Here is a 288358-nt window from a genome sequence, read left to right as displayed (position 1 = left end):
AATGTATTAAATTTCATTATATAACTTATTAACTTTAGACCTCTAAACAAGATGGCCTTTTTATTGGGCTTGGAAGCAAAATAAGAATATAAAGGTTGTATAGGAAGCCCTGGTAGTATAGTGGTTAAGTGCTACAGCTTCTAACCAAGAGGTCAGCAGTTCAAATCCGCCAGGTGCTCCTTGGAAACTCCATGGGGCAGTTCTACTCTGTCCTATAGGGTCGCTATCAGTTGGAATCAACTTGACAGCGGTGGGTTTGGTTTTTTGGTTCATTTTGCTGAAAATAAAGAGGACTTGAAGCACTTACTGATGACTATCAGACTACAGCCTTCAGTAGGGATTATACCTTAGCATAAAGAAAACAAAAATCCTCTCAACTGGACCAATAAGCAACATCATGATAAATGGAGAAAAGATTGAAGTTGTCAAGAATTTCATTTTACTTGGATTCACAATCAACACCCATGGAATCAGCAGTCAAGAAATCAAACAACACACTGCATTGGGCAAATCGGCTGCAAAAGATCTCTTTCAAGTGTTAAAAAGCAAAGACGTCACTTTGAAGACTAAGGTGTGCCTGACCCAAGCCATGGTATTTTCAACTGCCTCATATGCATGTGAAAGCTGGACAATGAATAAGGAAGACTGAAGAAGAATTGGTGCCTTTGAATTATGGAGCTGGCAAAGAATATTGAATATACCATGGACTGCCAGAAGAATGAACAAATTTGTCTTGGAAGAAGTACAGCCAGAGTGTTCCTCGGAAGTGAGGATGGTGAGACTTTGTCTCATGTACTTTGGACATGTTATCAGGAGGAACCAGTCCCTGGGGAAGGACATCATGCTTGGTAAGGTAGAGGGTCAGCAAAAAAGAGGAAGACAAACTGGGATGAACTGACACAGTGGCTACAACAATGGGCTCCAACATAGCAATGATTTTGTGGATGTTGCAGGACCAAGCAGTGTATTGTTCTGTTGTACATGGGGTCACTATGATTTGGAACTGACTCAATGGCATATAACAACAACAACAATAGGAAGCAAACTTAAAAATATTCTCTTAGCATAAGATTTTCAGATCCAATAGCGATGACCAATGAGAGACATTTCTTTGAACCATATACAGAAGACTTATCAAACAAATACTTGAAATTGGTTGGAGGCAGTAAGAATGGATGAAGAATAATGTTGGCAATGCTGTGTTCCAGAGAATGCTGAAGAAAGGTTGAAACCTTTTGCTAGTCCTTCATAAATGAAATAGCTGGTGTGTCTTTCCTTCCCTGTCGGACTTGGCATCAGCAATGTGTTTCAAGTACTTTATTATTAAGCATTAAGCAGAGCAGTGATAGCGATATCATTCTGAAAATAAAAATTCTAATTTTTTATCTCTTTGGTAATTATTTAGCAACAATAACTGTATGCTTTTTTAAAATGTTATTTGTGAAAGAAAATGTGTCCATAATAAAGGGATTTAAAGGAACTAAAAAAATTATATCATTTGCCTATGAAGTGAGCTGGACTAAATAACTTGATGAAATTGAAATTTCACTAAATTTTGAAATTAATGTTTTCCCTTCCCAAAGGATAAAATTGTACTTTATGTAAGGTTCCCTCTGTTCCAAAAATACAAATGATGTTTTTTTCTTTTATTGGATTTTGGGAAAGAGTATAAGTGATATTCTAAAATCTGAGAAAAAACAAAATAACTCAAAGAGTAGCCAGAATAGGCACACAATTTAAGGTTGCTAAACAGTATTGCATGTGTTAAGAATCTAAACATCATTGGATATATCTTTTGAAACTCTGTGGTTGTTTTGAATTCAATATTTAATTTTACACCTGAATTCCAGAACAATAATACACCAAACAGAAGTTCTGAATTTTAAATAAACCATGATCCAAATATCCAGTTGCCCTGAAGTCCTGAGGCCTTTTGGGGTCACTCTGTGCCATGATTCATTTAAAAAAAAAAAAAAAAAAAAGGCTCAAATTCTCATTTGGCCTAATTAAAAAAAAAAAAATGGAATATCTCCACCTAAATCCAATCAAATGGTTCTTAAATTTTTTCTGTTATGGTGTACATTCCGATCAATTCTGACTCATAGCAACAAAGTAGAGCTTCCCTCACAGGGTTTCCTAGGCCGTAAATCTTTATGTGAGCAGATTGCCAGGTGTTTTCTCCCATGAGTGAATGACTTCCCGACCTTTTGGTTAGTAGCTGAGCTCTTAACCATTTTGCCACCAACCAAAAAAAAAAAAAAAACCAAACCTGTTGCTGTTGAGTCGATTCCAACTCATAGCAACCCTATAGGACAGAGTAGAACTGCCCCATAGAGTTTCCAAGGAGATCCTGGTGGATTTGAACTGCTGACCTTTTATTTAGCAACCGTAGCACTTAACCACTACGGCACCAGGGTTTCCATTTTGCCACCAGGGCTTTTTAAATTTCTTCTAGTCATTTCTTATTCTAGTCATCTCTTATGCTAGTCATCTCTTATTCTCATTCCTTGCTTTGCCTAGTCATCTCTTATTCTCATTCCTTGTTTTTCCTGAAACAGTTTTAGCAGACCTTTCTTTTCTCCAGGCTATGTAGATAAATCATAAAATATTCTCTTTCTTATTTTTTCCAAATTGCCATTCACACCAGGACATTTTGTGTAGAATTTTACTAAACAATCAGTAGAGGCTGAGGCCAATAGTGAAGCGGAAGAGTTATTTGGCCTACACAGGTCACAGCACAGCACAAATGTCTGTCGTACTTACATTAAAAAGTGAACATTTCTGTTCAAAATGTTTGAGGCATGACCACAGCTGAGAACATCTGACAGCTGACTCTATCTTGGATTCCATATCCCTGCCATCTTGCTGAACATTTTTCCTTACCACTACTCTTCATGTCTTCTACCCTTTCCTCTTCAGGTCTCCTGGCAATATCATGTACCTCTTTATGAGCAGCCTTAGGAAACTACCCAAATTATTCTAAGTTTATTCTTCAGAGAAATTTCATTTTCTTTTATCAGTCATACTACACCTCAGCCTGCCAGATGTGTGAAGTCTCTCTTTGCCTAGCTAAATATGGATCATCAAGAAGTTATGCTCAGGAAAAGACTGTTGTGTTCCTTCTCTGAAGAATTCTGCCACCAGTCCTTAAACTAACAATTTATGTCTCACTGCTACACTTGACAAACACCGTTCAGATGGTTTTTATGAGATAAAATTTGGTTCAGATAAAAGATGAACCAAGAATGCCCCTGTAAAATAAGCACTATGTTCTAAAAGTAAACTATTTGTTTACAGAATGTAGAGTCAATCTGTTTTTCTCAGGTCACATCACCACCAAGGCATACGCCACCCAAAAAAAGCTTATATTTGTAAATGACCCAAAGATCCATTTATGCCATCCTCTAGCTCTGCTTCTCTTCCCCTAAATAGTGGTTAGACATAGAAGAGCCATTCAGTGCTTTTTGGTTTGAAATTTCATTGGCAATTTTTGTTCCTTGCCTTGGCTAAAAATTTAGCTCTTGTTTATTTTGTCCTATTTATCACGCCTGTATTTATAACAAGTTCCAGACCTTGGATCTGGCAGGAGTTTCTAAAGCAACATTCAGGAGTGATATTACTATGAGGCACTCTTAGATTTACTGTCTATGGAGTGTGTGGTTTGTCTTTTAATCTAGGTGTGTACTCTGAGTAATTCTGTGCCACTGTAAACCCCTTAGCAGGAGCAATTATAGAATTTAAAGTTGGAAAAATGTATGTGTAGGTATGTATTTCTATACATATAAATGGGTGTATATTCATTAGTCTTAGTGATATATCACTAAGAAAAAAAAATCACTAAACAAGTATAATTCTTGTTTTAGTGCTGAATAAGCACAGAACTAACTGAAGGAAGAAAAAAAGGTACAGCTTTTTTCAGTACAAGATAGCCCCAAAGGAAATTGCAAAGTTTTCATAAAAATGTTGATTTTTCTCTACTTATTTTGTTATTTTCTATTGGTGTGTTAAGCAATTTAGTATTCCTCATAATTAAATTTACCACCAGCTAATTATACTAAAAATTTTGGTGTAGCTCCATTTGAACAATTACAATGTGTTTTCCAGAATAACAACTTCGCAGTCACTATTTGTATAAACTAAATTTTTTTAATAAAATGTTGCTTTTAAACCAAATCAAGTTGACTTATATACTTTGCAATACACTGAGGAGAACTAACTGATCACAGGTAGAGTCTGGCCACCCAGTTCAGGTTCTCGCTAGACCTGGCTGTTACAACACAGGCAAATTCATTTCATCTGTCTGACCTCAAACTAAATCATCTATAAATTGAAGAAGTTGGATTAAATAATCACTCCATATTCTCATTTAGTTTATCAAAGGATTATGTTTAAAGTGAGTTAGGCTATTTTTCTACTTTCTAACACAACCACCATTTTTTTCATTTTGCCTTTTCTTCTGCCTCTTCTACTTGTTTGCCTTTTACTCGTCTGCCAGTATAGGCATACAGTACCTTCTTTCAATGATATAGCTACCTAAAGCCACTACGTTACAAGAGCCCTTTCTGAGATCTTGTCTCTATTTCTCCAATTCATCTTTTATTCACATTAGCTAAATGAAATGATGAACTAATTCACAAAGGTATAGATGTTTACATAGTACTCTGCCTAGGCTGTTTGCAATTTAAAACCAATCTAAAAAATCTTTATAATCTTCTAAGATCAGACACATTTTGTCAAATGATGGCAAAGTCCCACGTCCTCTTCAGATTTTTTTTTTTTTCCTCTGATGATGGAATTTTAATCTCACTCAATAAGGAAACACAATTCCTTCCATTCAAACAAGTGATATAAAACTATCATTCAGATTTAAAATGTAGCTGATTATTTTTATACTAATTGAATAATCAAAACTCCATTTATTTGTAAATAAACATTTTTCATAGAAACTCTGTCCTAATAAAATATTAGAAAATTTAGTTTCAAAAGCAAATAACATTATGCAGCATGTTCAAATATTTGGCAAGAAGTATAGTTAAGTAATTAGTTGTAATTATATGTGTCACTCCTTAAATTTAAATGATAGCAATTCTTTTTTATGTTGTATTTGCAGCTATCTTACGTACCTATGCTTAAGGTGATTATACAATAAAATATTTATTGCCCTTGTTCCCTTTTGCTTTATTCTCAATTTCAAGAGTTTCAAAATACTTCCAAGTATTGCTATTACTAGAAACCTTGGTTGAGGGGGCCCGATTTGACAAGCCCATTCAAAAATTTTGTTCTTATAGTGCCCAAAAGCCTACACATAAATGACATGCCTTAGCAAAATGTTGACATAAAAAGATTTTTGTGTATCTTGGGGTGCTGCTCATTACAGTATCATGTAAGTATGAATAAAGAAGCTTGGGCACATAAAAACATACAGTAGATTCAATTATTAACTTTTTGCCATAATACCTATCGTTAGTCATTGACTGAAATTAAAATCCAAAGTCTGGTACAGCACATGTTGGGGTATTACTCATAATCTGTTGAGTAACTGTCTGATGCACTGATTTTACAAATTGCTTTTAGCAGATTTTATTTTCTAAATAAAACCCTACAAAGAACAACAAGGATGAATAAAATAAAACAGAAAAAAGAGAGCAGCTCTTTCTGAAGAATAGAATCCCCACTGATCTAGCTTCCCCATCATCCTTTGCAGTTGTCTCTGAAGTATATTCAGGGCCAACTACATCTCCAAGGAATAATAAAAAAAAAAAAAACAGTTCCCAAAATCACTTATCAGTTCAAGTAATGTCAGAGTGGTCTGTATCTAACTAACCCTTCTGCAAATAACAATTAGGTATTCTGGAGAAGATATATTACAAAAAAAAGAAGAGGAAACAAAAAAAAAAGCTATTGAAAGCACTGGGGACTAACTCCAATCAGGCAGAAACTGGAGGGGAATTGACTCTTGAGACAGGAAGCTGTACTAGGTGAGTTCTATTTTCATATGGCTTTTCCTCTGAGTACTCCCTAGTTCACACAGTGCAAGGCAATATTTAGAATTCACACAGAGCTGCAGTGTTATTAGATTGAGATGACAGAGGAGTGTTTGTGGTTGCCAGAACGGCTAGGAACTGAGGAAATAAATTCAGGAAAGGAGGAGATCAAAAAGAAGCCTGTAAATTTTCATATAAGGTGCCCTCAAATCTTTTGCTGACCCTTTAACTGTGCATAAGCATAAAATACTACAAGTATCTCAGTAGAAAGCAATAATTGGAAGGCAGAAAAAGTTGAGTGGAACTTTAATTGCTCATCACCACAGGGGAGTCAGGATTTGGAATTTTAATCTTACTAAGTTAGACGGGATTTCACTGAAATGAAAAAGAGCCCAGAGCTAAGAATTATCCTTTAGACTAAGGATAAAACCGTAACAGATTTTCTGTAACAAAGTATAAAACCAAGCCTCCACATATTTAACTGCCTACCAAAAATAAATGATTACTTTTTGGAGAAATAAAACAGAATACAATGCCTGTGCAATGTATTATTCATAGTTTCCATTACAGTAAAAAATTTATTAGCTGTACCATGAAACAGGAAAATGTGACCCATAATTAAGAAAAAAGACCTTCACTAGAACCACATCATGAGATCACTCAGATGTTTAGGAGACTTGGATTTTTTTTTATGATAATTACGGTCAGTGAGTGACTTAAAGGAAAAGACTATTATAATAAGTGAACCAAAGAGGAATCTTGGTAAAGAGAAATTATTGAAAAAGAATAAATATGGATATTCTAGAACCAAAAGTTATAATACCTAAAATAAACAATGCAAAACAAAATGAGACCAAAAGGGCACACCAGCCCAGAGGCAAGGATGAGAAGGCAGGATGGGACAAGAAAGCTGGTAATGGGGGATCCACGATTGAGAAGGGGGAGTGTTGACATGTCGTGAGGCTGGCAACAAAATGTCACAAAGCAATATATGTATCGTTTAATGAGAAACTAGTTTGCTCTGTAAACTTTCATCTAAAGTATAATAAAATTGAATTAAATTAAAAACGTACTCCATGATCTTAATATTAAATTGGAGATAGGAGAAGAAAGACTAGTAAACAGGGGAAAAATCAATAGCAATTATCCAGTAGGAAGAATAGAGTGGAGGAAAAAAAAAAAAAAACACATTTGAAAAATAAATAGAGTAACAGTGATCTGTGGGACAATATCAATTTGCCTAATGTATGTGTACTTGAAGTCCCAAAGAAGAAAAGACAGAAAATGAGGAAGAAAAATACTTCAAAATATAATGGTTGGAACTTTTCCAAAGTTAACGAAAAACACTAATTTAAAGATCCAAGAAGCTAAGCAAAACCCAACCCAGATAAATATAAAGAAAAGCAACATAGGCCCATCACAGCTAAACTTCTGAAAACCAAAATAAAGAGAAAATGTTGCAAGCTGCAGAAGTGGGGAGGGTGCAAGGGAAAGTCACATAATATAGGGGAAAAACAATAAGAATTATGGTTCATTTCTCATCAGAAGACAATGGAAGCACATTGTTAAAATACTGAGTGAAAAATAAATAAATAACGCTAACTCAGTTCTATATCCATTGAAAATATCCTTCAAAAATAAAGGAAAAATAAATATATCTTTAAATAAACAGAGGCTGAGACAACTTGTTGCCTGCAGACCTGAAATACAAGACATGCTAAAAGTTCTTTAGCCTGAAAAAAACAGAAACTACAAGAAGGCATGAAGAGCCCCAAAAATAAATTTCTGTGAGTAAATATCAAAGACTATGTTTTCTTTTCTTAAATCCTTTAAAAGACAACTAACTGTGTAATGCAAAAATGCTTTACATTGTGTTGTGGGTTTTATAACATGTATAGAAGTAATATGGATGTTAACAATAACACAAAATACACAAACAGACTGGTAAGTCGATTTATATTGCTGCAGATTTCTTAAATTTTACATGAAGTGGTATAATATTAACTCTAAGTAGACTGTGATAAGGATGTGTATCGTATTTTCTGGAAAGGTTGGCAGTTCAAATCTACCAGCTGCTCCTTGGAAACCCTGTGGGGCAGTTCTACTCTGTCCTGTAGGGTCCCTATGAGCCAGAATGGACTCAATGGCATCGGGTTTGGGTTTTTTTTGTGTTTGTTTGTTTAGAGTAACCACTTAAAATATAAAACTAAATGTTATAGCTAAAAAGCCATTTGAGTAGTTGGTTAATGTGAAAAAAAGAAACAAAAACAGATAGGTCAAGTAGAAAACAAATAGTAATAGCAACAGTATTCATCATAGCAAAAAGGAGGAAACAACTTAAGTGCCCATCAACAGATGTGTGGATGAACAAATTGTGGTACATAAACACAATGTAATACTAGGCAAGGACACAATATAGGGGAAGTCAGTACAACTTGCCTATGGCAAAGTTATAAAAGCTTCATAGAGACATCCAAACACCCTGAGAGACTGAGTCACTGGTGCTGAGGGCTGGGGTTCCGTGGTCATGGGAGTCATCTAGGTCAATTGGCATAACAAATTTCATAAATAAAATGTTCTACATCCAGCTTTTGTGAGTAGTGTCTAGGGTCTTAAAAGCTTGCAAGTGGCCATCTAAAATACATCTACTGGCCCCATCCTGTCCACAGCAAAGGAAAACAAAGACAACCAAAGATACAAGGGAAATATTAGTCCAAAGGTCTAATGGACCACAAGTATCACAGCCTCTACCAGCCTAACCCCAGAAGAACTAGATGGTATCTGGCTACCACCACCAATCACTCTGACAGGGATCACAATAAAGAGTACTGGACAGAGTGTAAGAAAAATGTAGAAGAAAATTCAAATTCACACACACACAAAAAGGACCAGGCTTACTGTTCTGACAGAGACTGGAAGAACCCCTGAGACTATGGTGCCCAGACACTCTTTAAATCAGAAATGAAGCCACTCCCAAAGTTCACCCTTGAGCCAAAGATTAGACAGGTCTATAAAACAAACAGTAACACATGTGAGGAAAAACCTTCTTAGTTTAACCATGTATATGAGGCCAAAAGGGAAACACCTGCCCAAAAATAATGGACAGGAAAAGTGGACAGATGGAGACGAGGTATTGAGGTGTGGAAGGGGAGAGTGTTGACACATTGCAAAGATTGAAACCAATGCCACAACACAATTTGTGTATAAATTCTTGAATGAGAAACTAATTCGCTCTGTAAAGTTTCACCTAAAGCACAACTAAAAAAAAAATTTTTTAAAGAAAATAAACAGTAAAATAAGGTAGGTCTAAACTCAAATATATCAACAGTAAATAAGTACGCTAAATAAAAATGGACTAATCATCCCGATTAATTGGTAGAGATTTATTTTTGAGCGGATAAAAAAGTAAGACACGAGATAAAAAAGGAAGATTCAAATACATGCTGTCCACAAAACAGGCACATTAAAGACACTGAGAGATTGTAACTGAAATGATAGAAAAAGACGGTACCATACAAATTCTAAATACAAGAATTCTAGTTTGGTTACACTAATATTAGACAAATTAGACTTCAAAACAAAATATTTGTGTAAAACCAAGATAAGAAGTGTCACTTCACAATAATTAAAAATGGTACATTCTTTACAAGGCGGATTCTTTACAAAGATAAAGTAAAATTTGACAAAGTTAAAGACAGAAATTGACAAATCCAAAACCATATTTGGAAATTTTAACACCCCCTCTCAGAGTAAACGATCGATCAACTAGACCAAAAAAAAAAAATCATAAAGATATAAACCAGTAGCCATCGAGTCAATTCCGACTCATAGCAGCACTCTAGGTCTGAGTGGAACTGCCCCATAAGATTTCCAAGGAGCAGCTGATGGATTCAAACTGCCAGTCTTTTCATTAGCAGCTGAGCTCTTTAATACTACCAATCACTTTGATATAATTGACATTTATAAAACATTATACACTGTCAGTGATAAGATAATATCCATATGCCTAAAAGGAAGACCAATTAATATGACTATTATTCAAATTTACACACCAATCACTAAGGCCAAAGATGAGGAAATTGAAGATTTTTATCAACTTCTGCAGTCTGAAATCGATCAAACATGCCATCAGGATGCATCGATAAATACAGGTGATTGATTGCAATTTGAAAGATGGAAACAAAGAAAAGGGATCAGTAGTTCGAAAAAATGGCCCTGGTATTAGAAAGTATGCAGGAGATTGCATGATAAAATTTTGCAAGACCAACAACTTAGTCACTGCAAATAACTTCTGTCAACAACATAAATGGCATCTATACATGTGGACCTCGCTGGATGGGATACACAGGAATCAAATCAACTATGTCTGTGGGAAAAAGTTCAGTATCGTCAGTCAGAAAAGGCCAGGAGCCAACCATGAAACAGAGCATCAGTTGCTCGTGTGCATATTCAAGTTGAAGCTGAAGAGAATTAGAACAGGTCCACAAAAGTATGACTTTGAGTAAGTAACACCTGAATTTAGAGACCACTTCAGGAACAGATTTGACACATTGAACACTAATGACCTAAGATCAGACAAGTTGTGGAATGACATCAAGGACGGCAAACATGAAGAAATCAAGAGGTCATTAAAAAGAGAGAAAAGGAATAAAAGAACAAAATGGATGCCAGAAGAGACTTTGACTTGCTCTTGAATGTTGAGTAGCTAAAACAAACGGATGAATTGACGAAGTGAAAGAGCTGAACAGAAGATTCCAAAGTGCTGCTTGAGAAGACAAAGTATTATAATGACATGTACAAAAAACTTGGAGTTAGAAAACCAAGAGGGAAGAACATGCTAGGCATTTCTTAAGCAGAAAGAACTGAAGAAAAAATTCAAGCTTAGAGTTGAAATAGTGAAGGATTCTATGGGCAAAATACTGAATAACGCAGGAAGCATCAAAAGAAGATGGAAGCAATATAGACAGTCACTATACCAAAAAGAATTGGTCGACGTTCAGCCATTTCAGGAGGTAGCATATGATCAAGAACCAATGGTACTGAAGGAAGAAGTCCAAGGTGCACTGAGGACATTGGTGAAAAACAAGGCTCCAGGAATTAACGAAATATCAATTCAGATGTTTCAACAAACAGATGCGGTGCTGAAGTACCCACTTGTCTATGCCAAGAAACTGGAAAGATAGCTACGTGGCCAACAGACTGGAAGAAATCCATATTTGTGCCTATTCCAAAAAAAAGTGATTCAATAAAATGCTGAGATTATTGAACAGTACCATTAATATCACATGAAAGTAAAATTTTGCTGACGATCATTCAAAAGTGGTTGCAGCAGTACATCAACAGGAAACTCAAAAATTCAAACCGGATTAAGAAGAAGTCGTGGAGCAAAGAATATCATTGCTGATGTCAGACTATATGCTCAGCCTTAAAATAAATCTCGGTAATTTCGAAGATTTAAATCTCAAAAAATTTGTTCTCTGTTCATAAAAAAACTAAATTAGAAATCAGTCATAATAGTATAAATACTAAATTATTTCTCAACTGATTTCTAAACTAATATATCTTCCACTATAAACATGAAAGACAACTTTTTTAATTTAATTCATTTAATTCCACTTTTAAAAACTGGATAAATATTGATTATTTGTATTATATCAGGAAATTCAAATGGTGGATTTTTTTCACTGATAATTTTTAATAATTTGAGTAAAATGTTTTCTTTAGATGAAGTAACAGATATTTGATATTCTAAAATATAGTTCCTATTCAGCCACAGGAGCCCTGGTGGTGCAGTGGGTAAGAGCTACAGCTGCTAACTAAAAAGATTGGCAATTTGAATCCACCAGCCACTCTTTGGAAACCTTATGGGGCAGCTCTACTCTGTCCTAGAGAGTCACTATAAGTCAAAATCGACTTGATGGCATCTGGTATTCAGCCACACAATTACACAGGTTGGGTTACCGAACAAAGTTATACATTTAGTTTAATTTTACTACTTACTATTGTAAGATCCTCAAAAACAAGGACCATTCCCCTCTGGATTCTTAGTACTTAGTACTGTGCCTTGAAGGTGTTCAATAAACCTTTTTCAGTGAACGCCTCTATTTCTAGTTGAGAAAATTATAAACATTTATCAAAAGGAAATGAAACAAAAAACACAGGAAGAAATCTAGAACTTACATAGCATAACGTGTAAAGTATAAAGAAGAATTATATTAGTCAGATAGAGATAGCCTTGAGTATATAATCTCTCACTAAGTGGAATGCGCTTTGGCCAGATTTTGCGGTCCATTTGAAGATACAGACCCTTATATTTTAGATGGTTTTGGGGAATGGTTTCTGATGAAAATGAGGCCATCTGCTTGATTTATCCTTATTTTAGGATTTGAATTTATACTACTAAGTTCGTTTTTCTTTCATTTTTTTTTTTAACAGTATCTGTGGGATTATATTTTCAGCGTTCACATTTTGTTTTTCTTTGTTATCTTAAGACTCGAAAACAATTTCTGTGTCCTGAATTATATGAGGACCAAAGATCTTAGAACAAATGTTTTGACAAAAATTATTTCTCTTTAATTTATAAACGGGGGAAAAAAATACCGTAAGCTCTTAGGAAAAACTTTAGGAGAGAGAATCTTTCTTTTATTCCGTATTCTTCCTTTGCCTTCTGTCCTCCACCAAAAATCTGCTTCAATCATCATTAGTCACTATTTAGCCCCAAACTGTTACTCTTAAATTATACAGCAGGAAAATTCTATTTAAAACCTTCATCTCTTACCACTTTGTCTTACCAACAGCAACTCTCTGTGCTTTTATCTATCCGCACCGCACTGTGATGCATGGAGAACAAAGAAAGAGTTATTACAGTGGAAACAGAAGCACAAAGAATAAAGTGATTTATCAAGAGGCAGGTATGTTATCAGCACCAATGTGAATACCGCCTAGATATGCTCTTTCTCACTCCCTGTATTCTCATGGTCTTCTGTGGAGAGTTTGAAAATTATATTAGAAATAAAAAAGTCTTTTAAAAGTGATAAATAAATTAATCTAATACAGACTACAGTATATATTTAATATGGTTTTATACTTTTGCCTAGCATAAAATGACTCTAACTGTCCAAACGAGTAAATACATTTAAGTTCAAGAAAATAAAGTTCACTGAAAATAAAAATAGATAGCATGATTTTAAATTAACTCAGATTTTTCTGACAACACCTGGTATCAATTTATTATTTAGTGAGAATAGCATTAAATGCAGTACAGAAATCTGGGTTGTGGGCCACTAAAATACTGTATGGCCTTACGGAATTAGTTTGAATACCCTGCACCCCAATTTCTTTATCTGTAAAATAAAATTTCAACATCACTTTTAAGCATAAAATTTTGAAACTTCAGCTGTAGGTGACAGCTAAATCTTTGGGATTGGGAATATGTGCTTTATTCTCAGTCTTGGTCTAGAGAGAGAAAACAGAATGATATTGTGTATTTCATATAAAAATAAATAAGCAGAACCCAACTGTATTTTTGTTGTTGTTTCTGTTGTTTTGTTTGGACATACTTGCCCCAAAAGCAAAATAAACTTTTACTTTTCTGGACCCATCTAAATAGAAACTTCAAATTATTATGAATAAGGTGAAATTGTGTAACTGCTGATAATTTCTGTTAATTACAGAGAATCTTTAAAAAAATTTAAGTGGGGTGTCTTAGCTATCTAGTGCTGCTATAATAGAAATAGCACAAGTAGATGGCTTCAACGAACAGAGGTGTATTCTCTCACAGTCTAGTAGGCTGGAAGTCCAAATCCAGGGCCTCAGTTTCAGAGGAAGGCTTTCTGTCTATGCTGGCTGTGGAAGGAGGTCCTTGTCATCAATCTTCCCCTGGTATAGAAGCGTCTCAGCACAGGGACCCAGAGTCCAAAGGACATGCTCTTCTCCTGGTTCTCATTTCTTGGTGGTATGAGGTTCCCCTGTCTGTTTGCTTCTCTCTTTTATATTTCAAAAGAGATTAGCTTAAATTGTAGATTAATCTGGTAGATTGAGTCTACATAACTGTCACTAATCCCATCTCATTAACATCATAGACTTAGGATTTACAACACATAGGATCACATCAGATGACAAAATGGTGGACAATCACACAATACTGGAAATCATGACTTAGCCAAATTGACAGGTATTTTGGGGGGACACAATTCAATCCATGACATTGGGAATTTCAGTTAGGGATCTTTCTATAATATTTGCTGAATATTTGTCCTTCTCTAGCTAGGAAGATGTACATCCTCTATCAAGTATCTATGTTTTGGAGGAGAACAAAATGATTTGCAAAGGTTAATATATGGCTATGGCAATACAGAACTATGACAGATCTTACTGCACAGACCAAGGACTCAATGTGGGAGTTGTGCCAACTATCAATTATGCCTATGCCAATTATATATTCAGGAACTGGGGATAGGACTGTCAGGTAAGCCCTATCATCCCCATTGTCATCATTGAAACTGGTTCTGTAATATCTTCTTTTATTGGTAACCCTGGGTTACAGAGCCACCACTGAATTCATTCTTCTGGTGCATAGTGCATTCTATCGTCTTTCCCATGGTGAGTTTTCTCTATTCCAACATGACTGCTTCTCTGAGCCTCACAGGGTTTGTCAACCTCAGCATAGCTGACATTTGCGAACAGGTAATACTTTTTTGTGAGGAGGTGAGCTGTGCATTTTGGGATATTTAGCAGCATCCCTGGCCTCTACTCAGGAAATAACACTAGCTATGACAACCAAAAAAATGTTTCCAACCATTACCAATGTCTCAGGAGTGATAGGTGCACAAAACCATCCCCAGTTAAGAATTACTGTGCTATGGCAATTCTGGGATTGCAACCTGTCTTAGTGTAGGTCGTGGTTTTATTCATAATTCTACAGACTTCTAGTAGCAAGTTGCACTAGACCAACAAATGCTTGATGTCTTAAGCTGAGTTCTCTAGAGAAGCAAAACCAGTGCAACATGTAAATATATAGAGAGAAAGATTTATATAAAGGAAATGGCTCATGCAGTTGTAGAGGCTGGAAAGTCCCAAGTTCATGGGTCAGGCTGGAGGTTTCTCCTGGTTCACATAGCCACAGGTGCTAGTGAATTCAAGATCAGGAGGTCAGATAAGAGGCCTCTGGCTTACAGGCTGTGGAAGCCAATGAATACCAAGATCGACAGGTAAGACGGCAGGTAATCTGCAAGCTCAAATCTCAAGAACCCGAGGTCAGATGAAGAGGAACCAGCTGCAGGATCCAGAACAAGCAAAAGCCAGTGATCCTTGCCAAAACCCTGCCTATATTGGATGCAAGCCACATCCGTAAGGAAACTCCCTTTCATTTGATTGGCTGCTCACAACAGATCTTATCATGGAGGTGATCACATTATAGAAGTGATTACACCATTAGAAACCTGCCAAACTACATCATAATTGCCCAACCACTAAGGATCACAGCCCAGGCAAATTGACAAACTTTAACCATCACACTTGTGGAATGTGTGTGGAAACGAATCCTGAAGGAGGTAGAATGAGTACAGAAGATCCAAATTTTAGATGGGACTAGGTTTATAGAAGATCCCTGGTGGTGTAGTGGTTAAGAGCTCAGCTGCTATTCAAAAGGTCAGCAGTTCAAATCCACCAGCCACTCCTTGGAAATCCTATGGGACAGTTCTGCTCTGTCCTATAAGTTGCTATGAGTTGGGATCAGCTCGATGGCACCTAACAACAAATTTATCTATATGTGTGCCCTTAACAGAGATATGAATTCAGTGTGCTAGAAAATGGGATTAGAAGTGATTTAAATTGCTTGCTTATTATATTGATGAAAACAGAACCCCAGAAGCCCACTCCAATTGAAATAAATGCACAAACACTACAGAGGCTTACAGCAAGAGAAGGCTCTCCAGGTAATCCAGTCTGAGACAGGTAGCTTTGTTCCTGAATGCTTAAAAAAAAAAAAAAAAGAACCAGTATATCCAAATGAGTTTATTGTATTCATGACAATTTGGGATCATCCTAATGGACAAAGCTTTGGGCAGTGCACTTGATCATCCATTTGTGTGAGAAGATAAGTGGTTTGAGATTAGAATGTAGATGAAATCATGGGCTGGGACAAATGGCTTGCCTGGCTGACCAGGGATGTAGAGAGAGAAAGATTTGTAATATCAAATACAAGGATTCTTGGGGTAGAAGCATGTGAAAGGACATGTAGAAGTGTCATGAAGTATGCAGAGACCAACAGTGAGTCCCTGATATAGCACCATCTCTTAAAGTTTCCAACCAGCTAGTGAGTGGCAGGCTGACTACACTGGACCTCTTCTACGCTGAAAGGGTCATCTGACAACTCATTCTGACAAGAGTAGAAACATACTCTGAGTATGTTTTTGTCTTTCCTACAAGGCCTCAGCAAGTACCACTACTATGCTTACAGACTTAGGAGTGTATTATTCACTTGGATGAGACTTCACATGAATATCACATCAGAGTAGGAGACATATTTTAGAGTGAAGAAGATGCCAGAGTGGGCCCTTGAGTAAGGACCATAAAACATACCATACCACCTAGAAGCTGCTAGCCTGACAGAACTATGCAACACCCCGTTAAAAGCATAGCTGAAGTGATGAATTGAAAATGAGACATTATGAGGAGAGGGCACTACTCTTTAGAATTCAATAAAGAAATATATACTTTAAGTTTACAGATCTTATGTGGCACTCTATCCCTAGTATAAAAAATAGATAGGTTTGGGACTTAAACAATGGAAGCAGGAGTAGCCCCACTTGACAGCACTCCCAGTGACTCACTTGGGAATTTGTGCTACTTGTTCTTGCAATTCTTGTTTCTGCAGGTTTAGTGTTCTTTGTTCCCAAGTGGAAGACACTTCCACCCAAGGATACAGCAAAAATTCCATTGAATTAAAACCTAAGACTGTTACCTGGGAAGTTTGGGATCATTGTGCCCCAGAAGCAGGGTTAATTAACCCCAATCATCAGGAAGAGATAGGCCTGCTTCTTCACAATGGAGCAGAAAATATGTTTGTCACACAGGTGATCCACATGGGTGCTTTTGGCACTCCCTGGCCCAATTTTAATGGTAAATAGAAAAGTGCAGCAGCCATAGACTGGCAGAGGCATGGTGGCCAGGACATAAGAAGCCTGGTGATGAGTAACTTGATCATGCTACCAGGTGAGCTGTTGAAGACAAGAAAGTTACTAATTGATGACGAGTTTAATCTAGAAGAATTAACAGGGGAAAGATATGATGATTATCAGCTGCGGCCCCATGAATTGCACTGATAGACATGGTAGTTGTTCCCAGTAATCACCCTCTTCTAAATTTCTCTCAGGAAGAGAGGTCCACTGGATCCAAGCTGCGCAAGAGTGGACAAAGATGGGCTTATTTCCACCATCTACTTAGTGTTCTGTTGGCACCCCCTTTAAGGATTGCTTCAGTTCACCCCCACCCAAGCTCATGCCCCTTCCTGGGGCAACCATATCCAAAGACAGATCAATGAGGGGTACAAAGGACCAACCATCCCAGCTCTACTTGGCTCAAATCCAAAGGACCACTGTAGCTCCATATTTATTCACTGAATAAAGTTCCAAAAAAAAAAAAAGCTTGAATTAACTTGAATCCAACCCAAACCCATTGTCACTGAGTCAATTCCAACTCATAGTGACCCTATAAGACTGATTAGAACTGCCTGATATGGTTTCCAAGGAGCAGCTGATGGATTTGAATAGAGACATGCAAATATCAAAATTAATGATGGAACACAAACATATGTTGCCTTTCAACTCCAAATCCACTTCTCATTACCTACACTCCAAAAATGAAACTGAGTTCTTTAAATATATGTACACCCACTCCTCAATTAACGACATGCTTTGTTCCAAGGACCAGGTCATTATGCACAAATTGGCATTATGTGAAAATGGAGGATGACCACATCAAATCACAGAATGGAAAGTGACTACATCATTACATAACTGCCAAATTACAGTTGTCTCTCGGTATCCATGGGGGATTGGTTCAAGGACTCCCACAGATATCAAAATCCACAGATGCTCAAGTCCCTTATATAAAATGGCATAGTATTTGCATATAACCTACACACATCCTCCTGTATACTTTAAATCATCTCTAAAAGAAAAAAATAATAATTACTTATATTACCTAATGCTATGTAAATAGTTGTTATACTGTATTGTTTTGGGAATAATGACAGGGCATGAGGTAAAAAATGCTTAAACAAGTGCTGGAAAGAGACTGAGGATCTGGAGAATGATGGGGGGCTACAGCAGGGTATGCCCACACATCATTTCATTCACGTGGATTCAGTATAGTACTCAGCATGTGGCAAATTCAAGTTCTGCTTTTTTGAAACTTTCCTTTTTTTTAATATTTCCAGTCCACAGTTGGGTTAACCCAGGGATGTGGAATCTGCAAATATGATGGGCTGACTGTATATCATTACATAACTGCCAAATTACATCATTACATAACTGCCAAAATGAGAATCATGGCCCAGCCAAGTTGACACATAACCTTAACTGTCACAGCCAGAGTTACTCTGGCCTTGCACCTTAGCAGTCTTTAACTGCCAGATGTACATACATTGTTAATGTGCAAAATAGTCAGATAGTAGATTTTTTACTATTGTCGTAAATGTGAAATGTCAGATGAGATAGTAAGTGAGGAGTTCCAAAAAACCAAACCCCTTGCCATTGAGTCAATTCTGACCCATAATGACCCTATAGGATAGAGTAGAACTGCCCCATAGAATTTGAACTGGTAGATATGAACTGCCAACCTTGTGATTAGCAACCAAGCTTATAATCACTGTGCCACATGAGCTCCAAGTAAGGAGTAGTTGTGTATATATACATGTATACATATATTTTTTCTTGCCAGCTGGCATAATGTTAGGCTTTATCAGTAGGGGGATCTGGAGAGACAGTTCAGACAAAAGATGTGCTGTCTTGGTAGGCTCCTACAGTGTGCAGCTTCCCTGGTGCCTGGTTATTCCAGACCAAGCAGCTTCCAGTGTCTGATCCATGCAGTGTGTGCAGCTTCCTTAGTGACCTGCTCCTGCAGTGTGCACGGCTTCATAAGCACCAGGCTTCTAGAGCACAGACAGCTTCTCCATCTACAAACTCCGCCAGTGTACTGTAGTCAACAGCATTCAGGGGCTGGCAGCTTCCCCAGAACACTTCCGTTTCATAGTCGACTACCTCTGTTGAGATATCTCCCCATGACCAGCTTTCCCAAGCAATTGAGAGGGTGATTTTCTGGTAAGATCTGAAGGGCAGATTTCCCACAGTTCCACTGGTAGGGCACCACAGCAAATCCTCTCTCAGTGAGTCAAGCCTATTTTCTCTACAATAAGGCCTGGGGAAAAGGGCAGTCTTCGGTGAGTACTTTAGCTCAGCCCTAGAGGTACTGACTGTTCCTTCTATGTTCCACTGCTGTATTCGAGTTCTTTTTGCTTCATAAAGGCAATCCCTTGTTACTCCAATTCCCTGCTACAGTGACAGTTTTTTATATTAAAATTTTACCATTCAGATTACTGTGTAGTTTTATCTTCTGACTGGACTCAGATGGATTCAGTGTAAAAAGATGTGTGATTATGAAGAAATGGACGAGTTCAGCCTGCTGGCACATCCAGGAGGAATTAGACTTTCATGAGCCTCAACACTGGTATTACTTGTTCAGTCAATAGTTGGGAACCACAGCCCTTCCTGTAAAACTCAGCATACTAATTTGCCTTGTAGTAGTGATTTAACTAATTTCCACAAGAGTAATAGTAATACTGTCTGTGAATAAAGAATCAAATTATCATTCCATCTTTATCTATATAACTATTACTAAAAAAAAAAATAACTATTACTACATAACTTCATTAAAAATTATTCTGGACCAAGAAAAATTTCAAAATCTATGTGTACTTAGAGAAAATCAAACTTCAAAAAATAAGAGTTGATAGGGTCCTCGTGAGCTGCATGAGGCTGTTAGATACTTGAATGACTGTCAGAATGCTCCCAGTGGTACATCACTGGGTCGTAGATACATGATAGATAACTAGTACATTTTACTACAGATTCTCACCACAGAAAAGATCTAACGCTTCGCATCACCTGTATACATGTTTTAGTTACCCTTAGACTTTGATGATCTTCTATTTCACGGTGTAACAGAAAATTTGACCTCCAAACCATTCAACCTATTAGATCGTGTTGTATTCCAGGTACCCCAGGGGATAATCTTTGCTCAAGTTACGCCAATAAAGCCTAAATTAAAATAGGAATATAGGCTTTCTATATTATACTGTAGTTATGAAGTCATGTCTGATTTCCTTCTATTAATGTTCTTCCGCCAGGTGAACACTGGGGAAACCCAGGGTCTGTAAGCAATTTCTGGAGGAAAAGTAATCAGTTCTTAAATTTCTTCTATCTCCTTTTTCTGAGAGATTCACTATTAATATCTGTTTAAAATTATGGTAACATTTTATAAAAAAAGTTAGAAGATAAAGATAAGTAATCAAATTCCATGAGTTTCATAAATTTTCTACATTATTTCTATTGACACTGTTTCCCCATAGCTAAAAGCAATAAAGCCCCTTACATAAAAAAGGAAAATAAAGGAATTTATGTAAGTCAGCTAAGTTAGAATCTGGAAAAACAGGTGCCAGATGACCTCAAGATTGTTTCACCATGTGTGAAACGCTAAACTGTTAAAATACTTTGTTCATCAACACAAGGTTTTTCCCCTCTGTCACTACCCCCATAAGCGTAAGATTTCTTTGTCATAAACTCAGAAGCATTCCATGTTGGCCCTTATGAGTGATAAAAACCTACTATAAACGGAAAATCTAACAGATGCCTATGGGGAAATCAGTAGGCTTTGAAAAGTAAGATCTCTAAATCTCATTCTAAATTTGCTTCTCACTTACTACATTACTGAATTTCAATTTCCTATGTTGTAAAACAAGAAATCCTACAAGGTCTATTATAAGAACATGAAAAGAACACCTTTAAATTATTTTTTTCATGATGTAGAAAGAATCCATACTTACTATTGTAAATGTTTTTTTCTGATCATTCCAAACATGTGTGATAACCCTTTCAACATTACCTATAGTACTATAATATTTTAAAGTGTTTGTTACAGTCATATACATTCAACTAAGCCCTAAACATAAAACAAATGAAATATTCCAGATCATAGTTTCTCATTGTCTTTGTCCAACCTTTAATTCATCTTATTTGTTGAGCATTTATAGCAACTTCATTTCTCGGTATATATTAAATCACAACATCAAGTAAGCATTAGGTCTATGCTATCGTGTTATGGATAGTTCATAGTTATTACAATCTGATCCTTATCATGAACTTTATCCTCATCTACAAGGACCACCCACTGAGCTAATTAAGTAATTCAATTTTCCAGCTCATTCCTTTTTCATGACTTAACGTCTTAGTTTACTATCTGAACCCTGGGAATACAGAGCAAGGGCAGAAATCCCTTAAGGTGTTTATAAAGAAGAAAAGATAATAACAGAAAAAACAAAAAAGCAAAGTGTTCAGAGGTTTTATGAGGGGAGCAGTGAATTCCTATCACTTGATTCATTTTGAGTTGGACTGGGAAAAACACTTGAGGAGGAGGATAGGAAGCACCTTTGGCATGGTCTCAAGGGAAGAGAAAAAATGTCCTAAGTAGTCTTTTCCATTTCTTATTGATGTGATTAAACAATTTGATCTTTGGCCTTTTCACTGACTTTGCTGAAGAAGCAACCAATTGGTAGTAATTAGGACATTGGCTTTACCACGTGGACACCTGCCCTAGGAGCTAAGCTGAGAACTGATTAATTTCAAAGCTGTCAACAGCTGTCAGGTGGAAACAATTTCAAATGATTTCTAACCTAAACTGGAAGCAAACCAGTAGCATAGGGATAAAACCAAACCCATTGATATAGAGTTGATTCTAACTCATAGCGACCCTATAGCATAGGGATAAGATTGCTTAATAAACCATGGAGACACCAAATTCTTATTATGTAAACATTTTGGAAACGTTTTCTTCAATTTCAGTGTTTTATTTAAAAACAGTTGGTCATCCTTAGACATTAATTTATGGGTTATTTATAAAAGGACTTTGGTTTGCCATTTTACCAAGCGTATTATACAGTCTCCAAATGTCAGCACAAACAATATGCCTTTTAAATAAAATTTAAGTGCTTTATATAAACAGAATTAAAAAACCAAAACACCAAACCCATTGCTGTCAAGCCTATTAATTACATAGCATTTAGTGCATATCTTTAAGAATTCCCAAATGTTTACTTTTGTGGTGAATTCTTAGAACTTACCAATCCTGTATTCATCTGTTGCCAAGTTCCACTGTCTTTATCCGCATGTATAAATCCACCAGTTTAAAGCCCTTCTTTGGCTTTTCTGTGCTCTTAGAGTAAAATGAGGTGTCATTACAGGGATCAGCAGTAGGCTTGCTCCAGCCTCCATTTCTTTCCAGCACATTCCCCTTCACTTTCTCCTCTTCAACCACTGGGTTCTTTCAGGGCCAACCATGTTCCCTTCTATTGCAAGGTCATTACTCATGCAGTTTCCTCTGCTAGAACACTTCTCCCTCCCTTCTTTAACTAGTTAACATTTGCTCATTCTTCAGAGCTCAGTGCTAGCTTACTCTTCAGGGAAACTTACTGAGATGAGATCCCTTACTAGGTCAATGCTCTATTGTAAGCTGTTACAGTATTTTTTTTTTTTTAATCCCATCATACTCATTTGACTGATTACAAATTATTGTCTTTCCTCCTTATTAGAATCTAAGCTCTGGGTGAGCAGGGAACTGTATCTTTTTTATTCACTCTTACATCCTTAGCACCCAGATCATTGCGCAACACGTTTATTGAAAAAAATGAACAAATTAATTACTAACAGGAGTCATATAACACTGTTATAGAAATCATACAAGATGTGTGAGTCTATTGCATTTGTATCTGGCATATGCAAGGTCAGCATTTTAGAGAAATTTAACCCAATCTGAACAACTTCAATTGCTCTCATATCATTTGGCTAATTTCCTGTCACTTTTTTATTGTATACTGTCAGCTGCCTTTCCTACATAGTGAAATAAAAACCCAGTGCTGTCAAGTGAGGTGCCAAAAGTTTGCAAAAAAACTCACAGGAAAGCAAAATCAACAAAACAAAAAATTACTTCTCAGGTGAAATTTTTTTTTCAGAGCAGTAACTTCACAAATGCTCCAGTAGTTTCACCCACGATTCAACGCTTCGTGTGCATTTCTGAAGCTCTTGTCTAACTTCTATTATTTGAAAAGTCAACAACCATTTCCACCAAGATACCAGTATGAAATGGTTGATTAATATTCTAATCTATCAATTCCATTTACTTATTATGGGGTCCTCAACAAGGACCGTTAATACTCCAGGATTGTGTTAAACAGTTTAGATGCATGTTGGCTTATTACATTTTAAAGACAGTATGATATTTACTCTTCAGTTTCATGTTGGAAACTCCTGAGAACTGTCAGCAATGTGATTTCAAGCCATATGTTGCATTTTGTTACCATTTCCCACTGAAAAAGAAAATTTTAATTCTTTATACTTACATTTTATGCTTTGGATTTGTAGTAAACAACTTTTATTTCCCTTAGACTTACACAGCATCTTGTGTCTATTATTGTCTTCTCTGGAATTTTAACTTATAATTCAAATCACATTCTTACCAATTATTTCCTTGAAGTCATTTACATATGGTTGGAGGCAAAATAATAGGTTTTACAAAAATACTGTTATACCCAATGCGTCATTCCATCTGTAACCATTAAAAAAAAGTCCTTGATTTTTATAAGGCAGTTTGAGGTACATAGAGGAATTATTTAGACAGAAGTTCTTCTTTTCACATAGTTAAACTTTAATGTATTTTCAAAGTGCCATTTATTTTTCAACTTGATACTTTATGTATGTATGCATGTATATATTACATAACGTACACCTTATATAATATGTACATGCACATACATATATAATTTTACTCACATAAATATATAATTTTAAGGCATTAAAATTTCTGTTGTACTTTCTGATAAAACACTACTTGTTATTACTTATAGAAATATGATTATATAGGTAATAATAATTAAATTCTTCAGATGTAGAAACTTAGGCTATTTTCCATGAATTACACAATAGAAAAACAGTATTTTGATAACCAGTTTCCTAAAAAGTATTTATTGTACATATAGTACATCTAAAAAAAAAGGACTATAATAAATACTACCAATAAAATAAATAAATGGCTCTACCTTTGAGAATTATACAATCTAACAGAAGAGATGTCAGCCAATATTTGAAGTAAGGAGACTATAAATATTGAATATGTTATAAATATTTTAATTAAAATAAGGTTGAATCTAATGATAAGCAGAAAGTAAGATAAGTGGTCAGAATGGGATTGGTTTGAGTAGTTAAGGGGAATATGACGTGGATGGTTTGTCAGAGATCAGGCGAGAAGGAAGGAAGAGAGAAAGCTATGTTTTAGAGTAAAAGGTGAAGGTGATGGATGAAGAACTGCAAGCATGATTATACAAACAAGATCATTCAGTGTGTGGTGCAAGATGGCTAGAGTGCAGGCAGAATTCTGGCAATTGACTCAGAGGACCACTGGCTAGTTCACCTGTGCTGTGTCTGTGCGTATCCTATTCATTCTTATTGCATCCTCCTTCCCTATTCTCTTCCCCGTAATTCCTTGGCAAACTTTTTCTCCTTCAAATATCAAGGCAAGAATTAGCTCTTCTGTGAAACCCTCCCTGGCCATCTAGAAAACTCATTTTTTTTTCTGTATATTCAAATTACACGTTCTTCTCCCATTCTAGCAATTAATATATTATTCTCTATTTCTCAGCCCACCCTTAACTTGATATCTTCCCATTTCTATATGTTACTTCTCAGTAGTACCGATAACTATAAACCCTTAAATATTTGTCAAATAAATGAAATATTTATCAATTAAATGAATACTGCAAAAAGTATTAAAAGGAAACTCTGTATTTACTGAAATAAAACTATGTAACTAGTTCTCACTTTTCGCCATGTCTGGATTTCCTTACCCCCAAATCTGTCTGTCAACATAATATACATCTTTCAATGATAAAGTCAAATATCAATTTCTTCCTTAAAACTTCTGATTTCCTTATCTCAATGTGATATAAACCCAAACAAAACCCACCACCATCAAGTCAATTCCGACTCATAGCAACCCCATAGGACAGAGTAAAACTGCCCCATAGGATTTCCAAGGAGCAGCTGGTGGATTCAAACTATTGTACTTTTTGTTTCATTTTTCATCTCCAATTAAAATTTTAACTGTTAAATCACAGGAAGTATTCTTATACTCCTTTGTATTCCTTATAAGAGTTTAGTTTAAGAAGGGCATGCTATCAAAAAAAAAAAAAAAGAAATGCACTCAATAAGATTTGTTAGAATAAATTGTTTATTACAGTATTCTTAGAAAAGACAAATTTAAGAAGCATACTGATCCACAATGAATTTTTTTTAATTAACTTTTATTAAGCTTCAAGTGAACATTACAATTCCAATCAGTCTGTCACATGTAAGTTTACATGTATCTTACTCCCTTCCCCACTTGCTCTCCCCCTATTGAGTCAGCCCTTTCAGTCTCTCGTTTCGTGCCAATTTTGCCGTCTTCCCTCTCTCTCTATCTTCCCATCCCCCATCCAGTCAAGAGTTGCCAACACACTCTCCAGTGTCCACCTGATTTAATTAGCTCTCTCTTCATCAGCATCTCCCCCCCCCCCCCCCGTGACCAGTCTCTTTCATGTCTGATGAGTTGTCTTCGGGGATGGTTCCTGTCCTCTGCCAACAGAAGGTCAGGGGAGCATTGCCACCGGTATTCCTCTAGTTGCAGTCAGACCATTAGGTATGGTCTTTTTATGAGAATTTGGGGTCTGTATCCCACTGATCTCCTGCTCCCTCAGGAGTTCTCTGTTGTGCTCCCTGTCAGGGCAGTCATCGATTGTGACCGGGCACCAACTAGTTCTTCTGGTCTCAGGATGATGTAGGTCTCTGGTTCATGTGGCCCTTTCTGTCTCTTGGGTTCTTAGTTGTTGTGTGACCTTGGTGTTCTTCATTTTCCTTTGCTCCAGGTGGGTTGAGACCAATTGATGTATCTTAGATGGCCGCTTGTTAGCATTTAGGACCCCAGACGCCACATTTCAAAGTGGGATGCAGAATGTTTTCATAATAGAATTATTTTGCCAACTGACTTAGAAGTCCCCTCAAACCATGTTCCCCAGACCCCAGCCCCTGGTCCGCTGACCTTTGAAGCATTCATTTTATCCCAGAAACCTCTTTGCTTTTAGTCCAGTCCAATTGGGCTGACCTTCCTTGTATTGAGTGTTGTCTTTCCCCTCACCCAAAGCAGTTCTTATCTACTGATTGATCAATAAAAAACCCTCTCCCTCCCTCCCTTCCTCCCCCCCTCGTAACCACAAAAGTATTTGTTCGTCTCAGTTTTTTCTATTTCTCAAGATCTTATAATAGTGGTCTTATACAATATTTGTCCTTTTGCCTCTGACTCATTTCGCTCAGCATAATGCCTTCCAGATTCCTCCATGTTATGAAATGTTTCAGAGATTCGTCACTGTTCTTTACCGATGAATAGTATTCCATTGTGTGAATATACCACAATTTATTTACCCATTCATCCGTTGACAGACACCTTGGTTGCTTCCAACTTTTTGCTATTGTCAACAGAGCGGCAATAAACATGGGTGTGCATATATCTGTTTGTGTGAAGGCTCTTGTATCTCTAGGGTATATTCCGAGGAGTGGGATTTCTGGGTTGTATGGTAGTTCTATTTCTAACTGTTTAAGATAACGCCAGATGGATTTCCAAAGTGGTTGTACCATTTTACAATCCCACCAGCAGTGTATGAGAGTTCCAATCTCTCCGCAGCCTCTCCAACATTAATTATTTTGTGTTTTTTGGATTAATGCCAGTCTAGTTGGTGTGAGATGGAATCTCATCGTAGTTTTAATTTGCATTTCTCTAATGGCTAATGATCGGGAGCATTTTCTCATGTATCTGTTGGCTGCCTGAATATCTTCTTTAGTGAAATGTGTGTTCATATCCTTTGCCCACTTCTTGATTGGGTTGTTTGTCTTTTTATGGTTGAGCTTTGACAGAATCATGTAGATTTTAGAGATCAGGCGCTGGTCTGAGATGTCATAGCTGAAAATTCTTTCCCAATCTGTAGGTGGTCTTTTTACTCTTTTGGTGAAGTCTTTAGATGAGCATAGGTGTTTGATTTTTAGGAGCTCCCAGTTATCGGGTTTCTCTTCATCATTTTTGGTAATGTTTTGTATTCTGTTTATGCCCTGTATTAGGGCTCCTAGGTTGTCCCTATTTTTTCTTCCATGATCTTTATCGTTTTAGTCTTTATGTTTAGGTCTTTGATCCACTTGGAGTTAGTTTTTGTGCATGGTGTGAGGTATGGGTCCTGTTTCATTCTTTTGCAAATGGATATCCAGTTATGCCAGCACCATTTGTTAAAAAGGCTATCTTTTCCCCAATTAACTGACACTGGTCCTTTGTCAAATATCAGCTGCTCATATGTGGATGGATTTATATCTGGGTTCTCAATTCTGTTCCATCGGTCTATGTGCCTGTTGTTGTACCAGTACCAGGCTGTTTTGACTACTGTAGCTGTATAATAGATTCTGAAATCAGGTAGAGTGAGGCCTCCCACTTTCTTCTTCTTTTTCAGTAATGCTTTGCTTATCCGGGGGTTCTTTCCCTTCCATATGAAATTAGTGATTTGTTTCTCTATCCCCTTAAAATATGACATTGGAATTTGGATCAGAAGTGTGTTATATGTATAGATGGCTTTTGGTAGAACAGACATTTTTACTATGTTAAGTCTTCCTATCCATGAGCAGGGTATGTTTTTCCACTTAAGTATGTCCTTTTGAATTTCTTGTAGTAGAGCTTTGTAGTTTTCTTTGTATAGGTCTTTTACATCCTTGGTAAGATTTATTCCTAAGTATTTTATCTTCTTGGGGGCTACTGTGAATGGTATTGATTTGGTTATTTCCTCTTCGGTGTTCTTTTTGTTGATGTAGAGGAATCCAAGTGATTTTTGTATGTTTATTTTATAACCTGAGACTCTGCCAAACTCTTCTATTAGTTTCAGTAGTTTTCTGGAGGATTTCTTAGGGTTTTCTGTGTATAAGATCATGTCATCTTTAAATAGTGATAGCTTTACTTCCTCCTTGCCAATCCGGATACGCTTTATTTCTTTGTCTAGCCTAATTGCCCTGGCTAGGACTTCAAGTACGATGTTGAATAAGAGTGGTGATAAAGGGCATCCTTGTCTAGTTTACATTCTCAAGGGAAATGCTTTCAGGTTCTCTCCATTTAGAGTGATATTGGCTGTTGGCTTTGCATAGATGCCCTTTATTATGTTGAGGAATTTTCCTTCAATTCCTATTTTGATAAGAGTTTTTATCATAAATGGGTGTTGAACTTTGTCAAATGCCTTTTCTGCATCTATTGATAAGATCATGTGGTTTTTATCTTTTGTTTTATTTATGTGATGGATTACATTAATAGTTTTTCTGATATTAAACCAGCCTTGCATACCTGGTATAAATCCCACTTGATCAGGGTGAATTATTTTTTTGATGTGTTGTTGGATTGTATTGGCTAGAATTTTGTTGAGGATTTTTGCATCTATGTTCATGAGGGATACAGGTCTATAATTTTCTTTTTTTGTAATGTCTTTACCTGGTTTTGGTATCAGGGAAATAGTAGCTTCATAGAATGAGCTGGGTAGTATTCTGTCTTGTTCTATGCTTTGAAATACCTTCAGTAGTACTGGTGTTAATTCTTCTCTGAAGGTTTGGTAGAACTCTGCAGTGAAGCCGTCCGGGCCAGGGCTTTTTTTTGTTGGAAGTTTTTTGATTACCGTTTCAATCTCTTTTTTTGTTATGGGTATATTTAGTTGTTCTAATTCTGATTGTGTTAGTTTAGGTAGGCAGTGTTTTTCCAAGAATTTATCCATTTTTTCTAGGTTTTCAAATTCGTTAGAGTACAATTTTTCGTAGTAACCTGAAATGATTCTTTTAATTTCATTTGGCTCTGTTGTGATGTGGTCCTTCTCGTTTCTTATTCGGGTTATTTGTTTCCTTTCCTGTTTTTCTTTAGTCAGTCTAGCTAATGGTTTATCAATTTTGTTAATTTTTTCAAAGAACCAGCTTTTGGCTTTGTTAATTCTTTCAATTGTTTTTCTGTTTTCTTTTTTTTTTTTTAATTCATTTAGTTCAGCTCTAATTTTTATTATTTGTTTTCTTCTGGTGCCTGATGGGTTCTTTTGTTGCTCACTTTCTATTTGTTCAAGTTGTCGGGACAGTTCTCTGATTTTGGCTCTTTCTTCTTTTTGTATGTGTGCATGTATCGATATAAATTGGCTGGCCTCTGAGCACTGCTTTTGCTGTGTCCCAGAGGTTTTGATAGGAAGTATTTTCATTCTCGTTGCTTTCTAAGAATTTCCTTATTCCCTCCTTGATGTCTTCTATAACCCAGTCTTTTTTCAGGAGGGTATTGTTCATTTTCCAAGTGTTTGATTTCTTTCCCCTAGTTTTTCTGTTATTGATTTCTAGTTTCATTGCCTTGTGGTCTGAGAAGATGCTTTGTAATATTTCGATGTTTTGGACTCTGTAAAGATTTGTTTCATGACCTAATACGTGGTCTATTCTAGAGAACGTTGCATGTGCACTAGAAAAAAAAGTATATTTCGCAGCAGTTGGGTGGAGAGTTCTGTATAAGTCAATGAGGTCAAGTTGGTTGATTGTTTTAAGTAGGTCTTCCGTGTCTCTATCGAGCTTCTTACTGGATGTCCTGTCCTTCTCCGAAAGTGGTGTGTTGAAGTCTCCTACTATAATTGTGGAGGTGTCTATCTCACTTTTCAATTCTGTTAAAATTTGATTTATGTATCTTGCAGCCCTGTCATTGGGTGCATAAATATTTAATATGGTTATGTCTTCCTGATCAATTGTCCCTTTTATCATTATATAGTGTCCTTCTTTATCCTTTGTGGTGGATTTAAGTCTAAAGTCTATTTTGTCAGAAATTAATATTGCTACTCCTCTTCTTTTTTGCTTATTGTTTGCTTGATATATTTTTTTCCATCCTTTGAGTTTTAGTTTGTTTGTGTCTCTAAGTCTAAGGTGTGTCTCTTGTAGGCAGCATATAGATGGATCGTGTTTCTTTATCCAGTCTGTGACTCTCTGTCTCTTTATTGGTGCATTTAGTCCATTTACATTCAGCGTAATTATACATAAATAAGTTTTTAGTGCTGTCATTTTGATGCCTTTTCATGTGTGTTGTTGGCCATTTCATTTTTCCACATAGTTTTTTGTGCTTAGACGTTTTTCTTAGTAGATTGTGAGATCTTCATTTTCATAATGTTTAACTTTATGTTAGTTGAGTCGTTACGTTTTTCTTGAGTTATGGAGTTGATATTCCTTTTTGTGGTTACCTTATTATTTACCCTTATTTTTCTAAGTAAAAACCTAACTTGTATCATTCTATATCGCCTTGTATCACTCTCCATCTGGCAGTTCAATGCCTCCTATATTTATTCCCTCTTTTTGATTATTGTGATCTTTTATCAATTGATTTCTATGATTCCCTGTTATGTATATTATTTTGTTTATTTATTTATTTTTTAGAATTAATCTTAGTTTGTTTGTTTTTGTGCTTTCCCTATTTGAGTTGATATCAGGACATTCTGTTTTGTGACCTTGTATTGTGCTGGTACCTGATATTATTGGTCATCTGACCAAACAATATCCTTTAGCATTTCTTGTAGCCTTGGTTTGGTTTTTGCAAATTCTCTAAACTTGTGTTTATCTGTAAATATCTTAATTTCTCCTTCATATTTCAGAGAGAGTTTTGCTGGATATATGATCCTTGGTTGGCAGTTTTTCTCCTTCAGTGCTCTGTATATGTCGTCCCATTCCCTTCTTGCCTGCATGGTTTCTGCTGAGTAGTCTGAACTTATTCTTATTGATTCTCCCTTGAAGGAAACCTTTCTTTTCTCCCTGGCTGCTTTTAATATTTTCTGTTTATCTTTGGCTTTGGCAAGTTTGATGATAATATGTCTTGGTGTTTTTCTTTTTGGACCAATCTTAAATGGGGTTTGATGAGCATCTTGGATAGATATCCTTTCGTCTTCCATGATGTCAGGGAAGTTTTGTGTCAGGAGTTCTTCAACTATTTTCTCTGTGTTTTCTGTCCCCCCTCCCTGTTCTGGAACTCCAATCACCTGCAAGTTATCCTTCTTGATAGAGTCCCACATGATTCTTAGGGTTTCTTCACTTTTTTTAATTCTTTTATCTGATTTTTTTTCAGCTATGTTGGTGTTGATTCCCTGGTCCTCCAGATGTCCCAGTCTACATTCTAATTGCTTGAGTCTGCTCCTCTGACTTCCTATTGCGTTGTCTAAATCTGTAATTTTATTGTTAATCTTTGGATTTCTACATGCTGTCTCTCTATGGATTCTTGCAACTTATTAATTTTTCCACTATGTTCTTGAATAATCTTTTTGAATTCTTCAACTGTTTTATCACTGTGTTCCTTGGCTTTTTCTGCAGTTAGCCTAATTTCATTTGTGATGTCTTTAAGCATTCTGTAAATTAGTTTTTTATATTCTGTATCTGATAATTCCAGGATTGTATCTTCATTTGGGAAAGATTTTGATTCTTTTGTTTGGGGGGTTGGAGAAGCTGTCATGGTCTGCTTCTTTATGTGGTTTGATATGGACTGCTGTCTCTGAGCCATCACTGGGAAACCAGTTTTTCCAGAAAATCTGCTAAAAAAAAATGTAGTCAGATCCCTATCAGAGTTCTCCCTCTGGCTCAGGCTTTTCGGATGTTAATGGTGCCACCTGGGGAGGGTGGGGGAGGGATCAGAGAGCTAGGAGTGTAGCACCTCAGAATATAGCCAGAATTGTTTGTCTTACTTGGAATGACTCTTATATCTGAGATTTCCGCAGGGCGCATCACCTATATGTACTGGGTGTGTGGAGATTGCCCCCCGGGGGGTCTGGCCCGCTGGCATCATGGCCAGATCCTCTGCTGTCAGCCCCACCCCCAAGCTTAAGGCTCCCCTACTGGGACAGTGCACTCCCGTCTCCAAAATCCGTCGCTGCCTCCCAGGGCTCCCCGTCCCTCCAGCCGCGTCGCGCGCCGCTCCCGCGAACCGGGTGCGACTGCGCGTCCCAGCTGGGACGCCGCTCTCCCCGCTCCAAGACCAGCCACTGCCTCCCGAGGACTTCTCCCTCCGGCGCGCCACGCCGCTCACGTGAACTGGGTGGGCGCCTCCCGCACAAACGACTGGACCCCCCCCCGGGGTCAATTCAGGGAAATGTAGGTGGTCCCCACGCTCGCGCCCTGCCCGCTTCCCGCCAAATCCCAGCGGGACGGCTCCCTGGCTGGGACTCTGCTCTCCCCGCACCAAGACCAGTCACTGCCTCCTGGGGACTTCTCCCACCAGCTGCGCCGCCACGCTGCCCGCGACAACCGGCTGGGCTCGCTCCCGGGATGAGTTCGGGGGCTAGGGCTGGGCCCCTTGTCTGTGCCGTCTGCCCCCCTGGGCTCTGCCCCAACTTGGCCTCCGAAGGTCACCTGCCTGGTGCGCTGGCTCCTGGCTCTGAAAACAATTGCTGTCTCCCATATTTGTTCGTTCTCTCTCTAAATCCGTGTTTGTTGTTCAGAGTTCGTAGATGGTCATGTATGTGATCGATTCACTTGTTTTTCGGAGTCTTTGTTGCAAGAGGGATCCGCGGTAGCGTCCACCTAGTCCGCCATCTTGGCCCCGCCTCTGATCCACAATGAATTCTTGTTGGACATTTTCGTATTTAGATAATGGCCATAAATTTATGATGTCATCAAATTAGAATTTGAAAATTTGAAGGTACCCTACAGATAAGCTAGTGTGATTCATTCATTTAAATTTATAACTATAATATTGTTATTGTTGTCATTAGGTGCAGTTGAGTTGGTTGACTCATAGCGACCCTATGTACAACAGAACAAAATGTTGCCCTATCCTGCACCATCCTCACAATCATTGCTATGTTTGAGCCCATTGTTGCAGCCACTGTGTCAATACATCTTTTTTGTTGACCCTCTACCTTACCATGCATGATGTCCATCTCCACAGACTGGCCCTTTCTGATAACATGTCCAAAATATGTGAGACAAAGTCTCACCATCCTCACTTCCAAGGAACACTCTGGCTGTACTTCTTTTAAGACAGATTTGTTTGTTTTTCTGAAAGTCCATGGTATATTCAATATTCCTCACCAATGCCATAATTCAAAGACATCAATTCTTCTTCATTTTTCCTTATTCATTGTCCAGCTTTCCCACGCATACGAAGTGACTGAAAATATCATGGCTTGGGTCAGGGGCACATTTGTCCTCAAAGTGACATCTTCACTTTTTAACTTTAAAAAGGTCCTTTGCAGCAGATTAGTCCAATGCAATGCGTTGTTTGATTTCTCGACTGCTGCTTCCATGGGTTTTAATTGTGAACTCGAGTACAATGAAATCCTTGACAATTTCAATATTTTCTCTGTTTATCATTATGCTGTTTATCCATTAAGTTGTGAATATTTTCCTTTCCTTTATGTTAACGTATAATCCATACTGAAAGCTATAGACTATGATCTTCATTAGTAAGTGCTTCAAGTCCTCTTCACTTTCAGCAAGCAAGGTTGTGTCATCTGTATATGGCAGGTTGTTAAATCTTCCTCCAATCCTGATGCTGCATTCTTCTTCATAATCCTGCTTCTCTGATTATTTGCTCAGCATACAGACTGAATAAATATTGTAAAATGATTCAACCCTGATGCACACTTTTCCTGATTTTAAACCACATAGCATCCCCTTGTTCTGTTTGAATGACTGCCTCTTGGTCTATGTACAGGTTCTGCCTGAGCACAATTAAGTGTTCTGGGACTCCCATTCTTTGCATAGATACAACTCAGTATTTCTTATCTGTCAGACACCTGTGAGGTGGTTCTTATTCTCCCCAAGGAGGTTAAGCCATGTTTCCAGTATCAGACAGGAAATACATAACAAAGTTAGCATTTAAGCTGAGTTTTACTCAACAGCCTATCCTGTAAATGAGCAGTTCTCAGTGCAGTCCCCAGAACAGAAACATCAGCATCATCCAGGAGCTTGTTCGAAAAGCACATTCTCAGGCCCCAACCCAGACCCACTGAATTAGGAACTGAGGGAAGGGGGTTATAATGTATATTTTAACAAGCCCTCTAGGAGATTCTGATTCATGCCAAAGTTAAGAACCACTGGTTCTCAATCTTAGATACCCACTGGAATCACCTATGCTGTTGTTGTTTGCCTTCTAGTCGATTCCAACCCATAGCGACCCTATGGGGGTTTTAAAAACTACTGAGATCTGGACACTACTTCCAGAGACTCTGCTATTTAAAATATTTAAGTGTTATGGATATACCCTGCACATCAGGATCTAAACAAACAAACAAAAACTACCAAAGCAGTTTTAAAGTGCAGCAAAGTTTGAGCACCACTAGAATATGTTTTAGAAAATGTCACTTTTGAGATGCTGTCCATATAGAGCCTTCCTGATACTCTATGTGAATTTAATCATTTATACAAAAGAGGATCTCTGTCCTCATGGCACTGGCCAGAAACCTGAAAAGTGTACTTGCTCAAGGGTAGAGTCGGAATTCCAACTCTCTGTGCAAGTAATTTAAATTCCACAAACTTCAACTTCTCATAAATTTATTAGGATAGTTAAGTGAGATGCAATTAACATAAACACCACTAAGGGGGTCTAGCACAAAGGTGATCTTAAATTGTTACTCTTCTTATTATCTTCTCATTGTAACTAATTGAGCAAGTTTTATGTCCCAAGAATCATTCTAAGGTAGAGCCAAAATGGCACTATAGACAGAAACACCACACCTTTTCTCTACAACAAAGACCCTAAAAACTAAGTAGAACAGAGGCAAACATCAATCCTGGAACCCTAAGTGTCAAATGAAGAGAAAAAGAACTCAACCAAGCACTGAATGGAATAAGAAACTGACAGAAAACAGAGAGCAATGAGAGATATGAACAGAGGTCCCCTATCAGCTTGCACAGCATGGATTCACCATCTTGGACTCATATCAGAGATTAGTGGACAGGGAATATGGGAAAGAAGCTTCATGGAGCTCCCAGCAGGAAGCAGAGCACCTGGTAACCAGTTATATATGCTTTCCCACCCCCCATCTTTATTCCCCCTGCTCAGCCTCTGCAACTTCCCAATGGGCCAAGTGACTGCAGCCCAGGAGACGCTACCGTGGTGCCACTGGGATTCATCCATCCCACACTGGCCAGCTCCTTCAGTGCCATTTCTTGTTGCTGGTGTTGCTTTTTTCAGCTTCTTTTGGTTTCTTCCCTGTTTCTCACCTCCTTCCCCTTCTTTCTCTGGAATACCTGGCTTCGTGTGCCATCTTTGCTTCTTTTTGACAGGATGTCAAGTGCTGCTCGGCTGAGGAACTGCTTCTCTGGTCCGCACCGCCACACTGGTGGGATTCCCAAGGCCTTTGTTTTGGTTCATTTTGTTCTGTCTGTTTGTTTTCTTTTTCTTTTCTCTGCTTGGAAGCCCCTTCTAGCCGGGCTGTACTGCGTGACTTGGGAGCCCCTTTCCCAGTCTGCGCAGCTGCACCAGTGGGATCCCTGGGGGCTTTTCTTTCCTTCTTTTAATATATTATTTGTTTATTTTCTTTTTATTTTGTCCCTTTTATCTTTCTTTATTTCTCAGTTTCTCATCTCTCTCTACTTACCTTCCTTTCCTATCTCCTGAATACCGGGTGCTATGTGCAGTCTCTGCCCCTTCTAGCCAGGCTATACTGTGCGGTTGGAGATCCACTTCCCCAGTTAGTTTAGGCACACCAGTGGGACCCCTGGGGGGTTTTCTTTCTTCCTTTTTATTTTTTATTATTATTTTTCATTTTATTTTTTCCTTTTGATCTTTTTCATTTCTCAGTTTCTCAGCTCTCTCTACTTTACCTTCTTATCCTGTCTCCTGAATATCTGCCCCTTCTAGCCAGGCTGTACTTCACAGCTTGGGAGCCACTTCCCCAGTCTGCAAAGCCATGCTGGTGGATCCGTTGGGGCCTTTCTTTTCTTTTTTCTTTTCCTTTTTTTTTTTTCTTCATTTCTTTCTCACCTCTCTCTGCTTTCCTTCTTTTCCTGTCTCCCAAATATCTGGTGCTGTGTGCCTTCTCTGCCTCTTCAAGCTGGGCTGTGCCCTGAGGCCTGGGAGCCACTTCCTCTGTCACAGGTGGGATCTCTGGAGGCTTTTTTTTCTTTTTTTAATTTTTATTTATTTTTTCTCTTTTTGCTTTTCTTTATTTCTCAATTTCTTGTCTCTCCACTCCAAGGGCAAGGCCCTCAGCACTTTTTTTGCTCTTTTGTTTGTTTTAGCTCCTGTTTCTCTCTCCTAACTCTCTTCTTTCCCATATCCATCTTAACTCCACACATCACAACCTTCCTACTCCCTCCTGCCTGCATGTACCACGTGCTGAACATCACACCCTCAAGCAGCCCTGGCACAGTCTACAAAACCTCCCCTGCGCTGACCCTTGTCCCACCCTGTCAGCCCCAGTGCATGCCAAAAACAACCCATCCCAACCCTTCCCCTTCAGCTGGACCTATCTGCTGCACCACAGCTGAGCTACTGACCCTGCCCATTGGACGAGGAGGTAAAAAGTATCGTGACCACAAAGAAGCAAATAACAAAGAATGCATAGCCAGCTTGCTCAGAAATAACCAAATAAACATAAAAGCAAGACAAAACAAATCTACAATCAATAAATGAAGAAAATAATTACGGAATGTCCCTAAGACAGCAGACAATATCAAAACGACATATAAAAAAAACAGGACAAGATGCTTCCAGTAAGTATCCAAAATAAAACACCACAAGACTTTCAAATAAAAGAAAAGGCACTAGAACTACCTGACAGGGAATTCGAATCTCTAATATTTAGAGCTATTCAAGAGTTGAAGCAAAAAGCAGACAAAAATGAGGAAAAATGAGAAAAATTCATGGAAAAGACAGATACAATCATGAAAAATACAGACCAAAAAAAAAAAAAAAAAAACAACGATTCAGAAAAATAATTTGGGAACAAAATGTTGAAATAAATTCACAACTAGAAATCATACAAAAACAACAATTAGAAATCAAAGAGATGAACAACAAGATTTCAGAAATGGAAATTGTCATAGGTCTGAGGAGCAGGTTTGACACAATGGAAGACAGGATCAGTGAAATTGAAGACAACACTTGAATACAAATTTGGGGAAAAATCAGGAAAAAAAAAAGAGAAGAAAGAAAAGTGAATAAGCCCTGAGAATTATGTGGGATACAATCAAAAGCAAAAATCTGAAAGTGATCAGAGTTCCAGAACAGGGGGAGAAAATAGAAAACACAGAGAGAATCATTGAAGAATTGCTGACAGAAAACTTCCTTAATATCATGAAAGATGAAAAGATGAAGTTCAACGAACCCCATACAGGATAGACCCAAAAAGAAAATCACCAAGGCATATTGTTACCACACTCATAAAAACCAAAGACAAACAAAGAATCCTGAGAGCAGTTAAAAAAAAAAATGCAGTCAAATACAGAGGGGAAACATTAAGACTAAGCTCTGGTTACTCAGCAGAAACCAAGCAGGCAAGAAGGCAATGGGATGACATTTGCTAAACTTGAAAGAAAAAAATTGCCAATCAAGAATAATGTATCTTGCAAAACTCTCATTCAAATATGATGGTGACATTAGGACATTTTCAGATAAACAGAAATTAAGCGAATATGTCAAAACCCAACAAAGGAAGCAGAGCCAAGATGGCAGAATAGACAGACACTTCCAGCGAGACCTCTTTACAACAGAGACCCCCCAAAAAAGAGTGAAACAAGTGTATTAATGACAAACTAGGAGCCCGGAGCATCAACGGTGAGCTTAGAAAATGAACTGAGGGGCAGGGGGAGGAAGAGACGGTTCAGAAGGGAAGAGAGAGAGTTACTGGACCTGAATCTCTGGGGGCCCTGAGGCACCATTACCAGAGCGGTGGCTGTGGGCTGATACTAGCGTTCAGCCACAGTTTCCTCAGGGAGAAGCAGCTAGCCATACAGCCGACTCACACCTCCGGAACCAGAGAAGAACAGTGCTCTCAGTGAAAGCTAAGTATTTGCACACACTTCACCACGCCCCCTACCCCCAGGCCGACTTCAGCAGCTGAATTCCCTGAGAATGAGATAGGCACTGTTGAGTGCCTAGAACCATCCTCCCAGCCTTGGAGAAGGAAAAAATTTGCAACTGGGGGAAAAGATAATTTGCTACCTCCACTAACCAGGGGAGCTCACGACAGAAGCGGCTCCTGTCCAGGCATAAACGGTCCATGGACTTTGACCACGTTTCCCCTCCATATGGACTTCTGTGGGCCCATTTCAGGAGAATAGACCCTTGTTGGCAGAATCTAACCGTTTCAGCTGTGCGGTGGAGAGGTGAGTGTTTGATGTTTGACATTGCTTTGCCTATTAAACAGGATCCTCACCTACCCATATCAGGGGCTTAAGGACTGGTAGCTACACTCAGGTCACATGGCAACCCACAACAGGGGCCCAAGGATAACGGGTACCTCCTGGCCCTTACAACCAAAAACACTGGGTGCCCATGGTCTGCCTGCAGAACCCACCCACCTGCACACTCTAGGAAACAGGGATGTGCTTTCAACAGAGACATCCGGGGGTCGGTTCTCAGCTCCCTGCCTTGTTCGGAGCATGACCACCTGCTGCAATTAGATACTGGTACATACACCAATCACCTCTGCACCTCTAAGACTATAGGACAGAGCCTATACCACACACTTGATGATCAGCTACCTGGAAACCTGAGCTGAATTCAAACAAGAAAACTGAATGGACTCCTAGACTGATATACCTGATAACAGCTCTAGTCATCTGGGGACAGGACATCAGGGCTCCAAGAGCAAAAATAATCAAGCTAGCTCACTCAAGCAACCCATTTGAGCATATCAAAACAAAACAAAGCAAGAAGCTATGACACAGTAAGCAAGAATAAACGAATACAAAAACTTATGGATGGTGCGGAGACAACAGTCAATATTGATTCACATAAAGAAACAGAAAATGATCACCACAACAAGCCCTCAAAACAAAGAATCCAGGGATCTTCTAGATGAAAGTGCATTCTTGGAATTACCAGAGGCAGAATACAAAAGATTAATATACAGGACCCTTCAAGACATCAGGAAGGAAATGAGGCAATATGCAGAACAAGCCAAGGAACACACAGATAAAGCAACTGAACAAATTAGAAAGATTATTCAGGAATATGATGAAAAATTTAATAAGCTGGAAAAATCCATAGACAGCAATCAGAAATTCAGAAAATTAACATTAAAATTACAGGATTAGACAACTCAGTAGAAAGTCAGAGGAGCAGAATTGAGCAAGTAGAAGCCAGAATTTCTGAACTTGAAGATAAACCACTTGGCACTAATATATTTGAAGAAAAATCAGATAAAAGAATTTAAGAAAAGAAGAAACCTTAAGAATCATGTGGGGCTCTATCAAGAGAAATAACCTACAAGTGATTGGAGTGCCAGAACTGGGAGGGATAACAGAAAATACAGAGAGAATTGTTGAAGATTTGTTGGCAGAAAACTTCCCTGATATTGTGAAAGACGAGACGATATCTATCCAAGATACTCATTGAGCTCCACGTAAGGCAGATCTTAAAAGAACGTCAACAAGACATATTATAATCAAACTGCCAAAACGAAAGACAAAGAGAGAATTTTAAGAGCAGCTCGGGATAAACAAAAAGTCACCTACAAAGGACAGACAATAAGAATAAGCTTGGACTATTCAGCAGAAGCCATGCAGGCAAGAAGGCAATGGGATGACTTATAGGAAAAAATTGCCTGCCAAGAATCATATATCCAGCAAAACTGTCTCTTAAATATGAAGGTGAAATTAGGACATTTCCAGATAAACAGAAGTTTAGGGAATTGGTAAAAACCAAACCAAAACTACAAGACATACTAAAGGGAGTTCTTTGGTTAGAAAATCAGGTATCCACTCAAGACTAGAACGCTGGCCAGAGCAATCAGAAGTCAACCCAGAAAGGGAAAACAAAAAAAACAAAGCAAGATTAAAAAAAAAAAAAAAGCTCAAACAGGGTCACAGCGATGTTATTATATAAAAGAAGACAACATTAAAACAATAAAGAGGGACTAAGAAATGCAATCACAGATCTTCCATACAGAGAGGAAGATACAGTGATACAAAGAAATAAAAATTAGGTTTAAATTTAGAAAAAAGGGGAAAATAATAAGGTAACCACAAGGTAGACAAGCTATCCTACACATCAAAATAAAATACAAGAAAAAAATAGAGACTCAGCAGAAACAAAATCAACATCTACGAATATGAGGAAAGGACAATATATAAAGATAATTTTACTTAGCACATAAAATTAAGTGGGAAAGAGAAACTGTCAACAACCCACAAAAAAAAGACATCAAAATGACAGCACTAAATTTATGCCTATCCATAATTACGCTGAATGTAAATGGTATAACTGCACCAATAAAGAGACAGGAAATGGCAGAATGGATTTAAAAACACAACCTGTCTATATGCTGCCTACAAGAGACACACCTTAGAAACACAAAGTAAAACACGAAGGATGGAAAAAAATACATCAAGCAAACAACAATCAAAAAAGAGCAGAGCATCAATATTAATTTCTGACAAAATAGACTTTAAAGTTAAAACCATCATAAAGGATAAGGAAAGACACTATATAATGATTAAAGGGACAATATACCAAGAAGATATCCCCATATAAAATATTTATGCACCTAATGACAGGGCTGCAAGATACATGAAACAAACTCTATCAGCATTGAAAGTGAGAGAGACAGCTCCACAATAATAGTAGGAGACTTCAACACACCATTTTTGGTGAAGGACAGGATATCCAGAAAGGAACTCAATAAAGACATGGAAGATCTAAATGCCACAATCAACCAAACTGACCTCTAGGCATATACAGAACACTCCACCCAACAGCAACTACTGCACATGGAATATTCTCTAAAATAGACCACGTATTATGTCATACAGCAAGCCTTAGCAGAATACAAAACATTGAAATATTACAAAGCATCTTCTCTGACCATAAGGCCATAAAAGTAGAAATCAATAACAGAAAAAGCAGGGAAAAGAAATTAAACACTTGGAAACTGAATGATATCCTGCTCAGAAAAGACTGGATTATAGAAGACGTTAAGGATGGAATAAAGAAATTCATAGAATCCAATAAGAATGAAAACACTTCCTGTCAGAACCTTTGGGACACAGCGAAAGCAGTGCTCAGAGGCCAATTTATATCAATAAATGCATACATACAAAAAGAACAGGCCGTAATCAAAAAATTATTCCTACAACTTGAACAAATAGAAAGAGAGCAACAAAAGAAACCCACAGACACCAGAAGAAAACAAATAATAAAAATTTGAGCAGAACTAAATGAAATAGAAAACAGAAAAACAATTTAAAAATTAACAAGACAAAAAGCTGCTGCTTTGAATAAATCAACAAAATTGATAAACCATTAGCCAAACTGAAAAAAGAAAAACAGGAAAGGAAGCAAATAACCCAAATAAGAAATGAGAAGGGCGTTACACAACAGACCAAACTGAAATTAAAAGAATCACATCAGATTACTATGAAAAATCGTACTCTAACAAATTTGAAAACCTAGAAGAAATGGATGAATTCCTAGAAACACGCTCCCTACATAAACTAACACAAACAGAGGTAGAACAACTAAATAGACCCATAACAAAAGAAGAGATTGAAAAGGTAATCAAAAAACTCCCAACAAATAAAAGCCCTGGCCCGGATGCCTTCACTGCAGAGTTCTACCTAACTTTCAGAGAAGAGCTAACACCACTACTACTAAAGGTATTTCAGAGCATAGAAAAGGATGGAATGCTACCAAACTCATTCTATGAAGCCACCATATTCCTGATACCAAAACCAGGTAAAGACACCACAAAAAAAGAAAATTACAGACCTGTATCCCTCATGAACTGAGATGCAAATATCCTCAACAAAATTCTAGCCGATGGAATTCAACCACATATCAAAAAAATAATCCACCATGACCAAGTGGGATTCATACCGGCTATGCAGAGATAGTTCAACATTAAAAAAACAGTTAATGTAATCCATCACATAAATAAAACAAAAGACAAGAATCACATGATTTTATCAATTGATGCAGAAAAGGCATTTGACAAAGTTCAACACTCATTCATGATAAAAACTCTCAGCAAAATAGGAATAGAAGGAAAATGTCTTATACAAAGCCAATAACCAACATCATCCTAAATGGAAAGAGCCTGAAAGCATTTCCCTTGAGATCGGGAATCAGACAAAAAAAAAAAAAAATGCCCTTTATCACCACTCTTATTTAACATTGTGCTGGAGGTCCTAACCAGAGCAATTAGGCTAGATAAAGAAATAAAGAGCTTCCGGATTGGCTAGGAAGAAATAAAATTGTCTCTATTTGCAGACGACATGATCCTATACACAGAAAACCCTAAGGAATCCTCAAGAAAACTACTGAAACTAATAGAATTCAGCAGAGTGTCAGGATACAAGATAAACATACAAAAATCAATTGGATTCCTCTACACTAACAAAAAGAACATCGAAAAGGAAATCATCAAATCAATACCATTTACAGTACCCCCCAAGAAGATAAAATACTTAGGAATAAATCTTACCAGAGATGTAAGACTTATACAAAGAAAACTACAAATATGCTTCTGCAAGAAACCAAAACAGAGCTACATACGTGGAAAACCATACCTTACTCATGGATAAGAAGACTTAACATTATAAAAATATCTATTCTACCAAAAACAATCTGTACATTTCATGCAATTCTGATCCAAATTGCAACAATATTCTTTAATGAGATGGAGAAACAAATCACCAACTTCATATGGAAGGAAAAGAGGCCCCGGATAAATAAGGCATTACTGAAAAGAAGAACAAAGTGGGAGGCCTTACTCTTCCTGATTTTAGAACCTATTGTATAGCCACAGTAGTCAAAACAGCCTGGTACTTGTACAACAACAGATACATAGACCAATGGAACAGAATTGAGAATCCAGACATAAACCATCCACATATGAGCAGCTGATATTTGACAAAGCCCCCAAAGCAGTTAAGTGGAGAAAAGACAGTCTTTTTAACAAACAGTCCTGGCATAACTGGATATCCATCTGTAAAGAAATGAAACAAGACCCATACCTCACTCCATGCACAAAAACGAGCTCAAAATGGATCAAAGACCTAAATATAAAATCTAAAACAATAAAGATTATGGAAGAAAAAATAGGGATAATGTTAGGAGTCCTAATACATGGCATAAAGAGTATATAAAACATTACTAACAATGCGGAAGAAAAACTAGATAGCTGGGAGCTCCTAAAAATCAAACCCCTATGCTCATCCAAAGACTTCACCAAAAGAGTAAAAAGATTACCTAGAGACTGGGAAAAAGTTTTTAGCTATGACATTTCTGATCAGCACATGATCTCTAAAATCTACATGATACTGCCAAAACTCAACTGCAAAAAGACAAATAACCCAATTAAAAAATGGGCAAAAGATATGAACAGACACGTCACTAAAGAAGACACTCAGGTAGCTAACAGACACATGAGGCAATGCTCAGGATTATTAGCCATTAGAGAAATGCAAATCGAAACTACAATGAGATTCCATCTCACTCCAACAAGGCTGGTATTATTCCAAAAAACACAAAACAATAAATTTTGGAGAGGCTGTGGAGAGATTGGAACACTTCTACACTGCTGGTGGGAATGTCAAATGTACAACCACTTTGGAAATAGATCTGGCTCTTCCTTAAGAAGCTAGAAATAGAACTACCATATGATCCAGCAATCCCAATCCTTGGAATATATCCTAGAGAAATAAGAGCCTTTACACGAATGGATATATGCACTCCCATGTTCATTGCAGCACTGTTTACAATAACAAAAAGATGGAAGCAACCAAGGTGCCCATCAACAGATGAATGGATAAATAAATTATGGTATATTCACACAACGGAATACTAGGCATTGATAAAGAAGAGTGATGAATCTGTGAAACATTTCATAACATGGAGGGATATGGAAGGCACTATGCTGAGTGAAATTAGTCAGTTGTACAAAGAAAAATATTGTATAAGAACCACTATTATAAGAACTCAAGAAATAGTTTAAACAGAGAAGAAAATATTCTTTGATGGTTACAAGAGGAGGGAGGGAGGGAGGGTGGAGGAGGGGTATTCACTAATTAGATTTTAGATAAGAACTACTTTAGATGACGGGAAACATAACACACAATACAGGCAAGGTCAGCACAACTGGACTAAACCAAAAGCAAAGAAGTTTCCAGAGTAAACTAAATGCTTTGAAGGCCAGTGTAATGGTGGGAGTGGGTGGACGTTTGGGGACTATGGTTTCAGGGGCATCTAAGTCAATTGGCATAATAAAAGTTATTAAGAAATCATTCTGCATCCCACCTTGGAGAGAGGCGTATGGGGTCTTAAACGCTAGTAAGCAGCCATCTAAGATGCATCAATTGGTCTCAACCTACTGGATCAAAGGAGAATGAAGAACACCAAGGACACAAGGTAATTACGAGCTCAAGAGACAGAAAGGGCCACATAAACCAGAGACTACATCAGCCTGAGACCAGAAGAACTAGATGGTGCCCTGCCATAACCGATGACTGCCCTGACAGTGTACACGACACAGAACCCCTGTGGGAGCAGGAGAACAGTGGGATGCAGACCCCGAATTCTAGTAAAAAGACCAGATTTAATGGTCTGACTGAGACTAGAAGGACCCCGGTGGTCATGGCCCCCTGACCTTCTGTTTGCCCAGAACAGGAACCATTCCCAAAGCCAACCTTTCAGACAGGGATTGGACTGGACAATGGGTTGGAGAGGGATGCTGGTGAGGAGTGAGCTTCTTGGATCAGGTGGACACTTGAGACTATGTTGGCATCTCCTCCCTGGAGTGGAAATAAGAGGGTAGAGGAGGTTAGAATCTGGCTAAATGGACACGAAAAGAGAGAGCAGAGGGAGGAAGTGGGCTCTCTCATTAGGGGGAGAGCAATTGGGAGTATGTAGAAAGGTATACATAAGTTTTTGTGTAAGAGACTAATTTGTTTTGTAAATTTTCACTTAGAGGACAATAAAAATTAAAAAAGAAAAAAATATCTTATTGTTGCAAAATACATAGAAAACAATAAACTGTGTTACCAAAAAAAAAAAAAAAAACCCAACCAAACTTACAAAAATTATTAAAGGGAACACTTTGGTTTGAGAGCAAACATCAGACCATAGCCTGAATCTAGGATGAAAGATTACACCAGCCAGATACCAACCTAGGAAATGAACGCTCAAGATCTATTCAAAACAAAAAGATTTACAGCAGGGAATCAGAGAGGTTAATCTGCAAGTGACAACAACATCCAAACAATAGAAGAGGGAACAAATAGTGTAGTTATAGAACTATCTAATGGAGAGGAAGGCAAAGCAATACCAAGTAATAACAGACTGGTTCAAACCTAGGAAGATAAGGTAAATTCAAGGTAACCACAAAGAAAATTAACAAACCTACTCATCAAAATAAAGTATAAAAACATAAAGTGTCAGTAAAAACACAATTTACAAAAACCAAGGGAAAAAAATCCACAAACAAGGAATTCAGCACAGGAAAGTAAGAGGAACAAAGAAAATGGCAGCACCACAAAAAAAAAAAAAAAAAAACTACAAAATGACAGCAATAAACTCACACCTATCCATAATTACACTGAATATAAATGGCCTAAATGCACCCATAAAGAGACAGAGTGACAGAATGGATTAAAAAAAAAAAGGAGAATCCATCAATATGCTGTCTACAAGAGACTCATCTTACAAAGACGTAAATTTAATAAAAATAAAAGGATAGAAAAAAATATACCAAGCAAACAGCTACCAAAAAAAGAAGTAGCAATACTAATCTCAGCTAAAATAGGCTTTAAAACAAAATCAGCACCATAAAAGACAAAGAAGGGCATTATATAATGATTAAAGGGATGATCCATCATGAAGACATAACCATAATAAACTTCTACGCACCCAATGACAAGGCTCCAAAATACATAAATCAAACTCTAACGGCACTGAAAAGGGAAATTGACAGTTTCACAATAATAGTAGGAGACTTCCACACACCACTTGGTAAAGGACAGAACTTCTAGAAAGAAATTCAGCAAAGCTAAATGACACAATCAGCTAACTTGATCCTATAGGCATACATAGGACATGCCACTCAACAGGTGCAAAGTACACATTCTTTTCCAATGCATGTGTAACATTCTCCAGTACAGATCTCATCTTAGGCTACAGAGCAACCCTCAACAAAATCCAAAACACTGAGGTAATACAAAGTATCTTCTCTGACCACAACACCACCTAGCAGAAATTAACAACAGGAATAGCAAGGAAAAAAAAAAATCAATTACATAGAAACTGAATAGCACCCAGCTTAAAAACCACTGGGTAATAGAAGAAATCAGGGATAATATCAAAAAATTCCTAGAATCAAACAAGAATGAAAACACATCATACTGAAACCTTGGGACACAGCAAAGGCAGTGCTCAGAAGTCAATTTACAGCAACAGATGCACACATCAAAAAAGAAGGAACAAAATCAAAACATTGTTACACAACTCGAACAAATAGAAAGAGAACAGCAAAAGAAGCCCACAGTCACCGGAAGAAAAGAAATAATAAAGCTCAGAGCAGAAATAAATGAAATAGAGAATAGAAAAACAGTGGAAAGAATCAACAAAACCTAAAGTTAGTTCTTTGGGATGAACGAAATCAACAAACCACTGGCCAAATTGGCAAAAGAAAAACAGAAGAGGATACAAATAACCCAAATGAGTAGTGAAATGGGGATATTACCACAGACCCAAATGAAATAAAAAGGGTCATAACAGAGTACTATGAAAAACTATACTCCAACAAATTTGAAAACCTAGAGGAAATGGGCAAATGTCTAGAAACACACTACCTACCTAAACTAACAGGAACTGAGGTTAAAAATCTGAACAGACCCAAAACAAGAGAAGTGATTGAAAAGGTAAAAAAAAAGAAAAAGAAAAGAAACTCCCAGCAAAAAAATTCCTGGCCCAGATGGCTTCTCTGCAGAATTCTGACAAACATTCAGAGAAGAGATTCCACCAGTACTACTCAAACTATTTCAGAACATAGAAAAGGAAGCGATACTTCTAAATTCATTCTATGAAGCCAGCATAACCCTGATACCAAAACCAGGCAAAGACACCACAAAAAAAGAAAATTACAGATGAATGTCTCTCATGAATACAGATGCAAAAATTCTCAACAAAATTCTAGCCAATAGAATTCAGCATCACATTAAAAAAAAAAAATATACCACAACCAGGTAGGATTCATACAAGAAAGGTTCAACATTAGAAAATCAGTGAATGTAAATCACCCCATAAATAAAAAGAATCACATGATCATCTCAATTGACACAGAAAAGGCATTCAACAAAGTCCAACCCCCATTCCTGATAAAAACTCTCAATAAAATAGGTATAGCAGGGAAATTCCTCAGCATAATAAAGGGCATATTTTGTTATACAAAAGCAACAGCCAACATCATTCTTAATGGAGAGAGTCTGAAAACATTCCACTTGAGAATAGGAACAAGACAAGGATGACTTTATCACCATTCCTATTTAACATCGTGGTGGAAGTTCTAGCTAGAGTAATAAGGCATCAAAAAGAAATAAAGGGCATCCAAATTGATAATGAAGTAAAACTGTGCCTATTTGCAGATGATATGATATTATACATAGAAAATTCAAAAGATTCCATTAGAAAGCCACTGGAACTAATAGAAAGGTTCAGCAGAATAGCAGGATACCAAATAAGTATAAAAAAAATCAATTGGTTTCCCATACTCCAATAAAGAGAACGATGAAAAGGAAATCAGGAAAATCATACCATTTATAATAGACCCTAAAAAAATAAAATACTTAGGAATAAATCTAACCAGGGACGTAAAAGACCTATACAAATAAAATATTACTGCAAAAAAACAAAAGAGATCTACATAAATAGAAAAACATACCATGTTCATGGTTAGGTAGACTCAACATTGTGAAAATGACAATTCTACCAAAGCAATTTACAAATACAATGCAATCCCAATCCAAATACCCATAACGTTCTTTAAAGAGATGGGAAAACTAATCGTTAACTTTATATGGAAAGGGAAGAAGCCCCAGAAAAGTAAAGCACTATTGAAAAAGAATACACTAGGAGGGCTGGCACTATTTGACCTCAGAACCTACTATACAGCTACAGTAGTCAAAAAAACCTGGTACTGGTTCAATGACAGATACATCAACCCATGGAACAGAATTGAGAATCCAGATGTAAATCCATCCACCTGTGGAAACCCTGGTGACATAGTGGTTAAGTGCTATGGATGCTATCCAAAGGGTCAGAAGTTCGAATCCACCAGGCGCTCCTTGGAAACTCTATGGGGCAGTTCTACTCTGTCCTATAGGGTTGCTATGAGTGGGAATCGACTGGACAGCACTGGGTTTGGTTGTTTTGTTTTTTGTTTTTTGTTTTTTTTGGTATGGTCACCTGATCTTCGGCAAGGGCCCAAAGTCCATCAAATGAGGATAAGACAGTCTTTTTAACAAATGATGTTGGCACAACTGTATGTCCATCAGCAAAAAAATAAAACAGGACCCATACCTCATGCCACACACAAAAATTAATTCAAAATGGATCAAAGACCTGAACATAAAACCAAAAACTATAAAGATCGTAGAATAAAAAATAGGATCAATTGTAGAGGCCCTAATACACGGCATTAATAGGATAAAAACCCTAACTAACAACACATAAACTCCAGAAGATAAGCTAGATAACTAGGATCTTCTAAAAAATTAAACGTTCTTATCAAAAGACTTAACCAAAAGAATAAAAAGAGAACCTACAGACTGGGAAAAATTTTTCGGCTCTTACAAATCCAACAAAGGTCTAATCTCTAAAATCTACAGGAAAATCCAACACCTATACAACAAAAAGAAAAGTAATCTAATTAAAAAATGGGCTAAGGAAATGAACAGACACTTTACCAAAGAAGATATTCAAGCAGCTTACAAACGCATGAGGCAATGCTCGGAATCACTAGCCATTCAAGAAATGCAAATCAAAACCGTAATGAGATACTGTCTTTCCCCGGCAATGCTGGCGAAAATCAAAAAAACAGAAAATGACAAATATTGGAGAGGCTGCGGGGAGAGCAGAACTCTTATGCACTGCTGGCGGGAATGGAAAATGATACAACCATTTTGGAATATGATATGGCACTCCTGAAAGCTAGAAATAGAAATACTATATAAGCCAGCAATCCCACTCCTAGGAATATATCCTAGACAAATAACAGTCATCACATGAATAGATATATGCATACCCATGTTCATTGCAGCATTGTTCACAATAGCAAAAAGATGGAAACAACCTAGGATGCCCATCAACAGATGCATGGATAAACGAACTATGGTACATACACACAATGGAGTGCTACACAAGGATAAAGAACGATGATGAATCTGTGAAGCATCTCATAACATGAATGAATCTGGAGGGCATCATGCTGAGTGAAATAAGTCAATCACGAAAGGACAAATATTGTATGAGACCACTACCGTAAAATCTCATGAAAAGATTTACACACAAAGAGGAAAAATCTTTGATGGTTATGAGGGAGGGGAGGGTTGGAATGAAAAAAACTCTAACTAGGCAGTAGATGGAAACCCTGGTGGCGCAGTGGTCAAGAGCTGCAGCTGCTAACCAAAAGTTCAGCAGTTTGAATCTACTAGGTGCTCCTTGAAAACTCCATGGGGCAGTTCTACTCTGTCTTATAGGGTCGCTATGGGTTGGAAACAACTCAATAGCAACAGGTTTTGTTTTGTTTTGTGTTTTAAGACAATAGATAAGTGGTAACTTTGGTGAAGGGTAAAACAGTACACAATACTGAGGAAGCCAGTACAACTTGCACAAGGCAAGGTCATGGAAATTCCACAGGCACATCCAAACTCCCTGAGGGACCGAATTGCTGGGCTGACAGCTGTGGGGACCACGGTCTCGAGGAACATCTAGCTCAATTGGCATAACACAGCTTTTAAAGAAAACATTCTACATTCTACTTTGATGAGTAGCATCTGGGCTCTTAAAAGCCTGTGAGCAGCCATCTAAGATACTACACTGGTCTCACCCCTTCGGGAGCAACGAAGAATGAATAAAACTAAAGATACAAGGGAAACATTAGTCCAAAGGACTAATGGACCACAACTACGTCAGTCTCCACCAGTCTGAGTCCAGTACAACTAGATGCTGCCCAGCTACCACCACTGACTGCTCTGACAGGGATAACAATAGAGGATCCCAGACAGAGCTGGAGAAAAATGTAGAAGAAAATTCTAACTCACCAAAAAAAAAAAAAAAAAAAAACTGACTTATGGGCCTGAAAGAGACTGGAGAAAACCCAAGAGTATTGCCCACTGAAACCCCTTTAGCTCAGTAATAAAGTCACATTTGAGGTTAACGCTTCAGCCAAAGTTTAGACAAGCCCATAAAATAAAACAAGACTTTTTTAAAGGGGCACAACAGCCTAGGGGCAAGGACTAGAAGGCTGGAAGGGACAGGAAAGCTAGTAATAGAGAACCCAAGTTAAGAAGGGAGAGTATTGACATGCCGTGGGGTTGTTAACCTATGTCATAAAACAATACGCGTACTAACTGTTTAATGAGAAGCTAGTTTGTTTTGTAAACCTTCATCTAAAGTACAATAAGAAAAGAAATAATTATTTTTGAAATAATATGTATGAATGAATAAATGAAGTCTCTTTAAAACAACAAAAAAAAAATCATTCTAAGAGCTTTAATGTGCAGTTTAATCCTCAAACAACACTCAAAAAATAAAGTATTAGTCTCAGTTTACATATAGGAAACTGAGGCAAAGAGAGGTCAAATCATTTGTCCTAGAAACTGAGGAAGGTCACATATCAAGTTAAGAAGAGCTGAGATTTAAAACCAGTTGGTCTGGTTCCTGAGCCTATGATTATATTCATAATATTCTATTGAAAAAAAGTAAATAAAAACTATTTTTAAAAATCTAGTCAATTTAACTGTATGTGATAGGTGCCACATCAATGTTGGGAATAAAATACTTCAAAAATTTAGAAGAGGAGAATTACTTATGTCCAGAACCTCAAGAGGCACTTCATGGAAGTGAAATGTGAGCTATATTACTGGGGAGCTGCCAATACCTTGCATGACAATTATCTTGTTTATTTCCTGAGAGGTAATCAGTGTTACCCGTGGTATACATTCACTTTCTAAGCACACACATGTGCACACACACCCAATCGAGCCACCTTATTTAAACTGTACATATAATAGCTTACTACTGTAAGTTGAAGGGCTTCAGGTGAGATGCACCATTTCTTGGAAATACATAAAAAGCAACAACTGAACAAGAAAGAATGCAGCTGTGTTTGGAGTCATTAACCGTGCTAGATAGCTCTGTTATTAAAGAGCACAGGATGTGATTCTATGCTGGCGTGAATATTTTAACCTTGAGAATAAGCAAGGAGAATGCTAGGTGATCTTAAGGGGAGAATTCTCTTTCATCTGGAATGTAATTTTCTTTGAATCACAAGTGGGGGATTATTCATCATTATTCAAGTACTTATAGATTAGTTTCCTTTAAAATCTGGACAAAGGCAAGAATTTTCACTGTCACCAGGAATGTTAATATTGCGCTAGTATTTCTAGAAATATAATAGGATTAAAAATAAAGCAAAATAAAACAAAAACAGTAAGATATTTGGAGGAGAAGAATCTACGTTTTGATAGTTTGTTGATCATATAAGAAAAATCCAAAGGAATCAACTCTAAATCTTTAGAATGAATAATAAGAGAGTTTGATAAATTGGACAATAGAAAAGACGAATATACTAAATGAATAACCAAGCTAACCTGCTAGAATGATATTCTGGAAGACCTTGGTAATAGCATCTAAATGCATATAGTACCTAGAAATAATTTTATGGGGAAATGAAAAGAATATATAGGAAAAATACAAGTATATATCAAAAAAAGGAGATATACTTGATCTTTGAATGGAAAGACTAAATTTGTCAAGCAATTAATATTCTCAATCTATGTACAGATTTAATGTTCTCTCAATCACTACCTTAGTGGAATATTTTTAGTGACTTGATAATTATAGTTTTAAAATTTATAATTAAAAAAATAAAATGAAAAATAGGGAAGACTTTTTCAGCTATTCAAACTCATTATGAAATTACAATAGTTAAAACATCAAGAGGTTAGTATCAAAAGCAGCACACAGATCAATAGAGTATTATGAATAGCCCGGAAACAGACTTTATAATACATAAGAACATAATACATAGTAAAAGATGTCTAGCAAACTAATGAAAAAAAAAAATGAGGAGGGTATTTATTGTTCAACAGATGCTATAGGAAAAATTGAGTCTTTCCCTGACACTACCAAATTATATACTCAGATAATTACACTTAAAAATGAAACCACAAAAGAATGAGAAGAAAATAAAGGCAAATATTTAACTAATATTAGGGTAAGTTGGGACCATTTTCTTTTGACAATTCTAATCATTTTAGGCCAGGCTCCGATCCATTTGAAAATTAAATGAAAGGTTATAGAGCCTGTCTCTCAGGACAGGGAGATAAGAAGGGGAAACACGTATGTGCACACAGAAACTTGTGCATATAATTATAGATGATTTGTAAATATTGGGGGAGGGGATAAAAGAGCAGACGATAAAGAGAAGCAGGGTGTCATGTATCAAAGCTTTCACTCCATCTTCTAGGAACCAGTTTTCTGTTAGCTAGTCCCACTGAATCCCAGAGTTGAATTGAGGTGGACCCTGCCTTACTTAGGATCCTAGATAAAGAGAAGGTCATCAGGGCGAAAGAAAAGAGTATTGGTGTAGGTGTACTGTCATCCATTTTCCTTAGTAAACTCCTCTCTACAACTATATTCTCCAGATTTGTTCAACAAGTGGTGAGAGGCTCCATGGAATACGGATGGGAAAAAAAATAAAAATCTGTAGGCTTGTAATACTGGCCCCCTTCTTAGTTAATTAGCCCCTTACATTCCTTAAGACTTCAGCAGAAATATTACGCCCTCTGGAAAGTGTGCCTGATCACTCCAAACTATGTTAAGGCCTGTGTTATTGATTCCTACTTCATTTTGTGTTTCTTGTAACCCTTATCATGCACTTGTAATTGTTCTTCAGTGCCTGTCTTCACGATACTCTCAGTTCTGTTAGAGCAAATACCATGCCTTCTCTTTTTTTAATTGCTATTTCTCTATATTTTATCAAACACCTAGGACATTCCACGTACATAAAAATGGATATTGAATAAATAAAATAGGATGGCATAAAAAATAAATTACATTTTTCATAATTTTGCATTATTTTGCTTTATCACTCAAAATTATCATATACACTCAGCTTGGCAATGGTTCTTGGCACTTAAAATAGAATTTAATCTCATAAATGAAAAAAATTCTAAAATCACATTAAATGCCTGTAAGATGGATTTCACATCCATTTGTCCTGAAAACAAGTTCAGTAAATTCTCATATATGGTGACGTGAAGCTTTGTTTTCTTTTATGATGCTTCATGCCGTGACATATGAACTGGGTGCCAAACTGTGGGTTCCCTGGTTCTATCCGGGAACATCATCTGGACAAGCATTGGATTAGCAGATGGGCAAAATCAAAGAGGGTTTTGTGATAGGCCTTCTGGAATTTGAGGATAAAATTTCAAAAGCCTCAAGCATGCTCTGGCAATTCTTGGCAATGATGCACCATGCTCAAAATAGGAAAGGTAGAACCAGTTATACTGCAGACTTTAAAACATAACAGTACTAAAGTTCTGAGGATCATGACCTTCTGTGTTCTCAGGCTACCTCTCAGTTTTTCTAAGACAGAATCTCGACAAAAATCCTCTGAAAACATCCCTGTAGAAATGTTTTTTTTTTTTTGGCAAATGATACTTTTAACTAATTAGCTTGTTATCAGATAAGTTAAAACTAGTTGGGTTTAATGCTTCTATGATGATTTGTTTTGGCATTTTCGGTGCTATAAGTAAAGATATAATTAAAGAAGTTTAAGGTAGTTTCTAAATTTAGGCATCCAAGAATGAATGGTATTTATATGTCCAAAATTTGATATAATAAATAATTATATAAGCCAAACACTTATACCCAAGGAAAAACTTTTTGTGATCAATTTATGAGACTCTTTTTTTATTATTTTTTTTTAGAATTTGATTATTTTCATGTCTATTGAGATGTGAATAGTTCGGTCTCAAACTCCTTAACATGTAAATTCAGTAATGGTGTCCTTGCTACTTAGAAATTGAGCTAAATGCATTTTACTATATCTTTTTACTACTATTGTACTAAAGAAATTTACTCAGTGACTAAAACTATTGACATACAAAAGGAATTCCAGGGTATTTTCAGGCACACAATAAGGGGCAGAATTCAAATGAAATAAATACTAGTAGAATTCAAAGAGTTAACATTTTAAAAACAGAAAAATTTTAAATCGTGTTGTGTACAGTATATGTGCTGTGTCAACATATAATTTTATTGTTTTTTGTGGGCTCGAGTTTAATGTGTTTTCTGAATGTTTGTTAGAACGTTTACTCCTGTGTGACTCATGGACTGGTGACAAAATACTTTGTAAGGGCAGAATAAGAATGAGCACAATGGTAAACCAGGTAACACTTTGTCAGAGCCCTGAAAAATGATAGTATCTTAGACAGTATATTGGTTAACAATCTCTCAAAAGAAAAAAAAAATTTTTTTGTAGCGGTGGCTTATTTTTGTGGTGCAAGTACTCCCACCTCATGGCCAATTTCAAGCCACCGACAATTAACGAACTGGCTTGCAAAATTGCTGGAAACTTAATAATCGTGCCCTACTGGGCATGACCTTCTTCTATCCTGAACCTCACTAGTTTGCTCTGAAAAAGAGACAGAAACAAACACACAATTTTAAATGTACCATTATTTTGACATCAAATGCTGTGAAGGAAATATAGTAAAGAGCCCTCATTCATCCATGGTGATTGTGTAAAGGCATTTCCACTAAGGTCTAATCTGCTCAACTCTGTGCTAACTCAGGCCACGTGCTGGCAAATTTTTTAGAACCAGTTCTGGGTGGGAGAGACCTATTTTTATAGTGGGGTCACGATGGTTAAGCACTTGACTGCTAAGCGAAAGGTTGGCAGTTCAAACCCACTCAGCTGCTCTACTTCCATGAAGATTACAGGCTAGGAAACTGTATGGGGCAGTTCTACTCTGTCACGTGGTGTTGCCATGAATCTAAAATTGACTTAATGGCACCTGACAACAACAGCTCCCACCATGGCTGATTTAAAGTCACCGATGTGTTATCCCTGAGCCGAGTTGGAAAGAGATGTGCAAGAGAGTGTCATTAGATAGCATTTTCACTGCAGAGATATATTTGATTTAAATAGCTTCAACAGCATAGGTAATAGAAACATGTAGAAAAATAATTGGGAAGTGATGAGTGGTGGATGTTTATTGGCTTTCTTTTTAATATAATTTATTTAATTGTTAATTTATATAATTTAATCTTAATAATGACTGTTTAACAACTGTTTTTGAAAAATTCCTGAAATTTTAATAATTAGTTGTACAAGGCCAGTACAAGCCTGCTCAGCACACCACTAACTCTCATTGTCCGTCTACCCCTCCACACCCCGACATTATGCACAGTAATGGAAACACTTAGAATCACACGTCGAACTGAGGGACCTCTACACAGAGAGAGGTCAGAGAGTCACAGCATGAATCTGCCAAAACTTGTACCCAAGGTCACCATCAGGATGCTCCATGACAGTTTCTATTCCTTTCTATAAACAACGACAGCAACAAAACTTGATTGTTTTTCATTTTAGGCCTAGAGAAGTCGTCAAGTTTAAGTCAAAAGAATAATAATGCTGGATTTGGGAATTGGGATGCAAGCCAGGACCAGACACATCAGATACATTCTACCCTTTTTGCCTCACCTGAAAACACCTGCTGGCAAATGCCAGCCCTGTGAGCAGAGTTCAGGGTCAGAATTCTCAGTGCTCTAATGATTGGCTACTCCTAGTTTGGGACAGATTCGTATTTCTTCAGCTAAGATTTTGTTCCACTCCAGGCACTTCGATAAGCTCTTCGAATAAACGTTTTCTATTTAACCTCACAATAAGGTGAGTTTTAGAGTCCCATTTTTCTGAAAGGGAAATCAGGGCTTACAGAAATTATGTAACTTGCCGCAACCCACAGGTAATAAATGGTAGAGTAAAATTTGAACTTAGGTGTGTCCTCTGCAGAGACTGTGTTCTTCACAGTTGCGTTATATTGCCTAAGGTAATAAACATCATGTTTATGACAATAATGATTGACATTTGTTCAGTGATACCTCTGTACTAAGAATTGTTCTAAATGCTTTGTATATATAACTCATTTGTTCTCATGACAACCACTCATTAGTACATTTTATCAGTTTTTTAAGATATTATCAACTGTAGACATTCCATTGATTTATGAATATTGAAGCAAAAATAGCAATGTTATATGTACTATATTAAAAGTCATATTGATATACCATACATCCTAAATTAATAAATACTTATATCTCAAGACCAAAGAAACATGGCACATTGAAGTCTGTATTAATAAGGATGTCAAACTAGGGTCTTAAAAGCCTGTGATTAGCCATCTAAAATACTCCACTGATCTCACCCCTTCGGGAGCAAGAAAACTAAAGATAAAAGGGAAAGATTAGTCCAAAGGACTAAAGGACCACACCTACCATAGCCTCCACCAGACTGAGTTCAGTACAACTAGATAGTGCCCAGCTACCACCACTGACTGCTCTGACAGGGATCACAATACAGTGTCCCAGACAGCTGGAGAAAAATGTAAAACAAAATTCTAACTCACAAAAAAAGACCAGACTTATTGGCCTGACAAAGACTGGAGAAACCTTGAGAGTATGGCCCCTGGAAACCCTTTTATCTCTGTAATGAAGTCACTCCCAAGGTTCACCTTTCAGTCAAAGATTATGTTGTTGTTGTTGCTAGGTGCTGTTGAGTCATTTCTGACTCATAGCAGCCCTATGTACCACAGAACAAAACACTGCCCAGTCCTGTGCATCTCACAATTGTTGTTATGTTTGAGCCCATTGTTGCAGCCACTGTGTCAATCCATCTCGTTGAAAGTCTTTCTCTTTTCTGTTGACCCTGTACTTTACGAAGCATGATGCCCTTCCCGAGGGACTGATCCCCCCTGACAACATGTCTAAAGCATGTAAGACACAATCTCGCCATCTTTGCTTCTAAGGAGCATTCTGGCTATACTTCTTCCAAGACAGACTTATTTGTTCTATTGGCAGTCTGTGATATATTCAATACTCTTCATCAACACCACAATTCAAAGGCATCAATTTTTCTTTGGTGTTCCTTATTCATGGTCCAGCTTTTGCATGCATATGACGGGATTGAAAATACCATGGCTTAGGTCAGGTGCACCTTAGTCTTCAAGGTGACATCTTTGCTTTACAATAAAGGCCAAAGTTTAGATAGGCCCATAAAACAAAACTAGACTAAAGGAGCACAACAGCCCAGGGGCAAGGACTAGACGTCAGGAGGAGATAGGAAAGCTGGTAATAGGGATCCTAAGGTCAAGAAGGGAGAGAGTTGACCTGTCGTGGGGTTGTTCATCAATGTCATTAAACAATATGTGTACTAATTGTCTAATGAGAAACTAGTTTTTTTTTTCTGTAAACCTTTGTCTAAAGTACAATAAAAAAATATGATGATAATAAGGATGTAAGAGAAAGGGTTAGCATGTAATGTAACATATTTACAAACCTCATAGATTAATATGCAGACATTTTGGGGGGAGGGGGACATTAGCCTGCTTACTACAAAAACCACAGAACAGAAAAGAGAAAAATAGAGCTTCTCTTTAATTTCAATTAAAAAAAAAAGTTCCAGAGAAGAATTCTGATTGGCTTGGAAAGGTTACCTACCTGTCCTTGTGGTAAGGACGGGAGTGAGAACCAGGCAGTATGTCATAATTGGCAGTCCCAAATAGAGCCACATATTTGGAGTCATAAGAGAAGCAGTTCAATGAAAGTGTGCAGCTATTTTAACCTAACCTGTTACTGCCTCTCTTTAGGCGCCCAATGCTCTAAACACACCAAAATACTAGCTCCAACCACCCTACATTTTCACACATCTCTTCACATCTTCTTTCAGACCTCACTGCCTTCCCATAATTCTGTGCTTATGGAAGTTCTTATTCTACTAAGTATGCAATTCTGGGAATGCATATTCTGGTAAAAGGGGTAGATTTCTGGAACTGTCCAGCTCTCCAATATTCAAACCATTTACTACTATATGGAAGTTTTACTAATAACATTGTCATTGATTCTGAGAGCAAATGTTGCCCTTTCACATTCATTGAATGTTTCAGAAGCCCTCTCAACTCTTGTAACTAGGGAAAATTTATTTATCCTTGTGTGCCTTCATCTTACATTGTTCTCTATTATTGCAAATGCTTTCAAAAGTCTAGGGTGTTTGAATTTGCTTTTAGAGAGATTGATAAATACCAAGTTTACTTTCCAGTCCACTTCTCCTTTCATTATGGCACTAGATACTTATGATAATGTCATGCCTCCAGGCCATCTGACCTGTTTCTGCAAAAAGAAAATTTAATCCTGAAAGAACAGTTTTGATTAGAAAGAAATACTTTTAATTTAAAATTAGATTTTAACCAAGAATTACTGTCTAAAACAAATGACTAAATTCTCACATAAAAATGAAAAAGAATATCCTGGCATAACCCACCCAGTGCCGTCAAGGATATGCATATCCTAGCATATGCATATGTTATTTCATGTGAAATAGAATTTGTCTTAAACATGCTCATCAATGTTAGTTCACTGCTCAAGCAGTAAATTCCAAGACCAACACACTAGTATGTTACCAGAAGAAGGTATCTGCCTTAGTTATCTAGTGCTGCTATAATAGAAATACCACAAGCGGATGGCTTTAACCAACAGAAATTTATTCTGTCATGGTTTAGGAAACTAGAAGTCCAAAATCAGGGCACCAGCTCTAGGAGAAGTCTTTCTGTCTCTATTGGCTCTAGGGAAAGGTCCTTGTCATCAATCTTCACCTAGTCTAGTGGCTTGTCAGTGCAGAGACCCCTGGTCCAAAGGACGTGCTCTGCTCTTAGCTCTGCTTTCTTGGTGGCATGAAGTCTCTATTTCTTTTCTAGCTTCTCTCTTTTATATCTCAAAAGAGATTGACTCAAGACACAATCTAATCCTGTAAATCGAGTCCTGCTTCATTAACATAACTGCCTCTAATCCTGCCTTATTAACATCGTAACCCATTGCCGTGGACTTGATTCCAACTCAAAGCAACCCTATAGGACAGAGTAGAACTGCCCCATAGGGTTTCCAAGGACTGCTTGGTGGATTCAAACTGCTGACTTTTGGTTAGCAGCAAACATTTAACCACTGTGCCACCAGGGTTCCCATTAACATCATAGAGGTTAAGATTTACAACACATAGGATAACCACATCAGATCACAAAATGGTGAACAACCACACAACATGGGAATCTTGGTCTAGCCGAGTTGACACACATTTGTGGGGGACACAATTTAATCCATAACAGTGTCATCTCATTATAAAGACAAATTCAAAAGCAGACTCCTATTTTTAAGAAAATAAGATTATCTATGAAGTAGGTATTTGGTAAAACAAAATACATAAAAACGATGAAGAATGTCAAAATGATAAAGTATAACGTTGTTGTTGTGTGCTGTCGAGTTGATTCCAACTCATAGCAGCCCTATATGACATAATAGAATTTTTTCCATAGAATTTCCTAGGCTGTAATGTTCACAGGAGCAGACGGCCAGATCTTTTCTCCCACAGAGGCGCGGTAGGTTCCACCCACAGACCTTTCTGTTAGCAGCCAAGTACTTTAACCATTGTGTTATCAGGGATCCTTAAAGTATAGCATAGAAATTGATTTTTAAACTAGAGATTTATCCCTAGAAAAAGTCCTTAATGTTCTTCCAGGATAAACTTTTCAACTTCTTCAATTCTTTTAATAACCTTAGACAGTTACGCTTATATTACTTTTCTAATAACACAATGCTAATATTCACCAGAATGATTCACTAGGGAAATATGCTCACTTCTATTCAGAAAAGAAATATCATAATAAAGCACTATTTGATTTTATGGCATTGAGACCAAGATTATTTTTACAACTATTAGATATCTGCTAACAATTTTCTTCTAAACCTAAATCAGTTTAATGTTAAAAAAAAAAGGTTTTTCCCGATGAATGCCCTGACAGGGAACACAATAGAGAATCCTTGATGGAGCAGGGGAACAGTGGGTTGCAGACCTTAAATTCTCATATTAAGGCTAGACATAATGGTCTGACTGAGACTAGAGGGGCCCCAGAGGTCACGGTTCCCATCCTTCTCTTAGCCCAATACTGGAACCATTCCCAAAGCCAACTCTTCAGACAGGGATTAGACCAGACCATAAGTCAGAAAATGATACTGGTGAGGAGTGAGTTTCTTGGCTCAAGTAGACAAACGAGACTATGTAGGCAGCTCCTGTCTAGAGGGGAGATGAGAAAGCAGAGGAGGACAAGAGTATGGACAGGGGAAATACAGGGTGGAGAGGAGGAGTGTGCTGTCTCATTAAGGGGAAAACAGCCAGGAGTACACAGCAAGGTGTATATAAGTTTTTGTATGAGAGACTGGCTGGATCTGTAAACTTTCACTTAAAGCACAATTAAAAAAAAAAAAGGTTTTTCGTTGAATTTTGACAGAATTTGCAAATCTCTTTAGTAAAATTACTTTGTCCTCATCTCCTAGCCCTCTAACAGCTCTAGCTGGTAAAACTACTTCATGCTCACTGTCAGTGTGCTTTTCTGACACCTTCTCCTTTATTCAACTTCTAAATACTGAAGTATCTATGGCTCTGTCCTAGGCCTTCTTCTTTTGCCCCTCTACACTTTTTACCTGGGCTTTATTATCTTCTCCAGGGGCCTCACTTACCCTCGAGACCCTAAAATAGAAATCTCAGCCCTGTAACTGCCATCTGGGCTCCACACTCACTTAAAACATTTTCCTACCAAACAGGTCCTCCCAGATGTAACCTGGCTCCCTCACTTTCAGTATATCCAGAAACGAACCTATGATCTCCCCAAGGCAGCAGGCTCACTCCTGTGTCCCATTTGGCAGAGAGTGGCTTCAGCATCCACCCAGTTGCTTAAGCCAGAAAGTAGGCCAACATCCTCAACACTCCCCTCTTCCTTAAACTTTATACCCAATCTAGCATCGAGTCCTACTATCAATTTTACATCAAATATGTTTGAAATGGCTGGACTTTCCACATCGACATTAGTTATCTCCAGGCTATGATGAATTAATTAGCTGATTATTTGCAAGTTATGTTATTATATATTAGTTATTTTTTGCCTCTTCTTTTTCAGGATGTAAACTCCGTAAGAGATTGCATTTATCTCTCTGCTGTGCCACCTAGCATGATCTTTTACACTGAGAAGACTATCATCAGACATTTGTTGTAGAGCAAATAAATAAACGAACACTAAGATGCCACTTCACGTGGTTACTCTTTACAGAAGAGTTTGCTTTATTAAGGAAATGGCTCTAATGGCTTGGCTTTCTTCGAAATTTATATACATAATCCACTTCCCTTAATCACCTGATGTTTCTCTGTTCTTACTCTGCTCCAAAGATAATTAACAGCCAGCTCATTCCCAGGCAGGTCTGCAGCTGTCACTGCATCTCAATAAATTTTAAAAACTATGCCTACTCAGAATGTTGGTGTAGTAGGAAGTGTTTCTCCTTAATGAATTGACTAATACTCAACTAGTGGTGGGAAGTTCCTGCAACACTCCTCCTTACACATCCATTCCCCGGTGATTTATGACTACACTTTGCAGTCAAAGTTGACAAAATAAATAAATCATGACTTTATCTTCAAAGAGCTCAGAGTTCAATAAGAAAGAGACTATGCAAAAATCAGTGAAATATAAAATACAAGCAAAGGCTATAGCTGAAATGTCTTTATAGCCCCAACAGTCTATGACCTTTCCAAAAAAAAAAAAAGCAACCATGTTTTAGCTTTAGGACAGCAACTTAACAGAAAGTAGACAATCAGCATTTTTATTGATTTCTGAAAAATCAAGTAAGTAAATTACTACCTCTGGGAGTCTCCAGGAAGACTGCACAGATGTGATGCCATTTGAAACCAAATACAAAAACTGAGAATAAGTGGCAATGTGAGAGAGGAAGTTGGTCTTACTAAACCAGCTGCCACTGAGCCACTTTTAATTCACGATGACCCCATGTGTGTCAGAGTAGAACGTGCTCCGTACAGTTTTCAATGGCTGATTTTTCAGAAGTAGATCCCCAGGTGCCTCTGGGTGGACTCAAATCTCCAAATTTTCAGTTAGCAGCCAAGCTCATTAGCTGTTTGCACTACCCAGGGACTCCAGTCTAACAACAACAACAATGACAAAAACTCGTTACCATCGAGTTGAACCCAACTCATGTCCACTCCGTGTGTTACAGATTAGAACTGCTCCACAAGCAGATTGCCAGGTCTTTCTTCTGTGACACCACTGGGTGATTTTGAACCATCTTCCTTTAGAAATCCTGGTGGCATAGTGGTTAAGTGCTGCGGCTGCTAACCAAAAGGCCCACAGTATGAATCCACCAGGCAGTCCTTAGAACTCTACAGGGCAGTTCTACACTGTTCTATAGGGTCACCTTGAGTTGGAATTGACTTGACGGCCATGGTTATTTTTTTACCTTTTGATTAGCAAACCCTTTGCACCATCTAGGAACCTTACAGTCCAACTGAAGGGGAGAACAAGTGCAAAGACATAGAAGCTTGAGAAGGAACTACGTGTTCAGAACAATGAGTGGTTTTGAGTGTACTGAGCCTGGAATCCACAAGAAGACAGGCACAGGAAGAAGTTGCTTAAAGTCATATTGTCAACTCCTTTTGCCATTCTAAGTTTACACTTTATCCTCTAGGAAATAAGGAGCCATGCAAGATTTAAACAGAGAAGTGAAATACTTAGATTCGTCTTCTTGAAAAAGTCCATTTTGAAGAACGGACCAAAAGGCCGAATGACTATAGTTAATGGAGCAAATAGATTTTATCTTTTTGCCAATTCATGATCACCTAGACACATGTTTCAAAAGGAAGTCTCTGTAGAAAAGTCTTCTTGATCCAACAGCAATGGCTTGCCTATGTGGTGCATAAATCCAGGAACATCAATACGCCGAGGAGAAGGTGAAAGGCTCAGGAGCCAGCTGTATGAATAGCATCGGGACATTGGTAGTGGGAAACCCAATGGAGTGCTTAACTGAAGAGATATTTTGGAAGGTATAAGAGTAGTGCTTCTTGAAAAAAATAATTAGAAAATAGTGGTACGGAGTCGTTTCTTTAAGTCTCTTAAGCATAACAGAAGATTCATCCATTCCTGTAGTTCGGTTTGGGTATATGGGACCATTAATAAGTTAGAAACTGTGACTGAAAGAAGTGCTTCTGAATCCTCTCTACATTTCATTGTCTCCAGCAGATTTTCATTTTATTTTATTGTACTTTTTCCCCGCCCCAGATAGCTGTCTTTCTACATTAGTAGCAGCAATTTTCTCTTTGAGTTTCTCTTGGGACAAAAATGACATTGGTTGAAAGGAAGGAATATAATATTTATATAAAAAAAAAATACAGCCTAACAAATACATTTTATACGGGAACCATTATATTATTTATTAAATCAGCAAATGTTTGTTCAGTAACCCTTTTGAGTCATTTTGTTTAACTGTTAAAGTCAGCAAATATTTGTTCACCGACTCTTTATTGCCTGTGTAGTCCAAGGGAAAAAAAAAAGAAGTAATATAGTCTCTCCCCTTGGAAAGGGTAAGAATTTTTCATGTTTTCAGAGTAAAATTAACTGCTTAGGATCTACCCCTCTCCTGCAGCCCCCAAGCCAATCTATTAACCACTCTTTGTTCATAGGAAGGAAGTGGTTCTATCTAGGGCTAACAGCCAAGAATTTTGCATTCCATTCCATTCATTGCTTCTGCTACTGATTTTTTTGAGTAATATTAAGTAACAGTTCTACAGAATTTCTCTTTTTCCGGTGGAACATGGCAGTGCCCTAGAAATTCCTCTAATGTGGGCATGGCCTGGGGCATGACAAAGAATTAGGTGGAGACCAGACATGCATCTCTGGCACATCTCAGGAATGTCCCCAGAGATGGCTCATTACTGAGTAGCTGAGCAGAGACATGACTCAGCCAGAGAGTTTATGCAAGCGCTGTCTGGGGCAGCTACAGCAGTGCTGGCAGGAGCCACAGCTCAGCCAGTGTTTCCTGGATGTAGAAGAGAAAATAGCCTTTTCTTCAGAATTGAGACTTTTAAATAGCGATCTGATTATACAAACTCTTGAATTGAGTCTTTTGTCAGCACAGAAATGTTAAGAATAGAAGTCTGCTATCTGATAATGCTAACTTTTTCATATATTACCCATGGATTTGTAGCTCATTGAGAACAATTAATATTTCATCAGTGGAAATTAGAACTCTTCTTAGGAATGGATTCTTTAGAAAAAATACCTTGATTTTGGTCATTGAAAAGTGAGGAAGGTCCTCTTGGTAAGCGTTGGAAAGAGATAACTAAGGAATATGTAGACTTGTTTCATAAGAAATAAATGCTAAACCTGAGGTAAAGGAAAAGGAAGGGGAAAGAGAAGAGAGAGAAGAAAGGTAATCAAGCAACACAGCAGGGAGGATGAAAGATTCTTCTAAAGAATAGTGTAGGGTAAGTAACATCTCAAATGGTTTCAACTGTACACATTTTTATTGCCTTTGAAGTCTTTGTGGTCTATACACACTTATTTTGCTTTGGGGTTTTGATAGTTTGGTGTTTATTTGGGGATAGTATTTACAGTCTTTGATATGAAGAAACTCAAAGTTTTCTCACGCCATTATGCGTCATTTGTTATTCAGTGCCTGCATTGTATGACGGAAACCGAGCTGTTAAAAGCAAGTACAATCACTCTGTTTAACTATATTGGGCAATAGCTGCATAATGCTTAGTTTGTGGGGATTTGTGTGTCAAGGATCATGTGACAATCTCTTTATGGCACTGAGGTAAGACTGTGCATTTGTCTTTGCTGTGCCCCTCCTTTCTGCCCTCGGTGTACTCCTTATTACAATGAGTTCATATTTATGAAACTATAGACGACTAGTTTCTAGCTGTGATGAAATTTAAACCCCTGTGAAGGTTTCAGCTGATCCTAAGTGAGAAAATTACCATTTTCTTCAGGTCAAAAATTCCAGTTTGATGTAAAACAGACCCTGGAAAGGGAAGTCCTCTAAGAAGTCACTTTTGATCCAAAGATCTCTCACCAAAGTGTCAATGACTTTCCACACACATGAGCAGGTTTATTTTTTCCCCCTGTTTTCATAAAGAGCAACTATTCCCACGATTAGGTTATCCCAGAACCATCATTCACATCCTGCTTAACTACTCCTGGTTTTTTAGCAACAAAAAGCAATAAGCAGATGATAAATATCATGACGGTGTTGACTCAATGCCTGAGAAGTATGTAGTGGACAGTATGGGGTCTCTGCACATATCCCCTTGGATCCTTTTTGTACCATTTTTGTGTGTAAAATGATGGGGTGCGAGGGACTTGGTGTGCATTCAATAATCTCTCTCCTATCCCTTAAAAATGACAAATGGCTATCGATTGCTATGAATATCAGCTCTCTTGCCTCCAGCTGGAGCAACTTTAAAGCATAATGTATACTCCAGAACTCCCTGAAGAATCAGGCTGAAGTTACCCTCTGCAGGACTTATGCCTAAAACTGCACCTGCACCATTGCTTGGCTTCCTTCCGTTTCCTCTCCTGCTTCCTCCACTCCCTAGCCTGTATCCCTGGGGCACTTCCTTAATAAATCCCTTACACATCCATCCTTGGCTCAGGGTCTGCTTCTGTGGAACCTGACCAAGACAAAGAGGTGTGAATGAAAGGACAGAGACAAGGACAATCTGAATCACCAAGTGTGAGGTAGGAAATAGATTACTGGAAGATGGTATTGGGGAAAGCAAGGTAATATGGAAGGAAAAGAATGGAAGTAATGGGAAGAAAGGGGTCAAGAAGGAAGGTACTGTAATCTGGGACCATAGAACATAGTCCTAAAAGTGGATCCTGAAACACAGTGGCTAAAAATGCAAGGCCCTGGAGTCCTGCTGATTAAGGATAAATTTCCAACTTGCCACTTCATAACAGTGTTAACCTTGGGCAAGGTATTTTACTCTTTAGGCTTTTGCTCTAAGTAATAATTTTAAATGCAGAAAGAAACTTTACACTTAAAGGTGTTTATTGCGGCTGAGGGCTATCGTTTCTCTCTATATGCACACATACTTTCAAAGTTTAGCAATACTTGTCTATAGAATGCATTTCCTCTGTTGGCAGTAAGGATGGATTTGTTAAACAGGTGTATGTATAAAGGAAACAAAGTAGTAATTACATCGCATCTATCAATATAGGAGGCGCAGTGATTAAGGACACATCTGCTAACTGAAAGTTCAGTGGTACGAGTCCACCAGCTGCTTCACGGGAACAAGATGCGGTAGTCAGCTTCTGTAAGGATTTATGGCCTTGGAAACTCTACTCTGTCCTATAGGGTCCTATAGAATGGTCCCTGGAAGCAAGGATGGCAAGATTGCATCTTACGTACTTTGGACATGTCAGGAGGGATCAGTCCTTGGACAAGGACATCATGCTTGGTAAAATACAGGGTCAGTGGAAAAGAGGAAGACCCTCAATGAGATGGACTGACACAGTGGCTGCAACAATGGGCTCAAGCATAACAAGGATTGTGAGCATGGGGCAGTACTGGGTAGTGTTTCATTCTGTGGCACTTAGGGGTGCTATGAGTCAGAGCCAACTCGATGACACCTAACAACAACAATTAAAATAATAAATAAATACATAAGTGAATTAACAAGTAACAAGTCTTTGACAAGCTGATATTTCGACTGAGACCTCAATGAGTAAAAGTTATGAGCTTTCCAGATTTGGAAAAACAGCATTCCTAGGCAGAGGGACCAACTAGTTCGAAGATCCTCAAATAGGAATGAACTTGGCAATTTTGAAGAACATAAGTATGAAGAAGAGAAGAAAAATATTGATAACAATACAGGTCATGAAGATAAATAAGCTTGAATTTGAATCTTTGCTCTGTGAGATGTTCTCCCTAAAGCACAATAAAAAAAAAAAAATGAAATGAGACTTTCTCTCTCTTGGACTGTTTCTTCATCTGTAACTGATGATGATAAAATTGCTCAGGTTTATTGTGAAAATAAAAATGAGATAATACATGTAAAGTGCTAAGCATTATGCCTTTACATATTAAGTACTCAATAAACAGCTTTAATTCAATAAAAATAATCAAAATTTAAAAGTATACACAGGATAGAAATGGAATGCAAAAGCTATACACGTAATATATTAAGTCTATGTAATGTCTTAAGGAGCCCTGGTGGTGCAATGGGTAAGTGCTTGGCTGGTAATAGAAAGATCAGCGGTTCGAACCCACCCAGCCACTCAAAGGGAGAAAAGACTTGGCGATTTTTGCTCACATAAAGATTACATCCTAAAAAAAACTCTTTGGGCAGTTGTAATCTGCTCCACAGGGTGGCTAGGAATTGAAATCAACTCAGCAGCACGCAACAGCACGAGGTGATATTATACATATATTGCATGTGCATGCAGAGAGAGAGAAATTCTGGTTTTCCTCATGATACATGCATCAGGGAATTTAAACATTCAGTATTGGAGTACAGGAGGTGTAAATAAGATAGATTGGATGACCCTAAAGATCCTTCTTACCTTGTGATGTCAGGACTCTATGAGTTTCCTGTGCAATAGTAAATGACAAATTGCTTTTGACATATTTGCTTGTTCATGTCAGCTCTCTGAATCAATGAAGAATGAATATCTGATCCGCTGAGGTATGGGAGTATGGTGGACAGGGCAATAGAAAGAGCCCTAGACTGATGGCGAACACAAATTGGTTCTGTCTGAGGTTCTGCTGCATATTAGCTTTGTGCCTCTAACAATTCACTGGCCACTCTGAGTCTCAGTTTCCTTGGGCGTAATGAATGGGTTAGACAAGAGGACTCAAAGATCTCTTTTAATTTTAGTGTCCTACATATTACAGGTAATTTTTCAATAAAAAATGACTTAATTAGTTTTGGTTCAATCTAGTTTAATATTGGTTTTTAGAAGATAATACTGATTTCTCTCCAGAAGAAAAACTAAAGAAATCTTCTGGATTGAGAAAAGTGTCAATAATTTTTATAAAAGCATATTAATTATTGCCATCATAACAAAATGATTATATACTCTCTGATTTGATGCATTTGCTTTTAACTTTTACTTTACATACAGACATAAAAACGACCAGGTTTTTACAGTAAGTAGCTCAAGGAGACCAGGCAGTCATATAAGGAAGTTCTGTAAATATCTCTGAAAGGCAAGGTGGTCCAGACCTCATTGATGTGACCACACATTAGATGAAGGCCATTCCTAGCATTGGAAATGACATCATATGGAATGTTTAACTGAAATGAACTGATCTGAACTTGACTCACCCATAGCCTTTTTATGCCGTAATCAAAAATTTTATCACTAATTCATAATGGGTGAAAGCGATTTACAAATACTGTTTAATCATGTAACAAAATAATTGAAAGGCAGGTGAGGAATGTGTCGGCTTTGTTTCATACAACTTAATGGAATCAAAGACATAGGACTAATGGTGTACAAAAAGTCACATACAAATAAGATAAGGTCAGGGTCAAGATCCACTTAAAATCCATTAAAATGTCATTGAGGTCACTACTCCACTCCATGTGAAAAGGTAATTATACTGCCTGGTGATAAAGCAAAATACCTTAACAAGAGGATGCAGTGACTTCCCTATTATTCAAGAGCAGTACGTGCATGAAAGGTTTTACCTGAAGGTATTTAATACATATATTCTTGTTTTATTTATAATATGCTAACTTATTAACATATTAACTTATTAAATGAGAAGGAATAGGGCACAATGAACCCCACAGGTAACTCTAAATAGGAGGACTTTGGGGACAAATTGCAACATTTTCATTTCTTAGGCCAAAACTATTTCTCCAAATATTCTATATTGTTGTTAGTTGCTGTCGAGTTGCTGCTATAGAATGCGTGAAATGGGCTAAAAAATACTGTTGTCGATTACACTGCTGAAATGTTATTTAAATTAGGGAAAATAACTTCTAAAAGAGGTTTTACATGTGAAATTATAAAAAATGCAACTCAGAAACGGACTGAGATACATATTATATTTTTAATTTTATAGATGAGGAAATAAGGCCAGTAGTCAAATTTTTGCGAGTCATCTAGTAGTAGTCAGTTTCTTATACCGCACATATTTCATTTCTGGAACTACTTTCTCACCGGTGGTGAACTCTTAGGCCGGCCAGAGAGCAATTGGTGAGGCATATCGGAGAGCCAACCAGTTGTGTGCGCATTCTGTTTTTCTTAGTGAGTAAATCTTTCCAGTGCAAAAGAAAAAATTTAGCGATGTTGAGGTAGGATGTAGGAATAGGAATTCCAAACAAAAACGTGATGGGGATTGTTCAAAGTGGTAGGTGGAATATTTGCACTTATATCCTTTCCCTTTTATCTTTGCATTAAGGCGATATTAAAGGGATCTGTAAGACACAAGGAAAGAAAATTGAACTGATGTAGAACCTATTAGAAAGTAACAGAAAACGGGAAATAAAATATTTCCCTCCACCTCTACCATCTTTTGTCATCATGCAGAGCAAAGTTTTGGCTTCTTAAATCCGTCCAATTTCAACAAGCAGGGCGGATTTTGGCTCAGAGGTAGGGGTGAGGGGCAGAGCAAGAAAAGAGGAGAGACGTGGTTGGTGCCAGAGATGACGGTATTACTTGTTACAAAATCTAAAAAAAAAAAAAACAAACAAACAAACTTCAGAAATGCTACTAGGCTAGAGGAGGAACTGACTTGACTTAAACTATTGGGTAAATTAGCAAGTTCAGCAAAATATGGATCATTAATATGATTTGATTAATGAGACCTGAGGAAAGCAGATTTATGTTTAAATTTATGTGAATCTTTGTGTATCTGAATTTAAAAACAGTGAAATAAAGCACTGAAAAGATTATTTTTCTAAGCATCAGAGCAACACGCAAGCCACACAATAGGACAAACTGGCAGATGAGTGGTGACAGCAATGTTAAGCTTTAATAAAAAAAAAAGTTTTAATAGCAGAGGGTATTTGTTTGTCCTTCAAAATATATAATTATCTCAGAAGATTCAATCAATCACAGTACATCGAAAGCTTCGCTGAGTGTTAACCAGGACATTGTTGAATCAAGCATTGCTTACAATGTTGCCAAAGGCTACATTCCCACTTAAAAGCCATTTCTTGTGTTTCAATTCACAGGCATGCTCACCATATTTTGGTTTCATTCAAATAGTTTCCCTAAATCAAAAGACTGAAAGAGAGGAAGTACAAGAAAGAGTAAGAACAATAAGATGATTATGGGGTTAGGGAATCTTAACAGAAAGACTAAAAGAATGAAATATGTGTACTTAAAAAAAAAATATCATATAACCAAACCACACTCCAGGAGAATATACAGAACAATTATAGTAAAGTATTTAAAAGACGAAAGCGAACTCGTTGCCCTCAAATAGATTCCAACTTATAGGGACCCTATAGGACAGAATGGAACTGCCCAACAGGGTTTCATAGGCTGTAATCTTTATGGAAGCAGACTGCCACATCTTTCTCCCAAAAGTGACTATTGGGTTCAAACTGCCAACCTTCCAGTTAGCACCCAAGCATTTAACAACTGTGCCACCAGGGCTCCTCGATGGTTAAAGTATATCCCAACAAACCCACTGCCGTCTGAGTCATTAAAGTATATATAAAGGACATAAATCCCAAAGAAAAACAATGTTGTGACCCAAGAGTTTATACATATTCAGGAGACTTAAATGGATGTCAAATAATGGTATATTTTCTGGTATTGAAGGCTGTTGCTCTGTAGAAATATTTCCAATGTGGTCCATGTATGCAGGCATAGACTAATAACAACAACAATAAATAGATGCAAAAATCTAATTTATTCTGTCAAAACTGAGGTCGTGCCTTCACAGAGTGTCTACTATAATAATATAAATACATTATAAATTTTAGTGTTTGTTTTTAAACTTTATAGACCCAGGCTAAGAATATTCTAAGAAACTTTTATTTATTAAATAAATCTTTGGGACAAATTCAAGAACACCTTTGTGGAATACACTTTGCAAACCATGCTGTTGATAGTGCAGTAGATAACTCCATGTTTTTATGTATTAAAAAGAAGATGACTTTAATATGATAAATATCTATATTTAAAAATAAAGAAGGAAATTGAGGTGGAGACATCACAGTTAGTAGATTAAAGCACAAATACATAATTCTTAAAAGACTATGTCCCTGTTGTTTCAAATTAAGACCTTGGTAGAAGAATGCTAGTGTGAAAAAAAACTAGTGAAACATGAAAAGAGACAAAATTATGTACAATTTCTGGAAATAGATAACATTTCCCTTTCTATGCCAAGAAATCTTGCTACTGGTTTCTTTTTAATCATACTTTTATTTTTATTTTTAATGTGATAAGATTTTAAGAAAATCTTGTTTTAAACTGTAAACAGATAACTTACAACATATTTTCTGACTGTTAATTTTAAAATTCAAGTGAAAATAATTTGAAATTAATTCATCCCTTCTGTTCCTATATCAGTTGATTGTGGAGAATAAGTCAGTTCAGAACATTCCCACAGTTTTTACAAACTCAAATTAAAGCTCAAACGTGGCCTGAAGAGGAAAATACAAACGGTCACCTTTGAGGGTAAAGTTATGAACCGTGGATATTAGTTATTTAAGAAGCTTATAAAATGCAACACTGTCAGTAACAAGAATATATTTTATTTAGACTTTTTAAATTCCAAAAAAATATTCTTGAAAGAAAATCTCAGTTTACGTAATTGAGCAACCAGGTATCCAGCAGGGTTTGGCTTTGCTGCTGGCCATGAAAGTGTCTAAGATTCCTATGTTCTGTTCTGAAGCAGTTCATTCAGTGGAGAAAAAGAGTCACGTAATTGTAACATTAAGTCATAGAGCAAAGGGACAAACAAAATGCCATGGGAAGACAAAAGTGAGAGAGAAGGTGTTAACATATATCATAGCATTTAGTTCTTCAATCAACCTAAAGGTAGTTGTTATAATTTTCATTTTACAAATATCAAAACTAAAACTTGAAGTTAAACAACACCCAAGATGATATAGGTGACTTTAAGATTGATGTCGTTTCTACTATAAAAGTAGCATCCAGGACTTGGCTAATTTTACCTAGGATTATAGGAGAGGGACGTTTTATAGGGGAGGATTCATTAGAGGTGAGTTGATGAGTGAAAGGCATTGCCAGGCAAGTGAGATGGGCTTTAGAAACAGAGGAAATAGCATCTGCAAAGCCACTGATGTGTGAGCAATATACTATGTGGTCTAAGAATGGTCAGGTAAGACATTTAATACATACAAACTTTCCGATGCAAGGTTAAGGACTGGGTGGGAGGGGATGAGAAATTACCTCAGCTGAGCAGTGAAAGAGAATGTATGAGCCATGAAAATAAGATGGAACTTTATCCTTCCGTAATGGTACAAAAGACTTTCCAGTAACCCTAAGACAATTTGAAGAACAGGTAACCTGTGACTTGTAATTTTAAAATCAGACTTAACCTTGCCTGATTTGTGAACCTCATGAGTCCACTGTCCAAATTTGATTCAGTGATGTCATTTCCTGTATTTATATACGTAACAAACTAGACATTTGAATGGAATATAGCCAATTGACACAATTATTAATGTGCTTGGGTGGATGATGAAAGAATCTGCATGAGTTTTTGTTTTACAATTATGTGCTCTTTTTCCTCACCAATGTATTATTGATTCTTCTTCCCTTCTACCCATATACCTTGAAAGCCCTTCTGTGTGTCAACCCTGTTCATTAATCATCTCAGTACTGGGGACTATAAAAGATACAAAGAAAATTAGGCTATGAGTCTGCCTTCAAGCTGTTTATAATTTCAGAGCAGAGATAAGATCTCTGCATTTTTAATTTATATATGAGAGAGAAAGTGATGAGTATTTAGCAAAAACAGAAAAGTTTATTCAGGACCTACACACCCCAGAAGGAAAAACGAAACTCTCTACTTCCCTTTCTTCTTTACTAGGGTATTTATTAGATTAATGCAGGTAGTAGAAAGAGCATGGACTTACAACAAGCAAACATGGATTCAGCGCATATGGGAAGAATACAGAGACGGCAAAGGGGCCTAGAGTTTCTGAATCATCTTCCCTGTTTGCAAAATGGAGATACTTGTAACTTCTGTCTTGGACTTGTTATGGAGATTTAAAGAAATTTTCTTTGTAAAGTATCTGTTAAGTAATACATGCCCTTTAAATCCTACTGCCTCTTCTGGTATACTTCTGGTCCAAAAGTTCAATGAACCCATTGTAATGTATACATCCCAATAAGGGAAAAAATTGAAATGTGCCTGGAGAGCTACATATCTTCTGTCATATTTGTTTAAAAACAAAAGCTGCATATCCTTTTTGAAAGTTATTGGACATCACTTGAAATTTCAAAGCCATATCATAACTAAAAATAAATCAAATAAAAAGAATAAGTGGATTATTATTTTACGTTTCCTAACTGCCCTCTCTTCCTCCTGGAAATCTCTGGGATGGAGGAGAGCTGAGTTTGTCATGCACCTTTCATTGTGAGGATACCTTTATTAGGGTGTGAAAGTAGTTCACACAACTTAATACTTCACTTTCGATTCAACCATTTAAAATTTGTGAAGAGTAGAAAAATAGTAAAACCTGAATATTACATGGAAAAGGTCTGTAACCACATGAAGGGGCCATAGATGGGAGTCAATTAGCCATAACTAACAGTCCTTTATTCATTGCTCCAGCTGGTTATTATTTTTGAGCCTCATTGCATGCATCCGACAACCAAAAGCACTTACAGCAGGCCTCTCATGATTCTCCTGTGAGAATAGATTCGTGGAAAGGGTTTTGTTCTCCAAGTGAAGAGAAAGAGAGCTTTAGATACAACACTATCCATAAAAACAGTTTGCTTTTCTCAAAAGAAGCATGACTATGGGTGGGTGTGTATGTAATCAAATAACAAGCATTACTTATTAAAATAGCCATGAGTTATTTTGTAACTGTAGTTGTATATAGTTAATTTCAAACACATACACTACCTTCACTGAGGTTTTACACGAAATACTTCAAAAAGAAGAAAAAAAAATACAGAGTTTATATTTTACCCCCATGATGAAAGTTTGAGTGAGGTCAATGTTCTCTTGCAACTTCTGTTGTGTCCATAAGACATTTTTACATCAAAGAAATAAAACAACTAACAGACTCTTAATCCTAAAATTCTTCTCTATCTATTTTTAAATTTGAAATACAATAATATATAAACATTAGAAGCAATATGCTCTTAGTTAGCTTGGGAAATGTTTAAAGGCATTTGTAGAAATGTTGAAGATATAGACTTTTAATTTTCTAATAGTTTATATATCCACATTTATGCAAATTACAAAGGTAAAAAGTGGCAAACAGTGGAAAGTCTCTTCCTGGGCAGTTTCCCTCTTCAGAGCAAATAACTGTCACCCAGTTATTTTTTTTAATGCCAGAGATCCTACAATTTTAGATTCATAAAAATTTAGTAAATATCAATAGGGAAAGAGATCAAGGGTCAGGGACATAAATGAGGTGTATGTGAAATAGGTAAAGAATGAAAGTAGAGATACGCTCATCCTATTGAAAAATAAGGAATGATTTTGACAAAGGAACTATTAAAATCTATCAAATGTCCAGATAGGAACTCTGCACACAAATTCTAGACCAGACCTGCTTGACCAGTTTTGTCCTCAGGGACCTTAACGTAACCCAAGGAGAAGTAGGGCTGATGCAAGCAAAGTAAATAAACATTTGAAGAACAGACTTGCTAAAGATATGGTTCAGGAACTCTAAAGGGCTGGCATTTGGAAGTTGACGAAAGAAGAAAATAGAAAGAGAGGAGAACGAGAGTGAAGGAGAGGAGAGGAGAGGAGGGGAGGGAAGGGGAGGGGAGAGGAGAGGAGAGGAGGGGAGGGAAGGGGAGGGGAGGGGAGGGGAGGAGAGGGGAGGGGAGGAAACTGGTGTAGCAATTGCTTAGGTTCATATTGAGCAACATGAGACGTGGAGTCAGACATGACTGAGTCTCTTTCTTTTCCAATATTAGCTACCCATGTGATTTGGGCAAACCTTCAGTGTTCTTTTATGCAAAATAGTAACTCATTACAGAATGATGCCTGGCATATATATGTTCTATCTATAGGCCCGGCACTTTATAGGCCATATGTAGGTCTATGGCAAATATATTAGTTAAGACTAATAGGAAGACTACTCTCAAACTCTGAAGGGCTGAGATTCTTTAGTTAGGGTAGAGTTTATTCACATGGGTCATCTGTGTGATGGAAAGAGGAAAAAAAACCTCTGAAAACATTCTATATTCTATACATTTGAAATAAGAAGATTTATAGGGGCACATGTTCATAAAGGAAAGATAGATAAATTATTCAAAATCAGTGAGTTTAAATAGTTTTTTTTTTTGTTTGTTTCAGGACCACAATATATATATATATATATATAAAAAATATGGCCACTTTTAGCCGAAGAGTACGGCCCCCGGACATCCTTTTCACTCCGTACTAAAGTCACTCCCAAGGTTCACCCTTCAGCCAAAGATTGGACAGGTCCATAGGGCCAAAAATAACACACGTGGGGAACATGCTTCATAGTTCAATCATGTATATGAGACTAATGGACACCCCAACCCAAAAGCAAAGATGAGAAGGCAGGAAGGGACAGGAAAACTGGACGAATGGAAACAGGGAACCCGGGGTGGAGAAGGGGAGAGTGTTGACACATTACAGGGTTAGCAACCACTGCCAAAAACAATTTGTGTATTAACTGTTTAGTGAGAAACTAATTTGCTTTGTAAATAAATTCATCTAAAGCACAATAATACATATGTATGTGTGTGTGTATGTGTCTTAGTCATCTAGTGCTGTATAACAGAAATACCACAAGTGGATGGCTTTAACAAAGAGAAATTTATTCTCTCACTGTCTAGTAGGCTACAAGTCCAAATTCAGGTCATCAGCTCCAGGGGAAGTCTTTCTTTCTTTGTCGGTTCTGGGGGAAGGTCCTTGTCATCAACCTTCCCTTGGTCTGGGAGCTTCTCAGCTCAGGAGCCTCAGGTCCAAAGGACGTGCTCTGCTCCCAGTGCTGCTTTCTTGGTGGTATGAGGTCCCCATGTCTCTCTGCTCACTTCTCTCTTTTTTATCTCAAAAGAGATTGGCTTAAAACACTATCTAATCTTACAGATTTCATCAATATAACTGCTGCTAATCCATCTTATTACTTCATAGTGATGGATATACAACACATAGGGAAATCACATCAGATGATAAAATGGTAGACAATCATAGAATTATACAAGGGAATCATGACCTGGCTAAGTTGACAGACATTTTGGGGGGACACAATTCAATCCATGACTACATGGCTACTTCAATTTGGCAGAAGCAATTTAAGGCATACAATATTGTACAATTTAATGAGAATGATCATAAGTATTTTCACGTGAATGCTTTACTCAAGACCACATTTTGATGAAAGCAAACTTTGTGATTAGTGCACTCTAATTCTAATCGCGTTGTTGTTACCCCTGTAGACCCATTTCGTGTCCCTCCCCCTTCCTTCAAGCAGGAGTTCCTGGGTGGCACAAACAGTATGAGCTCAGCTATTAATCGAAAGGTTGGTGTCTCAAATCCACCCAAAAATATCTCAGATGAAAGGTCTCGTGATCTACTTCCGAAAAATCAACTGCTGAAAACCCTATGGACCACAGTTCTACTCTGGCACACATGGGGTCACCATGAGTCAGAGCTGACTCCAAGACAACTGGTTTAGTTTTGGTTTTTCTCTCAACCATCTTACTCAGTTAGCTCATGTTGTTTCCTACCTGTAAGGACACAGATGAGACTGCAAACTAGAGTAGTGATACTGGGCCACCAACATTTCTTACATAAAGTCACATCTAGTCGATTGTGACTTATAGTGGCCTAAAGTATGCCGGAGTAGAACTTGCTCTGTAGGATTTTTAATAGCTGATTTTTCAGAAGTAGATCTAGGCCTTTCTTCTAAGGTGCCTCTGGCTGGACTCAAACCTCCAGTCTTACAGTTAGCAGCCATGTGCATTAACTGTTTGCAACCCAGGAACTACATTTCTTATATGTCTCATATTTGCCAAGGTATTTGAGGCTCCTAAGCAATTTGGGTTTTAAGCAATTTGGGAAAGGCAGAAGTAGAGAAAAATTTTATTAGGGCTACCTATAGGGTCGCTATCAGTTGGAATTGACTTGATGACAACAGGTTTGGTTTGGTTTTTATTGCCAGTCTTAAACTCTCACTATGCGGCCTAAAGTTTCAGGCAAGCATGAGCACTAATTGTGTCCTTGTGCTTGACTCTGTCTTGCCTAATGCCTACCAGTGTTTTTATGATTCATTTTGAGGTGTGGCCAACAGTAAATGTCTCAGTACTAAGCAAATACCATTAAATCTCAGAGCACATTGAAAAGAGGCTTACTCAGGCCAGATAGTGAGGAATCTCTCTCTGCACAAGCTTCATAGACTGTGATTTAAAGCTAAACTATTTGTCATAGTCTCCAAAGCCTTGTAAACATGTGTGAGAGATTGAACTAATTCTTCAGGCTTTTGGGAATTAAATTTGTTACTAAACAAAAAACCAAACCAAACCCATTGCTGTGGAGTTGATTCCGGCTCATTGCAGCCCTGTAGGACAGGGTAGAACTGCCCATAGGGTTTCCAAAGCTGTACTCTTTCCCCACATTTGGTACTAAACTCCCCCGTAAATACACAATTTGACATCTGTTTCACCTTGCATTTCATTACCTCAGTTCTTTAAAACTTAGCAATAAAATGTGTAAACATACTCTACCTTGTATGGATTATACATTAAACAGTTTCTTATGGTCCCACATTTCTAATAATAATTATATAATTTGTCGATGTTCACACCAGTAATTCTCTCTAACGATTTATTCTCCTCCCTCCTTAATTTATAAATGCTGACTCAGATGCCAGCAGAAGGGTGACATTGCTCAGTGATATAACCTGGATCTTAATCAGTTTCAGAAGTATTTCCGAGAAGCATGTGTCGTGCTTACTCTCATTTACATCTGGTTTTTAATACTGTCAGATGTTTCACAGGTTAAAACCATTATTACAAACTTATGTCAAAGAGCTACTCATGTTTTTGTTGCACTCATCATCACAAAAAAGATAGTTTAAATGGTTCCGTATTGTTTTAAAGAATGTATCTGTTAAAATGGACATTTCTCTCACAAACGGATGTGTTTGAAGATAATATTGGCCCTGAAATATTACTTTTTGGACTCTTAAATTGGCATTCGTATTTGACTTGATTTCCTCATTTCGCAGCTATACTGCAAGAGTCAGAGACACGTTTCCATCTACTGAAGGTAAAATGTGGTGCCTAGACACGGGGAAGGCTTTAATCACCTCCTCACTTCCTGCTGCTTGAGATCCAATTCAGCTGTCTCACTGGAGTAATGTTTTCGCACTATTAGAAGTGCTTTCTATGTCACAGTTCATAAAAATTCAATGATTCTGCTTTGTTTTATAAGGAAAATGTAAGGAGCAAGGTGGAGAAACCCCACTTGACGTTCTCTCTGTATAGCGACATCTGCTGGGCTGTGGCCCGCAGTGATTTTAAGCCAGTGCCTGCCTGTTTTTATAGAGGTCGAAGCTCATTTAAGCATCTGGTTCCTCTGGTCCGGAGAAGTAATTTTCACTTAAACATCAAAGTCAATTCCGAAGTTTAACAGTTATACCTGAAAATAGTGCCGGGAATATACCCCCGATGCCTTGATTTATCAGTTGGCATAATTTAGAACAGCTTTCCTCCACAAAATTGTGTAATAATTTCTTGTAATTATGTTTGGGGAGTATCCCGGAGGGAAGGATACTGGTCATGAGTCAATGTGGGGAGGTCAGCAGAATTACTGCCTTCAGGACATTAAGGAAACGCATTAGGAAACAATACCTATTGAAAGGTTAAACTTCTGAGACAAGGCTGTTGGCTTATCTCGGCCGGTGTTAGAAAAACTGTTGCAGGAAAAAAAGAGCACGACTCCTGCCTTCTTAAAAACGCATCTCTTTGCCTTAAAAGGATGTAGTGATTCTTGTCTGGCAAAACTGCTCTGCACTTTGATATTTACGGCCAAGCAAAGCCTGTGTGCCTTCCAAGAGCCGCTGGCAACGAACAAAACCCTTGGAGCGCACCCTGCAAGTTTCTCAGTCCAGCGCGAACTGCGAAAGGAGCAGAGTCCGGGAGCGCTCCTGCCTCCTCTGCGCGGCCGCCTCCTCCCGGGTCGGCCCCGCGCGCCCCCGCGGCTCCCGGCCGCTCTCTCGCGGGCGCGCTCGGGGTGGGGCCTCGCCGCCCGTGTCCCAGCGGCTGGGTCGGCTCCGCGGCTGCTGCAGCCGGCTGGGCGGCGCGCCGGGGCAGCCGGAGCCGCGCGCCGACGCGCTGTAACCGGACACCCGAGCGCTCGCCCCCCGCGCCGGGCCACTTTCCATTCACTCCGAGGTGCTGGATTGAGCGACGCGGAGGAGGGTGCGCGGCACTGCGCCGCTGAGGATTCCTTTACAAAGAAACTCAGAGGACTGCGAAGGAAGGGTTTCACCGCTGGGACGCTCTAGAAATTAAGGTCTTCTGGGAAAAGGATTAGAGACACGCCGATCCCAACCGGTAACAAATTGTGACTTTTCCGCTCTGATTTCTTCTCACTTCGGTAAGCCGGAGACGTTATTTTCCGCGTTGTGAATTTAACAAAATAGAACTTTTTTGGTTTATGTCTTGACTTTTCATAGCTCGAGGTACTCAAGTCTGGACGTTTTCTTAAGAGCACATGCGGTTTGTCAGGGAAATGTTTGGCTTGCGGAGAGCCCGGCTTGAGTGGTTTCTTTAGGCTATGACACCTGCGGAGAGTTTAAAGTTGACTATTACAATGCCTTCTAAGGCAGAATTGCTCAAGAGAGGACACGAAACCATCTTTTTCCCCCCACACTATTTATTAATTGTGTGACATGGTATGTTTGGGATCAGTAGGAGTGAAATCAACAAGCAGCTTGTATAAATGTCTGAGTTAAAGGAAAGAAGTTCTAAGATACTTGGATGGGGTGGGGGTATGTGCGAGACACTTGGCTTTCGGTTTCACACTTTTCATCACTAGGTAGGACTGAAATCAGATTACTTGTATACTCGCTTCATTAGGTCTGTCATTTCTTCCTCAATTATTATCCTCTTCAATTTATATCATAATTCTTTTGGGAAGACATGTCAGATATGATACTAATAATAGCAATGTATAAAATTTGTAAATATTATTATCTTGCTTAATAATAAGATAAAGGTTGGGTGCGTTTATCTTATGTGTGTTTGTTTGTTTTTTTTTTAGCTTTAACTATAAAGTCAACAAAAGTAGGGAACAAATTACTAAGGGAAAGTCACCCATAAAAACAATTTTCTTCTAAGTTAATTTAGGGATGACAGGGTGAAGAGGTTGAGGAAGCAGGAAGGAACTGTTTCTTTTGAAAATTACCAACACAAACATCTCTGGGGTTCCCTCCATCTGTGTGGTAAAGGAGATAGATGATTTCCCTGCTAACTCCCACAGCATAGCTGCTGGTGGATTCAAACTGCTAACCTTTTGGCTAGCAGCCATAGCACTTAACCACTACACCGCAAGGGCTCTGTAGCATGGCTGGCTGCTACCTAGGAAAACAGCTTATACCTTTAGTTAAAAATTATGTTTAGTTCTTCTTTTTCTTAGGTATTAATGAAGCATGCTTTTCAGTGTTTAGTGTCATTTCTTTATTGAATAAAATTGATGGTAAATTTTGAATTTTGAAACTCACGGTGTTGAAGATCAGGGTTGTTCTAACCTGTAGAAATAAATATCAAGGTTAAACTCTGCTGTGTCATTCTGTTGTATAATTATGCTAGACTCAACATGATGGGATTCCTTTTATGGTCCTGAGTGTATTTTGCATATTGTGGCCACTAGAGCTCCTATAGATTTGCATTAACTCATTACCTGGTCTTCCTTGGTGTTCAGAGATTAGTTAATAGCATTAGCCATTTTATAGCTATATTTTCCAGCAGTAATACTTGCGTCTCTGATTTATCTTTTGGAATTTTGACAGCCCACTTTCCAGTTGATTTATTTAAAATATGCATCAGTGATTACATGGTTCACTGGATTGCTCACCACTAGCTCACTGGGTTGAATTTGGCCTGGGTCCATGTTTACCTCATCAGCATCATTCACAGCTACATGGTCATCTGTATAAATTGGCAGATAATTTATTAGAGTGATTTTAGTGATCAAGGATCGGGCCTACAGTTATGTATAGAGACACCATTTCAGAGACGATTACGCGGAAAGAGCTAATGAGCATGGATGTGAGTGGATACACAGGAATGTTCGTGTAGGATTTCCCTACTACTACTATATGAGGGGAATGAGAAATTTTCACCTATTAACAAAATAGCCTGTTGGAAGCCCTGGTGGTATAGTGGTTAAGTGCTACAGTTGCTAGCCGAAAGGTTGGCAGTTCAAATCCACCAGGCGCTCCTTGGAAACTATGGTGCAGTTCTACTCTGTCCTATAGAGTCGCCATATAGAGTCCTATTGGTACCATTCTCTAGTCATTTTTTACTTAATTTTTTTTTATGCACATTTTAGAAGACGAAGTTAAATTCTTTCTTCTGGGAATCAATAGCTTTTTACTTGCCTCTTTGTTCTTAACCATATTTTGCTGGAGGATGAAACAGTTTCTCCTGTTGCAAAGACTTCCAGTCACAAATGAGCCAAATCTAGATTTTCACATCTGAGAAGCAAAGTCACAGCACCTCCTACTGGTTGCACTACTGTAAAAGTTCAAATGTGTCCTTTGCAAATAGAGTGCTCTATCTAGTTTACTGTTTTTTGTGATCCTGGAATGTGAAAAAAGATATAACAAAACTTTTCTCTCTCTTTTAAAGGTATTTTCCCTTGGATATTAACTCGTAAATCTGAAGAAATGGCATTTTGGGCAGTTCACATGTTGATTGGAATATTTGCTTATTCTGTCTGTGTAAAAGGATCTTCCCAGCCCCAAGCAAGAGTTTATTTAACATTTGATGGTAAGAAAGTTGATAAGCACTTTGGGGAAAAATGTTATTTATTTATTTATTTATTCTTCTTTATCCAGATTCAAAAATTAATAAATGAATGAGATAAAAATATATATTTTTATGGTCCAATTTTAAAGGTGGTTACTAGACAGCTTTTTGGATGATATGGCTGTTTTACAGTATTGATTAATGGATGAAAGTCCTCTTTTGCATTTGAGGAAATGTTTATGAAAATGCTCGAAGTGTATGCTGCTCTTCTTTTCCAAAGTTTCCTTGTGTTTTTAGTACGTGTGAGTTGGGGGAAAGACGCCTAAGATTTTTTTATCTTAATATTCAACTGGTTTTATTGAGAAACACCCCCTACGATATATGTGCTAGTCCTCAGAAACAGAGGAGCTGTGTAGGTTTAATTGATGAAAAATTTTAGACATATGCCTCAAAACTGGTCACTCCATAGGTTATTCTCATGGTGTGGTCTTGTGTTTCCACAAGGACTCCCAGAGTTTGGCACAATTCTCTAATTGGAAAGGACCTAAAAGAATAGTTGGAAATATGCTATTGCTTGCTATTGTGTACGAATGTTCTCTTCAGAAGCTTGGGAATATCTGTGTGATTTCAAATTTTCACAAACATAAAAGCTGTAAGGTCCTCTGAGGGAATGGTTTACCAAATGTATGCGAGAACCTTCAATGTATATAGTTCAAACCACTTACAGATGCATGGTTTTGGTCAGTGGAAGAACCCATACTAATTGGGTAGCTCAAATAAGAAATGGATAAGAAACACCAGTCTGCCAGTCAGGGTCATTTATATTTTTATTATTTCTTTCAACTCTGTCTTTGTTTAAAGCTCAGAGGTATGTTTCTCAGGCCTTCCTTTAGCAGTGTGTCTCAAACTCTGTTATCTTGAACTTCAAACAGCACTATGACTGACACTTATCAGTCAAATGGCTATCTTTCTTCTTTCTTTTAAAGTCACCAAGTGCTTTCCCCAAGGTCATCATAAGTACCGAAGGAGCCATATTTAGAACTTAGGGTGTGCGAGCTTCTAATTGCTTCCTTAACCTTCAAGCCAGGCATTCGCATTAAAACCCATGGTTATCAGTTAAGTTGTTAAAGAAGGAAAAATAGACCCTTTGAGGTTCCTCTTGTAGTCTGTTCCTACCTTTTCGCCTAAGATAAGAACTATGAAATGTATCATAAAATAAACAAGAAAAGGCCTTAAGGAACAGTACAGTTTTCCCTTCTTTTTCTGTTTCTTTCAAAGTATAAGAGGATGGATTTAGATGCAGCTTCTTTCTCTTCTGTTACATCAAAACCAACACAAATTTTTCATGTAAATATTCAGAAGAGAGATAGTTCATCAACTCTGTATTTGAAAAGACGATTATAATTTATCTTTTACAGAAGGAGATTAAGTAATGCAATCTTTTAGAACCGATCTTGAATATGATGCAGGGCAATGAATGCTATGCTCTAGAATGACTAGAAGTTATGGTGAACTTTTGAAAAGTACTACATGTCTAATATTTTAAATGGTCTCAAATACAAAACAGATTCTTGCAGAATGAGACCTACCTGAATTTATAGCATATGTAGAATGGAGGCATGATTAGATTAAGCGATTGCTCTAATACTCTATTGCTATCTTGCTTGACAATATTTTGTCCTTCCCAAGAGTATTACAAGGAATTAATCAAAGACATGGAATATCATTTAATTTGGTAATTGTTTAAAGAGATGTATAATAGAACAAATTTAACAAGAAACTGTACAATTTAAAAATTAATTTTTAAAATTCCTAAAATGAACTATATTAAAGTAACATAGAAAAAGTTCCTTGGTTAACAACAATTGCTACAAATGTACAAACTTCCGCCATTAATTCCAAGGTATTTTCTTAACAGATTTCACAGCTTGATTTATCTCTTCCAAATTCATCATTGAAAGTTCCTCATTATCTTACGATGGTGTATCATAAGAGTATCATATTGAGTAGTTACCAGGTTTCTCCCAAAATGATTTAGTCTTGATATCAAAATATAGAGCTTTCTACAGGGTTGACATATATATGAACATATATTTGTTTAAATACATATGGATATATACTGTCTTCCATTTATTTCATATTTCAAGATTTCTCTAACTGTTTCTCACCCAGAAATCAGGAGTTGGAAGATGATATTGAGTAAATTCAAATAAAGTTGCATCAGTCAATGGTCATTTGTATCACTTGTTTTAATATTTCTTTGCATCTTTGTATTCCCTTATAATTACCTTGCTTTCTAACTCTTTGGTCCTGAAATTTCCATCCCTATAACTTGGTCCTCTGCTCTTCTCTTTCTGTGTGGAACTTTGGAAGAATCCACTCAGTCTTGTCTTACATCACAGTCCAAATAAGAATCTCAGTCAATTTAAAGGTGTGTGAAATAAGAGATCTCTCTGCACATCCAAGTTCCATCCCTTCTTCTTGTAGTGGAATGGCAGAGTGATAACAATTGGGAAACGGTGATTTGTAGATTGGACTTCCCTAGTGATCTAGAGCAAGGTCAACCAGATGGCCATCAGTCCTATGGAAGAATGCACTTCAGATGTTACTAGTTAGTTACATTGTGCAAGTTAAATCTTCCATGTTAAGAGGAGTGGGATTTCTATTAGATAACCACATTTTGTAATTTTTGTAGTTCCTATTCTGTGCCAGATAGCCTTTCAAATGAATATAAAGTTCATGAAAATGCTTTTTGCTTATGATGAAATTTTGGTGGAAAAAAGCTAATAGATTGACAGTTTCAGAGTTCACATTATTTTTTTTCAGAAAATCTATGGAATCTAGAAGGGTCATATGAAAAGGCAAGACCACATAAATGCAGCAAACAAAACATATTGCTTGACAATTTGCAAGAGAAAAAATGGTTGAAAATGTTCTGCTTTAATCCAGTAGAGACTTTAGCTTCTGTTCTTTTGCAGAATTAGAAGAAATACTCTATAATTTGATAAAAAGATGTCAGTTGCATGGAATCTTTAAGAAAATGTTTCTGGGCTTCAGACTAGTGAAGATGTCGTCTATATTTGAATAGCTATAAAATGTGATTTCTCAGTTAAGTGTTTGAAATATTGTTTCTATTTAAAAATTGGTAGATTCTTATAAAACAAATACAAGATTACTTTCTCAGCAGATATTTCAGATGGTGAACCTAAGATATTTAATTTATTAATACAAAATTTGTTTATAGTACTTTCTTACTGTCTTTGTTATAAAGAGCCCTGGGTGGTGCATTGGTTAAGTGCTTGGCTGCTAACTGAAAGGTTGATAGTTTGAACCTACCCAGCTGCTTCATGAGAGAAAGACTTGATGATCTGCTTCCGTAAAGCTTACAGCCTAGAAAACCCTGTGGGGCAATTTTATGCTGTCACGTTGGATCGCTATGAGTTGAACTTGAAGACACACAACAAGAAAAACAACAATATCCTTATATCTGTAGGTCTGTAGTAATTTTCTTGTTTTCATTTCCGATTGTCTCCTCCCTTTATGTCCTGATTGGCCTGGCTAGAGGTTTATCAATTTTGTGGCTATCTTTGAAGAACCAGCTTTTGGTGTAATTAATTTTTTCCTGTTATTTTTAATAGTTCATTGATTACTGCTCTAAAATTCATTATTACTTTATTTCTGCTTGATTCAAATTTCTCTTCTTTTTGTAACTTCTTAAAGTAGAAGTTTGAGTCATTGATTTGAGACCACTTACACTATAAATTTCCTTCTAAGGACTAATTTAGCAGTATCCCATGCATATTGATAAAGTGTGTTTAATTTTCAGTCGATTCAATCTCATCCTTGATTTTTCACTAACTCTGAGACTTTGTCAAGACCTCAATTTCCCATCAATTAAGAAATGGACTAAATTATCTTTAAGACCCTGTGTTGACCTAAAATTATATAATATTTAAGTTTTTTTTTTTTTAATAAATGTCACCTTCTTTGGGAAAATCATCTACAACAATTCCCTTCGGTGCTTTCAGGATCATTTTGTGTAAAGAGCCTAGGGGAGAAGGTGAACCAAAAATAAACAAGCAACTAAAAAAAAAAATCGTGGATTTTGGAGTCATATGGAACTGATTTGAAATCATGGTTGTCTACTACTCTCTGGTTGTTACATTAGTTTCTTAATCTCCCTAACCAAAAAAAACCAAACCCAGTGCCGTCGAGTCGATTCCAAATCATAGCGACCCTACAGGACAGAGTAGAACTGCCCCATAGAGTTTCCAAGGAGTGCCTGGCAGATTCGAACTGCTGACCCTTTGGTTAGCGGCCGTAGCATTTAACCACTACGCCACCAGGGTTTCCTAATCTCCCTAATCCAGAGTTTTATCATCTGCAAAATGGGAATGACACAAAATTCATGGAGCCGTTTTGATAATTAAATGAATTAAGTTTGTGAAGTGCATAGCATGTGGTGTCCATCCTATTTAAATGCATAAAGACTTGCCTTAGAGTTAGTATTTATAAACTCCTCTAGGGCAGAAACATGGTCTTCATTTGTCCTGTAACAACCTGCCTTCCACTTAGCATAGAGATGGACACTTGTTGGTGCTAAGTAAATGTCGAACTAGCATAAATTTTGAAAACTCTTACCACCCCATCACCTCAACCAGCATATAACCCCCCTCACATCACAACCATCCTTTGGTTCATTTTGGTTAACTTGAAACAGTGACAAATACCAGGTAAAATACAAAAGGTATTTATTTCCTTGCCATACCACTACAATATAAACGGCATAAGAGCAGGGATCTTTTCTGTAATTTTGTACACAGACAGCTTTAGGCCCCTCCCCTAGTACATAGCTATTGATTTTTTTTTTCCTCTCTACCTCCAGACTTTCACACATTATACACTAAAGACTCAGTGTTGTCTGGGAATTCAGCTTTTTTTTTTATTAATTCCTTCCAGTTAATTTCCAAATCTCCTTCTAAGTACTGTATTTTCTCCCTTGTAGACATTTGAGCCTCATAAGTTTTAAAGTTTTTCTGCTAGAAAATATTATGTGTATTTTGATTAGAAGCTTAGTTTTCCAATATTAAGTGGAAGAGGCCACATACATGCTTAGCCTTTCACAGGGCCTCAATTGGTGGCCTGTTAGACATGTTGTCTCAATCCTAAGTCTATTGCCATCTATGTATGCTATCATGTTTAGCATTTCTAGATATGTCTAGACTTTTAAAGTATTTATTACACCAAAAACATTATTTTTTTAAGATTCTATTTTTTTTTTTTTTAAAGTCTGATTTTCCATGATGTTCTTGAACCTCATAACAGCCTGGTCTATTCAGTTTACTTCTTAAGATTATCATGGTATAACAGCATAGATTGAAATTGTAGACAGCAGTTTTCCACTGCTGGGGCACTTAATAGTACCACAAAACCTCAGGAGGCAGGGTATATGAGATAATTTCCCATCCACTTCAGCATCATGGTATGAAATGTAACCATGTTGTTGCTGTTAGGTGCCGTGGAGCCAGTTCAGACTCATAATGACCCTATGTACAACAGCACGAAACACTGCCCAGTCATGTGCCATCCTCACAATCGTTGCTATGTTTGAGCCCATTGTTGTAACCACCGTGTCAGTCCATATCGTTGAGGGTCTTCCTCTTTTTCACTGACCCTTTGCTTTACCAAGCATGATGTGGTTCTCCAGGGACTGGCCCCTCCTGATAACATGTCCAAAGTACGTGAGATGAAGTTTCGCCATCCTCACTGCTAAGGAGCATTCTGGCTATACTTCTTCCAAGACAGATTTGTTGTTTTGGCAGTCCATGGTATAATCGATGTTCTCCGCCAACGCCATAACTCAAAGGCAGCAAATCTTTGGTCTTCCTTTTTCATTGTACAGCTTTAGCATGGATATGATATATAGCCATATACATATCAAATATATGTAATATACACCTAAAGCAACCGCTGTTAAATAGTATATCAGACTTTTTCTACACCTGAGTTGAGTCAATGGAAATTTTGGAGTACTTTATCGGTAAAGAAATTAATAGGCCTTAAGTTCAAAGTTTTAATTTATATTTAATTATCGAATTTATGGTTAAACCGTGGGGTGCTAACTGAAAGGTTGGCGGTTCGAACCCACCAGCTGCTCCACAAGAGATAGATGCTACAGTCTGCTTCTATAAAGATTTACAGCCTTGGAAACCCTGTGGGGCAGTTTGCTGTATCCTGTATGGTTGCTATGAGTTGGAATTTGACTCTATGGCAATGGCAATGGGTTTTGTTTTTGTTTGGTTTGAAATGTAAGTGAATGAGAATATTTATTATTTAAATTACTGAAATAGCAAAACTTTCTTGTTTATTTTGTTTCTTTGTTTGGTTTTAAGATTTAATAACAACTGCAATTCAGAAGTTAACTTGTCCAGTGTCACACAGTAGCTCTGTCTGTTATCAAGGAAGTGATAATTCGGTCTTGTGGATGATTTGTCTCTTCAGTGCAAACCTCTGAGTTATTAAATATTGTCTTAGCTATCTAGTGCTGGTATAACAGAAATAGCACTAGTGGATGGCTTCAATGCACAGAAGTTTATTTTCTCACAGTCTAGTAGGCTAGAAGTCCAAAATCAGGGCATCATCTCCAGGGGAAGCCTTCCTCTCTATGTCAGTTCTGGAGGAAGGTCCTTGTCACCAATCTTCCTTGGTCTAGGAGCTTCTCCGTGCAGGAACCCCAGGTACAAAGGACACACTTTGTTCCTGGCACTGCTTTCTTGGTGGTATGAGGTCCCCATGTCTTTCTGCTCAATTCTCTTTTTATATCTCAAAAGAGATTGTTTCAAGACACAACCCAATCTTGTAGATTGAGTCCTGTCTCATTAACATAACTGCCATTAATCCCATCTCATCAACATCATAGAGAGAGGATTTACGACACAGAGGAAAATCACTTCAGATGACAAAATGGTGGACAACTACACGATACTGGGAATCATGGCCTAGCCAAATTGATACATGTATTTTTGGGGGACACAATTCAATCTATGACAGACATTGTTTTCTTAAAAAAAATTCTGGTAGATACTTATTCATGTGTTTTTATGTCTAGAAAAATAAAATCATGAAATAAGGACATAGGATAACATGCACTAAATATCCCATAGACTTCAAAAAGTCTGAATATTACTTTATTAAATAGGCAATAGTTGGACTTATTTCAAGTTTCCTTTTGGCTCAAAACTCTAATGAGGTGCCTATGGGAATATTTTAAAGCATTGTGAAAGTATAAAAGCTCAAAAACAAATTATTCACTGATAGAATGCATGACAAGAAAGTCAGTTATTTTTGACGGCTATCAATTCTTTGCCCATTTTCACTCTAACAGTAAAGAGATCTTTTTATTAAACTGTCCCTACCCCACTTAAGCCCATGACTTAACAACAACAAAAAAAACCTAACCCGTTGGTGTTGAGTCAATTCCCACTCGTAGCAACCCTATGGGACAGAGTAGAACTGCCCCATAGAGTTTCCAAGGAGCGCCTGGTTACATTCGAACTGCTGACCTTTTAGTTAGCAGCCATAGCACTTAACCACTACGCCACCAGGTTTTCTGCCCATGACCTTAGTTGCCTAAAATTCAAATGGAAATTGACAGTTAAAAGATTAAAACTCCGTAAAGGTTTCTACTATATTGATACACTTTTTCTTATCTAATATTGGCCAATCTTCTACCCTAAGGTTGAATTTTATAATTACGTGTGCATGACAGTGGTTTTAAAAACATAAAAGTGACTGAGAATGAGTTTTGTTTTGGGAAACAGGTATGTTAATACTAGAGACTAGGCTTGCATAACATCAATAGTTCTTTCATTTATTTAGTTTGTGATTCTTTTCACCTTCTTTTGGGGGTGAATTTTCATTAATAAAGCTACCAAGTGTCTCCAGGTCATCAGTAGTATGTAAGTGAAAAGACAACGGAATTGTATAATACATCCCTTATCTCGTAATATCTGCCTCATTTGACAAGAAGCTTAGTTAATTAAACAATGAATAAAAGGACCCCTGTGAACTAGTGAGCTAAACCCAAAAGCTGATGAATTGTTATTGGACAAAAAACTCAAAATAATAAATTGTTTCTTTATGAACTCTGATAGCATTAACGTTACAAGGCACATTTGTTGAAAACAGTTTATCTTGTGGTCACCCAAGAGGGGGGATAAAAAAACAATTGTTCTTGATTTATCCATTAATCTTGGAGAATGTTCACTCTGGTTTTCCTGAATCTCCTGAAAAATTTAGTTCTCGGGAAAATCTATGTTACTGCAGTTACTTTTAATTCCTCTTTCGATGGCCCAAGTTAAATGTTGCACATTTTAATAAACTCAGACTCAACATGGGGTGCTGCTGGAAAAAGAAGCTGTCTACACTCTTCCTCTTGTGAGATTGTCCTTGATGATGAGTGCATGTGTGAGAGTTGGATGTTACCTAAAACATAAAGTTCCTATGGTAGAGTAGCACTAGAGAGATATAACATGACAAATTAAAACCAAAAAAAAAAAAAAAAAACCAACCCAGTGCCGTTGAGTTGATTCCGACTCATAGCAACCCTATAGGACAGAGTAGAGCTGCCCCATAGAGTTTCCAAAGGAGCATCTGGTGGATTCGAACTGCCGACCATTTGGTTAGCAGCCGTAGCACTTAACCTCTACGCCACCAGGGTTTCCATGACAAATTAAATACTGTTATAAAATGCAAATGGAATAAAATGAGAAGACATTTCCAAGAAATATGGCCTCTTATGTCTGTTCTTACCTATACCGGTATATTGGTAGGCAACTCTGACGGTCATAATAAAACAAAATCTCTTTCATGGCCTTGAACTAAAGAAGAGAAATTTTATTTCCAACATTGCGAAGAATGTCTCCTTGGAAATAATAGGACAGAAGTATATTAAAATAATATTTTGTGGGTCTCATTTTTAAGATTGTTTCAAAAAAGATAGAAACTAATATTTTTATGTGTTATAACAAAGTAATTATTGCTCTAGGTGAGTTTTCTTAATTCTAATAAGCTTGATTCTGTTGGCAAAAGATGATATTTTGATGTCAAGCCATTCCTAATGGTACAAGATAGCTGCAGTTGGGAACAAAAAAGGTATGCTTTAAAAAAAAAAAAAAAAACTATGCTTTAAAAAAAAAAAAAAAAAAATAGTGACCGTAAATCAGAAGAGTGGGCTTACATACTATGTTTATCCAGTAATCCAAAGCAATAACTTGAAAAACAATGAAAAAAAAGTCATATTCAACAGATTATCCGTAGATGTATCTAAATATTTATACCTAAATTAGATTGAATTTTATCAAGTGAAGATGACTCAAGTGATGTTAGGTAGCTTACTTTAAACTGATTCACCTATTATGTGTTACTAAAAAAAAAAAAAAAAAAAAAAAAAAAAAAATTTTTTTTTTTTTTTTTTTTAAAGTATATGTCACATTGTCTTGTCAATTTTTATTTAGAAAAATATATTTAGAACCAAAAGATACGTGTTTTTCTGTCCTTTGTGGATATAAGCTATTGTTTTGCCTTCTGTGGTTCTAAAATATTTTCGGTAGTTATAGTCATTGTAATAATCACTGACATTAACATTGCCTTTGTGCTAGGCATTATTCTGAACATTTCATGTTGTCTCATTGACTTCTCTAACAGCACTACAAATGAGACACTATTTTTATCTTTATTAAAATGGAGGCACAGAGAAGGTAAGTAACTAGCCTGAGGTCACAGGGCCAGAAAGGAGCAAAAATCAAACACAGGCAGTCAGACTGCAGAGGCAGACCCATTTCCGTAGCTGCCATTACGATTAGGTCTCACATCAATGTAAAAGCAAACCCATTGCCATAGAGTCAATTCTGACTCATAGCGACCGTATAGGTCAGAGTAGAGCTACACCATAGAGTTTCCAAGGAGCGGCTGGTAGATTCGAACTGCTGACCTTTTGGTTATCAGTCGAGCTCTTAACCAGTGTACCACTAGGGCTCCAGGTCAACATAAATCACAATTAAAGAATTAGGAAGTGTTTTCTCATCAAGACATTGTATATATTCACTGTCACACATTAAGGGTGTCACAGTAGAGCTTGGCTAAAAAGAACATCATGCCTTCCTGAAAATAAAGGAAATAAAATCCATTCTCTATACCATCCTGAATTCCCTCCTCAATTTATGGTTCATCAGGGTGAGAATAAGGGGAATTACTTTTCTGGAATGTATTTATTTTGTTGGCATAGGTGATAGTTCCATCTGTGGCTATGAGAGCAAGTCTGAGCTCAGGTGTAGGATAGCTACAGAAAAATATTATTATTTTCACTCCTCATCTCATTATGTAAATTTATCAGGGTGTCTCCATAAGTTCAATATAGCCTAACTTCCTTGTAAAGGAATAAAATGGTCCAAATGTTCTTTTTTTATGGGTATTATCTCAACACTAACTACAGAACTGAGACACATTCAGTGTTTCCATTTCTAAACATCTTTTATAGAATGAGGTATAAAAATCTATTATTTTGGCTTTATTTCCATTACTATGAAAATATAGAGAGAGAAAAGAGGAGCTCCAGGCTTTGGGCAAATTCCAGCACTCCTTTACCTTGTGCGTTTTTCATTTATGCATTACGTAGGCCCTCTGTTGTTAATGAAAACAATTTAAAAGCAAGGAACAGGGAGGTAAGGCTTCTCTAGCAAAAAGTAAGAGTTGGCAGTGAGGACACATAAAAGGCGGAGCTAAGTGCTGAGCCATGTGCTATTTTAGGGTACCACTAGTTGTGAAACAATGTGCTGAGCTGTAAAAGATGGCAAGTACATTCTACATTTCCAAGACGCATGCTTTTCAGAAACAGTGCTTTGAACCTTTTCTCCTTATCCAGTAGAAATTTCTGCCTTTGGGGCACTCAGTATGTTACTTCCACAGAATACTTTTTACTTTTCAAATGATTTTCACGTATGTTGTCTCATTTATTACAGAATTCCCGTAAAGTAGGTTGACATGTGGAGACAGAGAGACCCAGACAGGCTAAATGTCTTGGCCAAGGTCGTGCAGCATGATGGTAGCAGAGACAAGACCAGAAGAAGGGACTGCTATAAGAGGAAAGCTCATTCTGAGCATTGCTTGTATAGAATCAGAGACACTCTCCAGTGTGTATTTTAAAATCTGCAGAAATGCCAAGCTATTAGTATGAATATTAACAGCCTTCACTCATGCTATTTGCTTCTCCAAACTATGCACTACACTTAAGTTTTTAATTACTGATATTTAGCCAGAATGTAGCAGACTGTAGATATATTTAATACTACATTAGAAATGCTCTGAATTCTGTCTGGAAAGATTGAGGCAATGCATAAATACCAAAATTCATATTTTTATTTGTCTCAAATTCATGTAAATTAATGAACATACTTTCCTTGTCTTGCCTTTTCCAAGTTACTGCTCTTATAGTGAAGAGTTTTATTTGCTGTACTACATGCATCAAGACCCTGTTTTCCCCTGAGTCGCTCCCCAGAGTATTCCACTCTGCTCATTTATGTATTACCATAAGAAGAAAAAGAGCCACGAAAACAGTCATAGGTTCCGGTTTAAAGTAATGCCAGTGAGACTGCTATTCTTTCTTTTCTCATCCTTAACATTTGCTAGCATTTAAAATTCTTGATAATAAAGTGTGAAATAGTTTACCTAATTAATTCATAAATTACTACATCATGAAAACGATTTTCTTATGAAAAATGGCCAAGTACCAGACTTAGAATATAAGATTGCTCTTATACTCACTCTTATTTACACCATAATGGCTAATGTAAAGTCTTCAAGCCTCTATGAAATTGAGAGAGCCAAGGAAGTAAAACCAATATATTTTACCAAGGACAATATCTATTCCCTTAAGGGAAGAGTCAGGCTGTTGATGTGGCAAAAGAAAACCTTGGTTCAATGTAGGATTAATAGCGCTGAAGGAGGAACTGCTAAAATCTTTCTTATTTCCTTAGTATAAATTTTTGCTTTCTAAAGAGAGTGAGTTATGGAGAACTGATATGTATCCGAGTAAAAATAAATGTATTGTCTATGCATATACATGCATACACACATATACTGATTACAAATAAAAACCCATTATATTTCAGTAACATTATGACATTTTTAAAGTATGTATTCTCTTGTAAGTGCGCACAGCAAAAACCGAGAAGTCGTAAAAAAGTTTTTGTATTCCTGGTATAATTTTTTAATGTGTTATTTATATGTCTTCTTGCTTTGCATTTACAAATAACCACAAATATATAATTATGTAATAATTATTGGGTAATTAGCATGGCAAACATTTTACTACTTCCTGTTACCCACAGCTAGTAATAGTGTGAACAAAATGACTTACTGGATAACAACCTGCTAGAAAGACAGATGACAAAAATATAAAGGTAATGAGTAGGGCAAATAATACATAAGGGCACCCATAGAATCACTATGAGTCAGAATCAACTCCATGGCAACGGGTTTTTTGTTTGTAAGGTATATACCTAGGTTTGTTCACTACTCTTGCTTCTTTTACACCCAATGTAGTCTTGCAACATATGTTGCTACTGTTACTATAACCAGAAAGCCTACTGCTGTCCATTGAGTTCCAACTTATGGAGACCCTAAAGCGCAGAGCAGAACTGCCCCATAGGGTTTCCAAGGTTGTAAATTTTTACAGAAGCAGACTGCCGCATCTTTCTCCTGTGGAGTGGCTGATGGTTTCAAACTGATGACCTTTTGGTTTGCAGCTGAGCGCTTAACCACTGCACCACCCCGGCTCACTGGTACTATACCAAACCAATGGTTCACTGGTACTAGGCCAAACCAGAAAACCAAACCTGTTGCTGTCGAGTCAATTCCAACTCATAGCTACCCTATAGGAGAGAGTAGAACTTCCCCATAGGGTTTCTAAGGAGTGGCGGGTGGGTTCGAACTGCTGAGCTTTTGGCTAGCAGCTAAGCTCTTAACCACTGCACCACCAAGGCTCCACTGAATTGCCAGGGAACTAGCAGAGTCCCAACTATAAAAAAAAATAGCATATGAAATACAATCTTTAATTATGTGCTTCTGTTTTCTTAAATCCTCATTTCGCAAAAATTAAATTAGAAAAGGCCTTTTTTTTTTCTCTTTTGTAAATAGAGATCATTTTGCGTAAAATGTTTCAAGTGAACTAAGCTGGCCCTTCATTCATTACTGAAATTTGATAATGAACACAACTGTTTTGAAGATTTTAAGATGGCACTAATAGAGTCAGAAACTGAGAGCAAGGGAAGTTGAAGACCCTGGTATTCCTAACCTTGCTTATTTGAGTCAGCTAGATGTAGTATAAAAACCCTACCTAGTATGGAAACTCTGGTGGTGTAGTGGTTAAGTGCTATGGCTGCCACCTAGAAGGTCAGCAATTTGAATCCACCTGGTGCTCCTTGGAAACACTTTGGGGCAGCCTACCCTGCCCTATAGGATTGCTATGAGCCAGAATCGACTCGATGGCAACCAGTAGATGTAGTATATGTGGAGAGAGTCCCTTTCAAATCATAAAGGCTGTTGTATGTAAAAACATGATTCCAACAGAATGGTAATGCTAACACCCAACCCAATCCAGTGCCCTCAAGTCGATTCTGACTCATAGCGACCCAATAGGACGGAGTAGAACTGCCCCATAAAGTTTCCAAGGAGCACCTGGTGGATTCGAACTGCCGACCCTTTGGTTAGCAGCCGTAGCACTTAACCACTATGCCACCAGGGTTTCCTAATGCTAACAGAGGAACCTCTTATTTAATGGGATAAATGAATAGCAGCAAAGTGATTATAAAAACGGCTTGTATAAAATAATGTTTTATTGAATTTAATTATCAAATTAGAGCTCAGTACACATGCAGGCAAATCATTCAATAGACTACATTAAAAATCTTTTAATAAAGAAACTTAAAATGGTAACCTGGCATGTGGAAGTTTTGATAATATGGTGGGGTGAATATTCTGGGGCTCTTTTTATAACTTTTTCAAGCTCTTGAATAAACACTAAACTAAAACCAAACCTGTTGCCATAGAGTTGCATCCGATTCATGGTGACCCTATAGGAAAGAGTAGAATTACCCCATCAGGTTTCCAAGGAGCGGCTGCTGGATTTGAACTGCCGACCTTTTCGTTAGTAGCTGAGCTCTTAACCACTGTGCCACCAGGTTGAATAAATACTAGTTATCATAATTCAAACAAAAGCAGAACCCCATAACTTAAATTGTCCTTAGATTTGAATAAAATTATTGGAGAATTTAATTTGTCAGTTACCAGTCAGAGCCCTGAGTAGTCTCTGAACATTACCAACCTTGTTCTGTAGTCACACCTAAGCTTTGTTATATAATAACGATGGCGACAACAGGAGCAGACGGGAGTCTCATCACCATTACACATGAAGCTGAGTTTAGATAAAATCATTCTTTCTAGAAGCAGCCCTTCTGGCACCAAAAGTTTCAACTTTTGTTGCATTATCCAGCCAGATTGTTGCTCCATAAATTCAGTTTCATGGACTTTTTCTTTCCCTGAACACTAATACCCAGAACATTCCAAGAGACCAGAACATTAAGCTTTAATAAAACAATGAGTGTATTATCATCACCAAGAGAGCATTTTGAATTTTATTAGAAGGAACCAATTAAGTTGTTATTTTCAAGCAAAGGGCTTGGCATGGCTTCAGAAAGTTACTTTCCGGAGTCGGGCAGGGGTTTAGCTGGCACAGAGAGCAGATCTTTAGCTTAGAGTTTTGACAGCTTCAATGCAAATGCAACTTTTTTTTTTTTTTTCCTTTAAGCTGATTCTCTTAAAAGCCATGCTTCCTGCCACTGTTCAACATAATTGCATCAATTCCATTTTCCATTAGTACTGGAAACCTGCTGATGTGACTGGAGCTTTAAAACCTTTGTGTGAGAAATCTAATTATGCAAAAATTTTTTCAGAGGATCTGAAAACGTATATGTTTAATGCAGTTGTATTTTTTATTTTGATATTTAAAGTAGGGTAAGCAAAGACTTCTTAATACTAGTTGTATATCCTTTGGTTATTCAGTTAATTGTATGGACTACAATGGTGTATGTGATTTCTGTTATAGAAGGAAAGAAGCATTCAGTAGGCTATATTTGGTTGAAGAAAAAAGCAATACGTATCTCTTTGCAACATAATAAAATGTTCTGACTTCATGTGAAGGGAAATGTTTGCCCCTCTTCTTGTTATGTCTATAATATACAGGTCTGTTTTATAATGTGGATATTTTCAACAGTTTCCCTTCATAGAAACACTTGTAATCATCTGCCTTTATTGACTTGGTATTATGTCTACCTTCTACTCTGCTGATGTGTACTTGACGCTTTTCTATACATTTCTTTAATGAATAGACATTTCAGATATTACGTTAGAAAGTTAAAACAAAATGTAACATATCCTTATCTAGTGGTTTAGCTCCTTGCATTTGTTTTTCCCTAATCCTCTCTTTATTTTTATTGACACGAGAAAGAGATTATCAAGTTTCCCATTGCCATCGAGTCAATTTCAACTCATAGGGACCCTATAGGACAGAGTAGAACTGCCCCACACGGTTTCCAAGGAGTGCCTGGTGGAGTTGCACTGCCCACCTTCTGGTTAGCAGCTGTAGCTCTTAACCACTATGCCGCCAAAGTTTCCATTATCAAGATTAGCCTGGAATTATTCCTGAAATGGTAAAGCACCCGAGCCCGAGTACTGATGGATATGAGTAGGAATGAACCTAAGTGTGGCCTAGAGTTAATGTCATTTGTGCATTAGTAATGAAATGCAGCGCCCTAAGCACTTTGTTGAAATTACCTCTAAAACACATAACCATCTTTGGTTTCCGAATTTTACAATGAATATTTGATACTAAGGCACAATTTTAATACCTTTTCTAATATTGCTTCTGGGGGGAAATATTAGATTTTTAATAACTAAAGATAAATTTGCTGAGGTCTGTTAACACCATAGACGTTTTTCAAGGTATGTAAGTATCTGTATTAAGTTCCAAGAGTAAAAATTCACCTTAAAGTGGAAGCTGAGAAATCTGGTTAGAATTGATTGTTGGAGAATTATGGATCAATATGAGAAAAAGCTTTTAGGCCCTTTTATAAAAAATTTTATGTCTTGTTGTCTCTTACTTTTTTGCTCCCCATTCACCCATCTGACTTAAAGAGAGATTCCATTAGCACATTATTCAATTACAAAATAAAAAAGACCCAAAGAACTGCATTCAGTTCCACAAGTATTTTAGAGATCCTACTCTGCACAACATTTTGTGCTACTTCCGTATGTACAAAGGGAACTGTGGCATAAATCCTCTCTTCAGTGACCACCTGTTCCAGTAAGAAGGAGAAGCCAACTACATAAATAACTATTGCACCAGGCACACCCTGGTGTGTGTGTCATAAAAAAGACACAAACAACCCACAGGAGAGGGCTTTCCTGAAATAAAGGACAAATTACCTTAATTTGGTTTAGCATAGTAACTTTATACCCACGGCATGCATTCATCATTCTTGTATCAGAGATTACAGTTTTTATTACGGTTATAAACTGGATTGAGAGGGAGTTAAACCAGAATGCCACTTATTATTTCCCTTAACTAAAAAAAGAAAAAAAAATTTTTTTTTTTTTTTAAGGGTATCCAAGCCTCTAGGCAAAGCAATTTTGTTATTTATTGTTTTTAGCTCCAAAACCCCAATAGTACCTGGAAGGATACAGAGACACTAGTGATTGTCTGACTGTCACTTTCCCAATTGGCTCAAAATGCCCAGAACATTTGAAATCTTAAAGTATATAAAGTGGTGGTAGCAGTGGGGGGCTTTTTTTTAGAGTCCTTCACTTTCTCATTTCCCAGCCTCTCTTGTTCTCTTGCTTGCTCACGCTTATGCTCTTGTGCTTTGTGTCTCATACACACACACACACACACACACACACAATCTTGGCAATATTTTAGGGATGGAGCAGAGGTATGAGGGAGCCTGTCTTGAATATCAACATAACTGAAATCTCCAGAAACATCACCTTCTTTCATGCCAAAGGGCAAAGTCCATACCCAGAGGTCCAAAACTCCTTTCTCTGGGCTTTTTATTCCAGTCAGCAGCTTGCTATCCCATTATAAGGCAACATGGCTACAAGTTAGGAAAAAAAAAAAAAATTAGACACCAATCCAGGAAAAAATATGTAATTCTGAGAGCTTTTGAAATGATCGAGAAGGTTAAACTTGAGATCCTAGCTCAGTGATTCTCAGCTTCAGCTGCACATTAGAGTCACCTGAAAGCTTAGAAAAATCCTGATGCCAAGGCTGCACCCAGACTAATTAAGGCAGTATCTCTAGAGATGGAAGTAGACACTAGTGTTTTTAAACTACCCCAGGTGATTCTATTCTGCAGCCATGTTTGGGAGTTGCCTGAAGTGCAGTTTCTGTTAGAGAACATGAAATTGCCAGGGAACTCCTCTTAACAATGGAAGAGAACTCTCTTTAACCTTATGCTCTAACAGTTTCCAGGCTATGGTCATTGCTAAAAGTCAAATTACAGCCCCTTCACTCAATAATTGAGACATATAATGCCAGGGACATTACCATAAATGTATTGATAATGCAGTTTGAAGATTGGCAACCCGTTAAAAGTGAACTGACACCGTTCCCTTACATTTGTGTGAAACGTGAAGATCCAGTTCATAACCATGACTTAGAGAATTATCTTCAACTTCCTGTTTTCTTTACATTTTCAAATTTATCCACGTCTTGGGGAGACACTTGAAAACCTGAGCTAAGTTTCTGATTTTGTTTTTATCATGAGGTCTAACACAGAGACTGGCACTGAGAGAATTAAAGAAATGTTTGTGCAGTGGGTGTTCTCTCATAGACAGTTGGATTTGTATATCCTTTGTGTCTAATGGTGAGATAACAGAGCCTCTTGAAGGTGAAGAAGCTATAGTGGTGGTAGTGGTGGGGAAGTGGAGGTGGAAGTGAAATGGAGAAGAAAGCAGGTCAGAGGAGGTTACTTGTCACTTAGAAATGGTATATAATCTATGGCGATGGAAACAGGTTCTGGTCCTCTTGTATACCATTGTTTCCCCAGCCTCTTTAATAATGTATAATGCATAGTAGATGCTGAATAAATATTTGGGAGAGATAACATGAGTGGATTATGTTTGCTTTAGCAATTTTTAAATTCTGGGTGGGGGGCAGAGGTAGATCAGAAAATACAAAATAGTTGATCAAACTCTGTTTTAGCTGTCTCTGTTCCGGGATCATGTTGTTCTTAGCTTCCATTGAGCTGATTCCAATTCAGGGCAACCTCATGTGTTACAGAGAGGACTACCCTGTGGGTTTTCTTGACTATAATCTTAACAAAAGCAGATCACCAGGCCCTTTCTTCTGAGGTGCCCCAGGGTGAGTTTGAACCATTAACTGTTATTTAAGTGAGCAATCAAGCACAAGGCATTTGTGCTACCTATGGACATTTCCAGGATCATAAGGTATCAATCATTCAGAGAGGTCTTTCTTTTGTTTGTTTTTTGAGTATTTCATCTTATTGTGATAAAATAGCATGACATAAAATTTTCCATTTTAACTGTTTTTAAGTGCATAATTCCATGGTATTAAGTACTTTCACAATGTTGTATAACCATCCCCACTATCTAGTTCCACAGCTTTTTCATCACCCCAAATAGAAACTTTGTACCCATTAAACAATAATTCTCCATTTTCCTCTTCCCACCACCCCCTCCATAGCCCTTCATAACCGCTGTTCTACTTTCTGTCTCTATGAATTTGAGAAAGGCCTTTCTTAATATGCTTTTAATCTCCTTCTTAGAAAATGCCCTTGGCTTGGGTCTCTTCCCTTTGCACCATGATCCCGCTATTGCCTTGTAGGCAAGAAAGCCACATGCTGATGGCAGGAGTTCTCCTGATTCAGTAGACTCTACACTGTAGAGAGTAAAGTGTAAATGCCTATGAACTTTTAGAAGACAGGCCTGGTATTTCATTAAGGAATACTGGAAACTTCCCTCAACCTGGGACCTGGAGATGGGAACAAGACAGCCCCTGCTGTCATAAATTACAAATCATTATGTGTTATTTTTCTGATATTATGATGTCATGATTGCATGTTTTATGGCATTAGATGAATCAATGTTAGCCTTGAATATATGAATAATAAAAAAATTAAGGCCATATAAATTTATAGCTATTTATGTGGCTACTTAATTAATTTTGAATTTCAGAAATCTAATACTTTCTTATATTTTGATGAGAAATTGATTTCGTTTTGACATATGCACGTCCAGATACATTCATTAGCTAATGATACACATCAGCTTGCTTACAGTTGAAAATTTTTTGGAGGGAAAACTTAATGTAGGGACTATGAGGTATAAATAAACTGAGCAGTATTATGTGCAGGTCAGTAATAAACAATAACACAAACTGAGTATTCTGGGTCCTTGGAAATGTCAGTATTGGCTGTAAAGGAAATGCCATCTTTACTTGTTCTTATTAAAACTTGACATGAATTAAAAATTGTGGCTTCCTATTATCAGGAGCTTGATGGTATATGTTTTAATATAATGTCTTTTATTAGAGGAATAAAAGGAAGAACTTTCTCTTACTGCAGGCAGTATAAATTAAACACCTTATAATGCCCAATATACCAAATGGGCAAAGTCAGAAAAAACATATTTTGTTCATTGGATGCAGTTTAGAAAGGAGAAGAAAATCAGACCGATATTTTACTAAATGAAACAGGAAATAATATTATAAGACATTGTATATTTTTAGAATTTCAACCACAGGAAACTAAGATAGCACTGTTTCCAAACTTCCGCCTTTAACTTTATTGATATTTAATGGAAAGAGATATATCTTATTTTAGAAAGAAATGATTCGATTTAGTGTATGCCTATTATTCAGGACTTGATGGCAGTTCTTGCAAAGATTGTCGACAAAGCGAATAAATAAGGGACTGATAAGTAAGAAGTGCTTATGATATTTCCAGGAGTAAAATGTTAAAATCTGACTTAGTAGACTGTAGACTGTAAGAATAATAACTGCGTGTGTGTCAAAATGCAAATCTGACAGCTCTGGTACTTCTCTGAATGATACAAAGGAAAATTGCCTCACTGGATGAAAATTACATCTGTACAATACAAAATAGTCATCTTAACAAATTTTAGGGTTATGTAGTCCAAGTGAGTTTTTATTTTTAACACAATATGTCACTTACTTGTTTTGGGGTATTGTTAATACAACTCAAATTCCATTTAATTCTAACTCCACTATTGGAAAAATTGCTTGACTATCTTATAATCTTTAGGTTCCTAATTCATTCCTGGAGTCCATCCACTAAAGTTAGGCCTAGTAATCCCTTGTACCACCATCTTCAGCAGGCAAAATGCTAACTCATTTCTCCCAGCTGATTGCGCCCAGAACTGTTGAGCACATTATAGAGAATAAGATGTTATAGTGCAGTGCTTCACAGGTTTTTGTTAGGCCACTCAGGCAATCCATCTAACATCTTTAATTCTAGGGAACACATACTTAAACACAAATTTCACATTTCCCAAATTCCATAATTTTTTCTACGTCATCTCAGCAGTAAAGAGCAAAAAAGTGATGGAGTGTTCACAGTGTACTATAATAAATAAACTAATCATCAGTGGACTATATATATTCATTTGTAATATAGGGTGACTTTATTGTACCGTTATAATGGATGGTTTACAGGACAGCCACCAATGGGCCATTCCAACCTTTATCTTTGCTTTGTTTAAACCAAAATGGAAACAGTTGATTCTGTTTTGCTCAACCTCTACTGGCTAAGGCAAGTGTAGAATGCCTAGGCCAGGCACAGGAACAGACTGCTGCATTTGAAATCTTCTTCTAGCACTTATGAACCATCTGGCTCTTGATAATTCTCTCAACTCCCCTAAATCTCATTTACTATGTTATAAATAAAGATAATATTAGTTCCTACCTGCTAACATCATTGTGAGTATTAAATGAGGTAAAAACAAAAATGTAAAACACTTAGCATGATGTGACACACAAGTAATGTTAGGTATTATTATTATTACTTTGTTTAAAATGAGGGAATTAAAAGATGACTAGGATGTACTGTTTATCCTCATAATATTTATTGTCAAGGTATATTAAGAAACCTTAACCTAGTAGTAGAAAACTGGTAGGTTACTGTCCCAGAAAAGAGTATTCTTGGCTCAGATAATATTTAAAAATTAATTGCTGCTAACATATAAGAATCAGGAGATTTCACCCCCGAACACCCTTTCAACTCAGTAATGAGGTCACTCATGAGGTTCACCCTTCAGCCATAGATTGAACAGGCCCATGGAACAAAACAAGACTAAAGGGGCATACCAGCCCTGGGGCAGGGACTGGAAGGTAGGAGGGAACAGGAAAGCTGGTAGTAGGGAACCGGGGGCTGAGAAGGGAGAGTGTTGACATGTCGTGGGGTTGTTAACCAATATCACACAACAATGTGTACGCTAGTTCTTGATGAGAAACTAGTTTGTTCTGTAAACCTTCATCCAAAGTTCTATTAAAAAAAAGAATATTAAAGTAATAATAATAGTAAATAGTATGGAATTATTAAAAAAAAAAAAAAGAATCAGGAGATTTCAGCTGACAATCTCTTTTTCTCGTTTTCCCTGAAAAGTCAGAGGATCTGGCAAGGACTGGTAGGGACTGAGTAGGGCTGTCCCCTCCTAGCCTAGTTTATTTTACTCATTTACGTCACTCACGTGAACCCCACCAGAATGGGTTGTTTACTTTTAATCCAGAGTGTGGCACAAGGACAGATACACAGAATGATTTCTATGTAAAACAAGAGATCCTCTAAGAATGCTGTCCCCGTGGTGGTACTGGAGCAGATGAGAGGAAAACAGAACTCTTTCTTTCAAGGAGAATACAGGTAGAAAAATGTTCAAGGTGCCAAAATTGAACAAACTCATGCATTTACTTCTGTCTTCATCTGTGAAAATATTTGTCATAAAAATTAAGTTGAAAAAGTAGGGCATGTAAGGATGTTTATCTCATGAAGGAATCAGCAACAGTGAAACTTCTTTTTGGTAAATATTATACATAAATGTGCACATGATAAGATTTGTACAGAGGCACAGATGACCTGTAGACGAGGCCATGCTGACAGACTCTGGGATAGAACTTTTTAAGCCATTGCTCTGGCCAGCAATTCTACTTTGGTTTTATTTGTTTGTTTTTTTAACCTGGAGAGGTTATAGACAGACTTGACTACTGAGTAAAACAAAAAAAACCAAACCTGCTGCTATCGAGTCAGTTCTGACTCATAGTGACCCTAAAGGACAGAGTAGAACTGCTCCCGTAGTTTCCAAGGAGCACCTGGTGGATTTGAACTGCTGACCTTTTGGTTAGCAGCTGTAGCATTTAACCACTATGCCACAAGGGCTTAGTAGATGTGATTATTTTGCACCTAAATAGTTGGTAAAGCTTTTTATCAATCATTTCAGCAAAGATGTAGTGTCACATATGCTAATGACATTTAATTAATAAAGGTACTGTACAACAAACTAAAGGAGCCTAGGTGGCGCGAGTGGTCCAGGATCAGCTGCTAACCTAAAGACTGGTGGTTTGAACCACTTAGTGGCTCTGCAGAAACCCTGGTGGGGTAACTGTTAAGAGCTATGGCTCCTAACCAAAATGTTCACTATGAGTCAGAATCGACTCAACGGCAACGGCCTTGGTTTTTTTAGTTTTTGGTAGCAGCTCTGCAGAAGAAAGGCCTGGTGAGCTGCTCCCATAAAGATTAGAACAAGAAACTCCTATGGAGAAGTTCTACTGTGTAGTACATGGAGTCACCATGAGTCTGGGGCTGACTCGATGGCAAACTAACAACAGCAAACTAAAAAAAAAAAAAAAAAACTTAATTTACAAGTTTATAGCTAAGCGAAGGAGCATAGTAGCTTTAATCATTTAAACTGTAAATGCAAACTTCTTCCTAACCAGAATTTCCATTCAGTTCTTTTCACTAGTATGCATTGTTCCTCTGCTAGTTACTCTGCTAGTTATCTTTCTGCTTTTCCGTTTTTCCTATTCTCATTCCTACTACCCCCTCTTCTTCATATCTGAGCACTTTTCTGTTTATATGCCCTTTTCATACACAGCCACTCTCATTTTTATTTATCCTTCATTTCTCTTCTCTGTTGTTCATGAAGTGAGGCCAGAATTGACCCGGACATATAGGTGAGTCTGAAGATAGTAGACTAAAGCTTATCTGAGCAGCCCTTTTACTGCTAAACTTCACCATCAGCCCCCAACCCCCAAAAGGAAATGTTACTTTCCTATGGATATCTACTTATTGCACAAGGAACAAAGGAAAACAATGCAGACTTTTTTATGGGTTTGGTTTGTTGTTTTATGTTTTTGATAGAAATTCCCAAGTTTATTATTTCCATACATTATCCTACAATCCTGGATGAAAATGAATAATTTCATTTGACTGTAGTTAATTTTAGATCTTTATCTTTCTAATAATTACTCAAAGAGCAATTCAAGGTAGAAGTGAATAGCATTACTCACTTTCAGAAAGTGTGGGCCAGTGGCTTAGGTCATGCAAGCCCTTGCCCGTTTCACAGCCTCATGTTGCCCTAGGGTGCCTTTGTGCCTCTCACGCCCTACCCCACTCTGAGGGCTTTGCCCTGCAAGCCCTGCCACCCTGCCAATCACAGCTCCATCATGTTTTCTTTCTTGGGAGGTATGAACCCAGGACAGGAGCATTACTGGGGCGGGGGGGAGGGGGGCGGTGGCAGTGAAGAAGTTGAGACACACAGTGAGAAAGAAGGTGCTTGAAATCATATAACAGTAGACACCATGATCAAGGAGAACCCCTGATGCAAGAAGAAGCAGAATATGGACAAGTTAGTACATAAGGGGAAACCCTTGGTAGCGTAGTGGTTAAGAGCTCGGTTGCTAACCAAAAGGTCAGCAGTTCACGTCCACCAGGTGCTCCTTAGAAACTGTATGGGGGCAGTTCTACTCTGATAGGGTCGCTATGAGTTAGAACTGACTCAACGGCAACAGGTTTTTTTGTTTGTTTTATTTAGTTGGCACAGAAGGAAGAGAAGCTGAGATGTAGAGTAGCTGGGTTGCAAGGTGGCACTAGTGTAGTACTAGTGTAGGGCCGGGCAGACAACCCTGTGACAGCCACTTCTGAAAGAACATCCACTAGAGTTGCTGGAAGGTCAGAGAAGATACTATCCAACTATTAGCTACCAGTGTCCCCTGACTGAGGTTCCATTTCCCCATTAGATTGACTTATGAGACTGCTAAGATGACTTTTCTGTTTCCGTTTCTACGCGATTATTTTTTTTTAAGTAGTCCCTTTTACCAACGGTAACCTGGACTATATCGTTCTTAATAGTAGGTTTATGACTGGGGTTGAGTTAAATGACAGCGTGTGGAGATAATGAAATAAGGAAGGATTCCTATAGCCATAGTTACTACAGGGCAGACAGCAAGAGTTTTTACTCTTGCCTTGATTTGATGCAAATGATTATACCAGTAGGTACCTAGAGGTATCATTTTGTGGTCCTGATTTTATTGAGGGTTGAAGGTTTCTCAATTTCTCTATAGTTACATCAAGTTATTATAGATTAATAAGTAAATCCAGTGTTTGCAGTTGTAAGACCATTTAAAAGACAGTTATCTACTCTTTAAGGGAAGGGAAAATTAGAGCAATTTAAAAACCTTACCTGCACTGGGTTTGTTTTTTTGTTCTGTTTTTGTGGATTATAATATTGTGATTATGCTAAAAATAGTGTGGATATATTGCTGAAAATGATTGCTAAGAAAAACTAAACAAAAATCTTATTTTCACCATACTGTATTCTCTGTATTTTCTCTTTTTATTCCATGAAGCTTTATAAAATATTATGAAAAGTGTTAATTAAGGAGCATCTACAAATTTTAGTCATATGCCAATATCATGTGGCTGAGGTCCAGTCAGATGTTAATGATGGATTGCAGAAAAAAAAAGAAAAACCTTAAAATGAAGGAAATTTATTTAACTGTTATAGGCAAAACTTTGCCTTAGTCAGCCCCTAAATTGAATCATCACCTTGATTTTTTCCAGATCACAGAGATATTTTAGAAAATGAGGTAACTGTTTGGATGTTTAACAAGAGATTTATTAGGTGTTCTCTTCTGTGTGTTTTTTAAAGTCTGTCATTGTGTCTGCTTAGATAATTAATAGATTGCATATATTATTAAGATCCTTTTATGTTTAAACTTTATAATAGCTGCAATTTTCTAATCATTTTGTGCTAATTAAGCTTGATGTGCCTCTCAAGCACTTGAATTGATGTTATATATCAGGGTCTGGAATTTCTGCAGATTTTTAGTCCTTTATGAAAGTGGGCCGCTTTGTCTACTTTGTTAAGCCTGGAGTCAAGATGGTTTTAAAAATTAAAAGATAACAGTATCTGAACATTGGATGCAGTGAACACTGCCCTGCATTGTCAGTTTACACAGGGAAAACTAATGAGGCTATAAAGAAATACTATCTGTTTTATTCGAATTTTTTTAACAGTGAAACAGCTGGAAAAACAGAGGTAGTCGGCTGGCTTTCATTTTCCATCGCTTTCTGCCGTTTAAATTCAGATTTCCTCTTATTCATGACCACATGCCCACCGCACACAGACTCCTTGGTTTGTTACTTTAAGCCACATGGAGATTAAGCACCATTAGTAAAGACCAACTCAGGAAAAGTTTTAACTAAAATAAATGGCACTTTCAAAGGAATGTAGATTTATGAAGGGTGTATGTCTGTGTGTGTGTTTGGGTGTGTGTTGGGATCAATCAATAAGGAATAAAGTAGGGCACAGTGCTTTGGGTACCTTTCGTGATTGAGACATGTTTTATGTTACAGTCTTATTTCTAACACCTAAATGTAGTAAAATGGTAAGTGGCATCCTGGTGGCCAGAAAGAATATGCATCACTTTTCTATTTTTAGGATCAGAATTTTATTGCTGAAGGAAAAAATTAGATGTCCTCTAATACATGTCCTTCTGTATTACAGCTGAGACCCAAAGAAATTAATTATCTTGGCCACTATGCTAGATGACTAGAACTTGAATGTATTTGTTACATGTCCATAGTATTCCCACCATTCTCTTTCTAGCATCATTGTTCTCTTCTCTACCTATCCCCTTACCAAAAAAACCAAACCTGTTACCTTCGAGTCGATTCTGACTCATAGCGCCCCTAAAGGACGGAGTAGGACTGCCCCATAGGGCTTCCAAGGAGTGCCTGGTGGATTCAGACTGCCAGCCTTTTGGTCAGCAGCCGTAGCTCTTAACCGCTACGCCGCCAGAATGTCCCCCATCCCCTTAAGGGGTAAATAAAGGAATTGGGGAAATCCCATGTGACGGATGATAAGAATAAGAATGAATCTAATTTGGCTTTTAAAAAGACACAGGTAAGTTGGGAAAGTTTTTGGACTGAAAACAAAAACAATTATTTGGTTTATTAAAACATTAGCCGTTTACAGTGACTGCTTGAAAGAGAAGAAGAGAAAAGATTCAGTTACCTGCTTCTGAAAAACCACTAAATGCTAATTAGCCAGTATCAGAGCGGGTCCAAATCTCTCTATCTTGGAAGCAGCCTCTTTAGGGAAATATGTGGAAATATTTTAAGAAAACATATCTGTTGGTAGAAACATGCATCCATGGTTCTCTACATTTCTGGAAAATTTCCATAATCATTGTGAGGAAAAAAATCTGAAATCTTAACCATTGTAAGGATTAATTTAAACATCTACTGAAGAGACAGTGTGATACGGCTGCACAGCACATATTCATATTCTACTTTATGAGGAAGGCATGAAAAGTTCATCTTTAAATTGCACATAGGAAATCCATCCAGTTCACTGTACTTTTTGTACTCTTTACCAATAAAGGACACAAAATTTTAAAAAGAAAAAAATAGTATACTCTAATATACCCTTTGGAAACCCTGGTGGCGTAGTGATTAAGAGCTACAGCTGCTAACCAAGAGGTCGGCAGTTCAAATCCATCAGATGCTCCTTGGAAACCATATGGGGCAGTTCTACTCTGTCCTATAGTGTCGCTATGAGTCGGAATCAACTCTATAGCAATGTTTTTTGTTTTTAATATACCCTCTAAGGGGCCCTGGTGGGTTAAGTGCTTAGCTGCTAACCCAAAGTTTGGCAGTTTGAACCTACCAGAGGCTCCATGGGAAAAAAGACCTGGCAATCTGCTTCTGTAAAGATTACAGCCTAGAAACTCCTATGGGGCAATTCTATTCTGTCATATATGGTTACTATGAGTTAGAATGGATGCGATAGCACTCAGTAACAACAATATACTTTCTAATGCTCCTGCCATAATTAAAATTGTAACTCACTATTCACGAACAAATTGACTTGATGCATCGGGTTTGGTTTGGTATATTTTCAGTAGTTTGTATTGTCTACAAAGGGAAAAATTTCCTTGTACTATAAACTGGATATTAATTTCATAACAATGACAAAAATAGTTTATCTTTGGGAGGTAGGGGTAATTCTCTCAGCATTTATGTGTGACAAAGGTTAAGAGTCAAGTGAGTTATAGCAGTGGTATTCAAAGTAGAGCAATGTCTTCACTTACCTTTGTGTCATGATACAGGATTAAAATCCTTGTAGCTTTTAAAGTTTTGTTTATATTTTTAACTGCTCATCTGTTTTATAATGGATGAGTGCAACTTAAATTAAATTTTCTGGAAGCATTCATTTTAATAAGATGCTTTTTCTTTTGTTTTCCAGGGATTGTATTATTTACCTGGGAAATATTCTTAATATGGCTCTCTTATTTATTTAACTTCAGTGCTAGAGCCAACAAAAACTTAGGATGACAACTAACACAAAATACACTTCAGTGCATATCAAATATGACCCTGCCCCAGCCTCTCAGGATATTTCCCTTAAATAATTTTTCTAAAATTCTGATTGAGTACCTACCACATTTAAGGTATTGTCTCTTGTACTAGAAGGAACATCAGTATATGATTGATATCTTGCTTTTCAGGAATTTATAATCCCATTAAGGAGATGAGAATAATAATAACTATACAATAAATCACACCATTAGCAATTAATGTTGAAGACTAGAGGAAAGAAAGATTACTTGTAGCTGGAAGGATAATGAAAGATTTCAAGAGGGAGTGCAAAGTTTGAGCTGTGCCTCAAGAAAGAGTAGAAGTTAGCAACGTATGGCTGGGAAAGAAGCTAGAGAGTATTTGAGATAGAGCAATTTATAAACATGAGTTTTGCGTTTGTTCAGCCTTGGATTTAAGACATTGTTGATGCATTGAACAATACTGATAATAGGTGATTATGTTGGGAAAAAAAAAAACCAGACCTGTTGCCATCTAGTTGATTTCGACTCACAGTGAACCCAGCTAAAGTGTTGTCTAAACGATGAGGCAAGTTGCCATGGCAAGACTGTTGATTGGAGTTGAGGGTACAGTATTAAGAGAAAAAGAGGGCTAGACAAGGAAACCGATGTAAATCGGCCAGTGAAAGGGAATGCTAGTGATTTTAAAAATAAGTAGGAACTCTGGACATCACATTTCCTGCCTCTTCCTCGTTAATCGTCCTTTGTGACAAAGGATGTCACAACTTAGGGACAAGAGATTTGATAAGGTTGATGCAGAACTTCGGGATACTTCATACCGTGAAATTCCTTACTCCTGTCCTTACCTTTGAACAATAGGAAAACATTCTCAAAATAGTCAACACCTTATTTTCCTTTAGAATAAAATTGCAAAAACAAAAACAAAACACATATACACATACACAATCTCTTGTTATTAAAAGCTTTGAAAAATCGAGAAAAATTATAATGCAACTACACATTCCAGTCTTTAAAAAGAGAACCTGTTATTCAGAGTGGGAGTTTGGTTAGGAACTTGAGTAGGTGGAGAGCAAAGCATGCCTGAGTCTTAAGGAAAAAAAAAAATTTTGTGAATATTAGCTATCATGTTTTCGAAAAGTCTATATTTGTGAAAAAATGATCTAGTGGCTTCTGTTCTTCATTTCGGAAAAAAATTTTGGAGCGTCTCTTAGGTACAAAACACTCTACCTTGCATTTCTTTATTGCTTTCATTTCAAAGATTTAAAAAGCTTGTTAGTGTATCTTTTTCCCGCAGTATCTAGGAACCACTTCAGTTTCTTTTGGTAGACAGTGAACAGATTGAACTTAATCACAGTGAGCTCTTAGAGTTGAGAGTCGTATGAAAGGAAGAAAATATTATAAACTTCTTTTAAATATTGTGTATATAGCTCCAAGATAAGAATCCACAGAACTGCAGGATGTAGATGACCTTGATATTAGGGGAAAAAGGAAAAAAAACATTAATAAACTCACATTGTTAGAAAATGATCTCTCTTTAAGTACATTTCAATAATCTCTGCTAAGTCTTCTATAAAAACATTTATATGAGCATTTGTTTTGCTTATCCATTTTGTAATTAGGAATTTTACTAAATATCAAGTCCCACTGTCTTCGTAGAATTTGTATTAAAGTCTCCCAACTATGAAAGATTATAGAGAACCGAAAATAAAGCTTAAATGCCAAAATGATCTTAGTTACCTAAGTGTCCATCAATAGATAAAAATGGATAAACAAAATGTGATATATACGTGCAATGCAATGTTATTCAGTTATGATTCATACTATGACATGGGTGAACCTTGAAAACATGCTGAGTGAAATAAGTCAGATGCAGAAGGGCACATATGTTATAATTCCACTCATATGAAATATCTAGACTAGGCAAATGTATAGGGAGAAAAGTTTATTATTGGTTATTAGGGGCTGGGGAAAAGAGAGAATGGGAATGACTGCCGAAGGGGAACTGAGCTTCTGTTCGGGAAGATGTAAAGCATTTCGATCATGGGTAGCGATGATGGTACCACAGCGTGGTGAATGTAATTAATGCCACTGAATTAAAAAGTGGTCAAAATGACAAAGTTTTTGTTACATGTATTTTATCACAATAATAATAATAAAAATAACATTAGCTAATTTGTAAAGCAATAGGTTATGGTCAAGGGTAAAGAGACCATTACAGAAGCCAAGATTTTGTATGTGATTCTATAATTCTATTATTATGTAAAGATTAATTGTGAAGCTTTGGTTATTTTTCAGTGAAGTAGCGTATAACTAATAGAAAATTAAACTTCATTTAAGAAACCTACTGTTGATGTTAGTTGCCATCGAGTTGATTCTGACTCGTGGCGACCCCGTGTATGCAGAGTAGAACTGCTCCGTAGGGTTATCAAGGCTGTGAAGATTCAGAAGCAGATTGCCAGGCCTGTCTTCTGAGGTGCCTCTGGGTAGATTTGAACCACCAACATTTCGGCTAGTAGTCAAATGCTTAATCGTTTGCATAAATTCTGGAGAATGTATTTTAGTTAAGAAGGTGATATTGTCAGTTGATTTTAACTAGTAAAAGAGAATATTTTTTTTCCAGGACTCAAGGACACGATTTTCATAGTTTTGTTTGTTCTCTAAACAATTTTGAAGTTTCTTTTCTGAATATAATTGCTTATAAATTGACCTCTTCATGTATTTTATCATTTAAAACAGAAAAATAAATGTGAAAAGAACAGATATGTACGGGTTTCTTTTCTTTTTTATTCTCCTTTCCTGTTTCTCATTCCCATTCCTACATTTGAAGCCCAAATTATTTGAAATTATTTTTTGTGTTACAAGATGGATGAAACTTATTATTCAGAATTAAAAAAGCCAGGGGTGGGGGACTAGAGAAGATAAACTGTCCCCACAAGCTAGTTCTACTAGGAAGATAGAAGTCTTATGGGCAGAGGAGTCAGGAGGGAGTGGGGTTGGACGCACTGTGCTACAGATTGTGCAGTGAGGAGGGGCACATATCAGAGGTTCTGGATCAAGGAGTACAGAGGGAAGATGGCAGAAGAGCTTCAGTGCATGAGGAGTTCCCTCCTGTCTCACTCATGAACTGTCAGTAAATTAACTAACCAATTGTTGTCAAGTTGATTCCAGCTCATGGCGACCCCACGTGTTTCTGAGTAGAACTGTGCTCTATAGGGTTTTCAATGACTGTGATCTTTGGGAAGTAGATTGCCAGGAGCCTTATTCCATGGTACCTCTGGGCATATTCAAACCACCAACCTTTTAGTTACTAGCCAAGAGCTTAACCATTTGTGCCGCCCAGGGACTCCTAGTAAATTAGCTAAGCATTGCAAAATGATGAGTTTGTCTGCAGCGTCTGTAGAAAACAGAGAGAGTGGAGCATCCAAGACCAGTTTCATGTGGGGCAGACTCAATAAGCTGCTGTCAAACAAGTGGTGGAACAGAGAGAAACACAAGGGAGTTAGATATGGAATTCCTGGGAGACCTTTAATTGTCCCAGGCCCTGGAATGAAGCCTGAGCCAAGATTGACCTAAATCTCCTTGGTGCAGGGAGGCTTCAAGTGACTTACAGATTATACAGGCATGTGCTTTCCAAAGAAACAGGCTTAAATGCAATACACAAAGATCCTAAAGTGTTAGCTTTGCATCTAGATGGTACATCCATTTGATGACAGGACATTTTGGTTATTTTGAATTTTGAAGAAAGTGACGATATGCCAGGAACGTCATTTGGCCTAGGACAGTTTTTTCTGAAGGCCTGTCATAATCTAAACTTTCCATGTAGAGAGAGCTCTGCGACACTGAACTCCTGGTTCTTTGGGTATTTTTGGAACTCTGTGAACTTTGTCGCTCATCATGTGCCAAGTTAATTGTGGAAAGTTCAGTCACCACTGAACATGCATATTTCAGCCTTCAGACCAACAGATTTAAAAAGTAGAAAGTATATATAATAAAATAATTCAGCCAAACCTCAAGTGAAAAGTGAACTTGGGTTGTTTTTGAGCGTTGAGATTTGGTTGTTTGGAAGTGGTTTCCAAAGTTTATTTTACCAGGCACCCCTTCAAAATTTTAAGTCTTCTGAACTTACTTTCGTGTTGCTTTACATGCTTTTCTGGTCTAAATTGAAAAGGACACTGCAACTAAAGGAAGATATTTCTGAGGACCCTTGGGGCCTCGGAAGACCCATGGCTTCCTTCAGGAAACATCTGTCTGGTTAAGCCACTGAAGAGGCCAAAAGCAAAAATATGTTTTCTTTTCCCTTCATTGACCCATGGCAAAATTTTCTCAAAAAGTGACAGCAACAAACATTAAAGATTTATGTACTGGAAATGTGATAGATTAAATTGACCAGTGCCCAGATGTTCAAAGGCAACGGACTTTTTAGCCACAATGTGAGTTCCTTCAACGTGTTGGACTTCTGAAAACAAATGGTCTCCCTTAACGCACAGCTAATTTGATTTACTTCTGTGCATTTTAGTTAGTTTTTTCAATTATGAGAAAAACAAAACATCTAAAAATGTAATTAATTGAAAGCTAATTTTGCATAAAAGTTAACAAAGGTAAAACTTGGATGATTATCCTCCCACCCCAACTTCATCTGGTTGACTAAACCAAATTAGTTACGTGTGATGGGATTATGGAAAATTGTCATAGGTGCAAAATATTTATATTATTGGGTATTATTTTGGGGGTGCTACATACGTACCCTTTTACGATTCCTGATGCATCATCATTTCTATATCACATTTATTGCTCAAAATAACTATATCTCTGCCTTTAAAATGTTGCACACTATTTGGACAGATACACAAATCTTTGGTTTTATTACTTATTTTATCTAAAAGTGTATGTACTTTTACAAATAATGCATAATAAATTTTTAGCCACTGAGAAAATATTTTTCAAATATTAAACCAAATTAAAATTTAGAACCTGAATTACAGCAGTCTTAAAAAATCTGTAGCAAGGATTTGTGGTAATACAAGAAAGAGGGAAACCACATTTTCTATATTGAATAAGAAACCATGAGTAATAAATAACTATTTGCAGGCTCATTCATTACACGAAAAGGTGATTATAGGTAATAGGAAGTATACCAGATTAGGAACACTGAGACCTGGATGCTAGTCCTATTTTTTTTTTTTACTATATCCTATTCCTGTAACCTTTCTAACCCTTGCCTCTCTCATTTCTAAATGGGGATAATACCTCCCCTTTCTCAAATAAGGTTATTGTGAGGTCAGTTTTTTTTAAAAAGGGCCAGTTGTCTATCTTTGTAATATAAAATTGAAAGCACCTTTCTAATAGAAGACCAAATCAAAATACATTTTAGCATTAACCTATGAGATAAAATGCAGCATAGTATCTCTCTCTAATTGGACTTAGTAAATTTCATTGGTTACCATGATTATAATATTTTAAATGATTGTAATGCCCAAGCATAATCAAAATCCTTTCAAAGCATCCTTATATCTTTGAGACATGAAACAATAGTGAAGCAGACAAAAACTCACATACCTAAGAATGATATCAGAGTCCCTGGGTGGTAGAAATGGTTAATGTGCTTGGCTATCTGAAAGGTTGGAGGTTTGAGTCCATCCAGGGGCACCTTGGAAAAAAGGCCTAGAGATCCACATCTGAAAAATCAGATATCAAAAACCCTACGGGCCACAGTTCTGCTCATACACTTGGGGTTGCCATGAGTTGGAATCAACTTGATGGCAACTGACTTTAAGAATGATACAAGAAATTTCTTCTCGTTCTTTGGTATTTACAATATAAATAGCTGTCCAGTGTATATTTCCTTCTTTCTAGATAACTCTTTACTAATGTGGTAAACCTAGTGTTCACATCAACAATCTTATATCAACCATAGAATTATTTTTAAATTTCCTAGAGGCCATCTCAGCAATCATCTCTAAAGCTTTCTTAAGCAGATTAAGGGGAAAAATGTCCATAAATATTTTCCTAAAATATTTTGCATTTTTTTTTTTGTTATGTAGTAATCAGTCTTTTAAACTGTAATTAGATACTTCTTCCCAACACTGGCATTTATCTATAGTTCTGTCTTCCCAACTGCATTCTTTGTATGGAATGTTTACTGTTGATATACTAAAGTCAAAATTAGAATCATTTTGATGTCTAAGATAATACGTTTTTTAAAAATCAATATTTTAAAAGCCTTTAGACTAGACTGCATTAAACATTAGAATATTGCTTTAGGGAGATGAATGTATCTGGAGTCTTTCCAGACTTTTTCTATGACATAATTGCTAGCATGTATCCAATCCCAATTATGCTTTATTCTCAGAGTGAGCAGTACTTTCAATTTATATAACAAATTTGTGTTATAATTAACTCTAAGGAAGGTAAAACCTGTAACCAGCATCTCAATAACTGGTTTGATGGATTGAACATTATAGTCTTTAACCTTTGCCTTGAAGCTACTGTATTGTTTAAATACTGTAATTTGCTAGACATGCACTTTGATTTGGGGATTTGATTCATCCATTTAATCTTGGTTTAGAACTTTGATTCATCTATTTAATCTTTCTTTTTTATTCTAAATTCACTCTATTTACTGACAATAGTGAAAGGCCTTCAGTATTTCAATTATAACATTCATTGGGTCATCCTTTTCTGTTTAGTGACTTTTGTTTTTCATACTGTCTGTTTCTATTATACCAGATGGAAATATGATTGTTTTGGGAAACTATCTAAAAATTGTTGAGTTTGATAGAAATATTTCAAGTGAAAAAATTAAATTTACTTAATGTATCATGCCTTAAATTTTGGATCTGCTCTGTAAAATGACATAGATACATTAAAATAGAAATCTTTTTATGGAATATTTGTATTTAATTATCTGCTGAGTGTGCAAGCCAAACACTGATAAGCTGAAAATATATGCCATACTTTGTTAATATTAACCCATCAATGATTTTACACATAGATAAATGCACATACTCATTTAATGATCTTAGGAGTCAAAAGTGGCATGAGAGAAAAATTGATCAATGTTTGCTGTCTAGCAATATCTTAATTCTTTTCTTACTGATCTCATAAGAAAATCTTGACTGGTGATTAAAAACTTATATAATTTCAGCAGTAAGAACTAGAATAAAGGTTGGTGACCTTTTAGTACAGCTTGGTTTACTAAATATTAAAGACATTACATTAATTCCCAGAATTCCAAATCCTTGCTCACTGAGCAACTTCTTATGCTGGTTGGCCATGCGAGAGTTTGGAGGTGCAAGTGATCCTTTAGGAGTTATGTTTCTGGTCATAAAACACTCCAGCTGAGCCCCTTTTCCATACACACCCACACATACATGAGTGCATACGGCATATACTGTATACATTTATTGCACAAATATCATATAACATGACCTTTTCAGATGTTAGAAATAAAATGAACAAACAAAAGTAAAAAAAAAAAAAAAAAGACTTGAATTGCATAAAGCTATAATTAATTAATTTGCTAATTGGACCTTACTGTTGAATAGCCACTTCAACAGGAAATACGTTAGCCCTTGATTAACTGTCCCTCTACTTGAATTAGTTTGAATGGATAATGTGAGTAGGCTAGACACTCAGTGGAGTCTCACAAAACACACAGCTGCTGTAAACTCTCGGGGGTGGGGGTGGGAGGACAACTGAAACTAAAAAATCAGTGTCACCAGCAGGTTGGCTGTAATAGATGCTTAGCACAGCAGGTTTGTGTAATCAAATGGCACAGTGTACAATGAAAAGACAGTGCGATGAAATGGCTGCACAGGCAGAATTACTGGCCTGGGACAGCAGAGGATGCAAATACATAAATGCAGTATCTGGGGCAGGAAAGAGTTCACAGGTGCCTATGCTGGAATATGGTATTGAAAACAGATTTTAAACATAACAATTCCACATGGGTATAATGATCACTTTGATTTGACTCATGAATTTAAAACTCAAATTATGAAGTTGTTAAAAACAATTGTGTTTTTATTCAGATTTACCCTTGCAATTTTTTTTTTTTTTTTTTTTACAAAAAAGTAGACATTGTGCTTTATAAAATTGACTGAGGGAGCAAAGGGGGCGGGGGGGGGGTTGAGAAAAGCTATGTCCCAATATCTAAAAACAGAAAAAGATGTTACATTTCTATTTCAGATATCAGACATCAGAGTATTCTGCTTCAGAAACAATATATAAGGAAAAATCCTGAGTTGCAAGAATGTTAAGCCATTTTTATAAGTCTAATCCTAAGAATCATCTTCCTTGTCTCATTCTAAACAGAAATGTTGTCACAGGACTAGAATCTTATAAAAGCATTCAGTTGAAATGATTTCATAAAAAGAATGACTTCAACTCAACAGTAAAATATTTTGCTTTTACTTTGTGGGAGCCAAAGATTTCCTTAGAAGGTTTTCTTTAAGGGCATTTAATGTGTGTTTTGTGATACATATGCCGGCCTTAATGTTTATTATTCTACAGTTCTTGACACAGATTTCCTATACAGTCAACATATTATTACAACCTGGTTTCTTGATGTTTCGTCACAATCGTGTGACCTTTAAGCAGAAATTTATGGTGTACATCAAAGCGGCAATAAACACATACAGAAATTCTCCTACAAAGAAACCTAGTCACTTCACTCTTTCTGCGGAACATGTGGCTACCGTTTACATCTCGGTTACCTTGCACCAGGGGAGCTGAAAAACAATGCCCCCGTTTGTGTGAAGGTAGACTGCTTGTGTTCTTGCATCAACACTTGCCCCCCAAGGCTGAAGCTTCTTTCTGCCCGGCCTTTCTGTTTAGTTTGATGGAAAGTTTTCGCTGCTTTCTTTTCTACAGAAACGTTTGTACCAAAGTCTGTAAAACACAAGTTTCACTCATTTATTCCCCATATTGGAGGGTAGTAGTATTTTCTTTTTTATCAAATAGTTATACAGAGTTTCTCACGTTAGAAAAGTTAGTTGATAGGGCTTCAAATTTTTGTAGATAGAAGCTAGTTGTATGCTTAAAAATCCTGTGTGGGAGAGTCAAGAAAGCTTATCTTGATTCTTTCATAATGGCCTTTTTTGATCTTGGACCAAACTCAACTTTCTTACCTATAACGTGTAGAAAGAAAATGGAGTCTTATGTCTAAAATACTTCATACCTTTTAAGAGAAACAAATTTATTGAACGTATGAAATTTTTACTTATATATGCCCATATGTAAAATTAGAGTTACATTCCTTATGCTTATAACAGTTTTATGACTATAAAACTAAAATAAACTTGATCGATTTCACTCAAAATGAATAGAATTGAAAGAGTGCTACGTTAACATAACATTGTTTTTGCTGAAATGAAATTTCTGCCCTCAAAGTGGGTATGGCGCTGACTTTAACCACTAGGGTTTGGGAACTACCCTTTGCATTGACCACAGTGCCTCACAGTTAGTGCGGACTTGAAAAATATTTCTTGTAGGAAATAATGACTACCAAGTGAAGATCAAAGATGAGTGATGATTCTTGCAGATTATGGCTTAAACTGATGGTATGACTTAATTTTGTTGACATGTGTAGTCTTTTCCTCATGATTTAAAGATGTCCTTTGATACTATGAAGGGCCATAGAGCAGTGAATCACTCTAAAACTGCTATGAAGCATGCCTTAGAGCAAATCGTAAGCCTTTATTTGTGTCCAGGGAGGAGCAGCAAGAAGCTTGGGTGAGTCATAGGATAAAAACACATAATGTCATTTGCAAAGAGAGGGTAGTGACCTTATGTCTGAGCATGCAAAGACTGAGTTGGGGAAATAAGTGGAATGTTCTCAAAAGTTCATATCATAAGGGCAAAGCCAAAATTTCTCTTAGAAGATTATGCCATTTAACTGTACGATTATTCTTACTTGGATCAATATGTGTTTTCTCTGATCTTCCAAGTGTATTGCCTCTGAGTCATTTTGAAACTATCCAAGATGAGGTCAGTCCAAACATAGACCTTCCTGCACTAGCCCACTCTTTGCGATTTGGGTCAGTGGGGCCTGCGAAGGTATGTACTTCTGCTCTCTGAGATTTGGGACAGAATCTAAATCTCATGTGTGGTGTGAGGTGTTAAGGAAAAATCAATTTTTTCAGGTCCCTTTTCTTTAGTGTTAGGGAGAGGTTGTTGATTTTTAAAATTAGCATTTGTTAATACTGTACATTTTGTATTCATCACTAAATATAAAAGGGATACATCTAGAGTTGGTCATGGCTTGGTATCAAATGCTTGAGAGGAAAAGGTAAAGTATCATATGTAGTAAAACAGTAAAGAAGGGATTTGAACCAGTTTACTTGATGGAAAAGAACTTCTGGTTTCCTAAGAGAGTTTGGTGTCTGTCATGGAATCCTCCTTCTTTTATTTCAGGTGTGTTTACCATCGTCTCTTGTTATATAAATAATTTTAGATGAAGGTCACTCACTAATAGAAGCCACCTCTTCAGGACTCTTTCTTTTTTTAATTTATATATATATATATGTATATATCTATTGTTATGTGGAAACTGTCCAAATTAAACATTTATATATGAAGGATTTCCAGATAACACTCAAAAAGTTCCATTGGCTGTCTTTCTTATAGGACTTAGAAAAAAAAAAAAAAAGAAGAAATAATATATCCAATTAAAACAAAGAAAGAACTCTTGAACCCAGCCATGCATACAAGAAAAATAAATTGTTTGAAGTGAGACATGAGGTAATCTTGAGTTCTCAAAGGGAAAGCCAATACTATTCTGGCCCCTAATAGGCCTTATTGAGGTGAAATGTTCATTGGCATTTGTGCTTAGCAAGTCACCAAATGCTGGTTGAATTTAACTACTATGAGTCAGAAGCTTTTTTTGTAATGACTTTTTTCATATGATTATATTTTAGCAAATTTGTAAATTATATGAAGCATAGTTTACAGTGTAAAATACCAGGGGGGAAAAAAAAAAGTCATTCCCCAGAAATTCCAGAATGTATCTTGAGCTTGTACTCAATGTTGTATAATTATTCTGAGTTTTTCCTACAGCCTAGCCTCCAAGAAAATAAAAATGCCAGAAGGTGTTTTGCACTTCAGGCCAATATAGTACCTTTCAGGAAATAAGGACTGTGTTCATAGATAAAATAACACATCTCATTTTTATTATTTTTGGCTATTTTAGTTGTAACCCCACACAGTATATTGAATCAATAGCATTTTGGGAATAAGGGATAGTATTATCAGCTATTATAATTAAGTTGGCTCTCAATTGATGGTGTTTCTGGTCCTGTTTTATATGGTCACAGATTCTTGTGCTTCATACTGGACTTTTAAAAGAACTTTACTTCTTGTGTGCCTAAATATTTTGATATTCTACAACTTTTTTTCCCTTATTGGTGCAATCATGTTTTTTAAGAAATGTAAGTGCATACCCAAATATTAGTTATTTGATTAAATCAACAGAATTGCATGAGTACTTTATTTCATGATTTTTCCAATAAATGACATTTTTACCTATATAGGGATAGACCTCCTTAGCCTTTTATCAAACTCAGCAAGCTTTTTCTGTCACTGCAAATTTATGTCACTTGACATTTTCCCCTCACACGGTCTTTATTTTAATCAATTGGCTGATTAAAGATTTTGAGACCTACTAATTGGTAATCTCCACTAGGAACAATATGAATCTAATTCTCTAACCTTATTTCAACTCCTATTGCTGCTGCTGCTGCTGTGAAGCTGGTCGTAAATGCTGTTAATTGTTTCCATGATTACTAAGATAAACACCAGGAGGTTTGATTTTTCCATGCTCCAAAAGATAAACTCTGGGAGAATGTAACAATTGGGACATTAGATTTTTCTAATCAATTACACATGCAAAACTCCAAGTGTGCCAAAATTTGTCCTCGATTACTTGGAAGCCATGTATAAAACTCAGAGTACACTCAGAGGAAGTATCAACTCTGCTTTCTTGGAAGCTGGTACTACTAAGTTAATGGTAAAAAAAATTGCTTCAACGTAAAGCACATTTCAGAATTACTTTATGAGTTACTGGATCTTTTTTAAATAGTAAAATGAAATAATATTAAGAAACTATAGATAAAGGAATATTTGAGGTTCATTTAGAAGACTAATTATGTTGGCCTTGTTGACTTCTTGAGTAAAATGATCAGTACAGTTGAGAGTGTACGTGTGTGTGTTTTCCTTTCCCAGGCAACAAAAATCACACTCAGACATGATTTTTTTGTTTGTTTGTTTATCAGAAACATCACTGTATACCCTAGCAATCTAATAACTTCGGTTGTTTATCATTAAAATTACAGCTGAATAGGAATGATTGTCATTGAATATTTATAATGCAAAGGACTTCCCCAAAGGGCATAATGATGTCTTTCTCATTGTAGTAGGATCCATCTTTAGAGAAGGCTATTTTTTTTTTTTAAATTGAGGTAAGAGTAGATATTTCAATGCACTTTTCTCACAAATACAATGAATGAAACAACCTTTTTTGAAGGATTTCTGTAAATTATGCAGTGGACTATGATTTTTAATCATAATGAATAGCCACACCATTATTCAAATGCAATCATTCAATTAGCAAATACTTATTATTTGGCACCTACTATGTGCCAGATGCTCTTTGGTATTCAGGATACATCACTGAACAAATGTCCCTGCCATAGTAAAGCATATGTTCATATAGGAGATAGATAAGATGAATTAAGCATGATTTTTTAAAAAGTGAATTATTCAGTATCTTTCACAATATAAGTGTTTTGAGGAGAGTAAAAGTAGAGCAGAATAAAGGCATTCAGCAGGGATATGTGGAAGGCAAGCTGCAGTATTAAAGTGATAGTCAGGATAGGCCTCGTTAAGATTTGAGATTGAGATTCGAGCAAAGACTTGAAGGAGCTGAGGGATTTAACCAAAGGGTTATTGATGAGAACATTTCAGACAAAGAAATGGGCCAGAGCAAAGGCCCAAAGATAGGAGGGAGTATTCCTGGCACGTGAAGAGGTCAGTGTGGCTGAAGCAGAGTGAGTGAGGGATAAAGGTGTAGTAGATAAAGTCAAAGAGGTATTGTATTGTGTTGATGGGAGCATTGGTGCAGATCTTGTTAGGGTAGTACTATGATGGGCCGCCTGCCAAAATGAGAACTGGATGTTCCGTAAACCTCACAGAGGAGACTTGTATGCCTTTTGGCACAATGTTCTTGTTGTTAGGTGCCATCAAGTTGAGTTAGGTGCCAATTCAAAGCACCCCTATGCACAACAGAACAAAACACTGCCTGGTCCTGCCGCCATCCTCACAATTGTTGCTCTACTTCAGCCCATTGTTGCAGTCATTGTGTCAATCCATCTTGTTGAGGGTCTTCCTCTTTTTTACTGACTGTCTACTTTACCAAGCATAATGTCCTTCTCCAGGGGCTGATTCCTCCTGACAACATGTCCAAAGTATGTGAGGTGTAGTCTCGCCATTCTTGCTTCTAAGGAGCATTCTGGTTATATGTCTTCCAAGACAGATTTGTTTGTTCTTTTGGCAGTCTGTGGTATATTCAGTATTCTTCTCCAACACTACAATTCAAAGGCGCTAATTCTCCTTCAGTCTTCCTTATTCATTATCCAGCTTCCACAAGCATATGAGGTGATTGAAAACGCCATGGCTTGGGTCGGGCACACCTTAGTCTTCAAGGTGACTTCTTTGCATTTGGCACAACATCACCCTGAATTAGGTTTGGCTCTCTGTCCAAACTAATTCTGAATAGGAGCCAACTTCCTCATGGCTTCCCTCTTCTTGTTCTTACTCCATGTTGGAGTTTTAAACTTTCAACTTTAGCTCGGAAAAAAAAAAAAAAAAAAAGTTGAGAGTCCATAACATAAACCAACATAATGAGTACCTAAATGTCATGAAAAACTTAATGCATGACATGAAAGAAGGTTTCCCAGGGTCATATGTGTCTGGAATCTGTGCTTCTTCAACTCCTCTTCCTTCTGCAGCATCTTGAAAGGACAGTCAGGTGCCTGCAATCTTGCTGCTGCATCTACATATTTCTTTGCCTCTTGCCCTCCTAACTGAAAAGGATCAAGTGTCCTGCTTTTTAACGCTATTTGATTCCCCTGTGTTCCAGAATCCCATGTCCTTTTCCTCTAAAGAGACCTTGTTTTATCACTTACTTTTCCTCGTTTATATCCCCAGCAAATCTTGGTCTAATGACCATGTCCATTAATACATGCTCCCTTGCCTCTCTTTCTTAAATAAATAAGTAAACACCCTCCTAGTTCTGAATTTATAACAGTAGCTTATCTGTCTTCTGTTCAGTACCAGGCTCTTTGGATGTATTTCTGTGCTTGGCTGTTCGTATGTCCTCTCCTTACCATCACTTTGCAGACCCCTCCATTTAAGATTCTGCCCCCATTAGCTTACTCAGTGTTGCTTGCCCCTTCGCTGCTATATTAGGTGGCTTTACACCCCTCATCTGATTTGATCTGTTCGTAACATGTAATGCTATTGACCACTCTTCTTGAAAATATTCTTTTCTTTAGCTATAATGAAAATACTCTTTCCAGTCTTTACTACCTCTATGACAACTTCTTCCTAATATTTTCAAATCTCTTTGTGTGTGTGTGTGTGTGTGTGTGTTTCTTAAATATCAGTGTCCCTAGGATCACACTGCACGCTCTGGCAATATCCCCTGCCAAGGCTTCCATCATCATCTTCATGCTTATTTATCCAATCTAGGTCTCCCCTGAACCCAAGATTTTGTATATCACTATGTACTAGACACCTACATGAATACCAGCCAAATACTCTCGCCAAATTCCTTTTTCTTCCTTGTTCTGCATCTGGTGAATGGCAACCCTCTATACCCCAGTGTCCAAGTTAGGAACTTGGGCACCATCATTGATTCCTCCGTCACCTCCATCCCCATACTATCCATTACATTGTCCTTTATAGCTTACAGCATAAAACTTCCTAAATTGCCTTAGTGTCCTTGTGTCAATTTTTGTGAAATCATATTTACCTTTATTCTTTAGAACTTGAAACAAAATAAATTCTGTTAAGGAAAATAAAATTCATGTTAGTAAAAGAGAACTAAATCCTTAAAAAGTAGTTGCATTTGAATGAAGAATATAAATTTTAAACTTGTCATTATTAAAATTCCAACCAAAGGTGTGATTTAGGTTGAAAGAAGTGATTTCACTTTGAGCTGGAATTCATGACGTGGGATCTACCGAGGGGAATTTTGCCTTCTTTAGTCACATTGCTTCCAACTATACTACATGCAGTCTCACACATCATAAATTATCTCTTACGTTCTAAAAGTTGTGGAAGAGTTAATCTGGGGAAAAGCGAAAACAAACTGCAAAATACCTTCTTTGTTAGGATCAATTTTCTTGTCAGTGCTAAACAAAAGCCTAGATAAATAAAAAATATAAATGATAGAATCACTAAAACTGTGAAAAAATGGAATTTAATTTTAATAATAGAGGAAAATACCCAGTATATTTTCTTTAGTTCCGCCTGTCAAACTTTTCAGTATATATAAAGAGAATTGTAGTTAAAGTGGTGTTTGAAACATCAGTGGCCATGTCACCAAATGACATGAAAACATTGAGACAAGATTAGGTGTGGGAGTACCTGGTAATTAAGAAGTATCTTTCAAGGAATTAAAAACAAGAAAGAAAAATCAGTGTAAGAGAAAGAGTTTCGGCCAAAGTTAGAGATCTTCAGGTTACAAAGAACTTAGCAATTGGAGGAGAACAAGCCAAAACATTCCAAATTTGAAGAATTCAGTAAGTCATGACTAACAAATATCAAATCTTGGGATACATAATAAATTAGGACACTTGTTAAAAATATGATAGGCCCTATTGAGAGTTTGTAGAAGGGGAATTTATGCATGCTTCCTGTGTCTTTGCACTTGAAATTTTGTAACTACATGTTATCAATATATCCTCATAATCTTGCCATGATCTTTTTCCAAGATAACTCTAATTGCTTCAGACTTTACAAGGTTGGCTCAGAAGCAAACTGTAACATGTCAGAAAAGCAATCTCCACCACTTACAGCTAGCTAGTAGCCATCTAACATGACAGATGGCGCCCTGCCTGTCCTCGGCAGCTTGTGGGACAAAGCTGAATGTCAGCGCCACTGGGATGTAATTACTGCAATCTCTTGGGTCCAGTTTTGCGTGACCCTAAAAGCAATTCCTCAGGAACTGCTGGGAGCGATGCAATGATGGAAAGAGCAAAGAAATGAGAGCTTTTGGGGACAAGTGGCATTTTTATTTTACTGACAAGTGTTTTCGCACTGCTTCAGAAGAAGTATTTTGCATGTGACAAATCAAATTGACAAAGAAGTTGAAAAACTTGTGGGCTGTTCAGCGTGGCCTAATTTAAATATTATCAAAGGGTTCTAATTTATATTGGAGAGGGAGCTACTCAGTGATTGAAATCATTATAAAAAATAATTTCAATGATTACAAGACAATATTTTAATTTCTTTTGCTAAATAATTTAATAATGCTTTCTTACATTTTGGAACACAAATTGTAAGTTACCACCAAAACTTGTTTAATCTTTAAAATAACTATATAAATTAGGCAGTATTATCTATTAATCTCCAATTTACAGATGGAGATTAATAGATAATACTATTTTATTTTTTTTTACAGATAGGGTGACTGAGGCACAGGAAGGTTATGACACAAAATAAGTGGTAAATCCAGGACCTGAGCCAAACCATCTGGTTTCAGAGTACCTATTAATCATTTCACTTCTCCCTACGCCACCTTGCATACGTCTTTAAAAAACTCAGCCTGCCCGTGTAGCAAACTAACACCAATAAAGATGGTGGAGCTTGGTACAAAAACCACATATGCCTTTTTGTGGAGGGACTTTGCAAACATGCAACGTTTTTCTGATTTATGAATAATGCAAACATTATACATTACCATCTCTCTTGTATGCGAGGAAAAGCATCTAATGGCTGTGCTGCTACTGATAGCTAATACTTATCACACAACCATGTAGTTAACAAGAACTGAGCACTTTGCAAGCATTATTTCATTTCATCTTAACAGCATCTAGCAAAAAAAAAACAAACCAAACCCAGTGCCATCAAGTGGATTCCAACTCATAGCGACCCTATAGGACAGAGTAGGACTGCCCCATAGAGTTTCCAAGGAGTGCCTGGTGGATTCAAACTGCCAACCCTTTGATTAGCTGCTGTAGCACTTAACCACTACACAACCAGGGTTTCCACAGCATCTAGAGGGAGGTGCTTTCCTATTCCTCCATTTTCCAGACGAAGAAACTGAGAGAGAAGAAGAAGTTAAATAGCCTGCCCATGGTGTTTTAAATAATTCATAGAACAACTTGGTACCTGTGCTGTAGAAGCAATTGCTTATGAAATACATATATATATTTTTTGGTATATATATTTTTGTGGATATATATATATAATTCTGATAATTTCTCCAAGGTCTGCCTACCCTGATTAATCAAACCAGGGGGTGCCAAGAGTCTAGATAAGGTGAGAAAAGCATTTAATGACTTGTAAATGCATGCTGCTGTGCTGAAATGCTGTAACCACCCTGCTTGTTGTTGGTAGTTGCCATCTAGTGAGTTCTGATTCATGGTGACCCTCCATGTGTGCAGAGTAGAACTGCGCCATAGGGTTCTCAAGGCTGTGACCTTTGGGAAGCAGATGCAGATCACCAGGTCTGTTTTCCGAGGTGCCTCTGAGAAGACTCAAACCACCAACCTTTTTGCTAGTAGTGGACTGCTTAACACTTGCACCACCACTCAGGGACTCAATTTTTCTTGTCAGCATTGTTAGCAGCTGTCTGCTCAAAGTAGAAAGATCAGTAGAGAGATAAATTCAGGCCCTCTGGGAATTCCCAGTCTAGTTGAGGAGATTACACTTACCCATGAAAAGGTTTAAAGCCATCGATTCCATTGATTGTAAGTTTCAGGTGTAAACGAGGAGTACATTAGTGCCTCAGGCAGGGGTATCGGAACCGGGAAACCTCCCACCAAAACGTCATTCTGAAGAAGGGGCTTTGAGGTGGATCTTGAAGGAGGAAAATGAGTGAGAGGAAGGACGTTCTGCCTGGCAAAGACCATGGCAAAGACAAAATTCATGATGCACTGTGCTATCCCATAGTGGGGATTGCCACTAATGTCCCAAAACAAGGTGTATATAAATTTTTGTATGAGAAATTAACTTGAGCTATAAATTTTCACCTAAATCACAACAAATAAATAAATAAAATTCATGATGCACGTGGGGGGTTGGGGGGTGCCGTGCCCAGTGACGTTTCGGTGGCAGCTTCTGCTCTTGCCCCTGTCATCTATTTTCCATACAGCCGGTAGTCAGAGCTTCTGTAAATGGTGATGAAAAAATCTGGAAACGATGGTGATGGTTACACAACATGATGAACGTCATTAATGTCACTGAATTGTACATACGAAAAATGCTGAAATGGCAAACGGGTTATGTATATGTGTGTGTGCATATGTGTATGTATATATTTATAATCACTATAAAATAAATGAGAGTATGCCACTCCCTTGCATACCACAATTTGATGATTTCTCATTTCACTTAAAATAAAAATCCAGTTGATGCCAAGGCCAGTAGGTCCCTCCCGTGGAGTGAGATAGGTGAATTAGGCCAGGAAGAAGGACCACAGAGAGGGCTGCAAAGTTGAAGATGTGCTAGGGAGTGGTCGAGACTATGGCTCCCTCTAACGCAGAAGGGTGCTAGCCAATTTTTGCCACTCACAGAAGTGGCCGTAGTATTGTGCGATGTTCTGATTTTTTAAAAGAGAAGTCAGAAATCCAGAGTTTGATGTGAAATATGCATATTTTTCACAATGTGGCTCAATAACAATAACAGGAGCAACAGTAATAGTAATAAAAAGCACTGTGCACACAGACTAAATACATCAGTGAGACAGATGTCCAGATGGGACCCACAGGCCACAAGTTGATGACCTCTGCCCTGTGCAGCCTGGCCCTGTCTTGCTCTGCAACCACAATGCATACTCCCCTTCCCCCTCCTTACCACATTCTCACCACACTGGCTTCCTATCAATTTCTCAAATTTCTCAAGCTCTTCTCTGCTCCAGAGCCTTTGCACTTCTCGTTTTCTATGCCTAGTGTTGGTGTTGGCCCCTTCTCAGTTTTCAGACATCAGCTCAGCATCCACTTCCTCAAAGTAGGATTTCCTGACCTCTCATTCCTTCTAAAATCACTACCCCACCCCTTTCCCTTTCTTTCTTTCTCTTTATCAGTGGTTCTCAAAGTGTGGTCTGGAAACTCCTGGAGGTCCCCAAGATCCTTTCAGGGGGATCCATGACATCAAAACTAGTTTCATTACAATAGAAGATAGAATTTTCTCTTTTCACGCTCATTGCCTCATGAATGTACCCTGAAGTTTTCCAGAAGTTATCCAGAAGTTACATGGCAAGTGATATTGCAACAGAGAGAATGAAGATAGGAAAATTGAACTGTTCTATTAAGTACGATATTGTTAAAGAGATTTTTTTTTTTTAATGTAAAACAATACTGCTCTTCTTACTAATTTGTTTTGGAAAATATAGTTATTTTATAAAAATATATTGTTTATATGAATATGCAATTGATTTTTTGTTATTTTTAATTTGTTAATAGATATTTTAAAATTTTTCTCAGTTTTCATTTCTCCTATGGTAAATGCTAATAAATATAGACCAAATAAACAATAGCTCTTTGAGGTACCCAATAATTTTTAAGACAGCAAAGGGGTTTTGAGTTTGCAAATTTTGAGAACTACTGCCTTGTAGATAAATAGCAAACACTAAAACTGTCTCATTTACCCACTTGTATCATTTACTAAAATAGAAGCACCACGAGGGCAGGGTCTTTGTCATATTTACCACCAACCTACAGCACCTAAAACAGTGCCTGAAGCATAAAAAATAGTAAGCACTAAATGAATTACTAAATGAGCATACGATGTCTGAATAGGAGTTATGTGTGGAAGGGTAGGTGTGAGCTAGCTCTGTAGGAAGGTTTGTATGCAGGGCAATGACGATGAAACTCATAATGCAGTCAGCACAGAACAGTTAAAGGTTTCCAAAGAGGAAAGTAACCGGATAAAAGTGGTGTATTAAAGAGATTATAGTGAAAGTTAAATGAAATAAAATTGTTTAAATTTTCTTCCTTTCCCACTATCTTTTATCAACCCCTCAACCCACACTCCCTTTGAGTTTTAGAGTGGGTAGACACTTTTGAAAATTTTTGTGCTTTTTTTACAGCTATAAATATATGTGCTAATGAATGAGGTCACGTTAACGTAAATGGAACACTGACAGAAAACACAATTTTGTTCATTAGTAAGGCATGACAAATTTATAGCCAGAAACCCATGTTGACTTTTATGGAGGAACATAAATTAAAGGTGGCCAAGTCTTGTTCAGAGAGCCAGTGTTAAAGTCCCAACTCACTCAGACAAAAATGCACATATTCCTCCAAGGCAAGCTGTTTATATGAAGCCAGGACATATGGTATCTGTGGTGTGATTTCAAAGGTTCCAGGGGAGGTCTTTCTTCCTACCAGCCTAGGACCCACAAGAGCCTAAACTCCAACATAAGAAAAAAAAAAAAGTCATCCTTTAAAGTGTCTCTGCTGTGTTCTTTTAAAATACAAATCCCATAGTAAAAGGTTAAGAATTTGTGCTCTGGTGCCAAACTCCTATGTTTAACTCTGGCTCCATGTTATATTAGCTACAGGATCTTGGGCAACCACTTGAACTTCTCCATGCTTCGATGTTGATGGGTGCTGACTGATCAGTGTGGTGGTTGCTGAAGTTTGGGGTGACTGTGGCAATTTCTTAAAATAAGACAATGAAGTTTACTGCATCAACTGACTCTTCATTTCATGAAAGATTTCTCTGTAGCATGTGATGCTGTTTGATAGCCTTTTACCCACAGTAGAACCTCTTTCAAAATAGAAGTCAGTCCTCTCAAATCCTGTCGCTGCTTTATTGACTAAGTTTATGTAATATTCTAAATTCTTGTCATTTCAACAATGTTTACAGCATCTTCACCAGGAGTAGATTCCTTCTCAAGAAACCACTTTATCTTTGCTCATCCATAAGGAGCAACTCCTCATCCATTAAAATCTTATCAAGAGATTGTAGCAATTCAGTCACATTTTCAGGCTCCACTTTTAATTCTAGTTCTCTTGGTATTTCCACCACATCTGCAGTTACTTCCTCCACTGAAGTCTTGAACCCCTCAAAGTCATCCATGAGGGTTGGAATCAACTTCTCCCAAACTCCTGTTAATGTTGATATTTCGACCTCCCATGAGTAAAGAATGTTCTCAATGGCATCAAGAATGGTGAATCCTTTCCAGAAGGTTTTCAATTTACTTTGCCCAGATCCATCAGAGGAATCACTGTCTATGGCAGCTGTAGCCTTATGAAATGTATTTCTTAAATAATAAGACTTGAAAGTCAAAATTACTCCTTGACCCATAGGCTTCAGAATGGATGTTATATTAGCAGACATGAAAACAACATTAATCTCCTTGTGGTCCCCTTGTGGCATATTGCTTAAGAGCTATGACAGCTAATCAAAAATTCAGCAGTTCAAACTCACCAGCTGCTCCTTGGAAACCCTATGGGTCCTATAGGGTTGCTATGAGTCAGAATCAACTGGAGGGCAGCAGGTTTTGGATTTTAATCTCCTTGTACAACTCCATTAGAGCTCTTGAGTGACCAGGTGCATTGTCAATGAGCAGTAATATTTTGAAAAGAATCTTTTTTTCTGAGTAGTAGGTCTCAACAGTGGGCTTAAAGTATTTGGTGAACCACATCGTAAACAAATGTGCTCACATCTAGGCTTTGTCATTCCATTTATAGAGCACAGACAGAGTAGATTTAGCATAATTCTCAAGGGCCCCAGGATTTTCGGAATGGTAAATGAGCATTGGCTTCAATTTAAAGTCACCAGCTGCGTTAGCCCATAATGAGAGAGTCAGCCTGTCCTTTGAAGCTTTGAAGCCAGGCATTGACTTCTCCTCCCTAGATGTGAAAGTCCTAGATAGCATCTCATTCCAATACAAGGCTGTTTCATCTATATTGAAAATTCATTTAGTGTAGCCACCTTCGTCAGTTACCTTAGATGGACATTCTGGATAACTTGCTGCAGTTTCGACATTAGCACTTGCTGTTTCACTTTGCACTTTTATGTTATAGAGATGTCATCTTTCCTTAAACCTCGTGTACAACCTCTGCTAGCTTCAAACTTTTCTTCTGCAGTTTCCTCACCTTTCTCAGCCTTCATAGAATTGAAGAGAGTTATGGCTTTGCTCGCTATTAGGCATTGGCTTAAGGGAATGTTGTGGCTGGTTTGATCTTCTATCCAGACCACTAAAACTTTCTCCATTTCAGCAATAAGGCTGTTTCGCTTTCTTATCATTCATACCTTCACTGAAGTAGCGCTTTGAATTTCCTTCAAGAACATTTCCTTTGCATTCACGACTTGGCTAACTGGCATAAGAGGCCTAGCTTTGAGCCTGTCTTGGCTTTGGACATGCCTTCCTTGCTAAGCTTAATCATTTCTAGCTTTTGAGTTAAAGTGAGAGATGTGCAACCCTTCCTTTCACTTGAACACTTAGAAGCTATCATAGGGTTATTAATTGGCCTAATTTCTATATTGTCATGTCTCAGGAAATAGGGAGGCCTGAGGAGAGGAAGAGAGAAGAGGGAGAGAGACAGGGGAACTTCTCGTCGGTAGAGCAGTCAGAACAGACACAACGTTTATCGATTAAGTTTGCCATCTTATGTGGGCATGGTTCATGGTGCCCCAAAACAATTAGAGTAGTAATATCAGGGATCACTGACCACAGATCACCACAACAGGTATAATAATAATGAAAAAGTTTGAAATATTGCACGAATTACCAAACTGTGACACAGAGACACGAAGTGAGCATATGCTGTTTTAAAAATTGTGCTTATAGACTTGCTTGATGCAGGGTTGCCACAAACTTTCAATTCGTTCAAAAAGCAGTATCTGTGAAGTGCAATAAAACAAGATATGACTGTACAGCCAAGAAAATGGAACAGTTCTACTCTGTAATACATGGGGTCACCATGAGTGGAAAGTGACTCGACAGCAACAGATTTGGTTTTTCAGTTTGTTTGTGCTACTCGGGTGGGGTAAGGTAATTTCAGGTCAGGGGGCGGGGTGAGGGAAGTTCTGATTGAGCCCATTTACAAAAGCACAGGGCTTACTTACCAGCAAGAGGGGGTATCTTAGTTATCTAGTGCTGCTGTAACAGAAATACCACAAGTGGATGGCTTTAACAAAGAGAAATTTATTTTCTCTCAGTTTAGTAGGCTAAAAGTCCAAATTCAGAGCATCATCTCCAGGGGAAGACTTTATGTCTCTGTCAGCTCTAGAGGAAGGTCTTTCTCATCAGTCTTCCCCTTGACTAGGAGATTCTCCATGCTGGAGCCCCAGCTCCAAAGGACACGCTCTGCTCCCGATACTGCCTTCTTGGTGGTATGAGGTCTCCCTGTCTCTCTGCTTGTTTCTCCCTTTTACATATCAAAAGAGATTGGCTCAAGATACAATCCAATATCATAGAGTGATTCCTGCCTCATGAACATAACTGCCACCTATCCCACAGCATTAACATCACAGAAGTAGGATTTACAACACGTAGGAAAATCATATCAGATGACGAAATGGTGGACAATCACACAATACTGGAAATCATGGCCTAGCCAAATTGACACACATATTTTGGGGGATACAATCCAATCTATGACAGGAGGTGTAATGGCAACATTTAAAAAAAAAAAAAAAAAATTGCCATCAAGTCAATTCTGACTCATAGTGACCCTATAGGACACAGTAGAACTGCTAGTGGATTTGAACTGTCGACCTTTTGGTTAGCAGCTGAGCTCTTAACCACTGCACCATCAGGGCTCCATATAGTGGAGAACATTGAACTATACAAATTTTAGCTTGAGTTTTATGTCTGCAAGAAACAGAAAGAGACTGAACATTTTTTGAGCAGGAGACTTTTTGGTCATCTGTGCTATATAAAAATAAACTCTGGTAAAAACATAAAAGAAGACTTGGAAAGAGGAGAGAGTAAAGGCTAGAAGAGTAACCAAAAAGAAGAAAGACTTGAAGATGGAGGGAAAAATGGGGAGATCCCAGAGTTAGAATCCATGGAACACCAGGCTGTTTGTTTGTTTGTTTGTTTGTTTGAATATTGAGAGAGTAAGGACAGAGGATGATCCTGAGGGTTTCAACCACAGAAACTGGAAAGAGATCATTAAATGAGCGTTACTTTTAGGAAAAAGAGAAGTTGGTTTGGGGAAGAAAATAATGTATCTAACGATAAGATCCTGTGATTCTAAATATCTACGGGAAGAAAATGTATTAATCACAAATATACTTGCGGTGCTCATGGCTCCTCTGATTCATTTTCCTTCTGCCACAGGGCCTGACATGGAACACAGTATAAATGTGAATTTCCTTCCCTTTCGTCTAGATGGAAAGACTGTGGTGAAGGGTTTGGAAAAGGATAAGGGAAGAATGTAGGAAATGAAAATGAGGCTGTGTAGGAAAACAGCACCTACTGCACATTTTTACTTCATCTCTGAGAGTTTTTTTATGAGGCTATAAATGTGAAAGGAACACAGAAAATTGTGTTTTTAACATTTAAGGGGTGATCTGTGAGCAAGTACGTTTATATGTCAAGCAACCCCTGCTTGTCTTATAATGAGATGCTGATTTTCTTTGCTGCTAACAAACACTTTAGTTAACATTTTCCTAGCTGATTACAGTTAATTATGAACATTAAGTTCATATGTGATTACTTCGAGCCTTGCCAAAGCTATGTGTGTGTGTGTTGGGGGGGGTATTCTAGTTCATTCATCCAAGTTACTAAAAATTGCACAGAGTTGGAATACCAGAATTTTATATAAAAACACACTTTTGAAAAATCTCCACTATCCTCATTGTAGTTAAATTGTAAAAATGTAGTTACTTATAATTCATCCCATCAAAATACGTGAGAGAGACATATTATACGTTTAACTTAGGTTTAATAAACTATAATAACCTTGTTTAATAGAAAATATTTCTTGACATAGCTGATTTAAACGTGTATTTTAGCATTATAATACAGTTTTTGCTTTAGTGAAACAAGCCTGTTTTGCATTTAATCTGGACAATTCCAAATTTACAAATAATTTTCCAAAAGGTTGTTGGTTGTTTGCCTCAGTTCCTGGTATGACACCCTGCATATCCATAACAGCAGACTATATATGGGAGAGAGATGCGGCAGCCTGCTCCGATAAAGATTACAGCCTAGGAAACCCTATGGGGCAGTTCAACTCTGTTCTATAGGGTCACTATGAGTCAGAATCAACTCTTCGGCAGTGGATGGGTATAGAATCACATAGACATAAGCTGTGGATTCCTGCAATCTGCTACTTGTGAAATTTCTCTAGACTTAAATCACCTTCCCCCCTCAAACCCAAATTTTGATATCATATAAATTTAATGAATAATCTTTTTTTCCAGAGAAAGAAAAGTATGTGGTCATCAAATTACAAACATATGACTAATTGTTACTCAAAGCAGGTTCTGCTCAATGTGCCTTCTGGTAAATAAAGACACACCCAGGTGAGGAGGGAAGAAGAGCATTCATGGCAAGTGCACAGGCAAGGAGCAAAGCGGTGTATACCTTAAATCAAGCTCCCCGAACAAAGGGAGGTAGTACCTTTTATACCATCTCTCAGAAGAAAGTACATACAAACATTTTGGACTACAGAGGTTATTATGGCACGCAGATACAGTAATACAGATTGCATTTTTTTCTTTGGCATGTAGGCTAGTAAAGTGAGTTTGACTGGCTCGAGCCACGCCCAGCACTTTGAGGACAACGGACAGGAGGGGGCAGGTTCCACTTGGCCTGAACAGCTCCCAGTTGAGTCACACCCATTGCCATCACTTTGTTTTCTAATGGGCAGAAGGAGCAGACCTTGCTTGGCAATGGCCAAGCAGCTTCTGGCTGCGCTGGCTATCATAATGAGTATCTATTTTAACAATCAAAGTTTTATTTAAAAGTATAAGACAGGGAGCTAGGGAGAGAAGAAGTATTTGCTGTTCCTGGTTCTGCTTCAACTCTGCCATTTGTTTTAGTTATACCTTCATGTGGAGAGAGAAGTGCAGCAACTTGTATTCCAGAAGCCACAAACTGCTGCTCACAGGTCAGATTGGCCCACAAACATGTGTACCTTGGCCTACACAGCTTTAAACAAAAAGATTGTGTTAAAATTGTAAGATTTTAAAATAGAAAAGTAAATTATCTGTTTCTCTTGAAAAATTGGAAAACCTGACAGTATAGTGTAGTAGCTAAGAAATGGCTGCTTCCTTTAGACCTGTTGCCACGCAGTCGATTCTGACTCATAGAGACCTTATAGGACAGAGTAGAACTTCCACATAGGGTTTCCAAGGCTGTAAATCTTTACGGCCAGGAATCAGACTGCCATATCTTTCTCCCATGGAGCAGCTGGTGGATTTGAACCCATGACCTTTTGGTTGGCAACCAAGTGCTTAACCACTGAGCCACCAGAGCTCAGACTTGGCATGCACTTTCCTATTTCTACTTCCCTTACCATACCCTATCATTTTTTTGACATTGAGACCAAGATTCAGCTCCTGTTTATCATCAATTTGTAGTATCTCCTGGACTACTTAACTGATTCGTATTTTACATATTTGGTTCTAAAGGTTTTGAGTGCTTCTTTTCGCATGACCATTTCCATAGGGAAAAGGTTAGCTTTGTGTGTGTGTGTGTGTGTGTGTGTGTGTGTTTATACAGGTGGATATATAAAGAAATGAAAAGTTTGCTCCCAGAATTATGCTGCTACTCTGCACACTCCTTTTGCCCTGTGGATTTAGCACTATAAAAAAAAAAAAAAAAAAATTTTTTTTTTTTTTTTTTCTGCTTACTGCCTGTACTAGCAATCCTCAAAAATTCACAGAACACCTGGGACAATAAGACAGGGAAACATAGGGAGATCAAAAGACTCAGCACAAAAGTTAACTTCACAATATCATTATTTATTAGTGATTTTCACACTGTAATATTTTGAAATATTCACACTTTGCTGAGTGTGTGGGTCTCAATATTGAGAAAGTTCCCATACGTATACTCCAACATAACTGTTTTCTATTTATCTTGAAAGATATATTTTGATTTTTTCAAAGTATGTTCTGTGAACTATTAGTTAGAAAATATTATTATGAATCCCCATAATTGCATGTCAAATTGGTAATTTTGTTATGTAGTTCATTTATTAAAAGATAAATGCTTTCTAAATAGGGTTTCCTCCAATAGGCATTACAACTGGGCCACTTTCCTGGAATTCTCTCTTGCTTTTTTCTGCTTAACTAAAGCCTGCTTGACTTTCTTGGTTCATAAGCTCCATTGTTTCCACAATTTCAGCCTCATGCTGCTTTCTGTATTCTTTTTAAGCCCTTGTTCTCAGCAAATATGTCAGCCATTAAACTATCTAAGCTCAAGAACTTACTTTTGTGGGAAGTTTTTATTCATGTTTATTTTTTCTACCATAGAAATCTCATGGTAAAAATGCAGTATCTGTAATTACGACTGAATGTTCCAACCAATACCTCATATGTTGAGTGATTTTTTTCGAATTACTATTAACTTATAAGAAGCTCTAGGAATGAACTCCCTCAACATTAAGTTAATATTTGCTCCTCCAGTTTGCTCAGACAACTTTCAGTCAAAATAAACACCTTCTCTAGCTGCCATATCTTTTATAAGTGTTGATTTTCATTATGCACAGCTTTCATGGCGGATTTCACTGATAAACCATGCTTTAACCGGGTGACTTGACTACTTTTTAAGGAAACAGAAGTATGGGAAGTATGTAGAAGTAAAAATAATTACGTTAAGAATATTTGACCCGAAATCTTTTATTAAACCAGAATACTTCTTAAAGTGTGATTTTTATTGTGCAAATAAATTTTCTTTAATTTTAATTTTGACCATAATATCATGGAAAGAACATTGAACTCCTCTGAAGACAGTTTTTCTCTTAATCTCAGACCTGAGTATCACCAACCAGTTATATAATCTTCACAAACTGCTTAATTTCCCTGGGAATCAGTTTCTTTATACACGGACTGCTCACTTACCGACTCTCGTTATCTGACATTTCCCATTTATGACAATAGTAAAAAATCTACTATCGGACTATTTTGCACATTAACGACATACGTCTGGCAGTAAAGGATGCCAAGGTGCAAGGCCAGAGTAACACTGGCAGTTATGATTAAGGTTATGTGTCAACTTGACTAGGCCATGATTCTCAGTGGTTTGGCAGTTATGTAATGATGTAATTTGGCAGTTATGTAATGATGTGGTCATCCTCCATTTTTCACATAACGTTGATTTTCCCGTAATGACCTGGTCTTTGGAACATAGCCATGTTGATAAGTGAGGAGTGGGTGTATGCAGATTGGAACTGTCATCAACATCATAGAGTTTTATACACATATATAGAGGAACTCTTATCTGTAAGCATTCTGGCATTTTTAACCTGCAATTTATTTTATTCCAATTGTGACTAAATGTTGTTAAACAGATACTTATTTGATTCTTACCATTGAAGTAGACACTACAAGGGATAAAAAGAGAAGGAAAATATAGTACCTTTTCTTAATACATTTATAGTTGGAAACTGTAATATAAGGAATTATCTTCCTGCAGATCAAATACAGTAAAACATTTTAACTAAGTGTTATGAAAATTGAAAAAAATGATTAAGAATGGTTCCATTAAGATACTGGTGTTCCTGATATGGGTCCTTAAAGATAGAAAGATAGATTCTGGGAAAGAAGCTTCCAGACAATGGTGACAACAAAAACAAAGACATGGAGACAGAATAATTGGAATATATTTGTGGCATATTAAACAGTTCGGTAGGCCAGAATGGAAGATATATTTACAGGAATAACAGATGATGAGGCCAGAGAGGTTAGTTGAGTTGTATAAACCCTCTGCAAAAAACCCAAACCCATTGCTCTGGACTCAATTGCGACTCATAGTGATCCTATAGGACAGAGTAGAATTACCCCATAGGGTTTCCAAGGCTGTAATCTTTACTGAAGCAGACTGCCACAATCTTTCTCCCACAACCAGCTAGTAGTTTTGAACCACCAACCTTTCAGTTAGCAGCTAAGGGCTTAACCCACTATGCCACCAGGGCTCCTTTTTGAGTTGTATAGAGAGTATTAAGTATGAGACTGAGTATATATTTAATGTATGTGAAATGAGGATGTTTTAATTTCTCTGTTATAGAATCATTAACTTTATTATTTTTGTTGTTGAAAATATTCAGAGCAAGAGATACACCAATTTCTACTGTGCAATTCAGTGACATTGATTACATTCTTCAAGTTGTGCAACCATTCTCACCTTCCTTTTCTGAATAGTTCCTCCACCATTAACATAAACTCACTGCCCACTAAGCCTTCTATCTAACCTATCGAGAATCATTAACTTTTAAAAGATGAGGAAACTTTGAAAATCATTTAGTTTCATACATTTATTTTTCAAAGAGCTGGAGTGACCTGTTTAGAGTCACAAAGCTCCATAATTACAGAAAAATTTTAAAAAGTTCTATGTTAGGAAGATTAATATTGCCCCATAATATACATAAATGACATAAATGATTAAGATAGGCTAGGAAAAACATATGGGGAACTCTTTCAACATTTAGGTGATGAAAAGAACCGTTTGATGTGTGTCCTAGGGTGGTAACTAATCTAACAGAGGTGATATGGTGAGAGGTGGGGAAACAAAAAGAGGCAGTAAGAGATGTTGACCCAAGGTATATGGGAGAATCATGGCACCTTTAGCAGCAGAAAATAGACCTGGCAAAGAATTATTCAAAGGTAAGATAATAAGGCCGTATTTTCCAACTACCAATCCTTCTTCTTTGTTTCCGACTTTCACATTCCAATTGCCAGTAATAATCAATGCATCTTGATTGCATGTTCTATCAATTTCAGACTGCAGCAGCTGGTAAAAATCTTCTGTTTCTTCATCTTTGGCCCTAGTGGTTGTTGCGTAAATTTGAATAATAGTCGTATTAACTGGCCTTCCTTGTAGGCGTATGGATATTATCCTATCACTGACAGCATAGTACTTCAGGATAGATCTTGAAACGTTCTTTTTGACGATGAATGCAACACCACTGCTCTGAGAGTTGTCATTCCCAGCATAGTAGACTACATGATTGTCCAATTTAAAATGGCCAATACCAGTCCACTTCAGCTCACTAATGCCTTGGATATGGATGTTTATGCGTTCCATTTCATTTTTGACGATTTCCAATTTTCCTAGATTTATACTTCATACATTCCAGGTTCTGATTATTAATGGATGTTTGCAGCTGTTTCTTCTCATTTTGAGTCGTGCCATATCAGCAAATGAAGGTCCCAAAAGCTTTACTCCATCTACGTCATTAAGATCAACTCTACTTTGAGGAGGCAGCTCTTCCCCAGTTATCCTTTGAGTGTGTTCCAACCTGGGGGGCTCATCTTCCAGCACTATATCGGACAATGTTCTGCTGCTATTCATAAGGTTTTCACTGGCTAATTCTTTTCAGAAGTAGACTGCCAGGTCCTTCTTCCTAGTCTGTCTTAGTCTGGAAGCTCAGCTGAAACCTGTCCTCCATGGGTGACCCTGCTGGTGTCTGAATACTGGTGGTATAGCTTCCAGTATCACAGCAACACACAAGCCCCCACAGTATGACAAACTGACAGACACGTGGGGGCTCACTCATCTATGCCAAGTAATATGGAAGACAGCTTCCAGGCCAACTGACTGGAAGAGATCCATATTTATGTCTATTCCCAAGAAAAGTGATCCAACCGAATGTGGAAATTATAGAACAATATCATTAATATCACACACAAGCAAAATTTTGCTAAAGATCATTCAAAAACAGCTGCAGCAGTATATTGACAGGGAACTGCCAGAAATTCAGGCCAGTTTCAGAAGAGGATGAGTAGCCAGGAATATCATTGCTGATGTCAGAGGGATCCTGGCTGAAAGCAGAGAATGCCAGAAGGATGTTTACCTGTGGTTTATTGACTATGCAAAGGCATTTGACTGTGTGGATCATAACAAAGTATGGATAACACCGCGAAGAATGGGAATTCCAGAACACTTAATTGTGCTCATGAGGAATCTTTACATAGATCAAGAGGCAGTTGTTCGAACAGAACAAGGGGATACTGATTGGTTTAAAGTCAGGAAAGGTGTGTGTCAGGGTTGTATTCTTTCACCATACCTATTCAATCTGTATGCTGAGCAAATAATACGAGAAGCTGGACTATATGAAGAAGGACGGGGCATCAGGATGGGAGGAAGACTCATTAACAACCTGCATTATGCAGATGACACAGCCTTGCTTGCTGAAAGGGAAGAGGACTGGAAGCACTTGCTAATGAAGATCAAAGACCACAGCCTTCAGTATGAATTGCACCTCAACATAAAGAAAACAAAAATCCTCACAACTGGACCAATGAGCAACATCATGATAAACGGAGAAAAGATTGAAGTTGTCAAGGATTTCATTTTCTTTGGATCCACAATCAACAGCCATGGGAACAGCAGTCAAGAAATCAAAAGACGCATTGCATTGGGTAAATCTGCTGCAAAGGACCTCTTCAAAGTGTTGAAGAGCAAAGATGTCACCCTGAAGAATAAGGTGTGCCTGACCCAAGCCACGGTATTTTCAATCACATCATATGCATGTGAAAGCTGGGCAGTGAATAAGGAAGATCGAAGAAGAATTGACGCCTTTGAATTGTGGTGTTGGCGAAGAATATTGAATATACCATGGACTGCCAAAAGAACGAACAAATCTGTCTTGGAAGAAGTACAACCAGAATGCTCCTTAGAGGCAAGGATGGCGAGACTGCATCTTATATACTTTGGACATGTTGTCAGGAGGGATCAGTCCCTGGAGAAGGACATCATGCTTGGCAAAGTACAGGGTCAGTGGAAGAGAGGAAGACCCTTAATGAGGTGGATTGACACAGTGGCTGCAACAATAAGCTCAAGCCTAACAACGATTGTAAGGATGGCTCAGGACCGGGCATTGTTTCATTCTGTTGTGCATAGGGTCGCTATGAGTCGGAACCGACTGGACGGCACCTATCAACAACAACAAGATAATAAGTTCTGTTCTACATATACTGAGTTGGATTAACACTTAGAAAAGTTAGGAAGAGATATTTAGTATAGAAAAATGAGATTTTTGTTGTGAAGGAGAAATTCAATCAGAGTGACATATTTAGGAGCTATCTGCATCGCTGAAAATCTATAAGAATAAAAGTGATTACATCTGATTATAGTATTTTGGAAGCTCTTTCTAAGATGTTAGTTTTTGTTTTTTTTTGTGTTTTTTTTTTTAACTTCTTACTCTTTTGTGTCCCAACTTTCTTGATATGTTTTCCTTAATAGCTGGATAATTGAAGATGTCTTTAGTAATGAACTCATAATCCTTGCAATGTTTAGTTAAACATTAAATCAAAACTCACTGAGAAAAGAGAAACATTGTTTAATTCAACACGGTATTCTCAGAATCTACTACAGTGGTTGGCAAATATATGCACTCAAAAATATTTCTTGAAAGAATCAATGTTGCTATTTCAATAATAGTTACATTTCCAGAACTTTGAGATCAACTTTGTATAGGCTTTAATTATTTAAATTTATAGCATTTAATTTGTGTGAACAGAGCTGGATTTTTGTTTTAAATTTGGCTTGGTATATATTTTACTTGATATATTGCCACAAATACTTCTTATAAAATGTGAAGTAGGCATAAAATGAAGTAACTTCTAAAACTCAGATATTCAAAGCAAGGCTGAGAATATTGAAAACCATTGCAAATAAATATGTGACATCATGCTGTTAAATGACAAGTTGAACTGAAAATGTGACATTATTACAAATGACTGAATTATTTTCTAACATATATATAAGAACATTTCAGAACTGATGGGAAAGCTGTTACCTTTTGACACGCCTCCTCTCTCCCTCTCTCTCTCTCTGTCTCTCTATATATACACCAAAACCATTGCCATCGAGTTGATTTTGACCCATAGTGACCCTATAGGACACAGTAGAACTTCCCCATACAGTTTCCAGGGAACAGTGGTGGATTCAAACTGCTGACCTTTTGAACTTTTGGTTAGCAGCCTGAGCTCTTAACCGCTATGCTACCAGGGATCCACATATGTATATAATATATACTTATAGATTATTATTATTTTTTTTTATAGGTAGACACTCCTTTGGTTTAGGAATAAAAGATGGATGAACAGATTAAAAAAGTCAAAGTTTTGTTGTTCATAGAAGAAAAGAACATTCTATTCATGTGCCCCGTGCTAAAATTCTTTTTCTGCATTGCTGTCATCAGAAAAAAAAATAACAGAGGAATGCTTATACTGGTATGTTCTTATTTTCTTGTGTTTGGCCAACTGGATAAAGGCCTTTGTTAATTAAGTGAAAATCCATATTATTTCATTCAGTGTGGCTTTGATTTAAAGTCACACATAAAGCTATGTCAACATTACTGACACTAAATAAACAAACATCAATTAAAGAAGAAATGTCAAAAGTATGCTTAGCAGGTACCTACAGAAGAAAAAGCACTCACCAAGCAAAAGATCTCCCTGAACTATTTTTAAAGCCCCATAGCACCTGTCTGCATGGTATCCTGTGAAAAGAACCAAGTAAGCAAACAAAGGTTTGTGTGAGTGGCCTAGTCTTGACTGTTCATCCCCTTTGACTAAAAGTACTTGCCAGTTCTGTTTCTGCCACTGCCGGAAGAGTAATGAGCCTGAGCCCTTGACCTCCGCAAGGTTTCAGACCTGAAAACCTCTGCCCTCAGGTTCTACAAATTAAACTTAGATTTAACTCCCTGATTGAAGGTTTGTTTTTTGTTTTTAATACTATCTGGTAGAAACAGGGTAATTCCTCTGTAACACTGGTTGTTGGGCCCAGCTCAGGTTATAGGGTTTGCCACGTTACGTCAGATTTCTCTGCCATGTTTCTCAGTGTTTCAAAGGACAGCAGAAATATAATGGTGCTCCACTTTGAAAAGTAGCTGTAATAGAGATGTATCAAAGGGAGGAAGTAACAGTGCTCATATATTCCCAAAATCTTAATGAAGAGAAAAGAAAATTGTTGGCTATCAGGCAAAGATTCATAGTCTTTAAACAAAAGACAGAACTTATTTTTGTGGTTAGAAATTGAAGCCACTAGACTGTAGTCATAGTTTACTTTGCTCAGCGAAAGCCAGACAATCAGTCATTTCTTTCAGGAAATAGTATCACTGCTGAGCAGCAAGTGGAGTAAAAACATTGCGCTCATATGCATGTGCTGGAAACACATCTAACCGTGAGGATTATTTCAGAGTAACGAAGGAGGTTTACAGGCATAAAAGCTAAGTGGGTATTGTACAAATAGCCCTTTATACATTTTTATAGTATTTTATTATGTTTTTGGTGAAAATTTACACAGAAAATTAGGTTTCTTTTTAACAATTTCTATACCTATTGTTCAGCGACATGGATTACGCTTTTTAGTGTGTCAGCATTCTCATTTCTGCTCTGGTTGTTTCATTTCCATTAATCGAATTTCCCTACCCCCTACCCCCTCCCTTTACCTTCTCATCTTTGCTTTAGGGTAACCGTTGACTGTTTGGTCTCATGCAGATGATATATTTTTTATATGTATATATTAAGGGAATTTTTTTTCTCAAGTTTAAATATGACTTATTAGCCCATAGATGAGGCTTTCTCTAAAACCGATTACTTAATTGAGTCTGGCAGACTTACAAAGGGACTCCTAATCCAAAACATATGCGAAAGGTGTTAGAGATTTCTCAATTTCAGCTCAGTTCAAAAACATCTTCTGTGCCAACCACTGAGCTGAAAGCTGAGCTATCATCACCAAATAAGGTCGCATGCCTTACCACAGAGAAAGGCTTGTCATCCAGTGGACGAGAGACACCTAAATAGAGGCTTTTAGCATTCTGTGGCAAGGAAAGGGTGCTTAGCTTCAAAACTCGTGCCCTCAAATAATTGTTAACCTAGAAAATGCACACATAAAAAATCAGGAAGTTTTGTATTTCATTTATATCTCCCTTTTGGCTACTTGTTTCCAGTGTACTAAATCCAGTTCATGCAGGGGTATAGCCGTGATTTAGAGAGGGTCTTAGAGCAGTATGAGTTACGGGATCCACCTGAGACCTGATGTAAATCTTTAGAATGAACTTGAAAATTATAGAGTAGAAGATCAGGTATCCTCTCTTGGGAGTTTTTGGGTGCTTTTCCAACATAACCAAAATCTCTAAGACAGTCATACAAAAACTTTTAACTTTGTTATAAGGAACAAAGGAGATTATTTGTAGACCATGATCAGTAAGAAAAAAAACAAAGTTATCTAAAGATGTATGTCTAAATATATAACTAGGATACAAAGCCTTATCTATATAGTTAAAATAAATATTTTTCATATGCAGAAAAAAATGGGGACTCATCCTGAGCTTTCACTACTATTTATTTCGATTGGATTTTTAGCTTAAGAACTAAAGTATGATGAATGTTTGTTTCAAGGAGTTTTCAACAAATGTTTCAAATGGCAAAAAGACATTAAAGAGGGAAAAAAGCCTGAAAAATTAAAAGCTCTTGTAAAATCTGAACGTTGCATTGAAAGGGACAAATAATATAATTCTTAAGTAAAAAGTCCAAAGTGTGTCTTCTCTAATCCATTGTTGTCGAGTCGATTGCGACTCATAGCAACCCTGTAAGACAGAGTAGAGCTGCCCCATAGGGTTCAGTTATATTCAAAGATTTGTTTCTTCCTTAAACTAAGTCTTCTAAAAGAAACAGAAAAGGGGAATGGAGAGTTACCTCTAATTCATGATGTCTGTAAAGTACAGAACCAGTCTGAGCTGCAATGCATTCAATCTAATTAAACATGCTGTTTGAGAGGATATAGAATGGATGGTCTCTAGTGCACACACACATAGCAGCTCCTTGAACTTGGATGGTCCAACGTGATGTACCTCAAACTTCTTATCTATCTTCTTTAAGTTTCTGTTTTCCTGGCCATTTTTTATTTTCAATTCATTTTGTGCATTCTCATTTGAGTGTGTGGGGTTTAGAAACACTGATATTTGATGCCCATGGTTTAGTTTATTTAATAGCTTCCTCATCTGTAAAAAGAAAGTCTGAAATTCCTCCTCCAAAGTTCTGTGGTTTTATAAATTTACAACATAAAACTCTAATCTCAAACTATCTTAAAACCAATAATCTAGTTTGTTGTACATTATTCACAGAGGTTTTCGGATTGAAATATATCTAGACATCTACATAACTAAAACATATTTCTTTGGGGCCTAGTGTCTGGTCATCAATTAAACCAGATGGAAGCCCTACAGGCAAACATCTTTGTGCTGTCATGATACAGATCAGTGGCTCTCAAACCTGCTTGCACATCAGTATTGTTGGGAAGCTTTTTTTTTTTCAGAAATGTTCATTTTTGAGCCCCACCAAAAGAAATTGACATCCAACAGTTTGTAGTGGGTTACAGGATACCTATTCTCGTAAAACTCTCCTGAAATCCTTCCTCATGTACAAATAGCTTTAAGAATCTACATCATCTGGGCTAGCAAGCACCTGATGGTATTTTAAGTATGTCCATACTCTAAGGCTGGTTGAGTCCTTTAGAGACATGAAACATTTAAGCTGCAGTTAAACCAATTATGTAGATAACACAGCAAAACCTTCCACAACAAAACTCACTGTAAAATACATGAACATTACAGAAGTTTTGGGAGAGAAAAAGAAATTAGCAAGCTACTTGATTCAGTTTTCCACTTTGTACGCACAAGAATACCCTTTGTCATATTTAAAAACATCACATTTAATAACAACCCACATCAAACATGTCATGCATTTAAGACAGTGCTTTTAGCAAACTTTTGAGCTAGTTAAAAATTCTAAGTTTGCTTAGTCAACAAGGACTTCTTAGTTTTTTTTTTACATGGCTTTTGTTCATGCTGGCTCCAAGGTGTGTTTGATCTGACCAAAATATTTTCCTTACTATTATTGTCATGTTTTCAGGGGTATAGATAAATGGAAGGGCTAGCCACACTTTCAATGAAATAATTTTGATCGATCTAAAGGTTTGTAAGAATACAATATTAAAATTTGTCTTTGATAAACTATTCTTTGATGGGTAGAGAACTCTTATTAGATTGTAGCTACTAATCTTTTGAAAACTTTAATCCTGGCAAGCAATACCAAAATGTTAACACACTACCGGTAAATGTTTTATATAAAGATAAGCACTTCTGAGATGTCCTGGCTGACTTAGCAACCAATCATGCAGTGTAGGCATTGTTTTTTGTTTTGCTTTTGGTCTTTTCCTTTTATTTCTTTTAAACTGCTAGATATTTATGTTAAACTTATTATTTTGTTGATTAATTTTGGGGGTTTGAGGTATAGTGTTCACAAGTAAGTCCTGAGAATTCAAATTCCGTTCATTTAAGAACCAAAACAAAAAACCAAATCCATTACCAACCAGTTGATTCAGACTCCTAGCAACCTTGTGAGTGTGCAAGAGCAGAACTCCCCGTAGGGCTTCCAAGGAGCAGCTGGTGGACTCGAACTGCCAACCTTTTGGTTAGCAGCTGAGTTCTTAACCACTGCACCACCAGGGCTCCCATTTAAGAATAGCATGTCATGAACACCAAAGCCTGCATCATTTGAGGCATCTACCTATTCTTCATGGAAATGATGTTCAAACCAGGAATTTGACTGTAGCTTAAAGAACATATGCACACAGACGACATGGCAAAATGAAAAAGAAATGGAATAAATTCAAAAATTTTTTCACTGAAAGGTGGAGGTGGAGGTAAAGAGGGATTTTATTTTTCTCTGTTATATATACATATATATATATATAAAATTTTTTATATATGTATATATAAAACCAAACCAAACCAAACCCACTGCCATCGAGTCGATTCCGACTCGTGGCGACCCTATAGGACAGAGTAGAACTGCCCCATAGAGTTTCCAAGGAGTGCCTGGCGGATTCAAACTGCCAACCCTTTGGTTAGCAGCCATAGCACTTAACCACTACGCCACAGAGAGAGAGAGAGAGAGAGAAAGAGAGATGAAATTTGTGCAATTAGGGGCTGGATGACTCCCCCTCCCAATCCCATTACCCAGGGCATGTGGTTGTTAGAATGAAATAAGAGGGAGGAAGAGGGGAGGAAGGGGAGGATGAGAACAATGTTGATTTTTGCTTCAAGCTCAGTCCTTAGGGCTGTAATTTTCATTCCAAACCTCTGGGGAGGCAAATGGAATGGCTCTTTGACCCTTCAGGTTTATAGCACCTTGAATTTCTGCCACACTTGGTGGCATGGGGACAGATTCTTTCTATACTCTCTCCACTAAGGACCATGGCCCCAGACAAAGACTCAAGCCTAGTTTCTTTTCAATTCTAGCTCCTTGGGTAGCACAGGCAACTTCATGTAAGTTGACAAGTTTTAACTAATAGTAGAAGTGTTGATTAGATAAGAAGATAATGTTTGTAACTTTTTTTTTCCAGTGAAGAATTTATATTCACAATGCTTCTTTGTTCATTAATCTTTTAAACTCTAAGCCTAAAGTACTCCATTTTTATCAGCATAAATTCCTCTTCTGAGTTTTTTTTCCAACCACTGCAGGATTGTGTGTCCTTTGAAAATCTTTGACTGGGGTGTCACCAGTATTTTGAATGCTGTGCAGCAAGGCAGTGCCAACCTCTCGCTGCCTCCTTCCACTCAGGTCATCATTTTATTAGTTTGCTATTAACTCACATTCAGTTCCTGTTCTGTGCAAGCGTCAGTGTCTGATTGTGTATCAGAAGCAGACACGCTTCATCTTCTGTACATAGGGAAGAATAGACACAAAACACTAAATGTCCCAAAATGCAGCCTTAAAGAGGTCATTTTTAAATTCATATTACCTGTGAAATTTATTGTTATCCAGACACCTTTATGAAATTGGAAGGACAGTGAATTTTACTTGTATATTCACAGTGAGCTCTGCAATTAACCGATCAATAATACAAACATGTTAATCAATTAATAGTAACTTTAAATTTGGTTTTTATGTGCAAACTTTTTTTTGCTAATTTATTAAAGACTATTAAAATTGTGTTATCTGATGAAGTTTGATCCAAATATCACCATAGAGACTAGCTCTTTTTGAGGAGCAAGAAATAAACTCATAAAAGCTTATCTTTTACATAAATATATGATGAGACTGCTACATAAATGTCAACTACACTTAAAACATAACATGAGTGATTGAGTAAGGTTTATTTTTTAAAAGAACTTCCTGTTGAAGTGAAATATAAACAGAAAGTAAAAAATTACCTCTCTAGTTCAAACTAGTGCTACAACTGAATATTTCAAAGGAGGTCAATTGTTAAAATTGCAGCCTCCTTTTATCACCATCAGTTAACTAAGGCTGTGAGGTTCCCATTGTTACAAGAGCAAGATCTTTGGTCAGACTACCCAGGGGGCCAAGCTGGTTCAACCACTTTCTAGATGATATAAATGTGGGCATGTTATTTAACCTTCTGTGCCTCTGTTTCCTCAACTGTAAATTAAGATAAAAATAATTCTCACGAGCAGAGTGATCCATCTTAGCTTGCCAAGGATAGTCCCCATTTATGCCAGTTTTCTTGGTGTAATTACTATTATTTCCCTCTTTCACACTCAAAAATGTCCCATTTTGGATGATAAATTATATAAGCTCTCTACTGATACGCTTATTGTAAAGATTAAGTTAATTTGTTCCTAAACATCTAAAAGCCTAGGTAAATGCTAGTTATAAATACAAGGTTATCATATTTCTTGTCATTGTCATCCTAATATAAAAGAAAGAAAATCGACAAGGGGAATTCAAAAGAATTGCAAATGCCCCGTGCGGTGCACATAACAGACAATGGGAAAGTCGTAGGCATCCAAGACACTCTCAGTTTTTATTTTTTCCAAAGAATCTGGTTGTGTTTTGTCTTATATCTAAATACAGAAACAACATTGTTCTATCAGTAGGTCACATTCCAAAAATTTCAAACCACTATAGTAATAAAAAGCAAAAATAGAAGATACTATTATTGGTAGAAAACATACATGGAAGCTAGCCTTGGTCTTTCAAGTAGATATTATGTTAGGTCAATAATAGGTGTGTATTAGCCAAAATGTAACAGGGTTTAATTGTTGGGTAAACATCCGCCCCTTAAAGATATAAAAGAGCATAGGTGGACACTCATTAATTCAATGGCTACAGGCCTGCTGTGCAGCCAGTATACCGGTACTGATAGTCGAATATTGGGAAACTATGGATGACACCTTTCCCACCTTGGTCGCCTCAGCTCTGCACAAGAACCTTGGGTTTATTCAGGATCCATGAATTAAGTGGTTCATGTCTGGCCCAGCAATAAGCCCCAGATCTCTGCTCTAGCTAAGGGTGTGACCTTTTTAATTAGAAAGTACCTGTGCTATTCCCTTAATATCGTCCATGAGAGGATGACAGGGGGAAATGATTACTTTCCAAAGCTTAGTCACAAAAATGGTAAGTCTCCCCTTTCCATGCAAACCCATAAACTGTTTTCTTATGCAAATTCATATGAAGTCTGCTCTGAAGGTCACCTCGGACAGATGAAAATCTTTGGAAAGGTTTTCTGTCATTTTCTCTGACAGCATTTTTTTGGGGCAGTACATACAATGTTAAAAATTATTAGAATATTTTTATCAACAACATTATTTAAAAACATAACCAATTTTTCAGGATCATTTTCATGTCTCACTTATAAAATATTAATTTGAGCATTTTTTTTTTTTTAATTATACAAAGACCTGAGTTTTCATTATGGAAATTATGCCAATGAATTTATTTCATTTTCTCTGAAAAGATGCCAGAAAAGAATCTCATTTTCTCTGGAAGAGATTTGGGAATAACAAGTGACACTAGCTACTGTACCACGGGGATAGACATGCATTTCAAACTAGTGACATCAGTAAGGTCAAGGATTAAGCTGCCACATGTAACAATAATGTGAAGAGCAGATATATGAGAATGTCTTTACTCTCCGCGGGATTGCTCTCAGAGACCCAACCGGGGGGCATAACGTCAGAGCTCTTCTGCCTCCAACAAACTGTAGAGCCTTGCTGTAGTGCCAGACAGATGATGAAATGTTTCGTCCCTAGCAACACGCTGTCGGTGTGTTTGGATTAACATCCAGAGCAACACTGCATGGGAATTTAGAGAAGATAAAAGGTTTCAGAAGTGTGGGACAACAAACCAAAACAAACAAAAATAACTAATGATATTCACCTTCCAATCATATTTTTATCATAGTAATATTAATATTTTATTGTTGTCATTTAGGATGTGTAAATGCTGCTAAAATTTACATTCTTTTCATTCAATTGGCTTTTGTAAATAATGATAATGGATTACATTCAACTTTTTTTTTTGATCACTTGGTATACTTTGTGGCCATTTTGTGCTGTGAGTACCTGTTCTTCTCTGCATATTCAGATACTATAGTATCCATAAAAATTAGTTTTTCTCTTCCTGCTCCACAAATGTTTCTCAGCTGATTCTTGTACTCAGTTATTTCTCTATATTCTAAATTTATTGTCAATGAAAGGAACCCTTGCAGCACAGTAGTTAAAGCACTTAGCTGCTAAGCAAACGGTCAGTCGTTTGAACCCACCAGCTGCTCGGTGGGAAGAAAATGTGGTAGACTGCTTCTGTAAAGATTTCCAGACTTGGTTTCAGGGGACATCGAGGTCAACTGGCATAACAAAGTGTATTAAGAAAACATTCTGTATCCCACTTTGGTGAGTGACGCCTGGGGTCTTAAAAGCAGGCAAACGGCCATCTAAGATGCATCGATTGGTCTCAACCCACCTGGAGCAAAGGAGAATGAAGAACACCAAAGACACAAGGAAAATATGAGCCCAAGAGACAGAAAGGGCCACATAAACCAGATACTCCATCAACCTGAGACCTGAAGAACTAGATGGTGCCCAGCTACCACCAACTCCTGACAGTGAACACAAGAGAGAATCCCTGATGGAGCAGGAGAAAAGTGGGATGCAGACCTCAAATTCTAGTATAAAGACCAGACTTAATGGACTGACTGGGACTGGAGGGACCTCAGAGGTCACGGCCCCCAGACTCTCTGTTAGCCCCAAACTAAAACCATTCCTGAAGTCAACTCTTCAGAAAAAGATTAGACTGGACTATAAGACCTACAATAATACTGGTTAAGACCTAAAATAATACTGGTGAGCAGTGTGCTTCTTAGCTCAAGTAGACACATGAGACTATGTGTGCAGCTCCTGACTGGAGGCGAGAGGAGAAGGCAGAGGGGGATAGGAGCTGGTTGAATGGACATGGGAAATATAGGGTGGAGAGAAGGAGTATGCTATCACATTGTAGGGAGCACAACTAGGGTCACATAACAATGTGTGTAAGTTTTTGTATGAGAAACTGACTTGAATTGTAAACTTTCACTTAAAACACAATAACTCCCCTCCCCCCAAATAAATAAATAAATGATTTCTAGACTTGGAAAGCATATAGGGCATTTCTACTGTTTCCTATAGGGTCGCTCAATGGCAATTGGGAAGTTTTGTTTTATTGTCGATGGCTCAATAACAGCAGTGATATTCACATCCTAATCCTTGGAACCTGCAAATATTACCTTATATGGCAAAATAGACTTTACAGATGTGATTAAATGCAGGCTGTTAAAATGGAGAAGATTATCTTATATTATCCAGATGGTCCCTGAATGCAGTCACAAATGTCCTTCTAAGGAGGAGATTTGACGTGGAATAAGAAAAGGCAGTGTGACCACGGAGACAGATTAGAGAGATGTGGCCACAACCCAAGGAATAATGGCAGCCTCAGAAGCTGAAAGAGGCAAAGAATGAATTTTCCCTTAGAGCCTCCAGAGGAAACTCAGCACTGCCAATGCCTTGATTTTGGCCCAGTGATACTTTCTGCCCTTCAGAATTGTGAGAAAATAAATTTGTTCTTTTCAGCAGCCAAATTTGTGGTAATTTCCTATAGAACCCACAGGAAACTAATATACACCCCTTTATATATTATGCAACTATTGATTTAATACCCCAATTTTTTAAAACATAATTTTCAACAAATCAAACACAGATTTAGAAAAGTATAAAAATCATAAATGTACATCTTTCTATGAGTTATCACAGAGAACATAAATGTGTAACTACCACCCAGGTAGTATATTGGAACCCCTTTTGTATCTCCCAATAACTATTGCCTACCATCTCCCTGGATCTTTACTACTATGACTTCTAACACCATAGATTAATTTTGCCTGTTTTGAAAGTTTATATAAATGAAATTGTATACTATGTTTAATTTTGAATCTGACTTATTTTACTTAATATTTTATTTGAGAAACTCATTGATTTTTTTACAAATAGAGGTAGCTTATTCTTTTTTATTGCTGAGTAGTACACTAGTTTAAGAAAATACCGTCATTTTTTTTTTTTTTTATCTATTGTCCTGTTGATGGACATTTGTGTTGTGTCCAGTTTGGGGCTATCATGAATAAAGGTGCTATGAACGTTTAGTATATACCTAGGAACCAAATTGCTGGATCATTCGAGATGGATTGACATAGTGGCTGCAACAGTGGATTCAAACATAGGGATGATTGTGTGGATAGCACAGGACCAGGCAGTGTTTTGTTCTGTGAATATAAGTGTCACTATGAGTTGGAAGGAAACCCTGGTGACAATTGTTAAGAGTTCAGCTGCTAAACAAAAGATTGACAGTTTGAATCCACCAGGCACTCCTTGGAAACCCTGTGGGGCAGTTTTACTCTGTCCTGTGGGGTCGTTATGAGTCGGAATTGACTAGGTGGCAGTGGGTTTGGTTTTGGTTTTTTAGGAGTTGGAACTGACTCCACAACACCTAACAATAACAACCATTTCCCAAAATGGTTATGCAGATTCATACTATTTCCAGCCAAACAAAAAAAAAAAAACATTTTTGCAGAGTCATTTCTGACCCATAATTCCAGTTGTTCTTTATGCTTGTCAACTCTTAGAAGTGATCTTTATTTTTTATTTCATTTATTTTGTGTGTGTGTGCTTTAAGTGAAAGTTTACAAATCAACAAATCATACCAAGATTTATATACACCTTCCTATGTACTTCTAGTTGCTCACCCCCTAATGAGACAGCACACTCCTCTCCACCCTGTATTCCCCGTGTCCATTCACCCAGCCTCTGTCCCCCTTTACCTTCTCATCTCCCCTCCAGAAAGGAGTTGCCCACGTAGTCTCATGTGTCTACTTGAGCCAAGAAGCTTACTCATCACCAGTATCATTTTCTATCTTATAGTCCAGTCCTATCCCTGTCTGAAGAGTTGACTTTGGGAATGGTTCCTGTCTTGGGCTAACAGAAGGTCTGGGGACCATGATATCCAGGGTCCTTCTAGTCTCAGTCAGACCATTAAGTCAGGTGTTTTTATGAGAACTTGAGGTCTGCATTTTCCCACTGCTCTCCTGCTCCATCAGGGATTTTCTGTTGTGTTCCCAGTCAGGGCAGTCACCAGTGGTAGCCAGGCACCATGTAGTTCTTCTGGTCTCAGGCTGATGTAGTCTCTGGTTTATGTGGCCCTTTCTGTCTCTTGGGCTCATAATTACCTTGTGTCTTCGGTGTTCTTCATTACTCTTTGCTTCAGGTGGGTTGAGACTAGTTGATGCATCTTAGATGGCCGCTTGCTAGCATTTAAGACCCCAGACGCCACTCTCCAAAAAGCGATGCAGAATGTTTTCTTAATAGATTTTATTATGCCAGCTGACCTAGATGTCCCCTGAAACCATGGTCCCCAGATCCCACCCCTGCTACTCTGGCCTTCAAAGCATTTGGTTTATTCAGGAAACTTCTTTGCTTTTGGTTTAGTACAGTTGTGCTGACCTCTCCTGTACTGTGTGTTGTCTTTCCCTTCACCTAAAATAGTTCTTGTCTACTATCTAACTAGTGAATATTCCTCTCCCTCCCCCCCGACCCTTGTAACCATCAAAGAATATTTTCTTCTCTGTTTAAACTATTTCTTGAATTCTCGTAATAGTGGTCTCATACAATATTTGTCCTTTTGCAACTAACTTGTTTCACTCAGCATAATGCCTTCCAGATTCCTCCATGTTATGAAATGTTTCACGGATTCATCATTGTTCTTTATCGATATGTAGTATTCCATTGTGTGAATATACCATAATTTATTTATCCGTTCATCCGTTGATGGGCACCTTGGTTGCTTCCATCTTTTTGCTATTGTAAACAGTGCTGCAGTGAACATGGGTGTGCATATATCTGTTCATGTAAAGGCTGTTATTTCTCTAGGATATATTCCAAGGAGTGGGATTGCTGGATCATAAGGTAGTTCTATTTCTAGCTTTTTAGAGAAGCACCAAATCGATTTTCAAAGTGGTTGTACATTTTATATTCCCGCCAGCAGTGTAGAAGTGTTCCAGCCTCTCCACAACCTCTCCAACATTTATTATTTTGTGATTTTTGGATTTATGCCAGCCTTGTTTCATCTTTATTTTTAATTAATTAATTTAATTGTTAGTCAATCTACTGACTATATGGTGGTATCTTAGGGCTTTAATTTGTATTCTTTACATTATTAATGAGTTTCAGTACTTTTTGCTATGATTATTTGTCATTTGAATATCTTATTTTATCACATTTTAAGCTCTTGCCTTTTTGTTGGTTTTCAGTTTGTTGTTTTCTTATTGATATCTATAGTTCTTTGTGTATTCTGGCTATGAACTCTTTATAGGTTGTATGTGTTTCATATACCTTCTCCCATTCTTGAGCTGTTTTTCACACACTTAATGATGTCATTGCATAAACATAAATTCCAATGGTTAATGTATTACAGTTTATCAATCTATTTTTATGTTTTATAATTTTTTGCTCTATTTAAGAACGCTTTAGTACCTCACAGCTATAAAGATAATCTCCTATATTATCCCCTAGGAGTTCTGCTGTATAATTTTTCACATCTAGATCTATAATATAATAGATCTATAATATGCCTGCATTGTATTGCAGGTATATTATATACCTATAAATACCAATTTATATTTGTACCAACTGAGATTGAGAGTGCTGTTATTCTGTACTCTCACTTAGAGTGTTTTTTTTTTTTTTCTTTCTCTGTGAAAATATGTTACAGGTACGTTATTATCTATTACATTCATTAGCACCCATCTTTAAGGAAATATATTTGTATGCGTATGAATTTTTCTTGAGTGTGAAGTAGAAATCTTGGTAAAAGTAGCATACAGTCTAGCAGCTTAGAAACAAAATATTAAGTCTTTAAAATTAGGGAGAAGTATTTTGTCAGAAGTGGTAATTTTTTTTTTTTTTTTTTTTGATATACCTACTCAGCAAAAGCATCAAGGTTCTTTAATTGTCACCATTACTAAATTTTAGTCTTGCTATTTCTCCTCTGGTTTTGGATTATAGGTAGTAAATCTGTTTATATAGGATACAAAATGAAGGCTAAATAAAATTCTTGTATTATTTTTCATGCAGAACAGCAACTGTAGCAGGTTAAGCAATTATCTACTCAGGGTAAAATTAGGTAGACATACTTAAGGATAAATTTAGAAACTAGCTGCAAAATGGTGTTTCGTATGACATTCAAAAACTGGATTAAAGAGGCAGGAAAATCTCCTGAGTTAAAAAAAACGTGTTGCAGTGAAACATGATGGGGAAATGGTGTTGAAGTGGGTTTATGAGTGATCTTATCATCTCCCCATGACCATGACTGTGTTCAGTTTGAAGAGAGGGCTCCCAGAGTTAGAAAAGAATTCCTTGGTCTAGTTTCTTCAAAAAAAAAAAAAAAGAACTAAAACAAATCAGGAAAGGACCAATTATACATTGCCAATTGTAAAAATGGGATGAGAATGATGATCTTCTATGAAATATGTAGGCTGCATAAATTATATGAAAAGAAAAACTCACTAAATTGAAAGAATATAAAAGGTACTAGAAAGAAAGAATATTTATTTTGGAGAAAATTTCAGACTTGGAGTATTTTTAGTTTTTTCCAGGTATACTTAATGGAGGAATAGAGAAAGTAGAAATCATTTGAAGAACAGCACCAAAAAAGGATTAAAGGGATGGGATAAGGAAGGTGTATTGTTGTTCATAGTTGCCATAGAGTTCATTCCAACTCATGACGACCCCAAATGTGCAAAGTAGAACTGCACTGCATAGGGTTTTCAAGGCTGTCACCTTTCAGAAGCAGATCTCCAGGCCTTACTTCTGAGGTATCTCTGGGTGGGTATGGAACTCCAGCCTTTTGTGTAGTAGTCCAGCACTTAACCATTTGTACCACCCAGGAAGTTGTTCTAACTTTATTTAAAGGAGGCTTTTTTTTTTTTTTTTCTTTCAAATCTATTAAGAAAGTTTGGCAGGGTGGAACATAGTGGCCCATGACAAGACCTTGAGTGCTACTGAATGCCAGGATATGGAGACATGAACGTGGTAAAGCTATCATCTTAAAAATACTCTTTTTCAAATAACTAGATTTTATGTGCTTTCATATCCTAACTAGGTAGAAATCCCGTTACCGTCGAGTCGATTCTGACTCATAGTGACCCTACAGGCAGAGCAGAACTGCCCCATGGGGTTTCCAAGGAGTGACTGATGGATTCAAACTGCTGAACTTTTGGTTAGTAGCTGTAGCTCTTAACAACTAAGCCACCAGGGTAGGGGAGGAGGCACTTTACTATTGCACTCATTTTATAGATGAAAGATTTAAAGGAGAGAATATGTGACTTTCCTAAGGTCAAAAATTAGAGCTTCAATTTCATGTATGAGACTAAACAGTCCAATAGAAAATCCAAAGGAACATTGCTTGGAATGATTTCCTTTTCTTTCTTTATTTTTTAGAATACTTTATTGTGTTTTAGGTGAAAGTTTACACAACACATTAGATTCCCATTCAACAATTCACACACAAATTGTTCCATGACATTGGTTCTAATCCCCGTAATGTGTCAGCACTCTCACTATTTCTACCCCACCTGCCCCGTTTCCACTCCATCCAATTTCCCTGCCCCTCCTTGCCTTCTCATCTTTGCTTTTGTGTAAATGCTGACCATTTGGTCTCCTACAGCTGATTGTTTAAAGGAGCACATTCATCATGGGTGTTCTTGTTTATTTTATAGGCCAATCTATTATTTGGCTGAAAGGTGACCTCTGGGAGTGGTTTCTGTTGCGGGTTAAAAGGATATCTCGTGGTGATAGTCTCAGGGGTTCCTCTAGTCTCTATCAGTCCAATAAGCCTGGTCTTTTTTATGAATTTGAGTTTTGTTCTACATTTTTCTTCCATTCTAACCAGAACCTTCTATTGTGCCTCTGGTCAGAATGGTTGGTAATGGTAGCCGAGCACCATCTAGTTCTTCTGGTCTCAGGCTAGAAGCAGCTGTGGTTCATGTGGGCCATTTGTTCTGTGGACTAATCTCTTCCTTGAGTCTCTGGTTTCCTTCACTTCTTTGCTCCAGATGAGAAGAGACCAATAGTTGTATCTTAGATGGCAGCTTGCAACCTTCTAAGATACTACTCACCAAACTAGGATATAGAACATTACCTTTATGAACTAAATTATGTCAACTGACCTAGTTGTCCCATGAGACTATGGTCCTGAGCCTTCATACCCAGTAAATCAATCCCATGAAGTGTTTGAGTATGTCTAGGAAGTATCCTTAACTGTGCCCCTTATGTGCTTTATAGTCTATGTGAATATATATGCAGCATGTACAAATGTGTATATTCATATGGCCACAAATATACCTATATATGCACACGCATGTACTCCTATACACCTTCCTATAACCATATAGTATACGTGTCTACCTATGTAACCACTCAAATATTTTTTGCTTGTTATTACTGTTGTTACAAAATTGTGTATTTTATAGTATTTACGGTAGTTGTCCTTTATTCTTGGGTGCTTCTCAGTGTCTTCATTTACCTTGATCAAGTTGTGCTTTCTTCTCCCATATTATCCATCACCAGAAATAACAGTCTACTATCTAGTAAATGATTACCCCCTCCTTCCACCTCCCATTCCTGGTAACCATCAAAGAACCTTGCTTTCTATATGTATACCTATTCTTGACTTTTTGTAAAAGTGGTGTCATGCAATATTTGTCTTTTTGTGTTTGACTTATTTCACTCAGCATTATGTCCTCCAGATTCATCCGTGTTATAAGATGCTACACGGACTTATCATTATTCTTTATCGTTGCATAGCATTCCACTTTATGTATGTACCACAATTTGTTTACTCATTTGTCCTTTGGTGAATACTTAGGTTATTTCCATGTTTTTGCTATTGTGAATGATGCTGCAGTGAACATGGGTGTGCATATGTCTATTCATGTCCCTGCTCTTATACCTCTAAGACATATACCTAGAAGTGGAATTGGTGGATCATAAGGTATTTTTATTTCTAGTTTTTGAGGAAGCACCACACTGTTTTCCATAGTGGTTGTACCATTTTACAATCCCACCAGCAGTGTGTAAGAGTTCCAATCTCCCCACAACCTTGCCACCATTGTTTCCGGTTTTTTTGATCAATGCCCTTTCTGCAGGGGTGAGATGGTATCTCTGGTGGCATAGTGGTTAAGGGTTATGGCTGCCAACCAACAGTTTAGCAGTTTGAATCCACCAGGCACTCCTTGGAAGCTCAATGGGGCAGTTCTACTCTGTCCTACAGGGTTGGTATGAGTAGGAATCAACTCTACTGTGACAAGTTTGTTTTTTTTTTTGGTAATGGTTAATCATCGTGAATATCTCTTCATGTGTTTATTAGCCACCTGGATATCCTTTTTCTGATGGTTCTTTGAACAAATCAACATCAGGGAATTTGTCCTCTATTTCACCAATTCAATTCTGTTTCCATTGATGCAATTCTACTTCTGTGTCCTTCCATTGTTTTATCTATTTCTGATATTTTGTTGTTAATCTTCTGAATTTCTAGTTGTTTTTGTATGGTTTCTCATTATCTGTTGAGTCTCATTTTGTTCTTGTATTGTTTTCCTGAATTCTTCTAGGGTTTTTTTTCTGTGTTTTTCTTGATCTCTTTGAGGATCCTAAATATGTCTTTTGAATTTCTTACTAGGTAGTTCTATTGTCATCTTTTCCTTAGGAAGGTTTTCTTCCCCTTTATTTATCCCTCACTTGTTTGAGCCACCGTCCCAGTGGCAAAATGGTTAAGAGTTTGGCTGCCAGTTAAAAGGTGGGCAGTCCGGATTCACTAACTGCTCCTTGGAAACTCTATGGGGCAGTCCTACTGTGTCCTGTAAGGTTGCCATGAGTTGGAGTCGACTCCACCACAGCCAGTTTGGGTTTTCTGGTTTTGGTTTCGTTTGAGCCATCTTATCCTATTTCTTCATATGATTTGTTATTGTCTTTTTGTATTGTTTCCAAAGGCATTAAGGTGTTATCTTATTTACTTACATATTTATTTATTGTATGTTTGTTTTGTCCTAATTTGTTTTGTTTTGTATAGATATATCAGGGCAGGTGTGTTCCACTGATCACCGGTTGTCTGGCAGCACAAGCGCTTGCCACCTATTGCTGGGTGTGTGGGCCATGGGGGGGGAGGGGTGGTGTGGGGGGGAGGGGTGGTGTGGGTGGGGCAGGTGGGTGCCATCACCAATCCTCAGTTCTGGTGGTGCAGGAGTGCTCACTGCCATTCGCTGGATGAGCGGGGCCATGAAGGGTCAGTGAGAGGAGAGGCAGGCACTCACTGATGCCAGTCATCTGATCGCGCAGGAGGATGCGCTGACACCCACTGGGTGGGCTGGGTGTTGAGTGTGGTGGCTGAGACAGGTTTGCACCACTGCCGATTGTCAGTCCAGTGGTGCAGCAGGGCACACCGCTGCTTGCTGGGTGTGTGGAGTGGTGGGGGTGGTGGGCAGGGCTGCCACACGCTGCCTGCGGTCATTGGTCCAGCGGCACAGGAGCGCATGTTGCTGCTCGCTGGGTGGGCAGAACAGCAGGGGGAGTAATGCACTGGGAGGGCATGTGCCTTCACCGGTCATTGGTCCAGCAGTGCAGGAGTGTGCACTGCCACTTGCCAGGTGGGTGAGGCGGCTGGGATGCATGGAGGGCAGGCAGACCCACATTTCCGGTCATGGGTGGGGTGGGGCTAGGTGGGGGAAAAGGGAAGATCATGCCACAATCCCCACGTGGGTGGGGCATCGGGGGTGGTGGGGCTTCTACCGCTGGCTACTGAAGAGGCGGGGTGAGGGGGGAGCCTGTTCCTCTGGTTAGTGGACATTGGCACTTCCCATAGGCTGCAGCCAGCAATTGGGCTCTGGCCCCTACCAAAAGTGAGGGGCGGGCTTCCCAGAGTCTGGTTCGGGGTGGGACCTCCTGCTGACACTCTTGACTTTACTAGTCCATGTGCGCTACCTACTACCTTAGTAGTCAGGGACTCCCCCTGGTGAGTTGTCCCATCTCTGGTTCTTGGCTTCCTCCCTGCTCTGTGGTCACCAGGATCCCTGGAGTTCTCGCCTGCCTTCCTGTACTTTCCCTTCTTCTTCTGAGTTTGCACTTACTACAAAAAAAAAAAAAAAGCTATGCCAAGCAGTACAGGTATGGTCTGTTGTAACTGGCAGAAAGCGTCATTCTCAGATAATGAGATCAGTACAGAAAATGAAAGTAAACCTTTAAAAAATGTATAGCATTTTGACAGGGTACTTCAATGTCTACTAAATTTGGGCTTCTGTTTTGTAAGCTTGAGTTTCTGTTGGTTTGTTTTTGTGTGTTTTTTTTTTTTTTCTTTTACCTAGAGATTTACTTTTGTTGTATGTTACAAGAACAAAACAAGCAAAAAACTTGTCCTCCGCCATTGATCATTTGAAAAGGAGTGTTCTAAACCACCCTCTCGTCAAATATTCTCCATCGTGAATGACAGGCACTTGAAGTCAGACTTCACTTATTGCTCTAACGAATAATCCTGTTTTTTCTTTTCGTCCACTGCCCCTCCCCAAATTGAAGGCCTTATTCAGATCAATCTCTCTAAAGCATTCTGGAGGTTTCTAAATATTAAGAAATGCAAGATATGCCAAGACTTGTAGGATAAATAAGTATTGTTGGGTCTAATATATATAAGAATGGAAGCACCCTTAATGTATGGAATGAGTACTGGACAAGATGTGTTAAAATGGGAAGAACTTCAAGTCAGACTCTCCTGGGTTCTGATCCTCACTCTGCTACTCCCTAGCTGTAGTTCATCAACAGATATTTGACTTCTTTAAACTTAATTTCCTTTGTAGGAGACAGGAAGTGCAACATATACATCTCATAGTGTTGTTGCAAAAGTTGTTGTTGTTAGGTACAGTCTGGTCAATTTTTGGCTCATAGTTACCCCATGTGACAGAAAACTGCTCAATAGGGTTTTCTACACTGTAATCTTTATGGCAGCAGGTCGCCAGATCTGGGTGAGTTCGAATCACCAAGCTTTTGGCTAGTTGCCAATCATTTAATCTTTGTACCACCAGGCTCCTTGTTGCAAAGATTAAATTTATGCAACTAAACATTTATCTCTATGTTCTCAATAAATATAAGTCATTGTTCTCATTCCTTACAGGGAAAGTGAAGATCAGGAAAGACTTTATATTAAAAAAAAAAAAAAAAAAGAGATAGTATTGGTTAAGTCTTAAAACGTGGAGAAGTTAGCAAGGAGAATAAGGAAATTCCCAGCGAAGGAGACTAGTATGATCACAGTTTAGAAGCAGGAAACTGCCTGCTGTTCAGATACTATAGGTAGATCTTGTTGTAGGAAAAAAAGATTAAGGAAAAAATACCAGATGTTGGAGCTGGGGAGGTAAACAAGGATCAAGTCACCAAGGGTCTTGTTTAGCAAAATTGTAGGCATGGAATTTCTCCTTTAGGTGGGAAGTTTATAACCTGGGTGCATAGACCCCTCATCCCCCTAGGACCTCTAACGGTTACTTCAGTAAATTCCGGGGAATCAGTGACACCCAGAAATTACATGCAACATTTTACGACTATAACCATATATGAAATTTTCAACAAAAAGAAAGGCCAAACATTTGGTAGGTTCTTAGTGTTCTAGGGCCTCTAGCAAGCCCAGAACCATTTCTTTAGGAAATATGAAGTCCCTAAATAGATTCAAGTGGGGAAAGGGATGATGTGTGTGAGAGACATGATCGTGTTTAGCTTTTGGATGGTAGTAAACTCAGGTATAAGTGTGAAGCTGATGTAGGAATTAGACTTGACTTGTACAACAGAGTCTGGGTCTTTGCATCCCTAGCTCCCAGGACACAGACTGCCCCACAGTGCCCCATTTTTTTTTTTACTAACAGTCAATAAATATTTGAACAAACAGTAAGACTACAGGTAGAAAGTGCAGTTAGGAGCCTCATACAATTTTTCAGTCACAGATGACATGACAAGTGTCTGGAACTAAAAAATAATAAAAGGAGATGGAGGACCGATGACATATCTGAGAGCTATTTAAGACATAAAATCAGTAAGACTCACCAAGTGATTGATTGGCTGTGAGGGGGGTCTTGAGAATGATTTCCTAGTTTATGGATTGGGTGATGGATACCAGTGCTGTTCTGTGACTCTCTTACAGACATTTATGGCCTTCTATAATATTACTGTGGACATTCTTTATCTCTCCTTGCAGATTGTCAGTTTCTTGAAAGTATGTTTAATTTTTTTTATTTATTTTAGTATTGTCAACAGCAGTTGATATAGTGACTCCCAACTACTAATTACTCAAAAATATGTGTTGGAAAACACACACATGCACACCATAAAGATGCCACAGTGTGTAGTCAAATTCCTAGTACCTATGGAAATAATTAGAAGTCCTGGTGGCGCAATGGTTATGTGCTCAACTGCTAACTGAAAGGTCATCAGTTCGGATGCATCAGTTGCCACCAGGAGAAAGATGCGGCAGTCTGCTTCCGTAAAGATTTACAGCCTTGAAACCTTATGGGGCAGTTCTACTCTATCCTATTGGATTGCTATGAATCAGAATCCTTGTTACCTTTTTCTCCCATTTTCAGACTTCCTCACAGTTTTTGCCTCACCATAGTTCTAGCTCTGCATGAGAGAACAGTAGGGATCATGATACTGTCATAAACCGGGAGTAACAGTGGGTCAGAGTGGTGCGTGACAGGCTCTGTAAACAGTGAACTGGGGACGGGGAGCTCTGTGCAGGGCTTCTGTGCCTCAGCACTATTTCCAACTTACACATATTTGAGACTCTTCCAAATTTTTTGTGGAAAACGAAGCAGACAAAAGTATAAATTGTCAGTGATCTTCAAAGAGCTTTGTGGGGGGGAAAAAGTTAAATTTTTTGGCAAATCTTGAGTTCTTTATTTGTCAGATGGTTTCAAATAAAAATCAAGTTAAAAATTAGCACATAAATACATACTTTCTGGAAGCCATTCTACTAGTTGCACACTAATATTATTTCTACCCAAAGGTGCATAATATTTAAAATAAATTTGAACCCTAAGGCCAGAAATAATTTTAAGGCTGTGACAATAATGAAATAGGGTTATGGTGTAGGGAATTATATGACGGTAGCTCCTTTAGCTAAGGTAGGCAGGGACATCTGAGTAGGTAACAGCTGAAATCTGAATTATAAGGAGGCAACTTTGGGAAGAAAATCAAAACCCATTGCCATCGATTTTATCTGACTCATAGTGGCCCTACAGGACAGAGTAGAACTGCTCTATAGGGTTCCCAAGGAGCAGCTGGTAGATTTGAACTGCTGACCTTTTGATTAGCAGCCAAGCTCTTAACCACTTTGCTTTCTAGGTTAATCTCCCTGGCAGTGGCCCTGGGACTACAAACTTCGTATGCTCAGAAGACATATCCGAGCAGAATACTGATTTTATGTCTTAAATATCTCTCAGATATGTCATTTGTCTTCCATCTCCTTTTATCACTTTTTAGTTCCAGACACTTGTCATGTCATCTGTGACTGAAAAATTGTATGAGGCTCCTAACTGCACTTTCTACCTGTAGTCTTACTGTTTGTTCAAATATTTATTGACTGTTAGTAAAAAAAAAATGGGGCACTGTGGGACAGTCTGTGTCCTGGGAGCTAGGGATGCAAGAATACAAGAAATACTCTGAATAAGTATTTCTTGTAGGGAGTATTTTTATTCCTGGGAATTTTTATTTTTAATAATTCACATAATCATTATGCACAATGAATTTGAGAATCACTGCTATACTTAGGGAAATGTGAAGGAGACCAAGTCCTTCTGCTGAGTGTGCTCTCATCCTCCATGAAGAGGTGGAAAGCATGGGCTTGGGGCCACACAGATTTCCATTCAAAACTTGGTCAAGTTACCCAAGGTTCGTCCTCAGTTTCCTCATTTGTTAAATGTGCCCACTTAATAGGATTATTGTAGAGATTAAGTGAGACGTTATTTGTGAGGATTTTTAGCAAACTTGTATGTAGTTCCTATATTCTCAGTAGTTGTCAGGCATTGTGAGTAGTTATTTAAGATAGGCCGACTGGATTAAGGGAAGTTTTTATTCGTTTAATCATTTTTTGTCTGGAAAAAATAAAAATCTCATCTTTCACACACCAAACTGTGAAGGTCAATTAAATCAGTACAATTTATCATCAATTCTGTTCCCTTCTGTTCCAGTTTTGTTCTGACACCAGCAGCACATGCAACAGTTACGTAACTACCCGGAGCTAGGTCAGACCTCACGAGTTAAAGGACACAGTCTTCCAGACTGCCAAGTGGCCAAAGACCTCAGACATCAGCCATAAATTTAGGAGTCCACACAGCATCTTCACATCTGACCTGTTGGCCTTAAATTTGGGGTTTTCCTTCAGGATGCCAGCTCAAGCTCAGGGGCCTCCCAGGCACCCTCACTTCTGACCTGAAACTAACTTAAAAAAACCATTCCAGTCGAGTCAATTCCAGCTCATAGTGACCCTGTAGGAGAGAGTAGAACTGCCCCATGGAGTTTCCAAGGAGTGCCTAGTGGATTCAAAGTGCCAACCTTTGGTTAGCAGCCATAGCACTTAACCACTACGCCACCAGGGTTTTACAGACTACAAATTCAGGGGTTACCTCTATCCCTTCAGGATACCAACCATAATGTTAGGGCTTCCCAGCCTCCTCACTTCTGACCTGCTGGCTTTCATTACTCTCTTGTGTTCGATAATTCAATAGAGTGACTCACAGGACTCACAGAAAGGGCTATACTTACCATTACAGTTTTACTATAGGAGAAAGGATTCAAATGAAGAGACACATAGAGCAAAGTCTGGGTTGGTTCCCAATACAGAGCTTCCATGTCCCAAAAAGGGACATGCTCCCCCCTCACATGTATCCACGTCTTTCACCAACCAGAAAGCCCATGGAGTTTCCATGTCAGGAGCCTTACTGAGGTCTCATTACGTAATCATGATTCATTGAATCAGCCCACCTCCTCCAAGATCAGCTGCTCTCAGGAAGTGGTCCTTCTGGCCTAGGCAACCCTACTAGAATCACCTCATTAGCATAATCTGTCAGGTCTGGTCTGGAGGCCTATAGATAACACAGGCACTTCAATTACTCAGGATAATCCCAGGGTTTAGAGGTAATTCTGAACTAAGAACAAAGATCAAATTACTTTGGGTAACATTAATGTAATCTCTATATATTTATTTTGTGATAGAATTTGAGAATTATTTTTGCCAGAATTTTGAAACATTATGAATGTTTTTATTGGTATGTGGATTGCAGCTCAGTACAAATTAGCTAATTCCACAGATTTTATTTAGCAGGATTAGATCAGAAAATAACTGCAGAGCAATGCCTAAAGCCATGACAGTGCATAAATATCCTGCTTAAAATTAAAACTCTCATCTTGGCATGGAGACTATCAATTATGTGTGATACCTACTGTGCTCCAGGTGCTTCGTACTTATTTTCTCATTCAATTAGCACAATAGCCCTGTGAGATAGTCATTATTATTTCCACCATTCAGGTGACACTCAGGCCTTAATAGTTTAAATAACTGGCCTAAGGCCACATAGTCTGATGTAGAGCCAAGAAAGATCTCTGTCTTCAAAATCAAAAGATTTTGTTCCAGCAAAATGGATTAGGTAAAAAAAAAAAAAAAGAGTTTCGTTTCAATTGTCTGTATGTTTCAGGTTAAAATGATTTTTGGACTTGAATTGAACTAACTTGAATTAATTTTCTACTTGGATGTTAAAAGACAACCTTAGATCTTTTGACACACATTATTTATGAGTAACAAAGCTTTCAAAGTTTTAAAATTGGGGAACTACAACTTACGCATCTCTTTGATGAAGAGAAACCAAAGGCAAATGCCTTACTAGAAACCTGTTTAATCAGTCTCCTGGTTTTAGGGCATAATGTGGCTTGTTTGACTTAATCCTGCTAAGTTAAAAACCCAAACCCAGTGCTCTTGAGTCGATTCCGACTCATAGCGACCCTATAGGACGGAGTAGAACTGCCCCATAGAGTTTCCAAGGAGCATCTGGCGGATTCAAACTGCCGACCCTTTGGTTAGCAGCCGTAGCACTTAACCTGCTAAGTTACTTATTGTTTAATGTGAAGTCCCTCAAATAACACCATCCCAACTATCTATACCTGTCATTTTACCTAATAAAATATGTTTTGTCTTTTAAGATTCAGGGATGAAAAAGGGCTATAAATCAGTGGAATGAAATTCTCTCCACCTTGAAAAGGTGACCCTGAGCTGTTAATAATCAGGTCAAACTTTTGGTTTCTAACGACTTGTCACTTCCTCTTTTATGTGTGCCTTTTTTCCATGAAAAGATTTTAACTTGTACGCTGAAAATTAAAGAGGCAATCTTGGCTAATGTTTACCTCACAGAGGTGGCAGCATTTTGTAAAATAAATAAACTTTGAGCCCTATTTTGGCTATCCTTCTTGAAGTCCATGCAAGAGTGACAAATACTATGTTTCCAGAACAAAGACAAAAAAGTGCAACACTCATCTCTTTTGAAAGATTGGGTGATGCTGTATCCACTCCATCTCAGAATACCATCACATGAAATTTAGAAACAATTGGTATCCCAGTCTAGCATGAAGAAAAGAGAAATGTGTTCCATTTACATTGAAAAGCCATTGTATATATGATGAGTCTTGGGCTTTCAAAGCTGCAGGAAACATGGTGGGATTCTTTGTGCTTCCCTTGAAAAGAATCTAAGAGCAGCTCTAATACTATGTAGAGGCACACTCCCAAAGACTCTGTTTAACTCTCCTCTCCAGCAGCTGAGCACTGCAGAGCCACTGACCTTGTATTTCAGGCAGTGTCAGGGAGAGAGAGGTACAAGAATAAAGGAGGAAGGGGGCAGGGGGGACTGAGGCTTCTGCATTGAATGACTGACTAATGTGCGTAAAGTGAAATGAACATGTCTCCACTGCCCTCTACGTTTCTTAAAAGTTGTTTCTTTGCTTTGAAGCCAAATGCGTTAACTTGGCTAAACAGTGAGTCACATTGAACCAAATAATGTATAGATAAAAGAGCTATCTCTTCAGAAAAACATCTCAATATTTCTTTGTTCATAAAGTCTGGTTCTTTAATTTTGAGATTTTATGGCATACAGTTTATTATATTTCTTCCTATGAGCAAATGAAAATGAGTTTAAGAGTACATCAGGTGACACAGAGTTCAAGAATTTTGGTTGGTGAAGCTGGGTTGTTAAATTCCAAGTAAGTTTGTCTGACTGAAAGCTGTGGGTGGTCTTCCATCACTCTGAGGGAATCTAGAGATGGAAATTTTTTGGCACTATGTGTCTGTTTTCCAGTTAGTAATAATTGGTGCGTCTTTTCTTGTCTAGTTCAATATTTTGTTAGGTGCAGTGCAGCCAGACTCCTATATAAGAATACACGTAAATCAGAAAGGTCTGTGAAGAAAGTTTGCACTGTCTGATTCTTGATTAAAGAGTAATTATAATTCTTTAAACTGACAGAACGTTAAATTGGGCTCTTGGTATTATTACAGACTTATTTCTAATTGAACACATAATGAGGAAGAATGTTAACATTTTGAATTTTTTCCAGGACTCTTTTCTATACATATGTATTTCTATGCAGACATCTCATAGTTTAGATATACAAAATGTTTTTGTTCTGTTTTATTCACTTAACATTGTGTCATAAACTCTATCTTGAGAACCCTTCACTAGCATAATTATCTTTCTAACAAACTAGTAAGTGATCATGCTGTGCACATTCCCAACTTTTTTCTACTGGCCCCTCAGCACCTTAAAACCCCACCAAAATCCTCTTCTTTATCAATTCCAAAAACTTCTAATCATTGAATCTTTCACCTCAGGGTTTCTACACAAGCTCTGTCCACTCCCTAAGAAATGCTTATCTCTTTATTAACTTGTATTCCTCCTTCAGGTCACAACTTACCTGCCTTTTCTCCACAGAAGCCTTTTCCGACCCCCAATTAAAACAGCCTTGTCTTAAACACTTACTCTCTTTTTACCATTCTTTGTGCATTTGTTACTGTGATTATTAGTTTATTATCTATAGTGGCTCAACTAATACTTATTGAATGAAGAAATAAGGTCAAGCCCTTCCTTCTATATAAGATTTCCCTGTTATTTCCAGGAAGGCTGAATCCTCCTTTTTCAGTGCTCCCTGTGCTCTCTACCTACATTTCCTGAGTCATCTTCCAGCACTGCACCTGTTTGTGTAGCTGCCTCCACTCCAGACTATCCACGCTGAGGGCAGAGACCAAACTTCTTCATCTTTTTACTTAGCCTCTGGCTCATTAATTATCTGTTGAAGCATTGAACACATATATGACCCAAAGAATAATTTTATTCTGTGGTGAGCCAGCTGTGTAAACATAAGACTTAAGTCATAGTGAACTGTGCCATGAAGAGTCAGAGGACTTATGGGGGTGAGACGGGACAAGAGATCTCACCCAGCACGTGGAATCTCCCACTCTTCTTGCTATACTCAGGTCCACTGACAAGCTATCCCCCACGGGAAGGCCCACAGTGTATATGAGGTTTTATTGAAAACGCGAAAAATCAATAAAGAGTATAAATTTTGTGATAGACAAGTATTAGAAACTGCTGTATGTACCTTTTCATATGATGATTCAGATGTGGTCACTCCAGGGGATTTGGGGGTCTATTGTATTCTCTCAGGAAACACTGATGGCGTAGTGGTTAAGTACTACAGCTGCTAACCAAAATGTCGCAGTTCAAATCCACCAGTTGCTCCTTGGAAACTCTATGGGGCAGTTCTACTCTGTCCTCTAGGGTCGCTATGAGTCGGAATTGACCCAATGGCAATGGGTTTGTTTTTTCGGTTTTTTGTATTCTCTCAACTCTGGGATTTTGCTGTCATGCTACCTCCTTGTCAGCTTCTCACCCCCGCCTGCTGCACAAACATTGGTCTGAGACTGTTGTCTTCTCGCCCTTAAATTTTCATGCCCCACTGCCACCTAAGGGCATTAACTATTAATATTTTAAAGTATTTCCTCTGTCTTATTTTCTGTGAATGCATTTTAACAATTGTTTTCTTACTGACTGTAGCCTGCTTTTAAAACTTAACAGCATGAGAAAATGTTTTCCATATCTTAAACATGCTTCATAAACAATTATGACAGCATAATATTGTATTTAGTAGCGATATACTAATTTACACCATTTTCCAATCGGGTTGTAGATCTGCATTATCCCCCATCTCCCTCCCCGCCACCCTTTCTGTTTTTGTTTTTGGTTGTTCTGTTAGCCTCCTTGGACTCGCTGTTCTTGAACACGCTGCTGCAAAACAGCATTTCCAGAAGTGTCAAGGGCTCTAGAGAGGAGGTGTCAGGTGAAGTGTTTCGCCCTCCACAAGTTTATCTCTCTTGTTTACAGCTCAAGTGGACACTCTGAGACCACAGCCTTTCTGACAGCATGAGTGCGTTGATACTACCATCTCAGCTCATCCATACTGCCGTTCTACAGCTTAACAATAGGTCCAGATTTGGTTCTGCTTTCCAGAATTTACTTCTTTCTAGTTCTGGGGCTCTCGAGCTATCTATGATGTGTCATATTTGTACACCCTCTGTATTCTGAGGTAAAATACCGTCACCGCTTCCCACATAAGGAGCCCAAGATTGGCTTCTAAAGTCCTTGAAGCTTCTTGTCTCCCAGATGAAGCTTAGACAAAAGGAAGTCAGGATTCAGAATTCTCCACTTGATTGAACCACAAATGGAATGTGCTTTTGGTGGTGGTGGGGGGGAGAGGGGGAGCCATGCTTTTTTGGTTTAACTTTATTTTTCCAGAAAGACACAGTTTTATTACTGTGGCTATATTTCTAAGGTAGATTTTTCAAAGGACTTTTTATTCCCCTACCGGATTTATAGTGATATGAAGGGTACATTAGCTTTACAGATATTTTATCATAGATAATACTTGTAAACTGTGAAAAAGTGGTTGTTTCCATAGACACTTTTATTGCTGGAGGGAAGGTTAGAGATAATTCTGGTTACTAAATAATCTCATTCTTTTGTTTTGTAGATGAGGCATTTGAGATTCAAGGCCATAGGTTGTGGAGGGAGTGATGAGAAAGGGGAGGGGAGGAGGCATGTTGAGCCCTGTACCAGCAAACAGTGGAGATAGAACTTCAGCCTGAGTTGGCTAACTGCAAAGCTAGAGGATTTTGTGTTTGTTTTTGTTTTTTAATCCCTATACCCTACATTTTTATAATGATAAATTGTTTCCCTGAAAGCCTGAATTTTTGGAAAACTGCTGGCATTTTTTTCTCATTTTGTTGCCCCACACATAATTTTTAATTCACTAAGATTAAAAGATCATAAAATTCAATATAGCAGAAAAAAAGGTAGAATTTGGGTGATCGTAGCACTTTGTTTTGTGTTCAGAGCCAGTTTCTGCAGCAAAACTATGTAGAAGATAGGGGTGGGTCTTAGCCACTTATGCAGTAAAGCTGCCCGACTCCTCTCCTTCCCTCTCACCCTGGGGCATTTAAGATAATTTCAAATGATATTGCAGGCAGCCTTCAAGAAAAGAGAAGACTACCAATGGAGATGAGCACATATCAGCAGACCTGAGGCCTGACCTAATCTAGAGGATCAAAGAAGCTTTTATGAAGTAGTCCAACTTAATTACATTTAAAACACTGAGTTAGGAGTAAGAGTGAGAAAAAAAAGGCAAGACTAATTTTGTAGGCAGGAGAAATAATTTGTACAAAGGCCCTGAGGCCAAGAGGATGAGGTGAGTTTGAAATTGTGAAAAGAAGGTCAGAGAGATGAGAACAGAAATCAAATAGGAAAATAGTGATGAGCGCGATTTCTAGTGAGGTAATCTGGAGCCAGATCACGGCAGGCCTTGAAGACCATGTTAAGAAGTTTGGAATTTGTCCTGAAAGTAATAGAAAGATGTTAGAGACAATTAAGAAAAGTGAACTTAAAAGTAGAATGTCTTGAGAGTGAATGAGGGCACTGTGGGTATTATGCTGGGAAAACAGGCATAAAGTGGAGCTGTCTGGGACAAACCAGAATGAAAGTCCTCCTTAAGGAGTCCTCCTTAAGGGCTCCTGCACATTTGCTAATCTTCCCTCCCAAGGAATGACTGGGAGATACATTCTGTAGTCCCTGCTGCCCTTCTTTGGCCAGGCTCACTGAATAGAACTGTTTCCCGCATTCCTTCTTTCATCCATTTGGCATTTTGCTTCCATTTAGTTAATCATTCCCACCCATCAAAGAATAGAAAAAGTGGAGCCTTCTACCTTCTGCCTGAAGCTATGTCTGACTCTTGGATCCCACGTCATGTAGTGAGAACTGCATCACTGAGAATTTGATTGTTCTCAAGTTGTTTAGAGTCTGTTCCCTACTCCCTCCACCCCCGCCCCCCAATTAGCAAAGAAAATCCGAGAGGCTGAGGCATTTCTTATATTGCAGAGCCATCTGCAGGGCAAGAACATGGCAGGAACTCAATAAATAAGTGTTGAATTTATCTAAGTAGAAAAGCAAGATGGCATCCAATTCAAGTCATGGATTAAGGAACACCCTGCTTTGAACCCCAAGCCCTGGCACCTTCCACTCATTGTTACTGTGTGGCCTTGGTTAGATTACTCAGCTTCATTGAATCTTAGTTTCTTTATTTGTGAAATAGGAATAATATTAAGACTAACAGAGGCTTCAAACTTCAAATGAGAATTAAAATAATTTTATAAAACACCGAGAATAATTCCTATTACTGGTAAACCCAGGATTGGTAGATCTTTGGGGTTATTATGAGCAAGTGTGATATTTAGCAACATGCCTCTGGCCTCTGTTTGTGTTGGGAATTAGGAACATTTGTCATTTCGGCTGCTGAAGTTTCACTCCTCTTGTCTTAATCTGCCTGTTTCTCCTAAAGGGGAAAGTCCAGTCTCTAATTCAATTTCAAAGCTGTGAGCCTAAGGGAGAAAAAAAAAAAAAAATGAGGCTGTGGATGGGTCATTTAAGACCACAAGTTACTTAAAATTCTTCTGAGATAAGACATAAAAAAAAAAAACATGCGGGAGAGGAAATTATCCTGTCAGTAGCCTTATCTCTGAAGTCAAAGGTATCCTCAGGATTTACTTTGAAATTGGTACCTGCGCATTCTGCCTGAGGGAGAGGTGAAGTTTTTGATGAAGAGAATGCCGTGGTGGCTAGCCAAACAAATAATGAGTTCTAATTGTCGTAAGGGTGTGGTTTCTTCATATCTGTGTCCTCTTCTCATTCTAAAAACTGCCTAAACTGAGATAAGGGCATCAATAAATATGTATAAATAAACTAGTAACACATTATGGGCTTTAAAATGAGTCACTACTGCATTTTATTCTAAAAAGAGAAACCCCTGGAAATTGATTTCCAACCAGCTCATCTTTTGCTTACATTTTGTAAGAGGCCAAAGATAACAGTGTTCTGAGTGGCTGAGTCCCCCTAATGTGTAGTTTAACAAAAAAAAAGTTTAACAGGTATGTATTATTCGTAAAATGGAACCTTAGACTCACCACTCTCCTCAACCTAGATCAAATTTCTGAACACATGAATCAGATTCTTATTGATTTATTCACCTCAGAAAATTTAGGATAGTTGACTGGTTTAACAGAGAACAAAGGGATAGAGTGTTATTTATAGACAGAATATATTATGTATATTAAACTATGTTGTGATTGCTATATCAGTATATTAACTATACTAGACTAGAAGCTTATATTCTTCTTCTTCCCCCGACCCCTTCAGTTGATTCTGACTCAGCAATCCTATAGGACAGAGTAGTTTCCAAGTTTGAAGCAGACTGCCACGTCTTTCTCCTATGGAGTGGCTGGTGGGTTTGAGCCGAAAAATTTTTGGTTAGCAGCTGAGCACTTTAACCACTGTGCCACCAGGGCTCCTTAGACTCTTATATTACTAGAATTTATATTTTTGGGAAACGTTTTGTTCTTCTGGAAACCTTGGTGGCGTAGTGGTTAACAGCTCAACTGCCGGCCAAAAAAGGTTGGCAGTTTGAATCCACCAGGTGCTCCTTGGAAACCCTATGGGCCAGTTCTACCCTGTCCTACAGGGTCACTATGAGTGGAAGCAACTGGATGGCAGTGGGTTTGGTTTCTTTTTTTTTGTTGTTGTTGTTCTAGCCTTAGTTAAATTCTCAAGGCTCACAGTGGTTTCCATTACAAAGAAAAGTCCATGTGAATACGTGAATTTCAGGTAAGCATACAAAACTTATACAAAACTCAAACCTATTGTGCTGTAAATTTTCCCTCAGAGGACACTGAAGGCATTCCAGTAATTTTCTGTTACAGAGATGGAGCTCTACAGTAATGTGGATTTCAGGATAGAAGCATTCAATTGCTGCTTCCAGGAGATTTTCACAGGGACTCAGAGACCTGTGCTGCCCTTTGTGGGGCCACTGCATTTTGTAATACCACGTTCTTTCAGCCAAGATCCTCCTCAATCAGTTAAGCATGTCCTGGGAAACAACACAACTAAGTGTCCCTCCAATACTGTAAAAAGGATGACATCAGTGTTAAGATATAAGAAATGAAGGACAGTGCCACTCTGATGTGTTTAGAAGAGGAACAGTAACTGGTTTCCCTTTTATGACTGTAATCAAATCATTAAATCAGTCCCTTCCTCTCATTCTGGGCAAATCATTAAATCATTCATTGACTTAAGTTGGATCGACATTAAACAAAAATGATGGATTCTCGGGTCATTCTTTTTATAGATAAAATTCTCATTGCTTTGAGCTCATCTTTTTATTCTTAAAACCAAGTTGTTCCCCGACCCCTCTCAGCCCCAAGTTTCAATTAGCAGCAGTTTAAATAGCTTTTAAACAAAATAGGCTGGGCTTCTATCATAACAAGGGCGCTTCTAAAGTAAATCTTCCTTGGGTAACAGCTGTCAACTGTCAGTAAGCTACAGGTAATTAAATTTGAAGATTAGCTTTATGGCTCAAAGAAAATGATACAATCCTTGGACCAGAAAGATCGGAATGTTGACACAGTTACTGCTTCCTCTGGTATTTGAATGAATTCAAGGAATCAATTTCTTTCTAGTGAAAAAGGTAAAGAAGAGAACTGCCATTGTTACTTGCAAGTAAAATTCATTTGAAACTGTTTACCCAGATAAGAGCATACTCTTAGTTTCATTTCAATTAAAAAAAAAAAATAGATGGGGAAAAAGATAAAAGAATATTTACTAGAAACACCTGAACAAAACAAACCATGGTAGAAAGGTAAGAAGATGGGTGCTGTGGACACTAAAGGTGTGTCAGTTAGAGTGAGGTTCCAAAACAAGAAACAAAAGCTTCAAATCAAGATGGCTTAAAAAAAAAAAAAAGCAAGGATTTTTTTTTTTTTTTAATCTCGTATAACAGAAGTAGTCCAGTGATGGAGAACTTTCAGGATTAGTTCAGTGTCTCCTCTCATGATTTTACTTCTCAGCCTTCTTCCAAAGTATTTCTTCTAGTCTTAATGGTTTCCTCCAAATAAAAAATCCTACACATTAATGTTGTGTAGACAGGACATCACAGACTATGTTTTTAAGATTATGCATTAGTAATTTTATCAATCCAGTCCCTTAAATTTAGAAAAAAAAAAGAGGGGGAAAAATGTTTCTACTTTACCTAGATTCATATGTCTCTCTTATTAATGATCAAACTTAACAACTGTGATACTAAGCAAACCAAAAAAACAAACCCATTGCCGTCCAGTCAATTCTGACTCGTAGTGACCCTATAAAACAGAGTAGAACTTCCCTGTAGGATTTTCAAGGACTACTTTTGTGGATTTGAACTGCCAGCCTTTTGGTTAGCAGCCGTAGCTCTTAACCACTGCACCACCAGGGCTCCTTAATAATAATACTTTGAACGTATTGAATAGTTCTCTGTCACTCTTTTCAAATTGTTACATGTAGTGTAGTTGATTTTCGTAGGAATTCTCGGTAGAAGGTACTATTCTTGTTGCTTTTCATAGATGATGAATTTGAGGCACAGAGAGGCTAAGTAACTTGCTCAGTGTCATAAGAAGCTTGGCACCAGGTCCTAAATTCATAACTCGTACACTATTTTCATGACGTTTTGAGATTACAGTATAAAAGTACCTAAGGATCTTATGGCAGGCATTCTGAACTAATGTGCCCAGAAAACAAATCAAAATTTTGATTTCTCTGTCTTCTAATATAAGATATGATCCAAGTGTTCACAGACTATAGTTCCCAGCTTCTTGTAAACACTCTAATAATTTTCAGTTTTGGTTTAAGCCAAACCTCAGCCCCACCAGAATTTCTAGAAATAATTATAATTCAATTCTTAAAAAATTTTAAAATGGTTCAGCACTGAAATAGTAATCCCAGAAAGCAGACTCTTTCATAGTTTGATACTGTCTTAAGATCATAATCATAAGTGAAAAGAAATCCTGAACCACTTGAATTGGAAAGTCTTAAATTCTGCAAAGGGGCATTTTGACTGGGAGGAAAATTGAACCTTCCATAATGGTTATCGATCTGGTTTGTTGTTATGATACTTTCATTGACTTCGAAGGTCAGATAACCAGGCATGTATTCAATGTAAAAGAAGTTAAGGAACTTGAGTCATTGAACACTGAGGTACAGAAAATCCGAAAATGCAGATTTTTTCCTTTAATACAGACATAGATATACAGTTATTTAAACACGACATTGCCTTCTGAATGAGATTTGATGGAAAAAGATGATTTATTTTCAAGTAAATTATAGAAAAATGTATTAGGCTAGTTAGAATTATGTCATGGATTAAAGGAAATATTTAGAATAGAAAATAACAATTCTAAAATTATGAATTTGTTGAGTCCAAGAATAAAACATTAATAGAGGGTCAGCGAAAAAGAGGAAGACCCTCAAGGAGATGAACTGACACGGTGGCTGCAACCGTGGGCTCAAACATAGCAATGATTGTGTACGTAGGGTCACTCTGAGTCAGAACCAACTCGATGGAGTGCAACAAAAACAACAAAGAGGCTAGGAAGACGTTTACATGTTGCTGTTACTTTTGTTCATGCTGCTCACTGTCTTTTTCTGGTTAACTTTTAATTAGTTTTTGAGCTGATGACATCCAGTAATTGAGATTCTTGCATATGTGAATAATTTTGTAATCACATAGTATAATCATAAGCTTTAACATAGCATTTATTGATTTATTTATTGTATCTCAACATAGAGGCAATAAATAAAAATGTTCATTAATGTAGCTTTTTAAACGATATATTATTATAGGGGAGAAATTTTTCATGACATTTTTTGGTAAATATTCCTGTAAGATTTTTCATTGACAATAATACAATCATAGAACTAAAATGCTCTATTCTCATTTGTGCTGTTCACTCTTTCAGAACTGCAGGAAACAAAGACCTCCGAGTATTTCAGCCTATTCCACCACCCTTTAGACTACAGAATATTATTAATGGATGAAGATCAGGACCGGATATATGTGGGCAGCAAAGATCACATTCTTTCCTTGAATATTAACAATATAAGTCAAGAACCTTTGAGTGTAAGTTAATCATTTTTATGAGTGCAGTGTTGATCTGTAGGTGTCTTTAAACATTTCAGTCACAATGAAAAAATATATATATCATTAGGCCAACAATAGAAAATACTGGCCACATGTCAATAAATAGTTGGAAGTTAGTGCTGTTTTCATGGACTGAATATAAAATCAGTCCAATTCTCCCTGAGTTTCATAGTTTCTAATAATCCAAAACCTATGGCTAAATAAGAAAACATTTCTTTTCTGTATATATAAACCAGTTGCTGTCAAATCAGTTCCAACTCATGGTGACCCCTGTGTGTCAGAGTAGAACTGGGCTCCATAGGATTTTCAAGGGCTGATTTTTCAGAAGTAGATCACCAGGCCTTTCTTCCAAGGCACCTCTGGGTGGATTCAAACTTCCAACCTTTTGATTACCATCCAGGAGCATTAAATGTTTTCACCACCCAGGGACTTCACATGTATATATAACCAAAAAAACCAAACCCGCTGCCATTGAGTTGATTCTGACTCATAACGACCCTATAGGTAAGGATAGAACTGCCCCATACGGTTTCCAAGGAGCACCTGGTGGATTCAAACTGCTGACCTTTTGGTTAGCAGCTGTAGCTCTTAACCACTAGGCTACCAGGGTTTCCATATGTATATATAGAAAGGGAAAAACAGGAACATGGAGTATAGCGTGAAAAAAAATGAACAGATAAAAGGAGGGCTTGAAAGAAGTGCAATTGTTAAATGCACCGTTATTTTAACAAGTGTGGCCTATATTTATCATTCTGTTGTACAACAAGGAAGTAAAATGAGTTTCACTGGAGTAAAGAAATAAAAATATATGATCAATTTATTACAACAAAGAGACTTCTGTGTTTACTGTTTTAACAGTGGGCAACGGGTAACAAAAAAACAATCACTACTGCCCGACTTGACCCAGGTGACAGTGACTTAGAAGGCTAGCACAGTATTTCTTAGAAGGAATTTCTTGGCTATCATCCAAGTTATTTTAGCTAGAAGTATCTAGGGATCCATTTTGGTAAATTTTAGTAGTCCTTACTAGCCCGGCTGGGTGGCTTACCAAAAATAATATTAAACTGCGATAGCAATATAAATGTAAATTCCTTGTCACATAAGCAGTTGGAAAAAGTGTACTCTCAGTCAGAAGGTGAAAAGATGCATCGCCTAGTACACAGTTGTATGAATGATGATGTTATTTTAGTGTTTCACAATTAGTAAATCCTGCATATTATTGAAAGACTTTGGCTAAAGAAAAATTTGATGGAGGATTAAAAGATAACAGTTATAATAAACTAAGTAAAATCTTTCTTAATTTGAGATCATAAAACTAAACAAGAAAGAATTTTGCCAATATAAATATAGATGGACCTTAAAAGAAATCTGTTAGTAGGAAATGAAGAGCATTGAGCTATCGTATATCCAAGTGAGATTATGCATTCTTGATTTTCCTTTCTGAGCAGGTTTTCTGGCCAGCATCTACAATCAAAGTCGAAGAGTGCAAAATGGCTGGCAAAGATCCCACAGTGAGTGTTTAAAAGAAAAAAACCAAAAACCTTAAATATTTGGTCTGAGTCAGTGTATCTTGAGTGCAGCCAAGAGTGAGATGAAGGGTGCTGGTGTTTTAAATCTTCTGCTGGACACATGATAAAAATGTAAATGCAAAGAGATTGGAACTCGTGCACCATCTTCAACTTTAGAATTCTTGACCGAGTAAAAATTTTCCTGCCTTGCTTTCATTATTGCACGCTGACATTTTTCATGATGGATTTCAGTAATAACCCCTGCTCGAAGTGGATCCAACCTGCAGAATTCTCAGCAGGCTTCTGAAATAAGGATAATGCAAATGTCTGGAGCAGCTCCCAGGTACCATGTGGGCTTCTCCAGAGAAAGATTCTCTGCAAAATGGTAGTGGTTAGCTGGCACATTCCAGAGGCATAAATCACCCCTGCTGCCACTCTTAATTAAAAATAAACCATAAAAACAACGATCAAGACGGATATAAATATCCATAAATCTTCAGTGTGTAACACTTTTACAAATTGTATTCCTTGAGGTGGGATTTGATATTAAGAGTCAAGGAAGAAATCAATGTTGATTTCTACAAAAGACTTGCTAAAACTGAAACATTAAGTTATTCTTGAATATTATAAAAGAAGTACACAGAACGTATCTTTAATATTCACATGTAATTTCATGTTTATAATAAAGTGTATATGCCATTTCACCTTTTTATCTCAAATCGTGAAAAACAATGGCACAGAACCAAGTATAAAATGTTCTACTCCTTCACAAATAATTTGGTAAAGAGATTCCTCTATTCATTCATTCATTCATTTACTGAAATATTTACTGTGCATCTATTATGTGGGGGGCGGTATTATGCGTCTGACATAGTCTTAGTTGCTGGACACTTAATTTATCCAAAAATAGACAGCTGTGGCTCTCACGAACTTTATTGTCTTGTTGGGAGGTTAACTTTAATTAAATGAGCTTGGAAATGTATGCTCATGCAGGAATGAGACTGAAATATAGGGGTTGTGTAGAAAAACTAGTAAATACATGTACACGGACACACATACACACACACAAACGGGCCGAGGGCTGAGGCCATGGCATAATAGCCTCAACTTAATATCACAAGGAGGACCAAGCTGTGCAGTACAGACCAGAAACACTGATTGCAGGAGTGAATCGTGTGCCCTGAGCCTGGGTGTTGAGTGTTTCAGAGGTCCACCAGGTTAGCTCAAACATAGCAAAAGACATCCCTGGGGAAAATGGAAATGTAGAATTTTTTTTTTTTTTTTTCATCAGCTCTGAACAATCCCAAATGTAAGGTTCTGAAAAGGTCTGGATCATGCTAGGGCCATGGCAGGGCCTGGAGTGTACAATCTTCAGGTCTCACTGGGGGACATTCTTGGCAAAAGAGATCATCGGAACTGACTCAGCTTTGGGTCTCACTTTTTCAATTTTATTATTCACCTTAGAGAGTGGATATTAAAAAGTGGGGAAAAAATGTTGAGAGGATATATCTAAGAGATATGTTAGACCACAATCTGGAGGGAAAAATACATCAAGATGTGGAAGATATCTTCAAGAGTACAATAGCCTTCAAGGGAGCCGATAGCAGAGCGAAGTAAAATGTAGCTGAGAAGACTTTTTCTCCCCTCAAGCTCTTGTTTCAGTAATTGTGCATGAATTGAACTATTTTCTTTCATTCTCAAATGTAGATTTTTCCCATTGATATGTATCTGACTATGTCTTGCTTTTTTGCCACAGTAATATCCCATGGCTATAATTACCAAATTTGATTGTCCTTTGTTCAAAAAGATTTGTATTTCATGTTCACAGAAACTGCCACAGGGAGAAGGTGTAGGATTTAAATACTTTTGCACATTCTCTTTCCAAAAACTGCTGCTGACATTCTGGAGAATCTTAGCCAAGTCATTTAACTTCTTATTCCCTTTGGCTAAATAGAAACTCTCTGTCGTTTACCTTATGAGAATTAAAACTCATTGGATAGAATTTCCAAATGCATGATTATATTTTCTCATGGTTCTGTTGTGTTCTAAAATCATTCATAGATATCTTTAATCGGCCAGTTGCTACACACAAGGAAAACAGCTACTGGAGAGCTCTGTACTATGTATTGTTAGGTCTCTGCACAGGTTTTGTTTGTCCACCCAATATTGTTGGGTCCTGGGAAATAATAACCAAACTACTTCTTTCAAATACATGTTCTGTCTATGCAGGGAAAGAGAGTGTCTGAGGAATCCACCTCACTTCTTAAACGTGAGACACTTACAGAGTCTTCAGGAAAAAGGCCAATGGTAGAAAAATGACGCAAAATAGATCTGCATTTCTACATCACAACTATGTTAGCTATCTAACAGAACTACCACACCTGGTTGGCTTTAACAAACAGAAATTTATTTTCTCACAGTTTAGAAGGCTGGAAGTCAGAAATCAGGATGCTGGCTTTGGGGAAAGCCTTTCTTTTTCTGTGGGCTCTAGGGAAGGTTCTTGTCTCTTTTCAGCTTCTTCCCCTCAGTTCGTTGGTAATCTTCATGGGGTGTGGCATCTATCTTCCCATATCCCTGCTTCTCTGTGCCTAATTTTGCTCCATTTACATCTCAGAAGTGACTGGCTTAAAACATACCCTGCACTGATATGACCTTATTAACATAATAAAGAAAACCCTGTTCCCAAGGGGGATTACATCCATAAGTATAGGGGTTAGGATTTATAACACATATTTTGGGGGGACACAATTCAATCCATAACAACATATTTTTATTATAATTCTCAATGAAACCAACAATTTAAAAACCTTATTTAGTTGCAATAAATTAATTACTTAACTACTGGACCAGTAAGCAACTTCATGATAAACGGAGAAAATACTGAAGTTGTCAAGGATTTCATTTTGTTTGGATCCACAATCAACACCCACGGAAGCAGCAGTCAAGAAATGACACGTTGCATCAGGCAAATCTACTTCAAGAAAGCTCTTTCAAGTGTTAAAGAAGAAGGATGTCACTTTGAGGACTAAGGTGCACCTGATCCTAACCATGTTTTTTTCAGTCACCTCTTCTGCATGCAGAAGCTGGACAATGAATAGGTAACACCGAAGGATTGACGCCTTTGAATTATGGTGTTGGCGAAGAATATTGAATGGATTACCATGGATTACTGGAAGAACAAACAAATCTGTCTTGAAAGAAGTACAGCCAGAATGCTTCTTAGAGGCAATGATCGTGAAAAATCATCTTATGTGATTTGAACATGTTATCAGGTGGGACTAGGCCCTGAAGAAGGACATCATGCTTGGTAAAGTAAAGTGTCAGTGAAAAAGAGGAAGGCCCTCAATGAGATGGATTGACACAGGTTAAAACAATGGGCTCAAACATAACAATGATTGTGAGGATGGTGCAGGACTGGGTAGTGTTCTGTTCTGTTGTTCGTAGGGTCTCTATGAGTCAGAACTGACTCAACTGCACCTAACAACAGAAAGGATGATGAGACAGACATGCAACTATTATCAACTAATTATCAACTAATAGTAGCCAACAGTTAATGGAACAGGTGAGGCACTGTTCTAAGTGCTCTATTTTAATCTTCATAATGATGCTACAAGTTGGACATTATTGTCATCATTCACTTTTTTAAGATGAAGAAACAGAACCACTAAGAGGGTAGGTAGCTTAGCTAAAACTGCACTGGTCTTCTTTCTGCATCCTGATCAAAAGGCACTTACTCTGTAAGTTTCTTGCATTTATGACATGAGATAGATTCCTCAGATATTCTCTTTACTTACATAGACACAACAGGTATTTGCAAAGATTACTTTGACTGTTATTTTCCAGGACAGAACAATGTCGGCTGGAAAAAGCAAGCTTGTCCAATAAAGACGTAAAAATATGTAGTCCAGAGTCCTGCAGTAGCTATCTCCCTTCAGTATAGCAGTTGGCAGAAGTTAAAGGTATCCCTGAATGATATTTGGACATGAAAAAATTATGGGAAAATATAGCTGACATTCGGCCTTATGTTAAACTTCCGCCTTATTTTATTTCAGTGCCATTGAAATCCAGATAAGTTGTATACATTTTCCCTTTTTCAACCTTTGGCACGTGCTACATAGAGTTCTCTTCTCTTTCAATTATCTTCCTACTTTTTTAGCCTGGGAAATGTCTACTTATCCTTTCAAGTCCCAGTGCAGGTGCCACTTCTCTGGAGAACCTGCTCTCCCCACCTGGGAATTGGCTAATGCCCCTTCCTCTTTGTGCACCTGAAATGCTCTAGTGCTTATTTCGGAGAATTTCATTGCTTTGTTAATTGTACATCTCCCTTCATTGACTGTAAACTCTGTGTGGTGTCACTGTCCTCATGCACAGTTCTGTACATTGCAATAGTAGGTGCGTAATAAAATTTCTTGATTGAATAAACCAGATCTAAATAAATGGAGTTGGAAGGAAGAAAGTATGGGTATCTGCTCCAAGTGCGTGTCACAGCCTGGGGGTAGGACAGTGTGGATGATGAGTTTATTAATATTTTAGATTAATAAAATCATTACGCAAAGGTATTAGCAGTATATTTTGTATAAATTTTTTAAAAAATTCTTCTTTCAAATATTATATTAATAATCTTCACTAAGTAAAACATAAAGCAGTAACCAATAAAATGTATACTGGTATAATAATTGAAGAAAAAACATAGAATTAAACATCTCAATTTTATAGATTTTTTAAATGAGGTTTTAATTAGAATTATTGAAAGGGAAAACATTTAATTGAGAACATAATTCAGTAGAATTTGAAATTTGATCCCAGATAATAACATACCATAATACTATGATAAACTAAGGCTGGTAAAGAAAATTCATTATCATGGTAGGAATATAACTAATTTTCTGCCTCAAATAAAGATATATAACCCACCTCCGATTCCCTCCCTGCCCCTATGGCTTCACATTCCTACATGCTTCATTTATTTCTAAATGTTAATATTTTATTCATACTCTAAATAAATTGAGCTTAAACAATAGCACATGCTGGCAAACATATATCCAAGTAGGTAGAGGTTAATGAATACACTAAGTAAAACCAACAAACCAGACTAAACCCATTGCTGTGGAGTTGATTCTGACTCAGAGCGACCCTATATAGGACAGAGTAAAACTGCCTCATAGGGTTTCCAAGGTTATAAATCCTTAGGGAAGCAGACTGCCACATCTGTCTCCCATGGAGGGGATGGTGGGTTCAAAGTGCTGATCTTTTAGTTAGCAGCCAAGCAATTTAACCACTGCACCACCCAAAAAAAGGCTCCTTAAACACCGTAAATGATCATTGAAAAATTAAGCGGGAATATATATATATATATATAATATACATACACACACACACATATATATAAAACAAACACATTGTGTCAAAATTCATTAATTAATTGTAGAATATCAGTTTTATTATTCCTGTAGCCAGATAATCTTAAACTACCGGAAATTATATTTTCTTTAGTTAATTATATTAACTTTATCAAAATACTTTGATTTACTCCCAGACAAAAGAGATATAGACTAAGACAAAAAAAAAAAGGAATATACTAAGTGAAACCAACAAACCAAACCAACCCCATTGCCGTAGAGTCCATTCTGACTCATACCTACCCTGCCCAAAAATCCACTGCTGTCATGTCCATTCCGACTCATAGCGACAGCATAGGACAGAGTAGAACTGCCCCATAGAGTTCCCAAGGAGCGCCTGGCAGATTTGAACTGCCAACCTCTTGGTTAACCGCCATAGCACTTAACCACTACGCCACCAGGGTTTAGGACAGAGGAAAACTGCCCCACAGGGTTTCCAAGGCTGTAAATCTATCGAAGCAGACTGCCCCGTCTTCCATGGAGCGGCTGGTGGGTATTTTTTTTCCATTGCATGGTGTGGACCTTGAAGTGTCAAAGATTTTGAAGCTTTATTTGCTTGTGCTCCAAGTATTTTTTCAGTCTGTTTATAAATTATAAAACTAATACATATTCAATGCAGAAATTTTACAAAGCCTAGAAAGGCATCTATAAAGCAACAGAAAACAAGTATTTATTAGCTTTGTGACCCTGAGGACTCTTTGTGCCTCAGTTTTCTTATTGGTGAAATGGGCATACTCATAGGACCTACCTTATTATGTTGTTAAGAGGGCTAATGAGTTAATATTTGCAGAGTGCTTCAAACAGTACCTACCAAAAACAAAAAAAAAAAACAAGCCCATTTCTGTCCAGTCGATTCCAACTCATAGTGACCCTAAGGACAGAGTAGAACTGCCCCATGGGGTTTCCAAGGAGTGCCTGGTGGATTTGAACTGCCAACGTTTTGGCTAGCAGCCGAACTCTTAACCACGGTGCCACCAGGACTCTGTCCTGCCACCAGGGCTTCTTTATCTTTGTATAGAGGTTTACGTTATGCAAATCACTTCTAAGATCTAGCTCTTAACCACTACGCCACTAGAGTTTCCTGAACAGTACATAGCACAGAGTAAATGCTTTGTAACTATTAAGTAAATAAAATAATTGTACTACCCAAAGATAATCACTCTTAATTTAGGATATATCTTTCCAGCCTTTTATTATATAGATATGTATGAGTCAGAATTGACTCGACAGCACACAACATATATATAAAATAAAATGTTATTATATTCTACATACTATTTGCAGCCTGATTTTTTACTTAGCATTGTACCAGAAAATACTTTTGAAAGAGTATTTCTTTATACTGGAGTTTCTACCACTAAACCAAACCAAACCCAATGCCATCAAGTCGATTCCGACTCATAGCGACCCTATAGGACAGAGTAGAACTGCCCCATAGAGTTTCCAAGGAGCGCCTGGAGGATTTGAACTGCTAACCCTTTGGTTAGCAGCCGTATCACTTAACCGCTGCGCCACGAGGGTTTCCTTTTGTTCCCTCAAACATTTATAGACATCAACTATAGTCGGGACCTGTGCTAAATTCTGTGTAGAAAAAATGCCCTGTCCGTTTCACGGAGTTGGAACTGTCTCAAGATCAGACAACTAATAAAAGGTGGATCCAGGTTTTGAACCCAGGTCATTTGGCTCTGAGATCTGTATGCTCTAATCTTCTCTCTACTGTCCATCTGCAGAGTACAGCATGATGACAGACCAACTCTAGATGCCTCTCTGGTATCATCTCACAGCAATCCTCTATCCATGGCAGGCATTATTCCACAAGTGCTCCCTGCATTCTCATGCCTCTGTTGTGTTTGCTCATGCTGGCTTCTGTTGTAAATTCTTTCCTTTGCCTCTTGCCTGTCAAAATCTCTAGCTTATTCTGCAAGACTGAGTTCAAATGACACCTTCTTTCAAACCTTCATGCACAGTTCAGCATTACTTAATATCTTTCCTTTCTTTCTATACCACTTCTTTTTAAATACAGCTCTAATATAGCACCTACTACAGCCTGATATATCATGTCCTCCCTTTTTTGAAAGCAGCAATTGAACCTATTCATGCCAGTGTTTCTAACACCATGCACGGTGCCTTGCATAGAATGTGAGCTCAGTAAATATTTGCTGTTTGAAACTGACACAATTACAATGATCCAGGTCAGAAATAATATGGACAGAATTAAGGCAGGCTCAATGGACCTGGAAAGAAGCTAGATAATGATTTCTAATAATTAACTCAACTGATTTGTTGTTCCTTTTATTTTCTTGTGGGCACCATGCAACAGGTAGTGTGGGAATCTGTCTCATTGCTTACCAGCTCCTTCCTACAGAAAAGCTAGATGATGGCATAGCCATGGTTCAAGTTCCAGCTTGGTTACTTATTTAGGAAAAAAAAAAAGTTATATAAGAAAAGAAAATGTATAGCAAAGCATTGCTGGATAATATTTATATTACAATGAGAGCATGTTCAAATGTAATATTAGAATTACTAGATTTAAGTAGAAATAGCAAAACAAGGGTATGCATGAAAACTGCTCAATCAAGTTCCACAAGAGTAGAGATTGTTGCCTGTTTTATTCACCAAGGATACCTCAGGGGCTAGACAATCGCCTGGCATATAGTGGATACAAACATTTGTTGAGTGACTGTTTCTGTAAGATTCTTGTGACTACTGCTGATGCCATTCTTTTTTTTAAGTAGCACCAAATTTTAATCTTTGCTTTGGTATTTCCATAAGTTGGATGTGTATTCTCTAACTTCATGAGGTATACCCTTAATTTCTCAAAGATACAGGATTGTATATTAGGATATTGTGTTACTTTATTGTTGCCTATCACCCAAAATCTTAAGTTTTAACAAGTAGAAATAGCAATACAAGTCATTGAGTTATTAACCAATTGTTCTTCTACTCTCTCAGCATGGCTGTGGGAACTTTGTCCGCGTGATTCAGGCTTTCAACCGCACTCATTTGTATGTTTGCGGAAGTGGTGCTTTCAGTCCGGTCTGTACGTATTTGAACAGAGGGAGGAGATCAGAGGTAAGTGATTTTTAGTTTTGGTATTAATGTCAAAGATCTTTTGAAACTCTATTTTAAATACTTAAAAATATAACCATTACCCATAAAAATATTTTCAAGTCCTTTAAGCACAATTGTGTTACATTTGGTTCCTGTCTGTTAAGTTACTAGAGGTATAGCTGTTTGTCTCCAATTAAAAAAAAAAAAAAAAGAGAGAGAGAGAGAGATTTCTGAATGGAAAAGCTATAAAAAATATAGGAAAGAAAAATGTCACAATTTCATAATTACATCGAGCAGAAAGCATTGATATTTGCTTCAAAACACACAAATATTTTTGTATAAATATACTTTCTCAAATCTATTTTAATTAATTTCTTACTTATTTCTCAAATTCGATAAGACTTTATGAGCTACACAACTCTAAGATGTGTATGAAGGAGGATGCTAAGTTCCTCTGTGAGAAGAAATTTGGTGTAATTAATTAATCATCCTTCTGTTTTAGACCAACCTATACCAGGTCATGCTAGCTTTGTTCTTACATTGGTTAAAATGACATGGGGAGCTCTGAATCAAAGCATTTGCTAGAAGCAGCTGAGCGCTTATGACTGCACCACTAAGGCTCATTTTATATGTGACTAAAAAAAAAAAAAAAATTTTTTTTTTTCTTTTTTTTTTTTTTTAGTCACATATAAAATGAGCCTTAGTGGTGCAGTCATAAGCGCTCAGCTGCTAACCAAAAGGTGGGGGGTTGAACCCACCAGCTGCTCTGAGAAAAATATGGCAGTCTGCTTCCATACAGATTAAAAAATACGGATTACAGCCTTGGAAACCCTATGGGGCAGTTCCATTCTATTACAGTGGGCTTGGTTTTTTTAGTCAAATACATAGCTCTTGTGTAACCAAATATAAGGGTGGTTGAACTTCACCTGTGATATTTAAGTTGTATTTTTCCCAGTCCATACCTGTTGACAAAGGAAACTGAATAGACCAAGAAAGTTTTCCCACACTCTTTCAGACAAACATGTTGTTTTACTTAATACAGTTATTTTTCAACTGAATTCTTTTGAATTATCTTAATTTGGTTTCATTATGCAACTAAATTCTAGAAAGTCCAATTGTTAAAGAATGTCCTAATTCAATTTTAAAGAGCAGAACTGTGGAAAGGATTAAATACAGCTACTGATACGCCCTATAAAGTTTACTTACCTTTTAACAAGAATTAATCTACTTTAGAACTGATGTAATTGAACAATGATTCTTTCTATATTCTTTTATGATTAAATTTCTTTTTTTTTCAGACATATAATTTGCACATGTATAACTTTCAGTGAATTAAAAGTTATGTAAAAAAAAAAACTGAGTGATAACAATTTAACCCCAAATGGAGTCATTTCCAAATGTGGTTCAAGATGATATAAAATATTAAAACTCTTAAAGGAAAAGTTCAGCTATGCTGCTTGGAAGAAAACAGTTCACTGTATTGAGCTTGTCATTAGAACCACATGCCTGTGATCAATTGATTAAATAAACGGCTGCCTCAGACATTTGCAGTCTGTTGGACACGCCACTGAAGGCTGTGTAGTCACCATGCAGGTAAACAATAGCAGAGCAGTTTTCTAAGTGCAGGTTTCAAATAAAATCATTTTCCCACATACAAATTGCCTGCACTGTACTTCAAGGTTTACTTGGAAAGTCTGCTCAAAAAATAATTTCCTTTGGCGCGCCAGCACGGAATACTTCTTTTAATCACTTCAGTAAATATAAGCTACTTTAGTCTCATTTCACAAGCTATGTTTCAAAAGGGAAGCATTTCCACTAATTTGTATAGTCTATTTAAATAATATGTGAACATCTTAAGAGCCAATTTTGAAATAAAAAGGGTTATGATTTTTTAAACTATGTATTTTATATATAGTCAAAAGGTTTCACCGTAAGATTACTTTTATATCTGTAGTGAATAAAACAATATGTAAAAATAGACCTGTACAGTATTATCAACATCTAATGTTTAGCTGAGGAACCCTGGTGGCGCAGTGGTTAAGCAATTGGCTGCTAACCTAAAGTTCAGCGGTTCGAACCCAGCAGCCACTCTGAGGGAGAAATACGTGGCAGTCTGCTTCTTTACAGGTTTATAGCCTTGGAAACCATATGGGGCAGTTCTACTGTGCCCTGTAGGGTTGCTATGAGTCAGAATCGACTCGAGGGCAATGGGTTTGGTTTTTTGGTTTAATGTTTATGTATGTGTTTATTTTCCTTTAGTTTCGGGTAAAAGATCCCCTGGCATAAAATGACCACATTATGAGGCAAGAAATTGGATTTTGAGAGAATTATTATTCTTCATTGCTAACACTATATAACATTTTTGTCTATTTGAAGCCGATTCAAAAATGAACCAGGTTAACTTAGCTCACTCATTAGTTATTCAATTTTATCTGAGAAACAATCCAACACCCTTCATCTGCCTATCTTCATTGGAGTTCATTGGATCTTAGAGCATAGTTTATGGTCCTCTTTCACTTTTGAAGCATCACACGCTTGCATTAGACCCTATGACCTTTGTGTTATTTTGTGAGACTAATTCAAACCCTTCCTATAGCATTTCGATAGTGATCATCCAAAAGAGCGAAGAATCCCTTGGCACATCAATTCCTAACCATACGTCTCTTCTACCTACAATCTCTATTACCTGTCTTCTGTCCCTGGAAAAAAGTAAAGGAACAACAGCAAAAAAATCATGACATCAAACTAATAAACAATAGATGTGAAGTTTGCTGCAAATTCTTGGACGCATCTCATTTGCGTTTGATTTTATCAAATACCTCCATAACATTTGTTCCAATAGTTGAATTTCGTTTAAGTCCCTAACCCTTAAAAATACATTTTCTTTCCTTAAAATCACTATCAGTTTTTTCAATTCTCCATTTTCTCTCTTTTACTTTACTACAAAATGTCTCAGACTAGTAGACTATATTCTCTGCTTTTATGTTTTGTTCCCCATGTCTCTGTTAAACCTTTCTAGACTTTTACTCCCACCCATTAACGAAAACTGATTAATGACCAAGATTCTTTCAAGACTAAATTGACTTCCTCAATCAATGTCTCTTCTCCTAGGCCAGTCTATAACCTTAACCTCTGTTGGAAATACTCTGTATTTTTTGATACCTTTATTGGTGTCTATGATCATGGGACATCTTACTATGCCTTCTTTCCTAATTTTCCATAACCTACTTCTCTTTCTGGTCTTTTATCTTTATTTTATTGATCCAATCCATGAATATTTATTTTTTCAATACAGATAGAAGTAGAAATAAAATCATGTCAAAACTAGTAGGCCTTTCCCAAACTACCTAAAGCACAAGATAAAGTCCAGTCTTCTCAAATCAAGTTTTGATCTTTTCGTTTCCATGCCAAAGTATTAAGGGGTACACATTTCTTTCAAGATAATTGTCAAAAGCCTTAGCTTGATAATTAAGTTCCTCTATGAGCTGAAATCAACTCAATAGCAACGGGTTTGGTTTGGATTTCTTTTTATCAACTGATCAGGAGCCCTGGTGGCATAGTGGTTAAGAACTCGGCCGCTGATCAAAAGGTTGGCAGTTCGAATCCACCAGCTGCTCCTTGGAAACCTTATGAGACAGTTCTACTTTGTCCAATAGGGTCCCTGTGAGTCAACATTGACTCGATGGTAGTGGGTTTGTATCATCTGATCAAGGAGCCCTGGTGGCACAGTGGTTAAACACTCAGTTGCTAATGGAAAGGTCAGTGGTTTGAATTCACCAGCTGCTCCATGGGAGAAATATGTGGCAGTCTGCTTCTGTAAAGATTACAGCCTTGGAAGCCCTATTGGGCAGCTCTACTCTGTCCTGTAGGGTCATTATGAGTAAGACTTAATGGTTTTTTTTTTAATCATTTTATCCAGTTATTTTTCTCTTTGAATTTTAGTAGGAACATGTAGTAACTTTATATTAGAAAAATATAAATATTTATACCGACTAATTGCCCCCTTTCAGAGGACTACCCTGACCACCATCTACCAAATTGAACTCATGGCCCCCAATCCCTGATCTGCCCAATTCCCTTTCCTGCTTTAGTTTTTGTCTTTAGCACTGAGCATGATCTAATACACTCCACATACCAAACCCAACCTATTGCCATGGAGTCAATACCGACTCATGATGACCCCATATATTCTAAAGTAGAACTGCTCCATAAGGTTTTCTTGGCTGTAATTTTTATGGAAGTGGTTCACCAAGGCTTTTTTTTCATGGAGTCACTAGATGGGTTTGAACTGCAAACCTCTAGATTAGCAGCCTATCAATAATCACGTGAGCTACCCAGAGACTTACAATACACTCCACATTATATTTATTTATTCTCTTTATTTTCAGTCTTCCCCATTGGATTATAAATTACTTGAAGACAAACACTTTTGTCTGTTTTGTTTGCTTTATCCTCAGTGTCTAGTGAGTGCCTGGCCCATGTTATTGTTGTTAGGTGCCGTCAAGTTGGTTCTGACTCATAGCGACCCTAAGTATGACAGAACGAAGTGGTGCCAGCACCATTCTCAAAATCACTTGAGCCCATTGTTTCAGCCACTCTGTCAGTCTATCTTGTTTAAGATCATCCTCTTTTTCACTGACCCTGAGCTTTACCAAGCTTGATGTCCTTCTCCAGTGACTGATCCTTCCATACAACATGTCTAAAGCATGTGAGATGTAGTCTCGCCATCCTTGCTTCTAAGTAGCATTCTGGTTTTACTTCTTCCAAGACAGATTTGTCTGTTCTTTTGGCAGTCCATGGTGTATTCAGTATTCTTCACCAATACTACAACTCAAGGATGTCGATTCTTCTTTAGTCTTCCTTATTCACGTCCACTTTTTGCATGCATATGATTCAATTGATAATACCATGGCCTGGGTCAGGTGCACCTTAGTCTTCAAGGTGACATCTTTGTTTTTCAACACTTTAAATCTTTTGCAGCAGATTTGCCCAACGCAATGCATCGTTATGCCTGGCCCATAATAAACTTTAAAAAAAAAAAAGAAAACCCAAACCTGCTGACGTTGAGCTGATTCTGACTCATAGGGACCCTATAGGAGAGAGTAGAACTGCCCCACAGGGCTTCCAAGGCTGTAAATTTTTATGGAAGTAGACTGCCTCATCCTTCTCCTACGGAGCAGCTGGTAAGTTCCAACTGCCAGCCTTTCGGTTAGCAGCCTGGTGCTTTAACTGCTGTGCTTTCACCATCATACACATAATAAAAAGATCTCAAGAAATTTTTGTTGAATAAATGAATGAAAGAGTAAATGACACAATTTTATCTAAATTATTACTTTGTAAAATGCTTTATGTAACAAAATGAAGTGGTAGCATAAAATCTCACTTAAAATAAGTCTTAAGTGTTTTGGAAATATTATCATTTCTTCTGTGGACAGTTTTCTTCTTTTGCAATGTTCAGTACATTGTGTTCAGGTTTCTAGTGATTCTTAACTTTCAAGTGATTTTTCCTGCTGTTGATGTGAGAACTTTGTGTTGGGTAGCCCTGTGGGGATTGTAATGGAATAAAAACCAGTCCTGAGTTTTGCTTCTAAGTGTACAGATGGATTCTTGTGATATGCCACATACATCTTAATACAGCAATTTGGAAGTCATAAACATCCAAGTAGAAGACATATTATTTTTGAAGATGATTTGTTTTACTAAATAACAATTGTTTAACTAAGTATTAAGTTACTTACTGTTACTACATTTTCAATTTTATCTCCAATAAAGGACCAAGTTTTTACGATTGACTCCAAGTGCGAATCTGGAAAAGGACGTTGCTCTTTCAACCCCAACGTGAACACAGTGTCTGTTATGATCAGTAAGTGCAAAATAAAAGAGGTGGTGGTGGGCAAAAAGAAAATTCATGACACAGTACAACATCTTGGATAGCTGCATAAGTACTAATATATGAATAAAATAATAGAAAGGAGGTGTGAGCTGAGAAATGGTTTCATGTATCCTCTCTAAGAACATTTCTGATTAAATAAAAAGCATGTAATTTCTCATCTAATATGACAGTGCTGTCATTCCTAGAGCAAGTTAGCCATTGACAAAAAGTGTGTATGTATATATAATAAAGTTTTTTCAGTGCATTTCTTAATTTTTTCCTACCATAAACTATACCAAATTTTCCTCATGTTTTAGTAATCTTTTACAAATTATTAAGTGGTATTTCTTCTGAATGAAAGGAGAACAAAGTGCATCTATTAACCAAGTACATTCTCTGTGAATTGCCTAGAAGTTGCTACACTAAAAAGGAGGTGGGGTTAAAACCACCTTTTCGTCTCATTTTCCATAAAATGTCATTTAAGTGGCAGGCCCAATTGCTTGCTGATACATACATGAACAAATCAATATGTTTTTAAACCTCAAGCATCAGATACGTTTTAATGGTTCACATCAAAAACATTCTCTTCTGTTTAATTAAGACACTTAGAAAATGTCTGGGTTAACATGAATTGACTGTCACAGTGAATTTTGGATTTCAGGATGTTGAATGTATTGAAGATGCTTTTCCTCTTCACCTTCTATATGCCAGTAGTAGAGTTTCATTCTTTGCCAATAGAAAAGGTGAAAAATTAATTATTTTGTTCAAAATCCTCTTGTAAAGCATTTAAAGTAAACCCATCTTCCTCACATCTGGAAAATAAATCAACAGGTATGCCGAGAAGACGAAGTAAAGTATCATAATGAAATGTGCACACACTTGGAGTTAGAAAACCAAAAAAAGAGAACACATTCAGCATTTCTCAAACTGAAAGAACTAAAGAAAAAAATCAGCCTCAAACTGCAATATTGAAGGTTTCTATGGGCAAACAATTGAGTGATGCAGGAAGCATCAAAAGAAGATGAAAGGAATACAGAGTCACCGTACCAAAAAGAACTGGTAAATACTTAACCATCTTAGGAGGTAGCATATGATCAAGAACTAATGGCACTGAAGGAAGAAGTCCAAGCTGCACTGAAGGCATTGACAAAAAAACAAGGCTCCAGAAACTGACAGAATACCAATTGAGATGTTTCAACAAATGGATGCATCGCTGGAGGTGCTCACTCGTTTATGCCCAGAGATATGGAAGACAGCTGCCTGGCCAATCAACTGGAAGAGATTCATATTCACATTCCAAAGCAAGATGACCCAACAGAATGTGGAAAGTGTCTAACAATGTCATTAATATGACACACAAGTAAAATTTTGCTGAAGCTCATTCAAAAGCAGTTGCAGCAGTACATCAACAGGGAACTGCCAGAAATTCAAGCCAGATTCAGAAGAGGATGCGGAATGAAAGATAGCATTGCTGATGTCGGATGGATCTTGGCTGAAAGCAGAAAATACCAGAAAGATGTTTACTTGTGTTTTATTGACTATGAAAAGGCATTCAACTGTGTGGATCATAACAAGTAATGGATAACATTGGCAACAATGGAAATTCCCAAACACTAAATTGTGCTCATGGAACTAGCCTGTACACAGACCAAGAAGCAGTTATTTGAATAAAATAAGGGGATACTGTGTGGTTTAAAATCAGGAAAGATGTGTTTCGGGATTGTGTGCTTTCACCATACTTATTCAATTTGTATGCTGAGCAAATAATCCGAGTAGCTGGACTCATTAACAACCTCTGATATGCAGATGACACAACCTTGCTTGCTGAAAGCTAAAAGAACTTGAAGCACTTACTGATGAAGATCAAAGACTACAACCATCAGTGTGGATTACACCGAGGGGCAGATTATCCAGGAAATAAGGTAAACACGGTGTTTACCTTGTTTAGCAGATTATCTGTAGTGAACAATTCCAAATTTTTCCACATCACAGATTCTGCTTCTAGGTATGGTTGGCAGTTGTCTCTCCCAACGCCACAGCACCTTCCTACAGAATCAAAGCCTGTTTTCAAATTTACAATCCCTGACAAGGGTGGATGACCCAGTAAGCAGGGTAAGCATGGGTTTACTTGTGCTTACTTACTAATCTGTAGTGAACAATTTCACGTGGGTTTTACTACATCTTTGATGTGAAATTGTTCACTACAGATTAGTAAGTAAGCACAAATACACCCATCGTTTTCTTCCCTATTGGATAATCTACCCCGATTACACTTTAAGTTAAAGAAAACAAAAATACTCACAAATGGACCAATAAACAACATTATGATAAATGGAGAAAAGATTGAAATTGTCAAGAATTTCATTTTACTTGGATCTACAATCAATGCTCATGGAAGCAGCAGTAAGGAAATCAAACAATTTATTGTACTGGGGAAATCTGCTGCAAAAGACCTATTTCAAGCGTTAAAAAGCAAAGCTGTCTCCTTGAGGACTGTAGCGCATTTGACCCAAGCCATGATATTTTCAGTCACCTCATATGTGTACAAAAGCTCCACAATGCATGAGGAAGACCGAAGAAGAATTGATGCCTTTGAATTAGGGTGTTGGCAAAGGATCTTGAATATACCATGGACTGCCAGAAGAATGAACAAATATGTGTTGAAAGATGTACAGCCAGAGCGCACCTTAGAAGTGAGGATAGTGAGACTTCAACTCCTTTACTTTGGACATTTTATCAGGAGTGACCAGTTCCTGGAGAAGTATATCATGCTTGGTAAAGTAGAGGGTCAGTGAAAAAGAGGAAGACCTTCCATGTGATGGATTGACACAGTGGCTACAAAAATGGACTCAAACATAGCAATGATTGTAAGGATGACACAGGATCAGGCTGTGTTTTGTTCTGTTGTGCATGGGGTCGCTGTAAGTCGGAGCCAAATGGCTGGCACCTAGCAACAACAACAACAGCGCTGTGAAGTTTGAAGATATTCAGTGAATATGGTAAATATATGGTCATTGAAACTGGGCAGGACAGAGCAAAAATGTGTATCATTTGGACAAAAGGTTAGAAAGCTTTGATACTACAGCATATCCAGCTATGTCTGATACTGTCTGTTCAGATAATTTTCCAAATATTATTTAACAGAAACAGTATGTTGGAAAGTCTTTTCTTTATTTGGAAGGACTTTTTATTCACTTTGCCCAGTGATAAAGAGCTTGGCTGCTAACCAAAAGGCTGGTAGTTCGAATCCACCAGCAGCTCCTTGGAAACCCTGTGCGGTAGTTCTACTCTGTCCCTTAAGGTTGCTGTGAATTGGAATTGACTTGACAGAGCATTGGGTTTAATGGGTTATAGAAACTGTATGATATGTATCAAAATAGCTAAGTTTATACAAAAAGAGTTTTCACTTTGTTCAAGTTAAATATTAAAAAATAAACTTTAAAGATTAATTAATTGGCACGGTAATATTGGAGCTTTATCTAATTGAATATTGTTAAAAATAAAAAAAGACTAGAGAAAGGCATTTTAAATTTTCTTTTTAAATTGTGAATGCCCTTTAATAGTTTTGCCCTTAGAGAACTGAATTTGTGTACAAATCGAGAGTTAGGTGTTGGCCCTCCTGATTTTTGGAGGACCTGAGACTTCAATTCCTATGCTCATGTTCCTGTACTGTCTTTTACGGTTTTGATTAACGTTATAATCTGTACTATCATAGGAAGTGATTAAATAACTTGCTTACTTTAAAAACTGAAAGTAAAGAGGGTAGGAACCTCTATAAATTTGTTTTTATCATTTTATTTGTCCTATTGATTGTTCCTCTAAAATTATCTCCAATGATGTCATTGTAGTTCAGCACGGTAGACTGTGTAGTCATCTTACTTTTACCAAGTATGGCCTTATCATTTCTGTTCCTTCTTTGTAATGGACTAAGTAACACAGATTGGATAGAATACTATCCGTGCAAGTTCCAAGAAATACTGAGACCTAGAGGAATTCTAAATTTCGCAATATAGCTGTGGCATCTAACTTGTTGTGCAAGTGTACTGTTCTTTTACTATTTTTAGTCATTGTTACAGTACAAAAAAAAAGATTGGATGATGATGTCTCTTAAAGAATTTATCAAAAACCACGTAAGGTTCTTCTGGTCAGTGGAAGTAAAATTGGAAAGCAAAATATTTTTGAATTAAAGTTAAAAGGCATCCATTTATCTTTGCATAAAGCTCTGCAAAGCCCTCCTCTCAAGCATAATTCTTTCTCAAATTAAATTAATTAAATATTTAATTCAGAATAAAGCAGGAATGTCAAAACTTGTCATTCAATTTATTGAGAATTTATGACTGGAAATGAAGCTAATTAGACATGTAGGCTTTTGTAATGTTTAAGACATAACTAATAAAGTGGTATGCAATAGGATTAGAATTGGCCCTTTCTGCAATACACTAACCCCTGAGTGTTTTTTTCTTCTTGGAAACAGATATGAAAATTCTTATAGCTATGCTAATCAATCTATTAAACATCAGGCACTTATAACCCACTGTTTTATGGGTGATAGACTATAACAAAAATGTGAAATAATTAGTTACAAAGTGATATCAATATAACAGCTAGACTACACGTGTGTTTATGCTTCACGAATGTTCACAAATTTCAAGGAAGTTAAACTGCTCAAAAATGCTTTCTTGTATAGTTTTGTTATCTCCTTATAATCTTTTCCTAAGTATGCCTAGTAGAAAAGAGAGCTGGGCGACACAATGGTGGTCATACCTGTTTGTTAACTAATGGGGGTTCAGTTCATGTCCTAGTGGGCACATAATTAGAAACATTCCATTCTCCATCCTATCCTGGGCCAACTGGAACTGCTTATTACTAAACAGTGAGCCTGGAGTACTTCAAAATGTCCCAGTCCCGGCAAGATGACCACAGTCTGAAAGTAGCCAGGGGTGTAATCCTAGAACATCAGTCAAAGAACACAGCTGCATAGCTCTTCAGTAGGCCAGACCTGATAAAATTGATTCTTTTAAAATAGATAGTTAACTACTGTTTTATACGCAAAAGTTACATTGCTTCTTAGCAATTGAATGCTTACTGCTCCTACTAGGATAAAAATTAATGTGGATCTTAACAAATAAGCTAAATGTTAAGTATACAGAGATTCGAATATTTGATTCTGTCACTAATAATGACACTTTGACTTAGTTTTTAAATATATTTTCTTTCTTGTCTCTATCTTCTATTTTTAATGGTTTAATTCCAGTCGAAAAAGTAGCACTTCGTTTATCTTAATAGGAACCTTCGAACACAAAAGATCAAAACATATACCTTTAGTGATTAAACCCTTTAATTTGTAATATCATTTTGACAATTTTAATATGCCCTCCATGTCGTGAATAATAATAATAAACTATTATGTTTAGACTATTCAGTAAAATCATCTATCTTTTAATATGTGATGAGACCTCCCGAAATCCTAATTCAATCCGCATATTTTACAGAAAAGAACACTGAAACTCAGAGCTGCTAAAGCACTTAGCCCAAATTCTCAGTATGTTGGTTAAATCAAGTTTTCTGATTATTATTGTGTTCTTTAAATGCGTTTAAAATTATGATAACTAAATTATTTTGTTATCTTTTAGACATATATCATTTCTGCCATTTCTGATACTACATAAGCATCATATTTAGTACTACTAAGTGCTGACAGAGGAATTTTCCTGTATATATAGAATAACATTGTTTTGGGATTTGATTTTTTTTAATGTAGTGATGATAGTACAGGCAATAATGAGAATAGGTTAAAATTTATGTGATTTTTTTTTGGTGGACTGTGGAAACCAGTTAATAATTATAAAGACTCAAGAATATGTGTGCTAATCTACTATAAATAAACTCTCCTCAATTTCTGCAGTAGTTTTAAAGACACATTGAAGATTGTGTTGACATTTTTTACTTTTTCATAGATGAGGAGCTATTCTCTGGAATGTATATAGATTTCATGGGGACAGATGCTGCTATTTTTCGAAGTTTGACTAAGAGGAATGCGGTCAGAACTGATCAACACAACTCCAAATGGCTAAGTGGTAAGACAGCATTGTCTGCATTTTTTTAGTATCATGTTGAAATTAGGTAAAACTGTTTAAAAAATAAAAATACCAGATCGTGACATGATTAATAATAATTCTGTACATCATAATTTAAACTATTTAAGATAAATAAATAATTTAAATAGCCATTGGTTCATATTTCAACTCTTTATTTTGTTATCATACAATTCTCATAGGATACATGAGTAAATAAAATGCCAGTGATAGTCATCACACTAACCACTACCCAAGCATCACTTTGAAAGAGAAGAAATCCAACAGCTGCTTAATTGTAACACATTAGAATTAAATATGCATTTTGCAACACTTAGTCTGCTTAAATATTTTAATAATGCCAAATATAAAAAGTATCTTAAATTTTTGACATTTAGCTATAATGAATAGGTGATATTCAGAAACTCCTCTATTTTTTTGTGTCTGGATTTGATAAATTATAAAACTAGTGTATATTACTTTACTATAACTTTACTAATATTTAATGGCAATCATAGGTATGATAACTTTATAATTATCAGTGTTCAACTGTTTCCAATTCTTAGGGTCACATGGAATTCACAGCATGAAAGGCGCTCATTTGAATTTACTGTATGATTCCAATCAGTGCTGTAGTTTAAGAGGAGGAAGAAACCACTAAGATTCTTGACATTTCATTGACATTTCACCTTGGGGAAAATTTCTGACGCTGAATCTGGCAATTCACTTAACATTGCCCAGCTAAGCATGAATCACCACATTTAAGCATCTTATTTCACTGATAGGCCAGCACAAGAAAGCATTGATTGTCCATTTATTTCTTGAAATTATTCCTCTCGTACATCTGGAAATAGTGTTCTAAAAGTTGTTTTGTTCTTGAAATAAGGAAGCCTTCTATTTCTTCAAATGACTGAATTTTTTTGCCTAAAAACTTTCACCTTCATTTCATATGCTGTATTTTAAGAAAATGTGTTTTTCAGACCTTGGACTCCCAACTCTTCATTCTGCTTCAGTGAATTTGAGTTTATATGCACTAGATTGAAAACCACACTTTGAATAACAAACTCCCCCCCCCCCCCCCCCGCCAATAAAAAGACCACCAGCTTCCATGGGAAATCACTGGTAGAAAAGCTTTGCCATTTTTTTAAACTTATCAATGCACAAAGAATTTTTACAATTACTGCACTTTCAGAATATATGGAAAACAGAGAAAAATGGTTTAAGCTATTATATTATAGCTATACTTTGTGGTGCTTGGCATTCCAAATGTGGTAGGTTCAGTGTGTACAATTACTGCCCTTAGATATTTGCCTATGAACATTGCATTGTTCTCTACATCATAGATGGAAAAGACATGTGCCTGTGGCCTGTGGTCTACTTGGATGAACTGTAGATGGACTTTCATCATGAGTATATATAGGCTTCATATTTTTTTACAGAACCTATGTTTGTGGCTGCACACGTCATCCCAGATGGCACTGATCCAAATGATGCTAAGGTGTACTTCTTCTTCAAAGAGAAACTGACTGACAATAGCAGGAGCACCAAACAGATTCATTCTATGATTGCTAGGATATGTCCTGTAAGTATTATGTTGTTCTAATTTGAAGAAAGACTAAGCAATTCAAGCTATATACATATGTTTTATTTTTCCTATAGTTTCTCTTCCTGCTTTTACTGTCTACTGTTATAAATTAATAAAATATTGAGAGAAGACATTTTCTATACATGTTTATTTGCATCAAACATAGGAGATTAGTGTACTCTAAGTTAAAAAAATAATTCAAGGACATATTTCTGTTGTGGTGTTAAGCAAATACATAGTTTTGAACAATTTTTGCTTTTTCATTGCATTGGTATTAAAATGAAGAGCTAAAATACATATTACTGAAAGGAACAAAATGTTTTTGTTAATAAAATACAGATAAACTTTAATAAAATACAGTTATTGAAGAACTGTTAACAATAATGAAAACTAAGAAATGCCTTATTAAAATACAGTTTTAATTATTAGCTAACAAAAATGTTCTGTGCACAAACAGTAATTATAAATAGAAGCTCAAAAGAAGTCACCATGTTTTACTATACTGGAGTTTTACTGGAGTCTTGTCCTTTATTTATGATTACCATAATTTCTGCAAAAGCATTTCTTAAAGCATTTTTTGTTTATAATAGTTTGTCATTATATATTGCCTTATTCCACTAATTGTGGAGGTCAGTTTCTTCTCAACCATTTGGGACAGGGCTGCAAAGCCAGGAGAAAGGAGGAAAAACTTCTAGGCAGCTTTAAAAAATCATAAATATTTGACCCAGAGAATATTTGTGAATGATCACAATGGAATTTCCTTAGCCCTGCCAGAGAAATAAGTATATTAAAGCATCCAGATAGAAATAAAACCAAAACAAAACCCAGTGCTGTCGAGTCGATTCTGACTCATAGCAACCCTATAGGACAGAGTAGAACTGCCCCATAGAGCTTCCAAAGAGTGCCTGGTGGATTTGAACTGCCGACCCTTTGATTAGCAGCCATAGCACTTAACCACTATGCCACCAGGGTTTCCCCAGATAGAAATATTGAGGATTAATTGATAACACAGTGAAATAAAAGAAAGAGAACTGTTGGGGACCATTTGGTGTAAGGACAAACCCACTCTCCTGACCACAGTAGAATTTCCTGTATCCAATAATTTATGCTTATGTTGTAGATAATCAGCAAAAGGCAAATTAAATTGTATATTGTCCATAATATTTCTATCACGTATGATTAAAATTAGAAAACTTTAGGACATATATTTATGAAATTAATTTGAGACATTTCCAGCTGATACTATAAGAGAATATAACTACAGCTGTTTTGTAAAATGATACTATGTATCTTAAATATTCTTTAAACATTGTTGTATAGATGTGGGGATTAAAATTCTCATGCTTCAGCATTATAGCAAACGTCCAAGTAATAAGAGGCACAGTGGAATACACAAATATTTATTTAATCAATTTGACTGTGTTTACAAAATGGTTTCAGAATGACACTGGTGGACTCCGTAGCCTTGTCAACAAATGGACCACGTTCTTGAAAGCGAGGCTGGTGTGCTCAGTCATGGATGAAGATGGCCCAGAAACACATTTTGATGAATTAGGTATATAGATGTGAGATTGAAAAATGGTTTTGAAAAAGAGCTTGTAAATTTTATATATTTCAATAAACTATCAGAAGATGCATTTTCACTAGATATTTTTTAACATAAATAATGTGCCAATTTGAATTAAGGATCTGGATACTGTTCATAAATTTTCATTAAGTATTTTTACCTGTTTTGCTGCTGAGCGCACTGCTGAAACATGTAGTTGGTTGAATTCGTCGTGATATATGGACGAATATGTGTGTGTGTGATGCTTGTAAAGTTTATAGATAGCTAATGATATGTTTGGGACTTTGTAGATGAATTTGTATGTCCCCTATATTACCCAAAAAACCCATTGCGGTTGAGTCGATTCTGACTCGTAGTGAGGAAGACCTAATATTCTTATTTGAAATCAGTTTGTATGAAAATACACTTATATATTTTCCTGTTGCACCTAATGGACAGAATAGAGGTTAGATGGAAAAGTATCAAACTAAAAATTATGCAACTTGTGCTCATATCTTAGTTCTGCTTTGGTGACCTTGGGACTAAGTATTCTCCACATGAAATGAGGAGGCTTGCCTTTTCCAGGCCAACGAAGGCCTAACAGTGTGATTCCTTCCCAAAAAGGAACAGTTCTCTTTTTAATAAGAATAATTTGGTATACATCATAGTGTCACATTTAATAATTAACACTTAGAAATGATTTTTCCTTTGCCTTAATGCATTAAAATGTAAAATACTGATTATTCTCAGGCCTTGAGGTAGCTGATGAGATAAGCAATAAAAAACATATTACAATGTGGAAAAATTAATGGTTTTAAAAGTTGTAAAACTGAAGTAGGTATTTGGTCTCCTCAGACGTAATTACGTTGATTATGGAAACAGAAGTTTCTGTATCAGCTTTTCAAGGAAATAGTTCTAAACCTCATTTTGTGACTTAGCCTAATCACCCATTATTTTCCCAAAGTCATTTACAAGTATGTTTATGTTACAGTGACTTAGAATGGTTCAGCCTTTCTTGGTGTTTAGGGAAAGTTTGGTATTGTGAACCTTTGCTGACATGTTGGAAGGCTTGTTGCTAGGTGCCATCTAGTCAGTCAACTCATAGCGACCCTACCTACAACAGAACGAAACATTGCCCAGTCCTGTGTCATCCTCACAATCGTTGTTATGTTTGAGCCCATTGTTGCAGCCAATGTGTCAATCCATCTTGTTGAGGGTCTTCTTCTTTTTCACTGACCCCTCTATCTTACCAAGCATGATGTCCTTCTCCAGGGACCGGTCCCTCTTGATAATACATCCAGAGTACATGAGATGAAGCCTCACCAACCTTGCTTCTAAGAAGCGTTCTGGCTGTACTTCTTCCAAAACAGATTTATTTGTTCTTCTGGCAGTCTGTGGTATATTCAATATTCTTCACGAAAACCAGAATTCAAAGGCGTCAGTTCTTCAGTTTTATTTATTCGTTGGCCAGCTTTCACATGCAAAGGTGATTGAAAATGCTGTGGCTTGGTCCAGGGGCACCTTAGTCCTCAAAGTGACTTCTTTGCTTTTAAACACTTTAACGAAGTCTTTTGCAGCAGATTTGCCCAATGCAATATTGAAAGGCTAGTGGTTATTAATTTATTACTTAAGAGGTCCCAAGTTTATTATTAATTAAAAATAAATACAGCTTTCTTTTTTTCATCTGGAAACTGCTAAATTGTCACTACATCCAGACCCTTTCTTATAATCCTGAAAATTGATTATTAATTTAGGTTTTATAGCAAAAATCTACTTTTAGGTTCTAATATTTGTTATTACACCTTACTATCCATACTTTTGTCATTGCCTTAATATTCATTAAACTTATTGTTGTTAGAGGAACTATTGATTAAGTAAAAGTCTCACTCACAATTTTGACCGTAAGCTACCATCGTCCTAAAAAGTCTTCATACACCTACTCCTCACTTACCATCTTGTTATCCAACAATATGCATTTACAACAGTAGTAAAAAATCTACTATCCAACTATTTTGTACATTAACAATGTATGTCCGGCAGTAAAGAACGTCAAGGTGCAAGGCAAGAATAACACTGGCTGTGATGGTTAAGGTTATATGTCAACCTGGCTGGGCCATGATTCGCAGTGGTTTGGTAGTTATATAATGATGTGATTTGGCAGTTATGTAATGATGTAGTCATCTACCATTTTGCGATCTGATGTGATCATCCTCCGTTTTAACATAATGCCAATTTTTAAATAACAACCTGATCTTTGGAACCTAACCATGTCGATACGTGAGGAGTGGATGTATAAAGAAAAAGTTGCTGTGAAAAAGTTTACTTCCATGTCCCAAATTTTAACCCTAGGTAAATAAAAAATCAGATTTTTAAATTAAAAATTAATATATTATCAGTAATTGATATTTAGAAAATATAGGAACACTCATGTTAATATTTTTATCGTATTATGGTATATAGTTTCGAGGTTCCATGGTGGTAGTACATATTACACACTATCGTACCTTTTCATTAGTGTAGTTCCCGTGTGGTTACTAAGGCTTCATAAATATCTCTTTAGTGTCTGTGTAATATTTCATTCCATTTGCTTTACCATGTGCCTTGAGAAATTATAATGATGCTGCAGGAATATCTTTTCAAGTAACACTTTCCATAGCTGAAGTCATTTCTTTAGGGTAGGTTATGATTTGGAAGCCTTAACATAATGATATTTTCCCTTTTATAGAGGATGTGTTTCTGCTGGAAACTGATAATCCAAGGACTACTTTAGTATATGGCATTTTTACAACATCAAGGTAATTATAAACAATTACATTTTTTGAGTTAATACACTTTTTTGAACATTAGTAATTATTTCAAATGCATTCTTCTATTCAACTTTCAATTTTATGTAACATTTGGGATATATTTGCCTTTATTTACTTTTGCCTGATTTTTTGAGCTGAACTAACCTTTCAAAAGAGTTTTGTACAAGAGTATTTGTAGTGATTATATGCTGTTTTTCTTAAAGAAGGGAAACTATGAATTACAATGCAGGAATAAAATGTACAGAATATTTTATTTTAAGGAAATAATTTGAAAACTCATTCTAATAAAAATATTGATATTTCTATTAAAAATATTTGTTTCTTCTGGGGCAATCTAAAATGATGGCTAATTAGAAACTAACAAAACAGAAGCAATTTACATGTTCTGTATGAAACTTTCGTCTATTTGATGTGTTCTGGTTTCTGATGCCCAGTCCCAATTATATGTTTCAGAACAATTCACCATATTCTCATCCTTTCCTATGCATACTCTTGTCTAAAAATTTTACATCGAAAATGTTGACTATGAATTCAGCAAAATATTCCAGCTGTGATTTGGTCAATATAGAATATAATAGGTCCTTTTCATTAGACAATTAACTATAAAATGGAAATCTAAACATTTAGACTGTACTGATCGTGATTTGGAATTCAAATTCGGATATTTAGTACAGTCATCAGTTGTTTTGTTGTTGTGGCTAAGATAAACAGTGAGAAACTATTTCTTGGAAACACTGAAAGGAACTTTTCTATAATTTATTATTATCTACTGCCTCATTGGATAAATTAAAAATTTTAGTGCCTTATGTATCAGTGCCTTATTTCAAAATGATGGTAGTTTTTCCAACTTTATCCATATGTATCATAATATTCAGCTTTTCCAAAATGAATCATAGCAACTTTTTATCACAAACTTTGGCATCTATATTTTAAAATTGTATTTCAGTATAGAAAATGAAGAGAATAGATCTCATTCTGTTTTCTGCTTTCAGCTCAGTTTTTAAAGGATCAGCAGTGTGTGTGTATCATTTATCTGATATACAAACTGTGTTTAATGGACCTTTTGCCCACAAAGAAGGGCCCAATCATCAGCTGATTTCCTATCAGGGCAGAATTCCATATCCTCGCCCTGGGACTGTAAGTATCCAGGAAAATTTATTTGTTATCTTACTTTTGGAAGAAGTATAATTTAACAAGAAATGAATATCATGTTGATATTTGTTAAGTAAGCTTACTATATAGTTATTATAGTTTTTTAGCTCATGGGTTCCCAGATTTTGAATTTTAACAATATGTCATATATGTTACAGTATGCTCTATTTTTTTTCTAAGTGGTAGTGCTAACACAATCTCTAGAGGGGGCAGCGGTATTTTCTTAATTTTATTCAGATAGAAATCATAGCCTGGAACTTGTTAATTTTCAGATGGCAGTGTAAGAATTTGAATGCTTGTTGCTAAAAACAAAAAACCAAGCCCATTGTCGTTCAGTCAAATCCAACTCATGGCAACCCCATGTGTTACAGGGTAGAATTGCTCCATAGGGTTTTCTTGGCTGTAATCTTTACGAAAGCAGATTGTCATGCCTTTATTCTACGGAGCCTGGGGGTAGGTTTGAACCACCAAATTTTACATTAGCGGCCGAGTGTAAACTGTTGCTACATGTCCCATATTAAGGTATTTCATTTACCTTAATGAAGTAAAACCATGTGAGAATAACTTATACTTTATGTAGAAACATTTAAATGGATATTTGTAGCTAAAAATTAAGCATTATATATATATATATATCAAAGAAAGAAAATGTTTGGTATGTGTGAGCAAATAATTGCAACAAAAATGTTATAATTTAAATAAAATGTTTATAAATTATGAAATAATATGCAAATTAGAACTATTTAACCATTTATGTGCAGCTTAAATGATTAGAAATTCCCTGAACTAGAATTACTGTTTTTGAGGCATACAGATATATTTATGTCATGCAGTATGGGTAGTACTAACAAGTACGTTAAGAAGGCCTGGTGGTGAAGTGCTAACCTAAAGGCCAGTGATTCAAATACACCAGCTGCTCTGTTGGGAGAAAGGTGCTGGAGTCTGCTTCCGTAAAGATTACAGCCTGGGAAACCCTATCCCTTTCCGGACCCATGGGAAATACGGTATCCCACCTACTTTTTATGCCCCCGGAGTTCTTTGGAAAGGTAGTAGCCTGATTTTAACAAGTTTAACCTCAAGGTGGGAGCCATTTGAAAAGTGAAACTCAAAAATCCTGAATGGGAGCCTCATTTTTGTGTAGCTTGAACATTGTCTTAGGTGATGCCCTCAGATGTGTGGATTAACTAAACTTGTGACAGGCTTGCTTTTATGTCTACGAGGTAAGCTTCCTCGCTGTGTTTCCTAGTTACTATATTCTCGTGAGAATGTACTTATCGAGAGAATAAGCTATTGCCAGTCTTCAGTCATAGTGGCCATTTTCTCCTTTACGGCATTCATTGTTTCCAGGTGTGCTGGTTCCCTTCTTTTCTAGCTTCTGAACAGTAAATAATGCCTTTCCAACAAGGAATAATGTATTGCAGTGATACTTTTCAAGAGACTCAAACTCCTATAAGTTATTCTTACCCTGCATTCAATCTTAGGGCCCAGTCATTGCTTCCATGTGTAGCGGGTGGAATGCACTGCTGTGAGCAGTTCTGCAAGTATTTCAGGACGGCTATTTCTGCTTCTTAGCTGTTAGTACTGCTTTTGTTATAATGAAGACTACATTAAAAAAAAAAAAAAGGATACATAGCAGTGGTAATTTTCCTGAGATTCAAATTCCTTTAGTTTTATTTATTTTACCCTTAAGTATTGCTTTTGTAGTAATGAAGCAAACATTGTAGTGGAATTTTCCTGAGGTTAAAAAAAAAAAATCTTTGGCTTTATTTATTTGGACTGTAAGTACTGTTTTTGCAGTAAGGAAGAATGCATTGTACCATGTTTTGAAAAGTTTCATGAAAATTAATAAAAAGGCTAAGAAGAAGGAAACTAGAATAAAATACAGTCATTGCCAGATGCCTACATGTTTTACCAATTGCCAAGAAATAAAATTAAAAAAAATAAATGATTTTATTATTGACTCGTATTGGCAGGATTTGCATTGTCTAGGGGCCGCTGGAACACATAGGATCTTAGATAATGGATATCAAAACTCATAACAAAAATTCTGAATTGGTCCTTTACTCAGTATGTCTTCTCTCATGAAAACACGTAGCATCAACAAAAAATTCAAAGGAGAAAATAATTGGGTCTCGAAAAGTTTATTAAGGGGCAGTTCTACCCTGCTCTACAGGTCGCTATGAGTCTGAATCGACTTGATGACAATGGGTTTGGTTTGGTAAGGAGTATATTGAAAAAGAACTTTTGCAGCTAAAGTTACAGACTGTCCTGGAAGATTAGAATTGGATTTTTTCTAAGACTCCGATGATAACATTATGTTTCATTTGGACCATTATAATGCTTCATTTTTGCACGTTGATTAGTTTTTGTCTCTGTACACTGATTGAGAGAAATGTTGTACAATTGGCCATCAAGAGGAATATAATGTTCCTTATATCTCTGCATGCCATAGAATAGAATTGAAGTTACAAAACTTGGTTGTTGTTGTGTGCCGTCGAGTTGATTCTGACTCACAGCCATCCTATATGACAGAGTAGAACTGACTCATAGGAATTCCTAGGCAGTACTTTTTATAGGAGCAGATCACCTTGTCTTCTCCTACAGAGTCACTTGGTGGGTTCGAATCACAGACTTTACTGTTAGCAGCCAAATGCTTAAAACTGCTCCACCAGGCCTCCTTGTAAAACATGATGGAGACCAATAAAGAATGGTTTTCTGAAAAACAAAAAGATAGCTATGAACATGATGTTTATTTAAATAAAGTGAAGCACTTTGCGCTTGAACTTAAAATTTCCTTTGTCAATATTCTTTTAGGTATCCATCCTATGTAATTTTTACAAAAAAAAAAAAAATTTTTTTTTTTTCGTTGATGTACTTTATTGTTGTGTTGCCATTAGAGTTTATTTGGAAAGTATTGTTTATTCCTTTATTTTCTCATTATCTTAAATGACACTGCTGTCAATTTTTTTTTTTTTTTTCTAAATAGGGAAAATAGTTTGCTAAGCCTTTAAAGAACCTATTTATTTACTCAGAATTAAAAGGGGTTGAGTTTGGTTCCCTTGCTAGGAAGTTCAAAGATTAATCATTGATATGTATTTTTTATATTACTATTAACTTTTAATTAACTTTGGAAGGATTATAGAATTTCTACTTATCCATGAAGGCATTAAATTTTAAAAGGCCGTAATTAGTCATGGCTGACAACAAAACCCTATCATAGAAATCTCCTTTTTAATTATCTCTTGGATGCTGATAGCTCAGTAGAAGAAAAGCCAAACATCGAATTATTTTATGTACACAGGAGAAGTTATTCATCTTAGGGTACTTCAAGTTGAGGAATGTGGGATAAAAAGCAGGGATGACCTAAGAGAAGGGAGAATGGAAGGGGAAACAGCAACTTTCAACTTCCACAATGAGTCAAAGGCTTTCATTATTTTGTTCAATGTATATCATGAATTTTCCGAAAACTCACTAGTAGTATGTTCCAAAGAGAAGTCATATTTTTGAGAATTACTTTCTGTTTGAAGTTGACCTGGTCATAGCTTCATCGTAGTACAGACAATTAAGAGGTGGTTGTGATTTTTAGTGATTACATATGCTTTCATCAATGATTTTGATTTGTACAGCAGCAATTGAAATGTAAACTCTTTATAACAACAAATCAATTTTCCCCCAAATAAAGCCTTAAGAGAAATCCCTCAGATAAAAAAATAAACAGGTAAAAGAAAGTCATTCTGGTTGAATCAGGGTTCAAGGTCTCAAAGCCTCATGAAGTGTGTGCTGGAACCGGCTCGCACCAGCTTGGAACAGCACGTTGTGTGTGTCTCTTCCCAACTCAATGGCATCACAGTGGTAGCTTGAAATTAGCCATGGTGGTAATATTTACATCATGGAACTTGTCATATACTACAAATAAGGGATTTTTTTTTTCCTGAAAAAGTGTCACCACTGGCCCCACCCCTCATCAGGCCCTTCACCCACATGACAGCTCATAAGTCACCTTAACAGAAGCATAGGACTCTGAGAATTACAATGAGAAAACCACTTATATGGAGTAGCAAATATGCTATATAAAATGTGAGAATAGATAAATACTTTTTAGTAAAATAAAATAAACCAATGCTAAATTAGAAAATTCTACTAACCATCCCACTTTTCACTATTTCCAAACTTCCAAAAGTGAGCATTTTTCCTGTTCTAAAGCATTATGGAATAGGCCCGAGCTTAGTGACACACATCTGGAGCAGACTCTGCAAAAAGGGAGTAGTCACTACTTGAGACATATTTCTGTAATGTGGTTTCTTAACATCTGGTGCTGAGACCAGAGCAGCTTCTTTAAATAAAAAAAGAATTGTCAGATGAGTGATCTTTCGGGAATAAAAGAGGCAGGGTGGGGGAGCGACCTCTGGAACTCCTCTTGGAAAAGCGTACCTCCCTGAAGATCTGGTTCCTCCACCCTTCTCCTAGCAACACACCATGAAATCAGCTGTCTGACTCAGAGTGGCCAGTGACCGTCTCTTCCTGGGCTCTCAGGGCTTAATATCCCACTCATGTAGCCGGAAGATCAGCAGCCAAGTGACCCAAAGCTTTCTGTCTTCTCAAGGGTTAAGAATGTTGCCTCTGAAGTGCTCCCAATGAAGGATCAACTGTGACTGTCAAACTCCCCCCCGCCCGCCCCCACAGTAGTCCAGTTGCCAGGTCAACCCCATAAATATATAACTGTGTTCTTAAAGAAATGACACTGGCAGAAATCTTATACCGTCACTCTAATGTGCCCTGTAGGCGTTTCCTTTAAAGCAGAGTTGATAGCTGTGTTAGCAAACAGCCCCAACCAGCAAGCCCAAGTCAGTAGGAAGAAGCCTGCCAATTGTGTCATAATGTTTTTCCATAAGTAATTCAAGTTTGTGGAAGAAACAAGACACCTTTGGTATGCTGCAAAGGGCAGCCAAAACTCCAGACTCTCTCTGTGGCCAAGCTAACATATTACATTGTTCCACTGCAATGTGTATAAAGCTTCTGCAGGACACTGTGTTTGTATATGCTATCCTGTTTAAGCAGAACCTAATAAGAGTGTTCAGTTTTAACATCTATTTATAATTGGAGGAGAACCATCTGCTTCAGTGATTGTGCTTTGAACAGGTCTGGTACTTGATGTGGCAAAGGAACCCAGAAAACTCATAGCCCACATAGTCAGCGGTGGCAAAGACAGACGAGTTCATTGCTGGCACTTTTGTTGGTTGTGTACATCTTCGGGTTGCTCTCACGTTAGAAGTATTTTTTATTCATTTTAAGATGTTTGAAAACAGTCGGTTAGGAAAGCTTACACTAAAATTGAACACATAAATCATACAGACATGAAGAGTTAATTATACAATGTCTCACATCATTATTCAAAGCCTGTGAATACTACAGACAGTATCATTAAAGTCAGAGGAGAGAGATCACAGTGGGACAACATTGTTTACATAGAAATCTACAATGTGAGACTGAGCTGTACTCCAAGGGGGATTGGATGTGGATACTAGGGTAAGGGAGGGTGTTTCAGGCAAAGGGTGCAGCAAACACACAGTGCAAAGAGAGAAATTAGTAAGTGAGTCTTGGAAGCTCTGCATGGGATAACAGGACTGGCACAGAGGCCCTGGTAGGCAGTAGAGGATTACTGTAAGGAAGGTGAAGGCCAGGTTGTACATAAACACATGTTCTCAACTACATGATTGTTTGAGGTTCAAATGAAAAACCTAAAATACCAAGAGTTTAAACATAAGCTCAGTATCTCTCCGGATGCTGTTTAAAAGAACAATGTTCAAAACAAGTCCAGGTTCTGGAACACTACTAAGTCCCCTTCATCTTTTAAGGGTTAGGTCAGGACCGTGCCTCTCTTGACCATGCCAGTCACTCCCTTCTCTGACTAGTTTTGCATTTATTTCCTGCTGTCTGTATCCAGCCTCATCTCGTGTCTCTTTCCTCCACTTTGGAATCTGTGATCCAGCATTACCAAAGGAATTGGAGTTCCAGCTCTCTGAATACTCCAAACTTTGTTTTCTCACCTCTAAACCTGTTTACTGGCCCTGCCAACCTTAAGTTTGCCACTATTCTGAATTCTGTTAAATATTATTGGCTTTTACGCATTTGGGTCCACTAATCATGAACCAACTTCTGGTGTTTATTTTATATTCATCTTGAATCGTTTTTTGTATGTCTCAATTGTTATTTTGCTTTGAACATGTCCATTTTCCATAGTAGAATACTTCTCTCTAGAAGACAATGTTGTTGTTGCTCTTGTGTGCCATCAAGTTGATTCTGACTCATAGCGACCCTATACAGCAGAGTAGAAGTGACCCATAGGGTTTCTAAGGGGTGGATGGTGGATTTGAACTGCTGACATTTTGGTCAGTATCTGTAGCTCTTAACCATTGTGCCACCAAGTCTCCCTAGAAGACAATAAAAACAAACAAAAACAAAACCCAGTGCCATCAAGTCAATTCTGACTCATGGCGACCCTATAGGACATAGTAGAACTGCCCCATAGAGTTTCCTGTTTATTCTTATGGCCCATACTGGTCGCATCACAATGCTTTCTAAATAAAAGTTGTCCAAAGAATGGACATATATATTACTATTTGAATATATTAATGCTGAAAACTAGTATAATGGATGTGAGGATTAGAAGAACATTTACAAGTATCAGAGGTCAACAGATGTTTATGAATTCCTGAGTATAGGAAAGAAATTAGGTTCGGGCAATAATTGCTGATTGACTTCCCTAACATATGACTCGTGTTATTCCTAGCATTTCACCCAACACTTTAATAATCAAAACACTTAAAATGTCTCTACTCAAAAAAAGGAATTTTTATGGCTGCTTGATAAACAGAAAACTATAGGAACTGAGAAACAATGAACACATAAAAGAGAAGCTTAACAGAGATTATTGAATGGCTGTAAAGTAAAATTAGCCCTCTGAAGAAAGAGACATAAGCCTAATTAAAGGACAAAGGCTTTTATTTTATGAGAGCACATGGATTGAGATTCAACACATATGCTTTAACATACCCCAAGATGAGGGAAGAGCTAATCACATTTTATTTGTGCTTGGCAGTGTTACTCTGAGCTAAGTGCAGATAGAAGAAATCTGCAAAGGGCAATCCATTTTTGTTCTTGTCACCATAATTGTCATTCATTCTATATCCTTATCTGCAGTTTATTCCGTGAATCAGTGAAGGGATTAATTACTATTGTCAAAAAGGATTCTTTTGTAATTTTGAAAATAAACCCTTATTAGAAGATGCTCATTTCTAAGCAAGATGTTCATTATAAATATAGAACCAATGTGCCAAATGGCTATGAATTTAAATTACTGCATGGACATTTTATCTATTCCACTAGAAAACAACAAAGTTCAATCCATGAGGGGTATAAAAGATCAAACATGTTCATTCTTTATGCTGTTACATAAATATAAGAAAAGGAAGAGGGAATTAGAGGTCCTTAGTGGGAAAGGGGGGAAAAAAAGGTGTCCCTGGGTCATGCAAACAGTTAAGCGCTCAGCTACTAAAAGGTTGGAGGTTTGAATCCACCCAGAGGTGACTCTGAAGAAAGGCTTGGCAATCTACTTCCAAAAGATGAAAGCCACTGAAAACCCTGTGGAGCACAGTTCTGCTCAGACATGGGTCATCGTGAGTCAGAATCAGCTCTATGGAAATTGGTTTTTTGTTTGTTTCATGGGAAAGGTGGGAAACTCATATTTTCAATTTTGATCTTACTGATGATATAATCTTTTGGTTATATTATCTATTGGAGGGGATAATTTTTCATGTCAGGTAACTAGAAAAATAAGAATTCTTTGTTATCAGCTCAGACTCCAGTCCCAAACTCGAGTATTAAACTCTTAGTTAAGTTATAATACTTGGAAGATTTCTTTTTTCTCTTTAGTTAAGCCTTAAGCAAAGCAGGTTGAAGGTCTGTTTAGTCTATTTCTACCCCATGTCCTAAACCCCAATTTTGGATCAGATCATCTCAATATAAGAAGAGTTAAAATTTGTCAGAAAAAAATAGGAGAGAGAAATTTCCTACCAGTTCCTAGAGCAATCTACCACCAGCCTTGTTGGCTGCCTTCAGGCTTCGTGTGTCTGAGGATAAGATATCTCCCTAGGAGGGAAAGAGGTGTTCAGAATGGTTTAGAGAATTCTGTTGCTTTTCCCATTCCAGTTATGAGAAACAGAGGTAGGTTGGACCTACTAATAGGACCAGTTTTCCCATACACTACGGCCAAATGTTAATATGGGCTAAATATCTATCTTCAGTGATTTCATATCATTTTAAACATATCTCTATTTTTTTTAAATCTCCTTATTGGACTGTGAGTTCTTCAAGGCAGAGACTGTTTTTATTCATTTTTGTTGTGGCATGTGTAAGTGCATGCCTGGAATAGAGTAATTTCATGTATCACAAAATGGTATGTTCTTTCGATTTTTTTTTTTTCATTTAAAGTTGATATTTTACCATTAGAAATGTAAAAGTCATTCTTAACTCATAAAAAAAAAAAAGCAAAAACAGAACTCGGGACAGGTTTGGCTCACTTACCATAGTTTGCTAATCCTTGTTTGATAGGGTAAATTAAAAATATAGTGGCTGTAAATTATCTGATTTTGTATTTACATATTCTCAGTATTAATTGAACATTATGAATATTTTGCTTTTGTATTATGTATAATATTTTTAAATTAATTTTTACTTCAAAAACATCATAATTTATGAGACTACAATAGGGAAAAAACATAAGAGAATGCTTGGATTCCTATGCATACATCAATAGGCCCTTTCAGTGTGCCCAAATTATGCTTATAATTTAAATCATTTTTGTTTTTAAGTAGGAAAGAATCAATTTTAAAGTGTTTAGAATTATAAAACATAAGTTTGTTTTATTCTTTAAGTGTCACATCCAACCAAGCAATTGAATTAAACTGCTTGTTTGACTCTGTTATGCCTATTTTGCTACCCTCGGCGTTCACCGTTCACAAAGAAGAAAGGACATATTCAAGAAAAGTAACTATATGTTTGCATATCTTGGAGAGTTAGGCAACATATTAAAAATAAGACAGTGTAAGACCCTAACTGATTGGAAACTGCAAATTGCTAGTTTCCTCTGTCTATAAATGTGGTAGAAAACACTGGTTGAAAAAGACTATAAAAAAAAAAAGCTACTGGTCATAAATGCCAGTTACTTTTGTTTATAAACCCTGAAACAAGGTCTATTTCCTTGTTAGTTGGTTTATATTTGCTGACAATTTAAAAATTTTTTTTCTTTAATTACTATTTCTTAACCAACAGTTTTCTCAGTCACTTGTTAGCATTCCCTTTTATTTCTACAAATTGGCGAACTTTTGATACTACAGTTTGGAGCAACCTGAAAATAATTTTTATCTGAATTTTAATTACCACCAAGTAAAACTCAGAAATTAAAAAAAAAAAAAATGATAATTTAGTAAGGTTATCACACACCAAAATAATTACTAACTAGAAATTATGTGGAATGTCTAGTAATATATGCTAAACATTAGATCTTTCCAGAACTTACGAATGAAGACACTAGCAAATATTTAATGGGACACCTCAGCTTAGCAAAACCATAATTGATAGTGTTTTATGAAGGGCTGGATGTATTTAAATGCCCCTGCTTTGTTCTTTCCGTGTTTTCATTCAGTGAGTGATGTATTTTCCACTTTGTGTGAAGAATGAGGGTAGAAAGGACCCATAATTCTATACTTTACAGAAGTATGGAATGTATCCATCAGCTTAGAACACCCTCAAATTAAATTCTTTGTCCTCATTTGGTCTTCATTGTGGGCATCTATAAACACATATATTTAAATATAATGCTTTTTCTTAAAAGAAAAACATACGAGCCCCAGATGAAAGTCTAGTTAATGGGAGCACAAATGAGAGGCTTAGTTTTGTTACTTGTCTCATTATCTCTCTTCCGTGAAGTCATTTAATTGCCCCTTGTGCCTTTCTATAGTAAGAGAACTGTATTTACTGGTCCTATAAAAAATGCTGGTAATGCTAATTGATCAAATTCAGTCTAAAAATTGCATTCAGGATGATGCAGTCCACATCTGGACGAGTGAGGTCAAGTTAATTTGCTAAGACTTATTTGAAATCGTGAGTAGGCCTGGCAATAGTGACCCAGACGCACTAACACTGTTGTAGAGCTATGGCAAGTGTTTAACCCAGAAATTGCCATGTTTTTTGGCCCCCGAGGTTGTTTTTCTTTTTTCATTGAATCAGCATTAAAATTTTGGCATATTTCACATACGTTTCCACATTTCTGTCTTCTGTTGAAATCTGGCTACGTTCTATTCCTGCATAGGCACGATTAGCTGGAAATAAGTATCCATTGTCACCTCTGAATAAAGCATATGCTTTCCATTTTGTCATATTCCATTGTTTTTGTTTACCACCTATGCTATGTCCATTGCTGTTGATCAAGAAGCTTGCTTTGTTGCTTTCCTTTTATTCCGTACTTCTCTAAAGAGGATAAATAAAAACTAGAACAGGAGTACCATGTGTTTCTAGAAAAACATGATGAAGTGTTTTTGTTTCTAGAAGTACAAATATTGAGGGGGGTTTAGTAGGGGTCAGCAAACAATGTTTGCGTGTATTAAAAGACTATATGCAGCAACTTTGCTCTTATATCTTAATATTCTGGCCCTAGTAATGACTGAATTTGGGTTCCACACTTTAGCAGCTCCCAGCCTACAGGTTTGGCTTCAGGTACCCTACAAGTGGAACCTTCTCCATAAGGCCTCAGGAGCCCTTGTCTGGCTCTCTTCCCAGAACTACTGAATCTGCCCAGGCAGTCCTTTTCTAAGGTCTCGTTATTTTATTCTGCCTACTACTTGCCTGCTCTGACTCTTTCCTCTTCTAGCCACAACTGAGTATCATGCAGCCCCGGTACCAAAATCACAGGCCAAATCTAATAGAATAATTTATTCATTCAGCAACTTTTTATTGAATATCTATAATTTGACAGCTTTGTTATAGGTATGAGGATGAAACAATAAACAAAATAGGCCCCGTTATGGTGAACACACAGCTTACATTCTAGGAGGAACAGACAACAAATATACAAGCAACAATATACTAATATAACTAATAATATACTATTAGGTAGACAAGGCCTGTGAAGAAAAGTAAAACAGAATATGGAGACAGACACAAGAGTAGAGATGAAGAGGGGATGCTATTTTTATATGTGTCATCACCTTTGAGGAAGTAACTTTTAAACTGAGAACTGAATGTGGTAACAAAGAAAGCCATGGGGCTGTCTGGAGAAGAGGAGTCTGGACAGGGGCCAGCAAGTGTCAGCCCCCTGGAGGGGAAGCGTGCTTGGAGTGTTCAGGAACAGCAAGCACTACTATGGGAGAAGTAGGCTTAGGGCAGATCACACAGGAGCTTGTAGGACGTGGTAAATTGTTGGTATTACATTCTAAGGGTAATAGAAGCCACTGGAGTCTTTTCTAGAAGGGAATTGTCTGATACAATTTATTATCCCCAAACTAAGATCCAACCTCACAGATCCCCCTTTTGGGACAGGGAAATTAGATGAAATAAAACTCCTACACATTAGCGTTCTGATTAAATTAATAATTATAAAATAATTTATTTTCACCAGTAGTAACATTAGATTATGCCCACAAGTTTTTTGTTTTGTTTTTTAAACAAAATGATATCTAATACAGAATAAGTAATATAAATATAAAGGTTATGGATAAGAATGGTGAAAGTTATATACAAAATGGTGTCTGTCTCTCTCTGAAGACAAATAGGGTAAAAAAAGTGGAGTTGGCCTCATTCAAATGATTAACTTATACAAAATATATATTAATTTCCTAAGATAGTAAAATCATTGGTTAGACTGTTTTCTCCTCAATAGGGGGCAAAACACTTAGAAGAAGCTGAGCGTCCAAGTATTTTTTTTAGTGTAGATGCTTTTTGATTATTACTAAGTCAAAGTAACTATTTTAATTTATTAATTATTTTCTTAAAATATTATTTTAGTGCCCAGGAGGAGCATTTACACCCAATATGCGAACGACCAAGGAGTTCCCAGATGATGTTGTGACTTTTATTCGGAACCATCCTCTCATGTACAATTCCATCTACCCAATCCACAGAAGGCCTTTGATTGTCCGTATAGGCACCGACTACAAGTACACAAAGATAGCTGTGGATCGAGTAAATGCAGCTGATGGTAGATACCATGTCCTGTTTCTTGGAACAGGTAGGTATTTGAGCTATGAAACTTGAAGCTTCACTTTAATGCTTAGTAGAAAAGTGTACTATAATATAGATAGTAGTTAAGAGCCATGATATTAGAACTACAAAGACGCCAATGTTTACTTCTGTCTGACCCTGAATGAGTTATTTAACTACCCTATGTCTCAGTTTCCACACCTGTAAATGGAGTTAATAAAATGAATTACTTTACAGAGTTTTTGTAAGAATTACCTCCTCTGGTTGGTTGTCATACTGTGGTGTCTTGTCTGTTGCTATGATATGGGAAGCTATGCCACTGAAATTTGAAGTACCAGTAGGATCACCCATGGTGGACGGCTTTCAGCAGAAGTTCCAGACTAAGACAGACTAGGAAGAAGGATCTGGAGTCTACTTCTGAAAAAACTGGCCAGCAAACACCTTATGAATAGCAGCAGAACATTGTCTGATACAGTGCTGGAATATAAGCCTCTCAGATTGGAAGGCACTCGAAATACAACTGGGAAGAGTTGCCTCCTCAAAATACAGTCAACCTTAATAATGTGGATGAAGTAAAGCTTTCAGGATCTTCATTTACTGATGTGGCACTACTCGAAATGAGAAGAAACAGCTGTAAGTATCCATTAATAATTGGAACGTGTAATGTACAAAATATGAATCTAGGAAAATTGAAAGTAGTAAAAAGTGATATGGAACACATAAAGATTGATATCTGATGCATTACATTAGTGAACTGAAGTGGACTGGTACCGGTCATTTTGAACTGGACAATTGTATGGTCTACTATGCTAGGAATGGTGTCGCATTCATCATCAAAAAGAACATTTGAAGATCTAGTCTGAAGTGCAACACTGTCAGTAATAGGATGATAGGATAATATCCATACACCTACAAGGAAGACCAGTTAAATTTTGGCACCAATTACTAAGTACCAAGATGAGTAAATTGAAGATTTTTATCAGTTTCTGCAGTCTGAAATTGATCAGATATACAGTCAATTTGACAGCTTTGTGATAGGTCTGAGGATGAAACAATAAACAAAATAGACCCAGTTATGGTGAACACACAGGTAACACTCTAGAAGGAACAATATACTAATATAACGAATAATATACTGTTAGATAGGCAAGGCCTGTGAAGAAAAATAAAGCAGAATATGGAGACAGACACAAAACTATAGTGAAGAGGGGACACTATTTTTACATGTGTCATCACCATTGAAGAGGTAACTTTGAAACTGAGAACTGAATGTGGTAAGCCTATTGCACTGATAATCATGAGTGATTGGAATGCCAAAGCTGGAAACAAAGAAGAAGGTTCGGTAGTTGAAAAATATGGTCTTGGTGATAGAAATGATGGAGGAGGTCTCGTGATAAATTTTGCAAGACAAAAGACTTATTCATTGCAAATACCCTTTTTTCCACAACATAAATGGCAACTATACACGTGGACCTTGCCATATGGAATATACAGGAATCAAATTGACTATGTCTGTGGAAAGAGAAGATGGAGAACAGTCAGAACAAGGTCAGAGGCCTACTACGGAGCAGACCATTAATTGCTCCTGTGCAAGTTCAAATTAAAGCTGAAGAAAATTAAAATAAGCCCACGAGAGCCAAAATATGACTTTGAGTATATCCTACCTGAATTTACAGAATAGATTTGATGAATTGAACACTAACAACTGAAGACCAGATGAGTTATGAAATGACATCGAGTGCATCATACATGAAGAAAGCAAAAGGTCATTAAAAAGATGGGAAAGAAAGAGACTAAAATGGATGTCAGAAGAGACTCTGAAACTTGCTTTTGAATATAGAGCAGCTAAAGCAAGTGAAAGAAATGATGAAATAGAATAGCTGAACAGAAGATTTCAAAGGGCAGCTGGAGGAAACAAAGTTAAGTATTATAATGAAATATGCAAAGGACCTGGAGTTAGAAAACTGAGGAAAAGAGCCCGCTCAAGCATTTCTCAAGCTGAAAGAACTGAAGAAAAAATTCAAGCCTCAATTTGCAATACTGAAGAATTCTGTGGGCAAAATATTGAATGAAGCAGGAAGCATCAAAAGAAGATGGAAGGAATACACAGAGTCACTGTAACAAAAAGAACTGATCAGCATTCGATCATATCGGGAGGTGGCATATGATCAGGAACTGATGGAACTGAAGGAAGAAGTCAAAGCTGCACTGAAGACATTGAAGAAAAAAAAAAAAAAACAAAGCTCCAGGAACTGAAGGAAAACCAATTGAGATGTTTCAACAAATGGGTGCAGTGGTGAAAGTGCTCACTCGTCTATGCCAAAAAATTTGAAAGACAGCTACCTGGCCAACCAACTGAAAGAGATCCATATTCATGCCCATTCCAAAGAAAGGTGACCCAACAGAATGTGGAAATTGTAGAACAATATCATTAATATTACACCCAAGTAAAATTTTGCTGAAGATTACCAAAAGCAGCTGCAGCAGTAAATTGTCAGGGAACTGCCAGAAATTCAAGCCACATTCAGAAGAGGACGTGGAATGAGGGATATCATTGCTGATGTCAAATGGATCATGACTGAAAGCGGAGAATACCAGAAAGATGTTTACCTGTGTTTTGTTGACTGTGCAAAGGCATTTGACTCTGTGGCTCATAACAAATTATGGATGACATTGTGACAAATGGAAATTCCAGAACACTTAATTTTGCTCATAAGAAACCTGTACATAGGCAAAGAGGCAGTCTTTAGAACAGAACAAGGGGATACTGTGTGGTTTAAAATCAGGAAAGGTGTGCATCAGAGGTATATCCTTTCACCATACTTATTCAATCTCTATGCTGAGCAAATCATCTGAGAAACTGGATTACATAAAGGAGAACGCTGCACCAAGATTGGAGGAAGACTCATTAAAAACCTGCCATATGCAGATGACACAACAAAGAGGACTTGAAGCACTTACTGATGAAAATCAAGGACTACAGACTTCAGTATGGATTACAGCTCAACAGAAAGGAAGCAAAAATCCTCACAACTGGATCAATAGCAACATCATGATAAATGGAGAAAAGGTTGGTATTGTCAAGTATTTCATTTTACTTGGAACCACAATCAACACCCATGGAAGCAGCAGTCAAGAAATGAAAAGATGCATTGCATTGGGCAAATCAGCTGCAAGAGACCTCTTTAAAGTGTTGAAAAGCAAAGATGTCACCTTGAAGACTAAGGTGCACCTGACCCAAGCCATGGTATTTTCAGTTGCCTCATATGCATGTGAAAGCTGGCCAATGAATAAGGAGGACCAAAGAAGAATTGATGCCTTTGAATTATGGTGTTGGCAAAGAATATTGAATATACCATTGGCTGCCAGAAGAATGAACATGTCTATCTTGGAAGAAGTACAGCCAGAATGCTCCATAGAAGTAAAGATGGAAAGACTTCATCTCAAGTATTTTGGACATGGTATCAGGAGAGACCAATCCCTGGAGAAGGACATCATGCTTGGTAAAATAGAGGGTCAGCATAAGAGAGGATAATCATCAATGAGATGGATTGACATAGTCCCTGCAATGATGGGCTCAAAGTATAGCAGCGATTGTGAGGTTGCCGCAGGATCCGGCAGTGTTTCTTTCCGTTGTATATAGGATCTTTATGTATTGGAACCTACTCGACGGCACCTGAGAACAATAACAAAGCACCTAGAACAGTGCCTAGCATGTATTAGAGCAAAATACAAGAATCATGGGCTGAATTAGAGGATGGAGAGAAATGTTAAGTGTAAGTTAATTTTTCTTTCATTTGAAGCAAATTCTTTGACTTCTTCATATATACATGGGGCCATTTTCTAGTGATAATGGTAATGATAGAAATGTTCTAGAGTGTAGTAACTCTAGAATAGGCAGGTTTTTTTAAAATATAGTAACAGTACTATTTTAATAATCTACAAATTCTAGTTTTCAATTTACATTAATATTCAAGTTGAGTGAAAATATTCTTGTTCATAGCCTCCATGCTGTGGAATGACTAGCTTTGTATGTGCAATAGCACCGGTGCTCAAAGTGTGGTCTCCAGACCAGCAGCATCAGCATTATCTGAGAATATGTTAGAAATGAGAATTCTTAGACCCTTCCACAAGCACTCTGGGAGTGAAACTCAGCCATCTGTCTTTTATCAAGCCCTTCCAAGTAGTTCTGATGCACACTAAACTTGGAGAACTACGACTCTACAGAAAGCCCTTTGCTTGCTAGTCAGGCAGTAGTTAATAATATATTTCAAACATCCCTGACTGTGTTGTAGATTGTCATAAAAGGAAATCTCTTCAGTTATAGTAATACCACCACTACTCCAGGAAATTAGGTAGTTTCTCTACTAGTTTAAGAAATAGATATAAAATATGTCTGTAAACATCGTAAAACATAGTGACTGTGGAATATGTAACTTGAGCTAACGAATGAATTGCACTATGACTTCAATCAATTTACAATCTGATTACTTTTATTTTTATAGGCTAAATACACTTTTCAAAGTGTACATTTCTTATTTTACTTTTTTTTTTGTTTTTGCCTAAAACCCCAGATCTAAATCCTTCGTTCTCATGTGATTTCAGCTTGTATTGTACTTAGATTGAAAGCCTCTGACATGAACTATTTGGCATCTTCTCCAACACTTTGACATATCTGAGCTTTCACTGGTCCTCTTTTGTCTTGAATTTGAGGAATATCCTTTCCTTCATAGACTAATCATAATCACTCTGCTCTCAATTTTTATCCCCTCCTGCCATTTTCTGGACCGCTATCAATTATATTCTTATTCACTTTATTCTTTTGTTTCATCCTCACTGAATCCTCAGCTTAAAAATCTTATACCAGGAAACTAGATCCACTCCTTCATGCATAGCCACCCGTCTGCTGTTCAACCAATTTCTTCAAGACATCCAGTGGCTTTTAATTGTTCAGATGCCTCAATCTCACTTTGAATCATTTAATATTGTAAAGTCTCTCTTTTCCTCTTTGCTGTAACCATGCCATGAAATTACCGTGTTCGTCTGAGAATATCTTCTCAGTCTCCTTTGTTAGCCCAGGTTCCTCCTGCCCATGAGAGTGGGTATTCCCTGAGGTTCTATCTATGGGACTTTTCTTTTTATACATCCTTTGTCCTTTTCATTCAATTGGTTTCAATTATCCATTCCATGTGAACAAATCCCAAATGTACATCTCTAGTCCTTGCCATTTCATGAGCTTATTATTTGCATTTACAACATACTGTTAGATAACACAAATTGGATAACCTATTAAAACTTCAAACATCATGCTTCAACTCAATTTATTCTAAGACTCTCTAATCAACTATTTATTCAGTCTCACTTATTTGTATTCATTATTGCACATCCTTCTCAAGGTTCTATCTCTCCTAGATATATAATTTCTCTCTACGTATATCAATCACAGTACCTGGCAAGGTCAATATGTATTTGTCAAGATGAATTGAAAATCATAGCTATGTTTGTTGCTATACATGTAATCAACTGAATCAATAACTGAGTGCAAAAGTTAATCTTCATTTGCATATAAACTGTGTTCTCCAAAGATGTAATCTCCTTAGGAATGATTACAAAGAGTTACTTTCAGCCTCTGCCTGAATCATCCAATGTGGAGTTTGCCTTTGGAAAAAAAAACATTTTTTCCTAAAGTGAAGTTGTAATTTAAAGCCACCAAACAAACAAAAAAAACAAACCTGTTGCCGTCGAGTTGATTCTGACTCAATATTTAGAGCCACAACTCTCCCTGATGTCTCATATTAGCAGAAGAGATGACCATTTTCTTTTTCTTCTCCACCCCCCCTCCACCTTTTCTGTAATTCTTGAAGCCTGTCTCGATGGTGGTCTTTGATGCCACAACAGAGTTGTGTTTTCAGGAAAGTCTGCATAAGATATGTAGATTTCATGGGTGGAATTTTCAAGAAGACTATATAAGCAGTGCGGCAGTGTTTATTCAGATAGAGGACAGTAACAAACATGTTTTTGCACAAATTCTTTGGCTTTATTTTACCACATAAGCGTCTGGCATCTTTACATAGACTTTTCACATTGGTATTGAAACACTTGTGTCATTTTGAAAACCAGTGTATAGGCATATGTTTTTAATTGTAGTGGGATATTTCTCTAGTGATTGCTTACAAAGCCACATGAGTCTCTTGAAGACTGTCCTATCAGGAAAGTCCACGCAGTGACAATGCCTCTGCCAACCGCATCTCCCTGGAGAGATGGAGATTCATTTCACCACTGAACCTTATCGTCATTGGTATATCAGACTGCACTATACTTTAGTTGAAGGCAGTGGTTTAAATTTACCTGAAACTCTCACAACCAGTGTAATGATATAGAATATTTGCTGCCCAACCAGTTCTGGGATGGCTGGTGAAATTTCTTCAAAGACATTTTTCTGGGTATGTTTGCTGTTAAAAGTGAATACAAGAGCCGTTCCTGAAATGGCTCTTGGGAGAATCATAGGTCATTGTTCCCAGGATTTCTAAGCTTGGTGTATCTTAATTTTCTGAGGAAGGACATAACATTTCTTATATGTTGCCAAATCCTTGAGAACCAGAGAGCCCTTTGGCCACTATAAATAAATAATGATGCTCCAATTCTTGCCACAATGCCACTCCTCTCATGGCATCCTTTGTCTCTGAACCATCATGGAAACTTCAGGCAAATGCAATGAAGACATTAGTTGTCAAAGAAGATGCCATAGGGAAAACGTAATTTGACAGTTCATTGGAATGCAAATAGGGTGTCATGTAACTGTATTCACTTTAAATGTTATGAATGATTTTGTAGCTCTCAGGATCTCCATGGTAGTTCTGTGGGCTCAACGCCTGCCAGCTGTTAACACTTAGCCAAGTACAATGTATTACTCTAATTGTGAGGTGCTGATATTCTAGCCTTTCACCTTCATGGGACTGACTCAGGTCATTTTGGGTTCTGACAGATGCAATGAAAAAAATAAAGTGATCTTTATCCCCTACTCTTATTTCTTACAGTTTATATATCAATGTTTGGTCTAGGGATAAGAAGTCCCTGGGTGGCACAAGTGATCTACACTCTATCAACCTAAAAGTTGGCAGCTTAAACCACCCTGCAGCACAGCAGAAGTTCTGATGAACAGGTTCTGTAAACATTACAGCCAGGAAAACCCTGTGAAGCAGTTCTACTCTGTAACACATGGGGTCGCCATGAGTCGGAACTGACTCGATGGCAGTGGGTTTTAGTTTAGGGGTCGCAGCCTACTGCATGCTTTTCCATGGCTCATGAACTCAGAATTGTTTTTATATTTTTAAATGGATGAAAAAAAAAAGTAAATTTTTGTGACCAGTGAAAATTATAAGAAATGCAAATTTGTGTCCATTAATAAAGCTTTGTTAGAATACAGCTACACGCATTCGTTTGTATATCGTCTGTGGCTGCTTTTGCTCTTCAGTGGCACAGATGAGTAGTTGCAACAGAGACCAGATAGCCCCCAAAGTCGAAATACTGAACTATTTAGCCTTTTACAAAACAAAGTTTGCTGATCTCTACTTTGGTTGATAATTGTATAATTTTAGAAAAATCAAGACTTTGTAAAGAAGCAGTTATCTAATATTGTAGATATAATATAGGAATTCATAAATGTTGCCACAGATAAATACCTGTTCTGTAATCTTGAGTAAAACATACCTTGCTATTTTATTAAAATTTATACTGGAAACTAAGTTTCCAATTTTTTTTTTTTTAACCAACTCATTCATACTATCACTCTAGAAAAGACCACAGCAATGAAAAAAATACCTTGGGTTTTGTTTTATTCTGTATAATTTGTTGATGCGTTGCGAGATTTTTTTTTCTTTTAATTCTGTTTTAGAGGTGTGGGTATTTCTGATGTTCCTTACTTTTTTTTTTTTTTAGTTCTGTGTATTAGAGGTGTGGAAATTTCTGGTCTTCCTTATTTATTTATTTATTTAGTATTTAGGAAGCTTGTAAAACAGCAGGCAAGTGCTTTCATGGGATTAACATTTCTATTTTAACTTTGCCACCTACTGCTTCTATCCAGGCCATTTGTTCCAAGCAGAGTATATTGCACAGTCGAGAGATTTTTTGCCTGTTTTCCTTTTGCTTCTGTAGTTATGAAAATATTTAAATGTCTAGATCAGGTTCAGACAACCTGGTAAATTTATATTTTTATCACTATACATGAGTCAAGACAACATGTGGGCTTTGAAGAAAGAGCGAGAGAGTATTCTTGTGAATGGGTGTTAGAGGCTTAGGATGATATAAGGCAATTATGATTTTTTTTAATATAAGGTCTATACATGTGGTGGCCTGTCAAAATTCATATATAGTATGTACTGTTCCATGCTTCTTTTTAGCTTTTGTTTAACTGGGTAAATACTAAGTTGGGACGTTGGCTCCAGTAAGTCCTTTGAAAGTGTGGAATTTTGAAGTATGTGCCACATATGTGACTAAAGTCTTAAAATTCTTGCCTTGCAGTGTTACATGATAGCTGCCTTCAAAGTAACTAACCAGTTCTGGCAGTCACATCTCTTGGAATGGCACAGTGTTAATGAACTGCAGAGCCAGGCCTTTTGATTTTAAAGAATGTCCTAAAATACTCCATGTAAAATTTGATAGCTGGAGCAGTGCATTTGAGTTCAGAAAACGCTACTGTCATTTGAAAGCTGGGCATGAATGTCACTCTAAGGATAATGTCTAGACTTCCTCCTTCGCTTAGCAGTAAGGAATAAATCTCTTTGTAAGTCACTGGTTTTTAATAACATTGTGGTTCAGTGCCTTCCAAAGTAGAATTTGGAAACTTCGGAGAGTTTACCAAAGAGTCTACAGAGATTGTCACAGCAGGAAATATTAATGGAACAGAGTGGAATGATGGCTGAATTGACAGGAGAATGAGGGTAAATCACGGTGTGATAGTTACTTGTTCATGCAGAAGAGTAGAAAAAAAGGATGTGTGAAGAGAAACAAAATGGAAGATAACCCATACAGTGATTACTAATCCAGAGTCAAATGCTCTCACTTAAATTTTACCTTAAAAAGACAATTGCAAAATAAATATATGGCTAATTGCTGAATTCTTTTCTTTTTATCTACTCTTCAGAGATATGTATATTTTTAAAGACAGTATAAAATCTCACTTAGTGAATATATAAATGTTGGTGTTGCTAGTTTGCCTGAAAAACCCATTTATTTATTCAGTGTTCTACTTATGCAAATAACTATACTATTTCAGGCTTCTAAAATATTTTATTACATTATAATAATGGTAGTTACAGTTATTTAAAGTGCTTACCATGTGCCAGGTATTGTTATAAGCATTATCTCACCCAATCTTCACAAATACTCTAATCGGAATCGTGGGAATGTAAGCTCCACGGGGGCAGCAATATTTGCCTGATTTATTCCAGGTCCTCAGTACCTAGAATAGTGCATCACTCAATGTAGTCCGTCAGTAGATATGATTCAAATGAAGGTTAAGGAAGATTAAAATTGCATATATACTTAGTGTATGGTACAGCCAGAATATAAATCCATGCTGTCTGGTCTCATGCCCTGAGAATTAACCCCTTCATCATTACTACCTTACTTACTATTGCCACTTTATAATTTTATCCTTTTATGAAATTCATTTTTTATATTTTCTCTTTTTACTATGAATTAAATGTTTCATCCACATATGTCAAGATGATATTAGGAAACTGCCACATTCAAAATTAGCATTTGCATTGTTTTGAGTGGTGCCACTCACTGCAGCCCATTCACATGCTTTCATCAAGTCTTCTGTATGAAGCAAATGCCTGTTCCAAGGGGAGCCTTAGAGAACAAACTTTCCCTCAACACAGGCTGGCTTTTTGTGCTAGGATTGTGCTAGAATTTAACCTGTGTCTTTGTTATATCAGCAGTTAAGTAGGTAAGGCTGTTAGGAAAAGGGGTAGAAGAAGACGCAGAAATGAAGCAGGACATCTTACAACAGTAAATCTTTGAGCATTAAGCTTGTTTTAAAATGGGGCTTATATCTACATTCAAAATGTCACACACTCAGCAAAGCACACATAAATCTCTTTAACATGCTTCTGTTTACACAATCAAAATGGATTTTGCATAGCCATTTTGTGAAGCCCATGGGCCTATTTGGAGGATTTCAGATCACTCGAAGAGATAGAACCTCTTTCTAGAAGGGAAGACAGCGATGGTTTACTCTGTAAGGCTGGAGCATTTACTATGCAATCATGGGCATTTTCCTAGATGACTTGAAAACAACTACAATCAAATCTCAAAGCTTTACATAAAAATGAATGTAGGAAAATTTTCTAGCCTTAAAACATTACTTTATGGAGTCTTTTGTATGTCTCTTAAGAATACAGCCACACTGTGTTCTTATTCTTGAGGTGCTGCCAAGGCTTCCTGAGGCCAACCTGGCAGCCTTTGTTCCAGGGAGGAGAATCCACAGCCTACTGCTCAGCCCCTGCCAAGCTTTCTCTGTGTGACTACCCAGAAAGAGGGCTACAACTGTCAGCTTTGATGGTGCTTTTTGTGGAAAGCCAGCTTTTTAAGGATTTTTATTTAACTGGGAAGAGTTCAAATACTGAAAAATGGAAAGATGTGTTTAATTTTGGAATGAGAAGTAGTGTAAATTAATTGGTACAAAAACAGCTGAAACTGGAGTCTCTGCCGTGAGTCTGGTATTAGAGTCATACTTGTTTCGCATTACTTAGTAGTACCCTTATTTTCCTTTTCCAGAAAATAATGCCCACCCCGCCCCCCAAGATGTCTGGAACCTGTGACTGTGTTACTTTACATGGCAAAAGGCTCTTTGCAGGTGTGATTAATTATAGGCTGTGAGATGGGGAGATTTTCCCTGATTTTCTGGGTGGGCTCGATCTAGTCCTTAAAGGCGTAGGAACTTTCTCACTGTAGTCGCCAGAGAGAAATGTGATGATTGAAAAAGGTCAGAGAGATGTTACATTACTGGCCTTCAAGATGGAAGAAGAGGGCCATATGGGATGCGGGTGTTCTCTAGAAGCTGGAAAAGGCAAGGAAATGGATTTTTCCTAAAGCCTGTGAAAAAGGATGTAGTCCTGCTGGCACCTTGATTTTAGCCTCGTGGGATCTGTGTTGGATTCTGACCTTCAGAACTGTGAGATAATAAATTTATGTTGTTTAATGTATTAAGTTGGTGGTTAATTTGTTACAATAGCAGTAATAAGTTCACTACAACTAATTTTAGAAACCTAGCTTAATTTGAAGGCTGGAATAAAATCATTTTGATACTTAAGAACTTTTAAAATTAGAGAATAGTCAATTCTGATGTTTTAAAACTATGACAAAGCCCTTATCAATTAATGCAAAAAAGATAATATGTTTAGGTTCTGTAGTTCTTTTTCAAAGAGTATGGAATAGCAATAATGGCACATCATAAATTTGTTATTATTTCCTTCATTGGCAACATTTACTGAGCCTATTGCATGCCAAGGTTTATAATACACAGTGAATAAACAACAGCACTTTCCTTTAAGAAGTTCATGGTCCAACAGAGGAGGCAAGTCAGTGCAGTTTAATAAATATTTATTGAGTACCTATTATGTTCCAGGCACTCTTAGAGGTGCTTGGGTTGTATCAGTTAAACAAGGAGACTAAAATTCCTGCCCTTGTAGAACTTACATTCCACTGGGAGAGATAATGACCATTAAAGTGAACAAATTATATACTCTATTTTAAACTGACACATGCTATAGAAAAAAGAAAAATTAAAGCAGAGATAGGGAGTTTAGAAAGTATGATGGCCAGAATTTACTTCATTGACAGAGTTTATCAAAGACTTGAAGGAGATAAGAGAGTTAGCCAAAAAGCTAGCTCAGGGAAGAGCATCATAAACCCTTTCTAGAAAGCAGTGTGTTTAGTTAAGTTCTAAAATATAAAAACCTATAGAGTCCAGAAAAGGGATTGGCCACTTGTTAGGAATTTTAGATAATTTTCTATTCCTGTGAAATAAATTACCAAAAAATGAGTGGCTTAAAAGTACACACATTTAGTATCTCACAATTTCTGTGGATGATGGCTTAGCTGGGTGGGTTCTCTGCTCAGCATCTCACGAAGTACAAATACAGTGGAGGACAGGCAGCGTTCTTTTCTGGAGCTCAGGATCTTCTAAGCTCACATGGCTGTTGGCAGAATTTGATTCCTTGCTGTCGTGGGACTGAGGCTCTCAGCTCCTGGAGGCTACCTGCAGTTGCCCACCAATGGCTGTCTTCACTGGCAGTTCAAATCATGGTTGTTTGCTTCCTCACGCCTCTCAGAGTTTAGTCTTTCATTATGTTAAGACTGGGTCTCAAATACTGTAATGTAATCACAGGATTGACAACCTATCAACTTTGTCATACAATATTAGTTAAAAGCAAGCCTCCTGTACTCATGTGAAGGGAATATACAAGGATATTTCTCACTGAGGTTACTTTAGAGTATGTTTGCCACACAGCCCCATATATATTTTAGATAGATCACCTTGGCAGTGATTTGGAGGATGCAATAAAGTCAGAGAAAAGGCCAGTCCAGAGACTTTTTGCATGATAAAGAAAAGAAATAATGAGAGCCTGAAGTGGAGGTTGAGAGGGATTGTCAGATTCAAGAGATATTTAGAAGGAAAGGACCTGATGATAATAAATCAATTTGGGAGAATTGGAGGGCTGAAAAAAGTGTCTAGAGTGCATTGTAGATTTGTGAGTTGGAAAATCGGTGGACTAGGGAATAGAAAATTTGTAAACAGATTTGGAGTGTAATGAATTCCTTTTGGAATGCCACACCTATCATTTTCTGTAGGTCATTAAGCATCAGAAACTGAATTAATTACCTAAGGTATATTATCTCATTAAAACCTTACAGCAACACAGTAGAATCATTAGCTCCGTTTTACAGTTGCGGAACCTGAGGCTTTGAGAAGGCAGTTAAATGACTTGTTTAAGGTTGTGATGCTATTAGAATCAATTAAATTTAAGCCTAAGTTTGTCTCACATTGAGTTAAAGATTTGGTGAGCCATCCAGATGGATAAGTCAAAGAAAGCTCTATCATAGATATGTTTCAGGAGACAGGACTGTTCTGGAGATGTAGATCTGGTAGTCATTAGCGATGTAGGTGTTATCTGAACCCCTGAGAGTGCCTGAGGTTACTCTAGGAGACTCTGCAGATAAGGATTTAACTCTGGGGAGTACATTTAAGGGGTAGGAAAATAGAGCGTGTTTACCAAGAAGATGGAGAATGAGTGATCATGAAAATGGCAGAGGAATAAACCAAACCAAACCCGCTGCTGTCGAGTAGATTCCGATTCAGAGCGACCTTATAGGACAGGGTAGAACTGCCCCATAGAGTTTCCAAGGAGCCGCTGCCAGATTCGAACTGCCAACCCTTTGGTTAGCAGCCGTAGCTCTTAATCACTACGCCACCAGGGTTTAAGAGGGAGTAATATCATGGAGAACTTGAGAGAGTTGCAAACAGGAACAAAGCAGGGGTCAAAATCTTCATAAGTGGTACAGTTGTGCGTGAGCGCCTTTGTCGCAATATGCTGCTTTCTTCATTCTCCTATCTTCTTACGGACCAGTGACATTTGACTGGAGAGTAACCATCCCCAGGGGAAAAAATGAGACGTGAACAGGAGGAAGTAGAAAGGGGATAATGTAAGGAGTAAATGTGGACTGGGAGATGACCAGATACAAAAGGGGGAATTTTCTCTCTTTACCAGAGTACCCCAAAACATAGACTGATGTTTCTTTTAGGCCAGTTTCATGTGTTTTTTAAACTTTGAAAAAGAATGCAGAACGGCCTAGTTACAATAAAAATGATGCGGTAAAGCAAGCTAGTTAAATTAAAAAAAGTTAGTGACCATAAAACACATTAATCTCAGATGAGAAATTCGTCTTCAAAATGATAAGAAATTAAAGAGAGAGAGATTATGCACAGTTTTGCATTTGGGAAGTTGTATTTTATGCAGGGTAGGTAAAAACTTGCATAGAGTCTATACACACACACACATATATAATGTACACTTGCACTATTGACCATAGGACAATTTGTTTGAAAACAGAATGTAAATGAAAGCAATTCTTGAGATAATGAATAGAAGAGAGACTAATGCATGTGATATGTAATTCTGAATAACTTTTGAAATACAGAAACATCAATTTTAGTGATTATTGAGGTTCTGTTTGGGTATTCTTTAGCTGTATCACTAGGAAATAACTATAATAATCTATATGGTCATCATTTGGACTGATACTATTCTATATCATAATTTTTTTATTAACCCTCATAGAATAAATTAGCTTTTAGAACGAGAATAAACACACACATTATATTTTAAGCTTGTGAAACACACTTTGGTATATTACATACACCAGGTATTTTTCATGAGGCCTGCCACCTTAGTTAAATAAACAAAATATTAGCTCAAAATTTTAAAAAGTCACATACGCGGCTTTCTAATTTTTGATGAGCTTCAATGAAATCAAAACCTTTAATTTAGTCACACCTTAATACATAATTTCTGGTTAAGTAAAATTGTTGATCTTAACATTTCTCTTTTAGATTTTTCTGAAAATTTTTTGTAACAGTCATAAGTACAAGCATGTGTGTGTTTACTTGTAAAATTCCAGAACCGCATATGGCAGTATGATATGGTAACTTAAAATTTCCAGTGATCTTTCCCCATAATGACTAGGCCAATTCTAAATTGGGTTGGGGCTTCTCAAAAACCTAGCTAAATATAAAATAAGCTATGAATGTGGTTTTGAATGAGTTGTCCTTGGAAGCATTCTAAGGTAGAGTTAGGAAACATACTTTGGCGTCCACAGGTCCTGGGTTTCAATCCTGCCTTCTACCACTTGCCAGCTGTATGACATCTAGTTTCCTTATCTGTGCCTACCTCATAGGCTTATTTTAAAGATTAAGTGAGTTAATGTGTATAAAGTCCTGAATACACTGTCTAATTTTTTGTCTAGCATATAGTAAATTGTCATTTTAAATATATGGTGGTTTTATCTTTTGTACTGCTAATTTGATGAATAAACATTAGAATTGGTTATCCTGCAGTAAATTACCTCTGAAGTCATGCACAGGAATGTCTTGTTGACATCTAGGCACATCGTGAAGATAGAGAAAAAAGGGGAAAGAGTTCAGTATATGACTTTGAGATTTGTATATCTCTTTTCTCTACTAAGGGAATCAGGCTGCATTGTAGCTGTTACAAATTGCCGTTAATTAATAATACCTAGAATCAAAACTGACTACATAATTTGGAGGACCCAGTGCAAAACAAAAATAGTGGCCTCTTTTTTAAATTTTACTAGGAATTTCAAGATGTTCATACCCTTTATTGCTGATCCAGTTCCTACTCAGAGCAACCCTATAGAATAGAGTAGAACTGCCCCATAGAGTTCCCAAGGCTGTAATCTTTACAGAAGCAGGCTGCCACGTCTTTCTCACATGGAGCGGATGGTGCATTTGAACCCTGACCTGTCAGTCAACAGTTGAGAGCTTAACCACTGTGCCACCAGGGCAAGCATTAAACCAAGTGCAGGAACCTCTGAGCGTGAGGACCTGGGTGACTACAGGTTGTATACCCATGAAGCAAGCTCTGACTTGAATATTTTCAGAAATTAGCAACAGAGGAAAAGGCTGGCCACACCTGATTAAGGAGGCAGGGTTCCCCCAAATCCTCAGTCGACCAGGAGCCTAGTGGCAAATGGTTTGGCACAGCATTTTCCTAGGAAACCCTGTAACTACTGGAGTTGAACTAGGACCCAAGAGATGGATATACAGATCAGCTATTCCACTGAGCTATGTTTGTTCACTTATTTGAGACAGCAAACACTTAAAAACCCAAACCAAACTCATTGCCATCAAGTCGGCTCTGACTCATAGCGACCCTGTAGGACAGGGTAAGACTGCCCCATAGGGATTCCGAGGCTTTATGCAAACAGATTGCCACATCTTTCTCCCACAGAGTGACTGGTGGATTGGAACCACCAACTTTTCAGTTAGCAGCCAAGCGCTTAAGCTTGCTGCCGCCAGGGCTCCTAGCTAAAACTCACTGTGCTGTAAATGCGGGCTGGTATCTCTGCTGGACACAGTGAAAGGTTTAAGGAAAATATTGCCATGCTTTCTTATATGAGAAAGAAAAAAAAAATCCTAGATAGTATAAAATAATAAGGCAGAAAGGAAGGTAGTCTAGGGAATTTTCTTTAAAGATTCAGTAAAACAAAAGAAAATTAAAACTACTTTGTAAGTTGATAAGTTCACTGACATGTTATCTTTGTATGTTTTTGTTGAGTGCTGTCAAGTTGATTTTGACTCACAGTGAACCTATATGACAGAGTAAAACTGTCCCATAGGGTTTTCTTGGCTGTGAAATTTAAGGGAGCAGATTACCAGGCCTTTCTTCCATGGAGCCACTAGGTGGGCTCGAACCGCCAACGTTTCGGTTAGCACAGTCCAGCACTTTAATCATTCTGCCACCCGTAGCCCGTTGTCATCAAGTGGATTCCAACTCATAACATCCCCATATGGTTTCCAAGGAGTGGCTGGTGGATTCAAACTGCCAGCCTTTTGGTTGGCAGCCGAACTCTTAACCACTGTGCCACCAGGACTCTGTTCTGCCACCAGGGCTCCTTTATCTTTGTATAGAAGTTTACATTATGCAAATCATTTCTAAGTTCTGTGTTGCTCCATTCATATAATGCCTTCATGTATACAGGTTATCTCTATTATCTATATTTCATAGATGAGAAAACCGAGGTTCAGAAAAAGTAAGTGACACCAATAAGGTCAAAAGTGTAGCAAGTGGTCAAGCTAGAGCTACAAAAAGACCTTCTACTTACCGCACGGTTGCTGTGTGCCGAACACCATGCTAAGCTCTCTCCATGTTTTATTCATTTAATTTTTACTAAAAGTGACCACACACCTTACTCAAACTAGTTAAACGAAAAAAAATTTTTTTTCTCTGTTCACCTGGAACGTCCTGGAGGCAGGACTATACATATCAAATGCCGATTTTCAATACCAGTGATATATAATAGGATTATATAGGATGTAACCTTTTTTCAATAATTAAGTCATCATATCACAATGCTAAAAGTATATAATGCTGTCTCAATGTTAAAAGTGTATAATGCTGTCTTGTGAGAGTAAGTAATATTCTTAAGGTCCAAACTACAATGTAAATTCTTTAAGTCATTTATTATAGTTCAAGAATGCACACTTGTTCCAGAAAAGAGTGCTACTATTCATTAAAACTTTTGACTTCATAAGACTTTCGGACATTCTTTTTTCTCTCATAGTTATGCCTACTCTAAATACGTGCCAAACATAAGCTGCTCATTTTAGTTCCTTCTGAATTGTATATAATCTCAGTTTAAGCATATGCAATTTGAAATAAATTCAGCCTATTGCAAATGGCAATAGCTCAATATGTATAGTAACTTCTTGATGCCTAAGCAAATATGTAATATTTTTATTTCTAAGCCTGTAGTCTTAAATCTAAATGCCTTTACTTTAAAACATATATTATAACTTCTTATTGGTTCTCTCTTTACTTTAGATCGGGGGACGGTGCAGAAGGTGGTTGTTCTCCCTACTAACAGCTCTGTCAGCGGTGAGCTCATTCTGGAGGAACTGGAAGTTTTTAAGGTTTGACATCTCTTACATTAGATTCTTTAATCTTATAGCCATTGGAGAGGACAAATACTTTATAAAAGATCGAATAAATGAATGTTATAAATTTTTGAGGGCAGGAAACACCAGATAAAATAAGAAGTATAGAACAAATACTTTTTAAGTTTTTAAAAAATTTCTCAAGTTATCTTAACATAAAAGGATTTGTTTTTTCAGCCATCATCACAACTTGAAGAATTGTTCTTTAACTTGAAGAATTTTGATCATCAGTATTTTTTAAAAATGAGTTCTTGCGGTCAAGGTCTGGAAGATTTTGCCATGAAAAGGCTTTTATCATTTGCCTCACAAGCCACTGAAACCCAGCTGCCTTTACATAATTGATTGTTAGATAAACTTTCTCATATTTTTTCATCCATGGATTTTCAGAAAAACTACTTTGTTTTATCTTGCTTTATTGCTTTCAATTCAAATTTCACTGTAGTGAAATAAGACAAATGTTGTCTCTTTACCACTCAGAACTTCATGTTGTAGCTGAACTTGAGATTCACTGTATTAATCTCTTTGTACTTGAATTTAAGTTAAGAAAAGAAAAACAAAACACAACGAAAAGGCACAGATAGAGAAGGTCAGTCCTGCACAATCCCCCCTGGCCTTGGCAGAGTAACTGTTCTTCAGCATCTGGGAGCGAGTAGGGGACATTTGTGGTACTGTGCCACACCCTTCTCGCCTTACAATGCTGCTCACTGCAGGTCAGGTGGTTCCTTTTATCTGCACTTGGAAAGATGGGTAAAGCATAGCCACAGGGGCTATTTGAATTGCCAAGAAACCTTGGCATAGAAGCATTCTTGCGGCAGACCATCTTTTCAACTGAACCAATTAAGAAACAATGGTCCAAGGAGGACAAAAGATCAGAGTCAGCTTATGACTGAGTGAACGTAGCACTTTAGAACCCCAGGGAGTAGTCTATTGCTAGTCCAACAAGTTACTTTACTTCGTTGAGTGGATTCAGAATGAATCGACTCGTTAATGGACATTCCCACGGTCACCAAAAATACTGAATTTGTAATCACATAAGTGACTAGGATACAAGGCTGTTAGATAATGCTAATACAGTTTAAATGTGAATAGATATAAAAAGGAGTCAAATCAAATAGAAAATCTGAAGAAGCCTGGCAAATTTCCCAATGCGTTATTTAAAATTCGTAATTCTTAATGTTAGAATCTCTTTGATTCATGGTCTTTTTGTGATTAGTATATTAGTATATTCAAATCATGCCCACTAAAGCCTGCTCAAGTATTTGCTCCCACCTTGTTTTATAAAGAAATGTATTGCTTCACTAGATGAACCAAATCACATTATATGTTTGATATTTTTCTTGCGTTCAATTCAGTAGGGACAGCTTGGCTAACAAAAATAAAGTGTTCCATTCTGGAGTTTTCTTAAGATAGCAAAATGTCATATTGCAGCACTTCATTTTTAATGCTGAAATATCTTTTTTTGATAGTCAGAAATATTGTTAATTAAGTGAGTTTGACATAAACCCAAACATATATGTTATGGAAAGGTTTTAAAGAAATGTGAGTTATTCTGATCATATGGTAACTACTTATAGTCTGTTGTATGACTTGTGCCAGTGTTATCATCACAAAGAATAAACTCTCAGTGAAAAAAGAGAGACAGTGTAAATGCATGTGGGCGACATCAGCCCAAGAAAAAAAAAGCCCAAGAGGGCCTAAAAAAAGTTTCAGCTTTCTAACTGATGCCCGTGCCAGTGATTGATACGGCTAAGTCAAGAGACACACTTACCGAATACAGTTACTGTCTTCAGCGTAGTGTTTGTGTCACATTTTCTGAGGTGAGGTAAAAATAATTGGGTGTGTATGATATACAGTGACGGGCATGTGAGGAAAACTGCTTCATTTAAATTGAAGCAATCCCTTGGCTAAGTGTCACACTGATATACCACAGGAAAATCAATGTAACTTTTAAAAACCAGGCACTTCCTTTTTAGAGTGAAGAACCACAGTCTTTTCTTTTAAACCTTTTTTTGTAATATTTTCTAAAATAAGTCTAGTTTCCCTAAACTAAACTTGAATTGTAGGTACAACTATTAGAGTTTGTCTAGGTGGGTATAAGTTGTAAGGCTTTTTTTATGTATTTAATGGATGGTCAAAAATTGTTGCAATTAGGTGTTAAAGCTATTCCTGCTTTCTATTTTAAAATGATTATAAGTACATGCAACACCATAGAGAAAAATCATTTTGAGCACAATTAATTTTGAGAGCTTTCTCACTTGATTTATTCAAATATAACTTTATGAATCTTCCAAAGATTTGTGAAATCTAATATTTGATCGTTAAAAGGAGCTAACGATGTTTAAGAGGTAAAGCTATGAATGCAGCAACTTTCAAAAAGGATTACTATTTCAGAAAATTCTCAGGTTCTTCCAGTAATTCTCATTTAAGGAAGGAGGACCTTTTCTAACAACATTTCTTTGTCTCTAACAAAGAGAATTAATACATATGGTTCAGGCTAATGTCTTTCCAAACAACATTTGGCAGGTGAACAATACTCTGTTACTCAAAGTCCTTGTGTGGTAGAGGAATATGATGGGAGTACCATTCCACAGCCTCCCCAACTCCAGTATCCAAGACCAATCCTGAGTTATTGATTAAACTCAGCATTCCAAGATATACTTTTTTGAATTATCTCTTCTCAGCTTTTCTTACTGTTGTTCTTCATCTAATCGTTCTTCAACTAATTATTCCCCTGACCTTGGTCGCCACAAGTCACTGTAAATTAGAAGCACTTAGGTGATCAAGGCCAACATCAAGCAGCAAAGCTATGATTCAGTTGGACAAGTGTATTTGTGTTTGAACATGGAGTAATTGAAGAGAGAGGAAGAAGATGGAGAAGAAAGAAGCCATTTCATGGAGACCTTAAAATTCATCTGCTATTGATCCTGTAGGTTCAAGTGAATGATTATCCAGCAAGGTCAAAGAAAAGGCATTATCCTTTATGAAATAACTTGGGCTTATAACGTATATGAAATAGCATTAGGCAACCAGCCTAGACAACACTCCAAGGAATGGGCACTACAGTTCTGTGTTCCTCTGTCCAGAAATCTTGGGGAGTTAAAAAGCTAGAGAAATAAAAATATAGAAATGTGACAATTAATCAACCCATTCATCTTTAGCAGAAACGATGTATTGGGAAGTATATACCAATGATGCATTCCTAATAGTCCAGATAGGAACACTGTAACTTCTTATAAATCATGACACAGATAACAGCATTATGGGCAAAGAAATGGTATTTAGTACTTAACTAATATGTTAAATAAAGATTTTGCATACTGCGTACCATTGCTTTTATAGCGGAATGGATTCTGTTTCAATAGCTAGGAAAAAACAATGGGACATATCCCATTAGTTAAGTTGCAGAACCTTGTCTTTAGAAATATAAACAAATAGAAACACTTGGGCGGGGGGCTTAGTTCCTCAGGATTTTTCTTCTCAAAATTTTCATTTTCTCCAATGCCTTGGTAATGCTCTTAACCCTTTGTTGTCGAGTGGATTCCAACTATAGGAACCCTATGTTGTTGTCAGGTGTCATCAAGTCGGTTCCGACTCATAGCAAACCTATGTTCCACAGAATGAAACTGCCTGGTCCTGTCCCATGCTCACAATCGTTGTTATGTTTGAGCCCATTGTTGCAGCCACTGTGTCAGTTCGTATCATCGAGGGTCTTCCTCTTTTCCACTGACTCTGTACTTTACCAAGCATGATGTCCTCCAGGGACTGATCCCCCCTGACAACATGTCCAAAGTATATAAGACACAGTCTTGCCATCCTTGCTTCTAAGGACCATTCTATAGGACCCTATAGGACAGAGTAGAGTTTCCAAGGCTGTAAATCTTTACGGAAGCCGACTACCACATCTTTTTCCTGTGGAGTAGCTGGTGGGATCGTACCACTGACCTTTCAGTTAGCAGGCATGTCCTTAACCACTGCGCCTCCAATATTGATAGATGCGCTGTAATTACTACTTTGTTTCCTTTAGACATACACCTGTTTAACAAATCCATCCTTAGTCTCAACAGAGGAGAGACAAGTATAGACAAGTATTGTTAAACTTTGAAAGTATGTGTGCATATAGAGAGAAATGATAACCCTCAGAATATTAATAGAAAAGAGACATTTTTGAATGTGAGGTCCTTTTAATGATCATTTGAGCAACTAACATGATGTTTTTTAATATTTCAGAATCATGCTCCCATAACAACCATGAAAATTTCATCCAAAAAGGTAAAAAAAAAAAAACTTAATTTTTATTTTCTTCACATGTTAAAATATAACGCCATTATAGAAAATATATTTTATAATTTCTGAAAAATTAGTTTCAATATTAGCCAGATAGTTAACTTGTTTAAGGTATCGCACAAAAGTCACTTTGATTTTGATGTAGAATTTACCAGCTATTAGTGGAAGACTAAATAGGTTTATTTTTTTTATAAAAACTCATCAGAACAGAACATATAAACAGCAAGATATTCCAACCTTTTGTGTATCCTATATTCTAAAATATTACAGTGTGTGAAGCCAACCAAAATAAAACTAATCTTTTTAAGGGAAGTGTTTAGCATAATGTTTGGGCTACTGTAGTATCACAGACATTCTCAGGGGCTTGGGATGAGTAATCAGTCCTCTTTTTTGAGCTCCTACTACTGTCACATGTTGATATGTGCAACGCATTCTTTTATACTTGTGTTTAAGGAAATACTATTTCCTAGGGTTTATATATACCATTTAAAAAAAAAAAAAAAAGCCCTGTAGGTCTCAAATATAGGATATTTTCAGGTTCAGAATTTGGAGACAAAATGTTTGACTATGATTATCAGAAATGCTTAATCTTCTCATTTGTGCCTGCACGTGCAAATATGCAATGATCGTGGAAAGGAAATTGCCAGTTTCAATCTCTGCAAAATATGAATCACTCCAGTACCCAAAGGTGTTATCTCTAAAATAAAAATCCTAAGGGACAGAGTAGGATGGACAAAATGAAGTAGGCTCCGGCGTGGGACTGACATGTGTTTCAATCCCAACATGGCTGTAAATTATGGCCACATCATTAACCTTCCCTGACCTGAGTTTCTGCATCTGTGAGGCAATGCATTTCTCACAAACAAGTTAATTTATATAAACTGTCTAAAATAAAGTGAGTCCTCGATAAATGCTATCTGTAAGAGCCTGAGATTATTTTTCTTGGAAAACAGAATAAAGGTTTTATGGTTAGCACCACTGATTACATAATTTTAGTGCTGTTCACCATATTTGGTCTGTTCCAGATGAATAACTAGTTCATAGTCAGTCTTGTCCTCTTTTTACTTGACTAAATTTTATGAAGAAAAATAAATAAGGTGCAAAGGAGTTAAAGATCTCATCTGTGAAAATGTTGGTATGCTACATAACAAACATTTTCCCAAGTAACAAGAAGCCGTTCATCATTTTGCCTAATATCCTAGGGAGCTGATCCCAAGTCAGAATTGGCTTTGAAGTCAGCAGGGAAGCCCTTTGTTTAAACTAGCTTGATGGAACGAGAAAGTATCAGAGCAAAATTCAAAAAGGACACAAAGCCATTTGTGTGGCATAGTAGTTTTTTATACGTTTCAAATTATTTGTAGTTCACAATCCATTCTACAAGATCACAATATACAATGCACACACCTAAACATGGGGATAACTGAGCGTTAGATCCATTTCAACATCGGCATATTGTATTGCAGATAATTTTTTTTAACCAGCTAGGTTTTTTTTTTTAGATTCAGGGCAGGGGTAATTATTTGACTTTCTGTAATTCATTTGCACAACAATAAAATGCATTATTTTTTCAGTGTGAGGAGACTACAAATTGATAATAGTATTTTACAAATATTTAAATGCCATAAATTTAGCATATTTCCTACAGCTGAAACTATTTTATTAGTAATTATATGCTTTTTTATACTCTAATTTATCCTTTAACTACATGTAACAGAAAACAGTTGGATTAATAAAAAAGATAATTTTTAGAATGAAATCAACTGTATCCTTTTCCTCAAATAAATTACTTTCCTTAAAATATTTTAATGAAACTAATGTGTTCCCCTATATTATTCATTAATTTACTCAATAAACACTTTAAATCTTCTAGAGAGATGGTTGTTGTCAAAACACAAAGTTGTTTTCTCATAGTTTCAACCCTCGACTTGGGATCAGTCATTTTCAGGAAAATTTCTGAAAAGTTAATTGATCTGAATAAAATGAGTATTTCACATTAAATGTAATAAAGTGATATGTGATTCAAATGATTGAGTGTAGTAGAAAATTTACAGATTCATAGTTTATTCCTTGATATTTTACTATACTACTACTATTAATTAAAATTCATTGAGCACTTCCTAGGAGCCAGGGACTATCCTAAGAATTTTATATGGGGTTAGCCCTTACAACTTTTAGTCTTCACTACAACTCTGTGGGGTAGGTGGTCTATTATCCCTATTTTACCAATAAGAAAGCTGATACTCAGAAAGGTTACATAAAAAATTAGTGTCTGAGATGGGATTTGAATCTATAAAACCTGGCTCTAGAGCCTGTTGAACCAATGCTCCCTTGTAGATTATAGTTTTTAAATATATATGTATGTATGTATATGTATTTGTGGGAGGGGGGCATGCATGCACCTCCATCTATTCAAGCAGCGCTAGTACTATTGAAAATGAACCAGCTTGGAGATTGGATGTTAACATGGATTATATAATATCGGTCCTTTGAAAAATGAGAAGTCTTTATTGTAAATTCATTCCTTTGACTCTTGATACCCTTGTATACACAGCTGAAGGAATTGGAGCAGTGTCATGAGCTCTGGACATCCTACAAATGAAGGAGGCTGAAATAATATCAACTTTTTTTTTTTTAAACCTAAAAATGCTCATTATTTTGTTGTTGTTGTTAGCTGCCATTGAGTTGATTCTGACTCATGAAAATGCCATGTATGCAGAGTAGAACTGCTCCAGAGGGCTTTCCAGGCTGTGTCCTTTAGGAAGCAGATCACCAGGACTATCTTCTGGGCACTTCTGGGTGGGTTCAAACCACCAACCTTTGGCTAGTAGATGAGCACTTAACCATTTGCACAACCAGAAGAATTTACATGGTGATGTATTGCCAGACTTGAAGAATAAAAAGGCTGTCTTGTGCTCTACTAAGAGACAGTATTTAAAGAAAAAAGAAAACATCATAATTTAAATCTGTAATATATTAGCTCAAACCTGAAATAGAGAACAATGAATCCCAATGTCTAAAACACATTACCACTCTACATGGTACTCTGAGCTTTCTTTCTTTCTTTTTTTTTTTTTTTTTAAAGCAAGAAAGTGGTAATAGTATCAGCATATTAACATATGAAAATTCTATTTATTTTGGCTTTATACCCTTCTGTACTTTGTGACTCAGTTTTAGTCTATTTCAAAATGAATCCAAGGGTTTGTGGGCATGTATTATAATGTGTTCCTGCTGAAAGTCTTTTAACTTTCACATCTGAAATAAATCATCATCATTCCTCTAATAGCAACAGTTGTATGTGAGCTCCAATGAAGGGGTTTCCCAAGTGTCGCTGCATCGCTGCCACATCTATGGGACAGCCTGTGCTGACTGCTGCCTGGCAAGGGACCCTTACTGCGCCTGGGATGGCCATTCTTGCTCTAGGTTCTACCCAACTGGGAAGCGGTAAGTACTGCACATTCAGCCAAAATTCAGAATTGATGTCACTAAACAGTATCGCAGTGCTTCACACTATTAGAGTCCAATCTATTGTGGAATACTTGAAAAATGGCACTAAGAGTAATAGCTATGTTTAACACTACAGATAGTCTTTGAATGAAGAAAATGACTATGTTTTATAACACAGCCAAAACTGTTAAGTGTAGAGTACAAACCCATTGCTGTTGAGTCAATTCCAACTCATAGTGACCCTATAGGACAGAGCAGAACTGCCCCGTAGAGTTTGCGAGGAGTGCCTGGTGGGTTCGAACTGCTGACTTTTTGGTTAGCAGCTGTAGCTCTTAACCACTACACCACCAGGGTATTTTGGAAAGATTCCTTTCCACTTAAAGGCTCCTCTACATCCCTCCCCGCCCACCGCCACTGCAACCCATCATTTAGTTTTTTTCTGACATTACCTAATTATGTCTTTTTCGTTGTTGATGTTTTATATGATTCAGTATATCCTTAAATCTGACTTTCCTAGGGTTTCTCTAAGCTTTTTGATTATCTCGTTATTAAATGCCCGTCCTAGTTACAGGTACAGGAGTAGTGCTCCAGGATTGGTACCCTGATTTGCTTTCCAAACCTTGATGGCTATGCTTTTTCCTTCCCAACCATGGCAACTGCATGATTGTTGGGAGAGAGAAAAGGTAGTCTGATGCAGGATGTCTTTTTTCCAAACAGAGGCTTAGACAGAATACTCTGCACCAGGTTGGAAGGAACTCCAATGGCGAAACTGATTGTAAAGCAAAGAATAAGCAGAATTCAGGGTCAGCCAAACTCACATCTATTTTCAGGCATACCACCATGAGTCATGATGGGTGACAGGGCCCAACACCTATAAATTAGGGTCAGCATGTAGAGAGAAAATAGAGCCAACCATGACTGACAATGGCCTTTCAAGTGAAGCACTGGGCCAATAGTATTTTCTAGTTCTTTTATTCTCTGTCACAGGTACAGGCCTTTCAGGACCTTGACAGAATAAAATAGTCCTAGTACTTCTACTACATCTCACATACTTTGGACGTGTTGTCAGGAGGGATCAGTCCCTGGAGAAGAACATCATACTTGGTAGAGGGTCAGTGAAAAAGAGGAAGACCCTCAATGAAATGGATTGACATAGTGGCTGCAACAATGAGTTTAAGCATAACAACAATTGTGAGGATGGCACAGGACCTGGCAGTGTTTCATTCTGTTGTACATGAGGTTGCTATGAGTTGGAACTGAATTGATGGCTCCTAACATTTTTTTTTTTTTTTTTTTTTAACAACCACAACAACAGCAAGAATACTCTGGCCCTTTTTTCCATAAGCTTGTTCAACAAATATTTACTAAGGGATGAGTATTTGACAGGCAGTGTTCTAGGAGCCAAGCATATACAGTGAAAAACAACACTAGCAACAACAAAAAGACAAAAATCCTTGCCTTCTTGAAGAATAAATTCTAGAGGGGAAGAAAGACAGAAAACAGGAATTGCAATGTTAAGTGAATGATCAGGGAAGGCCTTCCGAGGGGGTGAAATTTGAACAAGAGCTTGCACTGTGATGAGGGATGGCACCAAGGCACTATCTAGGGTAATAGCATTCTCAAGGAGAACCTGCAATCCCTAAATCTGGAGTGCATCTGGATTGTACAAGGACAGCACCATAGCTAATGACAGTATATCACAATGAGAAGAAGGAAGGATAGAAAGAATTGAGGTCAAAAGGCCAAACCGTGTAGGACTTTATAAGTCATTAAAAAGCTTGTATTTAGAGTAAGGTGGAAAACTACTGAAGGTTTTTGAGCGCATGAGTGATATGATTTGCCTTTTAGTTTTGAAGGACTTCTTTAGTTGGATTAGGCTGGGATCACACTCCTGGGGTGGGAAGAGTGAAGGGTAGCAGAAGCTGTGAAACCAGTTAGGCGGCTACTGTAGATATAGATGAGATATAATGATGGTTTGCATTGGGTTATACAGGTGAGTTGGTGAAAAGTGGTCTGCTGATGCATTGGATGTGGGCTGTTAGAGAAATAGAAGAGTCAAAGATGATCCAAGTTCTTGGAACTGAATATTTGAAAATATGTAGACACCATTCCCTGAGAAAGGGAAGGCTATAGAAAAAGCAGGCTTGTAGGGAGAAAGATGACCTTACGTTAATGGTGCCTATTATATATTCAAGTGGAGACGTTGAGAAGGCAGTTGGAAATGTGAATCTGGAGTGGCCTGGGTGGGAGTACATAAAGACATGAGATAGAACCAGAGCTCTTGCTCTTTCAACTAGGAGTTTTCAGTATCTGTGTACAAAGACCCTTTGTTCCTTCATGTCGTTTTAAGACTTAGGCAAGAGGTCCATGGTCTCCTTTGATTTCTAATTAGAATTTCTGGACTTCATTACTCTGAGATCATCTGTCTTTGCCCTAGGCTGGAAGTCTGAACTCAGAACAAAGAGAGTGAGATGTAAATTCCAAATGTGACCTCAAATCAAAAATACCGTTGGTATTTTTCAACCATATTTGTCTTGCACTCCCAAATATAGCACTAATATTTTGAAATTATTACCATAACCAAGTATTTGTAAGGCAGTATTTTATCGGGCAGTTCTACTCTGTCTTATAGGGTCGCTGTGAGTCAGAATTGGCAACGGATTACGGATTTTTACAGTTAAGAAGCTGTAGAATTTGGCATCTCTAACACCTGGAATACAATCTTCTATCTAGTAACCAGATTTAGTGCTGAAGGAAACCAAAGCACTACATTTTCCAAGGAAGAAATGCCTCTAATCTGGAGACCAAAGAATGAATTTTACCATAGTCTTATAAAACTTTCAGACCTTGGCTTTGACCAGCATACATTTTGATTTACTAAATATTTTTCAAGTAAAATTTCACACTACATATAAACTATTATGTTGTATTTAAGCTAGTGTTTATATTTTGGAGGTTTCTGCTAATATGTGAGCTGGTTCATTTGCACCTGTGTTCTCCTACCTGTTACAACCCCAGTTATCCTTTCTAATATGTGTGCTTAAACACAGATTCTATCCTAACACCACAAATCATGAGCCTCATCGTTTCCTTTTAAATAAACAACTGAAGCTATCTTGCTGTGTTTTATTGTTTCAATATCACGTCACGTGTTGTAGATTGAGATGAAAAATAGAGAGCTGTCTTGATCATCTCTAGGTCTTATTTCTACCATGAATATCCCGAAAAGAGACCTCTTAGCCTACACATATTCTTTGTATAATATACTGGGGGTTTCAATGAAAAAATCTATACTATTTAAATCCTCCACATTATTTCCAAACTTAGTTATGCATATACTTATACTTCCAGTGCATATACTTATAGTGAATATAATGTGAATACAGTGTATATGTCTATAGCGAATGCTTGCATGTTTGCTGAATTAATAACCATATACTCCCCATTCAGTATTTATTTCCTTGAGAGATAAAATGGTAATGATGATAATGATCATTTGGATATTTTTCACGTTCATTTTCTTTAATAGTGTTACCTTGCCTGATTTTATTCTGATAGCACTTTCTATCTTACTGGAACACAAAAATACTTAGAGGAATTCATAGGACTGAAAAGTGAAAACAAGTCCTTTGTATGGAAACAGAGAAATACTTGGAAATCGACCAGAGTCCAGACTTTAACATAATAAAGTTGATAAATATTATTGGTTCAGTAGTTTCTTTTTTTTTTTTTTTTTAAGTTGGTTCGTTGTAAACCATGCAAGCATTTTTTTTATCTCTACTATCTAGTATCTTAAATATTTGTGTATTCATATCAAGTATTGCAATTTAGTCTCTTATGTTATTGACTTTGGATTCAGATATGTAGTTAGAAACTTTATTTTAAGACAAGACAATCAGTTCAATCTTCAAGTAAATATATTTTTTTTTATACAGGAAGAAAATGATCTCATTGTTTATCCAAAGGAATAGACTATAAGGGAGGGAACATTGGCAACTTGAGCCAAATCTCAAATCCTACATGTAATATAATATTACTCTGCCTACCAGAGTGCTTTTGGGATGCTATACAAATGCATTAAGGGAGACTACACATACCAAAGGCTCAGATGGCTGCCTTTCTGATCTCCTGATTTAAGCCAAGCCATAATAATGCTCCTCTTGTATTTGAATGTCTGGAAGCTTTGTGATATTGTAAATTCAGATTGCCCAGCTTGAGAGTTTGTATACATGAGTAAACCACTACATCACGCTGATCACAGTACAATAAATTCAACCATCCTGAGTGATATTGCTTGCCTGCCCAAAACCAAACCCATTGCCATCAAGTCAATTCCAACTAGATAGCTTAAAATGACCAGTTCATCCTAAGAACTCTCGCAGGGTGCTCATTATAACATACACTTTCAAGTTGGTGGTAAATAATGTCATGACGTCAACATATAGCAAATGCAAGGTAGTAAAACCCTGATATAAAAGCTATTCTAGACTATGGTGTTAATTGGATTTCCTGAAATAAGTGTGACTAAGATTTCTATTTTTGTGTGTGTGGTTGTATAGAAATATATAATTAAATGAAGATTGAGTGATCTTTTTGGAAAAGGAATATTTAAATAGTCAAATGGTTGACGCATATATTTCCATAAATAGATGAATATATTCCATTATATACATAAATTAATACCTATTTGCTGTAACCTTAAAATGAAATTATTTCTTCTATTATTGACAACTTTGAGATTAATTTTGCCTTGTAAGTTTAATAACAACTGTGAGATTATAATATTTTCATTTTTTAATGTTGAATATTTTAACTTATCTTTAAGGATAAAAATAGTAAAAGATTTAACAATTAACTCAATTAAGTTATATACTCATTTGTTTTTCAGCATCGAGAGTAAATATTCAGTTTAGCGGCTTGCCTCCAATGTTTAGATTTCTCTTCCTTCTTGCTTGTTGCATTGTTCAGTCCATGCTGCATTACAGAGAAGATTTCAGTTGCTCCATTTTGATTTATTACATTATGTAGTACAATTGAAACCAAAATACTTAATGAATCTAAGATTCAGGAAATCAAATAATTAATACAGAAAAAAGTAGATAAGGGTGAAATATTATGCCTACAACTTAATTTCTAAAGATTTTTATATATGTGGATATGCAGTATATAAACAAGTATACATAAGAAAGAAAGAAAGAGATATGGCAAAATATAACAATTCATAAATCTAGATATACCACCGTTTATTGTACTCATGTACCAACTTTTCTGTAACCTTGAAATTTTTCAAAATAAAAGATTGGGGGAAAATACTTATTCTAGTAAATGAACAATTTTGCTTAGTTTTATATTAAACAGGAGCCTTGGTGATACAGTGGTTAAGAGCTCGGCTGCTAACCAAAAGGTCAGCAGTTCAAATCCACCAACCACTCCTTGGAAACCCTATAAGGCGTTCTACTGTGTCCTGTAAGGGTGGCTGTAAGTCGGAACTGACTCGACGGCAATGGGCTTGGGTACAGGTTATATTAAATGTCCGTGTTCTATATATTACTTGCTTTACAAGTTGTTGACTTTTGTAAAATGAGTTTTTTTTTTTTTTTAGGAAAAGCTTTCATAAGATGGAAAATACTAGTGAGTTTGTACTTTGAAGGTTAACATTTTAGGAAATTTTGGGTAAATGACTAAACTGAAATTTGTACTATTAATTATGGAACATAGCATTTACCCATGGAGTCCCTGGGTGGCACAAATGGTTAAGTGCTCGACTACTAGTTGAAAGGTTGGTAGTTCAAACCCACCCAAAGGTGCCTCAGGATACAGGACTGGTGATCTGCTTCCAAAAGGTCACAGCCTTGGAAACCCTACAGTGCAGTTCTATTCTGCACACATGGGGTCATCATGACTCAGAATGCACTCAATGGCAGCTAACAACAGCAACAATAAGAACTGACCCAGGACATACATATAATAGGAGGTTCATAACAATTCCATCACAAACAGTAGACGAGAAGGGACTGCATTTATTCTGACTGAAAAACAAGGATAAGTACCTACCCGATCATTGACACATTGAGTGAAAAATGTGAGATATCCAGGTCTTTTTTTTTTTTTTTTAATTTATGAAAGCCTAGGCAATCAAAAGTTTGTGAAATTAAACAATCATTTACTGCAATTTAATTGGCCGTGTTAACTCTAGACCACTTTTATGTGTTTCTGCACTTACAGGAGGAGCCGCAGACAAGATGTGAGACATGGAAATCCATTGACTCAATGCAGAGGATTCAATCTAAAAGGTACTAAAAGTGAGCAATGGTGAACTTGGTAGAGTAGTTATGCTACATTTCACATTTGAATAAAGGAAATATCACATCAGATCCAACTACGTCATTTTAAAGAAAAGTTCACTATAAAAATTATTTGTATTCATGTATGGTAATTATAAAATAAAATGTTACTTTGTATAATATTGAAAATTGTACAAAAACAAATATATGGGTACATAGATATCTTGGGTATGTTAGCTGATAGGTCTTTTAAAAAAAAAAAAACATGGATGGTAATCATAGATTTTCTTAGCTTCTATTTTCTTTCTGAAGAAATTGACTTGGTTTTGCAATTAATAACCATTCCATGTACTTTTGACAATCTTACCTTGCATTCTACATTTAATCTGATCCCTTCCTTCACATCCTGACATGGAAATAATCTGTTATTACATTCCGCCCACCAATGCCCTCCCCACACTCACCTCCGTCATGCATAAGTAACTCCCAGCAGACCTTCCCCCGGCTCACCAAGGTGCTATAGGTGTGCTGCTGTTAACAACTAATGCTGAGATTCCTATTGCCAATCTTCATATGTATTGACTTTTTTTTTAGTATAGAATGGCATCCTGGTTACTAACTACACCCAAGGAGCAAATTAAGACAGACTTTGCTTAATTGTTCCAAATGTCTAATTGAAGTACCAAATCCAGATTACCATTTTTCTGTTTCCAGAATTTTTTTTACAAATGTGTTTTATTTCCTTTTAATTGTGGTAGTAGTCATTGTGGTAGGAATATTGACAGTGGAGATAATGGGTAAACATTTATTAATGCTGTGTCAAAACCCAAGCTAAGTGCATTGTATTCAGAATGCAAGTTAAATGCTTTTTTAATGGAATATCATACTTAATGCTTGTTATGGATTGAATTGTGCTGTGCCTATGGTTATAATTCCATTTGGGACTGGGTTGTCTTTGTTGTGTTAGTGAGGCAGGATTAGGGTAGGGTGTGTATCGAATCAATCTCTTTTGAGATACAGAAGAGATTAAACAAGCAAGCAGAAGAGAGATGTGGTAAGATAGATGCCAACACACATGGACATCTCCAAGGAACCAGGAAATAGAAGCTGAAGAGATGAGGACCTTCCTCCAGAGCTGACAGAGAAAGAAGGCCTTTCCCTAGAGCTGGCACTCTGAATTCATACATCTAGACTCCTAAACTGTGAGAAAATAAATTTCTGTTTCATAAAGTCACTCACTTGTGGTATTTCTGTTACAACAGCATTAGGTAACTATGAGAGAATTTGGTACTGGGAGTGGGTTTGCTGTTCTAACAAATACCTACAATGTGGAAGTGGTTTTGAAATAGGGTAATGAGTGGAGGATGAAAGGGTTTGAACTGCCTAATAATAAAAGCCTAGATTGCCTTAAAGAGACTGTTGGTAAAATTATGGCTGACAAAGATGATTCTAGTGAGGGCTCAGAAGGAAATGAGGGGAGCTATGGAGGAAGAGGATAGCTATTCTCTATCATCTTAGAGAATACATATAGCACCAGCAACAGAACCTTGCCTGAAATGTGGACGTTAAAAGTGCTTCTGGTGAGCTTTAAAAGAAAATGATAAACATGTGATTGGACAATGGAGGAAGGGTGATGCTTTTCATGCAGTGACAAAGAACTTGTCTGAATTATGTTCAGATGATTGGTGGAAGGTAGAACTTGTAACTGATGAACTTGTATATCTGGATAATGAGATTTCTATACAGGATCCTAAAAGGATCATGTGGTTTTTCCTTGCTTCTTATAGTAAAATGGAAGATGAAAGAGACGACTTAAAAATGAACTACACAAAATGAAAACAAAACTTAAAGATTTAGAAAATTCTGCTGTACAAACTAAGGACACATATCCTAGAATTTTCACCAAGGGCATAGCTACACAATCTTTTGTTAAAGAGTCTAAGCCTATGACTGATGGATCTAACCAACCACCACAGCAAGAAACCTATCAACTTAGACTGAAGACGACAGAGAAAGAACGAATGGAAAGAATGCTGTCTGCCTCTTGGAATTCTACAAGCAGCAAACAGGCCAAAGGATTACATCTGTTGTCCTCCAAGAAAAGAAAAGGACCATCTGTGGAACAGATCAGAGATCAGTAGAGCTGTTGGAAGGAGCATAGGAAGAAGGGACTTCTTGGTTTCGAAGGATGGGACCACAGTCTTCTGGATCTCAAAGTGTGGGGTCATAGCCTCCTAGGTTTCAAAGAATTGGGTCTTCTCTAACTTGGTTCCAGAGTGCGGGGCTGTCTTAAGATGTGCCAGGGGTATGGGGTTACCATCCAGAGCTGAGGGGTAGGGCTGCCATGCCCAAGGGGCAGAAGAACAGGGACTGCCAGGGCTGGGGGGGTGGGGTTGCCACTTATACTCAGATGGACTAGGAGAATGAGGCCTCCCAAGGCCAAGAGAGCAGAGTTGCCATCCCAGTGTGCCTGGAAGGCAGAGCTGAAGTTCAGGACTGAGGGGCCTCCACCCAGAATCCAGAGATTGTGACCAACACCCAGAGTCTGGAGGACAGGACCATTGCCTAGATGATCTCAGCAGAGGATTATTTTCAGGCCTTGAGAGCTAATGTAATTTTTTCTGCCAAGTTTTCGACTTGCTTGGTGCCTGTTATCCTTTCTTTCCCTACAATTTCTCCCATTTGAGATAGAAATGTCTACCTTGTGCTTATTCCGCCATTGTACTTTGGAAACAGATACCTTGTATTCTAAATTGCGCAGGTTCAGAGATTAAAAGGAATTTTGTCCCAGGGTGTAATACACTGGAAGTCTCACCCATATTTTGTTTGATTTAAATGATTCAAGAGATGAGATTTTGGACTTGGAGTTGATTTAAGACTTTTGAGATGATGTGATGTGGTGAATGTGTTCTACATGGGGCAAGGACATGAATTTTGGGGGGCCAAAGTATGGAATGTTATAGATTGAATTGTGTCTCCCCAAAAAATATGTGTTGTAAATCCTAACCTCTGTGCCTATGGTTATAATCCCATTTGGGAATCGGTTATCTTTGTTATGTTAATGAGGTAGAATTAGTGTAGGGTCTGTCTTGAGTCACTCTCTTTTGAGATATAAAAGAGATTAAACAAGCAAGCAGAGAGAGTTGGGGTAAGATAGATGCCAAGACACATGGAGATCCCCAAGGAACCAGGAAACAGAAGCTGAAGAGACAAGGACCTTCCTCCAGAACTGAGAAAGAGAGAAATCCTTTCCCTAGAGCTGGTGCTGTGAATTCAGACTTCTAGGCTCTTAAAGCTGTGAAAAAAATAAATTTCTGTTTGTTAAAGCCACCCACTGTGGTATTTCTGTTATAACAGCACTACATAACTGAGACATGCTCAAGTAATTGCACTAAAGTAGGGTCTATTATTATACTCATTTTTACAAACAGGGATTCTGTTCATGTTATTGTAAAATCTAAGCTACCACATAATTATGCTAAATGCTTTTTATAATTTAATATTTTCAGTAAGGAGCATATGTGAAAAATATATTCCATGTTTTAGAGCTGAGGAAAACTAAGACCCAAAGAGGTCAAGTAACATGTTTAAGTTCACACAGCCTATAGTGTCAAAGTCAGGACTCTATCCAGGTATTTCTGATTCCAAAGGCTGTTCTCAACCACTGCATCCCACTACAGCCATGTCTTGCTTTTTTCCTTTTTCCGGTGTTTCTGAATTTCATCTATACCACATTAGGAGTGGAATTTAGGGCCGGGATAAATCAGGCTTCAATATTGACCTGGAACTGACTAGCTCTTTAGCTAGGATATGTTATTTAAGTTCTCTGAGCCTAAGTTTCCTCAGCTTTGAGAAAGGAAATATTACCTAACTCACAAGGATGCTGTAATAATTACATGTTCAAAGTGACGTTAAATACAATCTTTGAAGTAGAGTGATTCTTGAATAAGCATTCTTTATGTTAGGCGTTCCCTCCTTCCCTTTTGATTAAACATAGCAGGTAAACAATGTAACAGTTTACCTGTTAAATGATTATCTCTCTCTTTTGCTGGTTGCCATAATTGATATCAATTTTATAGAGAAATTAACATTCATACAGGAGTAAAAAAAAAAAATGCTCTAAATTCCATTGTTTCTCTCCCCTCCTCCCTTTCTCCTCTTCTCCCCTCCCCTTTCTCCCATCTCCCTGCTTTCTTTCTCTTTCTCTCTCTTTCTCCTTCTTTCCCTCTCCACTATCCCTCTCTCTTTTTATTTTTGCTTTTCAGCATACAGAAATGCAGCTGAAGTTGTTCAGTATGGAGTAAAAAATAACACCACTTTCCTTGAGTGTGCCCCCAAGTCTCCACAGGCATCTATCAAGTGGTTGCTACAGAAAGACAAAGACAGGAGGAAAGAGGTGGGTAATGCAGCGCTGCAGCAATCAGTCAGGGCCTGGGAGAGAACATTAAATCTCTGTCCCTCAGTGAGGATCAGATCAAACAAAAAGGAAAAGGCATATAAGCATCTTTTTATGCCTTTGACATGAAAAATATCACCTTCTTTAAAATCAGTTGTCCTTAGAGTTGATGGATTAATTAGAAATCCTCTCTGCCTGCTCACCTGTAACATGGTAATTGAAACAAGAGCTGGGGCACTAAGAGTGTGGCATTGATGTGAGGAAGCATTTGTAAAAGAAACAAGATGTGCGCAAATCCAGAAGCCAGGTTCTCACACAACAGCATCTTTGTGTGATTCACTGGAATAAAAGAGGCTTTAAAAACACGTTCAGTTCCTTCAGCAAGAAATTAGACTAAACTATAACGTTATTGCAAAGAACATTTTTCTGCTATGTGGTAATGTTTCCATTTTTCTATAAGCCATAATTCTCAGGTTTCGGTTAGGTAATATATGGAATCATTGTTTATGGGACCGTTGCCTTTATTTAGGGATGTTGGTATGGGGGAAGTACCCTAGATTTTGAAATAAAAAACATTTACGCTAAACCTTTCACTGGTTGGAATGATCTGCTTTTAAAGGGAAACAGTGTAAAATGGCAAGGGTGATATATTGTAAGTAATGGATTCCATAATATTGATGTCATATTGGTATGAAAAATGAGAAGATAGATAATAGGTAGGTAGATAGGTAGGTAGATTTAAAAAAAAAAACCCACTGCTATCCAGTTATTCTGACTCATAGCAACCCCATGGGATTTCTAAGCCTGTAAATCTTTACAGAAGCAGACTGCCACATCTTTCTCTCAAGAAGCTGCTGGTAGTTTCGAACTGCTGACCTTTTGGTTGGCAGTTGAACGTTTGAACCACTGCACCACCAGGACTCCCTCGAGAAAACCCGTTGCCTTTGAGTCAATTCCAACTCACAGTTACCCTAGAGGCCAGAGTAGAACTGCCTCATAACCTTTATGGAAGCAGACTGCCACATCTTTCTCCTGTGGAGCAGCTGACTGGTGGGTTTGAACCACTGACCTTTCAGATAGCAGCTGAGTGCTTTACCTTTGTGCCACCAGGGCTCCCACAGATGATAGATAGATAGATGATAGATAGACAGATGATAGATAGATGATAGATAGATAGACAGACAGACAGACAGGTGATAGGTAGGTAGGTATGAGGTAGATGATAGATTAGATAGATAAGTAGGTGGGTAGGGTAATTTAAAATGTAGTCCTGTTAACAGTGCATCATAAAGTCTGATGGAGCTTTCCATATATATGGGCATTCTTCTATTATGGGCAATTGTATTGCTACATAGTAAGTTCATTAAGGCTATGTAGAATGGATATGGTCCTAAACTATAAAGAAAAAAAACTATAGAAGACAGATAATCCAAAAAAAAAACAAAAAAACCCACTGTCGTCAAATCGATCCTGACTCATAACGACTGCATCAAAATTACCGAAATAAATGTTAGATCTATATGAGGAAATACTTTCCAACTCTCACACCTGTCTGTCCAAAGACAGCAGTTTGGGAAATTGTGTGTCTCAGTCACTGGAAAAATCAGCCATAGACTAATGACCACTTGCATAAAAGGAGATTTAATTATCTGGAGGAAACAAGCTAGACGAAATTCAATGCCCCTTCTTGCCTCGGAATTCTATGATTCTAAAAAAAAAAAAAATCTTTAAATAAGTTATAGTTTATTTTATGTGTGTATATATATATATATATTTGCTACAAAATCTATCATCAAAGGAACCTTGTAGAATTTCTTCAATCTAATTAATTACAATTTTTTGGAATGGACGTGGGTTATAATAATATTTGCCTTGCAAAGTCACCAGGTTATAAACTAGAATGTATGATGGTGATTGTCACACAGAAGTGGAGTTCTTAGGCTAAACTGGGGCACTGGGTTAGAATATATGGACACGAGCAATCTTTTCACCTCTCTCCTTTTTTCTCTAAAGCAATGAAGTTTTGATTTGGAGTTCATTAATAGTGAAAAGTCTCTTTGTATACAACTTCACCATTTAGAAGGAAATTCTATGTACTTTACCTTATTTTGATTTTGGTAGAATTCCTTGTTTACTCAGTGAAAGAGCATCCCAGAGTGTACACTTCAGGAAACTTCCCACCACTTGGTTTTTACCTGTTCATTGGCAACACTGGCCAGATCCGTGAGGAATATGGATTCCAAGCATTTAGCTAATGTCCCGCAGATAGTAATTCTCCAGTACAAGCCTCGTTAATATTAAACATACTTTTCATTACCTGTCATTGAAAAGTAAAGCCACTCAGAGGAACACCTTACTAGACAATGACATTCCAGATTATTTTCAGTTATTCTTTAGTGTGGTGTGATTGGAAAACAGTATTCGATAATGTTCAAAATGCTTCCTATGCTTATATAATTTTCATTTAGGAGAATATTCATTATTGAAAGAAGATGCAACTCAATCCCCTAATTGTACCTCCATTTTTTAAGCAAATAAGGGTGTTTTTGCTAAAATTAAAGGTAAGTACTACAGAATGAAATAGATATTTTAAACAGTCTGTGGATTTCACTTACGTGTATGTTGTCTGGGATTCAGATTCAAAAATTAATGAAAACTTTGTGCTTGTAACAATGTGAATAGTGGGATTACATCCATCAGAAGAAAATGCACTTTAAGCTATTTTTGCCGGGGTGGATGTCAAGCTCGTATTCTCTTTAATAGATTCGGTATCCTGTGATGAGATCTCCCATATAAAAAAGGCAAAGGGGCTGACCAAAAATCTGTTTCTGCTGAGAAGGAAGCTAATTAGCGCTCAGTGCTCTTGCCAAAATTGTGAAAGTCAACAATACTCTGTATATGTTGATCATATATATTTAAAAGATGTAGAGTGGGGTTTTCAGAACTCTGATTTGTCTCTCTCCCAGGTCAAGCTGAGCGACCGAATCATAGCCACTCCACAAGGACTCCTGATCCGCTCCATTCAAATTTCTGACCAAGGACTGTATCATTGCATTGCAACAGAAAACAGTTTCAAGCAGACCATAGCCAAGATCAACTTCAAAGTGTTAGATTCAGAAATGGTTGCTGTTGTGACAGACAAATGGTCTCCATGGACTTGGGCCAGCTCAGTGAGGGCTTTACCCTTCCACCCAAAAGACATCATGGGGGCATTCAGCCACTCAGAAATGCAGATGATTAATCAATACTGCAAAGACACTCGGCAGCAACATCAGCAGGGTGAAGAGCCCCAAAAGATGAGAGGAGACTACGGCAAGTTAAAAGCTCTCATCAATAGCCGGAAAAGTCGAAACAGGAGGAATCAGTTGCCAGAATCATAATGTTTTCTGATGTGGGGCTTGTGCCTCCAGGAACAAGTGTTCTGTCTCCGTTGGTCAAGTTTTGAGCAAAGAATCTTGTGCTTTACCCATGGGAAATTTCTGAGAAAAGAGGTTACTCAGTCCTGAAGTGAATTTTACATGAACTGAAATGAGCATGCATTTTCCTGTATGATATTGACTAGCAGTAGACATGTCATGGTCCTCATGGTGCATATAAATATTTAACTTAACCCAGATTTTATTTATGTCTTTATTTTACCTTTTCTTCAAAATCTGTGTGGGGGCTACAAGACTAGAATTGTTACATCCCTCAATTAAAAGAGGGCCGTAACCCTGTGGTCTTCCTTCCCTGCTTGTCAGTGATTTTTATATATGAAACAAATGCCAAGTTCACAGCTTTCACATAGTAAAAGTTATATAAATGCATGTGACAGGGCAGCTCTTAAAAGAAGTGTAGCATAGATAAAAGACAGGGAAGAGGGCATCTGAAAGGTGTATAAAAACATAAGTGATTCATAAAAAAAATACAATGATTTTATATGCTTCTAGTGAAATATATTACTGGTGGTTTTAAAGATAGATTGTAAAAACTGTCAGTTGCTGATATGTCATTGACCTTTGTTCCCTTGTTTCAGGAAGATAAAATGAATAACTTACACCATAAAGATCTTTGTTGAGAGTTACGTGAGTGAACCATTGAAGCTTATATTCCTACGTTACTGTCTTCCAAACAGAAGTACTTTCATTTTGGGAAGTTATTTAAGTTATTCTAGACTCAGAGAATGCAAACTTACATTGTTTAGTTTAATTACTGTTTTTGTCCTAATTTTTTATTCTGTGTATCAAATTAAGAAAAAAAAAAACACTTTTGAAGTGTCAAACTTCTATAGGAGGGACAAAACCATCAAGAAAAAAAAAGGTAGATGCAACTTTATTAAAACAAATTTATGACAAATGTTGGACTAGGTTTTCAATTTCAATAATTAAATTCAATGATTAATTTACTTTTTTCTTTTAACCAACCTTAGCATACTGATTTTTAAGTTAATACTTTATTTTTTTTTAAAGGGTTTCTTTTATGTGACAGAGAAGTGCACCTTATCTTGAGAAGTAAAAAAAAAAGAAAAAAATTCCTATATGAACAAAAATAAGCATTCTTTTTAAAAAGTTGCTGTGCTAGGTTTACTGGTACATAAATACAAATATGGCAAGTTTTATGATGAACGAGATCAAGTTTCTTCTAATTATATGTTTGAAGAATTTTATTAAAATAATATTGAAATTTTTTACTCCAAATATAAATCAGATAGGAAAAATATGAAAAACTTCCTGTTTTACTCATTCGTTTAAATTTCTCTTAAAAACACAACTTAAGCTTTTTCATTTTATTTGCTATTTAAGACGTTTTCATGTTTCAGGGTGAAAACAGAGGTTGATTATACCTAATCAAAATCTGGCGCAAAGGCTTTACGTGTAGTGTAGTGTAGTATGGACAGTCCTTGAAGAAGGTAATAAAGGTAAATATATTGCCTTTTTGGAAACCCTGGTGGCATAGTGGTTAAAAGCTATGGCTCCTATTCAAAAAGTCAGCAGTTGGAATCCTCCAGGTGCTCCTTGGGAACCCTATGGGGCAGTTCTACTCTGTTCTATAGGGTCGCTGTGAGTCGGAATCAACGGCAACAGATTTGGTTTGGGTTTGGGTTTATTGCCTTTTTAAGCACTGCAGTATAAGGCTTCAAGAATTAATATCAAAATGGATACTGTCATTGATCAGAATCTAATAATACAATTTATTACTTAAGTGGTGGTAAATTACGATATTTTAAGAGGAGGCCTCAATGGGACAAAAAAAAAGTTAAAACGCACAACATTAATAACACCAAACTTCCTTTTAAAAAAAAAAAGCAATTGTTTCATATGTATATGGTTCTAAAATAATCTCTAAACCAACTTATAATGATTTACCTGCTTAAAAGGTGTAATTAAGAAACCTTTTTTTTCTTCCTCTACATAGACAAATAGAAATGTGTATCAGGTAAGGCCAAAACCATCTTCTGTATTATGGCCGATCTATTCTATGTATCAAGTTGAAAGTAAAATTGTTTTAGAGTCAGAGTATAGAGTGATAAACAGAGGTCCCCTAGCTTCATGTAAACCCAGAGTGATAGACAATAAGGGTGGTTAGTTACATAATATTATTTGTGCTATTTAATACCTTCTATTTTGAACATTATTAAAATGTATATATTTTATTATTTTTCTTTTAAAAATATAGAAATCCTTCTTGAATATAACTATGCCAAATGTAAAAAAAATTCTTAAAAATATCATTAATGTATAGTGAATGTTGGTGTTTGATTGGTTTTATGTAGTTTGACTGTTTGATGACTTAACATGTTTTTCATTTGAATTGTATATAAAATGTCCTAGAAATGCACTTTTTTTCAAAGTGTAGGTTTGTGAATAGATTTTAGCTTGATGAAACTGTCATTACAGTGAATGTTCACTCTTCTAAGAAAAGTAACTAAATGTAGTTAGCGCATTAATATTTAATTGGATATTGAAGATATCATTCGCCTAGCAAAATAAAACATGTTGAATTCCGCAAAGATGTCTTTAGTGTTTCTTTTTAATGTAGGGGTAAATTACTTGTTGACATGATAGAATGTAATGAATTCTTATATTTTTTTATCTTTTTAAATTTACTGTTATTTATCCATTTTGTGACAGTAATGCCTATAGATAGTTCAAAACTTAACACTTCCAGAATGGCACACAAAGAAAACTCTGCTTTTGCCACGATCCCTCATTTAACCGTCTCCCAACCTCAGCAGCATCTGGTGTCATCAGTTTCTTGTGAATTCTTCCACCATTCTATGCCTACCATGTCTGTCGACAGTTACTCGGAATGCGTTGCGTCAACATTGGAAAAGAAGTATAGCTTAAGAGTGCATGGGCTTTGGAGCCAGACTGCCTAGGTTTGAATCCAAGCTCACCATCTTATCTTGTCAAAATTATTAAATCTCACTTTGTCTTAGCTCTCGGCAAAGTACATACCAGTAAAATGTTAGAACAGAACTATAGTAAATATTCAACAAATGTCTTAATATTTCCATCTATATGAGGTGACATCTTTCTAGAATAGGGAGGAAGCTTTCCATTGGGTTCCATGTTAGGTTAAATCCAGTGATCCAGGCTGGGGATCATTTAACAGTTATTGGGTCGGTGAACTTAATAACATCCTATCAAGTACAAGAGGCCTTTATAAAAGTGGGGAGAAGGGAGCCACAGGTTAAATTAACTTAAAATTCTGCTAACACGTTTAAATAATGGAACTATTGGAGCTTTCTTCTGTCTCCCCCTGGACTTTAAATCTGTAGTAACGTCAGTGAAGAAAAACAGAAACAACAAAAATTAAAAGCTGTTTCAATAGGTCTTCCAACCCAACGATTCTGTGCAACTCCCTAATTGCCTTCATATTTCTCAGTATCTATCTTGTCTTATATTTCAACTTAACTTTAATTTTTAAAAATATTATAATTTTAATGTATTTCTGATACATTATGTCTTCTACTTATGTGAAAAAAATCAAGAAAAAGATGATTTCCTACTAAAGCCTAGCTAAAGTCAAGAGAGACATGGCAACTTTGTTTTGCAGCCTAGTTAAGCCTGTGAAAGAAACTTCAGTTTAGACAAGGAAATGAGCAAAGTAAATTTTTTTTTTTTTTTTACTTAACCAGAGGCATTGAGAATTTCATTATATTCTGTGCATGATGACAAAGCTATGGAAAATAACCTTTATTGCCTGGCTTTTTTTTTTTCTTAAGAGTTTATCTCACCTTCCTTTTATCCACCATCTTCTGTATACTAATACAACTTCCCTACCAAAATCAAAATGAAGAGCAACAAATTCCATGTATGTGTCAGTCAGTGAACTTCATTGTCAATCTTTTTTTTTTTCCCTATACGGCCTCTGGCATATGTTTCAATTTTTATGGTTTCATAACAGTATTGCCTTCAGATTGCACAGGTACTGAGAGTTAGAAGAACTAGCTCCAAGATAAGAAAATGCCATCTTCTTTTCAGTGACTCTAATGTATTTGTCTATTCACCTCATAAAATAATACTTCCCACACAGTTCGAATTGTGTATTTCTCAGGGCTATTATGTTGCCATGCTTGAGTGTTACTTACATAAAGTGCTATTAAAGAATGACATTATAACAAACACATTAGAACTGTTTATTCGATGTAAAGTTACCTCTCCACTCCAAGTACTAAACCAGGGTTAATTCTATTCCTTAAGTGTTTTTGCTCTGAATTATTTATACAAAAAATGTCATGCAAAGGATTTTGTGAGATCAAAAGCATTGTGATATGTGCAATGCAAAATGGACATAAAATGAAATTATTATGAAAATAAAAGTCATTGTTTCTCTGGAAACAACATGATCATTTGGCTTATAAGGGGTATGAAGAACTGAAAAGAATAGTCTGCTTTCTTAGGTCTTTTCATGTCTGTTATTTCCACAATTCTACTTAGGTAAACAAAGTTATGTTTTACTTTTCTCTTTATACTGCGTTAGGGGTAAATTATGATTATCTTCCCTTCTCTGCTACATCATGGTTAGTCAAACTGAAAATTAGACCATTAAATAAGTACCTTTTTTTGAGTTGATATGAACTGGCAGTTGTTGTAAGTTGTAGTTTGAAGTGAAAGCTTGACTTATGAATAGGAAAAAGGCAAGGGAAGCCAAAAACAAAGATGTGATCCAAGCTACACCATCCTGGGACATTCAATGCAATTTCAATGATAGTTTTAAGTATGAATATGTAGATGTATGTATATACCAATTATACCCAAACACACAAACTAGCTAAATTCAATGAATTTATTATTGCAAAATGATATCAGTTTCTACTTTAAGTTCTCATCCAGATTCTCCACTTATTAGACATATAACCTTGGAACAGTACGTAATCCCTCTTGATGTATTAGTGTCACTTTCTCTAAAATTGGATTTATGATAATACCCAGTACATGTGGTTGTTGTTATTGTCGTTGTTAGTTGGGATGGAGTAAGTTCTGACTAGCAACTCTATGTACAACAAAATGAAACACTGCCTGGTCCTGCACCATCCTTACAATCATTGCTATGTTTGAGCCCATCTTTGCAGCCACTGTGTCAATCCATCTCGTTGAGGGTCTTCCACTTTTTTGCGAATCCTCTACTTTACCAAACATGATGTCCTTCTCCAGGGATTGATCCCTCCTGTCCAAAGTACGTGAGAAGTCTTGCCATCCTCACTTCTAACAACTACAACTACATGTGGTAGTTGTGAGAATTAAATAAATTAATACATGGGATGTTATTAAAGTGCCTGGCACATAGTGAAAGCTCAGTGAGTGCATGCTATGATTACTCCATCAGGAGAGCAAAACCATTTTATTCTGTTATTTGAGCAATTGCCTCCCTTTTACCTGAAGTTACTTCTAAATAGTTCAATTAATGTTTGATGTCATTTGTCTATATTCACACATATGGCAACATAATTGTTCTATTTGACCTTTGCCATCACTTCACAAGTGTCCTCTGAGTTGTCCCTTGTTCCTGTCGCAAAGTTCCTTCAGGGAAGCTGCACTTTCCGCTATTCCCAAACATACAAATAAAGGGGATTTTCCTGGTATGCGCGCACCATTCTGACAGACAGCTGAGAGCCTCTACCACCTAAAATCAGGAAATTGTGTATGTGTGTGTGTTGTCTCCCCCTCTAGGATCTTGTGCCTTCCCTGGACACAAACCCGAAAGTGTGGTAGAAGTAGTATAAGACCCACAACCCCTATGCATTCGCCATCCTTCCTCCTTCATTTCGCTCCTCGTTGCCGTGGTCTCTGATGCATGGATTATCCACTGAATATCTCCAATGAGCTTGAGCAACGGATTTCAAATTTTGTCACTCAAATACCTCCTAAGAGAATTTTGAAAAGCTATGTAGCCTCTCACGCATTTTGAAATTAACATCTAAATTTTTATTCTAAGTTTAATTGCAAAAAATATAATTTCCAGTGTGATATGAATTAAAAAAATTTTAAATAAAATACTGTAGTCACTTTTTAGAATGGCAGCAATGGAATAAAAATGACAAGAATTTGGTATCTACCATCATATTTTTAAATAGTAAATGGTAAGCTTTTTTAACAATGAAAATTTATATTATTTCTATTTCTCATTCTACATGCTCCATAAAATTTAACATTTTATACTTGAAACAATTTTATTGATAACTTTCTTATACACCTCTGTAACAAAAATATGTATATTTGTTTAATTTTTATTTAAAATTCCCTATGATCTAAGTATAATTTTTTTATTTTGGATTAAATTAATATTAAAATTATCTATTATAACTTATCAAAGAACAGAAATATTATAAAATTTGAAAATCATTAAACATGAAAGTAAAATGCTAAAGGGAAATGCATAGCATGAGATGAATGAAATTTATTTTTCTTCAGCTAATTAAATTACATGTGGATGAGTCTTATTTATAGAGAGGATGAAAGAAGATTCAACCACAATGCTATTTCTTATATATATATATATTTTTAGATATAAAAGCAATGAAGAACTGTGCTTACATATTAGGTGAAGATGGAAAAGCTTTTGTTATAGTGCTGTTGTTCAAATATTTGAATACCTTTTGAAGAATATGCCTCATATGGTCTATCAACAAAATTTACGTTAATGAGCTGACAATTTGATTAGATTTTTGCTACAATTTTATTAAGGAAAAATATTTGAAAACATCATTATTCTTCTCAATACTTGTACCAATACTCCCAGTTATACTTTTGCTGGGTTCTCTGGCTTTACTGAGCTATCTCCATATTTTGTTCTGTTTTTCCAGAGTACTCCTGTTTCTTCTACTTATGCAGACTCCCAGCAGCCACTTGCTAAATGAGTGAGCTTGAGAAAAGTACACAACCCCTCTGTGCTTCTTGGGTTTCTCATCTGATAAATATAAATAATATTAATCACCTCATAAGGATGTTGTGATCAGTAGTGTTCACATATAAAGTGCTTATCACATGTCTGCCACATGATTAAGATAGTATTATTAGTTTGATTTTTTTTTTACATGCTTTTGTAAAACCCCTCAGCTTTATTCAGAAGCCCCAGTGACTATTCGTTATCTTTATCATTATTACATCAATCTCATAAGGCTACTATAAAGGTTAATTGAGATAATGCAAAGTACTTATAACTCACCTGGTATAAAATACATATTGAGTAAATATTGGCTATTTTTATTACTACACCTATGATGCTGGAAATGCCATTTATTAATTCTTTTAACAAAACTCATTGAGCATTTGCTATGTTCCTGGTAGTATTTTAGGCATTAAGATTATAATAGCAATGTCCCTGTCACTGTGAAGCCTACATTTTAGAGGAGAAGAAAATTAAAAAATAAGCAAATAAATAAGGAATATGTTTGGTTGAGATAAGTGCAATAAAGAAAATTAAAGAAAGATAAGGAAAGGGTGAAAAGATCAGGGGAAGAGCACCCCAGGTAGAAGGATAAGATACGATCCAAAACGTAGAAGAACCAAGTCACTTGGGTCCTGATGATTATGGTGAAGAGTTTGGGTTTGATTCAATGGATATGGAAGCCACTGGAGAATGTGACATGAGTAATTTAAATTCCTTAAACTATACATTTATGTCTGTATTTCAAAGGACACTTAAGAGCAAGAATGGAGAAAAAACACAAAAACAAACTTGGAGATCATGACATATTTTAAAAAGAGCACATAGCTCTGGCAGATTCAAATATTGACCTTCATTCACAAAGAGGTATAAACACTGGTAATAGATTCTTCCTGGAGTACAGTTTTGGAATAAGGGGAAGGAGTAAAAAAGCAAGAGTATTCAGCCCCTGGGAGTGAGGAAGGATGGGTAGTGTCTTGGTTATTTAGTGCTGCTATAATTTTTTTTTTTTTTTTTATAACAGAAATATCACAAGTGGATGGCTCTAACAAAGAGAGTTTATTTTCTCACAGTCCAATAGGCTAGAAGTCTAAATTCAGGGCCCTGGCTCCAGGGGAGGCTATATTTCTCTGTTGGCTCAGGAGTAAGGTCCTTGTCATTAGTCTTCGCTTGATCTGGGAGCATGTCAGCACAGGAACCTCAGGTTCAAAGGATGCGCTTTGCTCCCAGTACTGCTTTCTTGGTGGTATGAGGTCCCCCTGTCTCTCTGCTTGCTTTTCTCTTTTATATCTCAAGGAGATTGGCTTAAGACACTATCTAATCTTGCATATCTTATCAATATAACCGCCACTAATCCATCTCTTTTCATCATAGTGATAGGCTTTACAACACATAGTGAAATCACATAAAATGGTGGACAATCACACAATACTGGAACTCATGGCCCAGCTAAGTTGACAGATATTTTTGAGGGACACAATTTAGTCCATGACAGGTGCTGTTCCCCAGAAGAAAAAAAAAAGACATAAGAAGTGATTACAAAGGACTAACCCTAGCAGTGCTCCTAGAACAAGGATATGCACAAACTGCTAGAAGAATTTATTACCCAGTAATGCCCAGCAGGAGGAAATAACTTAGAGAGTTTACTATTGAGAACCAAAGCAGGCAAAGAGAAAAATCCAAAGGCCATTAAAGACAGTGCTGCGTGAATACTTTAAAATAGGCTCGGGTTACATGGACAGTGGTTCTAAATAACTGGTAATGCAAATTGTCTCTATGGATAAGAAGCCACAGTAAACAAGCTTACTGCAAATAGAACAAGACATGATTAAGAGACCAACTCTTAGTAAAGACCAGCTGCCTTAATGGCCTTGTTCCTTAATCCTGATTTTATTTACTGGGGAAATGATGCACTTTAATCCTGAATTTAGAAGCAAGCTGTCTAAGCGAGGAGAGCATGTGGTGAAATATCCTTTTTGAGATGAAAGGGCATTCACCGTGTAGTTTCTGTGAGAACTCAGATCTTTATTTGGGTCATTAGGGTCAGCATTGAAGCAGTGTTTCTGGGGCTGTGACAACCCCTCACAATGGACCCTCTCACCATAAATCACTGCCTTGCTCTGTCATGTGAAGAAGGGAAACTAATTTTTTTCCAGGAAGACAATATCTGGATCCCATTGAGGCAGAATCATCAGAAGTTGGCATTGAGGCTTTAAACATGGAAATATAGACAAGCTCCTTCTCAGGAAAGGAAAACTTATAAACACTTAAATAGAATAGGAATCTGAAAAGGGGAAAGAAGAAAGGAAAGACTAATTCATCACTTCACCTCTCCTTTGAGAGCATTATTCTACATCATCCCTACCACCAACCAAAACCCATAGCCATCAAGTAGATTCCAACTCATAGTGAGCCTATAGTAGAGGGTAGAAGTGCCCCCATAGGGTATCCAAGGAGTGGCTGTGGACTCAAACTGCTGACCTTTTGGTTAGCAGCCAATCTCTTAACCACTACACCACCAAGGCTCCATCCCTATCACCACCATCACCAAAATCAACAGCTTGCCTCAAGAAAAAATGTTCATAACTATTGAACAGCAAGGGGATGCTTAACACGTTCTGAGGTCATCAGCACTTGTTCTTTTTTTAATTATCAGGAGGAATAAAAATCATTTTACAGGCTACTTTGAAATACTCTCATTTAGAAAATAAATAAAGCTCTGTAAGGGCTTCCTCTACTTCTCCCAGTTAGTTTGTCCCTCTTTGCTCTTCCCACATGGCTTGGTTAATAATGTTTTATAGCACTCACTATTTATTAAATTTGATCTGCCATTTTTTTTTTTTTTTTTGCCAGCTATAGTGTGAGCTTCTTATCTGAATCACTTTTTATTTTTAGTATCTAGGACATTACTACTCTCCTGATAACAAATAGGTACTTAGTAAACATGAGTGAAATAGATGTCCAGTCTTTCCTTTTTTATAGTATTCAATGAATCTTTACATAATCCGTTGTTGTTGTTAAGTGTCATCTAGTCATTGTGACTCATAGCGACCCTATGTACAACAGAAGGAAACACTACCCAGTCCTGCGCCATCCTCACAATCCTTGCTGTGTTGACCCCATCATTGCAGCCACTGTCAATCCATCTCATTAAGGGTCTTCCTTTTTTTTTGCTGACCCTCTGCTTTACCAAGCATGATGTCCTTCTTCAGGGACTGGTCCCTCCTAATAACATGTCCAAAGTAAGCAAAATGAAGTCTCACTATCCTTGCTTCTAAGGAGTATTCTGTCTGTACTTCTCCAAGACAGACTTGTTTTTCCTTCTGGCAGTCCATGGTATATTCAATATTCTTTACCAACACCATAATCCAAAGGCATCAATTCTTTTTTGGTATTCCTTATGCATTGTCCAGCTTTTACCTGCATATGAGGTGACTGAAAACACCGTGGCTTGGCTCAGGTGCACCTTAGTCCTTGAAATGATGTGTTTGCTTTTCAACACTTTAAAGAGGCCTTTTGCAGCAGATTTGCTCAATGCAATATGTCATTTGGTTTCCTGACTGCTGCTTCCACGGACATTGATAGTGGATTCAAGTAAAATGAAATCCTTGATAACTTCAAAATTTTCTCTGTATATCATGATGTTGCTTACTGGTCCAGTTGTGCAGATTTTTGTTTTCTTTATGTTGAGGTGTAATCCGTACTGAAGGCTGTGGTCTTTGATCTTTGTCAGTAAGTGCTTCAAGTCCTCTTTGCTTTCAAAGAACAAGATTGTGTCATCTGCATATCACAGGTTGTTAATGAGTCTTCCTCCAATCTGGATGCCATGTTCTTCTTCACGCAATCCTGCTTCTCAGATTATTTGCTCAGTATATGAATTGAATAACCATGATGAAACGATATGACCCTAACACACATCTTTCTTGATTTTAAACCACACAGTATTCCCTCGTTCTGTTCAAACAACTGCCCCTTGGTCTATGCACAGGTTCCTCATGAGCACAATTAAGCGTTCTGGAATTCCCATTTGTGGCAATGTTCTCCATAATTTGTTATGATCCACAGGGTCAAATGCCTTTGCATAGTCAATGAAACATACATAAATAACTTTCTGGTATTCTCTGCTTTTGGCCATAATCTAACATCTAATAAATAAAATCAAAACCAAACCCGTCGTCATAGAGTTGATTCTGGGTCATAGGGGCCCTACAGGACAGAGAAAACCATATGGTTTTCAAGTACCACCTGGTGGATTTGAACTACCAATCTTTTGGTTAGCAATAATAGCTTTTAACCACTACAACACCATAAATATGGCATCATAAATACTATATACTGAAATACGGCATTTCAGAACGTGAACATATATTGCTTTGAAAACCATTATGGCATGTAGGACATCAACTAAAACTTGTGCTCAAACATGACAATTAAGAATCTGCTAACTGCCCCATAATAATACCACCCTTATTCTCCAAGGGCAAATCTGCTGTGAAAGTCTCTTTAAAGTGTTAAAAATCAAAGATGTCACTTTAAGGGCTATGGTGCACCTGACCCAAGCCATGGTGTTTTCAATCGCCTCATATGCATGTGAAAGCTAGACAATGAATAAAGAAGACCAAAGAAGAATTGATGTGTTTATGGTGTTGGCAAAGAATATTGAATATACCATGGAATGCCAGAATAATGAATGAGTCTGACTTGGAAGAAGTACAAGAAATGCTTCCTTAGAAGCAAAAATGGCGAGACTTTGTCTCATACTTTGGACAGGTTATCAGGTGGGATCAATCCCTGGAGAAGGATATCTTGCTTGGTAAAGTAGATGGTCAGTGAAAAAGAGGAAGACCCTCAAGAAGACGGATTGACCCAGTGGCTGTAACAATGGACTCAAGCATAACAATTGTGGGGATGGCGCAGAAACGAGCAGTGTTTTGTTCTGTCATGCATAGGGTCACTGTGAGTTGGAACAAAATAGATGGCACCTAACAACAACAACAATTCTCCAAGGGAAACCTAAGCCAAATATAAGATATTTAATAACAAAAGATAACATTCAAATAATTTATGTCACAAGGACAAAAAGAAAATATGATTAAAAATGTACATTATTCTATTGGTGTAATATTTAAGTACTACTTATTCATTGTCTCATCTAATTCCCCCAGCAATACTTATTTGGTGAGTATTATTACATGAATTTTATAGATGGCAAAACAAGTTCATAGTTTCCACAGCCAGCAAGCTAGCAAGACTAGGGTTGAAAACTACATCCGCTCTTTGTCTAATAACAAGAAAGGAGTAAGGGTTTAGAGAATGAAGATTTTACTGTAGTAATCTGGGAATATAATTAATGATATTGTTCAGTAATTTCTGCATTCTGTTAGATAATCTTTCTTTGGAATAGACACAAATATGGATCTCTTCCAGTCAGTTGGCCAGGTAGCTGTCTTCCAAATTTCTTAGCATAGATGAGAGAACACTTCCAGCACTGCATCCGTTTGCTCAGTCAGTATCCCATCAATTCCTGGAGCCTCGTTTTTCACCAATGCCTTTGGGGTAATTTGGACCTCTTCCTCCAATACCATCTGTTCTTGATCATATGCTACCTTCTGAAATGGTTGAACATTGATTAGTTCTTTTTGGTACAATGACTCTGTGTTTCCCTTACATCATCTTTTGGTGCTTCCTGCCCACAGAATCCTTCAAAATTGCGACTTTAGGTTTGAATTTTTTCTTCGGGTCTTTCATCTTAAGAAATGCCAAGAGTGATTACTCTTTTTGTTTTTTTAACTCCAGGTCTTTGTACCTTTCTTTATAATACTTTGCCTTTTCAAGCCACCCCTTGAAGCCTTCTGTTCAGCTCTTTTACTTCATCATTCCTTCCTTTTGCTTTCACTACTCAATGTTCGAGAGCAAATTTCAGAGCCTCTTCTGACGTTCATTTTGGTCTTTTTTTTCTTTCTTGTCTTTTTAATGACTTTTTTCTTTCTTCACATATGATGTCATCTCACAACTTGTCTGGTCTTTGGTCATTAGTGTTCAATGTGTAAAATCTATTCTTGAGATGGTCTCCAAATTCAGGTGGGATATACTCAAGGCCCTATTTTGGTTCTCCTGGACTTGTTTTAATTTTCTTCAGCTTCAACTTGAACTTCCATATGAGCAATTAATTCTTTGTTTTGCAGTCAGCCCATGGCCTTGCTCTGATTGATATTGAGCTTCTCCACTGTCTCCTTTCACCGATGTAGTGGGTTTGATTCCTGTGTATTCATTCTGGTGAGGTCCATGTGTCTAGTCACCATTTATGTTGTTGAGCAAAAGGTATTTGTAATCAAGAAATTGTTGGTCTTGCAAAATTCTATCATACCATCTTTGTTGTCATTTCTGTGTCCAGGGTCGTATTTTCCAATTACTAATACTTCTTCATTTCCAACTTTTGTATTACAATCACCAGTGATTATCAATGCAGCTTGATTGCATATGTGATAAATTTCAGACTACCAAAGTTGGTAAGAACCTTCATTTCCTCATCTTTGGCATTAGTGGTTCATGTGAAAATTTGAATAATAGTTGCATTAACTGGTTATATCCTATCACTGACAGCGTTGTGCTTCAGGATAGATCTTGAAATGTTCTTTTTCACAATGAATATGACACCATTCCTCCTTAATTTGCCGTTCCTGGTATAGTAAATAATATGATTGTCTGATTCAAAGTGGCCAATACCAGTCCATTTCAGGCCACTAATGCCTAGAGTATTGATCTTTATGTGTCCATTTCATTTTTGATGACTTCTAATTTTCTTAGATTCATACTTCATATGTTCCATATTCCAATTATTAATAGACATTTGCATCTGTTTCTTCTTATTTTGAGTCTTGCCACATTAGCAAATGAAGGTCCTAAAAGTTTGACTCCATCCACGTCACTAAGATTGATTCTTTTTTGAGGTGGCAGCTCTTCCCTAGTCATATTTTGAGTGCTTTCCAACCTGAGGGGCTCATCTTCTGGCAATGTATGAGACAACGTTCACTGCTATTCATAAGGTTTTCACTGGCCAATTTTTTCAGAAGTAGACCACCAGGTCCTTCTTCCTAGTCTGTCTTAGTCTGGAAGTTCAACTGAAACCTGTCCATAATGGGTGACCCTGCTGGTATCTGAAATACCAGTGGCACACATTTCAGCATCACGGCAACACACAAGCCACCTCAGTAGGACAAAGTGACAGATGCTTGGTGGTAAATTTTTGCTGAAGAAAATTCAAAAATGGTTACAGTGGTACCTTGACAAGGAACTGCCAGATTGAAGCCAGCTTCAGAAAAGGACATGGAACAAGGGATATAGTTGCTGATGTCAGAGGGATCTTGGCTGAAAGCAGATAATACCAGAAAATGTTTACCTGTGTTTTATTGACTATGCAAAGGCATTTGACTCTGCGGGCATAACAAATTATGGATAAGCTTGCAATATATGTGAATTCTAGAACACTTAATTGTCCTCATGAGGAACCTGTACATAGACCAAGAGGCAACAGTTTGAACAGAACAAGGGGATACTGTGTGTTTCAAAATCAAGAAAGGTATACATACAGTTGTATCCTTTCACCATACTTATTCAATCTCTATGCTGAGCAAATAATCCAAAAAGCTGGACTATATGAAGAAGAATGTGACATCGGGATTGGAGGTAGACTTATTAACAACCTGGGATATGCAGATGACAAAACCTTGCTTGCTGAAAGCAAGGAGGATTAGAAGCACTTACTGATGAAGACCAAAGACTATAGCCTTCAGTATGGATTACACCTCAATTAAAGAAAACAAAATTCTCAAGACTAGGCCTATAAGAAGCATCATGACAAATGGAGAAAATATTGAAGTTGTCAAGGATTTCAATTTACTTGGATCAGCAATCAGTACCCATGGAAGCAGCAGTCAAGAAATCAAATGACATACTGCACTGGGCCAGTCTGCTGCAAAATACCTCTTTAAAGTGTTAAAAAGCCAAGATGTCACTTCGAAGACTAAGGTGTGCCTGGTGTAAGCCATGATATTTTCAATTGTCTTGTAGGTATGCAAAAGCTGGCCGATGAACAAGACAAGCCAAAGCAGAATTGATGCCTTTGAATCATGATATTGACAAATAATATTGAATATACCATGGACTGCTAGAATAATGAACAAGTCTGACTTGGAAGAAGTACAGCCAGAGTGCTCCTAGGAACTGAGGATATTGAGACTTTTTCTCACATACTTGGGACATATTATCAGAAGAGTCCAGTCCCTGGAGAAGGTAGATGGTCAGTAAAAAAAAAAAAAAAAAGAAAAGAAAAGAAAACCTTCAACGAGGTGGATTGGCCCAGTGAGTGCAACAATGGGCTCAAACATGATGATGATTATGAGGATGGCACAGGATTGGGCAGTGTTTCATTCTTTTATACATAGAGTTGGTATGAGTGAATTCTGTCTCATAGTGACCCTGTAGGTCTGAACAGAGCTTCCCCTGAGGAATTCCAAGGCTGTAGTCTTTACAGAACCAGATTGTCATATCTTTCTCCCTCGGAGCAGCTGGTGGGTTCAAACCGCTGACCTTTCAGTTAGCATCTGAGTCCTTTAACCACTGCTCCACCAGGCTCTTTATGCAGGATTTAAGGATTATAAAAATCTCTGGCAAGAGGAACACATTGTCAGCACATGCTGAAACAGCTGGAGCCAGAGAACAAAGTGTTTTTAGTTAAATGGCTCTTAAGTATTGGAATACTCTGGGTGAAAAGTGTGAGGTCAGGTGGGAAGACCAGGGTGGTCCCCAAAGCTGTCACATACAGCCATTTTACAGATGATAAAACTGATACCCATAAAGAGGATACACAACATTTTGTAGCCAAGCCAGGTCTTCTATTTTCTAATAAACTGCTTTTTCCACATATTCAAGTGACCTAGAGATGTGGTTATGCAACGCAGACAACAGTGCACAAGACCAAAAAATTACTCTTTTCAGCTGTCAGCATCAAATAAGTGAGAGCTTGAGTTTCTGGGCTCCTATGTCATGGGATGGCTGCTGTTCAATTGCACTGTCTAACCAAACCAGATTTCTTGGTCAGTCTCATTTGGCTTTGCTCAGCCGCACATGGCCTTGGTGTGAAACAGGGCCAAAATGAAAGGAGAATTTACTTTTTCTTAATCTACATTTTCTGCTTGGTGAAAAAACAAAGATCTTTGCCCTGAGGGTCACAAGGACAACTTTCTTCAAATTTCTTATCAGTAGTTGAGGATTATTTTGTCAGCATCACTGTCTTTTTAACAGGTGCTAGGAATAAGACAACCAGCCGCAGATGTAGAGTACAGAAAAGTCATCTGAAAAAAGAGTCATTAAAAAACTTATTTGTCCTCTGTTATGCCTCTTTGGAAAGAAGCTAGTATACTACAGCCTGATTACTAACAGGATGCACAGTACTTCTGGTCTAAATTAGGATTACCCAATTAGCAATAAGCAATATTTGCTTATTAGCAACAATTGCCTAATAAGCAGGTATGGATTACCCAATAAGCAAAGGATGCAGGTTGAAAAACAGGTGATATTGTGTACCACAGATTAGTAAGTAAGCACAAGTAAACATGTGCATACCTTGCTTAATGTAAACCCGCTTGCACCTTGCTTACGGGTTAATCCATCCCCGGATTTAACCCAACATCATCTTACCCTCCTCCCCAAGCCCTTCTTTTTCCTACTTCCCCTATCCCTCTATCTCCTCCATTCCAGCGCTTCTCGAACTTTAATGTATATTGAATTACCCTTGAACCTTGTTAAAAGACAGATTCTCATTCAATAGATCTGGGGTTCCTTTAAAGGGTCTGCATTTCTAGGAAGCTCTAGGTAATTTTCTAGGTAATGCCCAGGCGGTGGTCTGCAGACTACACTTCGAGTGGCAAAGCTCCATTTCAATTTATGGTAAAGGACTGAGATGATGCAGGTAGATTTGGGAGGAAGGGAAGAGAGAATTAATTTCATTCTCCTCTTCTCAGCACTCACGCTGAGCACTTAAGCCCTTCACACTGAAACCAGCATTCCTTTTCTTTGAATATGAGAAACAGTTTTCAATTGGAACAGCGGAAACAGACTCTAAGACTATACAATGTATCTTTTCATAAAATAATCTGTCTCTTTTGGTGCAATAAAAGGAAAACCTTTCTCCAAAAAATCTGATGTTGTTCACTGTTCATAGCGGCTGCTCATTAAATTTAATGTGACTTTTCTGTAGGCTCATTTTAAAAACAAAGTAAAATTATTTTCTCCAAGACTTAACCTAAACTAGTGTTAAGGCCAGTGGTGTACTGGTCAAAGTTTAACAGCTGGTTCTCCAGGGTGAAAGGGGGAAGAGGGGGAGAAACCCTGATTTGTAGCATTTTCCCATTTCCTTTTTTGTAAATACTAGCACCATAACAATTTCAAGCTATCAGTGTGAGATCACTGAGTCATTGAATATGAAATTGGAAAGAGATTCACATAATTGGTCTTCAGAGCCAGTAAGAGAAACCAATGAAAGACTCCACCAAGAGAGAGTTGAAGCTGCAAGAAAGGATGACAAAATTCAAAGAAAATCACAAAGGGAAAGGATGTTGATGACCTTCCACAGACATTTGCATCCGTATCAAGTCCTCTGTTTCATTTATCCTCATCTCATAGTTAACTTTGGTTTGTCCCCAGATACTACATCATAAACGAGTGTTCTAAATATCTTTGGTTTTTTATTGTTTACAGTAAATGATTAATTTTTTTTTAATTTAATTGAAAATTTGACTCCATTAAAACTATTTCTGAAGAAAAAAAATAGTGCCCAAATTTTTGAGTCTTTAATTAAAAAATGAAAGGATAGATTAAATTGCTATGGTGGCTATCTGTGATTTTTAAGGGAACAGGCAGTATCTCCTAAATTATTGCTATTGAAAACAAATTTCTGTTTTGCTGAGATTAATTTTACCTGAGGCACAGTTATTTTATAATTGTGAAGCAGCTTTCTGAATTTGAGAGGGAGGAAATGTGTACAATAGAATCCTGAGAGAAGAAATAGATAGTAAAAACCTGCCTGTGAGAGGCATAAGTGATTCAGTCTAGAAAGCAGAAAACAGAGATCACAGGACTTGCCTTGAGGGCAAAGGAGATAAAGACATGTAAGTATTTCTTTTCAAATAATTTAAGTTCATGATCAATTGAAACAATGAATCAAGGAAAAGTATTGAACGGAAGTACTGCTTAACTATAATAACAGATATTCATACCTGAAAATACTAAATAAAAATGGAAAGCTGCTAGATAGAACAATTTTGAATTTAAAGGACAAAATTATACATTAAACTTTTCTATGCTGGATTTTTTATTGAACTGTAGACCTGTCAATGATCTACTTATATATGCATTTCCTATCCGCACATTCTTCCACAGCCTAATGCTTCTTGATTTTAAGCGACTTCTTGAGAGTATTAGGATTTGAATAATTTGTCATAGAGGAAGACCAGAAACTGTCAAGGACAAGGTTGTCATCTAAAGAGTCTGTTTGATAACATACCTGGTAGTTTTGTCACAACATCCTAGTGCTAGCAGGTGCCATTATTTTAGAATGATAAAGTATAGCTTTGAGCAAACTATTCTTTACAGTATTCTGTACCTCGTTGGCCAACACCAGACCACAAGGGGAAAAGAAAGATACATGATGGTGTTTAGAGATAGGATGATTTTCTCTGCTCTCATCATGGTGCTGTACTTACAAACATGTAGACTCGTGTGTCTAACATCTGCTTCTCCGATAGCAGTTACCCAGAGGTACAGACTTAGATCTTTCTTGAGATAAGCAACTAAAATACTTTCTTAACTAATGGATGGATAATGATGCCATCAATTTTATCACCTCTGCAGATTCATCTTAGGACACTATCCAAATTACCTTCAAATGTGCATTTAAGTATCGGATACCACCTAAATGTCAGAGGGAGAAAAATAAGACCAATCTGGGCAGTCTGGAAGAGCAATGTTGTCAAAGGTCATCACCAAGTCTGACAAAGCACGTCCTCATTTACAGTGCCTGTCAGCACCTCCATTTGGAAGTAATTTGGATATTTGCAGTGACCCTGTCAGTTCTGATTGGCTGGGCAGTGACCTTGACCTGGGTGAAACCTGTTCAGTGTAGCACATACAATGCACTGTAGGTGGAATCCAGGATGACAGATGGCATTGGGGTCAGTGAAGAGGAACTTGTCCATCACTGCTATTGAAGATGAAGTCACTCAACAGTGTAATTCTATTGGCACAGGAGCTGTGGCATCCACATGCCACAAGAAAATTGTTCAAGTTCTTTTATTTTTAAAGAAATGCTATATTCTAGTGATCTCAGATTTCATGAGACTGATGAATAAGTGGAAAAGAAAGCGTAGCTGTTAAAGTTGAGCAACAGGCTAGTCATTTCAAAGCTTGTCTTTGACTGACTAGCCAAGATTTAGAAAGTCATGCTGATTGTGCTTTATTGTGGATAAATTCCTGATTAAAAGATAGTTCCTTTGGTTATTTTCTTCATCCTTACTAACACATTGGGTTGGTTTCCTGGAGACAAAATTGCCTTTCTCTTCTGATAGACACACCCTTTCCTTTTACCTTAATCACACACCACTGTATCAGTATGAAATGTAACTCTGATAAAAAAGCACAGTGTATTTTCTAAATGCCAGATTACTAAAACTATAAAAACAATTATAACATATTCTGGAAAAAAATAGCCTCTGTGAATATAATCTGAATGTGTTCTGTGGTTTTAGAAGCAGATTTTTTTTTCTATAAAAAACACAGGAATGGACAGAATGTTGAACAACATATTGTACAGCATTCTGAGTCAGTGGTTCACCAGTAATTTAGTCCTAAAAATCACAAGACTCAGTCATAGGCCAAGGGCCAAATGAAAATGTATGTGAGTCCAAGAAGCATGAGATGATGAATCAATAAGGAAATACACACAACTTTCAATTACTCATGGAGTGTTTAACAACCTTGGGGAGAATCTCTAAGAACTGAAGACCTTTCCTCCTCGTTGACAGCTTGCACTCAGGAGTTTCTCCCAAATCTCCAACACTGGTTTCATTGCCATGTTTTTGGACCAAACATTTAAAAGAAAGAAAAATAAATAAATAAAACCAATCAGCTCCAACAAAAAAATGAGTAAAAAATAACAGGTGAATCAATTTCACAGAATAATAAACTATTAAATTAGACTAGAAGAAAACTTACAGATCACGTAGTTAACTTGATTTCCTGCCTTGTGAATTCCTCAATGTCCATATCTGCCAAAGCATTTAGACTTGCTTCAGAGACGTTTAGGACAAGATGAGAGACTTTATTGGAACTCACTGAACTCTGCTTAGTAATTAGACATCAGATTTCTTGCCTATTAATCCAAGTTTTAAAGGAGACTTGCTACAAGGCAAAGCTCTACTCAGCCCATCCAGACACAACATACAGACAGACATGGCTTAATTATCAATTTAATTCTTTCATTTGATCATTTTATCCATAACAGATAACATCACCCAAATGGCTTTTAAGATAATGAAGCATTTTCCCTGAAACACTTTCCCTGACTGAATTTGACTTACCTCCCATTTGGGTAGAGTAGCTTTTATAGGAATTGCTTCAGCCAGGCTCATTCCGACCATATTTATACCACCTATTTTAGTGTGCATGTTGTCATGACCCACAGAGACTGCATTACATAATTAAGAGACAGACCACATAGTGTCATAGACTGTAACTGAATCAATAACGATCTAAAAGTGTCACAGGTGGCAGGATTAGGCCACAACAGGCTGAGTCAAGCATCAAGGGCCCAAATGGGAGCATCTTAATTTGTGACACCGTGCCGCTTTCAGCCGGTTTTAATTAGTCATGAAACATAGACTAAGCCACATTGCTAACTAAACCCTTCAAGACAGATTCTCCTTTTCCTTAAGAAAGATTTGAAAAAGAGCTAAAGATGAAAGTCAATCTCCAGTTCGGCAGCGGAAGAACAGGTGTTAATCTTATCTGCCCTTCTAAGACATGGTTTATCTCTTTAGGGGGAGCTGACTCCTGTGATTGCTGCAGGTTTTCTTGTTTTCTGCAGGCTAAAAGAAATCGCCATTTTAAAGTACTAATGCCACCGTAAACACAGTTCATTTTATTTGAGTTTTTATAGTTTCACTGGTGAAAGGACTATGCAGCTGTTGTTTGCTAAATTGTCATTTGCTGGGTTAAAAGTTCGTCCTACACATGCAGAGTATGGTCACTGCTCAGGCATCGGATGACCACACCAGAGCTACACACTATGTGGATCATATAATTTGTTTTGGATCAGCTTCCCTCCAGATGCTAAAATCTGGTGTATTTATGAAGAGTTGGCTTCATCCCTAATTCATCCTAAAGTTCAACTAAAACTGACTAATTGAGTGGGACCCATCCCAACACATATGTCTCCTCGAAGCTGAAAGTGATTTAGCATTTGATGGCAATTAGTGACCATTGGGTAGATTTGTACTCATTCAAGGCTGTCACTGTGCAGCAGTGTTTCTAGTCGACTAGAGAACTTGAGGTAAATATTTCCCAGATGGCTTTTTTAGACATAGATCTCTTACAAAAGAAGAGAACACTTTAGCAAAGTCCAAAGAGCAGCTCATATTTAAGATTTTCTTAGGAACAAATGCAAGAGCCTTTTCAGACTCTATAGGGTACTTTCGGAATATGTCTGGAATGTAAATACATACTTGAATTGCCCAGCTGCCACCTGGCTTGGAGTGTGACCTTTCATATAATTTACTAATTTTATAGCCAAAAGGAATCTTGGTGGGCATCACAGTTAGAACATCCTCTTACTGAAAAGAAAAATGAGGTTGAAGCATACATTATGAACTTGACTTCTATCCTAGTTTTCACATAGTCGTCCATTCCAGAGGGCATCCTGAGTTCTGTGGCATAGGTGCCACTCAGCAGTAGGGCACTTATTGGTGACATTCTCTCTCTTGCTTTTATATTCACTTCTCCTCCTTTCACTTCTGCTTCTTCCTTTCCCTTTCCTCTGCATTTATTCCTGCTCTCCTAGTCCTTTTATGGTACCTCTCTTTTTTAAAACATCTCCCAGTTCTAGATAGCCTGCTGAAGCAAATAAATGAAATGGTCTGCTGAAGAATTGTCCGTACTGACTTCTGATTTCTCTCAATGTTCAACTGAAAGCTATTATTGTTCATAGCATTTATCTGAAAAATGGGTTCCCTTATGACATTAGGAAACCCTGGTGGCGTAGTGGTTAAGAGCTATGGCTGCTAACCAAAAAGTCAGCAGTTTGAACCCACCAGGCATTCCTTGGAAGCTGTATGAGGCAGTTCTACTCTGTCCTATGGGGTCGCTATGAGTTGGAATTGATTCGACTGCAGTGTTTTTTGTTTTTTTTTTTTAACGACATTGGGGCTTATTGCTATATATTTAATTTTATTTTTTATGTATGTATGCAGAGACAAAGGCATCAGACTGTTTTGAATCACTAATACAATGACTGGGCTATCTTAGTTCAGTGGTGGGCTATTCAATTATTTAAAGAAGTTGATTTTCCATCTAGGTCTTTTAAATTAGTGGTTTTGATTTAGAAACTTTTTTTCCTCTCAATCAATCAAATGTTTTAGGGGGAAACACTTCTTTAAAAAGCAAACTTACCTATGTACTTTAAATCAAGCAGGAATTTGAGTGTACCATTTCACAGCAAGGTGAGCTAATCCTGAGTATTTAATTCAGGCTTTTTAGGGTTTTAAAGTATCTATTTGATAGCTGGTAGCATTTTAACTTCTCTGCCGAACTAAGAAGTCTCAAATCTTTCTGTCATTCTCTGCTTCCACCACACACACACAGTCACACACACTCACACGCCCCTCACTACAGCTGCAAATGTGCCACAGAAATAAGAAGCCCATTTTAACCAAAATAGTTTATTAACCTCATCTTCAGTCCTGTATTTCCAGAATTTGTGTGATAACCACAACAAAATAAGGGTTCGAAATACCATGCTAGAATTACAAAAATATGTTGTCATCCTAATCATTAAACATAAAAAAAAAAAAAAAACATTGCCGTAGAGTCGATTCCAACTCATAGCGACCCTATAGGACAGAGTAGAACTGCCCTATAGAGTGCCCAAGGAGCACCTGGTAGACTCGAACTGCTGACCTTTTGGTTAGCAGCTGTAGAACTTAACCACTACATCACCAGGGTTTCCTCGTTAACCGTAGTGGAGTCTAAAAATCAAAGAAATGAGAGTAACCCAGGGCAGTGCAAACGCTTTGTGAGAGAGGAGCAGAAAATATTCAGAGTGAGCCAGAGGTAGGGAAATGTGTCATGTGGAGGGGAAGCTTGACTAAGGGAAGGCATCATGGCCTGACAGAGACTGATCAGAGCATAATGCGAGGCCAGTGGGGAGTGGGTACAGCATGCGTTGGCACAGGCTCAATGGCAAGTGCTGCAAATTGACCAGTGTGAAGCGATCACCACTGCTGACTACTGTGGTCACAGGAATGTGAAAGTTCAATCAGCGGCAAATTGGTTGACTGAATTTGTCCTTTGTAACTACAGAAGTACCGGGAGCACAGACAGATTACCCAATAAGCAAGGTACGTACTGGTTTACTTGTGCTTACTTGCTGTTCAGTAGTGCACAAGTTCACATGGGTTTCACCACAGTAAACCCGTACATACCTTGCTTAATGTAAACCCATGCACCTTGCTTCCTGGTTAATCCACCTCTGACTGGGAGTGAACTGTTAAAAAGTGTGTGTATATGTATGTGTTTTCAAATATGGCAGGACACATTACTGAGACAAAGTATTTTGCTCTCCCTGGATTTTTCTGCCAGTCCCCTCCCCACCCAATACTTCTTCTGAGCCATTAACCAGTCAAGGTAGTCCTTTGCCCCAAGGGAGATGTGTGTAGCTTGGTTAAATTACTTAGGAAAATTTGATTCTGGGCTTTTGTTTTCTGGTGCCTGAAGTCTTTCAGAGAATTATACTGGGGAGGCAGAAGAGAGCAATGGCTGGGAGGATGGAAGAGGTAGAAGGGTTTTCACAGGCTGGGCAGGGAGGGAGGTCTCCTGGTCCCAGAGGAGCAGAGAGTTTTGAGGCACTCTGGGAAAGGGTTGCAGAGATCCAGAAGGTGATGGGAAGAACCCAGGCTGCACTGGGCATGCGATCAGCAGAGCCACCAGCTCCAGAGTCCTCAGGTGGTCATCCGGATGACCTCTTACCTGGGGAGACACTAGTGAGTCTCCCAGTACAGTCCTGTTTGTAGTAACGACTGGTATCAGGGAAAATCATTTTTTATTATTTTAAAAATTATTATTTAAAAAGACAGTACTAAGCTAAAGATAGTTTTGTTGTTTGGGAATTTGGAAATCTGACCCATAAGCAAAGAGTCTCTTACTCTGTTTTTTACTTCTTAACGCCACACCATCCACAGCCTGCAAACCCAGGCAGATCTGCACGTGTGCAAAAGTAAACCCATCACCTTTTGGCTCATGTTTCAGTGTAGAACTGCATTCTGTAAGGTTTCCAATGGCTGTTGGTTCTAACCTTATGGAAGGAGTCCCTGGGTGGCACAAACCATTAAGCCCCATCTGTTCACCATGGGTCACAGTTGACTAGAGGGCAACCAACAACATCAGTAAACCTTATAGAAATAGATTACCAGGCCTTTTTTCTAAGGTACTGCTGGGTGGATTCAAACCGCCAACCTTTTGGTTAGTAGCAGAGATCAAACTTTTTGTGCCATGCAAGGACCCAACAGGCTACTGTATTGAGTTACTTGCCATTCCCAATCTAAGGAAAAGAAATAAACCCTCTAATTCAGATTTGTGACTTCTGCAGGATTTCAACATGACAGACACTGATACACATAGTTCACAAAAGCACACACACACACACACAAGATGAATACAAGTTGCAAAACATATTTGAAACTAAAAAAAATCCCCCAAAACTGAAAAAAAAACATATGAATTAACCTCATTACCTAAGTATTTATATTAAAAAGCATATTTAAATGTCATATTTCAATAAATTTATATTTGATTAAAAATTTGTATCATAAATATTGATAAATATACTAAAAATTTATATAACATAATAAATACATGATATATGTATATTATTTATATTTTGTGCACTATATAAAACTTCTCTCAAAATAGATTAATATTTAGTATGTTCTGATCGCTTGTGGTACTCACGTCCTTCAGCCTATTTTCTGGAAAATGAAATCACTGAGGCTGAGAGCTTTCACTTCTTAAAAAAAAATATGCCCTCTAAATTTTGAAGGAGAAAATGGAGCTCTTTGCTTTCTGGGCTTTAAGGAATTATTGATGCCTTTTTGTCAGTTTGCAGCAAAATGTGCTGTTGTAAGACACAGTAAACAACCAGCACACAGACCCCTGAAACAGCAGTACCCACAGGTGCAGAAGCAACACTGTTCCTCAAACATGAGGTGAACAGAACACTCTCAAAACCATCTCTGAAAGCCCTAGGCAAATGTCATGCCATTCTTTCCAAGAATTGAAAACTCCTTCACAGGTTGATAAGAAGACTTGATGTTCTCTTTCAGGACACGATACAGCACTGGGAGAAGATTCTTCCCTCTTCTTCTCTGCCTTGGCTCTCACCCACTTACTGAAAGAATGATGGAAGGATCTTTTCACTTTTTTGGCTTCACAAGATGAATCATTCTGAGTTACACTACTGAAAGGAGAAAATTCATCATGATAATCATTCCATGCTTTCAACGTTCCTAATATATCAGCTGGTTCTGGAAATGCATACAGAAAATCTGGGCACTGGGTGAGCAGTATCACCTTTTTATTTTCTAAGAATATTTTACCTGTTTCGACTTGCTGAAATGTTTCCTTTCTGCCGTATCTTTCTTTTTCAAATTTCCTACTTATATGGGCTGCTGAGCAGAAAGGCTAACTAGCTAAAGTGCTGGGTAGGGCCAATGAGATTTTTAATTTTGCTCTGCTTTCAACGTGAGTTGAAAGCAGAAATTGGTGTTCAGCATGTTTAGTTGATTGATGCCTATGGTACCCACGGCCTGATGCAATCAATCAACTACTTATTCTATTCCACCAGAGTCGATGAGAACACCAGAGAATCCTGATCTTGGAGCTGTAGCCAATTAAGACAATCAGTAATTTTGAAAGCCCATGCATACACATGACTGTGTGATTCATCAATGGTAATGCCCTTAGAAATGAGCCTTGGTTGCACAGTGGTTAAGCACTCGGCTGCTAACCGAAAGGTTGGTGGTTTGAACCCACCAGCTGTTCCATGGGAGAAAGATGTGGCAGACTGCTTCCATAAAGATTACAGCCTGGGAAACCCTATGGGGCAGTTCTACTCTGCCCTATAGGTCACTATGAGTCAGAATCGACTTGAGAGCAGTGGGTTTGGTTTGGACTGGAAAGCCCTTGGAGCAGAATTTTTCAAACCATGTTCTATGGAACACTAATCCCCTAAAATGGGCAGATTATCCAATATAAAAGGTAAGCACAGTGCTTACCTTGCTTACCAGATCATCTGTAGTGAAGATTTCACATTTTTCTACCACATCAAAGATTCTGCTTCTAGGTATGGCTGGTGTCTGTCTCCCAACCCCACAGCACCTTCTTACAGAATCAAAGCCTCTTTTCAAATTTATGATCCCTAACAGGGATGGAAGTCCCAGTAAACAAGGTAATCACGGGCTTACTTGTGCTTACTTGCTAATCTAGTGAACAACTTCCCATGAGTTTCACCGCATCAAAGATGTGCTCTGAGACACTCCAGCAAGAAATATTGCATACCACATTCCTGTCTTCTTAATATTCACACTGCCCTGTTGTTTACTAATGACAGAAGAATTCTGCAATGAGCCAACCTATTTAACGTCAGGTATTCCATCCAGATTTGTTCAGTTATTCACATAGCCTGCCTCTCTACTTTTTTTTTTTTCTTTTAGTAAATACTATTAACATTTCCCGGAAATAGTTTTTCAGTATCAGATGTTGGAAAACATTGCTCTTAACAATTTAAGACTTAAGAAAAATAAAAATAGTCTTGCCAAGTTAGAAAGCTTTTTTATTGTCTTAAAATTTTAAGGCACTTTTTTACCTATTTTATCTAGACTTTTCAATCCTCTGACATGGTTAAGCTCCTTAAATCACATTAAATTTTATTATCCCCATTTTACAACAGTTAAAATAAAGGGAGTGTCCTTATACAACAGAATGAGGGATAAAAATTAGAAATTCTAACTCCTGGCTGTGTGCTGAAGAAGGCTCATTCTTTGGCTTGAGGATTTAAGATTTGGTCAGCCTTCATTGCTGGATGCTCTTAGGGACACTACTCTCCTCAGTTTAGAAAAGCTGAAAGCATGGTTAGTTCAACCCAAATATTAATCCCATTTGGCAATAACAGATATCCAGGAATTCTGAGCCTGACTCCCAAAGTCCCTCAGCCAGATGCAAGACCACAGGAGAGTAGGAACTCAAGAAAATGAAGAGGTTGACAGCATCACATGGAAGCCTGGAGGAGAAAGGATCCAGGAGGGTGTGCCCACAATGAGATGTGTGATGTGCTGAATACACCACAGAGGGACCATGTGTGAGTAGAGACCCAGAGAGGGCCCAGAACTCCTAAGAGCCCAGCTGGGTCAATCACATGCACAAGAAGAAGACAATTGGGTCATGAGAAGAATTCAAATGTTGGCTGGAGCTGATTCGTAATGACAAATATAAACCTATTAGAGACATGCCAGCAGTATTCATCACACTTTCACCACTTGTAAATGCTTGCTTTTAGCATGAAATTTACAATTCTGATCAGAAATGACCGCTGTTACCAGATAGCACTTCTAAGGCTAAAAACATCACTCTACTCAACCAAAACCATTTCCACTTCTGTGTTGCCTGTGTCGGTGATTGGTACATCCATTCATCAAGCTTCCCAACCACCCAAATAAAAATTCTCTTATGTCCCGCAAATTAATCAACAGGCCCTTTCAGTACAAACCTTTTGATATTTCTTGAATCCCATCAACATCGCTTCACTCAAAATTGCAGCTATCTAACTTTGGATTACTGACATCTTTTGCTGATATTGTTATAATGTCCCCAATACATACTCTACACAGCAGCCAGGATGAT

General features: G+C 37.1%; 1 protein-coding gene across 4 annotated transcripts; it reads left to right on the top strand.

The window, feature by feature from the left end:
- Positions 1-64909: 64909 nt before the first annotated feature.
- Positions 64910-262754, top strand: SEMA3C (semaphorin 3C). 4 transcript variants are annotated; one of them, XM_010587309.3, is made up of 18 exons: positions 64910-65385; positions 82913-83053; positions 179187-179347; positions 180817-180879; positions 189228-189347; positions 195099-195189; positions 201156-201275; positions 202712-202854; positions 204298-204412; positions 207129-207198; positions 208203-208347; positions 220423-220645; positions 238245-238333; positions 242585-242626; positions 245925-246082; positions 252311-252378; positions 256635-256765; positions 259732-262754. In XM_010587309.3, exons 2-18 carry the CDS (start codon positions 82951-82953, stop codon positions 260143-260145), a joined length of 2256 nt encoding a protein of 751 aa, XP_010585611.1. In that variant the 5' UTR covers positions 64910-65385; positions 82913-82950; the 3' UTR covers positions 260146-262754. The 4 variants fall into 4 exon arrangements, with proteins under 4 accessions (XP_010585611.1, XP_010585610.1, XP_003407225.1 ...); XM_010587308.3 differs by lacking the exon at positions 64910-65385 and adding an exon at positions 80373-80614; XM_003407177.4 differs by lacking the exon at positions 64910-65385 and adding an exon at positions 80373-80657.
- The last annotated feature ends 25604 nt before the right edge of the window (positions 262755-288358 follow it).

Source organism: Loxodonta africana, chromosome 8, assembly GCF_030014295.1.
Source record: "Loxodonta africana isolate mLoxAfr1 chromosome 8, mLoxAfr1.hap2, whole genome shotgun sequence".
NCBI classification, from domain to species: Eukaryota; Metazoa; Chordata; class Mammalia; order Proboscidea; family Elephantidae; genus Loxodonta; species Loxodonta africana.
The sequence above is the reverse complement of the archived record's forward strand: the minus strand, read 5'-3'. Positions and strand labels throughout refer to the sequence as shown.

Coding starts and splice junctions, on each gene's coding strand:
- SEMA3C (XM_010587309.3), top strand. CDS start 82,951: ATGGCATTTTGGGCAGTTCACATGTTGATTGGAATATTTGCTTATTCT. Junction 220,646..238,244: donor TGTCCTGTTTCTTGGAACAG/GTAGGTATTTGA, acceptor TCTTTACTTTAG/ATCGGGGGACGGTGCAGAAG. Junction 256,766..259,731: donor ACAAAGACAGGAGGAAAGAG/GTGGGTAATGCA, acceptor TCTCTCTCCCAG/GTCAAGCTGAGCGACCGAAT.